This window comes from Hippocampus zosterae, chromosome 14, assembly GCF_025434085.1.
Source record: "Hippocampus zosterae strain Florida chromosome 14, ASM2543408v3, whole genome shotgun sequence".
Lineage (NCBI taxonomy): Eukaryota > Metazoa > Chordata > Actinopteri > Syngnathiformes > Syngnathidae > Hippocampus > Hippocampus zosterae.
The window spans coordinates 1,211,994-1,483,968 of record NC_067464.1 but is presented as its reverse complement, the minus strand read 5'-3'; the positions used below and the strand labels follow the sequence as shown (position 1 = coordinate 1,483,968).

At 47.1% G+C, this 271,975-nt stretch overlaps 20 protein-coding genes, 2 long non-coding RNA genes and 12 other non-coding genes across 68 annotated transcripts in view; 9 read left to right on the top strand and 25 right to left on the bottom strand.

The window, feature by feature from the left end:
• The window catches only part of manba (mannosidase, beta A, lysosomal), a 9,744-nt gene extending 918 nt beyond the window's left edge, over positions 1-8,826 (bottom strand). Inside the window, exons 1-15 of one of the 2 annotated variants that reach the window (XM_052085318.1) lie at positions 8,503-8,826; positions 8,174-8,268; positions 7,010-7,115; positions 6,753-6,926; positions 5,993-6,116; positions 4,955-5,124; positions 4,773-4,886; positions 3,933-4,084; positions 3,724-3,841; positions 3,591-3,644; positions 2,151-2,318; positions 1,858-2,076; positions 1,612-1,776; positions 336-480; positions 127-272 (exon numbers count right to left, since the gene is read on the bottom strand). In XM_052085318.1, the coding sequence (XP_051941278.1) occupies positions 127-272; positions 336-480; positions 1,612-1,776; positions 1,858-2,076; positions 2,151-2,318; positions 3,591-3,644; positions 3,724-3,841; positions 3,933-4,084; positions 4,773-4,886; positions 4,955-5,124; positions 5,993-6,116; positions 6,753-6,926; positions 7,010-7,115; positions 8,174-8,268; positions 8,503-8,697 (2,145 nt within the window). In that variant the 5' untranslated portion in view covers positions 8,698-8,826. The remainder of the gene's footprint in view (positions 1-126; positions 273-335; positions 481-1,611; positions 1,777-1,857; positions 2,077-2,150; positions 2,319-3,590; positions 3,645-3,723; positions 3,842-3,932; positions 4,085-4,772; positions 4,887-4,954; positions 5,125-5,992; positions 6,117-6,752; positions 6,927-7,009; positions 7,116-8,173; positions 8,269-8,502) is intronic. The other variant, XM_052085319.1, reaches the window with a different exon arrangement.
• A 631-nt stretch (positions 8,827-9,457) lies between these two features.
• LOC127615284 (ubiquitin-conjugating enzyme E2 D2-like) lies at positions 9,458-15,503 on the bottom strand. The gene is made up of 7 exons (XM_052086965.1): positions 15,005-15,503; positions 13,154-13,217; positions 13,027-13,058; positions 12,841-12,918; positions 11,945-12,050; positions 11,685-11,778; positions 9,458-10,243 (listed from the first exon to the last, which is right to left on the bottom strand). The coding sequence occupies exons 1-7, from the start codon at positions 15,026-15,028 to the stop codon at positions 10,198-10,200; spliced, it is 444 nt and encodes a 147-aa protein (XP_051942925.1). The 5' UTR covers positions 15,029-15,503; the 3' UTR covers positions 9,458-10,197.
• A 1,130-nt stretch (positions 15,504-16,633) lies between these two features.
• zmp:0000000662 (RING finger protein 145) lies at positions 16,634-23,409 on the bottom strand. Its single transcript, XM_052086964.1, has 11 exons — positions 23,144-23,409; positions 22,733-22,989; positions 22,214-22,322; positions 21,855-21,946; positions 20,936-21,162; positions 20,523-20,701; positions 20,187-20,330; positions 19,921-20,103; positions 19,586-19,733; positions 18,218-18,574; positions 16,634-17,271 (listed from the first exon to the last, which is right to left on the bottom strand). Exons 2-11 carry the CDS (start codon positions 22,899-22,901, stop codon positions 17,005-17,007), a joined length of 1,875 nt encoding a protein of 624 aa, XP_051942924.1. The 5' UTR covers positions 22,902-22,989; positions 23,144-23,409; the 3' UTR covers positions 16,634-17,004.
• An 899-nt stretch (positions 23,410-24,308) lies between these two features.
• Positions 24,309-33,664, top strand: cpxm1a (carboxypeptidase X (M14 family), member 1a). The gene is made up of 13 exons (XM_052086963.1): positions 24,309-24,672; positions 27,288-27,397; positions 28,036-28,175; positions 28,287-28,371; positions 28,506-28,656; positions 28,807-28,895; positions 28,972-29,095; positions 29,214-29,410; positions 29,478-29,657; positions 30,081-30,375; positions 31,800-31,939; positions 32,026-32,128; positions 32,213-33,664. Exons 1-13 carry the CDS (start codon positions 24,423-24,425, stop codon positions 32,545-32,547), a joined length of 2,199 nt encoding a protein of 732 aa, XP_051942923.1. The 5' UTR covers positions 24,309-24,422; the 3' UTR covers positions 32,548-33,664.
• Positions 33,665-36,229: 2,565 nt separating this feature from the next.
• Positions 36,230-41,272, bottom strand: wdr32 (WD repeat domain 32). Its single transcript, XM_052086962.1, has 7 exons — positions 40,643-41,272; positions 39,551-39,664; positions 39,252-39,449; positions 38,838-39,040; positions 38,659-38,736; positions 37,411-37,556; positions 36,230-37,324 (listed from the first exon to the last, which is right to left on the bottom strand). Exons 1-7 carry the CDS (start codon positions 41,101-41,103, stop codon positions 36,953-36,955), a joined length of 1,572 nt encoding a protein of 523 aa, XP_051942922.1. The 5' UTR covers positions 41,104-41,272; the 3' UTR covers positions 36,230-36,952.
• Positions 41,273-50,409: 9,137 nt separating this feature from the next.
• On the bottom strand, positions 50,410-55,460 carry LOC127615257 (uncharacterized). Its single transcript, XM_052086893.1, has 2 exons — positions 55,246-55,460; positions 50,410-54,657 (listed from the first exon to the last, which is right to left on the bottom strand). Exons 1-2 carry the CDS (start codon positions 55,441-55,443, stop codon positions 53,887-53,889), a joined length of 969 nt encoding a protein of 322 aa, XP_051942853.1. The 5' UTR covers positions 55,444-55,460; the 3' UTR covers positions 50,410-53,886.
• A 56-nt stretch (positions 55,461-55,516) lies between these two features.
• Positions 55,517-57,265, top strand: LOC127615254 (trichohyalin-like). The gene is made up of 2 exons (XM_052086891.1): positions 55,517-56,928; positions 57,019-57,265. Exon 1 carries the CDS (start codon positions 55,563-55,565, stop codon positions 56,922-56,924), a length of 1,362 nt encoding a protein of 453 aa, XP_051942851.1. The 5' UTR covers positions 55,517-55,562; the 3' UTR covers positions 56,925-56,928; positions 57,019-57,265.
• A 38-nt stretch (positions 57,266-57,303) lies between these two features.
• Positions 57,304-62,978, bottom strand: rmnd1 (required for meiotic nuclear division 1 homolog). Its single transcript, XM_052086892.1, has 12 exons — positions 62,753-62,978; positions 61,882-62,324; positions 61,684-61,789; positions 61,404-61,479; positions 61,071-61,110; positions 60,536-60,636; positions 60,320-60,426; positions 59,251-59,315; positions 59,065-59,141; positions 57,997-58,117; positions 57,792-57,908; positions 57,304-57,706 (listed from the first exon to the last, which is right to left on the bottom strand). The coding sequence occupies exons 2-12, from the start codon at positions 62,287-62,289 to the stop codon at positions 57,674-57,676; spliced, it is 1,251 nt and encodes a 416-aa protein (XP_051942852.1). The 5' UTR covers positions 62,290-62,324; positions 62,753-62,978; the 3' UTR covers positions 57,304-57,673.
• A 598-nt stretch (positions 62,979-63,576) lies between these two features.
• syne1b (spectrin repeat containing, nuclear envelope 1b) lies at positions 63,577-142,963 on the bottom strand. 10 transcript variants are annotated; one of them, XM_052086882.1, is made up of 147 exons: positions 142,882-142,963; positions 142,044-142,225; positions 137,644-137,705; positions 135,025-135,120; positions 134,703-134,786; positions 134,015-134,107; positions 133,739-133,905; positions 132,568-132,764; positions 132,315-132,424; positions 131,315-131,365; positions 131,138-131,170; positions 130,326-130,433; positions 130,112-130,249; positions 129,856-130,020; positions 127,524-127,636; positions 127,287-127,455; positions 127,122-127,218; positions 126,120-126,322; positions 125,312-125,476; positions 124,974-125,126; positions 124,707-124,850; positions 124,059-124,226; positions 123,815-123,973; positions 122,839-123,003; positions 122,605-122,739; positions 122,348-122,506; positions 122,044-122,252; positions 121,582-121,690; positions 121,305-121,469; positions 120,630-120,797; positions 120,368-120,544; positions 120,168-120,308; positions 119,810-119,970; positions 119,583-119,733; positions 119,066-119,293; positions 118,782-118,880; positions 118,095-118,282; positions 117,855-117,978; positions 117,605-117,771; positions 116,747-116,900; positions 115,455-116,080; positions 115,194-115,373; positions 114,613-114,763; positions 114,364-114,522; positions 113,816-113,998; positions 113,522-113,623; positions 113,169-113,372; positions 112,867-113,074; positions 112,262-112,374; positions 111,921-112,126; positions 111,137-111,286; positions 110,120-110,411; positions 108,896-109,068; positions 108,381-108,690; positions 107,924-108,088; positions 107,427-107,783; positions 107,182-107,318; positions 106,735-106,912; positions 106,315-106,497; positions 106,087-106,230; positions 104,691-104,846; positions 104,368-104,532; positions 104,103-104,275; positions 103,838-103,991; positions 102,631-102,774; positions 102,273-102,437; positions 101,533-101,850; positions 101,309-101,464; positions 100,691-100,861; positions 100,287-100,613; positions 100,019-100,171; positions 99,777-99,944; positions 99,128-99,304; positions 98,882-99,028; positions 98,669-98,794; positions 98,332-98,508; positions 97,903-98,168; positions 95,532-97,692; positions 95,027-95,364; positions 94,662-94,806; positions 94,333-94,551; positions 93,982-94,250; positions 93,728-93,893; positions 93,290-93,445; positions 93,059-93,211; positions 92,768-92,950; positions 92,377-92,514; positions 92,051-92,236; positions 91,571-91,693; positions 91,265-91,447; positions 90,948-91,091; positions 90,702-90,863; positions 89,473-89,613; positions 88,909-89,022; positions 88,635-88,796; positions 87,691-87,894; positions 87,343-87,510; positions 86,683-86,874; positions 85,884-86,015; positions 85,696-85,796; positions 85,288-85,441; positions 85,090-85,203; positions 84,680-84,838; positions 84,364-84,573; positions 84,081-84,182; positions 83,888-84,007; positions 83,622-83,822; positions 83,270-83,443; positions 83,050-83,181; positions 82,633-82,829; positions 82,267-82,399; positions 82,000-82,182; positions 81,650-81,799; positions 80,970-81,146; positions 80,724-80,879; positions 80,486-80,641; positions 80,239-80,409; positions 80,036-80,169; positions 79,586-79,790; positions 79,300-79,482; positions 79,062-79,208; positions 78,844-78,998; positions 78,309-78,456; positions 78,133-78,227; positions 77,795-78,029; positions 77,251-77,445; positions 76,988-77,113; positions 76,764-76,919; positions 76,219-76,377; positions 75,508-75,674; positions 75,261-75,423; positions 74,961-75,148; positions 74,736-74,886; positions 74,402-74,584; positions 73,988-74,125; positions 73,622-73,813; positions 72,802-73,147; positions 72,545-72,613; positions 72,002-72,096; positions 71,160-71,286; positions 70,825-71,036; positions 69,509-69,709; positions 69,297-69,425; positions 68,204-68,416; positions 67,997-68,092; positions 66,292-66,350; positions 63,577-64,945 (listed from the first exon to the last, which is right to left on the bottom strand). In XM_052086882.1, the coding sequence occupies exons 2-147, from the start codon at positions 142,108-142,110 to the stop codon at positions 64,705-64,707; spliced, it is 26,343 nt and encodes an 8,780-aa protein (XP_051942842.1). In that variant the 5' UTR covers positions 142,111-142,225; positions 142,882-142,963; the 3' UTR covers positions 63,577-64,704. The 10 variants fall into 10 exon arrangements, with proteins under 10 accessions (XP_051942842.1, XP_051942844.1, XP_051942850.1 ...); XM_052086884.1 differs by lacking the exon at positions 131,138-131,170; XM_052086890.1 differs by lacking the exon at positions 131,315-131,365.
• LOC127615259 (uncharacterized) lies at positions 68,551-68,999 on the bottom strand. Its single transcript, XR_007966864.1, has 2 exons — positions 68,881-68,999; positions 68,551-68,743 (listed from the first exon to the last, which is right to left on the bottom strand). It is a non-coding gene; the product is annotated as an uncharacterized LOC127615259 (long non-coding RNA).
• A 935-nt stretch (positions 142,964-143,898) lies between the features above and the next one.
• On the top strand, positions 143,899-146,494 carry myct1b (myc target 1b). Its single transcript, XM_052086894.1, has 2 exons — positions 143,899-144,159; positions 145,194-146,494. Exons 1-2 carry the CDS (start codon positions 144,105-144,107, stop codon positions 145,676-145,678), a joined length of 540 nt encoding a protein of 179 aa, XP_051942854.1. The 5' UTR covers positions 143,899-144,104; the 3' UTR covers positions 145,679-146,494.
• A 593-nt stretch (positions 146,495-147,087) lies between these two features.
• Positions 147,088-157,968, top strand: tulp4b (TUB like protein 4b). The gene is made up of 15 exons (XM_052087025.1): positions 147,088-147,785; positions 148,308-148,577; positions 148,747-148,875; positions 149,011-149,172; positions 149,818-149,998; positions 150,167-150,274; positions 150,907-151,064; positions 151,374-151,598; positions 151,677-151,911; positions 152,098-152,221; positions 152,735-152,879; positions 153,018-153,111; positions 153,442-153,585; positions 153,774-156,952; positions 157,161-157,968. The coding sequence occupies exons 1-15, from the start codon at positions 147,768-147,770 to the stop codon at positions 157,275-157,277; spliced, it is 5,289 nt and encodes a 1,762-aa protein (XP_051942985.1). The 5' UTR covers positions 147,088-147,767; the 3' UTR covers positions 157,278-157,968.
• A 1,492-nt stretch (positions 157,969-159,460) lies between these two features.
• On the top strand, positions 159,461-168,254 carry slc18b1 (solute carrier family 18 member B1). Its single transcript, XM_052087034.1, has 13 exons — positions 159,461-159,628; positions 160,489-160,613; positions 161,737-161,832; positions 161,940-162,013; positions 162,274-162,421; positions 163,983-164,139; positions 164,480-164,718; positions 164,784-164,875; positions 166,388-166,483; positions 166,579-166,653; positions 167,325-167,418; positions 167,585-167,634; positions 168,105-168,254. The coding sequence occupies exons 1-13, from the start codon at positions 159,592-159,594 to the stop codon at positions 168,157-168,159; spliced, it is 1,338 nt and encodes a 445-aa protein (XP_051942994.1). The 5' UTR covers positions 159,461-159,591; the 3' UTR covers positions 168,160-168,254.
• ahi1 (Abelson helper integration site 1) lies at positions 166,477-180,841 on the bottom strand. 5 transcript variants are annotated; one of them, XM_052087027.1, is made up of 25 exons: positions 180,316-180,841; positions 179,528-179,634; positions 178,817-179,235; positions 178,666-178,736; positions 178,249-178,417; positions 177,737-177,929; positions 177,547-177,642; positions 176,943-177,128; positions 176,388-176,543; positions 175,309-175,441; positions 175,115-175,238; positions 174,779-175,008; positions 174,550-174,653; positions 173,788-173,906; positions 172,566-172,837; positions 172,202-172,365; positions 172,084-172,117; positions 171,774-171,802; positions 171,293-171,385; positions 170,933-170,977; positions 170,681-170,843; positions 169,951-170,012; positions 169,532-169,620; positions 169,019-169,213; positions 166,477-167,412 (listed from the first exon to the last, which is right to left on the bottom strand). In XM_052087027.1, exons 1-24 carry the CDS (start codon positions 180,323-180,325, stop codon positions 169,021-169,023), a joined length of 3,261 nt encoding a protein of 1,086 aa, XP_051942987.1. In that variant the 5' UTR covers positions 180,326-180,841; the 3' UTR covers positions 166,477-167,412; positions 169,019-169,020. The 5 variants fall into 5 exon arrangements, with proteins under 5 accessions (XP_051942987.1, XP_051942986.1, XP_051942989.1 ...); XM_052087026.1 differs by lacking the exon at positions 166,477-167,412 and having other exon boundaries at positions 168,413-169,213; XM_052087029.1 differs by lacking the exon at positions 166,477-167,412 and having other exon boundaries at positions 168,413-169,213; positions 169,951-170,009.
• Positions 180,842-180,984: 143 nt separating this feature from the next.
• On the bottom strand, positions 180,985-186,746 carry LOC127615324 (ensconsin-like). 3 transcript variants are annotated; one of them, XM_052087032.1, is made up of 14 exons: positions 186,390-186,746; positions 185,464-185,538; positions 185,214-185,377; positions 184,762-184,861; positions 184,513-184,629; positions 183,945-184,282; positions 183,724-183,851; positions 183,454-183,659; positions 183,043-183,187; positions 182,807-182,975; positions 182,533-182,637; positions 182,039-182,089; positions 181,738-181,948; positions 180,985-181,613 (listed from the first exon to the last, which is right to left on the bottom strand). In XM_052087032.1, the coding sequence occupies exons 1-14, from the start codon at positions 186,472-186,474 to the stop codon at positions 181,603-181,605; spliced, it is 1,905 nt and encodes a 634-aa protein (XP_051942992.1). In that variant the 5' UTR covers positions 186,475-186,746; the 3' UTR covers positions 180,985-181,602. The 3 variants fall into 3 exon arrangements, with proteins under 3 accessions (XP_051942992.1, XP_051942991.1, XP_051942993.1); XM_052087031.1 differs by having other exon boundaries at positions 183,945-184,306; positions 186,390-186,745; XM_052087033.1 differs by lacking the exon at positions 184,513-184,629 and having other exon boundaries at positions 186,390-186,745.
• Positions 186,747-189,503: 2,757 nt separating this feature from the next.
• LOC127615344 (otoferlin-like) lies at positions 189,504-214,047 on the top strand. Its single transcript, XM_052087069.1, has 42 exons — positions 189,504-189,646; positions 190,491-190,553; positions 191,153-191,279; positions 191,400-191,454; positions 191,656-191,787; positions 191,896-191,958; positions 192,042-192,126; positions 192,337-192,496; positions 192,574-192,760; positions 192,870-193,056; positions 193,640-193,863; positions 194,041-194,149; positions 194,783-194,960; positions 196,159-196,279; positions 196,377-196,477; positions 196,581-196,671; positions 197,044-197,160; positions 197,615-197,767; positions 198,219-198,408; positions 198,731-198,855; positions 198,991-199,125; positions 200,652-200,813; positions 201,296-201,415; positions 201,963-202,124; positions 203,123-203,285; positions 203,568-203,641; positions 204,461-204,487; positions 204,574-204,705; positions 204,794-204,866; positions 206,222-206,340; positions 206,425-206,562; positions 207,348-207,473; positions 207,623-207,750; positions 207,831-208,001; positions 208,632-208,792; positions 208,867-209,009; positions 209,096-209,184; positions 209,330-209,428; positions 209,891-210,132; positions 210,213-210,391; positions 210,750-210,850; positions 213,567-214,047. The coding sequence occupies exons 2-42, from the start codon at positions 190,508-190,510 to the stop codon at positions 213,745-213,747; spliced, it is 5,376 nt and encodes a 1,791-aa protein (XP_051943029.1). The 5' UTR covers positions 189,504-189,646; positions 190,491-190,507; the 3' UTR covers positions 213,748-214,047.
• On the bottom strand, positions 211,226-211,307 carry trnas-gcu (transfer RNA serine (anticodon GCU)). Its single transcript has one exon. It is a non-coding gene; the product is annotated as a tRNA-Ser (tRNA).
• Positions 211,398-211,479, bottom strand: trnas-gcu (transfer RNA serine (anticodon GCU)). Its single transcript has one exon. It is a non-coding gene; the product is annotated as a tRNA-Ser (tRNA).
• Positions 211,574-211,655, bottom strand: trnas-gcu (transfer RNA serine (anticodon GCU)). Its single transcript has one exon. It is a non-coding gene; the product is annotated as a tRNA-Ser (tRNA).
• On the bottom strand, positions 211,750-211,831 carry trnas-gcu (transfer RNA serine (anticodon GCU)). The gene has a single exon. It is a non-coding gene; the product is annotated as a tRNA-Ser (tRNA).
• trnas-gcu (transfer RNA serine (anticodon GCU)) lies at positions 211,926-212,007 on the bottom strand. Its single transcript has one exon. It is a non-coding gene; the product is annotated as a tRNA-Ser (tRNA).
• On the bottom strand, positions 212,098-212,179 carry trnas-gcu (transfer RNA serine (anticodon GCU)). The gene has a single exon. It is a non-coding gene; the product is annotated as a tRNA-Ser (tRNA).
• trnas-gcu (transfer RNA serine (anticodon GCU)) lies at positions 212,265-212,346 on the bottom strand. The gene has a single exon. It is a non-coding gene; the product is annotated as a tRNA-Ser (tRNA).
• trnas-gcu (transfer RNA serine (anticodon GCU)) lies at positions 212,441-212,522 on the bottom strand. Its single transcript has one exon. It is a non-coding gene; the product is annotated as a tRNA-Ser (tRNA).
• Positions 212,613-212,694, bottom strand: trnas-gcu (transfer RNA serine (anticodon GCU)). The gene has a single exon. It is a non-coding gene; the product is annotated as a tRNA-Ser (tRNA).
• Positions 212,785-212,866, bottom strand: trnas-gcu (transfer RNA serine (anticodon GCU)). The gene has a single exon. It is a non-coding gene; the product is annotated as a tRNA-Ser (tRNA).
• Positions 212,957-213,038, bottom strand: trnas-gcu (transfer RNA serine (anticodon GCU)). The gene has a single exon. It is a non-coding gene; the product is annotated as a tRNA-Ser (tRNA).
• On the bottom strand, positions 213,129-213,210 carry trnas-gcu (transfer RNA serine (anticodon GCU)). The gene has a single exon. It is a non-coding gene; the product is annotated as a tRNA-Ser (tRNA).
• Positions 214,048-214,190: 143 nt separating the features above from the next.
• On the top strand, positions 214,191-237,432 carry dctn1b (dynactin 1b). 10 transcript variants are annotated; one of them, XM_052087066.1, is made up of 31 exons: positions 214,191-214,450; positions 218,809-219,063; positions 219,586-219,664; positions 219,804-219,835; positions 221,089-221,109; positions 222,790-222,807; positions 223,766-223,786; positions 224,777-224,950; positions 225,018-225,215; positions 225,280-225,484; positions 225,578-225,656; positions 225,779-225,938; positions 226,168-226,272; positions 226,775-226,966; positions 227,031-227,153; positions 227,265-227,417; positions 228,215-228,375; positions 228,470-228,638; positions 229,559-229,627; positions 229,725-229,937; positions 230,015-230,176; positions 230,257-230,388; positions 230,471-230,599; positions 231,310-231,452; positions 231,543-231,685; positions 231,883-231,894; positions 232,312-232,433; positions 232,514-232,694; positions 233,287-233,360; positions 236,511-236,600; positions 236,837-237,432. In XM_052087066.1, the coding sequence occupies exons 2-31, from the start codon at positions 218,827-218,829 to the stop codon at positions 236,975-236,977; spliced, it is 3,738 nt and encodes a 1,245-aa protein (XP_051943026.1). In that variant the 5' UTR covers positions 214,191-214,450; positions 218,809-218,826; the 3' UTR covers positions 236,978-237,432. The 10 variants fall into 10 exon arrangements, with proteins under 10 accessions (XP_051943026.1, XP_051943020.1, XP_051943019.1 ...); XM_052087060.1 differs by lacking the exon at positions 214,191-214,450 and adding an exon at positions 216,604-216,786 and having other exon boundaries at positions 224,780-224,950; XM_052087059.1 differs by lacking the exon at positions 214,191-214,450 and adding an exon at positions 216,604-216,786.
• On the bottom strand, positions 219,864-221,076 carry LOC127615345 (uncharacterized). The gene is made up of 2 exons (XR_007966895.1): positions 220,280-221,076; positions 219,864-220,227 (listed from the first exon to the last, which is right to left on the bottom strand). It is a non-coding gene; the product is annotated as an uncharacterized LOC127615345 (long non-coding RNA).
• alms1 (ALMS1 centrosome and basal body associated protein) lies at positions 237,337-247,705 on the bottom strand. Of its 2 annotated transcripts, none has more exons than XM_052087057.1 (22): positions 247,629-247,705; positions 247,420-247,516; positions 246,229-246,378; positions 246,020-246,140; positions 245,445-245,854; positions 244,858-245,021; positions 244,535-244,697; positions 243,704-244,237; positions 243,465-243,580; positions 242,659-242,906; positions 242,105-242,586; positions 241,711-241,851; positions 240,979-241,122; positions 240,652-240,875; positions 240,180-240,458; positions 239,938-240,028; positions 239,622-239,777; positions 238,839-239,071; positions 238,565-238,658; positions 238,384-238,441; positions 238,200-238,299; positions 237,337-237,589 (listed from the first exon to the last, which is right to left on the bottom strand). In XM_052087057.1, the coding sequence occupies exons 3-22, from the start codon at positions 246,371-246,373 to the stop codon at positions 237,530-237,532; spliced, it is 3,963 nt and encodes a 1,320-aa protein (XP_051943017.1). In that variant the 5' UTR covers positions 246,374-246,378; positions 247,420-247,516; positions 247,629-247,705; the 3' UTR covers positions 237,337-237,529. The 2 variants fall into 2 exon arrangements, with proteins under 2 accessions (XP_051943017.1, XP_051943018.1); XM_052087058.1 differs by having other exon boundaries at positions 243,704-244,066; positions 244,142-244,237; positions 247,420-247,682.
• A 3,680-nt stretch (positions 247,706-251,385) lies between these two features.
• On the top strand, positions 251,386-252,207 carry LOC127615316 (nanos homolog 1-like). Its single transcript, XM_052087016.1, has one exon. It carries the CDS (start codon positions 251,604-251,606, stop codon positions 252,156-252,158), a length of 555 nt encoding a protein of 184 aa, XP_051942976.1. The 5' UTR covers positions 251,386-251,603; the 3' UTR covers positions 252,159-252,207.
• A 1,908-nt stretch (positions 252,208-254,115) lies between these two features.
• Positions 254,116-256,131, top strand: mrps26 (mitochondrial ribosomal protein S26). Its single transcript, XM_052085453.1, has 4 exons — positions 254,116-254,492; positions 254,822-254,968; positions 255,605-255,728; positions 255,817-256,131. Exons 1-4 carry the CDS (start codon positions 254,287-254,289, stop codon positions 255,946-255,948), a joined length of 609 nt encoding a protein of 202 aa, XP_051941413.1. The 5' UTR covers positions 254,116-254,286; the 3' UTR covers positions 255,949-256,131.
• A 605-nt stretch (positions 256,132-256,736) lies between these two features.
• On the bottom strand, positions 256,737-269,143 carry loxl3b (lysyl oxidase-like 3b). 9 transcript variants are annotated; one of them, XM_052085327.1, is made up of 16 exons: positions 268,751-269,136; positions 267,791-267,954; positions 267,454-267,671; positions 266,142-266,207; positions 264,792-264,848; positions 264,233-264,446; positions 263,926-264,106; positions 262,521-262,675; positions 262,011-262,181; positions 261,089-261,244; positions 260,011-260,170; positions 259,580-259,823; positions 258,492-258,607; positions 258,153-258,289; positions 257,228-257,339; positions 256,737-257,126 (listed from the first exon to the last, which is right to left on the bottom strand). In XM_052085327.1, exons 1-16 carry the CDS (start codon positions 269,115-269,117, stop codon positions 257,053-257,055), a joined length of 2,592 nt encoding a protein of 863 aa, XP_051941287.1. In that variant the 5' UTR covers positions 269,118-269,136; the 3' UTR covers positions 256,737-257,052. The 9 variants fall into 9 exon arrangements, 8 of the variants coding, with proteins under 8 accessions (XP_051941287.1, XP_051941291.1, XP_051941288.1 ...); XM_052085331.1 differs by lacking the exon at positions 262,011-262,181 and having other exon boundaries at positions 268,751-269,135; XM_052085328.1 differs by lacking the exon at positions 264,792-264,848 and having other exon boundaries at positions 268,751-269,135.
• Positions 269,144-271,975: the final 2,832 nt, after the last annotated feature.

Below are 271,975 nucleotides of genomic sequence, written 5' to 3'. Positions count from 1 at the left end.
TGGTGGACAGCAAGATGATAACAGTTGGGGATTTTTTGTTCTCGTTACGTTTTGCTTCGTTTTTAGAGCATATTAACACAACAACTTGTATTTTATGAATATCCTATTATTGATGAGGGGCCCTACCACGGCTCTGAGCTTGAGGTCTTGGCTCAGGTCGGAAACGGCGTAGATGAGCAGCGTGCCGTCGTCATCCTCGAAGGCGACGGGCAGGACGTCGGCGAAGAAGTCGGCGGCAAAATAATGCAACATCTTCCACTTGCCGCCGAACTCTGCCGGGGAACAGGAAGTGACGGCGGACACGACGGCAAGCGTTCGCCCGCGGGCCGACTTACCAATGGATGACCAGGAGGGCGCCTGCCAAATGTCGTTGAGTTGCCAGTAGAGGGCGCCCATGGTGTTGCCGAGGCCTCCTATCAGCTCGCTGCGGCTGCGGCGGTAAAATTCCGTCTGTGTCTTCACGCACTGAGCTTGCATCACCTGAAAAATAAAAAAACGTAACGGTCCGCGTTTTGGAAGTCTGCGTAGGAGACGATTTTTTTTTTTTTCATAAACAAGTCATGCAAGAACAAGATTGACAATTTGGAGGGATTTTATAAAATGGATTTTTTTTTTTTAGGAAAATGAAATGGAAAGAAAAAAAGTGTGTAAATGTTAACGAGTGTTTAAATTGTCCCTAAAAAATGGACACATTCTAAAATTGGATCGATATCAAATGAGACATTTTAACCGAAGGAAAAAACAAAAAAAACCAAAAAAAACCCCAGGAAAATGTAAAATTTTAATTTTATTTAAAAAAGTTCAAAATAATGAAATTCAAAATAGTCAAAGCTTTGATTTATATGAAAGAATTTGATTAAAGGTCAGATATCAAATTTAAAAAAAATTAAATAAAATGCAAAGATGATTAAAAGTATTCAATTATTTGGACAAGCAAAAAAACCCGAATAATGTGGACACGTAAAAACACATAAAATATTTTGAACTACAAAATGAGTCAAATACATTTGAATGATTTTAAGATTGATAAGAGTCATTCAAGATAAAATCCAAAAATTGTTTTTGTTTTCAGGTAAAAATGAAAATAAGACAAATATGCAAACTGTTGATTTAATTAAAACCATTCATCCATCCATTTTCCGAACCGCTTGATCCTCACTAGGGTCGCGGGGGGTGCTGGAGCCCATCCCAGCCGTCTCCGGGCAGTAGGCGGGGGACACCCTGAATCGGTTGCCAGCCAATCGCAGGGCACACAGAGACGAACAACCATCCACGCCCGCACACTCACACCTCGGGACAATTTAGAGCGTCCAATCAGCCTGCCACGCATATTTTTGGAATGTGGGAGGAAACCGGAGCACCCGGAGAAAACCCACGCAGGCCCGGGGAGAACATGCAAACTCCACACAGGGAGGCCGCAGCTGGAATCAAACCCGGTACCTCTGCACTGTGAAGCCCACGTGCTAACCACTGGACTACCGGGCCGCCCTTTAATTAAAACGTCTCGTGTTAATAAAGACGTATTTAGAAAATATGTGGAATTCGATAAGCATGACCGACAACAGTCTGCTGCATTTTCATCTGGAGGCGGCGGGGGCGGCGGCATATGACCTGGGTGAGGTAGAGCGTGTGCGTGAAGCGGGTCAGGGGGTCGCTAGAGTTGGGCAGGCGGAAGTGAATGGACGCCTGCTTCAACATCTGCTCGTTTCCGTCCTGATGGTGCAGGCGGTGTTCTGCGAAGCGGCTGCTCAAGCTCCAATCCTCCGCGACAGACACCTGCAACGTATTTGTCCCCGCTCGTCAGTATTTTAAAAAAAAAAAGTCTACTTTCATTTCTCGGCTCCGACCGAGACTCACCGGCCGCAGCGTGGAGAGCGACGGCCACGACTGGAAGCCGTACTCGGAGGCGAAGCGCGTTCGGGGGAAGCCGCGCCAGTCCCAGCAGTCGGCCGAGTAGCTGTAGAAGTGGGCGTCGCCGTAGCGCGGGTCGTACGGATCGCTCGCCACGTAGCCCTCCCGCTCCGACTCGGCGCCGTTTGTCGGACTGGAGACCAGGAAGGGCCGACTGGGATCTTCCTGAGGGGGACGTGTCGGCGCCCCCCCGGTTAGAACGCAAAGCTTGAGGCCCAAGTTGGTTTTCCTCGCCGAACCTTTTTCACGATGGCCATGACGTTGTCCACGTAGAGCGCCACGTAGTCTTTGAGGTAGACGGGCCGCTGCCGGTCGGGGATGCGGAACCAGTCGGTGGCCAGTGCCGCTTCGTTCTCGTTGTTTGCGCTCCACACGATGACGGACGGGTGGGACTTCAGACGCCAGACCTCGGGTGGAGAAAAGAATTGGAAAATAATAAATTCACACGCGCGACTCCACCTTTGTTGGACAAGGCTTCAAGAAACTAAGAAAAAAAAAAATTAAACCAAAATAATTTTTTAATTTTGGGGGAGTATTTGTGTAGGTTTTTTTTGTGTGCGTTTTTATATATTCTTGTGTTTCTATTTTGTTTATTGTTCTGAAAAATCTTTGGGTCTCATATTTGTGCATAGTTCCTCTAGCGTGTTGTGTTCTTTGTATAATCGGTTTTGTCGATCAAATTTTATTTGATTTTTTTTACATTTGTTTCAAATAATGGGGTATTTTTGGGGGTATTTTTTAGTACATTTATATTTGATGATATTTTCCCAATACTTTTGTCTAATATGTTTGTATTTGGCCTTCAATGGTTTTGCATCGCTTGTTTTCCGCCGGATCATTTTCAATTTCCTTCTCATTTTTCACAAGTCCGATATTTTCTTTCCTCATAGTTTTGGTCGAATGCGGTTTTAAACGTATTTTTCCTCCAGGACCTTTGCCGCGTTCATCGGATTTGCTGAACGAGTCCGTCAAATATTTCAAAATTCATTTATAATATTTTCTCCTTCGCATTTTCACAATTGTTTCAAATAATTTTTTTTTCCATCCATCCATCCATCATCTACCGCTTATCCGGGGCCGGGTCGCGGGGGCAACAGCTTTAGCAGGGAAGCCCAGACTTCCCTCTCCCTAGCTACTTCGTCCAGCTCTCCCCGGGGGATCCCGAGTCGTTCCCAGGCAAGCTGGGTGACAGTCTCTCCAGCGTGTCCTGGGTTTTCCTTGGGGTCTCCTCCCGGTGGGACATGCCCGGAACACCTCACCGGGGAGGCGCTCAGGAGGCATCCGAATCAGATGCCCAAGCCACCTCATCTGGCTCCTCTCGATGAATAAATTTTTTCAAATAATTTTTATTTTTTTGCTGGATATTTTTTTTCTGTTTTGGTATTTGTCAGTGTCTTTTTAGAATCTTTTTGTAAAGATGTAATTATAATTTTGTTTTTTTTATTTTTTCATTGTATGCTGCATTATTTTTGAATGTTTATTATTTTTGTTGTAATATTCTTGTTTGATTTTCTGACCATGTTTGCTTCATTTGACCTATTCCATATCTAATACCAAATCGTGTAATTTTTTTTTTCTGGACTGAAATGATTTGACAAATTTTAGGAACAGCTTTGCGTGTGACCATCACAGTTGCTAATAATGAAACTCGGATGAGCTCGTTTCGCATCTTTTCCGACCTGTTGGTAGACCTCTTCCCTCACGGCGCAAGCGAACATGAAATCCTGCCACACCTAAAAGGGAGACGAACAGGGCGAGTACAAGAAAGGGCGGCGCGGCGCAAGAATCAAATCCTGGACGTCGCTCGCTTACCATGAGCCCCATGTCATCGCAGGCGTTGTAGAAGGCGTCTTGCTCGTAAACGCCGCCGCCCCACACCCGGAGGACGTTCATGTTGGCGTCCGCCGCCGACCGCAACAAGTCCGCCAAGCTGACAAGTCGGCAAAAAAAGCTCTTGGTTGCATTTATTTCTTTTTTTTAAGGGGGGTTGGGGGGGGATCTGTTAGAATCCTGTGACTTACACATGAGGCGTGACTTGGTCTTGGAAAGAGTGCGCCGGGATCCAGTTTGAGCCTTTGAGGAAAAGCGGCTTCCCGTTGATGCGGAAATAGAAACTCAGACCCGGTGAGCTGGCGACGGGCTCTTGGACCAGCTCAACGCGACGGAAGTAAACCTGCGACACGCAGCGGAGGGCTTGAAACGAGACTCGCCATCTTCTTTTAGTTCAATTTGTCCGCAGGAAGGCAATCGGGGACCGTCAAAAATGTTTGCTTTTTTTTTTTTTGTCGTGATATTTTTTTTCAGATTTTAGATTTAGATTTAGATTTTTTTTAATCCTGGACTTAATTATCCTCGGAAGAGGATAGTTCGAGCGTATTTTTTTTCACTCTCCCTACCCAGCGTTTTTCTTTTCTGAATTCTGATTGTAATTTCCCCATTGCGGGACAAATAAAGGATATCTTCATCTTAATCTTAATATTTTCTCTCACCCGCCCTTCTTCAATCAATCAAATTTTCTTCCCTTTTTTAAAGTTATAATTATATGCTGTATACATATAATTAATAGACTGAAAATCACCGGAGGAAAAAATAAATGACGAAATTAAAGAACCCTTTTTAAGCCTGTCAAAATCTTGAAATAACAAAAAAAATTCTTTAAAAATATTTCTGTAACTTCTCTAATGATTCTTTTGAAGTTGTTGTTTTGTCCTGTTTCATTTTTTACAGATTTTTTTTTTGTCACCGTTTTTAGTATTAATTTTTTTTGACTGAAATATTTTTTTGGGTTGTCAGTATGACAATTTGTGTCATTTTCATCTCATATTTTATCCGCACGCGACGACAGGAAGCGAGCTCCTAACCTTTGAGTGCGCTTGGAGGAGCGCCACGCCGTCCGGCGAGCGCGCCGTGAGCAGCAGGCGGTAAGACGTTTGTTCGCCGACACCTTTGGGCCACCACAGCCTCACGTCGGCGCTCTGCAAACAAAACGTCGACCACCTTCCAGCATCTTTCCGCACGCGCGGAAGTACGCGTGCACGTATACCGCGTCGACGCTGAGGGTGAAGGTGTATTTGGCGGTGCCCGGGCGAATGTTTGCCGGGAAGGCGACGCGGGAGAGCAGCTCGGGTAAGTCCAGCGTTATTTGGGCCAAGGTAGGTTGAAGAGCGTCCACCAGGACGTCCACCTGCAGTGACCATGACGAGCGGCCGGCGTCTGCCACGGGGAAAAAAAAAAAAAAAGTTCAAATCAAAAGATGATCCAAATTTGCGATTACATTTTTAAAAAATATTTGCTGGCAAGATTTTTATTGGAATATTTTTCCATTTAATATTCTTGTTTGTTTGTTTTCTTTCTTTCAAAAATTATTCGGGTCTCGTATTTATGTATTTTTCTATTTTAATGGTAAACATTGTCTGACGTTTTATCCAAACATTTCTGTATTTTGGGTTTTTTTCCCCAATTTTTATTTATTTTTTTGGTCCTGAAAAGTTTGGTTGTCTTTCTTCTTCCAATATTTGTACAGTTCTGGTAATATTGTTATTAACTTAACATTGGTGTAATTTTAGAATTTCACCGAATATTTGTAGATTCTTAAAAAAAAAACATAATTTTTGGTCTGTTTTTGTTGTGTTGTCTAATATTCTTTATTCATCTAAATTTTTGTTGCAATATTTTGGTATTTTTGGTTTATATATTTTCCCTCAAAATCTTGATATATTTTTCATGTTAAACATTATTGGATTATTTGCACTGCTATGCTGCTCCATTTTAGTCATTTTTGCCTCATATTTTGGTTTTCTGTAGTTTGTTTATGAAGAAGTTTGTGTTTGGGGGTATTATCGCTGTGTTTATTTGTCCAAAATTTTTGTCATTTAAAATTTTTTTTTGTCTCATTTAATTTTTTTTCGTCAAACGTATTCTTTTAAAAATTGCCTGAGATCTTAGATGGAGTGTCGCATTTTTGGACAAAATGCGTGTATTTTTTTTGAACAATATTTTCTTGTAGCATTTGTATTATTATTTTCTTAATGGCATTCATATTCCGTATAAAGGCTTTTGTGATGAAGACAACGAGACGTACCATAGAGAGGAAGAGCGGCCAAGTGCACCAGTCGCAGCGAGTCATAGGCCTCAAGGCGGACGCCTTTCCACAGCGCGGCGCCGGGGAAGGACGGACCCCAGTCCCAACTGAATGAACTCTGGGCCTGAGCCACAAACACACACACAGGAAAGAAAGAGCACTTCACAAAACATTCTTCATGGATTCGAGCGGCGCCGGGAAATTGGGAGTTGAATTCGTGACATGACCGGCTTGGCCCGCAAATAGCAAAAATCCACGTATAAGTGACGCCAACTGAAATGCATTGAAAAGTGCATGAAAAGTTTTTATTTTAACCCTTAAACTCTTCGCTAAATCTCCAATATGCCTTTTCCACAAACAATGTGAGTTGCCCACCCGCCTCACAAAAAAAAAAAAAAAAAAAAAAAAACGAGGTGAGAAAAGAAAGCTCGCTAACGTTAGCATTGGTGACAAATTGGAACTGATTAAGATGGAGTCCGATATTTTTATTTTGCGGTTTCGGCCGCAAAAAAGCGCTTCAATTCAACAGACGACCGTCCGCACCACTAAAACCAATGATGAAAAAGAATTTTCGGGAACAACAAAATTAAAAAAAAAAAAAAAAGACAGCTCAAGCTGTAACACTGGGGATTGTTGAGAAAATTGACTTTTTTTTTTACAAAGATTCCATATATGATTAAAAAAAAACCTAACAAACATGGTCCAAAAAATTACAAAAGCGAACTGAACAGAACAAACAAAATCCAAATGAAGGACTCACTTTCCTGATGAAATTGACGTGGCACTGTCCTTTCTGGACGCTGGGCGGACACTCGGGAGGAATCGCGTAGGCGGCGTGGGCGTTCCTCCTCTGGGCGGCGTACACGATGGAAGACAGGAAGCGGACCAGCAGCGTGTTCTCCTCAGCCTTCAGCAGCTCTCGGATAGGAAAGACCTGCATAGAAAAAGACGCGGGACAAGTTGCGCAAAAGGACGGACCGATGACGGTTGGGGAAGTGCTAAGGTGAACGAACGCACGTATGAACGGAACATGTTGTCCGTGCGGCCCACCAACGCGCCGTTGAGCCAAACCGACGCAGCCGTGTCCACGCCGTCCAGAATCAGAAGGACTTGTCGCTTGGACCTGAGGGGTGAGGACACATTTATGAAGGCGGGGGCTCCATTTAAAAAAAAAAAAAAAAAAAAATCAGTCTGACATTTTGTCTGATATTTAAAAAAATGTTTTTCTAAACTATTTTGTATTGTTGTTGTTGCAGAACAATGTTTTTCTTTTTTTTTTTTAAATGTCGCATGTGTTGCATTTTTTAAACCATTTTGTTCACTTGATCCTAGCAAAGTATGCATTGTGATCTCAAAAGCTTATATATTTTTGTCTTCTAAAAACCTCATTTTAATATTTTTGCAGGGCGGCCCGGTAGTCCAGTGGTTAGCACGTGGGCTTCACAGTGCAGAGGTACCGGGTTCGATTCCAGCTCCGGCCTCCCTGTGTGGAGTTTGCATGTTCTCCCCGGGCCTGTGTGGGTTTTCTCCGGGTGCTCCGGTTTCCTCCCACATTCCAAAAATATGCATGGCAGGCTGATTGAACACTCTAAATTGTCCCTAGGTGTGAGTGTGAGTGCGAATGGTTGTTCGTCTCTGTGTGCCCTGCGATTGGTTGGCAACCGATTCGGGATGTCCCCCGCCTACTGCCCGGAGACAGCTGGGATAGGCTCCAGCACCCCCCGCGACCCTAATGAGGATCAAGCGGTTAGGAAGATGAATGAATATTTTTGCATGATTTTTGAGTCGAATATTTGAATGTTTATTTTGAAATATATTTTTGTCTTTGAGTCAATGTATTTATTTATTAAGATTTAGCATTTTTCTGGTCTAATTTGTATGCTTTTTTTCATTAAAAATATATATTTATCCAATTGTGTATTTTTGTCTAACACTTGTGTCTTATTTTCTATTATTGTCACACTATTTCAAAAAAATATTGATAATATTTTGACGCAGTGTACTTTCAGAATGATTTTGATCTTTGATATTTTCGATTTTAAAATTGTATTATACATTCAAAATATTTGTAGTATTGTCTAATATCTGAATGCTTTTACATTTAAGATATTGAATTTTTTTTTCTTCTAGTATTTTCTTTCTTTTCGATAATAATCGACTTGTGTGCTTTTCTCGGCAGACCTCAGCTCTTTGGACACTGCAAACGTGGTGGCGTACGTCCAATTGTCCAAAGAGATCCACTCGTACAGAAGGTCATTGAACCGGAAGTAAGGATCCTGTATGGTGCATCGAAGGCGACACTTTTTTTTTTAATTGTCATTTTAGGAGTGACACAGGAAACAAATAGCAACATAAAAAACGCTCGAATAAGTAAGAGGAAGTAACACAATTCACGTACTGTTATGGAAATGAGTTGGGTTTTCTCGTGTGAGCTCCATTTTGACCGTTAACCAAAATGTGGCCCGTGAGACACACGTATGACTTTAGTGTGTGATTCTTTTCGAACTGACCTGTATTAAGCCTCGCTGCTGCAGTGCCGTGTGGACGCATCCTGGCACTCGGGCGGGCAGAAAAAAGGACTTGTTCGAGTTCCACAAGTCCCATTCACCGTCCAAACTTTGGACGAGAGAACCGATACCATCGTGGCTCAAAACCTCCAAAAGTCCGAGCGATAAAAACGAGAAGAAAAAAACGCGTACAATCATCGTTCCTCCGTTAAATCGCTCTCCAAGGCAAGTTTCTTCCGGGTTTTGGCCACGTGACCGGATTTTGATTTCTACACGCGGTATGCCTCGTCCCTCTGCAATGTGATTGGCTGAGGACCTGCGCCAATTTGATACACATCTCAAAAACAAATACTATGACGTACGTGCATTCCAACACTAAAATCTCAAACTGCATTCATTCATTCATCTTCCGAACCGCTTGATCCTCACTGGGGTCGCTGGGGCCTCGATCAGCCTGAATCGGTTGCCAGCCAATCGCAGGGCACAGAGAGACGAACAACCGTCACTCACACCTCGGGACAATTTAGAGTGTTCAATCGGCCTGCCACGCATGTTTTTGGAACGTGGGAGGAAACCGGAGCACCCGGAGAAAACCCACGCAGGAGAATATGCAAACTCCACACAGGGAGGCCGGAGCTGGATTCGAACCCGATACCTCTGCACTATGAAGCCGACGTGCTAACCACTGGGCTACCGAGTCGCATCCCAAACTGCAAAATGTCTCATACTTACAGAAGCTGGGTAAAAACTAATGAAACTACCATAAATTAAGATATGACAATACACAAGAAAACCAAATATAAACAATGTCCCAGAATATTAACAAGAGTAAATGGGGGGGGGGGGGGAATCCCCGTCAAAAATGACTTTAAACATTTAGCTTCTTCACAATTTTACACAAGTGCCATCATATACACGTCTTGGGTGGGGGTTGAGACACACAAACATCCGCACACTTAGGTTGAAGTAACTTTATTGAAGGGGGGGAAACTAAAAACAGCCGTGGAGTTCATAATCAACCGCCAGCTTGGCTTTATACATACTTGTGGGGGCGGGAGTAGTAGTGGGGGGGGGTACAAGAAGACAGTTCATGTGTGGGCATAAGCCATCCATCTATTGGCTTCCAGAGATCGGAGAGTGGGGGCGGGGGGAGAAAAAAAATAAAATGGTAAACCAAATTGTTCTGTGTGGGATATTGTCGCCTACGATTTCTTTAACATGCATAAAATACAACATTGAGGTTCTTAATATTTTGTCTGCGGACTGCAGTGCTTTTTCTGTACGCGCTCCCCCCCCCCCCCCCCCCCAGTTCCGGTGCTAACGGGGCGATGGAAGCGAGTTTTCTCTCTCTTTTTTGTTTTTGCCAAATGAATCTGAGTAGTTAACGCGTGGGTTGTGAGATGGCTAATGGTGCATGCTCAAACAGGGTGTGTGTTTGAAAGCACGGAGACCAGGAGAAAAAAAAAAAAAATTCTGGGGAAAAAAAAAAAATCTGTCATCTCGTGCCCTGAGAGAAAAACACGATCTTCTGATTTGCGCACAGGTGAGAAAAACAAAGAGTGGGTGTAAAATGTTCTGGATGAAACCAAAAAAAAAAATTACATATAAATGGGGGGAAAAAAAGAAAAAAAATTCAGTCTGAACCAAAGAAATGTATTCCCCCCCCTGCCACCCAGCCACCGAAGAATTTTGTCTCCATCACATTGCATATTTTTGTGTCCATTCTTTCGCCGTTTTGGAATACCTGCAAGGAGAAGATGCTCATTAGCAATGTTAGCATTCAATCAAAGGCCTCCTTTCATTTGAAGCAAATATGAGCTGATGCGTATTTGCCCAAACGCAGCGGCAAAAGTGGATGACTATGGCCGCATGCGTAACCCAAAACTTTATTTTTAAAAAAACAAATTTATCAGATATTAAAAAAAGAAGTATATAATGAAAAACAAGTTACATTTGTCACTCATTTCAGAAAATTAAATCTGAATATCATATTGATTCACGGCATAGTGAAATATTTCAACCGCGAGTCTATTCGGGCTTCCAATGAAAAGACAAAAAAAAAAGTGTGTCCCATTGATCCTTCTTACAAATTCTAAGCAAACACCCCAAAGCAACAGTTCCATATTTTTGCAATTAAAATAATCATAACCAAAACCCAAGAAACCACATCTACACAAAGTATTCCCAGCCCGTGCCATGAAGCTCAAAATTGAGTTGAGGCGCGTCAATCCGGGAGGACGAGCATCTCTGCAGCACGCCGCCAAGCGATCGGGCCTGGCACTGTGGCGTCGGGACAACTCCGTGACCGCCGCATCCAAGCACGGGTCCTCATTTTATTATTATTTTTTTTGTAATAGAAGATATCTCGACATGACAACTTATGACCTTGCGCCAAGTCAGCACTGGTTCAAATCAAGAAAACAAATGAAATCTTTTTGAGTTCTCCAAGTCCAATTTTGTAAGCCAACAAATCCACTGCGGAGGCCGACGGTCTCTGGATTTACACTGCAGGTCCGAGGACCCAACTCCTTTCATGTATTTTTTTTTTTGGTACTTCAATGTACATATCAAATAGAATTGCGTTTCCATTCACCAAATGCATGAAAATACCCACAAAGGCGCACACACTGCACAGTAACTACACACACGTACACAAACGTGAAAAAATGGTTCAAATGATTCGCTAACAGCGCATTTCACTCGTAAGTTACATAAAAGTGGCAAGATTCTGAAAATGTAAAGTTTCGGGGAGCGAGCCATTTGTATACGACGCTGGCAATCGCCGATGTAGAGCACACCAGAAATGGTAAGGGAACACACGACCCCCCCCCCCCACATATATATATATATATATATATGCATCTATTTTTTTTGTTTTGTTTTAAAGCACGACATACTTAATGTCCACTACCAAGCTAGCTTATTGTACCCGAGAGTGAAAGTCAACATTTATTCCTATGTGTTGTCTTGTGTTATTTTTGTTATTTTGACTTCAAAATGGCGCCGCGAGAGTGGCTGCCTTTCCAGCAGCTCCTATATTTTGTTGTTCTACTTCTTACTTTCATAACTTTGCTGCTGTGAATTGGGAATTTCTCCATTGTGAGACTAATAAAGGTTTTCTTATCTTATCTTAAGTTGGCTTTGCAATTAACCCCCCCCCCCCCCCCCCCCCACGCTTTACTTACTTGACGTTATCTGTTTTGTAGATTCGGGCAATCTCTGGCACTAGCGGGTCGTCGGGGTTGGGGTCGCATAGCAGCGAGCAAATGGAGAGAAGAACTGCACCACGAAAAGAAAAACAAAACCAAAAACAAAAAAAAGTGTCACGTCATTCCAGAAGGACCTCGATGACGCATGATTTGGAAATTAAAAGAGCTTCCTGGTGAGAGCACCAGCCAAGAGGCCCCCGCCCCCCGACGAGAACGCGAGGCAGCGATCGAGTCACCTTTCGAAATGGTAAGTGCTGGAGACCACTGTGATCTGAGAATGTCCAGACAGATGCTGCCGTTACTGTTAATATTCGGGTGGTAGATTCTCGTCGTGAACGCAACCTGAAAGACAAAAGGGAGAGAAATGCAGCCGAGTCACGATCGCGTCAGCCAAGAACAAAAGGCGTCGACGCCCTGAAAGTCCGGTATGACTTCAAGTGGGAGCCAAGACCGCAAAAAACGCTCATTACGCCTTCGGGACTGCAGTTCGTTTCCACAAAACTAATCACTCGAGCAACCTCGAAGTCCAAAGTGCGGCAGACAAGTGATGGCGCATCTGCCGCGCGCTTTTTGACATTCGGGGTAAAGAATAAAAAAAAAAAAACTTATAAATAATACTAAATAAATAAATAAAATACAATATAAACTAAAAAATAAGTAAATAAATAAAAATGTGGCCGAGTCGAGTACACACTTATTTCGGCGTACACCGTCACGAAGATGTCAAACCAAATCCGGCAACAATTCTTCTTTCAGCGCATGACGGCAATATATGGGCACAGATGTGAGAACGCCAACTTCAAAATAAAGAAGAACTTTCCGAATAGAGCAACTTATTTGTTCTGTATACTGCTCAAGAGCTGTCATCCGCTGTCAAATCGACCAATCAATGAATCGTATACATCGCCCGTTACGACCCGTTGTGATCGTTGGAATGTTACGTTTTTCCATTGCATTTATGCGATTATATAACCGGAACTTTTTGAACACTGCTTGGGTAGATCATAAAGGGTTTATGATGGCAATGTCTGACCCAGCAATTCGGGCATTCCATTTGCACATTTGCAAGGGTGTGTGTGTGTGTGTGTGAGACGATGTCTTGCTTTAAATGTGGGTGCGCAAAGGTGCTTACCTTGGGTGGTTTGAAGGGGTAGTCTGTTGGAAAATGAATAGTCAAGAAGAAAACGCCTCCCTGATATGGACTGTCAGTCTAAACGAACACAAAAAATATATATAACACCAAAACATTCGAATAACGGCATCCCGCCTGCGAGTTAATTGAAAGGAGGGCGGGGGAATAAAACAAATTTGTACTTACGGGGCCCATGATTGTGGCTTGCCAGTGAAACACTAGAAAAAGGGAAGCGACGTTAGCTCTCCGGCTTACAAATGACCACTCGAAAACAAAACCTTGGAAATGTTATTCGCGTTCGGCGAACACTTACTGTCATCACCCACTGGCCCCGCGGAGCACTGTGCCGGGGGGTCGCGAGCCAGGTCGTGAAGCTCCTAAAATGCAGAAAATGATTTTGAGTTTGTTAACACACGACAGACACCGTTCGCTCTCACCTGAGGCATGTTTTGGGTCTTATCGCTCGTTCTGCGTAGCGATGTGTGCAACAATCATTGCGTTGAATTTGGTTTATTTATCGGCGATGCGTTTGTATGAAGTCTGCGATCAACCTCCCAAAACGACGCAGAGAAGAGCCAGATTGATCTTACCAGTTGTGGAAATAAAAAGCTGCTTAGCATAATGTACAGTAGATGCAAGACTAGAATAAAGGGGGGTGGGGGGGGGTCACAAATTATACTGTAATGTTAAATTAATTAGAAATACAGCTTTGGCTATGATGTATTAGGGAAAGAGGTGGAAAACCAAGTAAGGGGTTTGCAGGTATTTACTATTTATGTTTTAACTACAATTTTTCTAACGATTTGAACCATTTGATGAAGTTCCCGTGCCATGTCGGAAGCATACAAAAAAAAGGTGAGCCAACCAATGCTTGCTCGACCTTCATTAAAAAAAATGCTATAAAGACATACAGTATCGCAGTGCTATAAGTAATGATTATTTTTATGAGTGAATCATTTACACACACACAAATATTAATCGGATAAAAAAACTCAATTGGCTTCTCTTCATTTAAATTGGCAATGTAGAAAATGCATTAAATTAATCATGAGTAAGTCCCTTGGTTGGTTTCGCAACAAAACTGGCAAAAAAAAAAAGATCACTGATTTTAAAAGTGAAAGCACACGTTTACAAGCATCTCATTTTGATTCAAGGCAGTCTACTTTCAAGGAGGATGGCAAAAAAAAAATATCGGAGACTATTTACTATTGAGAGGCTGTAATTCCACGGTCGAGGACAGTTTAAGTTAAAAAAGGTCAACAAATGTGGTCATAGGGTCAGACTGGGGAAGTGCTATCGGTGCATTTTTTTTTTACAAGTATGGCTACGGTACAGACATGTGGAGCTCTTTTTAATCCTTAACTCCGGTAAAGTTCAATCAGCATCGTTTACAAGGACCTGGACTTGTAACCTAGTACCGAGTGAGTAAAATCGTCACCTGCGATTATGTGAACCAGTTAAAGCAAGGTGAGACTAAAGCATCAAACGTGTTATTTTTAGGTCTTTGGGTTTAGGGTTGTAGTCGGGGCGAGACAACCCGCTACAACCCCCCACAGCCCCACCCGGCCCCCACGAGTAAACACGTTTTTCATAAATGCCGGTCATGGTCTGTTACTCAACTTAGTAATCGACATTTCTCATTTAAAAGCCGGCCGGCGTAGCATGTGCTTGCGTGACCTTAAGGGGATGGATGGAGTCCATAGACGCATACCACAGACATGTTTCACCCGCGACGCTTTTGACGTGAAATATGACTCACTATTTCTGGTTAAACGCCGCCTGTGCGTCAGTACAAAATACAATATGTTGCAATATCAGACAACACGCGCGTCGGACACGACACGCACGACCCCCCAATATCGGTTCCGATGGCAATCTAAGCCCGGGCGACTGTTTATATAAGCAGCGAGCGGTGTCGGGGCCCTCCGGAGTTAGCTTGGCTGCGAATAGCGGCTAGCGTCAAACATCGATTCGAAGCGTTCAGCCCGGGATGTTGACAAACACGCGGGCAATGTGGTAGTTACGTGTGTGTTTTATTCAAATTGTTAAAAGCGGTAAGAAAACTTATGTTCACCGAGGTAATCAAGATAACAAGAGGAACGGGTGCGGGGGGGGGGGGTGCTAGCCCGGGCTAACGAGCAGGCAGTTGGGGCGTCAATGTTACCTTGTTAATCCGTTTCAAAGCCATCCTTGCGTTGGGCTGCTGCCGCTGCTGTTACCGCTGCTGCCGGTTGTCGATCCGAGCGATGAAGGCCGGGCGTGATATGCCAGGATGCTGGGGCCTTGCGCTGAATGAACCGACGCAAGTGTCTCTCACACACTCACACACACACACAACGCGACGCCCGGGGCCTGGTCGTTTCGAGCTAGCACACAGTTAGCCGACGAAGCTAAAAAAAGGAATTACGTAGGCGCCGACGAAGGGAAAAAAACTGTAAGAAGCGAGAAGCCAAGCCGGGCGATTTTCAACCAGCTTATTTTCTTCTTAACCACCGAAATGCCTTTAGTAGTCGTCCCCGTGGATTGAGTGTCGTCGTCGTCAAGGTAGGGGTGGTAGGTAAGGGGGAGGGCGCGGATAAGAAACCCGGACCACGAAGCTTCCCGAGTCGATTTGATGCCGTTAGCCAGTTAGCTGCCGTCTTCAGGCGAGGGAGCCTTTATGACGACACTCTGGAGTGGGCGGGGCGAGTGGACGACGCCGAAACACGACCGACCGGGCGGCCCGGATGTAGGCACGAGACGCGCACGTACTGACAAATCGCAAATAAACAAACAAAGAAATATTGATCTTTTGTTTTTTTTGTAAATGTATTTATGTATATACTGTCTAGATAACTAATACAAGCACACATTCACAGACCCAAAATACGCACATAGACCTATTTTCAATTACAAGTCATACAAACCTCTACTATTTATATATTTCATCTGGGTATTTTATTTTAAAATGTGTTATTCCAATAAAATCATAATAAAAATTTTGTAATGGCATCATTTATAATTGATGTAAATTAATTATTATAAAATCAAGCCATGGTTTAATACAAATGAGTACAAAATTTAAAGGGACATTGTCATATTTTAATCCATTTTTATTGTTGTGGCAATTATGTGTGTTGTCAATTTGGTTTGTCCCTCTTTTTGGAACATGGCAACATGGATCGGTGTCGTTCTCGCCACACCTCGATGATGTCATAGAAACAATCCGCATTTCAATTTGGGAAAGAAATGGCCGAGAAGCTATATCGTACTGTGCTGTCAAACCAGATTCCAAATTCAATCCAGATTTGAATCCAACACATTTCTTCATGTAAACTAAGGGGCATTTTCAATTTCAGCTTTGATTGAAAATGAGGCTTTATGCTTATTCAAGCCGGGTTAAAAATAGCCACATCTCAATGACATCATAGAAAATGACTAAAACATAAACTATCCTATTGTTCAAAATTTCCATTTTGTCCTTCCCTCCTGCCCCTTTACTTTCAATCCAGATTGGACATTGAAATTCAATTTAATATTCACTTGATTAAAGTGCGTTTAAGACAAATTCATCCATTTTTGTTTTTACAAACTTTGTTTTAGGGGACCAGGATTCAATTCAGATTTGGCAACATTTACATGAGCAAATAAATAAAATCCTCGCACATGTAATTGTCATTGTCTACATTTGAGTTATTTTGAGTTAAAATCAGGAAATGGCTTTACAAATATGAACCAATAAGAATTAACGACTCAAGTGTTTCAATATTTAATGAAAAAAAAAGAGAACAAAGTTGCGAGGCATTCACTAAAACGTTTCAATGTTTTTTTTTTTTTTTTTTTTAAGCATGTTAGCTTCTGGAAGAAAAAAAAAAAGTAAAACACTCCTTCAGTAGTCAAAAAGATGTTGACCATTGCGTCTTGAAACACAAATGAACCTTTTATGTGTCTGGTGGTTTTGAAAAACTTCAACTAAGTCACATTTAGAAGAAAGGCCAAAATAAAAAGATGAGAAAATTAGACTTTTGACTCCTCACGTCAAAGAATGAGACGGCAGGGCGACAGAAAAAAAAAACAGCACCTTAGTTATGTTTGTCCATTCATGTTAACATGTGACAGATTTAAGATGGCAGGACTGTACCATTTATGAAAAATGAAAATGCAAAAAATAAAAAAAACTCCACATCAAAAAACATCACCCTCATCTGGATCGTTGTCAGGATCCTCGGCCGACTCGAAGCCGTCTTCCTCCACAGAGTCTTCCTCCGGAGGGGCCAGAGCGTCGGGACGCGGGGGGGCCGAATCGTCGGGTTCTGTGGCGCGGTGGGTCGGCGGCTGGGCCGGGATCGTCTGGTGGCACATGGGGCACGTCCCCTGCACGTGAAGCCACTTGCTCAGGCAGCTGGCGTGGAACAAGTGGTCGCACGACGTGACCACGGCCGACGTCATCTCCTGTTAACGCGCATGCACAACAACGCTTTCATGAATAGACGGAATTTGTTTTTTAAATGGAAGAAAAAAAAAAGAAAAATAAGAATAATCCCAGTTTTTTAAAAATGATTAGAAAGTAATTACATTAAAGGGAAAAAAAGAACTACTGACTGGGAAAAAAAGAAAACGGAATAAAAAAGGCCCTGGAGATGGGTAAATGAATCATGCAAGGAACACGCCCCCCCCCAAAAAAAATTTAAAAGATCTAAAAAGAAAAAAAAAGTGAAAAAAGTAGAATAATTTTACATCATTTAATCATTTAAAACCTCACTTGCAGGAGCGCCTCTTTTTTAACGACTGGGCAAAAAAAAAATTTAAATACAAAAATAAAGAGATGGGAGAATAAATGACCCCCAACCCTCCAAAAAAAGAAGTCGCGCTTAGATCCTGCATTTGAATTCTTATTTGAATTTATTACGTACATTAATATAAATTGTGTACTGTTATAACTGCGATATACAATAATTCTAATTCATAAATTATACATTCTTTTAAAAACGCGTTAATAACAATCAAAAACCTAGCAACCCTAATTTGAAGCCGTAACCCTTGCTTGAATTGCTCATTTGAAGCCGTACTCCCGTCTTGACACCCTAACTCATTAACCACGGTCGAAACCATAAAGCTATCTTTAAATATATGTGCAACACATTTCATCGGGATTCGCGCGAGAGCAACGAAACTTTTGAACGGCGTGTGTTTCAGGCACTGTGAAAAAAAAATACAACGGTTCAAAAAAACGCCAACAAATGGAAATGTTATAGTGCCGGCAAGAAATAATTTTAGTTCAGGCAGAAAAAGTCACAAAAAACATGACAGCCTATGTGTGCGTAACGGATCGAGTAGTAAAATCCCAGCGATTGGTCTTTTGAGGCACATCTTTATCCACCTTTGAAGCGGAACCTACCATGAAGCAGATGGCGCAGACGTCATTGTGGCGCCGGAGCTGCAGCGGCGTGGCCCGGGGCAGCGAGTTGATCTTTTTGACCGCCTCCAGCCGGAGCAAGAAGCTGCGCCAGCCCGACTGCGCTCGCAGCCACACATTGCAGTACGAGTGGACGACGATGACCGAGGCGCCCGTCCAGCTCCACTCGCCCAACAGCGACTCCCAGACGCCGTACGCCACCACGCACACGGCCACCGCAAACTCCAGCAAGCGGCTCACCGCGTTCACCCAGTAGATCACCTCGTCCAAGTTTTCCATGGGCTCGCTGCGGAACAGCTCCGCCATGAAGAGGGAGTAGATGAACAGCGTGCCCGTGACCTGCGTCCACGAGAGCGTACAACATGTGAGCAAAAACCACAGCGGCGAGCGACGCTGGCGGGAGCAGCCTGAGCAATGAGTGAAATGAGCCGACAATGGCCACTTCCAAACAACGTGGCTTTTTTTTGGTGCGTCTACTCACGATTGACATGCCCACCAAATGACACATTGTTAGGCGAGACTGGCTTCAGGGGATGCATTTTTAAAAGCACTCTGAAGGCTGCCGTTGAGACAAAATGGCCTGCTTCAAGTGACTTTTCAAGCATGGGTTCGTGATATATATATTTTTTTGTGGATCTACTCATCATAGACACACCTCCCAAATTTCAGGTTGCTCAGTGACATTGGCTTTGGGTGCTAAATTTCCAAACTTCTTTTCGATGGCAGTACTAAAGTGCCACGTCAAGCCGGATTTTTTGTGTGTTGTCAAGCAAGGCTTCTCGACTTTTTTTGTGGGTCTAAAGACATTCCTACCAAATGTCATTTTGGCTGTAAAATTAGCTTTGGCGGGGATACCTTTTTGAATTATTCTGGATATCTGTGTCACACCAAAACGACTCTCCGGGTTTTTATAAGCATGGCTACTTGAGATTTTTTTTTGTGTGCGTCTACTCATGATAGACACAGCTACCAAATGTCATGCTGCCACATGACACTGGATTCGGGAGCTGAAATTGAAAAATCGTTCCAGAAGGCACCACCGAGCCAAATGGCGGCTTAAAACCAAAACGGGTGACTTCCTGTGTCTTTTCAGGAACGGCCTTATTGAGATTTTTTGTTTTTGTGGGTTTATCCATGAAATTGCACAAGAGTACTCATGACAGTCGCTTCGGGAGCCGAATTTCTAAAATAAATCAAGGTTGCACGACTACTAATATGTTATCCGTTGGTTTTGGCATTGATTCAACTTTGGTTGCAGTGTTTTCAAACGTCAAGGATGCGTTTGTCTTCGTCGGACCCCAGGAAAGAGCCAAAAAGGAAGCCGAGATGGCTAAAATCGTCCGGTCTTACCTGAAGGGAGGTCAGCATGCATCCGGCCACCAAAATGAGGAGCCAGAAGTCCATCTGGAAAAACTGTAAAATCTCATATGCCATGAATACTGGCAAGACCAGCAGAAGAAGACACATGCTGAGCCCACGCAAGTGCTTCCACACGCTCCTGAAAAAGGTCATCGTGGGGGGGGGGGAACAAAAAACAAACAAAAAAAACATCACGAAGGTTAGTTAACATTCCACCAACCCACTGGTGGGCTTTCATTTTCTGGACTCGGACCGCCTTGTTTCAATCGCTTTGCCGCCTAGTGTACACATGTAGCAAAGTCGTGCGGGCAAGTGGAGGCGAGCACCTGTTGCGCGTGGCGGCCATGGCGAGGACGAGCGGGTGGGTGATGTCCAGCATGGCCTGCATCGTGGACGTGAGCACGATGAAGAGGATGATGCTGAGCAGGAAGGTCCGCTGCAGCGTCGCCGCCGCCAGCAGGCCCGTCTGCAGGGCGAGCAGGAGCAGGGTCACGCCCTCCGTCAAGCCCCTGACAAACAAAACGCAGCTTACCAACGAGCGCCTTTGTACAAATCAAGTGGAAGCATGTCGGGCTACGGGCGGGTGGCTCACCTGTGCATCACGTTGTGGTTGTGCAGGGCGGCGTCGTCGCTCCCCAGGAACAACTTGCAGAGGTTGAGCAGACCCAGCGCCAAGTAGGACACCACGAAAGTCAGACCCAACAGCGAGTACGGCGTGGCACAGCATTCGGAAACACTGCGCGCGTGCACACACACAAACACGAATATGAAGGACCCACGTTGAAGTGATTTTAGGAGTTTTATTGAGACGAAAGCGCTACTTTGCTGCCATCTTGCAGCATCTCGGTATGGAGGAACTATGTTGGATTGAGGATTTTCATTTGGACAAACGAGTGCACAGACACACACAGAGTGAGCGCTTCCTCACCCGGTGAGCAGGAAGAAGAGGAGGCTGTGACGGGCGGCGGACGAGGCGGCGGGGGACATCACGCCGGAGCACAGGTAGACGGCGAAGAGGACCAACCAGAAGACGCTAAAGAGAAGCGGCACGGCAAACTGAGTCCACAGCGAGAGCGCTGCCCCCAGCAGGCGGGACAGCGCCATGCCCTGGGCGGGATTTTAGGATCAGGTTAAATGTTTAAAAAAAAAAAAAAACTCAAGACAACCCCCCCCCAAAAAAAACAGTAAGGGTCCGAGTTCAAGTTTCTCGAGATTCGAGCCGATATTTTGTCTTGACTAGCGAGCAAAAATGTGGTGATAATAAAATAAAGTAAACCAATCGTCACAAAGACTGCTAGCTAAAGGCTAACAATCCATAAACGAATAGAAAGGTTGGCGCACCTCCATCTCGAGCGACAACGCCGCCTTGGTGAGGCGGTAGAGCACCGAGAGCAGGAAGAGGCAGCAGGCGACCTCGCTGAGCGCGGCGGCGAAGGCGTGCACGGCGGGCAGCAGGGCCACGGGGGCGCCGCCTAGGCGGGCCAGCAGGGGGAGCGCGGGGACCCAGAAGAGCCACACCTTGCGCGTCTTCATCAGGAACGCCATCAGCGCGCTCACCAGGAGCTGACCTGAAAAAACAAAAACGCAGACACCACTCCACTAGATGGCGCTGTCCTGGAATGTCCATCCAGTACCACAGCATGGTTTAAGATAAGATAAGATTAGATAAGATATCCTTTATTTGTCCCACACTTTTAGGACCCTAATTTGAAAGAGCGACAACACCAGTTCGAGAACTAAACGCTTTTTTGAAACCCAACTGAAGTCCGAATGTGAGACACTAACACTCTTTTGTCACCCTAGCTTAAAAACCAAATCCAGGTTTAAAAACCCGAACTTGTTTGAAACCCACACATTCTCTCGAAACCCTAATCGTTGCGAATTGAAACGACAACTTGAAACACAAACCCTTGTTGGAAACCTGAACACTTAGTTTGGATCTTGCAACCCTAACCTTCCTCTTAGCACTGTTTGAAACCCTACTTTAGAAACCTTAACCTTAGTTCAAAACCCTAATCCTGGATTGAATTGCCAATTTGCATGAAACCCCAATTTCTAAATTCAAATCCAGGTTTGAGACACTGACCTGAGTTTGAAACCCTAATCCTAGCTTGTAATTTTCTTCAACATGATCCTGAAGAAATCTTAATCATCTATATTTGTTCATTTATCATACTACTTAGTTACTATTAGTGAGCCCCATGACATCAATGGATCCAGTAAATGTGTAATGACGCAACAATCCAGCAGGAGGACTCACCTGTCACGGCCCAAATGAATCTGTTGATGGCCTCGACGTGGAGATAGGGCGCCCCCTGGTGGTCCGAATGCAGCTCCTCCATGATGAACTCCCTGGAAATAGCAAGCGGTAATGATGACAAAAAGGGGCGGGACGAGCTCAGAACAACAGCAACACAATTCAGTCAACTCCAATTACATACAGTACACACCTAACCCCGATTCGGACCTGGTTTGAAGACGTAAAACTGGATTGAAAACTTTATTTAAAACCCCAACCCTCATTGGCAATTTTAAAGACTAAACCTGACTGAAAGCCTCATTGGAATTCCAAAAATATGTTGAAAGGCCAGTTTTTGATGGCTTGCAGATTGCACTGACCTTGCAATCTGGTGTCCCACGAAGAGCAGCATGGCGGCCAGCACGTGCAGGTAGACGCTCACGATGTGTCTCAGTGGCAGCAGCAGCAAAACCAGCATCAGCAAGTGACCTAACTCACACATGCACATGGAGATCCTCAGTTGACTAGCATACTTGCTCGGCGCTAAGATACCGCAAGATAGCGCCAATGCCATACGCATTCCAGGCGTTAGCTCGAGCATCAATAACAGCAAATAGATGAGTTTGTCGGAGGAAAGTGCAAATAGTCTGAGAAAAAAAAATTGGGAAAATGCACGAGTGTTTTGAAGAGATGGGTAAAAATATGAAAACAATATATGAAAAATGTAAAATATTGCAAGACATTGGTGTATAAGAAACCAATATTTGACAAAAAATATTACGCGACAAACAAATATTCAAACAAAATATTAGTCAGGAATACAAAATTTAAAAAATCCCAAATGTTGAAAAAAAAACCCAGAAATGATGACGTATAATTACAAAAAAAAACGTACTCACCAAGGTAAAACATATCGGAGACGAGCCATCCGTACTTGGTGAACATATGTTCGTTTTTGACCCTGAGGTGCGCCGTCAAAGTAACGATGTCATGCTTGTAGAGCAGGTCCAGCACCAGGATGATGGGCACCCTCAGGGCCACATTGGCAAACTCTTCCAGTCGAGGCATACCCACAAAAAAAAGACGAATTTGGGGGGAGGGAGAAAAGGGGTTGATGAGGGTCACATAGCCTCCATTTCGTCCATCCTGCGATCACCTGAAACAGAAAACAAAACAACTTTACCGGTAAAACAACACCAATGCGAATAAAGTAATAAGTTACAATACTGGATATATTAACAGAGTACACGGCGGTACTATCGTATCAATTGAAAGTTACCAATGATTAGTCGGGATCAAATGCAACTTACGTTGCACAGCAGTCATCCTGCTCGTTTATCAAGTGGACAACAAACCGTCCCACATTTTTCCAGCAAATCAAACGTTAAGTTATAACCGCGTTGGAAACAAAATACTTGATTTAATTAAAAGAAACACAGAGGGCACATTTGACAATAAACTTGTAGTTGATTTGACTTATCAGACAATATACGGACGTGGAGTAAGACTTCGAAGCAGTGTTATGATTCCGGTCGTTTGCGTCGCCACTTCCTGTAAACGTCACAGCGGAATAAGCCAATCGCGTTGAGAAGAAAACTTGAATCGGAAATTATTATTTTTTTTTAAACAAACTTTAAAACGAATCTAAATATTCACAGCAATGTAAAGCTGCCGTTAGTGCGAACCGTAAAACAAAAAGTTATCCAAGAAAAACAGAACAAGGCACGAGATTGTGGCTCTGTTCCGTAAACGTCACAACCCAATGTTCCAATCAGATCGAGGGAGAGTTGGAACCTTGAAAGTTTTTGTAATTAATATAATAATAATAATAATACATTTTATTTATAAGCGCCTTTCAAGACACACAAGGACACTTTGCAATAACAAAAAACACAAAACAATACGGGTTGATGTACATATTTATAACAAGTCGCACGAAAAGCACAACGGCGGGCAGTGAAAACACACCTCCATTTAATTTAATTAAAAAATAAAAAGATTAAAAGGATTCCTCCATACATCGCAAGGGAAGAAGCCAATTATATTCGGAGATACTCAGACTTCAAAATACTATTCATTGACATATCCTATGACATTTTTTTGTTTTACATTTTATGAAAAGAAAGTGATTTGCGTAGCCACTTCTTATAGACGGAATAGCAGAAGTAGCCAATTAGACGGAGGGAGTTTTCGATTTAAAAATCAATCTTTGAAAAGTACTCAAATCGGGGTGACCCAAGGGATATTTTTTCCTCCCTGGATTCAAGTGGGGCTGAAAATGCACTAAAATGTTTCATAAATTCCTGCCTGAGTGTTATCCAAGCGGTGGGTGGGTAGGATTGGTCTTCCAGGGGAGTGGAGAGACTTTTGGAGAAGCCATTTGCTCACAAGAAGAAAGAAGAAACCCTTCTTTGACCTCTTCACCCCATCTTGAAACTGTAACTGCACTTTTGAAACCCTAAAACGAGTTTTGAGGGCGTTGGATCTTTGGGGTTCCGCAGTCTGGAGCCCCTCCTTCCGCATTTCCTCCCCCCTCCTCCTCGCCCCCGGTCTCTCCTCATAAGCGATGTCCCAGCGCGTTCTCTGCACATGCAGCACAAAAGGAGCAGGATGGAAAAGTCAGCCCTGGTCTTCATCGTCTTCCTGACGGGAACGTTTCGGGCGATCGCCGACAACGCCACAGAGAGCGCCACCACCTCCGAGACCACCAACAGCGGAGGCACGGCCGGGAGCACGCCGACGTCGACTCCGGGGTTGAAGTCTACGGCGAGCTGGGCGCCAACGCCGCCGCGTCCCGGCAAGAAGGAGGAAGACAAGCATAAGGACAAACCTGAAATGGGTATGACCAATCGCAACTCACCGGCCCTGTCCTTAAAACCTGAATTTAAAACGGTAGCCCTGACTTAAAAACTCTGAGCCTAACTTGGAAACCTGTTTACAATTCCAACCCAGTCTTGGAACCCAAACACTCACACTAACTTAAAATCACAATTTGAAAGGCTAACCTTAGTTGAAGATCCGAGAAACCATAAACGTGTCTCAAAATCCGCATTTCTACCCCCAATCCTTGTTTGAACCACCAACATCAGCACGAACCGCGAATTTGGAACAGAAACCCAGTGTTGAATCCCTAAACAAGACTTGAAACCCCGACCCTGTCTACAAACACTTAAAACCCTAACTTGAAACGCTGATGTCATCATACCCTGTCTTGAACCCGCATTACTAATTAAAAACCCAAACCCTAGTTTCAAACTGACAAATGACAAACCCCAACCGTGGATTAATGCCCTTAACATGATTTAAACCCTAATTTGAAAGCCTAACCCTAGTTTGAAATCTCAATTTGAAAGCCTAAAGTTGATGCCCCAACTGTAAATTCAAACCAAAACAAATTTGAAACCCTAATACTTGTCAAAAACTCTACCCTCGTTCGAACTTGACTTGTTTGACACCGTGCACCCGTCTTTAAACCCACAAGTTAAACGGTGACCCTCGTTTGAAACATGAATCCGAAACCCAAAGTTCATTTGAAAGCGGGTCAATTGGTCAATGTTTTGAGTGCCTCGCTGCCAGATGTGCTACAATTCCCCCCAAGCAAGTCTGCTGTGACTTGACTCCAAGCGTGAGAACAGGCTGAACTTTCTTGTGGGCTGTAAACACACACGCGCATCTCCAAAGCAGACGAGCGGAGCCAAAACACGCCGCCGTCAGCATTTCCGATAAATGCTGGCGGAATTCCCGGCGGTTGGAAGGTTGACTTTTAAACTCGACCCCGGTTGACTCAGTTTTTGCGCAAAATGGCTTATCCGGCCCTCTTCCTGCTCCTGCTCGTCCTCGAGGAGCACGGCGAGTGGGAAGGGGGCGGGGGGGGGGGGGGGGGGCTCTCTGCATCCTGCATAGCTGAGCTGTTCTGATTACATCGCGTTCACGCTGGAGCAGTGTTAACCCCTTGAAGGGGAGGACGGGGCACTGCTAAAATACGGGAACAGTGACAGGAATATTGGTCGCGGAATACCGTAAGAGTAACAATATAGCCGGCGCATGGCATCTAACTGGCAGGAACAGTAACCAGATTCCTTTGAACAGCATCGGGATTCCTTTTCTCATGCAACGCACAGTCACCGGGACAGGAGTCATCTGGTGTGTCACGAACAGTAACAGGAACCACGGTCATTTGTCATGAAACGTGAATAGAATACGCAAAGTTCTTTGTCATGGAACACAGCAGTGACAAACAAGCCAGGCATCTCTTGTCAGTAACAGTAACCAGAGTCCCTTGCGACAGCAACAGGAGCCATTTTTGTCGTGCAACACACAGTAACAGCAACAGTAACAGTAGTCATTTGGCATGTAACACACGGGAACAGTGACAGGAGCCATTGGTCGTGGAACACCGTCAGAGTAACAGTACAGGCGGCACTTGGCGCCTAACTGGCAGTAACAGTAACCAGAGTCATTTGTAACAGCAACAGGGGCCATTTTTTGTTATGCAACACACAGTAACAGTAACAGGAGTCATTTGGCATGTAACACACGGGAACAGTGACAGGAGTCATTGGTCGTGGAACACCGCCAGAGTAACAGTACAGGCGGCACTTGGCGCCTAACTGGCAGTAACAGTAACAGGGGCCATTTTTTGTCATGCAACACAAAAAGTAACAGTAACAGGAGTCATGTGGCAGGTAACACAGTAAGAGTGACAGCAAGCAGAGTCACCTGCGACAGTCAAAGGCGTCATCTTGTCCCGTAACAGATGCGCACCAACAAGAGTCATTCATTCATGTGACGCAGAGTAACATTAACAGGAGTCATTTGTTACGAGACGTTCACATACAAATACAGTAAAGGTGTCACGTCAATGTAACTTACGGTAACAGTAAACCGGTGTCATTTGTGATGTCACACGCAGTAACAATAACGACAGTCGTTTGTTACGTGAATACAGAGTATCACGAGTCCTTTCTGTCTTTTGTTCTCAAACAAAAGAGAAGGAGTAACATTGTGTTACATACGGTAACCAGAGTCCTTCGGAGCGCAACAGGCGGTAGCAGTCGGATGAAAATAAAATTTGCACACATAAAGTGAATCCAGAGAGTATTTGTGGCGGTTCACTTTTTCCGCAATTTATTAGGTCACGGGCTTTATTCCTAAATGGAATACATATTTTTTTTTTTCCCCTCAACCTCAAAATTCAACAAGTCACAAATCTGATGAATACTTTCCGGCTGTACTCAAGCGCAGCGGTGCCCAAACCTTTTCTTTCACGGCCTTTAAAGCGCAAAAGTGAAGAAAAAAAATGCAAGTGCAGATCTAATCCATCGAGGCATCCCGTTTTGTTTCGATTTGCAACGTCCCCATTTCTCACACCCCAACCTTGTCCTATGACCCTCATTTTGGGAAGTAACTCACCCGCTGTCACTGACGCCAAGACGTGTCTTCGACTTCCCCCAGGCTGTCCTCCCCTGGGTCTGGAGTCCCTCAGGGTGGACGACACCCAAATCCAGGCGTCCTCCTTCCAAAGGTTCGGTCTGGGTCCTCATAGGGGCAGGCTCAACATCCAGGTTTGATCTCTTTTTTTTTTTTTGGACTCTTGTCCTGTTCAGCTGTTTTGTCGCCATGCAGCATGGTGGACGTCTCGAACGACTTTTCTGTGCAAAAGGAGATTTTGATACAGCGGTATCTCAACTTATGAGCAGTTTGGCAAAGAGTGAGCAGGACTTCAAAAAAAAAAAAAAAGGAGGCTTTCAGTGGGTGCTAATGCTAACACATAATGGGAACTCCTGGAAAAAAAGCAGATTACATTACCAAAAAAAAAAAAAAAAAAAAAAAAGCAGATTACATAAATTTTGGTTGCTTGGTTTTGGCAGGCTGAAACGGATTGTCGGTATTCTCATTCACTTTGACAGAGAAAAATTGATGAGCGTTATCAAGGCTGTATTTGTGTTGGAGGGCTTTTTATTAGAAACACATAGGGACACAATGAGGGGCTTTGAGAATGTGTGTGGGGGGGTGGGGGGGACGGACGGACGGCCAAAACAATGCGCCTTTGCAAGAATAATAGCATGAAAGGATCGTCTTATGAAAGGACTCGGCGAGTCTGAAAGCAATTAAGTGTCACTCTCCAGAGCCAACAAGTTTGCGGTTCCTCCCCGAAGCTGACCAAGCATTTCCGCGCGCGCGCGCGCGATGATATTTCCAGTCAGGCATCGAGGACGGCGACCTGTACGACGGCGCCTGGTGTGCCGACTACAAGGACCGGCACCAGTGGCTGGAGGTGGACGCCTTGCACCTCACCCGCTTCACCGGAGTCATCCTGCAGGGCCGCAACACCATCTGGAGGTCAGGTGGTGTCGGCGGCCGCGTCCGCAAGCCCCCCCCCCCCCCCCCCCACCCTCGATCGGGCGGAATTTCCCCGATTGGGAAATCTGAGCGAGCTTTGCGTGTGAACAGACGAGACTGGGTGACCAGCTACAAAGTGCAGCTGAGCAACGACTCCGTCAGCTGGAAGAGCAGCATGAACGCAACGCAAGAAGCGGTAAGATTCAGGCTTGACCCGCCCACTTCAAGGGTGTGCAAAATTTGCAAAAATAATGCAAAGCCAGCACACCCCCCCCCCCCCCACCCCCGCCATTGATTTGCACAAACGTGTGGCGTCCCCACTCCATGCAGATCTTTGAAGGCAACGGCGACGGCGAGAGTCCGGTGCTGGCCTTGCTCCCCGTGCCCGTGGTTGCGCGTTACATCCGCATCAACCCGCAGAGTTGGTACCCCGATGGAGACATCTGCCTACGAGCCGAGATACTCGGGTGTCGCCTTGACGGTACGTGCGCGTGCACGCACCAAAACAAAACCCAAAAAATTTTGGGGGATCACATGAAAGGCACCAGGGGTTGTTTCCCAACGACTTTTATGCGGGTGTGAACAAGTCCCGGTGCGCATCAAACAAACGCTGTGTCGTTCCCGCTCGCAGAGCCGCAGGAGAGCGTTTCCTCAGCGCGGGAGGGCGGGTCAAAGGATAATCTGGACTTCCGACACCATAACTACCAGGAGATGAGAAAGGTGAACGTTCGCGACCAGTCGCTCGGATTTGGCGCTTGGAAAACGTTGAACCTGGCTCGCTCTCCTTCTCCGCAAGCTGATGAAGTCGGTGGCGGAGGAGTGTCCCGACATCACGCGCATCTACACCATCGGGAAAAGCTACATGGGCCTCAAACTCTACGTCATGGAGATCTCGGATCATCCCGGGAAGCACGAACTGGGTGAGGAGCGCCGTTTGAACTCATTGGCTCCCAATGACGGGTATCGACGTCAAAGATCCACGTCGGAGAATAAGTACAAGACACTTCGATTTGGTACTCAATGAGTCATTTTGATCAGGCGAGCCGGAATTCCGCTACGTGGCCAACATGCACGGGAACGAGGTCCTGGGTCGCGAGCTGGTTCTCAACCTGATGCAGTATCTGTGCCGCGAGTACAAGAGGGGCAACCGGCGCGTGGTCCGGCTCATTACCGAGACTCGCATTCACCTCCTTCCCTCCATGAACCCGGACGGCTACGAAATAGCTTACGCCAAGGTGCGTCATCCTGACCCGCTCGCTGCGTGAAAACCGACGTGGATTTAAAACTCCCGGCGTTCCTCAGGGCTCCGAGCTGGCCGGCTGGGGCGAGGGACGGTACACCTACGAAGGGATCGACCTGAATCACAACTTCCCGGATTTAAACACCATCCTGTGGGATGCTCAGGAGATAGCCGAGGACCCGTCTAAAGTACCCAACCACTACATTCCCATTCCGGAATACTACACGAAAGAGGACGCCATGGTAAGAACACACCCGCGCAAAAACAACATCCGTCACATCAGAAAGTATCATAGGTGCGAGGAATCAAAAACATCCAAATGAATCCCTAGCAAGGGACGGAAAGCTAGCGCCCATATTAGCCCAAAATCAAAACCACCCAAAAATATTCTCAGCGATGGACCAAAAAGCACCAAAAACATTCTCAGCGAGGCACCAAAAACATCAGGATGCATCATTGGCACCACGGAACAAAAACACTGACAGGAATCCAAGGAACAGCAAAAACTCTCTGAGAAGGGGCTACCAAAACACAACTTATCCTGGAATACGCAACCAAAAACACCAAAATAGATTCTTGTAGGACCCAAAAAGGAAAAGAAAATCGCACGCAGAGGAAGAAAACATCCGGCAATTTCATTTGCGGTCGGTTCTCGGGTGCGTCAGGTGGCGGCGGAGACGCGCGCCGTGATCAGCTGGATGGAAGACATCCCGTTCGTGTTGGGCGCCAACCTGCACGGGGGCGAGCTGGTGGTGACTTACCCGTACGACGGCACCGAGTTCTGGGCCCCGCAGGCCAACACGCCCACCCCGGACAATTCCTTCTTCCGCTGGCTGGCCACCGTCTACGCCTCCACCAACCTGGCCATGGCGAACCCCGAGCGCCGCCTGTGCCACACTGACGACTTCCAGGCGTACAACAACATCATCAACGGCGGAGCTTGGCACCACGTGCCCGGAAGTGAGTCGCCACACACTTTCCCCGAGTACTTGGTGAGCGGGTTTTAGCATGAGCGGACCTGCGAAAAAAGTTATGAGAGGGCATGTCTGAAAAAGAGACAGGAAGTCAGTCGTTTGTTCTTGGTGGCACACTGCAATTTACCGATTTATGATTAAAAAAAAAAATTCAGCCCTGCCCATGGTGCTAGTTTCACTTGGCGACATGGAATTTGGTATCATGAGTACACCTCCAGAAAAATTCTCAAGAAGCCATCTCACAATCTACAGGGAAGTTAGACATTTTGCTACGGAATGGCCATTTTGGTAGCACCCTCGAGAATGTGAAAAAATAATAATAATAATAATTCAGCCCTTGAAGCCAGTTGAACAGAAAATTTTATCTATTATGAGCAGGCCTACAAAAAAAGTCTCAAGAAGCCATGTATAAAAAAAAACTCAGAAAGTCAGCCATTTTGGTTTGAAGCCTTTCTGCCATGGTAGCGCTGCTGAAAGCGTTAAAAAAAAAGAAAAAAAGAATAAATCAGCCCCTGAAGCCAGTTGAACAGAAAATTGTTATCTATTATGAGCAGGCCTACAAAAAAGTCTCAAGATGCCACGTATCAAAAAACTCAGAAAGTCAGCCATTTTGGTTTGAAGCCTTTTCTGCCTTGGTAGCGCTGCTGAAAGCGTTAAAAAAAGAAAAAAAAATAGAAAAAAAAGAATAAATCAGCCCCTGAAGTCAGTTACCCATTTACAGCGCGAGATCTGGTAGGCTGGTGTAACATGAAACGGCCTACAAAAAAGTCTCTAGAAGCCATGTATCAAAAAACTCAGAAAGTCAGCCATTTTGGTTTGAAGCCTTTCTGCCTTGGTAGCACTGCTGAAAGCATTAAAAAAAGAAAAAAAATTGAAAAATGAAGAATAAATCGGCCCTGAAGTCAGTTACCCATTTACAGCGTGAGATCTGGTAGGCTGGTGTAACATGAAACGGCCTCCAAAAAGTCTCCAGAAGCCATGTCTGATAGGGCACAGGAAGTCAGCCATTTTGGCTCAGAAACTCTCAAGAACATTTCTAAAATGCCCCTGAAGCTAGTTTGAATTGAAATCCGCTAGGTGAGCATCATGAGCAGACCAGCAAAAAGGACTAAAAAGCCGTGTCTGAAAAAAGGCACAGAAATTCCGCCATTTTATGATGCGGAGTTGATATTTTAGCTAGGTTGCACTCTCGCTATATTTATTACATTTATAGAGAGCGCTCTAAAAAAATGTCTTTAATGACGAGAAAATGACGAGATGTGAGGCTATCGAGAGTAGACCTACGCAATTCTCTTGAGTCAGCCATTTTGGTGCACGGCAGCCATTTTGGCTCTTTCTTTCGCACAGACACGCGCAACTCCTTGGACAGTTGGAATCAATAGCAGCCAGTCATTGTGATGTCCTTCTCAGGCATGAATGACTTCAGCTACCTGCACACCAATTGCTTCGAGGTGACGGTGGAGCTTTCCTGCGACAAGTTTCCTCACGCCAGCGAGCTTCCCATCGAGTGGGAGAACAACAAAGAGTCTCTCCTCCTCTTCATGGAGCAGGTCTCTAATCCTCAAGCCTTTCCCCGGAGCAAAAAAAATATTGAATTACATTATTTTTTTAACAAAGCAAGACTTGCTTTTGTCAGGTTCATCGAGGCCTGAAAGGGGTGGTGCGGGACAAGGAGAGCAAGAAAGGAATCGAGGACGCCGTGATCAAGGTGGAGGACCACGGGCACGACATCCGAACAGGTACGGCGGCAAAACGGGGACGGCGCCCCCTTTGGCCGGCGAACCTCGCGCTCACTTTTCCCGTCCGCTCCCTCCACCCCGCAGCCGCTGACGGAGACTACTGGCGCCTGCTGAATCCGGGCGACTACAAGGTTGTGGCGTGGGCCGAGGGCTACCTTCCGGCTGTTCGGCACTGCCGCGTGGGCATGGAGCCCCGCGCCACCGTCTGCGACTTTACGCTAACGCAGACGCCCGCGCAGCGCCTGAAGGAGATCCGCGCCAAGGGCGGCAAGATCCCGCAGGACCTGCAGCTGCGCCTGCGGGCCCTTCGTCTGCGTAAGCTGCGCGCCAGCACCAAGGCCATCAACCAACGGCGAGAGGGCAGCAGGATGCAACGAGAGCAGGCCCGCAAGGCGCGATCCACCTCCTTGCGGTTATGAGGAGTTCGGGATTGAAAAAAACGCGCAGCGACACGACACCGCACGGCGGCGGCGCCTCACTGTCGGACACGTCATTAGGTACACCTGCCACATCCAAAATGGACGCTTGACGGTGCTGTCCAGTCGTAAAATCACTTTTGGAAAAGGAGCATCGAGCCAAAATATTTTTTTGTGCAATATTACGTTTTATATACCGGGACGAGTCGAAACAAAGCATTCTGAGTCATGTCGCGTTGAAGGAATAGTGAAATGAAACTGATTTAGTCATCCATTTTCCATTCGAGGGAGCCACAAAGTCGAGCAATATCGCCCCCTACTGTCGACTGCTCTCACGTTGACAGTGCAAAAATCACGTGATCATACAGCGAAAAAGCCCCCCCCCCAAAAAATAGATCAGCGAGTCCACAGGCACCAAATTGTGAGGATGCAGGGCTCGACTGTACCACGTTTCTTGAAAAAAATATAACTTCCCGAAAAATAGCAAATATCACCATTCTGCAATGAATTACTATTAGTTAAAAAACAAATTGAAATTACTTTATTTTTGTGCCAGCAACACTTTTCATTTTTAGAAAAATGTGTTGTATTCATACATTTTGAGAAAAAAAGATTAACATTTGAAAAAAAATACAATTTTTAAACATGACTATTTTTGAGACTGACATTTTAGTTAAAAAAAATAGGGCATTCGACACATGAAAATGTCCCCTCTAAATCACAATACTTACAATTTTTTGGGACGGCCTGGGTTTAACCTTTTTCCTGCTATTAACAAAGACAAAAAAAAAAACATTCTCGTAAATGACATTTTTATCCTCAGCGGCAAGCACGATTTTATTTTCCATAATCAACACATTTATTTCGAGTACAATTTTGTGTGGCGCCTTAACTGCCCATTTGAACTGTGACAAATGAATGAATAAGTGAACGCGCAACCGGTGAAGTCGCGGCAATTCTGTTCAACAACTGTTGAAGGATGACAAATGGCACGATGCCGTGAAACCACCCTTTCAAGTGTCAGCTGGTCTGATGTCGAGCGAATTGACTTTGACTCAAGTCCAAAAGGACCACACTGTCTCATCAAATTATTGTTTGAATAAAAGTTCCTTCTACTGTATTTGGCTGGCCCGGGTTCATTTTGGGACAAAAGCGGACCTCTTAGGCTACGCTGCCGTCTAGTGGAAAGGAGGCAGAACAACACGTTGCGAAACAATGCAATTTCTTTTTTTATTTTTGCAAGACAAAGTACCTTTTTCTTCCCCCATGTTTCACAGCTCTCGATGATTCGATGCGTGAATACAACTTGGCGCCGCGTGCACTTGAACACAAACGTGCGCGCAAAGGAGCAACGTAAAGGAGATGAAAATGCAATTCAATTCATATTTTGCACTCATTTCAGTCTTAAAATTAGAGCAAACTGAGTGATCTTAATATTCATTTTAGTTTTGGATTATTCTATCAGTACTTAGGGAAAAACGTGAAAGACGAGTTTCTCTCTCACACACACACACAAACACACACACACACACACACACACACACACACACACAAATAGCTCCGGAGAAAAACAAAGTCTGAACGATGATGAAATAAATTAATTCAATAAATGCATTTACATGCTCAGTTTTCCAGCCCCACCTTGAATATCAGTTTTGAAATGACTTTAAAATGTCCTTTTGCCATCAGAAATAAGCGCAAGAATAAACTATAATATAGGTAATAATTATTAGAGCCATACTGGGAAGAGAAAAAAAAGAGAGGGCAAATAAATTTGCAATCTTATAAGAAAAAAGCATTTTTCTGACAAGAAAAAAAAAAAGAATTGTCCCTTTCAGCGATTTCTTTTTTTAAATACAAAGTTGGAGTATGACAGTTGCCATTTGTCAAGGGGAAAAAAATGCGCAAATTACAAGAATAGCCTCAAGAGATTTTCAAGAAAAAAGTCTGGTTTTCCCACAAGGCTGTTATATTACGAGTATTTAAATTGTTGTTTGTCACGAAAAAGTTGCAACAATTACGACAGTCCTTGTAAAACCTTTTGCTGGAAGGCTGGAATATTATGAGATTAGTTTTTCCAGAGTTTTAAAAATAGAATAAAAAGTTGTAGTTAGTGTACATCAAGATAAAATGTGACAATGTAACAATAGATAGAGAAGAATAGAGATAAAATCTGGTTGCCAAGAAAAAAAAAAACGATATGAGTTGGTTTGCTGTGATCCTCCGAAAAAGTTGCATTTTTGCTTAAATACATTTTTTTTAAATACAAAAAATAAAAAAATAAAAAGGGATTTTGGGGGAAGAAAGTGTGAATATACGTTTGTTATGAATAAAATCGGGTTTCTGAGAAGATACATTTGAAATAAAGTTGTGACGGGTGGAAAAGAATGCTTTGAGAATTTTCCCCACACAGGTTTAAAAAAAATGAGGGTCAAAAAGGCATGATTGAAGATGTGCGTTTTCCAGAGTACACATTTTCTCACCTTTTTGAGAAAATAAATAATGAGATCAGGTTTCACTTTGCCAGGGGTGGGGTGGGGGGGGGGGGGGGGGTCAAACTTGGAACATTCGGAGGAGAAATAAAAAGCTGGACCAGCCCTTATTGAAAACCAACGACAGCTGGTATGCATAGTACGTCACACTTGGCTTGCACTGTTATTTCTATTATCATTATTAGTTCAGGTGACCTTAGCCCCCCCCACCAACCCCCGCAAAAAAAAAAGGGAGAAAAAAACTGACGCATGAGACATTTCTTTGGGTGTCCTTGTTATTTACAGATTTTTACAGTGAGAAAAGGTGGCAAAATGAGCGAATGGGGAAAACAACTCTGGATTATTTTCCACATTTGAACAGAAAATGAGAACCAAAAGAACAGGGAGGGGGGGGGGGAAGCCCCCTCAACGGCATCGCAAGGCCACGAAGCAGAAACGCGAGCCAAAAGCGGCGGCAGAGGAAGAAGATAGCTGCGCGAAGAACGAAGCAGCACCAAGTCGATTGGGATCGACGGCCATCTCGCGAGCCGACACCGATATTTTTTTTAAGTCGACATCCATTTTGGACGCGGGCGCGCCGGAGCCAATCGCGGGCTCGGACAAACGAGCACTTTACACTCACATCAACACCAGACGTTCATTTTGAGTCGTCAGTTGACCCAAGATGATTTCTGAGGAGAGGCTTTTACAGGGGAGCAAATATTTTTTGGGGTGGGGGAAAAAGTGGGTCGTCTTATTGAGGAAAAAAAAAAGTCAAAATATTACAAGTCAAGTTATTCCGCTTTTTTTTTTATAAAAAAAAGCCTTTTTCCTCCCCCCAAGACTGTTCATTGTCTTTGGTTGAGAAAAAAAAAAGTGTTTTGATTTTATGTAGGAAAAAAAAGTCTGGTTTTCACCACACGTGTCAGAAGAGGTGGTCGTTGACAAAATGTTTTGAGAAAATAAAGTCTTCAATGGGTTAGGCGACACCCTGGATTGGTCGCCCTGCAATTGCGACAAAGCGTCCTCGACACATTTTGGAGTCCTCACTTTGCCCAAGATGGCGTTTGGGAGAAACAAACAAATAAAAAAAATTAAAAAACAAGATAGGGAAAAAAAAAAGGTTTATTGTCTCACGACACTTGGAATACTCGACTTCTTTGGCAAAAAAAAAAACGGTCTAAATGCCACATGACAAAAATTTGTATTTTCTCATTTTATAGTTTTTTGTTAAAAATAATGTAGTTGGCATTTATTCAGAAAATTTGCTGCAACGTTGAAAGAATACGTTCAAATATTTGGACCTTTTTGTTCTTCTAAAAAAGTAATTTTTTGGGACATTTTGATTTTTTTTTTGTCATCTGCCGGTAGGTTCAAAGATCAATTTTTCAAGGTTGAAGTTGTGTTGTTCGCACTATTTGAGGGAACAGTCCTTCCTATTTTTTTTAACTAATTTTTCCAAGAAAGCTGGAATATTAGCAGTTTTGTTGAGAAAACGTGGACTGCTTTCCGCATGCAAGTTTTTTTTTTCTCGAAAAAAAGTTGCGTTTTTTTCCAAGAAAGTTTACAAAACCTCATAAAACTGCAAACTTAAAGTCAGATTTTTTTTTAAAGTCGTGTTTTTGGTCACAAAAAATTTGTGAACACTAAAGTCGAAAGATGTAAGTCATTGCTTGTCGAGGGGGACCCCCCCCCCCCCCGAAAAAAAAGATTCCAATCGCCACCCTTCGAACTGGGAAGCGGACACACGAGCCACCCGAGCGCTACGCTAGCCCAAAAGTTCCACCGTAAATCTGCCGTTTAAGACGGAACGAAACGTTCGGCGCTCGCAGGGGGGGAGGGGTCGGTATGGACTCCAAAGGTCCCCGGCGGGCGTGCGGGTCCGTGCATAGAAGACGCGGGCGTACCTGGGGGGGGGCGGGGGGGCGAGCGTTCCGCTAGAACTTGGGCTGGTAGAGCGCCACCCGTCCGCTGAGGCAGCCCGAGGCCAGCTGGCAGTGGGTGGGCGAGAACTTGGTGGTGAGCACCACGTCGCCGTGCGAGTAGATGGCGCGCACCTCGCGCAGGCAGCCCGTCTGCACCGGCACGCAGTCGGCCAGCTCGCCGCAGCTTTCGTCGAAGGCCAGCAGACGCACGCCGTAGCCGTACGGCGAGCAGATGAGGCGGCCGTCGGGGCTGAAGCACAGCTCCTTGATGTAGCCTCGGCCCACGTTGGCCTCCTCGATGTAGTGCGTCAGGCGCAGGGAGCAGCGCGGCGACACCAGCGGCCGGCTGGGCGCCCCCTCCTGGAACTCGTACACGCACGTCCACTGCGGGGTTAAGAAACAAAGACGGAGGCGGGGTTTAAAAAAAAGCGAAGATGGAGGCCAGATAACGCCAAGTGGACGCCGCTCACCTCGCGGTCGTCCATGTTGCTGGAGCAGCGTATGAGCGCGGCCCAGCCTTTGGGGTGCAGCTGCAAGGAGGTGATGCAGCTCCCCCGGTCCCGCTCGCCCGGGATCTCCGGGGTCAGAACCTCCAGGCTGTTCCTGGGAGAAAGGCCTGAAAGAAGAGGGGGCGTGGCTTCAGCGAGCACCGGCAGCCATCTCGGAACCCGAACGCCACACGCTAGCCAACGAGACGTTTTTTTAGCTAGCAGGAAGCTACGACTCATTTTTTGAATTTAAAGGCAATATTGATCCTATTTCCATCGCACATTGTTCCGATTACGATTGTTTGCATTTGTACTCTTGATGGCGTCATAATATCGAGTGTACGTTTCATTCCAAAGACCAAACGCAAACATTTTTTGGTGCCGTCGATTGGGAATTTCTCCGTTGTGAGACAATAAAGCTTTTCTTATCTGAATTATATTTTTCATTCATTCATTCATTCATTCATCTTCCTAACCGCTTGATCCTCACTAGGGTCGCGGGGGGTGCTGGAGCCTATCCCAGCTGTCTCTGGGCAGTAGGCGGGGGACACCCTGAATCGGTTGCCAGCCAATCGCAGGGCACACAGAGACCAACAACCATTCGCACCCACACTCACACTTAGGGACAATTTAGAGTGTTCAATCAGCCTGCCACGCATGTTTTTTGGAATGTGGGAGGAAACCGGAGCACCCGGAGAAAACCCACGCAGGCCCGGGGAGAACATGCAAACTCCACACAGGGAGGCCGGAGCTGGAATCGAACCCGGTACCTCTGCACTGTGAAGCCGACGTGCTAACCACTGGACTACCGGGCCGCCCTGAATTATATTTCTACAATCAAATATTTGTTGTATGAACGTTGAAAAACACATGATCAATGAAATAAGCAGAACGCGTTGCAACAATTACACATCCCGCCAGATGTGACTATTTTCAATACATTTTGCAATATATTAGTGTTGTATTTTTATAAAGTCAATTTTTTTTAATTGTCTTCATAAACATTGATACGGGAAGTAAAATACATCGATAGATCGTCAAAATATGAGAGATGAAACAATCATTCGATGATTCTTCACCATCAAGGCGCCATCTAGTGGGCGGTAAAATTATTTCAATGACTCCATACGTCAAATTGTTCTTTACCTGGACAGAAAAGCAAACTAAACGGCATCCGGTGGCGCCATCTTTTACGTTGTATTTTGTTTTTCGTGGAAAATTGTCTCTCACCTTCTCTGTGAGGGTGCAACTTTGCCGAGTCATTTCCGTGGCGAGGTCCAGCCGAGCGGGACGCCAGCGCGCCTCCGTCTAAAAAGCGTTGGGGGTCAAAGGACACATTTGAAGCCGACGGCAAAGCGCCCTGAGTCCCCCCCCACCCCCCGAGAGGGCGGAAGTCTCGGGGCGCCAACCTGAAGTCAGAGGGGTCCGCCGGGCTCGCAGCATGCGGTAGCTGCCCACCTCCAGCGACTGCGTGAGGTCCAGGTCGTGCAGGATCAGCAGGTAGCCCGACGACGTGGAGATCAGCATCTTGGAGCAGTCGGGCGTCAGGCGCATGCGCATCAGGTAGCGCGTGTGGAAGAACTTCTTGTGCGGGCAGCCGTCCTCCGTGAATCTGCACGGCGCATTTCGGGAAAAGCGGTAAAGTCGGAAGCGATTAAAGTATTGCTTTGCCGCCTGCGAACTAAGTCGGGGTGCGTCGTAGAGCTTCACCGAGACAAAAGTGGCGCTTTGTCGCCAATGTCATTCTTTCGGTACGCCAAGGACGCGATTAAGAGGTGCGATACAAATCACTCTGATTGTTTTCCAAGTCAAAGTCGGCCGACCTGTTGGTGTCCCACGTGATGACGTTGCCGTCGAAGCCCGAGGTGACCAGCAGGCGCGTGTTGGTGTCGTACTCGATGTTCTTCACCCAGCTGGCGTGGCCGTGCAGCGAGCACACCTTGGAGTTGAGCTTGCGCAGGTCCCACAGCGCGATGGTGGTGTCGTCCGAACAGGTGGCGAACAATCGGTTGTCCAGGAACCTGCCCGCCCACCATTTCCACAGCGGATGTGAAGAACACGGCGGGCGAGATCGAGGCTCACTTTTTTTGGACAGGTAAACGGGAAAGAATACAAAAGTCACCTGATGTTGTTGACGCAGTCCTCGTGGGCCTCCGTCAAAGTCTTGATGTGTCGGGATGATATGGGATCAAAGAGGAGGACCTCGGTCTGCTCGCAGGCCACCGTCAGGACAGAGCTGGAGGATCACGCGTCATCCGTCAGCTCATCGTGAATGTTTAGAATGCATTTTGGGGTCAGGGTTTCGAGCCTGGCTTTGGGTTACAATCTCAAACCGGGGCTGGATTTTGAAATCGGCATCAAAAAGCCAAAGCGAGCGTTTCAAGCTTTGAACCGGGGTCTCAACCTGGGTTTGGGTTGGAAGTTACGGGCACAGGGCTCTTTTAGTGGAGGAACGGGAGCGGGAACGCGAACATGATCCGGCCTCCTGCCTCAGCTTGACCCGCTTTAGTGAGCCGTCTTCGTCGCTTTGAGCCAGCTACTAATCCGCGCTGACCAACTTGACCCGCTCTAATCGCTTACACGCCTACAAACGTGATCGTACGACTGAATGTGTCAACGGATAAAGAACTCGGCATGAAATAAAGCAAATTAAAAAACATTATTTGATATTGCATCTCGACAGGTTTGGCACATTTTACAAAGATTAGGGCATCATGATCGGGTTTCAAGACTTGGTATGGGTTTCAAATGAGGGATGCGAACCAGGGTTAAATTTGGGCATCAAAGAGGATATCAAGCAAAAATGAGTTTCTTCAAATCAGGTGTGTTAAGCAAAAGTCGGTTTCAAGCCTGATTTTGGATTTACGTGATCATTCCTGGGTGTGGGTGACGGATAGCCGTTGAACATCGAGCTCAGGGGTTCCAAAGCCAGAAATGTGGGTTTCAAGCCTGGGTTTTGTTTTCAAAAATAGGGTTTCAAGCCGGGGGTTGGGCGAAGGCTTCACACCACGGTACATTCGGGTTTCAAGCCTGGGTTTGGTTTTCAAAGGGGGATTTCGAGCAGGACGATCGCTTAGGATTAGGTTTGCAAGACAACATTTGGGTTTCAAACCCAGATCGGGGTGTTAAACAACGGTTAAAAGGGCAACTCTCGTGTGCGGAATGGAGCATTTTGTGCCTCCGTATTCGGGGTCAACCGAGTTGAAGGCCTTACCCGTCTGGGGAGTACTCCAGGTTGAATACGGCACCGTGAGTCTTGGTGCTCAGGTTGACGGAGTCGGCCGCCGGGTTCATGGAACTGTACAAGCTAGTCATGGTCCTAAAATTGTCCCGCACGGGGTCCACAAACACGCCCCGCCTGATGGACCTGTTCTGAATCCAGGAGAACAGACTTGTGGGCCGACCGGTGTCGCAGCCCGAACCTCCGCTGCCGCCGCCACCTGCCGGTCGAGGCGCGGCGGCTGGTTCTTGACGCTCTTCCGAAGTCGCGCTCGTTGCGGGCGGGGAATGAGGGCAGCTCCGGGGAAGGTCTCCGTCGTGGTCCGAGCCGTCCATGTCGGGTTCTTTGTCGGAGTCGTCGCCGCCACCGCCACCACTGCTGCTGCTGCTGCTGCTGCTACGGCTGCTGTTGCTGCCGGGCCTGTCCCGCGGCTCGTCGGCGTCTTCCGAGCTCATTGTGGCCTCTGGCGAGATATCCGAGAGTCGGATGAGCGCGGTCCACCGGCCGAGCGTGAACGCGAAGCCGCCTCAGCACCGCGGTGGGGCCATGGATGGGGGAGGGCGCGAGAAGCTGACAAACGACGCTTGTTGTCAGACTCGCCTGAGCCGAACCGCCGCGGGTTGGAGCTGACAAAGCGAGAAAGTGTTTAACCAGATAAGTACCGGGGGTGATTTCAAAATAAAACTACAAAAGTGCCCAATCACACCATTCCATACCATGTTGGAAAATGAACACTAGGAGACTAAACACAAGGATAATAATAAAATGAAAACTATTGTGTTTAATTCGTCTTTTAGTTTCATATCAGTTAAAAGTAACAAATATATCGCATGTACTCTGAACTAAATCACCGGAAATAACTTATTCGATCGATTCGTTTGACTTCGCATCGTCTTATTAGCATTTAGTGCGTATTTCCGCTTCCGCCCTATTCTTTCGGTGTTGTCCAAGTTTGTTGCTTCCACCTTGTGGATGGACTCTGCCTGCTCATCACTTTTTCCTTGGGTCAATATTTGATGTTTTCACGGTTATTCGGAATTTTGTATTAATTGTTGCTGCCACAATGGCGTCGTAGCACTATAACCAGTAACTCATTTAAACTACAGTAGATTTGATGTAACTTTTTGCTTTGTTGTATGTTTTTACCCCATTAACTTGTTAATGCAACAAGCAAAACAAATAAGCACCAATGCAAAACCGAGCTATAGTTTGAAGAGGGGGATATTGAAAGTTGGTGACACATAGATTAAGCTCATGAAAGTTATAATGAAGAGTGAGCATCAGAAAACTATGACTTGTTCACCCAAACATTCAAACCCAGATCGACACTTCAAAAAGACATTTGAAACCATAAAAAAACACAAACTTGAAACCATGACTTGACGGGCTGATTTGAAACCTTAAACTCAATTTGAAAGCGTAACATACACACGCATGCACATCCCGTCTGGAAAAAAGTTCCAGGAAACATACAAGAAACAACAAATTCAAGTTGAGCCAGAAACACGAAACCCAAACATGTCGTGAACCATCATTTGAAACCCTAACCTTGATTTCAAACACAAATTTCAAACCATACTTCAGGTCTGAAACCGTACTACAAACCCAATAACAACAATAAAAATAATAACGATAATTATGATACTATTGATAACACGAATCACCTCACGTTTTGATGGATTCAAACAGCAAACATGCTAAAGAATAATGCTAATGCTAACGACTGTCAAAGTCAAGCTCAACTGCTTGCAAAACCCGTATCTTCCTGTTGTTGCAGTTGCGACTTTTTTTTTTTTACTTGTTTGTTTAAAAACAGACTCTTAAAATATATGTACAGTACGTTTCATTTTTTAAATGGAGTTTTAAAAGAGTTTGACAAACCGCCAAAAAACATATCGCTAGCTATGACGTCTGCTAGCGGGCAGTCATGAATGCAAATGGGGCACTTGTTTAGAGCAAATGGAAGTTAGAAACCCAGTTAGAAACCCCTCACCGCGGCTTGACAACCTAAATTGGAAACATCGCCTTGAAAGCTTCAATTGAAAACCCGAACCCGTATTTGAAATCCCAAATCTGTCATTGCTCATTAACAATATACGGAATATAGCAACCCCCCCACCCCACTCAACCACAGTCCTCAAACGCCCTTCCATGTGATCACATAACTTTACAGTAATCGACGGAGCAAACATCAGCTGCTTCTAGTTAGCTAGGCAGTGACTCCAATTAAAGCTTAAACACACACACACACTCACACACACACACAGAACACACACCTCTTCTTTTCAAACGGTCTGTATTCTGCTTGCAAATCATGTTACGGCCATGAACCTAAAGTCACGGGTTGTATTTTTCCCAAGCTGTGAAGCGCCGGGCACCTTTAAAGAGATCTTGGCCATGGGGTCGGCAACGAGGTAATTAAAAATAGAAAAAAACCTCCCACTTGGACACAGAGAGTGTGAGCTTTTTTAATTTGGACCATGTGTTTCAAGTTGTCGGGCTACATAAGAACGAAAGCCTGCGCACAGTACACTGATTGTCAAACGCATCGAAGCTAGCGATGTTGCTGCGAAAGGCAGAACAGTTAAAATGCTCTTAATTTGCAAGCGACCTGCGTGTCCACCTGTTGCACTTCATTCCACCCGAGCAGTTTAGTGTTCAGCAGCACAGGTCCAAATTTCTTAACTGAACGAATACGTTTCAGTCACACTCCCACTCAATTATCAATATTCACGGCGCATGGGGGAAAAAAAACAAAACAAAATATGGACACAGCCTAATAATATTTTCCTAAAAGGCTTCAATAATCCACTTTAAGGCGGCAACATATGAAATAATCACTAAATCGTAACGTACTTATTTATACCAAAACTTGGCTTTGTGTCCGACCCCGATGCAAGTCAACTGACCTGATTGCAGCAAAAACACAACTAATGCGATTAAAAATGATCATGAGAGATCGAGACAAACACGGTTGCACAAGCGTGTAACTGTGGCGCGGCGGCGGGCGTTCTCCACCCGCGTCACGTGTCATCGGCCGCACGTAGAAAAATATGAAAAACAAAACTGGATCCCGCCATGTGAAATGAGGATTGCAATTGCAATTTTTTTAAGCTGCACAGGTTATCGTTAAAATTAAGAGTGGCCAAAGTTTTGAGAAAACATCACGACAGCAAAGAGCAGCGTGACAGCTCACTGCTTCATGTGACCCCGCAGCACACTTGCTCCCCCCCCCCCCCCCCCCCCTTCTGGGGCCAAAAAGACTTTGGCGTGTCCAGCTTGCATCATTTGCCCACCGCCGCTCCACTCGTCTCAGGGATTTTGTTGTCGCGAGTCATTTGGAGCAGTTTTTTTTCATTTTGTTGTTGTTTTTTTTTTTGATGGGAAAGCCGAGGCGTCTGTCTCTGTGAGAAATGGGGAACACGCAGTCCGCGTATGAGGAAGGCGAACCGGGCCGGGATGCTGCAGAGTGCGGCGTTCAGGATGTCCGACACGCTGATGACGAGAAGGTACACTTTGAAATGTGTTCGAAATTTCCTCTGCACTGACTAAAAGTGGTGGCCAGAGAGGCGAATGGATTTGTGGTGGAGCACTCACACTCCAATTGGAATCATTTCGCACGGTTCATTTGAGGACAAAAATCCGGAAGTTTCCTCAATTTTAATTAGCCCATGAAAATGTTACCGTAAAATTCTTTTAATTCTTTCATGAGTGATAATTCTGTCCAAATCTGACAATGTTTTAGCAACCCCCACCCCCAACAAACACAAAAAAAACATTTACCTAAAAAATTTTGTGTGTCCGGGTGAACACAAACACTGAAATAAGAAGGAAATTCATACAGATAGAGACATAGCACAATGTCATTATTTACCGAGTCATTAAAAAGTATCAAGAATACCGATTTTGCTCTCACTTTGCATCGGCTCAACACATTACCGATTTGTTTTACTGTTTATTGTGCATGTTGAATTGCGCCATGTACAGCACTTTGTATGCAGTTGTATGCTGTTTGAAAGTGCTCGAGAAATACACTTGACTTGACAATCAAAGTCATTTTTCTTTTATTCCTCCAATGGTTACATTTGCTATTATGTCGAAGAATTTTAACCTAGTTAGCCAGTAATATTTTAACGCCCCCCATCCATCATCTACCGCATATCCGGGGCCGGGTCGCGGGGGCAACAGCTTTAGCAGGGAAGCCCAGACTTCCCTCTCCCTAGCTACTTCTTCCAGCTCTCCCCGGGGGATCCCGAGTCGTTCCCATGCAAGCTGGGTGACATAGTCTCTCCAGCGTGTCCTGGGTCTTCCTCGGGGTCTCCTCCCGGTGGGACATGACCGGAACACTTCACCGGGGAGGCGCTCAGGGGGCATCCGAATCAGATGCCCAAGCCACCTCATCTGGCTCCTCTCGATGTGGAGGAGAAGCGGCTTGACTCGGAGCCCCTCCCGGATGACCGAGCTTCTCACCTTATCTCTAAGGGAGAGCCCGGACACCCTGCGGAGAAAACTCATTTCGGCCGCTTGTATCCGGGATCTCGTTCTTTCGGTCACGACTTAACGGTCTCGTTCTTAAGGCCCCCCCAAAACCAAAAATAGTAACAGTATGAACTTCGTACTAACATCTGGATTAAGAGGTCAAATGACAGTTATTTACTTGCATTCCTTCACATGAAATTGTTTTTTTGAGTTTGGATGCTGTGCTGAATTCTTTTGCGTATTTACTTTGAAATTCCTCATTCCTGTTCAAAATCACTGACGTCGAGTAACGTCACGATGAGGGCTGCAATTACAAGAAACCATTTTTTTCACTTTGGGAGGTTTTGTGCTTCATTCGCAGCTGCTAAAAAACAAGGGGCAAATTGCTGAAAAATCAGGCACCTCATTCGTGGGAGTCAACGGTCGTCGTGAGGATGACACGCATGCCGAAGGTAGGCAGTAATCCATCTAAAAAGGAGTCCGACTAAACAAATAACTGACGTGGTTTAACGGGCCTTGCTTCCCTGCTATCATTTTTGAAGCTGACGGGCTGGAGATGCTGATCGAGTCAATCAAAGAAGCCAATAATGAAGAAGACATATCCTTCGATGTGACTGAGGTCGAAGCGAAACACGACATCAATGAGAGCTTTAAAACATTCCTCAGGAAAGTTGGTTTGAAATTTACATTGAAACGAGGCTTCAGAGTTCACGGCGGGAACCAAGCAGATGGCCCAGACGACTCCAAAAACGCCACTGACCAAATCCATGACGACAAAACCCAAGCGGACGCAGCACGCCAGAGTCAAAATGAGGATTCAACTCATCCGACCGAGGAAGGAGCAACAGTCCGAGAAGATTCCCAGAATGAGGCCGACCTCCCTGACGAAGAGTGGACACACCTCGACACTCCATCTGAACAGGATCTTTCGTCTCCCTCTTGCGCCAAAGAGGATGTGACCATGTCACCCATTCAAAGGTTTTTCACCACGGGAATCTTTGCCGGATTGGCGAAAAAGAGTATGTCCTTGGAAGACGAGACCACGACAAGAGAGCTTGTTCCACAGGAAGTCGGAGACACTGTGAAAGAAACGACACAAGACGAACAGGAAGACACAGAAATTATTGCCGTAACATTAGCAGATGGCAACCAGGAAGAAAATCCATCGGCGGACATGAAAAGCGAGCCTGAAGCTCCCAAAGAGATCGAGGGTGTTCCATCGAGTCCTCTGAAGAGGCTTCTTTTGGGCTCGAGTCCGATGATGTTGAAAAGGCAAAAAGATGTAAAACCGTCTGAGGGTGAAGATTGTATACCGTCTAGCGATGACTCGGACCAGCTTTCTTCACCGACTGACATGGCAGAGAATGATAAAACACAAAGACCTGCACAACCTACAGAAACAACGGTGGCGGGGCAAGAGGAGAGCCCGTGGGCCGTCTTTAAGAAACTGTTATCTCCCAAAAAGCGTGTGAACGGGTCCGCCTTGAACAATGATGATGTGCAAACCCCAAAGCCAAGAGAAGAAGAAGATGACACCTTAGAGTGCAGGTTGGGTGACGGCAAAGATTCAGGTGTTTCCTGGGATGCCATTTTATGTGCAAGAATTCAGACACCATTCGACTCTGATCACGAAACACCGACTGACGATGTAAATCCTGCAGAAACAATAGAAAACTATGAGAACAATGCTGACGTTTTAGCATCTACCCCCAAGGAAGCCGCAAGTCCACCTGAAGGCGACGTAGAGTCAGCCTGGACCATTTTCAAAAGACAAATGAGTCCCAAAAGGAAAGCCAAGCCTGCAGGAGAAAGGCAACTAGGGTCCGAACCTGACGACCATCAAGAAAACACTCTTTCGGCTCAAATTGTGTCTGACGAATCCAAGTCTGTCTCAAATAAAGACCAACAAACACCTTTGTGTGAAGTGGATCAGGAGCTTGGTGCAAGTGACCTTTATTCTGAGATGCCAGCTGCTGTTCCCTTGTCCAATCATGAAATTGTTGAGACAGAACCAAAAGAGAGTGTTGTAGAGAGGGAGCCATCCACAAAAACAGATGCTGATCTCAACCAAGACATCGTTCCTGAAGCGACAGAGGCCGCCCAATTGTTAGATGATCTGCAGACTGAAGGAAATGAGGCCACAAACAAAGACCTGGCCAACCTCGCAGAGTTCAATGGAAACGCACTGAGCGACGTTCCTGAGGAAGGTGAGTTCACGGAGAGCACCGAAGCAGACAATCTGATCGAGAGCACCTCAGAGGCCGTCACCGCACCATCAAATCCTGAGGACATGAGGCTGGCCGAGGATAGCGAGAGGATATCTGTGCTCTCCCAACGGTCAGAACAAACAACATCGGGGGCTACCACACCGGTTGTGGCAGATTCCCAAGTCACGGTAACGGAAGAGCTTATGGAGCAGGTTGTTGAGAGCATCTCCACTATGCCGGTGGCAGATTCGTTGTGTTCAGACAAAATGGTTAATTCTGTCTCGCGTGGCGCACTTGAAACATTTGCGGGGGATTCACGACATGAAGTCCAAAAATTACACGCACCAATCACCAGGACAGATCTGGTTGTAAATAAAATGGAAGCTGCGATGGATGGAACAGAGTTATTCGAAGTAAAAAAAATCACGGAAATAACTCAGATTCCGACTGAGGAGCCGAACCTTAAGGAAATCACACCTCCCATTCCTCCCGAGGAGCTGGCTACCCAGGAAATTGCTGAAACAATTTCTACAGAGGAGCTCGACACCAAGGAAGTCGCAATTCCCATTGCTACCAAGGAGGATGAGGAAATGGCACCTCAAATTCTTACCGAAGAGCTCGACATCAAGGAAATCAAATCTGTCATTCCTATCAAAGAACTCGGCATCCAGGAAATCACACCTCCATTTTCCCAGAAACTTGACGCCCTGGAAATCAAAACTACCGAGAAGGTTGACACCAAGGAAATCAAAACCACTTCTACAGATAAGCATGACACTGACAACATTTTACCTTCCGTTGCTACAAAGGAGCTTGACACTCAAGAAATCACAACTCACACTCCGATCGAGGACCTCGACATCAAGGAAATCACAACTGCCATTCTTGCCCAGGAGCTTGAAGCTCAAGAAATTACACCTCCAATTCCTACTGAGGAACTTGACACCAAGGAAATCAAAACCCTAATTCATACCAAGGAGCTCCATACTGGAGAAATCACTCCTACTTGTACCGAGCCTGAAAAAACGACACCTTCCATTCCTATCAAGGAACTCGACATTGATGAAATCAAGCTTCCCATTCCTATAGAAGGGCTCAACGTGGAGGAAATTATACCTACAATGACTACCTGGACAATCAATACCCTAATTCAAACTGAGGAGCTTAACCCAAAGGAAATCACACGTCCCGTTCTTCCAGAAGAAGTAGATGCCCAAGTAATTACAGCTCCGATTTCTACAGAGAAGTCTGACACAGAGGAAATCAAGACCCAAATAACTACAGAAGAGTTTGAGGTTGAAGAAATCACACCTGCTCCTTGTACTGAGGAGCTGGACACTGAGCAAATTACACCATCCATTCCTACCAAGGAACTCGAGCTCGAGGAAATCAAGTCTCCCATTACTTCAGAAGAGCTCGACACAGATACACCGATTACTACTGAGAAAATCAGAACCCCATTTCAGAGCGATGAGCTTAACGCAAAGGAAATCACACCTCCCATTCTTCAAGAGGACCTTGACACCCAGGAAGTGGCACCTCCCATTCCTACTGAGGAGCTGAACCTCAAGGAAAGCACGACGGCCATTTGTGAAAAGGAGCTTGAAACTCAGGAAATTACAGCTCCAATTCCTGCAGAGGAGCTTGACACCAAGGAAATCCAAACCAAAGGTCTTACCGAGGAGTTCGACATCACACCACGCGACACCGAAGAAATTACCCCATCCATTCCTACCAAGGACCTCGAGATCGAGGAAATCAAATCTCCCGTTCCTACAGAAGAGCTCGACACAGATACTTCAACGACTGCTGGGAATATCAGAACCCCAATTCAGACAAAGGAAATCACACCTCTCGTTCTTAAAGAGGAGTTTGACACCCAGGAAAGGGCGCGTCCCATACCTACAGAGGAGCTCGACACCCAGGAAATGACACCTCCAATTCCTTCAGTGGAGCTTGACATGGAAGAAATCTCAACTCCCAGTCCTACCAAGGCACAAGAAACAGAGGAAATGACACCTCCGTTACCTACAGAGACACCGAACACCGAGGAAGTAACTCCCCCAATGTATTCAGAAGATTTGCACAGCAATGATATAACAAGCGCCATTCCGACCGAGGAGCTTGCCACAGAGGATATCAGAGCTCCTACTCCTACAAAGGAGTATGACACAGAGGAGATCACGTCTCCCATTTCTATCAATGGGCTCAAAATGGAGAAAATACATACTCCATTTCTCACTGAGGAGCTCGACACCAACAAAATCACAACTCTTATTCCTGCAGCGGGGCTCAACGCAGAGGAATTTACACCGCAACTCCCTATCCATGAACTTCACACCAAGGAAATAACCCCTCTCATTTCGACCCAAGAGACTGAGACAGGGGCAATTATGCCTTTAATTCCGAATGACAAGTCTGACACCGAGGAAATTACACCTTTCATTCCGACCATGGAGCTCAACTTGGAGGCATGCGCACCTCCAATTCCAACCGAGGACTTTGAATCCAAGGAAAGCCGTTCTCTCGTTCTTACCGAGGAAGGTGACACCACAATAGCTACTGAGGAAATGTTTCACTCTGAGAATATCATAACTCAAGTTGATACTGAGGAGCTTGACACAGAGGAACTAACCACAGATGAAACAAATGAAACCAACCTTTCCAAGTCAGACAGCATCGATGAAATCCACAAATTTGTGGACCGCCTCACAGATGTAAACCGAGGCGAGTCGTCAGAGCAGTTGTCCGAAAGCAAAGATGTTGGTGCAGAAGATGATCTAGAAGATTTGGCAACCAATCAAGGTGAAAACAAAGCCTCCGAAGTGGACAGTCAGCAACCCGTACCTATGGCAGAACATGAACGTAGAGATGGAGGCAAGAGATATTTGGTGGAATCTGCCAAACAACCTCAGGTCGAGGATCACATTCCTGTTGTGGATGAGTTGCGACGGTCAAGTGACATACTAGACAACACAACAAATTTACATGAAGGTGTTACAGCAGAATCAATAATTGATGCACCGGAACCAGAAACAACTGATCATACCGACCATAAGGTAACAAGCCCACAGCAAAACACGAAGAATGAAATGAAAAATGAAAAACACGAAGATGAAATGCTTTCCGAGACGGTTGTGAGTGAACTCAAAGAGATGACTGAGCTCCTAACTGATATTAGTATAGAACCAGAAAACAAAGATGTCGCAAAGGAGCCCGTGGAGACATCCGCAGACGAAATAGAAGCTGTACAAGCAACATCGCGCGTATCAGAGAAAGCAGAAGCAGACAACAAGACAGTTGCAGGACCGCCTCTGGACAAAGCAATGGTTGGACCTGAAATTGAATCTATTCAGGAACACAAAGAATTAGTGGCAACACCAAAAACACAGTTTGAATCGGATAGAGCTGACGTCCAACACGATGAACTCAAAGAAGACATTCATGGAGAAGACCATCCAGGGGAAGAAGTGAAAGACGACAACATGCCTCTGCCGGAAACTGACGCTGAGGAAACAGCAAAAGACCAAAACACTATAAACGAGACTCAAATCAAATTCGTACAAGAAGACAAAGACATAGAAGGAAGAGACCTGTCAGTTAAAGCGGAAGACATATCAGAAAGTATACTTGCACAAGAAACATTGATTGCTGAAGCGAAATACAGACCTGCGCCTCTCACTGAGGATGAACCAGTTAGCGCAGACCAGCAGGCCAAATCTGACCTTAGTCCTGAACGGGAAGTAGTACAAGAAAAATGCGCAAAATCAGATGACCACAAAGAAGTAAGAGAAGACATCCATCCAACAAAAACCATGACAGAAGAATGCGGGGAGAAGATGGCGCCTCAGCTTCAAACCATTATTGAGTCAGCAAAAGATGACGAGGTGGCAGTGGGTGCATCTGAAATTGAACGAGGGAAAGAAATAGAAGAAACACAATCGAAACAATCAATCCAAACCGACTCGGTTGTGGCAGAAGAAACCATCAATGCAGAAATACAGATAACGGAAGAACTCAAAGAGGAGACAATGCGGTTGACTGAAGTTCAAGCAGAGAGTAACCAGAAAGCAGTGGATGTAATCAAAACAGAACCGAATGCAGACCAAGTTATGGCAGAAGAGGGAAAGGCAACAACGGAAGATATTGCTGACGAGAGAAAAGTTTCAGTTGAAGTTAAAGAGGAGGCGGTTGCGCTAACTGAAATGAATGCGGACGCACAGGAAGACGACGACGAAACGGTGAATGAAACGGACAACATAAAAATGTCTGAAGTCTTAGCATCGGAAGAAGCCAATGTGGAATTACTTCAGTCTGAAGAAACAACAGAAGGTATTCTGGTAGAGGAGAGCCTCCCAAGCGAACTCAAGGAGGGTGCAGAGCCAATGTCTGAATTAACTCTCCAGCCAGGGAACACAAACATGAGTTTGTGTTCACAAGTAACCATTTTGACAGAGGGTACTCTGGCAAAGAAAAGTGACGATAACCAGAATGAAGGAATGAAATACAGTGTTGAAACAGAAGCACTGCTAACCGTAAGGGAGGAGGTCCAAGAGCTGGAAGAAGTTCCTCCAGATGAGACAGAAACAGTGGAGGGGGTGGCTATGTCTGGACTGGTGATCAATCAACAAAGCATCACTCGAGCATTTTCAAAGGAAACATTGGAAGAGGAAATTCCCAAACCAGAAACTGAGAGAGAAATTGTTTCGGAGGTAGATCAAACAAAGCCTCCACCGGATCAGGCTTTAGATGAGCAGAATAATTTGGAACCAGAGATCACAGCTGATGAAGGAGAGGGAGAGGAAGGTGGCACACTACATGTCACAGAAGCACATATATGCTTACACCAGGAGGAAAAAAAGTGCGCCCAGAGTCTTGAAAATGTCATTATTGAAGAAATCCCTGACGTTTGTGGAAGTCTTGCAGACAAAGTCAAACTTGAGGCACGTGCAAGTGATGTGGAAAACCGAACTATGGGAGAAAACTGTGATCTACCAAATGTAGAGGCGACAATTGCTACACGCGAGTACGCTCTGGTGACTCAAATGACCACGTGCCGTTTTAAAGAAGTCTCAACTGCACGACCTGATCTGATTAGGAGACCATCTTGCAAACAAGAAACCCTCATGGTATCTATAGTACCAGAATCCACAGAAACCACTGTGAATGAATCACCAATGATGACTGATGACTTGGCAGAGATGGCACGGATCAGCAATGAGGCTGTGATGATGCATGTGCCAGCAACAGTGATGGAGGCCAACCCCAGCAATCTAGTACAAGTAGTCCAAATGAACACCAAACAGACAGAAAGGAGCTTGGATCAGATGTCAAAGATTGGGATAAGAGAAAACGCAGACATAGACATTGGTAACAGAAATATTGAAGGGGTTGAATTTCTCTCCACATCCTTGGGTGTTGAGGACGTCATGCATGAGCACTATGCAGTGATGCGTCATGAGATCGTTCCACATGTAAAGGAGAACCAAATTGAGACCTTGGGGCAAACAGTCTTAAAAGAAGCAAGAGACATTGAACTTGGGGAAATTGATGGAAATACGGAATTAATAGACAGGGAGCATGCTTGCATAAGTGAGACTTTGGCAGAGGAATTACATGAAGAAGCTACCCCACAATGTTTAGAGGTCCCCCGATTTCAAGAACGTTTGGAGGAAAAAGAAGACAGCATTTGGGCCCTGCAAGCAGAGGAGTCAATGGCAGCAACTGATGAAGCTGGTAAGGCACCGGTAGCAAAAGAGGAACCCTGTACCTCAAAATATAGTCATAAAGACCCAGAGCCAACCAAGGAAGGTCATCAAACCTTTGTAGTGCAATCTTCCTTCCACCAGATGGAGCCGGCTGACAAGCAAAAAGAAAAAAATCCAACTGAGAAAGGAGTTCAGCCACAGGGAGCTCGATCCCAAACAGATCTACGAGAGTACCAAGACATAATGACAAACGAGGAAGATTTGCAGATCCCAAAGGTAGAAGAACCACTATCCCAAAGAGATACAGAAGAACCCCTGTCCCTACTAGACCCCCTTGCTTCTCTTAAAACAACAGAGCAAAGTGAGGTTAGTGTGAATGCCATTCTGGCACTGGATTCAGTAGTTTCAGTTGACAACCATAAGCAGACAGGGATACCTGAGGAAAATGTTCAGGTACAACAAACTGTACAGCCCTCCTTCCCAGAAGAGCCAGATGGGATACAAAATTCCGCAGCACTGACCAAGAAGAATTGTCAGAAGCCAAAAACAGAGGAGCCAGTATTCAAAAAAGAGTCTACTGAAGATCAGAAACAGACGGACCTACTAGAAAAACGTGTTCAGGCAAGCAAAAACCAAGAGCCCCTAACTCAAAAAGAGTCCACCGATACCCAGCAACAAGTGGAGGTAACAAAAGAGCATGAGCGGGCAAAAGATATCCAAGTGCCATCACCTCAAAAAGAGTCCATTAAGATCCAGAAAGAGACGGAACTGCAAGACAAATATTGTCAGCCAAGTGAAACACAAGAACCCATACTCCTAGAACAGTCAACTGAGACCCAGAAACTTATGGTGCTAACAGAGGAGTGTGACCAGGCAAGAGATATCCAAGTGCCATTACCCCAAAACGAGCCCACTGAGACCCAGAAGCAGACGGAGCTATTGGAGAAACAGCTTCAGGCAATTGAAAACCAGGAGCTCCTGCCAGAAACCGAGTCCACTGAGATACAGAAACAGATGGAGCTACGAAAACAACGTTTTCAGGCAAGGGAAACACAAGACACCATTTCCCAAAAAGAGTCATCTGAGAGCCAGAGACATATGGAGCTATTAGAACACCATATGCAGCCAGTAGAAAACCAGGTGCCAAAAGCCCAAAACGAGCCGAATGAGATCCAGAAACGGATGGAGCTACAAGAGAAGGATATTGAAGCAAGCGAAAACCAAGAGCCTCTGCATCAAACAGAGTCCACCGAGATCCAGCAACAGACGGAGCTACAATGGATATATTTTCAGGCAAGTAAAACACAAGCACCCATAGCCCAAAAAGAGTCAACAGAGACACAGATGGAGGTAACAGAAGAGCACGAGCAAGCAAGAGATCTCCAAGTGCCATCACCCCAAAAAGAGTCCATTGAGATCCAGAAACAGACAGAGCTCCAAGAGAAATATTTTCAGGCAAGTGAAACGCAAGAGCCCATTTCCCCAAAAGAGTACACAGAGACCCAGAAGCAGATGGGGCTAAGAGAAGAGCACGAGCAGGCAAGAGATATCCAAGTGGCATCACTCCAAAAGGAGTCCACCAAGACCCAGAAAGAGACGGAACTAAGAGAGAAACCTGTTCAAGCGGGCGAAAACCTAGAGCCTCTGCCTCAAAAAGAGTCCTCAGAGACCCAGCAACAGATGGAGCTTCAAGAGGAATATTTTCAGTCAAGTGAAATGCAAGAGCCAATAGCCCAAAACGAGTCAACTGAGACCCAGAAACAGATGGAGCTACAAGAGGAATATTTTCAGTCAAGTGAAACGCAAGAGCCCATTTCCCAAAAAGAATACACAGAGACCAAGAAGCAGATGGAGCTACAAGACCAACTCGTTCAAGCAAGCGAAAACGAAAAGCCCCTGCCTCAAAAAGAGTACACAGAGACCCAGAAACGGATGGGCCTAACAGAAGAGCTCGGGCATGCACGAGATATCCAAGCGGCATCACTCCAAAAGGAGTCCACTGAGACCCAGAAACAGACAGAGCTCCAAGAGAAATATTTTCAGGCAAGTGAAACGCAAGAGCCCATTTCCCAAAAAGAGTACGCAGAGACCCAGAAGCAGAAGGGGCTAAGAGAAGAGCACGAGCAGGCAAGAGATATCCAAGTGGCATCACTCCAAAAGGAGTCCACTGAGACCCAGAAAGAGACGGAACTAAGAGAGAAACTTGTTCAAGCGGGCGAAAACCTAGAGCCTCTGCCTCAAAAAGAGTCCACAGAGATCCAGAAACAGACAGAGCTCCAAGAGAAATATTTTCAGGCAAGTGAAACGCAAGAGCCCATTTCCCAAAAAGAGTACACAGAGACCCAGAAGCAGGTGGGGCTAAGAGAAGAGCACGAACAGGCAAGAGATATCCAAGTGGCATCACTCCAAAAGGAGTCCACTGAGACCCAGAAAGAGACGAAACTAAGAGAGAAACTTGTTCAAGCGGACGAAAACCTAGAGCCTCTGCCTCAAAAAGAGTCTACAGAGACCCAGCAACAGATGGAGCTTCAAGAGGAATATTTTCAGTCAAGTGAAATGCAAGAGCCAATAGCCCAAAACGAGTCAACTGAGACCCAGAAACAGATGGAGCTACAAGAGGAATATTTTCATTCAAGTGAAACGCAAGAGCCCATTTCCCAAAAAGAATACACAGAGACCCAGAATCAGATGGAGCTACAAGACAAACTTGTTCAAGCAAGCGAAAACGAAAAGCCCCTGCCTCAAAAAGAGTACACAGAGACCCAGAAAAGGATGGGCCTAACAGAAGAGCTCGGGCATGCACGAGATATCCAAGTGGAATCACTCCAAAAGGAGTCCACTGAGACCCAGAAAGAGACGGAACTTGTTCAAGCCGGCGGAAACCAAAAACCTCTGCCTCAAAAAGAGTCCTCTGAGATCCAGCAACAGATGGAGCTAAAAGACAAACTTGTTCAAGCAAGCGAAAACCAAGAGCCTCTGCCTCAAAAAGAGTCCTCTGAGATCCAGCAACAAATGGAGCTTGAAGAGGAATATTTTGAGGCAAGTGAGACACAAGAGCCCATAGCCCAAAAAGACTCAAATGAGCCCCAGAAACAGATGAAGCTAACAGAAGCGCATGAGCAAGCAAGAGATGTCCAAGTGCCATCACCCACAAAAGAGTCCACTGAGAATCAGAAACAGATGGGGCTGTTGGAGAACTTTGTTCAAACAAGAGAAAGCCAAGATTCTGTACCCCAAAAAGAGTCCACCAAGACCCAGAAACAGACAGAGCAAACTAAGGAGGCTCCAGAAAAGGAAATGGTCTCGTTACCAAAAGAGCCTGTCAACGGACAAAAACAGGCAGTTAGGACTGAGGAGACCTCCAAACTGGTGCAAGAATTGAAATCCACCGACATCTCAGTGACCACGGGATCTTCAGTCCATTTGGATTCCGGGTTCCTAACAGTTGAGACAGAAGGAGCAGCCGAGGAAATCTTAATAGTAAAAGTTATCGAGGAAATTCAATCAGCAGAGAGCATAGAACCACTCGAAAAATATGCAGCCACAGTGACGGAAACACCAAACGTACAGACAAGTGAAACATTACAAACTGCAGAGAGACCAGAAACCGAGGTCCCCATAAAAGAAGCAGACGACGACCAGGACATATGGATGGACGCAAAGGTAGAAATCGAAATTCCTGGGGAAACAAACGTGCCGTCGCCTCAAGATGCCGGCCCACGGCATGGCCTCAACCGACCAACCAAAACGCTGCATGAACCGCAGTCCGAGCCGATGACACGCACCGACTCCGGGGCCGAAAGTGATAGCGAAGGCGATAATTTTGCCATTGCATTCGACAATTCCAAATTGGAAAGTGCAGCAGTAATGGAGTGCGATTAGGCGGGTATGTTTCTGTTTATTCTCTTCTTTTAAATATTCTGCATCCTCATGAAAATACTCGATCGTGTTCTTGTTTTTTCCCCCTTATTTCAAGGTTGCTTCGATAGCCAGAAAATCACGGCGGAGGAGGATACCCTGATGATCGCCGGTGATTTGCGGCCTGATTTGGATTACAGTACTCATCGCATCATCAATATTATTATTATTATTATTATTTGATGCCATTTAAAACATGAATTGCGGATGGTGGCGATTTATTAAGACACTCACATTGTATAGTCCCCATATTACACTCAAACAAGAAAAAGTGTAAAAAAAAAAAAAAAGCAGATACTGACCATATTGACCGTTTTTATTGTTGGGGGTGGGGGTGGGGGGGGGGGGGGGTTTGCACACACCTGAATGTGTTTATCATGATTCCGAATAGGAACAACCCTGCACTCTCTCCACACTTTTCTTGTTGTGCCGATGCCACAAATGGTGGTTATGCAACCAAAGAATGAAAGGAAATAAGTCCAGTCATCTGTAAATGTGTTGTTGTTTTTTTTTTTTCTGGGAGAAAGCAAGGCCCGACAGTCATTGTTTTACACGAGTTCCGTGAATTGTGTAGATTGGCGCGATACGCCCACGCGGTGTCTTTTTCACACCCGAGCCAGCCGTTGTGAAGCCAGAATAGCTCACGAGTGCAGCTGTCGGCGGAGCGTACCCGAACGCAGCACGTGCGTATGTCTGAAGACTCTCCCCGCCACTCAGAAGATCATTCTCACCACTTCAAACAACACCTACGACAAAAAAAAAAAAGAAAAAAGATGGGAACGGAGCTGTCGCGTGTCCCGTGTGCGCAGACGCCGCGCGTCGGCCGCTCACTTCAATGGTGATGAGGATGACGATCATCCACTCCAGCCGCAGGCTGTGCTTCTCGCTCAGGTGGCTCCTCATCAGGTCCGTCAGCTGAGTGCAGTGCTCCAGCTTCTCGTTCACGACCTGCGGAGCGGCGGCCAGCGACGTGGCGCAGAGTGAGCCGCCGGCGCAATTGCAATGATTCGGATTTTTTATTTTTGTTCCCGGTCACCTTGACCCTGCGGTTGATGCTGAGGAACTGGCAGGTCTTGTCGTAGATCTTCTCCAGGTTCTCTCGGTCCCAGTAAAAGTCGGGCGTGAGCAGCAGGTCGGAGCTCAGGTTGATGCAATGTCTGGCGACGGCAGGGGCGGCATTTCAAACGACACTTTCTATATCCCGCACCCATACAGTTTGCATTTTTTTATTTGTTTTTTCAAACTATCAATTACTTAAAAAAAAAAGATGTCAATAATAGAAAGATTATTATGCAATCAGTGTTTTCTAATTAATTTCAAAAAGCTACGAGAACCCGTTTGAGGAATGGATAATTTTAATACAAGCTCATAAAAATGTTAGAAAATGTTTTAATAAAAGTAAAAATATCCATGATATAAAATTTACAATTTGCATCCTTTTCATTGACTTAAAAAAGCGATTGAAAACATTCAAATAAATGTAAATTTATATCGACAATAAATTGTGTACCGAGTTAGAAAAAGATGAAAAATGTCATTTTTATTTTGAATTTTCTATGCAAACTTTTTTTAATTATATAAAATAAGAAACAGGAACCTGATTGGGGAAAAAAAGTGTCGTCGCATTAGAAATGTGCATTCATATATTTCTATTTATTCAAAAATACATACGTACATAAAAATTATTTTTATGTATTTTTTTATGAATAAAATAATTGAATAAATGTTATAATTTTGTTAACTAAAATTTGTATATTTAAATAAAACCGCCATTATCTAATTAATGCATTAATTTATCTTAATTAATTAATGCACTAATGCATTTAACTAATTAATCTTTAAAACGTGTTAATTTATTTAATTAATACGTTTGGAAAAAAAAATCAGCATCAAAATCATCTCGAGTTGCCAAGGATGTAAACCACACAAGAGGCGGGTTGAAATCTTTTTGAAAGATGTCAAATACATCTAATTTGGAAGTTTTATTTGATCACTTCCCGCCATGGTCTCTCTCCCCCCCTTAAAATGTCATTTTCAATCCGTGCCTGCGAGGAGCCTCGAAAGTGCGCGCGTGTGACTCGCGGAGTGCCTGACGGCGTTTGACCTCAACGTGAAGAGCTCGCCGATCTTCTGCATCACCTCCGCTGACGACAACTTGACTCTTGTGCCCGACTTGAGCGTCTGGGGGAGGAAAAAAAAAAGGAGGTGTTTGACTGCTGCCACAACCCCCCCCCCCCCCCCCCCCCCACACACACACACACCAGACGGCTTGAAGGTGTGCGACGCGTACCTCGGGGATTGACTGAATTGACTCCACAAAGTTATCCAGCGACACTTCCCATATGGCCAACTTCACTGGGGCGACCAAGTGACACAAACAGACAAAGAGAGCACATGTTCAACACCACTTACTCAAACCAAAAAAAATACGTTCTTTGACGTTTGTTTGTTTTTTTAATGGAAAAAAAAAATCACCGTATTTTCCACAGTAAAAGGCGCACTGGATTAAGATAAGATATCCTTTATGAGGCGCAACTTCAATGAATGGCCTATTTTGTAATTTTTTTTCAGATATTGGACGCACTGCTTTATAAGACGCAATCTACAATGCATCCACTAGATGGAGCTACGCTCAAAGAAATGCCAATAGAACACTACACTACACCCTGATTTATAGAGTATATTATAGAGTTATAACAATGACTCTGCTCTATTTCCGTGTTCAACGGCGAAACCGATCGCCTTAAGCTTTGAAATCTGCGTTGGAAGCATGTCTCTAGCAAGGAGCCATTTTGGGGGCGAAATATTACCGAAGGGCGGCCCGGTAGTCCAGTGGTTAGCATGTGGGCTTCACAGTGCAGCGGTACCGGGTTCGATTCCAGCTGCGGCCTCCCTGTGTGGAGTTTGCATGTTCTCCCCGGGCCTGCGTGGGTTTTCTCCGGGTGCTCCGGTTTCCTCCCACATTCCAAAAACATGCGTGGCAGCCTGATTGAACACTCTAAATTGTCCCGAGGTGTGAGTGATGGTTGTTCGTCTCTGTGTGCCCTGCGATTGGCTGGCAACCGATTCAGGGTGTCCCCCCGCCTACTGCCCGGAGACAGCTGGGATAGGCTCCAGCCCCCCCGGCAACCCTCAAGCGGTACGGAAGATGAATGAATATTACCGTAATGATCATACACAATGCGCAGCGGATTTTAAGGCGCGCAGTGAGCTTTTAAGAAAATGGAAGGCTTTTAGGTGCGCCTTTTAGTGCGGAAAAGATGGTAAGAAAGGGCTGCGCGCAGCTCCTCAGTAAGTATCAAGGCTGCAGGAATGATTTCAATTTGATTTGGCGAGTGGCGTACGGCGCCACGTCTCACCTGACAAACACAAAGCGTTGGAAAAGGCAAACTTCTCCAGAACGGCGTCGTGCTCCTCCGAGTGCTTGCTCAAAATAAAGTTGCCGTGCTCCAGTTTTGTGTTTCCCCTGCGTGGAGCCATGTGTAACGATAAAAAAAAAAACTGCGGGGTCGGGGGGCGTTGGGGGGTGGGGGGGGGGCAACAAAACGATCTCAATACAATGTGGATTCACTCACTCGCCATACATGTAGTTGATCTCTTCGTTTTCCCAGTGGACCAGCGCCACCTCGTACGGCTGACTCTCGTGACGCTCCAATAGCCTCAGCACCTTCTTCAGCTGATAATCCAAAAAAAAAAAAAACTTTGGGCGTTCTGTATTATCGGCAGCAGGATGAAAGTTGCTAAAATTGGGACATTTTTCATTGAGTCATTTCTTTGATTTGCTTGAGTGACAAAGCAGACTGCTGAACACTATTTTAAGGGGGGAAAAAAACCCCAACTCAACACTATAATACTCAAATGGTCCTCAAGATTTCTGTCAAGTTTTGCCAAATTTGCTTCATTTAACAACGATTTGACCATAAAATATTTTACATTGAAAAAAAAAAAGCTACATGTAATATAGCTTGAATGTGAGATGCAGCCGCAGTTTGAATCAAAACAAAAGACCGAAATGTAATACTGACTTTGTGTGTGTGTGTGTGTGTGTGTGTGTGTGTGTGTATACATCTGGCATGAACGACAGAAAATATGAGATGGTGTTTTCATTACCATTTTCTCCTCCACGTTCCAGAAAACCACAGAGCCTTCCCTGACAATTGTAAAAAATGGACATACATGAAAAAAGAGGAAGAGAAAAACATTTGTACGCCCAAAAAATATTTCAAGAACATTTCCATTTGTCCTCCTCAATGGCAAAAGTTTGAGTGCCTCCCAAAGATAAAATAAAAAATAAGAAAAATAAATGCAAACAGTAATGAAAATTTCTCTCTTTTTACTTTTTTTAATCTACCTTATTTTCTGTCAAATTATTACTGTCTATGTTCAATAAACAAACAAACTCAACTAAATTAAACTAAACTCAAATAAATGCGGCGAGTCCACCTGAAGAAGAAGATGAAAGAGCCGTCATCGGTTTTGGCGCTCGCGTCCGAACGGATCACCAGCACATTGGAGGCATCTGAAATGTGACATCCCCCCCCCCACCCCCCCAAGACGACAAGTGAAGGAAGATAAAAACAATTTTTAAATAGTCTACTTAAATCAGTGCAATTTTTTTGCGGCGACGACGGTAATGTTTCAAGCTGCGCAATCATTGGGGAATTCAGGATTTTTTTGGGGGGGTTGCAGTTTGTATGCAGGCCCCCCCAAGTGCAGTTCTTACCTCGAGGGAACTCCACTTCGTGGAAGCCGTGTTGCGTCAGGTCAACACTGAGAGTCGGCAGATTGTACTGGTCTGCTGTTGCGAAGGCTATACATTGCATCATGTCCTGGGTAAGCAACCACAGAAGAATGCTAACACACACATACAGCAGCACACACACACCAGCGGAATGAACAAAGTCATGCGAGGCAGACTCACCATGTCCTGATTCAGGAACGGCTGATTAGCTCTGGAAGGTTGTTTGGTTCTGGGCCCCTTTGGAACTCTTTTCCCAGGTGCTATCACTGGTTTCAAGGTGGGTTTTAAAACAGACTTGACCAGATTTGATGCGTACAAACGCTTCTGATTGCTACGGTGTTGAAAATGCATTGAAAAAATGCAGCCCGGCCTTTGGAATCCTATAGACGCAGGCGACAAAAAGTGGCTCGGAGGTTCTGGCTTGAGCAGAGGTGCGTTGAAGGACCTCGTCGTCTGGAGAACAGAGGAGCATGGCCGAGTCCTGAATTTAAACTCAAACTTGGGTGCTTGAGTCGGGTGAAAAGGAAACGCTGAGGTAACAAAGTTCCTGGCAGCTCCCAGTTTATCCCACCAAGTCCGCAGAAGCATGTTTTGTTTTTCTCCTCCGGCCGCTTGCTCACACGCTACATGGGAATACAAATGCATTTATTTCAATACAGAATGTAAATAAAATTAAATGCTATGAAAAAAACTAAATGAACAAAACAATTAAAATAAAGAGCATCAACAGATAAGACCACCATTTTTAAAAATCATAAATTTAATGCGTTAGATGGTCATTAAGAGGGAGGGGGTACATTTTAGAGATGCTAAAAAGCTATTTGGTATTTTTAATAGAATTTTGGATCCACTCTGGCTACAGCTAGAGTCACATTTCGTCTCAGGATAATAACAAATTGCACAAGTGCATGTTTCCGTATTTCATTCATTGATCATTTGAAACTTGATGGAGGAGCACAGAAAATGTCCCCCAATGACGGACTGGCCCACTGAGCAGCAAACTGGTGAGCAAGGCGTGCCAATAAAATACAAACGGTGCTCGGCTCGCTACCTGTATTACGCGGCTAGCAACAAATGGCTCGCCGAGCAGCAATTGGCTCGCTTGAAGAGGAAATCATGACGAACTGTCGTCACCAAACGACGTTTACGCGTTCAAATGTAAACGTTCAAAATGAACAAAACTCCCGCTGTCAAACTTGACCATCTCGGAACGACGTGTTGGGTTGTCAATAAAGTTTTAATTCTTGGATTACTTCCTGTTTGATACTGAAAGTATAACCCTGATTTCTAGCTCGCAGGTGCAAGTGTAACACAGGGCTAAACCGCAAATTAACAGAGTACCGTAGTTTTTCTTTAGTCAAGGAATATTCCCCCCCCCCCCCCAAAAAAGTCACATTATAAACATTTATATTCTGTCATGTTTGGTCTGGACGTGACAAGCAACAGAGCATGTATTATAGCGAGCGCGTAGTGAATAATACGACAAACTTTCATTGGCATCAATTGACATTTTCTCCACTTTACAGTCTATTGATGTATTAGTTGGTCTTGAGTCATATATTGGTTGCAGTTCAATTAATGTCTACGTAAGCAGGATGAATGCCGCAAAGTCAGCCAGTAGCTAAGGAAGCCTTTCAGTCCAAACACGGGGCGTAGCCGATTATATGCCCTTGAGTTCGTTTTCTTACTTTTGTAATGAGTGCAAAAATGAGAAAAAAATATATATATATTTTCAATATATTTGAGATTCATATTCAGTTTTGTCGTCGCTTCTGTATTTTGTATATTGATTGCAATTATTGCATTTAATTTTACTCAATTTGATTCCGGCGCAAATTAAAAGAACTGTTTGAAAAAAAAAAAACGCACCACATATCAAAATAGAGATTTGGCATTCATTGTTTCTGATGCTTGCGTATACATATGTCATAAACATTATATACAGTACACACACGATCATCCACACTTTGTTACACATCTGACACCGGGTAAGCATACAAAAAAATACAATACTTTCTATCTGGCTTTATAGTATTTGATATGTTGTAAAAATAAAACGACCCACGTCGCCCTGACGGCGACTCTCTTAAAAAATAATCTCAGCATGTCAGGTTAAAAATTGTTGGTGGGGATGTGGAACTGCATGCGGAAAAATAAAAAACACCTAACTGTGTTAAGCATTACTAAGTAGAATCATGAGAAAAATCACAGCCTGCGTTTCAGCCATTTACTTTGGTGTGTGTGTGTTTTTTTGTAATTCCTCCGCTCGTCACACGATTATTACCTGTATTCATTTTGACGTGGGTACTCCCGCCTAAATGTTGCCCCCCCCATTACTGTCCTTCCAAACAGCAGTTTCAGTCATGTCACATACAATTCCACGAAAGTTTGTGAATGACCTGCACTTGTATATTAAGTGGTTGTAAAATGTCATTTCATCGTCATCTAGAGCCCCCCCCCCCCTCAAAAAAAAAGAATAACTCCTAGGGAGAGTGGCGACAACTCGAACCAGTTCTCGAGTCTGTCTAGAAGGCTACGTTTAAACTACAGGTCACGAATCCAATTATTTCATGTCGGAGTGAACAATTCCGATTTTTTTTTCTTCCAAATCCAAACCACGTGACACAAATGAGCCACCATCCACAAATCGAATTTCAAATCCAGCAGAGCCGAAGTAGATTCCCAAATCAACCTATAAAAGCTTCTGGATCAAACAAAGTGACCAAGACCAAAACAAAGCACAATTCTATATTTTTTTTTTTTGCGACTAGCTTAGCTCATTGAGTAAACACATAATGCCGATTCAGTTCGTTATCGTTTTTCTTTCAGTTCAAAAAAATATTTTTTTTCCCAGTTCCAGTTGTCGTGATTTTGTTTGTTTTCGCGAACGATAACCCGTCACGTGGATTGATTAGATCACAATTTACGACTCAGTTCTGCAGCAATGCAGCTCATTGCAAAGGGTGTGTTTTTTTGTTTTTTTTTTGGTGCCAGTTGCGCTTTCTAGACGGGCGGAGGTCCGTTGGTGTAGCTCAGCATGGGGTAGAAAGAGTGGGCGAAGTTGTTGGACTGGGCGCAGTAGTCCGCCTCGGACAAGGGCAGCAGGAAGGCGACGAGCAGCAGGAGCAGGAGCGCCAGCTGGAAGGGCAGCGCCGCTCTCAGGACGCGCCGGGCCAAGGAAGCGCCACCAGGTGGCGCCGGTGCGTCAGAAGGGCAGGAAGCGCACCCAGCGGCGCTGCGACACCTGCCAAAAAGAAAAGGTTACATTCGGGGAAAAAAAGGACATCTCGCAAATGAAATCAGACTTTTTTTTTTGCGGGGGGGGGGGGGGGGGGCTGCGCTGATGTAAAAGTTGGGAGAAAAAAAAGTCGCATATATATTTTCTGTCTGACTAGAATACGGCAAAACTGAAGTTTTGCAAGAAAAGCCAGCACAGAAAAAGCAGGCTTGAAAAAAAACATTTACGGAAGGAGTCCTCAAAAATGACGAGCGGCGATGGCTGAAAAAATGGGGACGGAAGAGTTGTGCAGAGACAGCAACAGAAGAAGTCACAAAGACAGAAACGGCAGCCTTTTTGTGTTGTTCATTGCATTGTTGTTCATTTGATGGCTGAGAGAGAAAGAAGGGCAGATAGGGGCAAGTGCGCTCTCTAGTGGCGGAGCGCTGTTGATGCTGTTAGCGAGAGAGAACAACGCTTGGGGGGGGGGGGCGAATCCAGTGGCTGGTTATTATGCAGCAGAAATTCCTTAAAAACCAGGAAGGGAGGGCTGACGCTGGTCAGCCGGCCTACACAAGAGCGTCTAGAATTGCAGAAGATGATGGAATTCACTGACACGATCACGCCAAAAAAAAAAGTTCAGAATAGGGATTCCAAACCCATCAAGAAATGATCCATATGCACTTGATTCATCTGGAAAATATAATTTTATGATGACAAATCAATGTCAGTGTTTGAGTATTCGCACATTTTGACGATTCACAGGGGGATAGGGAGCAGGCCGGCCCGTGAATAGTGAAAAAAAGAAATCAATCAATCAAATCAAATTCAAGTTTTAAAAATACTGAGGAAAAAAACTAAGGCGGGGGAGGGGGGGTCGTTCTGATGAAACATAAGTTGTCAAAATCACAAACAAACCCTGGCATATTTGATGTTTGGCATTCGCAAGGTTGCCTGTTGGCAGTTATTTTATGCCATCCTCTGTTAGTCGGTGAAAAAAATGCATTTATTCACTCATAAACAGAATTGCTTTGGTGCCATCTGGTGGCACCTTGGCAGAAGTAATTTGAGCCATACTGTATGTGCATGACGCCCGAGTGGAATCTATGGCTCATCCCAAGCTTTCAGGGGGAGACGTCAATCGGCTGGTTTTTGCGGTGTACCGCAGGGCTCCGTCCCCATCCCCTGTGAATAGTCGTGTTTCACTGTAAACTCCAAAGTCAACGTAGTGACTATTAGCGGCGTTTCTGCTTGGTGTTGCGTGATATATTTGCCTCGGCTTAAACAAGGTTAGAAAGCCCTGTTCCGCAATCCGCACGGCCGCTGACTTCCATCATCTTCCGAGTGCGCTAGCAACCAACAGAACCATGTACCTGTGCTGCGGACCGCTCACAGGGCCTCCACGCTGTGACACATTACATTTGCCCCGCCGCTGTTTGCAATGAACGGGTCGGTAGAAGAATGGAAGGGGGGGGCAGGGAGGTATAAAAGAAAAGAAAAGTTTCAGTCCAGGCAAATCAAGACAGAAGCCACTCGATGACACCGACGTTCCCCCGCAGAGGAGATGAGAGGCGAGCAGCCACAGAAAACAAAACATGATGGCGGGTTCATTCAGCCATGTGAAGGCCACATCGCCATGCTTAGAGACCTAGTCATAACGATTGTCAACGAGTGGCGCCAAGGATACTTCCGGGTGGCAGAAAGTGATTGGCTGCCACTGACCTAATTTAAGGCAAAAAGATGGGGGTGGGGGGTGGGAGGTTCGCAGCTCACTTGGAATTGCCAGCTATAATTCTTTTGACAATAGTCTTTACCTGTTGAAATTCAAATCTTGGAAGGAATTGACTTCAGATATGAAAGTCTTTACACAAAAATGAAGGTGGTTGAGGAAAAAAAAAACTGTAATGACACCCCTCACCACTAGAGGCGCCATCAGAGATGGCTTTTGCCACCCGGAAGTAGAAGTGACATCATGGCGAGACGGTCCATTTCTCCAAATGACAAATATAACACTGCCGCACTAAAAAGCAAGACATTTGCTGGGATCCAAACTAGAGTGAGGAAGAGTTCCGAGGGAGGCTGCCTGAGAAAAAAAAAGACTCGCCCACACGCTAGGAGGTATGACGTTGGAAGTCAAGGAAGGGAAAAGAACATCCAGTTTGCCGGGTCTCTCGCACGAGTCATGAATGCGTGAAAAGTTTGGCAAGTGAGAGGAGAGGTGGAGGTGTGGAAGAGTTGTTGAGGAAAAATCCGAATATGGGAGGGAGGTGCATTTTGGACTTCCGTGGGATGCAGGTGTTGGAGAGCCCCTTTCACACTGCCCAGCTTTTTCTTTGTAGAGGGGAAAAAATGAATTTCATCCCTTCAGGAAGAAGGCTGCAAAATGTGGCAAAAGGGAAGCCCGTGTGAATCTTCACCACTTTAGAATGTTGAGGAAAGTCAGCATAATTATAGTTCAGTTTTTTTGTTTTTGGTTTCCATTATCGTCATTTTTTTTGTTTTAACTTGTTTTTCTGAAATTCAGGTAGTCTGAAGAAGTTTTTTGAGCATTTTTTTTTCTCGAAAAAACGCTTCTGTTTTAGTTGAGTTTTTATTCGGTTTAGTATTCGTTATTTTTTTTTAAAATTTATCTGAAGTCTCTGTCAAGCGTAAGACAAAAGAGAAAATGTCATGAGGTATCGTCTCATAAAGTAAACAAACAATTCTCAAACGACGATTTGACTTTCTACAGCAATTCCGAAATAAATACATTTTTAAAATGGATTATCGTAAGTGACAGACGAGTTTCGCTATCATGATAATTAGACGTAGCTTTCAATTTTATTTATTTATTTTTTTTTCTATTTTATTGCGCCATGGAACATGGAATTTTTTTTTCAATTTTAGTTGCAAGTATTTTCGTTTGTTTTCGTTCATGATCAAAATGTTGCCTTTCGCTACATAATTACAGTTGCCAGTCCCAATTCTGAAATTTCCCGTCAACTTTGTGTGAAAGGGGCTGACCGCATTCTAGCGGCGGGCGGAGGTCCTGGTGGGGTTGAAGAGGAGCAGAAGAGGGGGGGCAGGCGTATACGTTACCGATCGCCGCCGACTCGGAGTGCTCCTCCCCGAGGCGGGACTGAGCGAGCCGGATCCCGTGTCCAAATCATCCGCAGACGACCAAGATGACAGATCCTGAGGAAACACACAAAAACTCACACTGTACTTCAAAAATGAGAGCCTCTATGTATGTTATTTGTACGCGTCCATTCTATGGGCCTCTCCGGGGACTCGGATTTGGTGTACCTGCTGACTGCTGGTCATGTCCAGGATCCTGGCCAGTTCCCTCAGGTCTCGGGTGACCTCCTTCAGCAGCAGCTTGAGGCGGTTGCCGATGACGTGGACCTTCTCCTTGGCCTCCAGGCAGTCGCCGCTCTGCGAGTTGACCAGCAACTGCAGCGCCATGTCCTGCAGCGAGGCCACCTTCCGCTGAGAGTCCAGCAGTTCCTGGCGGATTTGCTGCAAGCGCAAGTCAGAGCTGAGCCTGAGTCATGCGAAGACTGCCGTGTTGGCTCGCTGGCGCGACTTGAGAATATTTTTGAAAAGTCAGCCTTCAAAGTCACTTTATCGATAAATGAAAGCTGGTAGACGTGTATCATGAGGAGACCCACAAAAAAAAAGCCCCAAAAGACACAGGAAGTCTGTCATTGTGGTTTAGCCTGGGAGGGGACTCTACAATTAAGTAAGAAAAACACCTCCAAAAGCCTGTTTTCTTTGCAACATAAAATTGATCAGACATCTATGATGACTGAGACCCACAAAAAAAGCCCCAAAAACACAGGAAGTCTGTCATTGTGGTTGAGCCTGGGAGGGGACTCTACAATTAAGTAAGAAAAACGCCTCCAAAATCCTGTTTTCTTTGCAACATAAAACTGATCAGCCATCTATGATGACTGAGACCCACAAAAAAATCTCAAGAACACAAAATACATAGACAGTCTTCCTCTTTGATTTGAAGTGGCCATTTTGGATTAGGACCAACCGTCAAGTATTTGTATCTCATTCTTTTTAGTTCAGCCTGTAAGGCCAATTTATCTTAGAAACACGAAATTCAGCATTCCTGTCTATCACGAGTAGACCCATCAAAAAAAAAATCACAAGAACATATGTCCAAAAAGACACAGGAAGTCTTCCGTTTTGGTGTGAAGCGGCCATTTTGGCTAGCACCACTCAATAATAATTTAGCCATTAGGGCCAGTCTGACTTTGATACTTGTCAGACCTGTCTATCATGAGTAGACCCCCCCCCCACAAAAAAAAGTCTCAAGAAGCCATGCCCCAAAACCCAGTCATCCAAATTAATTGGCCAAGAGGAAGAAAAGATGACTCGATTCCCATACCATGAGTGACTTATGGTGCTCTTGCAGAGTGTCGCTATCCTGAACGGGGTCGATGGGGACCACCTCGTTGCGCCGCCGGTCGATATTTTCCAACCACAGCAGTAGACCGTGACTCATCTCGTGGAAGTCCTGCTTGCGGGATCGGTAGACGATGAAGTAGGAATACTTTTACTATCCGTACTTGCGCCGAAGAACAGACCATCTTGACCCACCTGACACTGCATGAGGGCTCCCTGCAGCGAGGACCTCCACTCGTCCAAGGAGGCGGCCAGCTTGTCCCACAGGTTGTTCATGTCCTTGAGTTTGGCTCGGAGTTCCTCGGACTCGTCCGTGTCCGAGTGCACAAAGTCGGCGCTGCACAGGTTGATGGACAGCACGATGCCCTTGCGCTTGTCCCAAGCCCTCTGCAGCTCCTGGACACACGTGGTGGGCCCCCCCCGTTTAAGGCAAGGACAAGTCGTCGTCACCTTTGCTGGATTGAGGCGAGCGGACTTTTTGGGTTGTTGACCATGTTTCATCGAGAATCCAAAAGGCTTCTTCACTTCAGCTTTAGGTGAAGAGCCCCATCGCCCCGACTGTATTTTTCTCTTTTCAAAAGACAGCCTTTCTCATCGTCACTTTTCTTTTTTGATCAAATCCAAAATAACGTGCGTTTATGACTAGAGCGATGACATTTGGGGACCTCCTGCGGTCGCACGATGTGGTGGAATGTTTCATGCTTTATTTTTTGGACGTCGTGTTATTGAAGCTAGAAAACACTACAGAGTGGGAAAGAAATAATATATATATATATATATATATATTTTCAAATAAAAAATATATTTCTTTATTTTATATATATATTTTTTAAATAACAAATATATATTATATTTTTTATGTTATATATATATTTTATTTTATATATATATATATTTTTAATTGTATATATATATATATATATATATACAATTTTTAAAAAAAAAAAAAAATTTTTTTTATTTTATATATATATATTTTAAATAACAAATATATATATAATATTTTTTATGTTTTATATATATATATTTTTTTCTTTTAATTAAAAATATATATATTATATTTTTTATTTTATATATATAGTTTTTATTATATATATATATATTATTTTTTTAAAATAAAAAATTAATTTTTTTATTTTATATATATATTTTTTAAATAACAAAAATATATTATATTTTTTATGTTTTATATATATATATATTTATTTTTTTTAATTAAAAAAATATATATTATATTTTTAATTATATATATATTTTAGCTGACACAAAATCAAAATGGTGACTATAATAAAATAAAAGAAAAGGTAAATCTCCCTCGAGCCTCCACATTGCTGTTCACGTCGTACGGTCTTGCGCTCGCGAGTCGTCAACGCGCCGAAAACGTGACGCGACGCATACGGGAACGCAAAGCCCCCCCCGCCCCCCACGATGCATCCTTCCTTCCGTGCTCCATTACGGACAGTTATTTGCCGAGCGCCCGAACCGAACCGAGTACCACACGGACGTGACACCTTGAGCTTCCTGATGCGGAACTCGATGGTCTGGATGTCGGTGCCGAGGTCCAGCCTCCGCTGCTGCTCCAGCTCGTCGCCCGCCTCCCGCAGCCAAGTCCAGATCTTGTCGAGATCCGAGTTGAGCTGCCGCCATTGCTGCTGGTTCTGCTTGGTGCGAATCTCCTTGCTGAGATCCTGAGCCTGCAGGAGCTCCCAGCGCTCAATCACGCCTGCGACAGAATCCGCAAATTCATCCGGGGTGGGGGTCTGATGCACTTATTTGTCAACTGCGACTTTGTGAAGGCCATTTGAGACTTACAGTATATATAGGGGGGGGGGGGGGGACGACTCACCGGACGTTTGGCACTCGGAGCCGCCGGGATTGGCCAGGCCGGCCGCCGTGTCCTCTTCCTCTTTTAACTCGTGGCCCATCCTCTTCACGGCGTCAATGTTGCCGCGACACTCACCCAGCAGTCGCATCTGCAGCGCGCACAAGAAAAAGAGTCGCGACTCATACAAACATTTGACAAATTGTCCCGAGGTCCGATCGTGAGCGTGAAAGGTTTTTTTGTCTATTGGTGCCCTGCGATTGGCTGTTGCGGGTTTGCCCCGCCTCCTGCCTGAAGACGGCTGGCGCAGGATCCATCCAGCACCCACACGACCATCCTGAGGCCAAGCGGCTCTCAGATAATGAATGGATGCATATAAATTATGAATGATTTCAGTCAATTTTTAAAAAAAAATTAAAAAAAAGGGCATCCAGTACAAATCAGACGGTAAAGAAAAAAAAAATCTTCTATTTTACCAAATTATATATTACAGAGAATATTTTTTTTTGCGTAATGACTGATGATGATTTTAGAAAATATATGTATCACAGATATTTTGTTCAAATATTTGCTTGTTACAAAAAAACATTTGATATTTATCAATATTTCTTATGATATTAATATAATAAGCAATGGCATTCTTAAAGCTACAGTAAATTATTCTGCTTATTTTATTTCCATGAATAATCAAATAAAATATAACAACAAGCTAAAAAAGGTTTTTTAAAGATATGTATTTTACATTTTTTTACAATTTTTTTGATTGTTTCATTCAACAATAAATACAACAAGCCAAATAAGAAAGAAAACGCAAAAACAATACAAGAACATGACGACTATTTAGGTGAAGAAAATTCAAAACGTACATATCCCATGTAGGAGGCATCCAGGTCAACTGCGGCGGCGCGCGTGCGGGTGCGGCTGCCGTCAGCGGGCGCCGGGCCAGACGAGGCCGCTTCCCCTGCGGACACACAACGTTCACGTTTTCTGTCTCGACGGCGAAACTAACAAGCGGAAAATTTTCCGAATTTTTCCGAACGCGGGAATAACGAAATCGGCATTCGAAAAGTCATCTCGAAGAACGCTTGCGCTTTCGCCACCCTTGGTGAAAAAAAAAGGTCTACAGCCACACAGCACAAAGCAAAGTGAGAAACAAGGCGCTGGACTCGTCTCCATTTCTTTATGGTCTTTTTTTTTTTTTTTTTAATTCGATTCGATTTTTTTTCTTGCGCTGACCAAAAAGAAATGGAATGGAGCCCTCCCCCTGGTGCTACAAAAGTGTCGCTATCCATGAGCAAAAAGTGCAAAATGAACACCAATCCGAAAGTGGTGAAAGCTCGAAAGGCCCACAGGTGCCACAGAGTTGGGAAATCCCGGAGGCATGCTGGCTTGGTTAGCACGTAGCCTACCGGCGGAGCACCTCAGGGTTTTCTCGGTTAGTTTAACAAAGGCTTCCGGGTTCTCTGGGATCACTACATCTGGAAGACACATTGGTAAGCACACACACATAGCAGCGGTTTCTGGAAAGACTTAATCGGAGTTACACGATGGAAACTATGATTCATTATGAAAGTAATATTTCACAGTCGTCCCACTGTGAAATCGACATTTCGCAACAACAACATCGGCGGGAAACTGGTTGAGAACATCGGGATGGAGTACTGACCCGCCAAGGCGGAGGCAGGCGGATGCAGGAAGTCCGCCTCCTCGCTCTGCTGCTCCCTGAGGGCCCGACTGGCGCTCTCCAGGCCGCGGCTCAGGTCGTAGTCGTGGTCCCACTCCAGCGGGATGGAGTCCACGCTGGCCGGCGTGTCCCGGCCCGAGCGCTCGGTCCGCAGCTGCGCCGCCGGCGAGGCCGCCGAGCGCCCCGAGGAAGGCAGCGGCGACAGGAAGCCGTCGCCCAGGCGCTCGCTCCACGGCGGCAGGCCCGACAGGTCGCCCGACAGGTCGGCGGCCTCGTCCAGCTCCAGCTCGCGGTCCGAGAGGGACGCTTCGGTGTCGTCCTCGGCCAGCTGGAGGGGAATTCGATAAACATTCGATCAGGAAAAAAAAAAAAAAGAAAGAAAAACATCTGCATATCTGCAGATACCCAATTGGCTGTCGCTTTGAGTCACCACTAGAGGGCAGACACGTCTTTGACTGCCCTATGATGCAAAATGAATGGGCTACATTATTATTATTTTTTTTGCCAATTTGGAATGATATTCAGGACAAAAATAGTACTTCCATGATATTAAAATTCAAACGGAGATGATTTTTGTGAAATGTACAAAATGAGTTCTGCTTGTTTGGCAATTTTGTGCCGTCCTTGAATGGTTCTTTCTATGTAAGTGAAAAATAGCGGTTAAAAAAAATCAATGACAGTATGCGGTTATTTTGTTTTCTGGATTAGGAGCATAGAAGATCTTTTATTCATGCCCCCCCCCCAAAAAAAATTCCAGCATTTAATTTGCCCATCTTTGGTCTACTGTACTTTTCCGTCTTACGGGTAGCCGGATGAGCTTCTTGTAGTATCGCTCGACCCGGCCGAAGACCTCCTGGCAGTAGCGCTGCAGCTCCTCGAGCTCCTCCTCGATGACGGCGGCGTCCAGCGGCTCGCTCTTCTCGATCAGCGCCTCGCCTTGGTGGAAGATGCCCTCGATCTTGGCCGTGGTCAGTGAGATCTCCTGCTGGAATGACTGCGGGGGGCGATAAAAAGCCTCGCTAAGTACGTGTGTAAAAGGCCCATATGCGGTCTATGTAGAGTATTAAAAAACCCAATTTGTTCCAAGCGCCCGGTCACATCCTGATCGATCAATTAAAGTGAACATGGCGGGTAGGAATGAGTTGCAGCAGCCGGAGGTTTCTCTCACCCGCAGCTGTTTGATCTTGGCCTGGATGTCGCACTCGGAGAAGTGCTCAATGTTGGTGAGCTGCAGGTCCATCTCGGTCAGCCACACCAGAATGCTGTCCCTCGCCGTCTCAAACTCCTCCCTCTGACTGATGAAGTGCTGCGCGGGGCAGTAAGAACACACCTTGTCATAATATAAACACACGCAGTTGCAAAAAAAGAATATGCAAAAAAAAAAAGCCCTTTGGAATGAGTGAGGACTGCATGGCTCACGCAGGACCTGGACGCAAATCCAGACGTTCGTTTCTTTCACCTTCCGGCTGGCTGAATGATGATCAGGTCACATTCCATTAAAAATTTTTCACGAACCCCAGGTCATTTCAAAGGGCTTGCACGCTTGTAAGTTAAGTACATAAGACACGTAAGAGCCCCGGACCTTGAGCCGGCGGAGGATGGCCGCTACCCTCTTCTGCAGGTTGTCCCAGCGCTGGTTGGCGCCGTGCGCCATCTCCTTGAGGCCGCTGCAAGCGTCCGTGCGGTTTTCTCTGGCCAGGCGGCGATACTGCTTGTTCAGCAATTCCAGCTGGGTCAGGCTTTCGTGGACCTGCCTCTGGAAAGTCTGCGGACATGCGGCAGGGGCAAACCTCGGGACGTCAAACGACATTTTGAGGGCTTTATTCTCGTTTAGATTGCTCCTCCTTTCGTCTCACGACTGATACCCTTGTAAAAATATGGTATTGTCTTGAAATGAGGACTAATAAACGGCGTACCTCAAATTTCTTGAGTTCCTCCTTGGCTTCGGTGTACAAAACACCGGAGGAGTTGGGCAGCGCCGCCGTTTTCTCGGAGGCGGTAAGCCACTCCTCAAAAGAAGCAAAGTCTTCCAGGAATTTCTGCCACAAACGCCACGTTTCCTCAATCCTGGAAGCCAACATGCGGTTTTGGTCAAATATGATGTTTACCGCAGTCACACGAGTCAAAGGTAAGGCCCCTACTTGAGTCTCCTTTCCACCGAGGAGGCGCAGATGCTCCTCCATCGGCGGTCCAGAGTGCACGTGGCCTGCTGGATGGAGTCGCACTCGGCATCGGTGGCGCAGGCGTCGCAGTCGTGCAGCAGAACCTCGCAGAGGTTCAGCACCGATGCCACGCCGGTGCTGTGCTTCTCGATGTCGCTCTGAAGCTCCTTTAAAAAACAACAAAACGGACCGTAACAAAGATGAAGTACTCTGCAATTTCCCTACCACTGCGTGGTGCCGAGTCAAAATGGATTCCGCAAGGCTAAAATGGAGCGTCACCTGCTGTTGGTCGAGCTTCCGCTGAATCTCTTGGAAGTCGCAGGAATCGTAGGCGATGGGCTGGGACAGCTCGGTCTCGATGTGGGCCAGCCAGATACGCAGGCTGCTCATGTTCTTGTCCAGCTGCTGCACGGCTCCCAGGGTTTCCCTCAGCTTCTTCACCCTGCCGACAACAAAGTCGACACAGCCCGGTGATTGAAAATAGAGCTGGACGATTCAGATGGGACTGTCTCGTCCGTGTGCTGACCGGGCTCCGATGAGATCCAGGAGGTGCTGCCAGCGGTCATTGATTTTGGTGAGCTTGTTCTGAATTTCGCCACCTTTGCTCGGGTGGCTGGCCCGAGCCAGGCGCTCTCCCAGCCGGTGGAGCTGAAGCTTGTTCTGCTCAGCCACGGAGATCTCCTCCTGGTAGTCCTGACAACAACATATCATCGACATTAAAAGCAACAATTTTTAGATTTTTATTTTTCGAGAAGTGCCAACAGCAGTTTGAGATTCCCCACCAATGACCCCTCCACCTAAAAATACATTTATATTATTGACTCTAATGCCAATAAATTGCCCCGCAGAAACAGAATGCATGCAACTTTATGGAGCACTTGAAAAATAAACAGCGCTGCATACAAAGTATTGTACATTAAGTAAAAATCAGACGGAAGATCGAACCGAGGGGATACAAATGCAATAAAAACACAAGGGGCCCCAATATTGACCCTTGTGGAACACCAAGACGGAAGATCGAACCCGAGGGGATACAAATGCAATAAAAACACAAGGGGCCCCGATATTGACCCTTGTGGAACACCATACGAGTGGGACTCACGGCTAGAATGAGTCCTGCCTGTTGAACAACAACTTTGATTTTTGTTTCAAACTGGCTAAGTCAAACCTGCAGACGTCTGTCTTCAAGATGTTCGAACAGAAGATTACGACGCTCCCCAAAATGTGCGCTCCTCACCTTCCGCAGCCGCTCGATCATCTCCTCAATGCTGACGTCGCCGTTTTGCGACACTTTGCTCTCCATGCCGGTGAGCCACTCGCACAGCTCCTTGTACTTGTCACTGAACACGCTCCACTCGTTCAGCTTCTCGGCCACCTGCTGCCCGCGCAGGGATAGCTGCGGAGATAGAAAGACATCGGCAAAGTCAAGCAACCTAAGACGCAAAGTGGCGAGAGTGGTCTGGGCGGTTTTGTGCGTTTCCTGTCCCTCTGTCGTGTCGCTCAAACAGGATGCGGCGCACGAGGTCTCGGTGCAGCCGTTTCATCGACATTGCGACAGGAAATCGACACGTTTCTTTAAACCAAAAACAATATCTGATAAAAGCAATCGTTGAGAGGTTAACCATATCGGAGACTTAGAAGTCGATCAAATGTTTGAAACCCGAGCCGTCGCTGTTCTACTCCTTCCGCCGATTCACGAAATCTGGCTGATCGCAGCCTCGACTTCTTTTGAATCCTCTTGTTCATTTTCGCGACGGCGACAAAAAGCGCCGCATCCGTCACCTGGTGGCAGATTTCCTCCCAGACGCGCTGCAGAAGCTCGATGCGCTCCTGCAGCACACAAAGGTCCTCGGCAGCGATGTAGCATGACAGCGACTCCCTTAGGACCGTCAGGTGGGCCAGATCTCCAGTCCAGCCTTCGATGGCGCCTTCCAAGTCCTGCAAAAAAAAAAACCCAAACATTTTTGAAAAACAATAAGTTCGAACACAGACAGGACCTAGCGTACCTTGCAGCGCATTTGCTGCGCCTGCAGCTCGTCGTGGTGATCGGGAAGAGGCTGAGCGAGTTGTCGTTTGAAAGCCCGAAGCTTCTCCAGAGATGCGCCGATGCCTTTGTCACACCGGTCCCAGTCCTGTTATGACACAAAGCCAGGAGAGGAACAAGTTGTCGATCTTTTAACTGCATTTTCCAATCCTGCTTGGCGTTTCTTCCGTCACAGGTGAGCTGCAGTCTATCGCAGCTGACTTTAAGAGTTCCCCGCCGGTGTACCTTCAACAAGGTGGCGAGCTGCCTCCTCATTTCTTCCAGGCGTCCGCTGGCCCGCTTCCACCGCTGCTGGATGTCGGTCAGCTCGGCCTGCAGGGCCACCTCAGCCGGGGTGTCGGCCGACAGCAGCAGTTGTCTGCCGGCCTCCACCGTCAGGATGTAGCTGCCCTGCTGGCGCTGCAGCACTTTCTCCTTCAGCTGGGTCGGGGATGAAAGAAGAACCACACGTTCATTTGTCAAGGTGAAGCAAAGAGCTCATGACAATGACATTCTTTCCTGCTGTTCCTTGCTGAAAATCTCACAAACATGTATTTGCTGTTTGTGTGCTCAGTGAATTGAGGAGCTTCATTGAGACAAAAGCCGCCATTTTGTGGCATCTTTCAACAATTGTGGTGCAGTGAAAAAACTTTTGAGGACTTCCTTTTATTCACAGATTCAATTCACCTTGTGGAATTAAAAAAAATAAAATAAAATTTTCAAGCTACTTTTAGCTCAGGTCCTTTTTGCTACGTTTTGCTACACGCGATTTTATTGGCCGGTTAGGGACCTGGATGGCCTCCAGCATGGAGCGAGCTTGCTGCAGAGGAACGGTGGCGCCGGGCCGTAGACCCTCGGCCGGTTGGGAGACGTCCTGAAGCCACTTGCGCAGCTTGTCCACCATTTCGCGGTAGCGCTGCCACTGGCGCAGCAGGCCGTCGATGATGCCTCGCCTCTGCTGGGCGCGCCGCACCACGCCCTGCCACTGGTTGCTCAGCAGGGCCAATTTTAGATTGAACTCCTTCCTACAAGGTCCAACAAAGTACGGCAGTGGACAGACGTGCCGCACCGTTTTGTAGAATAAATGTGTGTCAAAGTACAAGGGACTCAAGGGCTGTCAAGTGGTACCTGTCGTCCACTTGACCCTGTTCCAGCATCCTTTGCCCGTCGCTGATGATGGAGTGGAGAATCTGCTGGCGACTGAACATCTCGGCCTGGAACAACTGCAAGACAACAAAGCGTCGATGAGTAAACAAATCGGCAATGCTCTGGTGGGACAAAGCGCCCCCCCCCCCCCGCCAAACCTCGTGGGCCTTCTGCTGCTCCATCAAACTTTGGTAATTTCCGGAGATTTCCACAGCCAGATTGTGCTCCGTTTGGACCAAAAACTCCATCCATGTCTCACATTTTTCCAAGAAGGTCTGCTGCTGAAGCAGGAAGGACTGCAGCTTGCTGCAGCAAAGGAAATCCACAAACTTTCAGCATCCCTTTCACTCTTTCGATCGCATGTGAGGCGAGACGTTCGGAAACGACATGAATGCAGCGCGACTCCCAGATTAAGAAACATTCGGGTCGAACTGGTGTCGGTTATTTCGTAGACAGATGCGGGCTGGCGGATCTGAGAGCGGGCAGGCTGCAGCGCTGTGGGAGTGCGCTCTCAATGCCTTGAAATGTGGCATCTACTGAAAGCAACTGAGAAGGTAACCTAAAAGTTACCTTGAAAATCAAGTCATCAGGAACAGTAACTTTTTCAAGGTAACCGTGGCAACACTGGGCCTGCAGCAAGATGAAAAATGATCACGGTGGACCTCCAAGGCCCCCGATCGATTGAATCCATACCTAAATCTCTCGGTCGTCTGCGCCGACGCCGCCGACCAGCTCCTGTTCAGGTTCTGCATGCGTTTGATCTCGGAATCGTTGAGCGGGAGCCGGTAACCCAGTTCGTTGAGACGCTCCAATTCCGGCGCCATGCTGCTGAACTTCATCATCAGTCGCTGTCGAGAGACGGCGCTTTATGAGCGCGCGTGCGCACGACGCGTTTCAAACATGACGCAAACCTTCAGTTCCTGCATGCGCTCTTGGATGAGGGTCAGGTCGGTGGAGCCGTTGGGATCCTGCACCCTCAGCGCCTCCTCGGCTTCCACCACCCAGCCGGCCAAAGCGTCCAGCTGCTGGTTAAAGATCTCATAGTCGTGGACGCCGGTCTGGAACAGGGGAAGAGACAATCGCTGTGGATGTCGGCTGGTCCAGGAGTACTTCGATGATGATCCGCTACTTGACGCAAACTTGGCGGACCTGCAGTGTGACGAGTTGCTTGTTGAGTGCCTGCTCCACCGCCGCCAGCCGCTGAGAAAGCGCAAGGTGGTCCGACTGAATGACCGAGGCGGCCGACGTGTCCACCTGCTGCTTCAGCTGATCTCCCAGCTCGCGGAGCACCTGCAGGGAGGCCTGCACTGGCACGTGGGAGCGCAGGACCTCCTGCCACAAAAAAACCCCCCGGGAGATTTCACAGTTAAAGCGTGTGCAAGAGGTAACTGTACCCCCTAGTGGGTTGTTGACTGCAAAACCAAGTCGCACTCACGCCGCAGCGTTGAATCCAGGCGGACACGTGGTCGTCGGCAATGTCCTCGCCGCACGGCTTCTCGAGGAGCTGCTCAGCTTTCTCCTCCTGGAGTGAAACGTTGGCGCAGGTCTGCTGGTGAAGTTCCTTGTAGCCTTGCCACAGTTGCTGGAGGGCTTTGCTGCTCCTCAGGCGCTCAGATATCTCCTCCAGGAGGCCGGACCACCTTCGGGCACACGGAGCCTGGTCAGGACTGCGGCGAGTTCTGGCCCTTATCTAATAAGTGCAAAGCCCGTGTCCAATGAGTCTAAAGAGGATTCTCATCAGCGCCGCAGCAAAGCACTCTCCGAACTTTCAGAGATGGTTTTGCTGCTTGCCCACTGGGACAGTTTTTTATCTTTTTCTCGGGTTTCGAAAAGCATTTCTGAGTTTTTGAGTTTCTGCAGTTCGACCCCAAATCATATTTGACACCTTGCGCTGGCCTCCTTGAGGGTGTGATTGAGGGAATCCGACACCGACGGGTGGCACTCTTTCAGCAGTTGGTGGGTTACGGCAGCAAACCTCCTCAGACTGCTCTCCTGCTTCTCCAGCTCCTCGCGCAAACCCTGCACAGGCGGCGCACGGGTGAACGGATCCGCTCCGAGCGGTCGAGGACGGAAAAATGCGCATCGTACCTGCAAACTTTGCACTTGCTGCTGAACGGCCTCCAAGGAACCGGTCAGGAGGCGGAAGCGTGACACGGAATAGCGCCCCTCCATCAAGTAGCCGTTAATCTCTTCCGATGCACGTTTGTAAAGACTCCACTGATCCAACACCGACGTCAGGCTGATCTTCAGCTGAGCAATCTGGACGTATTTATATCACGTTGCAGACGGTTTAGGAGATCAAATAATCGTGACAACACCGATGGATGAAACATACAAGGTGGTCCAGGTTGCCCCAAGTGTGGTTGACGCTCTGGAGCGTCTCCATGACGATAGCGCAGGCCTCGTCGGTTTTGTTCTGAACGAGGGCACAGCCTTGCTCCTCAACCCGCTCCAGTTCTTTTTCTTTGTCTCTCACCAGCTCCTCCATTTCCTGAAAGATTGATTTGGAGTGTGAACAGAGAATCAGCTCTTCAAGGAGGTTTGAATCCCGAGACATGAGGTGTAAGTGCTACCTGGCAGTCCTTGAGCGCACTCTGTACTGACATCAGGTCCTCGATCCTGTGTTTCCTCTTCAGCCGCTCTTCTTGAGCCCCCATCCAAGACTTGAGGGCCTGAATACTGCTCTCGTAGTCCAGCCACATCTGCAGCAGGCTCTCCAGGAACTGGATCTGCAAAATAAACCATCCAACTTCTTTGTTTTTTTCCCCTGCCCCGCAACCCGCCAAGTGGAAGATCACTTTCATGTTCCGCTCCCTCACCCGCTCGTTGATCCGGCCCTGGAGGATCTGCCACCGCCTGTTCATGACGCCGAGACGCTCCGCAAAGTCGGTCTTATCGCTGCGCTTGCTCTCCGCGTCGTGACCGCTGAGGTGCAGCACCGACTGGTTGACAAAGTCCACAGTCAGTTGCTTGCAGCTGAAATCCACCCTGAAGCCCTGAAAGATTTAAAAACGAAAGATAAAACCACTGCAATCTTCTCCAGGGTCACAAATCCTGAACAGGAAAACCACTTTGAAGGCAATACGGAGCATTGGGTATGGGTCTTGAAGGGAAAAGAGCACTAATTCCTACAACAACAAACAAGAAATGAATATCAGTAGAAAGCACAAAAACAGTCAAACTAAAAATCAAATCTCGTGCTGAGTCAAAAGCCAAATAATAAAAATGAGTTTTGAGATAACTTTCAAAGACGGGCAACGAGGGGCCTTGCCTAATGTTTGAGAGGGACCAGCAATGGATAAGGCTCCGCTTTGATCTCTGTCACTGTCGTGTGGTGTTCCACAGAGTTCAATTCCGGGGCCTCTGCTGTTTTCATTGTACCTGCTCCCTTTGGGTTCCATCTTAAGGAAAATCATATTTCCTTCCACTGCTATGCGGACCACTGTCAGATCTATGTCCCGCTGAGGTGGGTCCATGAAATGTAGGCCAGGTCTATTACCTTGTATTTCTGCAAGTAGTCCTGAATCACATGTGATCCGACTGCACTCTTGAGGTTTTCTTCATCCTCCTCGATGACATTCTCCATCAGCGATATCCAGTTAAACAGCTCTGAGATGGCGTGGCGGGACGCCAGCTTCTCCATTTGGATCTGAGCAACAAATGTACATTTTTTGGATCTGGATTTTGATTTGAATATTTCATCACTATTCCCACTGAAATGAATTGTATTTCCATAAATCCATTCCAGCCTCCCCCGAAACGTCATTTTTTAACAAACAGTTTTCACTAAGGAGTAAGTCGAGGTTCCACTGTGGCCTGAAAGTATTTGCACGTGCGGTGCAGAGCTACCTGATGGAGCTTTTCCTGCACCACCGGTATGCGTGTCAACAGTTCACTCCACTGGTTGTCAATGCGAGCCAGGTCTGAGCGCAACGCCACTGTGTCCACCTTCTTCAGCCTCAGGAGTTGGTTTCCCTCAGAGACCACAGAGCTCTTCAGGCCGGATTTGCTCTCTGCTTCCTTGGAAAACTCCTGCGATAGAGCGGAATCACGCAAAAACCCATGTGAGACATGTAGACGGCAGCACGATAGAGATTTTGTGATCTGCGGCCTCACCAGAAAAGCAGAGAGGTGGTCTCTGACTGTTTCCAACTCCTGCGGGACGAGGACCGCTTGCGTGTTCCAGAATTCCAGACGCTCCAGGGCAGACTGTAGCCATTCGCTAAGCTCCCCGCACTGTCTCTGATAGCTGGGGGGGGGAAATGACACTGAATATTTTTAGTCTGTGCGTCCAGGGTTTTCCAACCTCAATCTCATCCCACACATCCCACACATCCCTCGTGATGATAGGGGCTTCGCTGTAGCAGGTTTGTCTTATGGTTTACTTTGTGGATAATTGATCATGCATCCCCGGAGGTACGGAGAGCCCAGTTTGAGAACCACCGTGCCGGGGTCACAGAGCGGTCTGGTGAGGTTCCTGACCTGGTCCAGTGTTTGAGGATGGCCTCCAGATGCTGCAGTTCTTTGTTGACTTTGCTGGTGTTGTCCAGCCAGTGTTCGCCCAGAACTGCTAATTGATTCTCCAGGGCAGGACAGCAGACGGACAGCAGCAGACGTTTGCCTTCTCCCAGCACCTGCTGCAGTTTGTGTTGGTGTTCCGTAAGCTTTCCCTTCAGACCCTTTGGGCATGGTGGAAGAGGAACTCATGTCACCTTTTAGCAGAGGCGGTACTCAAAGTCTGTGCTTACGTATAACAACAGTCAATTGCGTATAACGCCGGGAAAAAGAATATTCAAAGTTGAGATACTTGACAGATTTCTACTTGGGTACGACCCGCCACTGCGTAGCTGAGATAGGGAGCAGGCAGACTGTGTTTCTGTCAATCTATTTTCGATGTACCTGATACAGTGAAATCCGCTCCATCAGTTTTTCTTCCGTCTCTTCTACTAATCCCACCGTGGGGATACTTTCCTCAACGGCCTCCAGCTGGCCACCCATGCTTTGATAATCCTGCACCAAGCGACGCCAAGTCTGATAAATAGAATTCAGAAAAAAAATGTTTGATCCAGATATGGTTCGGCAACAGGCTTTTGTGGGTGAGGTGGTAAAGTGGTCTTACCTCCAGAATACCTTCCAGCTCCACACCTTTACTGTGCGACTGCTGCAGGACGGCCCGAGTTTGGTTCAGTGTCTCCTCCAGCACGCGTGTCTCTTTGGGAAGCATCAGAGAGCAAATCTTGCCATAGTAGGTCTCGGTCAAAATCATATGCGACTCCAGACCCTGGAAAAACTCCTACAAGACAACCGCAGATTTGGATAAGGACTTTGCTCTTTTAACTCTTCAAAATTTTGATTAAAGACGGTAAAATATTCAGATAGGAGTTTGGGATTCTTTTCGGCATTTTCTTAGGAATGAGCTGGAACCCAAGGAGGATCGTGAAAGTGTGATATGCGGCTCAGAGCTTTTGTGCCTTATGTTTGTCCAGGTGACTCTGGAATTCATCAGCTGAAGCGACGACGATCCTCTGGTCGGCAGCCATCTTGCCCTTGGCCGTATCCACCAGGTCGGCGAGGTCCTGCAGGGCGCGCTCATATTGCAGTTTCAGCGCCACGTTCTGGTTCAGCCCGCTGCGCCGAGAGCCCACGGCCATCGCGAGCTCCTCGTAGGCATCCTGACAAGCAACAGCAGCTATGTAACGGGACTTTCATTTGCCACCCCCACGCCCTTCTATACAACCTGAAGCTTCAGTATTTTGTCTGTTGATATCTGATCCGCTTGCAGCGCCGCTCCTCTGCTTTTCAATTCCGCAATCTTCTTTTCAAATTCTTTGAGGTTGTCCTCTGTGCTGGCAATGACCTGCATAAAAACGAGTGATCAGTAAAAATGTGAGGAATGTGAGTGGCTATGTGGACACTACATTTTGCACTACCTGGAGCTGTTCTGAGGCTGGTCTATCCGTGGTTTCAGCTAGTACTTGCAAGACCTGGCACTTAGTCTCCATTAATGCACTCTGCAGACGCTGCAGTTCAGTCTGTGTTCAACAACAAAGCCAAACCATACGGCAGAGGAATCATCAGTGTAAAAAAGATGCTACGGGTTTGGGAATGATACGATGCGATGAAGAGGAAGGGCCCCGGGACGGAGCCCTGGGGCACACCATTGGGAAATAGGGATGTGAATAACTGAAGTTGAATGAATGGATAAATACCCACCTGGTAGGCTGCGAGTTGGTGAGTTCTGGTCCTCATGTGGTCACAGGTTTGACCCAGAGCACCACCCAGAGCTCCCAGTCTCTCTTTCAGGCAGTCCAGGTTTTCCTCCAGCAAGGCCCGTTCCTCTTGCCTCAAGCCGGATGACGCGGCGAGCACGGTCTGGCTGAGTGTCACCTCGCCTGCCACGCGATGAAGATCACTCGCCAACGTCTGCAGACAAATCCAATAGCAGCTCAGATCCAGTCTAATATTGGAGCAAAGAGCAATTCTGAACCTTGAAATATCCACATTGCCAGGTGCATGAAAATGAGCGCACCTCCTGCTTTTCCAGCTGAGCCGCCATGTTGTCAGCCAGCAGCAGCGAGTCGGACAAGACCACGTTCTCCACACCGTCCAGCCAGGAGGAGGTGGAGGACACGGCCGTGTAGAGCTGCTGCTCCATCGTGGACGCCTGCGTCTTATCGTCGCCAACGGGCTGGAAAAGGACAGCAGGAGACACAAGTTCCACTTCAAGTGATGTTATGCTTTTGGTACCAGAGGTGGGAGAAAGTCAATTTTTTTGTCCGAATAAGAAGTAAGTCTCAAGTCTTAAATGTCATGTTTCAAGCAAGTCTGAAGTACCCTGAGTGTCCTAAGTCAAGCCATCATCAAGTCTGACTCAACTCAAGTTGTGTGATTCAAGTCCCCGAGCTCGGACTTTTACAAAACCATATTCCAAATTTCAACCTGAGAATTTTCCGTCGTTCGCCTGAAACTGTCATAAAGACTCTTCAGCGATGATGCGTCAGGTTGAAGTTCTTCTTTCAAAAGCGGTGCTGCGCACGGAGCACTGGAATAAACCTAGGGAAATCAAAAAGCGATCAGATCCCCCCCTCCGCCTTTTAAAAACAAAATGTGTTTGCTTCCTCCACGACTGGATCGTACCGTCTGCTTGCGGTCCTGTTCCAGGTTCTTCTGCATCAGCTCCACTTTGGTGTTCAGCTCCAGTCGCAGGCTCTCCCACCGTTGCCTCATCTGCTGGTGCGCAGCTTGGGCCTCCCTCTCGGCGAGCGCGGCGAGTGGAAACGGCTCTGAAGCACTGCCCCCCGCAGACATGCAAACAAAATCTCCAGTCACGATTGGTGATACGCAAGACAAAGTTTTGGGGGCAGCTGTCGAAGGATGGTCAGTGTTAACGCTTTAGGGCAAAAATCAGCATTAAACTCGCTAAAAATGATCCTGTTCATGTGAAAGACGTGTGACGTCCTATCGGGATGGTTCCCTGGACTCCCATTGACTGCATTAGACATGTATTTCTTTCTAAGGGGGGGGGATTTCGAAGGTGTTCAGTACATGGTGCCGCCAGGTGACGCCTGCTGGATGAGGATCTCCTCTCCTCTGCTGGCAACCGACTGAAGCAGCTTCTTCTGCTCGGCCAGCTGCTCCTCCAATTCCTACAAGGACAAAAGGCTTTTTTTTTTAAAAAATGGTTTCGTTTAATCCGACCGTGTACATGCACACCATCAGTTGTAAAAATCTACCCTTTGACTCTGAAGCGTGTCCTGGTGCTGCTGGGAGCGCGTGGTCCGAGCCTGGGCCACCCAGTCCTGAACGCTGGGGCTCTGAGAGAGGCTGGAGTCTGATTCGCTGTCCTCCTGCTCTTGCATGGAGCCCTACGCACAATTTATTGTATCGTCAAGCATCGACACGTACGACCGAAACGCTTCTGTGGAGCATCCAAAATGACTTTTTTTGTTTAATGGCAGGTCAGCGAACGTCGCTTTGGCCAAATGAATTTAACTTTGGCCATTTTGTCTCGTACAATTATTCTCAACTCAACTTTTTTTAAAAATTTAATATCAAGTTATTTTTCATAGGAATAGCTGAAGCAAGCCAAATTGGATCCAAAAGGACCGAGTCTGATCAACACAACTTTTTGTCGGGCCAAATGAATAACCCACAAAACAACTCCAAATGTATTTTTTTTTTGCAAGCCCCCAAATTGTATTGTTTGGTGATTGATTAATTTGACCCAATTTTTGGGGTTAAATAAATAACCCAAGAGGAGTTGGGAGCCCGCGTGGGTTCCATTGTAATGCTTCTGTTTTTAGAGTGCACAAACAAAAAAACAAAAAAACCAACCCTGAGGGGCCCCGGCCAATGAAAAATAAACTGCATCCCATTTCTAGTTACTCGAAAAGTACGATTATATGACCTGACGATCAGATGAATTCAATTTGGTGGCTGCATTTTGCTCATTTCACCTTGTTCACATTTGTACTTGTTCACGCTCATCCTTAGTTTGTGAACGAGGCACAAACGCGGCTCGACCAAACCCACCTGCATGCCGGCGTGCTTATCCTGCAGCATTTTCTGCAGCTCCAGCAGGCCTCCCTTCAGCGTCCGCAGCCTCCTGGCCAGTCGCTCGGCCTCGGCCCGGGTCTCGGCGCGGCCCCGCAGCAGCAGGTTCTCGCCGTGCACGGACAGCTCGGAGAGGGCCTGCACCTTCTCCTCGATGTCCAGCAGCATGTTCTGCAGGAGCAGGAACAGGGAGGCCAGCTCAAACATGCCGCCGCCGCCGCAAGTCCGTTTCCATTAGGGCCTCGAAGAGCTGTGACTATTCCTGGCCGGGGGACGGCGAGGGCTTTCTCGCTGCCCTTTGACCCGGGCTCCTCCGCCCGGGGCTCGTCTGCCACATCGGCGCTAATCCCTCACGTCGCATGGATGGCAGGGAAAAGCCACGCGCGGAGCGAAATGAAAAACCGCGTCGGTTTTCTGGCTCTCAAGGACGTGCCGAGGGCTTTGCCGGCGACCCAGGCGGCGGGATCTATCCGCGGTCAGGCGACGACTCGCGAGAGTCGCTGACATAATCTTCTTAAGAGCAGCGCTCGTGCTGCTAAGAAGGGAGCCGAGTCGGTGTCCAAGCGGAGCATTCTGGTTGAGCGACTCAGCGCGAGCCGCCTCCCGCCTCCTCAAAAACGTTTGACTGGCCCGACTCACCTGACAACATGCGAGCCGCCCTTCCGTGTGCGTCTCCTGGGCCTCGAGGATGGCAGCGGCGCAACGGCGAGTCCGGGCCAACCAGCGGTCTAGCTCCTCCGCTTGGAATTGATAACGCTGTATCGCCTCGTCCTGGCGTTGGCCTTCAAGCCGATCGACAACGCGTTCCTGCGGCGGCAGAATTTCGGCCACGCTTACGTCTGGACTTTGTCGTCATTGTGTATTGCTTCAGTATTTATTTTTTTTTTGACCTTCAAATATAGTCATTGCCAGCTCCTTTCCTTAACCTTTGCAGGAAAAGGTCATCGGAGTTTACCGAGCACGCCTGGCTGCTTCTCAACAGCGTACCTCCAACAGCTGCCGCTTCCCCGAAGCCTTCATGTGGATGGTGGCCATCCTCTCGGCGAGGACGGCCAGGGAGGACTGCACGGCCAGCTGGTCGGCCGAGTCCGAGTCCGCGGCCGAAGCGCAGGCCGCGCTCAGGTCTTCGGTGAAGCTCGCCTGGAGTCGGTCGATGTCCTCCTGCACGCTCTGAATCTCTCGGATCACAGCCTGCGCAGACAGCAAAGCACAGTAGAAGGGATGGAACTTGCAAATGGGAATGCTAACAGTGGAATTCTGCCGGGAAAAATACAAAAATAAATTAAAACAAACAAACAAATAAAATAACACAAATAAAAGTATTAAAAAATAGTAAGAACAAATTCTGAAGTACATTCCTGCGTAGAATCAGAAATTATTCTAAATTAGGTTTTGTTTTTGACTCACCCAAAAAAAGTCTAGAATACGGCATTTGACAAAATTTTTTTAAAAAAAAGCATTCATATGGTCTTATATTTTTTGCCAAATACTTTCTGTAGTTGCATAAATAAAAATGATCTCATATTTTTGTAGTCCATTTGAATTTTCCATTTCCGTTTATTTCCATAAATATTACATTACATTAAATCAATAAATATGACGATCAAATCATCTATTGTATGATAAGCGACGATTAAAAAAAAAAAGTCTCCCCTCTCTCACGACGTGTCGTTGAGTAAATAATTACATAAGCACATTCGGTTATATTGAACACAACTAAATACATTTATGTAATTTATGCCAAATCCTTTCTACAGTTGAGGCAATAACTGGCAACAAAAATTAATTTTTTTCACCTATATTATTTCATCATCATTTTAGAGGATCGGCAGCATGTCCTGCAGCGTCGTGGCTCATCTCGGCATTCTAACAAAGTACTCCAGCGGTAACCAATTGGATCCCCCGAATGAGTTTTTTTGTGAAGCGCTGACCTGGTGTGTTGTCATGTGACTATCTGGACTCGTGTCGTCCTCCAGGGGCTCGCTCAGCTTGGCCTCCAGGGCCTCCATCTTGGATGAGACGGACTGCAGCGAGGCCTGATAATGCTGCTGCTTCTCCAGAGCTTCGTACAGACTTCTCTGCTTCTCGCTGATCTGTCCGCAGAAGGACACACACCCCGACGCACACACACACACACACACACACACACACACAGTTGCTGTGAAAGTGACTGGAAAATACCAGACGCTCTATCAGTGTACCGACCACATTTTTTAACGTCTCCCATGAGCGCTGCAGGTCATCCAGGTTGGCCACAGACTCAAACGTCGGGTCGTAAAGTTCTTGAACCGGAGCTCTTTTCAGGGCTCCCCTTCCAGCCTGGGAGAAGGCAATCGTCTTAACTTTGAGCAACAAAATGATTTGTTTTAACTTTCAATCTAAAAATGACTGGCTCCCTGTCTTTTGGAGCATTGAGATTTTTTTTGTGGCTCTACTCATGAAAGACAAAAAATAAATTGGATGTTCTTGGTGGAAACCACCTTTTGGTGCTGAAGTTTTTGTTTTTAAAGCGAAGGCGCGACTGAGCCACACTTAATGATATCTTTTCAGACATGGCTTTGAGATACTTTTTTGTGGGTCTACTCATGATCGACATTCCCACCAAATTCCTGTAAAACTGGCTTTGGGGCCTGAATTTCTGAAAGGTGCTACTGAGCTGCAACGGCCGCTTTAAACCGCTTTGGCCAGTGTCTCTTTTTTTTTTTTTTTTTATTCCTACCAAATTTCAATTAGCTTGGTAAATGTTGCGTATTTGCAGAGGAAAAATACCTTCGCCGTGGCAACATGGCTGTGGGCGAGCGGCGAGGGTGAGCGACACGTGGGAGGAGAGGACACAGAGCTGATGGTGCCCTCCTCGCCCGACTCCTCGGTGACGGGAGACAGGAGGGAGTGGCAGCGGCCCGCCGTCATCTGACCATAGGGAAGGCACGTATGATTTAAAAAAAAATTATAAAGCACTGCACCCGGGATTTTTCAGGCGAGTGAGATTTTCTTTGAGTTTGACGTTTGTTGCAGTTTCAGTTAGGTTGTTTTCGTTTGTTGATATTTTTCAGAAATACCTCATTGTGGTAGAAGTCTTATGAGTTATAGTGTGAATTTTATCTAATCATTTATTTATTTGCGATTAGCAGGAGTATTTGCAGAGGCTCATTGGGTATTGTGTAAGAAAGTATGGTTGACTGGGGTTCTCCCGACAATGGTTTGACTTCCGTATGGATGCGCAGCAAGACAAGAGAAAACGACGCCCGGAAACTTGGTACTTGATGCAGGGGTACTTGGTCGACTAATATCAATATGTTTACTTTAAGCTATTCATGTTGACAGGTGGGATCCCTCAAGGGTCTGAAATAGGCCTTCAATTATTCATGTTGCTATTATTCATGTCTACGTATTCGCTCTTTTCATGGAGAATTCCATAACCAAAATATGAGGCACATGTATCAGTTTGCTCAGGAGGCATCCGAATCAGATGCCCAAGCCACCTCATCTGGCTCCTCTCGATGTGGAGGAGAAGTGGCTCGACTCTGAGCCCCTCCCGGATTACCGAGCTTCTCACCTTATCTCTAAGGGAGAGCCCGGACACCCTGCGGAGAAAACTCATTTCGGCCGCTTGTAGCCGGGATCTGATTCGGATGCCTCCTGAGCGCCTCCCCGGTGAGGTGTTCCGGTCATGTCCCACCGGGAGGAGACCCCGAGGAAGACCCAGGACACGCTGGAGAGACTATGTCAGCCAGCTTGCCTGGGAATGACTCGGGATCCCCCGGGGAGAGCTGGAAGAAGTAGCTAGGGAGAGGGAAGTCTGGGCTTCACTGCTAAAGCTGTTGCCCCCGCAACCCGACCCCGGATAAGCGGTAGATGATGGATGGATGGATGGATGGATGGATGTATCAGTTTGATAGAGTGCAGTCGTAAACCGGCATGAACTCCATCCACAATGACCAAATATGATCGATATAACACGATTAGGATTCATTAGCAATGGATTATTTCTACTTTACCGTCACAGCCATTCTCTCCTCCTCCATCTCGGGCAACCCCCCTTCCACGTCGCCGACTGTCAGCAGCAGCGTGGCGTGCTTGGCCTTCACCGCCAACATTTTGCACTTGGAGTTAAGCGAGGCGATCTGCTCCTGGTAGCCTTTAATCTTTTGGGCCAGCTCCTAAGAAGAGAAGCATGAGAAGGAGAGGCTTGGTTGGTTGTTGGTTTCAGCCCAGACCTGTTTGGATAGTTGAGGTCCAATTACTTCGTGGTGAAGGATCTGCGCCTGCAGCTCCTGGACGCTGCTGGTGGTGATGGGACGGTCCTGGATGATGCGGTGCGCTTCCTCGATCAAGCCCTGCAGCTCCCTCACTTCCTGTTTGTACTGCTCGTACTGCACCACTGCCTCCTGGAACGTATTTTATTTTTTTTTCTTGGTTGATGGTCACCTCAGCCTAATCTCTGATAGCATGTCAACTGTGATTATCTGACACCGTGGTATTTGGGGGAGTTTACGGTATTCTTTGCCTCTATTACAAATTCAAATCTGTTTGAATATTGCCGTGGAGGCACTTTCTCAACCTGTAGGATGTTGCACTGCTGGATGGCCACGTGCTGCAGTTGGCTGGCGTCTTGCTGCAGACGTAGCGCCGTGCGACAAATGGCCAGGGTGGGCATCACCTCTTCGGGCACCCGCAGAGCGCTCTGGCACAGCTGCACTGCCTGCACCTGCTGCTTCAAACTCTCCATGTCCGCCATCAAACGCTGACGAAAAAAAAGACCAAAAAACAAGTGTGTGTTGTCCAGCAAAAATGAATTTCATCCATTTTGGAACGTGACACTAGCTTGAAGAACCAAGCGTCTTTCCACGTCTCTTCGGGTGCTTACCTGTCTCTGTAGCAGCTGTTCTTTGAGGTTCTGACGTGCCAGTTCAGGGGACGTTAGCGTGGACTGCACCTGCTCCAGAGCCACGTGTAAAACCTTCACCTCGCATTCCAGCGCGTCCATACTCTGAGGGAATTGGGAAATCGATGACTTGTACTGGGGATTAGGGCTGGGCCGTGAATTGATTTTATCGACCGATTCAATTGTAGCGACTAATCCATGTTTAGTGAATTTGTTTGACTCGCAGTCAGTGAATCAGTCAAGAGGTGAGCAGCAGAATTTTGGACCAACTGGAGAAGCTTCATGGAGAATTAGCTGACTCCAAAGTCAAGTGAATAACAGTAATCTAGCCGGGATGTGACCAAGGCACGAATGACTGTTACAAAGTGCTCTTGAGAAAGGAGACGCTTGACTTGAGCCAGCTGCCTAAGCTGAAAGGAGTCGGTTTTGCAAAGGAAGAGGAGCGAGTGAGCCCTTGCGCACCTTCTCTGCGTCCTCCAAGCTCTGCAGCCGCGTCTTGATGCTCTGCTGGAGCTCCTCGGTGTGCCGGCTGAGCTCGCACACCTGCTGGCTCATGGACTCCACGTGCAGGACCTCGGACAGGAGTTCCACTTTCTCCGCCATGGACTCCAGGTCTCCATGGAGCTCGCGGGACTCTCGCAGGACAGCCTGGCGAGGAGACCCAAATCGGCGTTTGTGAGTGAAGGACCAGAATCCCGGCGGAATCAGGTCGGGCCGAGCGAGACCATCGACTTGGTTCGTGTTGGGTTGGATACAGAGCAGAAGTTGGTTGTCTGCCTGCCACCCACCTGATGCATGCGTATCTGTTCCTGGAGGTGAACCGACGAGTTCCAGATGACGTTGGCCCGCACCAGGCTCTTGGCTCTCTCAGACCACCTCAGGATGAAGTCCAGCATCTCGTGGTATTCGTCTAAATAGCAAACGGCCTGGACGACAAAACAAAATGGTGAGCAACTGACAGAAATCCACATCTGACGAACCCTTACGCCGTCGTAAGCTTTTGAGTCCAAGTTCCAAGGCCGCAGTCATGCTCAGAATGTGCGAACCATTTCAAAATGTATTGACGGTTGCGCACGATGAACTGGATGATTAATTCCGAATCGATGTTCGAGAGGAAAGGCAAAGTGTATTTTGCACGTTTCTGCCGAGGCCCGTACAGATGCGGTCCGAGTTCAAAACCTTTTTGAGCCAGTTGTTGCGATAGTCGGCGAGTCGGGTGGTGTGATGGTGCATCTCTGAAAGCTTCCCGATGCCGTCGCTGAGCTGCTTGGCCAGCAGAGGGTTACGGCGGCCAAACTCCTGCACGGCCATGTCCAGCTCGGAGAGAGAACGACCACAGCAGTCCAAGTCCTCTGCGAGACTCTGGAACCATTTAAAAAAACTGTTTGGAGAGAAGTCTTCCAGCCAACCCTCACTTATTGCTGGGGACCCCATCCAGACCCACCAGCACTCGATAAATCGGTTATCTACCTTGACCTCTTCTTTTGCTTGGTCAACCTCTGGAGATTTGTCCTTGAATTTGGCGGAGACGGCTTTGAGTTTCTCCGAGACCTCGTGGATTCTGGAACTAAACTCCTCTTTGATTTCTCTGGTTTTCTGGATTTCTCTCTCTTTGGAAAGAACCTAAAAGGCACCGAGGTAACACATGAAAAATACGACACAAGAGTGCAGCATTGAGTTTGACCAAAAATAGTATCGCACCTGATCCTCAATAGCCCCCAAAGCCAGCGAGACCTCGGCCAACTGCATGGAGATTTCGGAAGGCAGGATGGTGTAGAGATCCAGGTACTTGCTCTGTTGCTGCTCGGCTAATTTGTCCAAGTTTTGCCGATAGGTGATCACGTCTCCATGGACCACCTGCAAGCGTCAAGTCGATGAGATTATGTAAAATGTAAAAAAAATAAAACAAAAATGACAATTTAAATCAATCAATGAAATCTGATTGGTTAAAGAAACCTATGGTAGTGTAGCTTCGGGTTAATGGGTCAGCACAACTGATTCGGAATGCTTTGGGACAATTAAATTGACTTAGTAACACTGCCCCCCCCGACCCCGCCATCGGGGCCTCCACCCAGTGGGACACCATATATTCTTAAATGCATCAAATTTACACTTTTGTAAGTCCACTTTGTTACGTACCTCCAGTTCCTGAAGCAGAGAGTCAATGTCGGGCGTGGGGTTGAAAAGAAGCTCCCTGGTCTCCTGAATCCAGGCTTTCATCACGCTGAGTTCTCGCTCCACTTCCTCCCTGTCCTTCAGTTCCTGAGCGGCCTGAGATCGCTTGGTCCTGGACTGCGTCAGGAGGCTAGACACACCAAAAAAAAAAGCAAGACCGGAAACTGTGGACAAGAAACTAAAAATAAAAGTCAAAATGGAGTTTGTGGCGTTAGTACCTGTCCATGTGGTCCTGCACAGCCCTGATCTCCTTCAGGCTGGGGAGCTCTTCCTGCTCACTAGTGGGCGAGGGCACCTCCACGTCGTGCAGCAGGCTGAGGGCGTATTGGCGCAGCAGAGTCAGAGACGACAGCTCTCTCTCCAAGTCTTGGCTCAGGACGTCGTGTTGCTCCAGGAGAGACTGCAGGGTGGCCTTGGAGGCCTTCTCCACCGCGCTGTCCGGCACTCGACCCCGGAGCTCATCCGCCACCGTTCGTACCTTTGTCATCTTCGGTCACCAGACAATTATCCGTTTCATTCGGTCCGCGTGGCTCGCTGTGCGGCTGGGCTTTGGTCTATCGCGGATTTACCTTCTCTCTGAAAGTCCTCCACTCCTGCGCCGTGTCCTCCAGAACTCGCTCCTGGCCCCGGGCCACGCTGCGGAGTCTGGTCCAGCGCTGCCACACGGTGGTCATGGAACGACTGATGGTGGCCTTGCTAGCGTCGCTGCCCACCTGCTCCAGCTGAGCCGCTTGCTCCTCCAGACCGCTCAGCTTCTCTTGGAAGCCGTTGACAAGTGAGACCAAGGACTAAAAACACAAAACAAGACAAGAAGGTCGCGGCAGGAATGTCTCGCGAGTCCTGGCCGACAACGATTTGCCAAGTTCGCTCCTCTACATTCCGTTTTGTGCTTTCCTACCCGGTGACTGTGCAACTTGTCCTCGGCCTCTTGACTGGTTTCCGCCTTTGCGGTGGAAAATTGAGTGAGCTTCTTTTCAGCTTCGTTCATCATCTCAATGACGGTCTGCCGCGTCTCCTGGTACGACTTCCACTGAGCCCCGCAGCTGAGAAGAGACTTTCATCAGGCACCGTCTAATGCGGGGTTCTCAAAAATGTTGGGATCCAGGAACTCCTCACATGGAAGGATTTTTCCAAGCATCCGCTCGTAATCGTAACGCCATGAAACAAAACGACCTTATGTCCCGTTCATTTAACTGGACCCCAGTTTGAGAACCACTGGTCTCAAGAGACAAATCCTGTACGGACGATATTGTTTCCACTTACCTGTGAAGAACAGCCTGATGACACTGGATCTGATCGCGGACCTCCAGGCCTCTCTGCTTTGCTGAATCCACGCTTACCCGCAGCTGTCCTTTGGCTACGGGGTTGACCAGGTCCTCCAGCTGGGGCACAAGGCTCTCCAACTCTTCCAGGTGGATGAGGAACTCCTGCTCAGTGGCCACGATGCCATCCTGCAGTCTCAGACACTCCTCGTAGTTCTCCACGTCCACGCCCAAGCCGGCCTGTTGCAGGAAGGACACGGCGTCCTCCAGCCATTCGCAGGCCGCCTGCATCCTGAAGTGATACTTCTGGCACAAGAGCAGGGCCTGCTCCAAGGTTACCTTCGCAACAAAACCAATACAAAAGGCATGTTTAGAAACCACTAAGGGTTGTCCTTATCCCCTAAAACCGACTACTCAAACCTTAAAACTAAACACCAACCCTAAACCCGAATTGAACCCCAACCCTAAATGCTCATTCATGGCAGACATATAAAATGAAGTTGGACCTGTTTGGAACTGAGCTGTTTCTGAACATCTGCTTGCAGCTTTGCCATTTCTCCAAGACTAGCGTCCATGCGGGTGGGCGGCAGTTCGTTGGCGCTGGTGTACTTATGCTTCTCCCTGCTACTCAGAGCCGCCACAATCCTCAGTCTGGATTGAACTTCTTCCTGCATGATTTGTTGCTTCCTGATCTCTTCTTGCACCTTCTCCACCCGCATGTCTACGGTGACGGCAGAGCCCATCTCGTCCCGGACCTGCTGCAGCCAGTCCAGCGTCCTTTGCATCTCAGTCTCAAAGTCTTTACTCTGAACAAAACGGTTCTCGCACTCCTCGATCAGGTCGCCGACCGCGGCCTGCAAGGATCGCAGCTCCTCCTGCCACAGGACCACTTGCTCCTTGGAGGCATTGTGGACCGTTTGGTCCAAGCGTGGAGGACGAGTGCCCATCTGCTCCATGAGCCTGGACAGGTGCGAGTTGGCACTCTGGAGGCTCCCGGCGAGAGCGTGATAGTTCTTTAGTCTCTCCTCCGCAGACTGAGTCTCAGCGTTGACCTTCACCAGCTGCTCCTTGGTTGCCTTTAATTCGGAGTCAACTTGCATGGCCATTGCCTTCTGGTCCTCGAACGACTCCAGAGTTTCATCCAGGTGCTCCACTTTCTGTTCCACCAGCCTCTTCAGGCCGTTATAAAGGCCGGTGAGCTGGGTCATTTCCTCGGGGCGCCACGGTTGTCCGGTGCTACGGAATCCTTCCTTCTTCTGGTTGAGCTCGCTAACAGCAAGACCCAGGTTGCTCAGATCGGCTTGGATGGCTTTGTAATCGCCCTGCAGACTGACCACCTCCTCGGTTTGCAAGCCCACCGGCCGCGTGCCCAGATGGTTGAACTGCTCCTCAAGCTCCTCCAGCGCTCTCTGCGTGACATCTATGAAAGAGGTGTACTCATTCCTTGTGAAAATAGCCTGTTGGATTTTCTCCTGTTTCTCTTTGGCTAACGCTAATATGTTGTTGTATTGCTGTGGCAGGCTATTGAGTCTCTCATCCAAGTAGCAGTGGTCCACTTCGTTGAGGGTGGGCAAAATCTCCTGGCCTGCTCTCTGCACAATTAGGAGAAGGTTCTCGTATTCCACTGCCTGCTCGACTACCTGCTGGTATTTGAACAGCTGCGCCTCCAATTCAGCGTCGCCAACCATGAGATTGATTTCAGGGAATGTGATGATGTCAGCTTGTTTTATCCACTGGCAGATTTTCTCCAGGTCATTCTTGAAGTACTTTCTCGAGACAAAGACCTTCTCCAGTTCCTGGAGTTTCTGGCCACACCTGTGTAGAGTTTTATCGAAGATGTTTTGCAGCTCCTGGAGCTTTGTGAGAATCTCATTCTTCTCTTCCTCGTTGGCATCCCTCATCAAGTCCCTCCCCTGAGACCACAAGGACGTCAGCTCACTCTGGTAAGCTTTCAAACTGCTCTGGACGTTCCGACAGGTTCGGACCTGCTTGGCGAGGTCCTCGGGTAACAAGGCGATGTACTCTTCGGCCTGAGCCTTTTTCTCATTTTGCTGGACCCAGGAAATGGACTGGTTGACGGCCATAAGGAAGTGGGTCCTCTCGGTGAAAGCCTTGCTCAGGTGTTTCCTGCGCTGCGCCACTTTGACGCTCAGGGACTCAACCTCCGACTGGGTGTCGGAGATCAGCCGCTGCAGACATTGACGTTCACTGAGACCCAGACGGGCCAAAACCCTGTCGGAGTCGGCCATGGCTTGGGCCAGCAGGAGCTGCTTGGCCTCCAGCTCGCTGCAAATGCTCAGATGGTCGAAGAGGAAACTTTGAGCCAACTCCGGAGGAGGACTCATTTTCATGGCCTCGGACAAGGCGGGCTGTTGTTCCTCGGCCCAATCTCGGGCCTCCCTCAGACGAGCCTCCACCTGGCCCATTTCCTCTAATGTCACAACAGAGTCCTGGATTTTCCTCTCAATGAGGTTTTGCATCTGGGACCATCGTTGTTCAAAGTGGCTGATCTGCTCTTTCACCAGTTCCTTGTCGTCCAGGTTCAAGCACTGGATGACTTTTTGCTTTTGGTCCTTGAGTTCCTCGAGTGTCCCCTTTTGCTCTTCCAAGTCTGCTGCCAGTTTGCGTAACGCCTCCAAATGCTGAGAGGAGCTTTCGGCATCAGTTCTGCATTAAAAAAAGAAAGAATCGGTATGACGGGTACATTTGAGAGACCAAGATATCTCTGCACAAATGCATGGCACAACATAGAAGAGCAGCTTCTTCAGATCCAGAATCAGATAACGTCCATCCATCAATTTTTAACACGAGTTATCCTGAACAGGGTCGCGGTAAGAATGAGTTTGACACTGCTGATCGTATGCTAATTACGCATACCTGGCAAGGTTGTCCCACTCTCTGGACACCCGCTCGAAGAGTGCCTCTACTGTAGAAATGCAGTCGTGGTACTCTTTGGACCTCTGCAGATCCTCCTGTCTCTGGACCTGCAGCCTGCTGGCCTGGTGGCAAAGTTCGAGCCAGGAATGACTCAGGCGGTCCAGCTCTGCGTGCTCTGCAGACTCTTGGCCCGGAGACAGTCTGCTCACTCTCTCTGTCATCTTGGTCAGGATATTTTGCTTGGACTGGAGCTGCTGGCTGCATTCCTGCGTATTGTGAAGAGGTCAAGTGCATGGTCTGAAAGGGCTGGAACATATCAACGGCATTTCCATTCATTTCAAGAAGGAAAGTTGCCTTGACGTACAAGTAATTGACCTGATGAACGTGTTGACGCGTACTGAAAGTCTAAAACTGGAAAACGAAAGCTACCTTGGCTTGAGACAACATGTTTTGGGCTATTTTGGTTTCCAACTCTGCAGGTCTTCTGGACAGACTGAGGAGTTGCTGCTCCATATCTTGGAACAGGTTGGTCAGATCTTGCTTCTGCTCCTTAATCTCCCTCCAGGCCTCCGAGAGCTCCTGAGCACTTGACATCCTTTCTTCAATCTACAAAAAAAATAAAAATAAAAATAAAGAACGATAGTAATGAATATGATGCAAGATGTTGACTAAGCAACACTTTTATTGCTTTACAAATGAATAAATTATGTAATCTTGCTATGTCGTGGTTTCCCCGGGATGAATAATGGAGGTTGACTCTTCTTACGGTAATTTTGACCCTCTGCACCTCAGCCGCCGTCACTCTAACGGCGTCGTCGGACAGGTCACATACTGAACACACCAGGTCAAGGTAGGTGCTGGCCTGCTCCTGGAGGGCCCTGTTATGCTTCACCTTCAAACATCAAGAAACAAGCCTTGTGACCATCGACCACAGTCGACCCCTTGCAGTAAACAGCTGGGAGCATCTTTTTTGTGTGACCTGTTTAAGTGCTTCCTGCAGCCCGGATGGTTCCTGGTGATTTTGACCGATTTCCTCCTCGACAGCTGTCAGCCACGACTGGCACTGCTGGAGGGTATCCTGGTGGTTGACATGTTTCTGGAGTTCTCGGTCCAGACTTTGCTGGACCTGCGAGCAGAATTATCAGGATGATAAGACTTTTTTTTTTCCTCCCCTGAATGTTGAGGACGACCAAAAATCTACTGGGAGGAGGATGGCATGACTCACCCGTTGAGCCGTGCTGCATATGGCGGAGTAGCTATCCCTGGCACCCTGCTGGTGAGCCCGGACTTGTTGGCTGATCTTGGCTTGGACTTGGTCAGTGCAGCTTGAGAGCAGTTCTTCTCCTTTCTGCTTCAAGATGGTGAGACGTTCCTCGAAACTGGCAATGTCCTCCATAATGGCCTGGAGAAATTTACAAAAGGGCTCTTAATCCAGGAATCTAAATATCGTGGTTTGGAAGTTTAGCATAATCCTAACGCCTGGTCACATGACAAACCTGCAGTTGTACCAGGCATTGAAAGGAACAAGAAATTGAAGAGAACAAAATGGTCTAATATTTTTTTTTTCCTATTCATTCGCCCATCGCTAAGCCATTTCCCATTGTTAGCATTAAGCTAGCAGAGTCTATGCGGCGGTTTAGCTACACAATGTGTAATTCACTTGTATGCACTCATTTATTTTATTCACAATTTGATAGTGAACCTGAACAGGGAGTGACAGCTTGTCGCCTCCTTTGGTTTACTCATATTGGATCTCGAAAAACAGTTGCAGCTCAAGACACCAATGCATTTCCAAAATTCCCAAGAAAATCTACTTTCCTTTCAAGTGCCGTTCAATTTCCGCCGCTTCTACAAGCCGAGACCTGAGTAGTCACCTTGTGCCGGGCCAGTTGTTGGGTGGCCATCTCCATGCTGCCGGTCTGCATGGATTCAGACGTGACGAGCCGACCGGACATTTGCAGGAGCCATCTCTCCACTTCCTGCAGTTCACTGTTGTAATCCTCATGCTCCTTCACCCACTCCAGCAGATTCTGGACCTGCGTCTGAAATGAAACACCGTGGGTCGCAGAGTCACAAGCGCGAGAGGCGCAGTGTGACGTTATTGAGCGATGGGTACCTTGGCTAACAAGCAGAGCTCCAGAAAGTCTGCTTGCAAGCTATTCATGTTGTCACGAATGATTGGGTCCTGGACGGCGTCTAGCAGGGCTTCCCCCTTCTCCATCACACATTTCACAGCCGACTCGTGCGACTGCACCATCTGCTGGATGGTCTGCAAATAGCGCCGGGGTAGGTGAGCACGGATGGGACGCGATAGATTTGAGGAATGGTTGTTATTCCAAGTTCAAATCGATTACGTCTCGAGCGACGGAGGTGCTTTCGTCTACCTTGTACTTGGCAAGCTGGGCCTTCTTCTGATAGAGCTCGGCTTTGGGCTCCACGCCGGATGCCAACAGGCCCTTTGTCTCCAGCACCCACTGGGCCTGGACCTTGTATTTCTCCACAAAGTCTTTGGAGAGCGAGATGCACTTCTCCAGAGCGTTCTGCTGGGCACGCAGAGCAGCCAGCAGGTCCTCCAGTCGGCCCAGCTGGCCGTCCACTTCCTCCCTCAGCCGCTCCGCTTCGGCTTCCTCTAAGAAGACGGCGGCTCGCTCCGTCTTCTCCCTGACGTTCTTCAGGTTGCCGTGTCCCTGCTCCATGTCCGCCTGAAGCCCCTGAGCCCAAAACACGCAACGGTCAACTGAACATCGGCGAGATGGCGCCGACCGACACGATAATCAAAAAAACCTACCTCGAGCTTTTTCATCTTTCTCTCCATGGCGGAGCGATCCATCGCGTCTGCACTTCCGGCCAGGGCGCGGAGGCTGTTCTGAGCCGCCAGGAGCCAGTCCGAGAACGTGCCGAGGACACATTGTGCCTCCTCGATGCAGGATACTTCCTCCTGCAGCTGCTTGATTGTCTCCTGAAACCAAAAAAAAAAAACAAAGTCAAGGTACGATTTGTGGCATTCTTAACATTTAAAGACCCCGCCTCTCAAGTAGATTCAGAGATTTGTTTCTAGATACGCTGGAGAAGGTGAAACTGCGAAAAACGGGCAAAAACTGAGCGCTTTGTGAAATTGAGTGAAAAAGAATTCTTGTATTAATAAGGCAAAATCGTGCTTGATAATAATATACTTCATCTCAGTGGGGTTCTGAGGTCAGCAGGTCAAAGCAAACATGGTGCATCAGTATTTCACTGTTATGACGCAAATGGTAGAAGCTACCACCGGAACTAAAATGGGTTCCGTGCAAATGCTTTTAAATCCAGGTTAATAAGCGTATCCTAGCATAATATTTGCAAGATAACGTACTTGCGCTGTACATTGTTTTCATAATTCTAATATTCACGTCCAAAAAGTGAAGCGAACCAGTAAGTGCAGGAGCAAGGCGTGGTAGCGGGCCGTGATCTGGGTCGCTCTGGTACTGATGCGGCTACTAATACGGGTCTCGTCCAGAACTTGCTGAGCCAAAACACCGAGGCCCTCCATCTCCTCTTGATACACCAGCACTTCCTCTTGCCACGTCTGCGCAAAGGAAAGGAGATGAGCGATGCTAGCCTGAAAAGCCGCGCAGGCTAATGGCGAACACGAGCCTTGAGCAACTGGAGCTGGGCATCTTTGGTGGCGCGGTCGGAGCGGCGGTGGCCTCGCAGTTGCGCTTTGGTCTCCATGCCCTTCAGCCAGCCGTCCAGACGCTGGAACTTCTGCTCCATTTGCCGCAGTTTGGCCAAGGCGCTGTTGAGCTGAGCCCTGGCGTCAGCCAGCCGGGTCTGGTACAGCCTCCACTCCTGCTGCTGCGTCTCCACGGCTCGCTCTTCGATCTGCGGGGTACCCCAGGGAGCGACCAGTTCTCGGCTGACCAGCAGGGTGTTGAGAAGAGCCTGGCCCTCGGTGCAGTGCAGCTGCAGTTCCTGTGGTGAAAATTCTGCTACAATGGCTGATCCTCGGGGTGCTGGAGCCTATCCCGGCTGTCTTTGGGCAGTCGGCGCGGGACACCCTAAACCGGTTGCTAGCCAATCGCAGGGCACACAAGAGACGAACAACCATCCGCGCTCACATTCACCCCGAGGGACAATTTTGAGTGTTCAATCAGCCTGCCACGCATGTTTTTGGAATGTGGGAGGAAACCGGAGCACCCGGAGAAAACCCACACAGGCCCGGCTTCGAACCGGCATCGAACCCCGCACCTCCGCACTGTGAGGTCGACGCCCTAACCACTCGGTCATAAACATTAAAACTCTGGGGAACTGATTTCAGTTGTCAAAGTAAAAACAAAACAAAAAAACGTCTCCTTGAAGGCGCAGCTAGCAAAGTCCTCAAAAGATGTTCCGACCTGCAGTTTTTGGAGCGTCTCCTCCAGCATATCCACGTCGCCCTCCAGCTGAGTGTAACAGGCCAGCTTCTCCTGTTCCTCTTCCAGCCAGTCCTCAAATGCTTGAAGGCCCTGTTGATACTCTTCGTGAGCTTTCACCAGCTCCTCCGCTTTGCCAACGGCCCCCTGGGGTCCAAAAACAAGCGCCGGCATCCGGTTATTGCTTCAAAATACAGTGAAACCTTGGCAAGAGTTTAATTTCATCCGTCAACCGAGCTCGCGACTGAAACCACGGCAATCAAAAATGAATTGAAATGGTAATCCGTTGTAGCCCATCAAATTTTTTTTTGGGGGGGTGGGGGGGCAAACATTGATTTACCATCGCGTTGTCCTTGATTCCGTTGTAGCGCTCTTGCAGCTCCTGCAGCTCCAGTTGAGTCACGTAGTTGTCGGCGATGCTCGCGCTCTTTGCCACGATGGCGGCCAGCAGGCCGTCATGGCCGAGCACTTCCTCGTGCAACAGCTGCAAGCACAGCAACCAAGGCTCGGTTATTAGCTGTGGAGGGGGCCCGAGTAAGGCTGAACAATTCAAATCACAAGTCACAATTGTCATGGAATGCAATTTTCCAAATCGCTGTGGTTGCAATTTGTGAAGAAAAATAATAATAATAATCATTCGGGCGTGGGCGGCCCGGTAGTCCAGTGGTTAGCACGTCGGCTTCACAGTGCAGAAGTACCGGGTTCGATTCCAGCTCCGGCCTCCCTGTGTGGAGTTTGCATGTTCTCCCCGGGCCTGCGTGGGTTTTCTCCGGGTGCTCCGGTTTCCTCCCACATTCCAAAAAAATATGCATGGCAGGCTGATTGGACGCTCTAAATTGTCCCTAGGTGTGAGTGTGGGCATGGATGGTTGTTCGTTTCTGTGTGCCCTGCGATTGGCTGGCAACCGATTCAGGGTGTCCCCCGCCTACTGCCCGAAGACAGCTGGGATAGGCTCCGGCACCCCCCGCGACCCTAGTGAGGATCAAGCGGCTCAGAAGATGAATGAATGAATGAATAATTCGGGCGATATTTATTTATTTAGTATATTCTAATTCTTTCGTTGTGGCGTCCACATGTTTACAAAGCATTGTAATATGGATTCATTTATTGTTTGTCATTGGGAAGAGGACCTTGGGGAAAAAAAAACAACAACAGTGGCAATCGCAACATGGAGGGTGCAAAGAAAAATGCAATTCGATCAATTTTCTAAATCGTTCGGCCCGAGGAAGTTTGTTGCTATCTGGGCAATCTGACGGGTGCTTAACTAAACTTCAGACAAGCAATCCAATTTGTGGTAACGGTTCATCAGCCTCCATGGAGATTTACAGATTGTTCAACAGTTACTCTTCATTTCAAGGAGCAACAACAACAACAAAATCTGTGAACATTCTGGTAAGCAAAATGTATTTTTTTAATTGTTTTTTGTATTATTTTTATTTTTTGTGTTGTTGTTGTGGAGTACGTAACAAACGATCCCCCAAAGTGACGCGTGAGGTTTTTGATATTTGCAGCACGCAAAGCTCCAGAGAGAGAGCGAGCGTTGTCACCTTGGCTCTGCTGAGATGAGCGCTTTTATCTCGCATCTCGGGACACGGTTTATCAGCCGGGTCCAGGTTCTCCTCCACGTGCTCCAGCCAGCTCACAAACTGCCGCACGTCCTCCTGGTAACTGGTCCACTGGGACAGAGAGGCTTCCAGTTGGCTGTCGGTTCAGACGAGAAATCGGTCATTAGAATCACTTCAGTGGAGCACTCCGATCAATACTGTACTTCCATTTGATGCATCAAGTGTGATTGATCCCCCCACCCCCCACCTTTTGCACTGAATGGATGCGGAGAGCAAAGCGTCCCAGGAGTCTTTCAGCTCCTGTATTTGTTCCTGGAGCACAGCCACACCACTGCTCGAGGTGTTTCTCTGAACCGACTCCCCTCTGGTGATCAGCATCTTCAGCTGGATCTCCTTCTCTTGGCGGGCGGTCAGCAAAGCCTGGAACAATCAATCAAAGCCACGGGAGGGGGGGGGGGTTCCAACCATGAAAAAGCCCGATTGATGCTCTCCAGGGTCGGGAATGGCTCTACCTCCAGCTTGATCATCCGGCTGTCCAGGACATTTTTGTCAGCCGTGGGGGCGCAGTAGGTCTGAAGCATGTGGCTCGTGTCGGCCACCCAGTTCTGGAGCTCCTTCAGCCCGTGGTTGAAAAGCTGGTGCTCGGTCACGATGCGGTCGATCCGTGACGCCTTCTCCTGTTGAGCGAAAACAAATGAGAAAATAAGGAAATTTTCCTCGTCTTCGTGACACGAAGTCCGCTCCCAAGTTTCAACGTTTTTCTCGTATTCAGACTTTGGTATCGGAACATCCCATTTATCAGCACCCAGAGACAACTTGCAAGGTGTTACTGTACCTTGGTCAGGTTGGTTAAAGCAAGGAACTGAGCAGAGAGCTGCGAGACGCGGTGCACAAAACCCTTGCCAGCTGCGTGTTCGTCCAACAGCCGCTGGGCCTTCTCTTTTAGCCTGCTCAGCTGGACTTGGTGGGAGCTTAGCTCCTCCAGCACAGACTGAAAGGGCACAAGCAGGTTTCGGTAGAAAGCACGCGAGAAGAAACAAAGACGGGTATTGCCAAAGCGGGGTTAGAAACGTAGCCGTAAAGGAAAGCGAGTAGCAACAATGTTAAGATTAAGGCGGCGTTTTGCGGGCAGCGAGCACAAGCCGGACGGAGGCGGCGGGCCGTTAGAGCTCAATAACAGCGTCAGAGTGTAGCTCCAACGTTGGCTTCAAAATGACCTTCCGATGTTTCCTCCAATATTAGTTTTCCACGTCATCTTTAACGTTAGCTTCCAAAGTTAGCTTCAACGTTAGCCCGAATGTTAGCTTCCAATATGATCTCTAACTTTGGAGATGAAGCCCAAAGTTTGCATTCGATATTAGCTTCAACTTTAGCTTCCAACGCTGCCACCAATGTTAGGTCCCAAAGTTATTATTTGTATGATTATATATTCTATTATTTTGAGTTTAGCTTCCAATATTACCTCTATCATGAGCTCTCACTTCAAAGCGAAGGAAGAACATTACCTTGCAATGTTCATGTAGCTTTCAAAGTTAGCTTCAACGTTAGCCCAAATGTTAGCTTCTGAAGTGAGCTTCCAATATGATCTCTAACTTTGGAGATAAAGCCCAAAGTTTGCATTCGATATTAGCGTCAACATTAGCTTCCAACGCTGCCACCAATGTTAGGTCCCAAAGTTATTATTTGTATGATTATATATTCTATTATTTTGAGTTTAGCTTCCAATATTACCTCTATCATGAGCTCTCACTTCAAAGCGAAGGAAGAACATTACCTTGCAATGTTCATGTACCGGTAGCTTCCAAAGTTAGCTTCAACGTTAGCCCGAATGTTAGCTTCTGAAGTGAGCTTCCAATATGATCTCTAACTTTGGAGATAAAGCCCAAAGTTTGCATTCGATATTAGCTTCAACTTTAGCTTCCAACGCTGCCACCAATGTTAGGTCCCAAAGTTATTATTTGTATGATTATATACGATATAATTTTGAGTTTAGCTTCCAATATTACCTCTATCATGAGCTCTCACTTCAAAGCTAAGGAAGAACATTACCTTGCAATGGTCATGTAGCTTCCAAAGTTAGCTTCAACGTTAGCTTCTTATTTTAGCTCCAACGTTAGGTAGGTTCTAACATTAGCGCCAACGTGAACTTCAAATATTATCTGGATGGAATGCTAACCTGACGTGTACATGGTGGGTTTAAGATGAGCTGAGCAATTTTCCAGCGTGCCTACCTGTAGTTTGTGGAGCTCCGTCTTCTTGGCCGGTAGATCGTGAAGCCGCGCGCTGCTCTCCTGCACGGCCATCTCGGTGGCATTCAGGCACTCCTGGAGGGGCTCAGCACTGGCCTCAAAGTCCTTCATCTGCGACACGAGGTTCTGCAACCAAAAAAAAAACAACAACTCTTCTGTCCAGCTGGATTTTTTTTTTTAAACCACGATGACCCGATGACCCTTGCTCACTTGTAGATTGAGCTCTCTGGTGTGAAGATTGGACATGATGTTCTTCCAGTCCTCAAGAGCATGATTGGTCTTCGTCCGAACCGACTCCATTTTGTCTTTGGCAGCGATCGTGGAGAGAAGCTCACCCGTGAGCACCACGCCGTTGAGTTTGGACTGACCCAGCTCTCTGTCGCTGAGAAACTCCTGAGGAGGAAGCGAGCGTGAGTAGAAAAAAACAACAACTTGTGCACCTACTAGCTTTGGACATTTGCTACGATGTCAATTTCCACTGTTTGATTCCGACGTTAGCTTAAAATTTAGCATTTTATACATTCTTGCTGCTGGAGGCTGTAAATTTCCCCATTGTGGGACGAATAAAGGATTATCTTATCTTATTTGTAGTGCAGCCGTTCCTCGTCAGAATACCCGATTACCAGTTACCTGAATTTTTTGCAAGCTGGTCGAGGCCTCAGAGAGATTTTGGGGTGCGTCGAAGCATTTGGCCGTGTTGATCTTGGCGTTGACCAACCACTGCTGGAACTCCCTGTAGGCCGAGCGGAATCCCTGTTCCTGCAACTTCTCTTTGCTCTGGCACTCCCTGGCAGCTCGGAGACTCAAACTAGGAGCGACCCCACCACAACCCCACCAAAAAAAATAGCAAATCATCCATCCATTCATTTTAAATCGTGTTTGACCTCATTAGGTGAGAGATGAAGTCATCACTTGTCATATCGCGGTTCACGTTTTGCGGAGTATTTGCTATATGGTGGGAATTTAGTTTAGGGGTGGGTGGGGGAGACCTATCATGCATTTTATTGTATTTTTTTAATGGAAACGATGGATATTTGCTGGAAAATGTCCACCCCTTGCAAGGCAATTCCGCATTACCTGTTGTATTCCTTAATAAGGGCAGAAACTCTGTCAGACTGGGCGGCCACGTCTCTGGAGAAGCGGCACAGATCGTTGAGCTGCGTCTTCAGACTATCGCACATGGGCTCGGCTTTGACAAGCTCCTCCAAGGTGTCCTGGGGAGCGACGAGGGTTGTATTTTTCTGTGGCTCTTATGTACAAAGTGTGGAACCGCCGGGTACTCCGCATCGGCAGTTCCACGCCTCCGTAAGTTGCATACCCACCTTTGCAATCTGCCAGCTTTTCACCGCGTCCTCCCCATCGGTTTTGCCCTCGGCCTGCCCCAGTCGCAGACGCCAGTCGTGAAGGTGACGCCCCAAGTCCTGCATGTCCCGCTCCAGCTGCCCCGACAGACTGCCGAACTCCTGCTCGGAGGTGGTCATCTGAGAGAGGGCCGTCTCCAGACTGGCTCGGGTCTGAAGCGCAGCGCGTTCCCACTGTTCCCAGCTCGACAGCAGGGCTCCCTCCTCGCGTTCGATGGCCTCGTAGCCCCCCGAGCCGGTGTGATCTCTTGCTGCTGCCCCGCATCTCTGCGCCCGGTTGAGCCTCTCTCGGCCTCGCTGCTTGGAGTCCAGCAACTCCTGTGAAACAAAAACAAAAACAGTTCCTGACGAGATCCGAGAACTATCTGTATTGCCGCTACATATGCACAGGTTCCCACGGAAACATGCATATGTTGGCTTTTGGGGGGTCGGAGGGGAAACTCGTGACTGACGCTCACCTGGACCTTGGCCAGCTTTCTCTTAATCGAGGCCGAGTCTCCCGACAGGTCAGACCAGCGCTGGAGTTCCTCCTTGGCTGAGACGAGCCAGTCGTTGAAGTCTCTGACGGCGTCCAGGTACTGCTCATGATCGGACACGACGCTTTGCATGCACTGGATTTTACCCTTTGGGGAAACAACACACGTGGATCTTATCGTTAAAATCCGAATCCCACATCGAGACTACTCGCCAAAAAAAAGTGAGGCATATTTTGGGTGAGGTGGCCACTGAGCCGCAGCTAAAATAGAGAGACTGTAAGAGTCACAGAAAGGAAAGGAAGTGGACGTCAATTGAAATTTTCATGTTTCTTCCTGGTTTCCATTGAATTTTGCATCCAGAATTCCGCTCCAAAACCGACTGCAACCGCAGACTTTTTTTGTCAGCGTATTTACGCGAGCTCGGGCGCGCTCGCCTTACCTTGACCACCGCCGAGATATCCGCAAATTGCGCGTTGAGCTCCGCCCGCGACTCCGGTCCAAAGTTCTGGTCGGCGGACTTTTCGTACAGCTCCACGGCCTTTTCCGTGAGACGTGACAAGGCTGCGGCGTGGGCGTCCACGTCCGCCTGGATAGCCCTGAGGTGCTCCAGGAGAGCGAGCTTCTCTTTGAGGCCGGGCTGCTGGGGGAGAGTCACGGCCAGCTCCTGCTCCACCGACTCCATCCACTGCTGCAGGTGGTTTTTGTTCTCCTGGAAGCTGCTCCACTGGGCCACCGTCCACTCCAGTCGACTGTGAGCAGGAGAATTCGGCGGTCACTAGCGAGCGCGGTTTCTCCCGAAATGGAGAATCTGGAAAACCTTTCCATTCATTTCAATGGGACGACTTGCGCAAGTATGGAAACGTAACAAAATAGCCGCTCGCAAGGAAATATTCCGATGTTGGAATGCAAGTAGCGCCGTTGCTATCAGCCATCCTTCTGACATTTGTGCCTTACCTGTGGCAGCTCATGGAAGTGATCAACATATTGGCCCAGGCGTCCTTCAGACTCTGAAGCTGCGAGCAAATGGCCTCCTGGCCTTCCATCCCGGTGTGCTTGAGGACTTTTTCGCCTTTTCCGACCGTCATGTTGAGCTTCACCTCGCCTTCACCCTTCATCAGCAGGATATCCTAGTCGAACAAACGAGGCCAGCATATGAATACTAACACATTTCGCAGTTAGCGAACTCGACGGACCTCTCCTCACTTAACTTGCTGTGAATAGTTGTGGTTTTTTTTTTTTAGGTGCTTTATTGTGGAAGTTAAAGATGCTACAAAATACGCTGTCGAGCGGAAGTAAGGAAAGTTTTCATTGCGTGTGCATTCACGCCTGGTGTTTTAGTCCCTACTTGTGCCTTCACTGCAAAAAATGTGCCGGAGATCAATATCAAACAGACAAACATCTATATATTGCATTGGAGACTCAGCTCTTCTCTTGGCTTCTCAGTACGACAGTAAAAGGGAATGTGAGATCTACACAGAGGATAAGGAATAGATACCAGTATATTTTGTCTCTAAGTGGGTTGTGTATGAGCCCAGCTTCTGATCAAATATGTGTTGATAGAATAAAATTAATAAAAAACATGTTTTTAAAAAAATCTGATAGTTTTAAAAAAGGGAATATGAGATCTTCACAGAGGATAAGGAATAGATGCCCGTATATTTTGTCTCTACGTGGGTTGTGTGTGAGCCGAGCTTCTGATCAAATATGTGTTGATAGAATAAAATTAATAAAAAAACATGTTTTAAAAAATCTGATAGTTTTAAAAAAGGAATATGAGATCTACACAGAGGATAAGGAATAGATGCCCGTATATTTTGTCTCTACGTGGGTTGTGTGTGAGCCTAGCTTCTGATCAAATATGTGTTGATAGAATAAAATTAATAAAAAAACATGTTTTAAAAAATCCGAAAGCTTGATGATAGTTTTGCATTTGTTTATCTTTAAATGAGCGAGAAAATTTGGCTTTTTTAAATTTACTTTTTAGGCGGGATGTTTGAATTTTATTTTGTTTGTCTTATGTTGTCATGTATTCAGGTACACCCAAATTTTTTTTTTTGTGAAGTGAGGTGAGTCGCCTGCGTACATTACAGCATGTTCGAGCTGGCGAGCCAAAGCAGAAATATCATCCGATCGACAATCTTGAAAAACCCCGTTCGCCATTTTTCTCATTGGTCCGACCTGTACGAGAAGAAGCCTTTTCTCCAGGGTCTCCTTGTTGCCGACGGTGCTGTTGAGCGAGGCCAGACGCTCCTGGACTCCGTGCAACCAGGTCCAGGTGGCCTGCAGCGTCTCCTCGAAGGCCCGCTGCTCCTGCAAAGTCAGCTGGCAGCTTCGCAGCCTCTCGCGGCCGCGTCGCAGCAAGGCCTGATGCTGCGACTGCAGCTGAGACGACACGCGCGTCTCGCTGCCGTCGCCTCGTCCGCCTTCGTTCAGGGCCTGCGCCTCTTGGCACAAGCGTTCAAAAGAATCTCTGAATGGAAAAAACAAAACAAAACAAAAAAAAGCAGTCCCAGGTTGACTTTCTCGACTCCATGTTGTCCATTTGCAGATTTCTGGGTTTCATGTGTCAGACACGTCACCATCAAGGAAATTGAAAAAAAAAAACAACAACAACAACAAGGATACAAAATAGCAAGTGGTACAGGTATTTGTTTTTAAATTGACTTCAATACAGCAACCAAGTCTATGAACTTGTTCATCCATCCATCCATCCATCTTCTACCGCTTATCCGGGGCCGGGTCGCGGGGGCAACAGCTTTAGCAGGGAAGCCCAGACTTCCCTCTCCCTAGCTACTTCTTCCAGCTCTCCCCGGGGGATCCCGAGGCGTTCCCAGGCAAGCTGGGTGACATAGTCTCTCCAGCGTGTCCTGGGTCTTCCTCGGGGTCTCCTCCCGGTGGGACATGCCCGGAACACCTCACCAGGGAGGCGTTCAGGAGGCATCCGAATCAGATGCCCAAGCCACCTCATCTGGCTCCTCTCGATGTGGAGGAGAAGCGGCTCGACTCGGAGCCCCTCCCGGATGACCGAGCTTCTCACCTTATCTCTAAGGGAGAGCCCGGACACCCTGCGGAGAAAACTCATTTCGGCCGCTTGTATCCGGGATCTCGTTCTTTCGGTCACGACCCATAGCTCGTGACCATAGATGAACTTGTTCCGTTGTCCAAAAAAAAAAAAAAACATGGGCAGACGGGCACCTTTCTTTGAGCACTTCCTGCTGATATTCCTCCACCTGTTCGAGCAAAGCCTTTTCCGGCCCGCGTTGTTTGGCTTCAAGCAGATCTGAAGTCATCCTCTTCTCCATGTGCTCCAACCACCACTTGAGCTTCTTCAGGCGACCCTCAAACCTGAAAAACAAATGCTTGATTTTTTAAAATTTTCTTTTTTATGGAAAATATTCTGGGTTTCCGCTACTGATAAATGTTGACATTGTCACAATGAACGCTCGAAGAATTGAATGGAAAACATAAAATACGCTTTGGGAATTTTCACTGACTTAAAAAACAAACAAACGTTGATACAATCGCTGGTGAAATTTTATTCAAAGATGAAGAGTTATATTTTTAGCGGCTTAAACATTACTTGTGGTGTTCCACAGGGGTCAATGTTGGGACCCAAATTGTTTATTTCACACATAAGGGATACCGCATCTATAAACGTTTCTTTTTTTTTTTTTTTATTGTTATTTTTTTGCAGACGACTAAACAATTGTCCTAGGAAGAATTTGCAGTAGCTTTTCATTCAAATGCATAAATTAAAACATTGGGTACACATCAATAAGACAGTTTTGCTTATGTTCAAAGCTAAATTCCTGATATTTGGAAATCGTCAAATGACGGCGTGGAAATCCAGGTGGAAATTGACAACGTGCAAGGCGAAAAGGTTTACGAAATTGGATTTTGGGGCGTCTCCATGTTGGGGCGCCACTGTATTGTTTTCCACAGGAAGGGCGGACTTCGTATCAAGTTGCGCTACTCTTACCCTTTCATGAGGGATGCGCTGTCCTCCAGGATCTGTTGGTTCTGTCTGCACTGCTCCACAAAGCTGTCCCAGTCCTGCTGGATGGAGGACAGGTGCTGCTGGACCTGGCCGGCGTTGGCTTTGGGGAGATGGAGCAGCAGCTTCTCTCCTTCCTCGCAGACCTGCGTCAGATGCACCGTGCCTTCATCCAGGCGCTCCGTGGCACCCTGAAAAAACAAAAAACAAAAACCAAGACACCAACATAGGATGTCTTTCCATCCGAAAGCTTTCTAACCAGCGTTCCCCACGCCGCATCGCTAGCAGGCACGTCGGAATTTAGACTAAACGGGCGTTTCACATACCTTCAGTTTCTGTAATTTACGTTCGACGATGTGAGTGTCTCCAGAACGGTCGCAGCATTCTTTGACAATCTCCCTCTGCTCCACAAGCCAGCGATGGAATTCCTGAACTAGATCTGCGGGTCAAATGAAAAAGATTTCATTGTAGGGATCACCTCGCAACTGCGGGTGAAGTACAGTGATCCCTCGCTATACCGCGCTTCATTTACCACGGCTTCTCTACATGACTTTTTTTCTGAATGCAGTATTTTTCCAAAATACTGCATTCAGAAAAAAAAATGCAGAATGACTTGGAGGTTTTGTACTTGGCTGGAGGTATGACTGGTTCCCGGCGTCAACCAATGACAGCACGAGTGGGTTTATCGCCGTGAGTTGATTGGCCGCTCGATTAATTAATTAATTAATGTTCCCGATTAATTAATTAATTAATCGGCTGCGCGGGGATCGCCGGCCAGGAGCTAGCTGGAGGCTGACGGCAGCTAGTAACACAAGTCTCTCTCAGAAGGCAATGCCGATTAATGTTATGGTACCCACATACACTTACACAAAAATTCCTAGTGGGGGAGCCGACGCGCCATCGCCATTCACTTTGCAATGACGTTTCTCACCATTGAACTGCTGTTGGAGACAGTTCTGCCGTGACGCCAAAGTCCTGGCCGAAACCTGGTTGACGGACTCGTACGTCTTGATGAGCTGGCTAAGCGCGGACCCCAAACCGGAAAGCTCCTCCGAGGGATATTTGCGACACAGGTTGTTCAGGCTTTCTCTGGTGGCGTCGATACTCCCCTGCTGGTTTTGCAGTTCTTTCTGCAGTTCCTGGCAACCCCCAAATAAAACGGACAAACGCCAAAACGGGACAGTGTCAAAAAAGGCACACGGCCCGCCAGAAGAGACACGACGGAGCCCCAACCTTGACTCGGCAGATGTCCTCGGGGTCGGAACCGGCGGGAGAGGACACCAGGGAGTCCTCCATGCTCTTAAGCCAAGCCGACATCTGCGCAATGTAATCTTCCAGCAGTTTCTTCTGGGCGCTGAAGTCCTGCAGGTTTGCCCGCGCCTGCCCGTGCAGCTTCTGAACGGAGTCCATCTTCTTCCTCAGGTCGTTTTCCAGCAACTGCAGCGGTTGGAAGAAAGGTTTTTGCCGCTCTCGCCCAAACAAAGTAGAACGTCATCTTCAAGAGCTGCGTGTTTGTTTGTTTTTTTTTCACCGTTCCTTTATTTAAAACCGATGAAGAGCACCGATGGGGAAGGTTTTTGACCTACTTGCAGTTTTGGAGGAGTTTCCTGACTTTGACTGCTCGTCTTCAGCTCCGCCATTTTGCTCTGCAGCTTTTCAAGTCTCAGCTCCTTCTCGGCCATTTGTTCCTGGGGATGCCAAACAGAATTGTGGTTCTCAGGGGTGGAGAATTGCATCTAATCTACAAAAAGTCCAGTCGATGGGCAAAAAAAAAGTGTCACAACCAGTTTCGAAACCAGTTACGACTTTTACTCGCTAAGTGCATGTGGACACTTTAATTGAAAAGTCCGACACAATTGCTAAAAAAAAAATCATCCTACCTGAAGCACCGAGAGTCTCGACGCCAACTTGTGACTGTCGTTGAGATTGTTCAGACTCTCGTTCAGTTCCGTGAGGCAGCTGTTGGCCCAGCTTTCCACGTCGTCCGCAATTTGCCGCACATCCTCCCACAGCAGCAAACTTTGCTTCAGGCGCTGGAGGTTATCGTCCACCTTCTCCGACACCTGCTTTCCAAGAAAAGAGCATTTGTTTGTTCTGCCTATCACTATACATCGCTGACATAGATAGGTGAACGAATATAGCGGTATGAGAATATACTTTTAGGGTCAACGACTGTATTTTTTTGGATTATACACCGGATTATAAGGTTCTGTCATGTTCTATTTATTAGTTCCAGCTGGAGCGGTGGGCGTTCCCCTCCACCGGCTCACCTGTCTGGCATCTTAATGAAATTCACGACTTAAGGATCGCCCAAACCCGTCGTCGGGAGTAATTCACCAACAAATACAGTTGGTGAAATTGGATCGTTTGCAATCAGCGATCGGCTTAGTTCCCGCGGCGCACCGACGACGGACTTCTTTTTACGTACGTCCAGCCATTGGTCCACCAGGGTCTCCGTCTCCTTTCGGACCGTTTGCAAGTCGCACTCTGGGACTTTCTTCAGTTCAATGGCCAACTGTTTTCCTTTGCTGGAAAACCGATCCAGTTGCTGTTGCTTGTCGGCCATCGCCGTCTTCACCGCTTCATGCTTGGGGGGTGGGGGGGGGGGGATGGAGGAACGTGAGTTGGCTATGACGTGATCTCTTAAAGTTGAGAGCGACTGGACTTTGGTTCTGACCTTGCTTAGGCATCGCTTGGTTTCCTCATGGTCCTTCAGAACAGAGCTGACATCATACAGAGGTTCCGCGCTCTCCAGAACGCCGCCGATGGCAGATTTGAGCGTTTGATATTCTCTCGTGAGCTCGGCAAGAACGTTGCACTGTTCCTGTCTGTCGAAAAAGAAAAACATTTGTTTTTTTTTGGTCATTCTGAATCAACCGAATGACCATTTTCTCTTTCTTGGCCACCAGGGGGCAATAAAACAAAACAACGGATTAAGGCGGATTTTCTCGTCATTGAAATGTCCTCTCAGCTCATCAGCGCGGCACTAATATTAAGCATTCCCTGCAGAGGATCAAGAATCTACGACTGTGAGTATATTGTCTGTAGACGTGTGTTTGCGTCCGATATTTGCTTCAGGGAATGTCTCACCACCGGGCCAAGCACATTTGAAGAATCTTGATTCCATTTGAAATTCAATTCGAGGGCAATTTTGCAATGCGAAAACCGCATCAACGTTTTGTCGTTTCCGCTATCGTGAGCGCATGACGTACCCGTGAGTGTCTTAATTCAGACACGGCAACACATTCCCGCAAGTACCTCTCCGTAATGAGCCTCTTGGTGTCCTCCCACGTGGTCTGCAGCAGGCCGACCTCCTTCAGCGCCTGGCCGCCGAGCTCTTGGTCTCGCTGGGCCAGCTGGTCCGCCTTGTCCCTCAGCCATTGCTCCTCGTGCTGGTGGGACTGCAGCTCGTCCTCCAGCTGATTGAAGAAGCGCAACCTGACACAAACGGGAATTGCAGCGGAGCTCAAAGTCAGGGATGTCCTTACTTTTGCCATTTGGGAGAGTTCAAATCGTTACCTTTGCTGGAGAGCCAGAAGGCCGGGCTCTTTCAAGCTCTGGTGGTCGGCTTTTTCTTCAATGTCCTCCACGGATTTGAGCAGCTGCTCTTTCCGCTGTCGAAAGGAAGTCCACAGAGCCCCCAAGGCCTCGGCTTCGCTCTGCTTGGTCCCCAGCAGGTTCCTCACCGCATCCAGCTCGGCGCCGAGCGAATCGGCAAGCGCGCGGCAAGACTTTCCGGAGCCTTCCTCGCCGCCCATGTGCAGGTGGCTTTTGCAGAGGCCGCTGTCCAGGTCGACGGCCAGCGTTTCCAGCCGACACACGTCCGTCGCCGCGGCGGACACCTCCCTCTGCAGCTCCTCCACTCGGCCGCGGTCCCAGCTCCCGCCGCTCTCCACGGTTTGGCGCAGGCCTTGCAAAACCGCCGCGGCCGCGCTGCGCATCTGCCGGAAATTCTCGAGCTTTTCCAGGCACTCCAGCTGTAGTTGGACAATGTGCCGAGCCTCGAGGTAGGGCTGGACGCAGCCGTCCACTCGGCTACGGAGGAGCTGCGCATCGGCGGGATCGCAGGATTGACAGAGACTCTCCGCCTGATTATCTAACTTCTGTTTTGCAGTAGCTTGCTTGCGTAAGGCCGCCTGGGTCTCCTGCCAAGGAAAGTTTTGGGGGAAAAAAATCTGTACCTCATTCATCTTTGGTTTCCAATCAAATAACAAAAAATAAGACAGATGCTGATTATTTTGGTATGTGGGTATGGTATGGTATGGGTGCTGGAGCCTATCCCAGCTGTCTCCGGGCAGTAGGCGGGGGACACCCTGAATCGGTTGCCAGCCAATCGCAGGGCACACAGAGACGAACAACCATTCGCACTCACACTCACACCTAGGGACAATTTAGAGTGTTCAATCACGCATATTTTTTGGAATGTGGGAGGAAACCGGAGCACCCGGAGAAAACCCACGCAGGCCCGGGGAGAACATGCAAACTCCACACAGGGAGGCCGGAGCTGGAATCGAACCCGGTACCTCTGCACTGTGAAAGCCCACGTGCTAACCACTGGACTACCGGGTGAAAAAACATTTTTGCTTTTTCAATATTTCAACTTCTCACATCAAAAATAGGGAAAAAAAATGTTTTTCCAAATTGCTATTTCAGGCTCGCATCAAAAATGGATCACAGGGCTGAATTTGATTGAATGTGTTTGGGTAAAAAAAAAACAACAACAACAAAAATCATGACAGCCCTGCCCCCATTAGCGACTAATTAAATCCGTCCCCAAAAGGTTTCGAATTGACGTGTCGAGTGTGACTTACGTTTACTCTGGCGTTGGCCGCCGGCAGGTCACCAATGCAGATTTGGGAAGCTGTGCGTAGACTCGAAAGCATGGACTCACTCCACTGGGAGAATTTCTGAAGGTCGCGATCAAACTGTTCCATGAGGGCCAGATGCTTCTGGAGCTCCTCGATTCTGGAGGACACAAAAAAAGCAAGTCGTCGCGATAATTATTAGCAGTTCGGTTAATGGATGGATGGAAGATTCCTTGTGATTTGTAAGTAAGTCGCCATTAACTCTTGTGTCTGGCCCCCTGAAGAGGCTGTAGCGCTACGACGTAGCGCGTTAGCATTAAGCTAGCAACCCGTAAGGCTAAGCAATTTTTAAATAATATTATTTAAAATAATAATAATAATAATAATAATAATAATAATAATAATAATATATTCATTCATTCATTCATTCATCTTCCGAGCCGCTTGATCCTCACTAGGGTCGCGGGGGGTGCTGGAGCCTATCCCAGCTGTCTTCGGGCAGTAGGCGGGGCTCCACCCTGAATCGGTTGCCAGCCAATCGCAGGGCACACAGAAACAAACAACCATTCGCACTCACACTCACACCTAGGGACAATTTAGAGTGTCCAATCAGCCTGCCACGCATGTTTTTGGATTGTGGGAGGAAACCGGAGCACCCGGAGAAAACCCACGCAGGCCCAGGGAGAACATGCAAACTCCACACAGGGAGGCCGGAATCGAACCCGGTACCTCTGCACTGTGAAGCCCACGTGCTAACCACTGGACTACCGGGCCGCCCCGAAACAGCTTTTGAATATATTTTTAAATAATTTTAAAAATAATGCATCATTTTAGTTTTTTTTTTAATGAAGAATGTCGAAAAACCTTTGAGGAAGAGCTTCATTTTGTGCACGCAGTCTCGTCTGCAAGACATCAAGCTCTTCCCTCAGTTGGCTCGCCCTTTCATCCGGCGCGTTGTGACAAAGCGACGTCCCGAGAGAAAGCAGCTCGGCGTGAGAGGTCCCCAGCGCCCGGACCTCCGACTGCAAGGCCTGAAAATGATTTGAGATGACAAAATAAGACAAGTCATTTGTTTCTTTGTTTCAGGTTAGGCGTTAAAACGCGAGGAACGCACCTGCATGTCCCGCAGCTCGCCGCAGAGTTTGGCTTTGTCGGCCGACAGGCAGTGACACTCAGATTTGAGCGCGCACTCGCTTCTCTCCAGACAGGAAATGAAGTTGCAACGTTGTTTCTCAAACCTGCAGCCCATCAATACACAAAGTGGGAAAGTTTCAGCTATTTTTTTTTTCCCCAAGAAAAAAACAAAAAACATATCCAGGTGCCTCTGCATGAAACGCGTACGATTCTTTTTCACCTTTGCCAAGTCGTTAGAAGTGTCTCCAGAGTGCTCTGCTTGATCTTGGCTTCCCGAGTGCTTTGTTCCAAGCCGGTGCTGAACGCCTTCACAGTCGCCTCCGCTTCCTCCCTGCGGCTGAGTCGCCGGGCGCCGGCTGACAGTGAGAGCGACGATCCCTTCAGCCTCTCCAGTTGCTGAGAGACGTCCTGGGAGGCAGACGCACGAGATGAGACCGGCGGTTGGGACCGTGTTGAGAGCTTTGGTCCATCTCGAGTAGGGATGGGCAACTTGGGCAAGGGACGGGACTCATTTTTGAAAATAAAATTGTAATAAAAGCGTTTACCACTAGATGGCGGAAAATGCTCAAGAAAACGAACAGAGTTAGTGGTCCTGGCAAGAAATTAGCATTGAATCACTTCGAGAAAAGGTGCTTTGGGGGTAAAATAAGAAGCAGATTATATGATCGCCGGATTTAAAAACAAAGCCATTGGCCTAGTTTGCATCGGCCATGAAAATTTGGTGAAAACACGAACAAAATGAGATCACGGGAATTGTTATTTTTTTGATGGCTTCTATTAAAATTGAGGAAGTGTGCAATCCTCTGTGCCCCGCCCCACCCCAAAAAGATTTTCGTTTCAGTTGCCCATCCCTGATACGCGGACTGGTAACTTTTAATTGTCTGCCAACGGGTAAAGGATCAAGCACCAAGTGGTTTTGAAGGGCCCTGTAGGTATCTGATGAGGAGCCGCACGTCTTGATTGGCTCGTCCAGCTTTGACTGTAGCTCACAGAGTGATGCTTGCGCCTAGAAAAAAACAAAACAAAACAGAACCAAAACCCCTCAAATCTTCCATGGACCTAACATGAAGGAAGCCAAAGTGTGGAGAGAAGACCCCAGAGAGATTCCGAGGCAGATATGCGAACCGCAGGTCTGCCACGATCCTTCCCGTCAAAACAAAACACAGCGCGGAATAATTTCTTTCACGGCACCTCCTGGAAGCTCTGCGAGAACTTCCGCTGCTGCGAGAAGCTTTCCCGCAGCTGCCCGTCGAGCTGCTGCACGCTCTCCCTCAGCTCGTCCCAGTAGCGTCCGATTTGGGTCAAGCGGGCCTTGATGCGGGCCGCCTCGCCCGACGAAACGAACCGTGCCAGATCCTGGGAGTCGGCTTCCAGTCCGGAGAGAACCCCAGCACGCTCCTGGAGCTCCGTCTCCACAATCTGGAAACATGGTAGTTTCGGGCTGTTTGTTGGGCTCTCCTTGCCAAAGTTTAAGATGGAACTTTTACATCGTGCAATTTGAAACAACCTTATAGCCTCAGCTAGCATAACGCTAACACAAAATGCGAAACGCCAAAGGCGCGTGCTGAAAAGTTAGCATCCATGTGACGGTGAAGCAACACATGAAGACAAGCAATCAGAAACTCAAAAGACAGACGAGATGAATATACTGACAGGCATATATTCTTTATCCTCAACGGACAAGCGAGCAAAATTTGTCAGCGGGTACCTTCACTGTCTCGATCTGTTGCTCGAGTGCCAAAGTGGAACCCTTCAAGGCGTCCAGTTGCTTTTCCTTGTCAGATATCCACGAGGAAAACGCTTCAAACTCGGCTGCGAAGCCATCCCACTTGATCTTCATCTGCTCGGCAGTTTTCACGCTACGGCGCAAGACGTAGACATTATACAAGAGCTTTGAATTTAAAAAAAAAAATGTCTGTCTTGAAAGAAGCGTACTCCTTTTTGAGGCCGGCCTCCACTTGGTCCACTTGATCGCTGAGGGAGCGAGCTTGCTGAAGGAGCAGCGACTTGTTCTTGGGTCCCAGCTGGATTTCCGTGGCTCTCTTCAGCAAAATGTTCATATGCGAGGCCTCGGCTTCACATTGCTTCAGGAGCACCTGTTGCACACAAACGGGAAATGATCCTTTTTTTTTTTGCCCCCCCCCCCCCCCCCGAGCGTCCTTTGGACCGGGAGCTATTCGTACTCTTGGGGGTCAGTGTTGAACTTATAATACTTGCGTTTTATTCATTTCGGCATGTGAAAGATATTTTATTTTGAAAAATGAGCAGGATTCTGCAGTTAAGTTGGACTGACTCTGGCCTGGTCCAGTTCCACCGCCAGGCTCTCCGGACTGCTGAAGTTCAGCTCTCGCTCGGTGGCGCATCGGGCCTTGCTCACAAACTGGCGCACCGCCTCCTGCTGGCTGTCAAACTCTTGCCAGGCCGCCAGCGTGACCTGAGGATCACACAAAGGTCACCGCCAACAGCGACAACGGATCCTGAGCGGTGGCTGACCTCCAGGCTTTGCTCTTGCGAGTCCACGCTTTGCTCCATTTTGCCCAACGTGTTCTCCAGGCTGTGCAGGTCCTGCTGCAAAGTGTCTCCCAGGCCTTCCTCGGCCTGCAGCTGCTGCCCCCGACTGATCAGCTGTTGGACGTCCTTCCTCTTCAGCTTCAGCCGTTTCACAACTTGCTACGGAGGAGACAATGTAGACTCCGTTAGGACTTCCGTCATGGGGGGGCGGAGGATTATTATTATTTTTTTAATAGCAGAGCACCTGGTGCACCAGCAAGAGTTGCTGCGCTTCCCTCGCAGTGGGACAATCCAGGATTCGGGAGACGTCAGACTGAGCTTCTTTCTGCGCTCGGAGAAGATGGTCCAAAGTGGTCTGCACTTCCTCCCGAAATTGAACGCAGTCACCCACAGCCAGGACCATCTTCTCTGCCTAAAACACCCCCCCCCCCCCCCCCGTGGAGCGCTTGAGCTGCGATTCCAAAAGAGCTGAAAACTTTTAGCAAGCGGCTCTTGTAACTGAAACTTCCAGTATTTGTCGAGAATGATGACGCTTCCAACGCTTAAATCTCAGGTACTACTGCATGGTGTCAAACGCAAGACCCGGGGGCCAAATCTGGCCCGCCGGATCGGTTTGCGTGGCGCCGCGAGAGCAAATCAAGCGTGTCAACTTTTCCGAACCAACACCGGGTCAACCAAATCTGCAATCGGTGAAGTGATTGGTGCGTAAAACTTGACCTTTTGACCTTATGGTCCACCTGACCTTACAATTTTTTTTTCATGCAATGTAAGATCAAAAACACTTTCAGTGATCCGCGGATGTCTTTTTTTTTATTGTTTAGCAGCAATGAATCGTTGAATAGTCAGAGCAAATCCGAAGGACAGCTAGTCCCGAGCATGTTCCAAACGACAAACGATAAGACGCAGGGCGGTTACTGACCTCGACGAGAGACAAGAGAAGACCTTTGAAATCAGCCGAGAGCTTGCCGAGGGCGCTTCCTTGCCTCTGGGCGTCGCCGTCGGCACAGATCTCCATCAGGACGGCCATCCGGGCTTTCAGCCGGCAGAGGTTGCCTTCCTGCAGCTCGGCGTCGTTCCTCAGCTCCTGCCGCGGCGCGCGGCGAGACAAACGTAGCGCGAGGGTAACGACGCTAAACGGCTAGCTTGCGAGGGCGGCGCGGCGCGGCGCGGCGCGGCGCGGCGCGGCGCAAACGTACCGTGATGGTGGCCTTGACCTGAGCGTATTTCCTGGGATCGCCCGCCCGGTTCCTCAGGAGTCGCAGTTGGCTCTCTTTCGAGATCAACCAGCAGGAAAGCTCGGCGTATCTGTTTCAAGACGCAAACATGACAATTAGAGGACTCGAAATTCATCGATTCGTCGTTTTTCCAGGTCTTATTCTGACTGATCGGCTTTTGTTTTTCACCAAAAATGACACATTTGAAAAAAAAATGCTTCTTTTACTTTGGAAAGCAACGATTGACATTTTTTTTACTTTCATGCTACGGACCGACCCAGAACTCTTTTAGTAGCTGCTAGCATTAATCGCTAGCAAATAAATAACAATCGTCATTTCACAAACATCAATTGAAATAAAAATAAAAGTGAGTGAAAAACAAATCTTTCAAACATCGGTTCAGAATTTTTTTCTGTTCAGAAAAAAATTGTAGGCGATTCTAACCTTTCGTCGTAGTCCTTCCACTTGTCCGGATGCAGCATTAGCTTCTGATGGGTGTTTTCGATCTCCTCGCTGAGCTCAGCGTAGTCCTTCCTGGACTTGTCAAGAGTTTGGTGGGCAGAGTCGCCCTCGGGGAGCTTCTGACACAGTTCCTCCATCAGTTGCAGCCTCTTCTCACAAAGGGACCGAGGACCCTTTCCTCTGAAGAAGGCCTGACGGGCGGCGCGGGCGGAGAGGACAAAATGGCCGCCGTTGTGAGCTGGCTCGCCCGAGGAGGCGATAAGTCTTTCGCGGGGGGGTCGCTCACCCGGTGCTCCTTGACGAGCTTCTCGCTGCCCGTGCCGGCCAGGTGGCGGTTCTCCCGGCGCACCTCGGCCTGACACTCCTGCAGCAGCGTCTCCAGCTTGCTCGCTTCCGCCTCCACTTTGAGGCGGAGGAGGTGGAAGGGGGCGTCGGTTTGGACGTCCTGCCAACAAAAAAAAAACCCAGCGTGGCAAACGGTCGGCGGGCAGGTGAGGAATATCGCCCCTGCCGGCGCCTTTCCGTTTGATTGGCGGAAGTCACCTTCCAGTGTTTGTGCAGCGCCCGCACGGTTTCCTGCAGCGACTGTTGCTCCGGGTCGGGCAAAATGTCGGTGAGCTCGTCGCAAGCCTTGAGGAACGTGTTCAGGACGCGCTGGTCCAGCTGGCCGAAGAACTCCTGACAAAAGTCACAAATTTCACTCGCGGCCTTCAAATTCCTTTCCTTCCTGAAATAAAGGCCTCCCTGAAATGAAGAGGGTGGGGGCACAGCGCTCACCGTGTGCTTCTTGAGCAGCTCCTCCGGGCGGCCCCTTTCCGTCAGACAGCTTTCCGCCATCTTGAGGACTTTCTCCAGCTCCAGTCGAGACTCGTCAAACCTCTTCATGAGGCTGCGGTTGGCCTCGGCGTGCTTCCTCCACTCGGTGGCTTCCTGAAACATGGCCTGCGCACACCCGCGCGCACGCCGCTTCGTCATCCATTCAAAGCCGCAAATCCACTTTTCTGAGACAATGAGGCACTTTAGCTGGACGATCGTCTGTGATGCAGTCCCCGAATTTGATTTGGAGATGGTCATCCATCCTTCCATCCATTTTCTGAACCGCTTGATCCTCACTAGGGTCGCGGGGGGTGCTGGAGCCTATCCCAGCCGTCTTCGGGCAGTAGGCGGGGGAAACCCTGGATCGGTTGCCAGCCAATCGCAGGGCACACAGAGACGAACAACCATCCACGCACACAATCACACCTAGGGACAATTTAGAGCGTCCAATAAGCCTGCCATGCATGTTTTTGGAATGTGGGAGGAAACCGGAGCACCCAGAGAAAACCCACGCAGGTTCGGGGAGAACATGCAAACTCCACACAGGGAGGCCGGAGCTGGAATCGAACCCGGTACCTCTGCACTGTGAAAGCCGACGTGCTAACCACTGGACTACCGGGCCGCCCTGTTTTGAAAATGTTTTTTAAAATAATATTTAGGCTGACTTTCTACCACACCATACTTGCCGTGGCGATTTTTAAAATCATGCAAACATTAAAAAATAAATAAAAAATACAAATCCAATACGATCGCTAAGCACTGGCCCACCGGGCCGCCAATCCAAAACTAAAACGACACAAAAATAACTCAAATGGAAATTGCAGCTGAAATATCAAGACGAGTCTTATTCACCTTCCAATTGTCATTCTGACCTCACGAGACCACCAAGACGACGCACTAATTGATGAATCCTTCGCCGGCGGGTGAAGATGTTTACCTGCGAGGCGGCCTGGAGGTCTGCGACTCTTTTCTGCAGGAGGCTCATGTCCATGCGCTGCAGCGTTTTACTGACGTCCGTCAGCTTCAGGATGCTCTGGTGGTTCCGCTCAATCACCATCAGACACTTCTTGCAGCTTTGCGTGGCGGCCGCCAGCTCCTGCGACAAACGAGGCGTCAGCCCCCCCCCCCACTACCACCCCCTTGCCACAGACCGACCAAGCGGCTCTCGGGGGGGAAATCACCTGGCACTTGTGTTTGAAGTCCACGGGCCCCTCGGCGTCGCTGCTGCTCGTGACGTGGCCGGCCTTCTCCAGAGCTTGGTAGAAGCCGGCGATGTTCTTCTCCATCTCTTCCAGCGGAGCTAAGAGGGACTGCGACTCCTTCAGCAGCGGCAGACATCGCTCTCTCACCTGATGGCGTGACAGGTAAGCCGAGTCAGAAATCCATTGTCAAAAGCCAAATTTGTCGCGTATGAGCTTTAAAAATTCGGCCTGGGAATATTCGTCGCCGGGTGTGGGGGTGGGGGGGGGGTACAATTGTCGAAGGGGTTCTTGGGGGCCGTGACGAGAAAATATATCAGAGCAACAGTATAGCGCAACGTGGTTAAGAATCCACAAATCCGTATCGCAATCCGTATCGAAAAACCCGGGCTACTTCCTGGGTGGTCGCTAAGCAACCACCACCAAATATGGGCGCGCTTCTTTCCTGTCCACAGTCCACTTCTTTCCACAGTGAGCAACACAGAAAACAAATGCATGGTGAAAAAGGCCTTTCAAGGAGGGGGCGAGGAAAGCTCGGAATGAGAATGCAGTCTAGAAATCGCTTTTTTAGTCTTTAGAAGGCATTTTGGGGGGGGACTTCAGCCGAGTCCCAAAGTGCCGCGGGCGCACCTTGCCAAGCTGCTCCTTGATGGACGTCATCACGGCCGTCATCTGAGCCACTTCGTCCTGCGCCGTGTCTTTGCTCAGCAGCTGAGCCGTGCGACCCGCCGCTTTACATGCCGCCTCCATGGCAGGCACTTTGTGCTTGATTTCCTGCAAGGGGGGGGGGGGGGGGGGGGGGAGTTGAGGCGAATCTCCAGAGACATTTTCAAACCAACAGTTTGGCGTTTCTGAACGGAGCATCCTCATAAAATAGACTCGGTGCGCTCCCTCTACCTCGACATCCTGAGCAAACGTGCGGACGTTGAGGAAAGACACTTGCACGGCCGCGTTCAGCTTCTCGTCGGTGGCGTCCATGAACATTTTCAAAGTGTTGATGCCGTCTTGATAGTCGTGCCGCAACTTGTCCACCTCGTCCGCCCTCGCATACTGACAAAAAAAAAACAACGACAACAACAACAAAACAACCGCGGTCACTCTTATTTTGAAGCAGAGTCAAAGTCCCAAGAAGGAAACTCAAGTTAATGCATTTGTGGAATGATAATTCCGGTTAATCCAGCCGTTTTCAGCCATCTCAGGTGGCTGACAAGAAAAAAAAAAATGACTTCATTTACGTATTTGACTTTGACGAAGAGCTCCCTCCATCGGCCGTTCAGGAGGAGGAGCTGCTGCTTGAGGTCTCGCGACACGCTGTCGTCGCAGGTCTCGATGAGGAAGTTGCCGGCGTCGTTCATGTCCATGTGTTGCTGGACCCAGTGGGACAGGTTGCGGAAAAAATCCTGAATCGAGAAACGGCGGCCGGTTTGGAGGAGCTTCCGTCAGACAACAGTTTTTGTCACTATATTGTGGCATCTCGGTGCCGAGGAACTATGTTGAGGAGACTTGAGGAGTTCCCTTTTCACAAATGTAGTACTTTGCTGTCTCCGCAACGGATATCAAAGGAACACTTTACGTGGGCTCGACGGTGGCTGATTCCCAAATTTGCATGACTAAAATTCTGAAATCAATTAATTGGCTGATTCAGTCAAAAAACAAAAACAAAAACAAAAAAAAACCAATGATTTATTGTAACTTCTTTTTGCTCCCTTAAAACAGATATGAATCATGGGCAGAACATTTGACTGTTTTACATGAGTTTGTTGTAACGATACAACACAGAGAAAAATCTGCAAAAATTAGCCTGCAAAATTTTTTGCGGGGGGTGGGGACTGCGGGATGTCTGCATGTTATTATCTTTGTCTTGTAAATTTCCCCATTGTGGGACAAATAAAGGATATCTTATCTTATCTTATCTTATCTTATGTTGTAAGGTGCGATTTATTTTTCAAGGCAGAAATTGTCCCTCGACCAAAAAAAAAAAAAGTTTGCCAAATTTTTCACAATGCATTTTCTTCTCCACATTTTTTGCGTTGGACAACTTACGCGCTTGGCGGCCTCGGACTGGTTGAGCATGTGCTCGGCGTCCTCCAGCCAGGCCTGCAGAGCCGCCACCGTGCCGTCGTACTTCTCCCAGTTGGAGATGACCTCCTCCAGCATGCTGCGAACGCTGCGCACCTCCAGCGCCAGGTTCTTCCACTGAGCCGCCGCCTCGCCGAGGAATTTGCTCACGCCCTCCGCTTCGTCAACTGCGGGCGTTCAAGTTTGGTGAGGCGTGCAAAATGTCATTTGCCATCCATCCAAATTCGTTCCCTGCACTGCGTCTCCTCATTCGGGGACGGCAGTCGGTCGGCGCCGGACAGGTCGAAGGTCAGTGGCAAGGCGCAGAGGCAAACAAGCGTTCGGATTCACGCGAGGTGTCAAGAAGCCACCGTGACGCGGTTAGCATGCGTGATGTGGTTAGCATAAGCACAAGGCTAGCAAACTAAAGGCTAAGCTAAGTTCATTCATTCATTCATTCATCTTCCAAGCCGCTTGATCCTCAGTAGGGTCGCGGGGGGTGCTGGAGCCTATCCCAGCTGTCTCCGGGCAGTAGGCGGGGGACACCCTGAATCGGTTGCCAGCCAATCGCAGGGCACACAGAGACGAACAACCATTCGCACTCACACCTCGGGACAATTTAGAGTGTTCAATCAGCCTGCCACGCATGTTTTTGGAATGTGGGAGGGAACCGGAGCACCCGGAGAAAACCCACGCAGGCCCGGGGAGAACATGCAAACTTCACACAGGGAGGCCGGAGCCGGAATCGAACCCGGTACCTCTGCACTGTGAAGCCCACGTGCTAACCACTGGACTACCGGGCCGCGCTAAGCTAAGTGTCGGTTTTAAATACCGTTTAATTTTCTTTTGTTTTATGTTTAGTTTGACAGCAAACTTGGAGTGGCATTAAACAGCGTGAAATCTCTTTCTTGATCAATTGTTTACATTTCCAAGCGATAGCATAATAATAACAACACGACTGCTTTCTGTGTGGTCGAAGAGACTTACCTGAGCCGTCAGACTTGACGTAGACGTCCGCCGCTTGCTTGAGTGCCGAAAAGAGGATGTCGTACTGCTCGAAGAACCCGTGGCCCTCAATGAACGTCTAGGAAAAATAAAAAGTCCAAATCAAAGCCATTTGCTTCCGTAACGACAACCATCGCGCCAACTCACGAGGTAACTCTGCAACAGGAGCTCCACCGAGTCCCGCCTGCCGTACTTAACGATCCAGGATTTGAGTTTGGACTCCGCCAGCAGCAGAAAGGCCATCAAGCGATACTTCATCTCCCAGAATTCCAGTTTGATCAAGTGGCCGTGCCATGACGTGGACACAAAATTGAACCTGCGGATTGGAAACGTGCTCCATTTTTTGCCCCTCGCGGGAGTCGGACAAGGTGGCGGCCGACTCACCGCTCGGCCATATCTTGGAGCTGTTCCGGCGGGACCGGCACGCCGTTGACCGATCTGTCTCGATGGATCTGCTGGAAGGGTTGCCTGTGCGATTCCAGGTTTTTTAACACCTCCTGCACACAGCGAGGGCTCAAAGTTGGCTCGTGCTCAATATCGCGATTGCTCGCGCAAACCGATAAGGCGCAGAAACCATCACGTCTCCAAAATGAGAAAAATGATTCACGTGCAACTCATTTTGCGCATTGTGGAATACTTTAATAGACACGATTGTGGGAAGGAGTCAGGCCCAACCAAAATTGTTTTTTTTTTTGTAGGCCAACGCTGATCCCGATTATGATTTTTTTTTTTTTTGTAGGCCAACGCTGATCCCGATTATGATTTTTTTTTTTATTGTAGGCCAACGCTGATCCCGATTATGATTTTTGTTTTTTGTTTTTTTTGGTAGGCCAACGCTGATCCCGATTATGATTTTTGGTATTTTTTTTGTAGGCCAACGCTGATCCCGATTATGATTTTTGTTTTTTTTTTTGTAGGCCAACGCTGATCCCGATTAAGATTTTTGTTTTTTTTGTAGGCCAACGCTGATCCCGATTATGATTTTTGTTTTTTTTTTGGTAGGCCAACGCTGATCCCGATTAAGATTTTTGTTTTTTTTTGTAGGCCAACGCTGATCCCGATTATGATTTTTGTTTTTTTTTTTGTAGGCCAACGCTGATCCCGATTAAGATTTTTGTTTTTTTTTGTAGGCCAACGCTGATCCCGATTATGATTTTTGTTTTTTTTTTTGTAGGCCAACGCTGATCCCGATTATGATTATTATTATTATTTTTTGTAGGCCAACGCTGATCCCGATTATGATTTTTGGGTTTTTTTTGTAGGCCAACGCTGATCCCGATTATTATTTTTGTTTTTTTTGTTTTGTAGGCCAACGCTGATCCCGATTATGATTTTTGTTTTTTTTTGTAGGCCAACGCTGATCCCGATTATGATTTTTGTTTTTTTTTTTGTAGGCCAACGCTGATCCCGATTAAGATTTTTGTTTTTTTTTGTAGGCCAACGCTGATCCCGATTATGATTTTTGTTTTTTTTTTGGTAGGCCAACGCTGATCCTGATTAAGATTTTTGTTTTTTTTTGTAGGCCAACGCTGATCCCGATTATGATTTTTGTTTTTTTTTTGTAGGCCAACGCTGATCCCGATTAAGATTTTTGTTTTTTTTTGTAGGCCAACGCTGATCCCGATTATGATTTTTGTTTTTTTTTTTGTAGGCCAACGCTGATCCCGATTATGATTATTATTATTATTTTTTGTAGGCCAACGCTGATCCCGATTATGATTTTTGGGTTTTTTTTGTAGGCCAACGCTGATCCCGATTATTATTTTTGTTTTTTTTGTTTTGTAGGCCAACGCTGATCCCGATTATGATTTTTGTTTTTTTTTGTAGGCCAACGCTGATCCCGATTATGATTTTTGTTTTTTTTTTGTAGGCCAACGCTGATCCCGATTATGATTTTTGTTTTTTTTTTGTAGGCCAACGCTGAACCCGATTATGATTTTTGTTTTTTTTTGTAGGCCAACGCAGATCCCGATTATGATTTTTGTTTTTTTTTGTAGGCCAACACTGATCCCGATTATGATTTTTGTTTTTTTTTTTGTAGGCCAACGCTGATCCCGATTATGATTTTTGTTTTTTTTTTTGTAGGCCAACGCTGATCCCGATTATGATTTTTGTTTTTTTTTGTAGGCCAACGCTGATCCCGATTATGATTTTTGTTTTTTTTTTGTAGGCCAACGCTGATCCCGATGATGACTGGATAAAAATCGAATAATCGATCAAGGTATGAATTACAGCGAGAACATTTGACAATTTTACAGAACTTTGTCATGAGGTCTTTAACTGATGTCACAGAGACATAAAGAATCTTATTTTCTTGCAGTTTTTCTTGAGATATTATCTTAAGTCTTTTGTTGTAGAAAAAAAAACAAAAATGATCGCGATGTATTATCCTAGCAGCAGTGAAATTTGGGAACTTCCAGATCAGCGGCCACCACCCTTTTTGAAAGTGAATGACTGATTAATGCAAGGACAAAAATCCTTTGAATTCATTGCGAGGCACAAAAAAATAAATAAAATTGCTTTTTTTGTCGTCTTGCAGAGCTGGAAAAGGCTTAAATCACATTCGCCACAATGGATATTAGAATCGGAGGTGTCCGCCATTTTGTCAAGCGCCACACGCCACCAGCGGCTCGCGAGCCCTTTCCAGTGAAAAGCAAATCCGGCCCGCGTAGTCCGCTCCTCTCACCGCGACCGGCAAAAGTCATGGCAAGCTGACCTTGTGCTGCTCCAGTTTCCTGCGGAGAGCGTCGGCCGTCTCCTCGTGAGCGTGCTGGGTGGGAACGTCCTCCCTCAGGGCCATCTCGGCTCGGTGCAGCCAGGCTCCGATGGCGCCCAGAGGACCCGGCAAGGACTTGTCCAGGTGGATGTGCCAGTCCAGCAGCTGCGGTTGACACCCGTTCAAAAAAAAAAAAAAACAAAGTAGACGGGATTTCAGCATCCAAGTTCTGTCACACGAAGATGTTCCAACGCACCCTGATGGCAACGCGATCCCACGCCTGCTTGACCAGCGCCTGGTCCGCAGACAGCTTGCCGTCCTTGTGGAGCGGCTGCAGCAGCGGATCCGTCTGCTTCTTCTTCATCTCATACTGCACGCGGAAGTTTTTGAAGGCCTGCGCAAAAGACGTTGCCGTCGGGGACCGGCGGCGGAGTTTTCCCGAGCGCCCGCCCGCCGCCGACTGCGGGTACCTGATACTTGTCTGTGAGATTGCCCTCGGCCGCCTGGGCCCTCAGCACGTCTCTCTCCAGCTGGTCCAGGAACACCTTCAGCTCCCTCAGCATCTTGCGCTCCTCCCGCTGTCAAGTTTTAGATGGTTCATTACATTATTTTTTTTAATGCTTTCTTTTTGTATCATTTATCTTAGTTGAAATATTAGTTTTGGATTTTAAAAATTCGGCCCCCACAAACAAACAAAAAAAGGTCAACAGCGATTCTCAATAATGGTTCTTCGGAAACAAATAGTGTACATTTAAAAGGGACGCCCGAAAAGCTCATGTATGATATTAATTATTTTTTTAAAAATCGAAAATGAAGGATATTTTTACGAGAATTTGTTTTAGTTTACTGCGTCGTTGAAAAAGACGAATCGGTCGCACTATTCCGCTGCACATTTCACAAAAAACAGGCTGTGTTGCAGGCTTTAATAATAATAATAATAATAATAATAATAATAATAATAATAATAATAATAAAATGTAATTTTGAAAGCGCTTTTCATTGTACTCAGACATTTTACTAGCAAAAAAAGTAAATAAATAAATCACAAAAAAAGATCTTTTTTTACTTTGTCATTATGAGTGTTGTGCGAATAATACGAAGGAAAAAAAAATTAAAAGAAATTCAATGATTTGGAAAAAAGACTGCCGTAAATGCTCGCCGGCTTCACTTCAAAACAATATTCCAGAAACGTCGCCAAAGGGAGGACGAGTCAGTAAACGGCACACGTTTGAGGCCCGAAGACTGAAACGGTCGTGAATGCCAGTGAGGAAGCAAAACATACCTCAAGCATTTGCTCGATGTCTTGAGGGCCAAACTATCAGGGGGGAGGCGGCAAAGCAGACAAAAGAGACGCATCAGCGGGGGGGGGGGGGGGGGGGGGGCAGCGGACGGAGCAGGCATAGGCGGAGACGACGGTCGGCATGCGGCATGCGTCTCTCTGCGCGACCCCGTCGCTCACCTGATGCGCGGGAGCTGACGGCGCAAAAGTCGGGACGGGGCCCGGGCGGAGCTTGAAATGGGCACACAAGCGGATGGCGGAAATCAAAAGGATGAGCGCGCTCATGACGGGGAAACAAATCGGCCGCGGCGTTCGTGCGGTGAGAACAAAGCGCGTGCACGAGAGTAGCGCTCGGCAGTGCTCGGCGGACATGACTTGGAACAAGCGATCACACACACACACACACACAAATCAGAAGGCAACCGATGGGAAACATTTCACCCCCCCCGCCAAAAAAAAATATATATTTCCTTATTGTGTTTAAAATGAGGAAATCCAGTTTGTATAAAAAAATAAAATAAACCGCAAGTAAATGCAAAGAAATAAATCAAGTGTCATCACTGTCTGTACTTTTGTACTTGTGCCCCTAGGGGGCGTGGCCTACAGGGGCTGGAATCAGCGTGAGCGTCTGGATGTGCGCTGTGGTCTACAACAGCTTCTTGTATTTGGCTAACCTGCTCAAGAAAAGAATGTGCATCGGCGACTCATCACTGAACTTGTATCAACGAACGCTGGAAACAAATATTCAGTCTTGACATGAACCAACGACGCGCACTTTTGAGTCCTTGAAAAAAATTACAAACCGTACCTCACCCGCAATGTCAGATGAACGCCGCTTGGCTAACGATCAAAGCTGAGCAGTGGTAAATTATTTTCAGGATGACAAGTGTTTTGTTTTCGCAAATGGCAGAGAAAAGTAGTCTTTTTTTTTTTTGTGTGTTTATTTTTTGGAGGGGAGGTGTTTACTGACACCGGTGTTTATGCAAGGCAAAAAGTTTTTGTCGAATGATGCTAACACATAAACAAAATTTAAATTGCCACAAAAACGGCAGGTCTCAGATAGACACGAGGGGCCCCCTTTAATTCCGTACAAGGCGCGTTTGTTTTTTGGGGTTTTTTTTTAATGCGAACGATCACGAAATGAAAATGGCCGCGTCAGCCCACGAGTGCGAGCAGGTACCTCATCGTGCTGTCCGTCGGTTTCCGAGTGCCGAGGGTCGGGGTGGAGCTTGAGGAACTGCGCCATGTAGGTCATGATGGACTTCTCGTCCGGCTTGTCGACGTCCACGTCTGCAGAGGGACACAAACAATCAACAAACAACTGAGGTCAAAATCCGGTCCTGAAGAGGTATGCTAAAAATTAAATCATTCCACGTGGTAGGAAAATTGAACAAAAAAACCCACAAAAAAAACAACAACACGCTCCTACCAACCTTCAGGATCCAGCAGACGAGGGACGCCCAGCTGGTTTTCCGCTAGCGCGAAAGCCTCTTCGAGATTCTCCTTGTTGCCTCTGCGGCGCACCGCCTGCATGTCTACCAGGTCGGGCCGGAAGGCGTGCACCACCGATAGGAAGGCGACTCCGTCTCGCCAGCTCGCACCAAAATCCTTCACCTCGATCCCGTGATGCCTGGCGAAAAGGTCGACGCGTATTCATTCGGGGCCGTTTCGAGACATTTTCTTTATGATGTCTTACACACACACACACACACACTTCCGGGTGGCAAAAGCTCTGGCGATCTTTGAATGCACTGTAAGAAAAATCAACCCCTACATTGACCAAGACGGAGCGATTGGGCTTGAAAATGAAAACGGCTCAGAAGTTCGATCCACCATTTGACATTTCAACAGAAAAGCTTCCAAATTAGACGCGGTGGCTCGGAGACCGCGGCTCCTGAACTGACTTTTCTGTTGCTAGCATGTCGCGGAGTTGACGTCGGCTAGCAGGCTAGCCGCTATATGTTTTGCTAAATGACTCAGACAACCCAACCGAGTATTTGTGAGAAAATCCTTTCATTCATTCATCTTCCGAGCCGCTCGATCCTCACTAGGGTCGCGGGGGGGTGCTGGAGCCTATCCCAGCTGTCTTCGGGCAGTAGGCGGGGGGACACCCTGAATCGGTTGCCAGCCAATCGCAGGGCACACAGAGACCAACAACCATCCGCGCTCACACTCACACCTAGGGACAATTTAGAGCGTCCAATCAGCCTGCCACGCATATTTTTGGAATGTGGGAGGAAACCGGAGCACCCGGAGAAAACCCACGCAAGCCCGGGGAGAACATGCAAACTCCACACAGGGAGGCCGGAGCTGGAATCGAACCCGGTACCTCTGCACTGTGAAGCCCACGTGCTAACCACTGGACTACCGGGCCGCCCTTTGTGAGAAAATGTCTTCCGCAAACCCGATTTGATTCTCAGGCGGTCCGTCCCTTGGCGTGTGTGGCGACTCCACATCGAGTTAATCTAGCAAGATTTTTCTCTGTCCGGCGACTTACGACCACTTTCATGACATGATAAAAAGACTTGGCGGTGCGAGCTAAGTTCAAGTGGGCAGCACTCGCTTACTTTCTGGCCTTCAGAAAGGTTCTGGAGTTGAACATACTTGGCGGCGGTGTTCTGCACCCATCGGAGCAGCGCCTTCTTGGCGTTGCCCTGAAACTTGACCACTTTTCTCTTCATGGGAGGACTTCCTGTTTCGGAGCTCTCCACCGAGGAGTTGCTTGCCGACAAGGCTTGGAGGGCTGGAAGGTTGCTGGTCAACTCCTCAATCTGGTGAAGGAAACGATGAAGGTGAAGGAAAAACTCGGAGCAATGTCATCCGGTGGCACATTTTTTTTTGTTTTTTAAATTCCGAAAATCGCCGTCATATTCTGAAGACCTGGAAATAGAGGATGACGGTCCATATCAACCCGAGGACGATGGACGGGCGTCCGTCTGCGATATCCGTCGCGTGAATGTTCACCAATTTGATCTGAAACAAAAGTCGGGGGAGCGCGTTGGGCGTAGCATTCACTGCTAACGGAGAAAAAAAATTAATAAAAAGCCTCTTGAGTTTAATGCGGTTCCAAAGTTGTAACTTGGCACGGCGGGAACAATCGGCGCAAGCTAGCAGGCCACAGTACGCAAGCTAATGCTGTTCGGACATGCTAACTCACGTAGCATCGCTACAAATCGTCTGTGGTTGTAAGCTTTGGACACAAAGTACATCACCACCAAGACTTTAGGCCTGACGTGCGCTCTACACGTTGAGTTGGCGCGATTGTTGCCCCGAGCGGTGCTAGCTTGCGCGGACGCTTACAAATTCTTCCTTTCCAAGAGAGAAAAGCAGATGTAAGCACAGCTAGCGTGAATAGTTGGGCCTCTGGAATTCCTGACCGCCCACATCAAATGTGAAATTAATCCACCGGATTAATTTTGCGTCAGATACGCATTTCCGGAAATTTAAATAGCAAATCAAAAATGGACATGGCGCGGCGTGCAGACGCTGACGAATGGCGGTAACAGCACCGCCGCTTAGGTGGCACGAGAAGTGGTCGACCGGTGGAAAGGAGCCGCCGAGCGCTTACCTTCCTGCCCTCGAGGAATTTGAGCGCCGTGCCGATGTTGGAAACCCAGTGGATCCTCTTGAGTTGCCGGCCTTGCTCGGAGGGCTGGGGAAGTTCACATCGTACGTCATCAAGCGGCGCTTTTCTCAAACTTTTTTTACATCGTGTAGCATTCAATTTCAATTAATCAATCGTGCCTCCGTCGCATCTCAACGGGATGACTGTGACGAATTTTTATTTTGGAATCGGACAATCCTCCACGAAGCGTCTCCAGTTGGTCCAAAATGCTGCTGCCGGCATTTCAAGCCATTGAGTTGCGTCAAAGCAGAAAAAGTCGACTTACGAGTCTTTGACCCGACAGCACTTCCAACAGAGCCAAGAGCTTCACGCCATCTTTAATATCCTCGAAAAGATCGTTGACTTCCAGCGGCGGTTTATGCTGCAAGACAAGAACAACGAGATCAGAGACCCCCCCCGGAGGGACCTCGGGACGAGACGAACGCTTCGGCGCCTGCTCTGCTGAGACTGCTCTGCCACCGCGACCTGAGACTGAATTGGACTGGGGGGGGGGGGTGCTTGCGAAAGGACATTGGTATGCCAAACCCGCGCCGGACCAAATGCTGCAAGTGACAAACAGGCTTGTTAGCAACGAGCGCCGCAGGCCACCCCGCGGCCGCAAAGATGGCGCCGTTCCCTCGGCGATGGCTCGACGCCCGGTCTCGGGTGCCGCGGCTGAGATGGTCTCACCCTCCGCGCAGGCGCGCAAGACAAGGAGATGCACAGGTGGCTGAGCGCCCCCCCCCCCCCCCCCCCGTTTTGCAAATGAGAAGCTAAGCTAAGCTTTAATGAAATGGCTCTTGACTTGGCGTCGATTTTGTATTCTCGAATTCTGTTCGGGAATACAGAAGCGCGATCGCCTCGGGGCGGGCGGCACGTCCGGAATTAGCATGTGGCACACTTTTAAAATTTTTTTTTAAATACAGCGCTTATCCTCATTGGGGCACCAGTTGACCCCCGGGCGAGAGGGAGGCTTGCACCCTGAACGAGTTGCCAGCTGATAGCAGGACATTAAAAAAAAAAAAAAAAACATGAAAAAAAACATTTCACACTCTTTTACTGCGGGTTTTTGAGACAGAGCCCCCCCTGCTGGCAGCAATTTGAAGAGCAGTTGGACTGATATTTCAAGACACGCAGAATGCATTTTCACGAGGGCGGGGGTCGACTGGAGAGTGAATGTTCCATTTGATCGAATCGGTCATCGGCTAGCGCTTTTTTTTTTTGGTTGTTTTTTTTTCCTCTGCCAAAAACTTTGCTTCTGTAAATTGTGAATTTCTCATTGTGAGCCTAATAAAGATTTTCTTATCTTATCAAACCTCATGATGGCCAATCGACACCAAACGAGAAAAAAATAAACAAACAAAATTTTCAAGTAGCGGGTAATTCAAAAAAATGTCAAGTTCAATCTGTAATTGTGACTGCTGGAAAGCAATGGGAGTTCGCGCGTGTGACATCCAGGCATGGACGCACATTCGACGACGGCGTTCGACTGCAAGAGGCCAAGATCTCGAAGAAATCATCGCCTGACCACGGCACAGGCGTCGGAGAGAAAAAAAAAAAAAACTGCGACGAGCGGCGGAAAAGGTGCGAAGTCATTCAGAGTGAGCGCCTTCGCATTGGGAAATCCTTCAACTTGAACAGGCGCAGGCCCAAAAACGAGACAATTCCGTTCGTCTTCTCTGCCGTTATGCTTGAAACGAGGCAGCCGGCGCATAACATACAGTAGGCGCTATTTTTGAAGTGAATCCACGACGGCCTGTGGGGAAATGTCCTCACCCCGTTGTTCTCCATCTGCATATGCCCCCACCCCCCCGCCCCCATCAGCACAGTTTGGTACAGCCGGCATATGTACGCGAGGATACTCATCCAAACTTGAAAAATATATATAAAAGCTCCAGTCACGATTCATCCCATCTCACGGCGTGCGTGACCTTTTCCTCCAGACGCGTGAGGTCATTATTTACGTTGACGCCATAATTAGCGGCCATTACAGCGGAGGAATTGCCCAAAACGCTTTCAGAGACAAGGGAGATGCCGCCAAATTGCCGCATTGGAGTTGTGACAGCCCTTTCACACGGAACCCAGCAATGCAGGATATTTCACACGGCGACATATTGCGAAAAAATAAAAGACCGGAAGAAGCGAGCGCCTGTGAGGCTTTGGTGAGTGCTGGAAAATAATGGCGGCCGCACAAAACTTTGGGCACTTTGGGCACAATTTGGACATTTTTACATAGGGGGGGGGGAACTCACTTTTGTTGTGATCTATTTTTTTTTGGGGGGGGGTTAAATTGACACTGTTATGCAAACAGACTATATCTTGACCTCAAATGTAAGGATCACCTAACGAAGTGCCCACGGCCACCAGGTAGCCCCCCCAACGACCACTTGAGTAGCCCACAGGGCTGCTTGAGAAATAGCGCCGCGTTCTGTCTCCCTCTGGTGGTCATTGTTGGTTTTGTTTGTCTTTCTTGGGACAGCTCTTAAATGTTCATGTCATGTATTTGCTCTGGATGACGTGTGCAATGAAACTAAATTTGCTTCCAAAATGTAAACAATGGAAAGAGATTGATGGAAAAAGTGGTGCGCGGGAGTATTGATGCGTTTCCTGATGACTGTGAGATGGAATGTGATCATGACCGCCATCTTTGCAAAAATAATCAGAACGAGAGCGGAGTCTTGTTCCGAACCGATGATCCGAACAGTAACTCCACCCATCACCCCGCCTCTCATTTCGAGGGAGAGATTTTCTTATGAGAACATTTTTGCGGCCAATTTTTTTTTTTGCGACAGCCCAGACGATCACGTGGAATATTAACAACAAGGCGATTCCACTTCATTTGAACAAATGAGTTCTTTCAAGAAGTGTAAAACGTCCAGCCGCGACGACGAGTCGCATCCCTGACCTTCGCCAAGTGAGAGTTGATCCATTTGGTGAAGGTTCTCTTTTGCACGGCTTCTTGCTCATCTGCAAAGAGAAGAACAAGACACGTTTTGGAATCAGGCATGCGGTCATAAACTCCGCCTGGGGCCCACGCCCGGCAGATCAATCGAAATCAATCGGGCTCCATTGTTTGAGCAAATATGACTGACGATCGCTTTGATTCACTCAAACCGAGCGTCTCGGGGTGCCAAAATGCCAAGTGAGCCAAAAAAAAGGGACGCCGAGGTGCACTTGAACTCATTTAATGCCAAAAATCCGATCACTTGGTGGCAGAATGTAAACATATGTTGTTGGGTTTTTTTTGAATGAATGTGATTCAAACTCAGAAACATGAGAACTGTGAGGCAGACGCGCTAACCACTAGCTCACCGCGCTGCCTGAACCAGTGGATCCGAAATTCTGCCCTGAGAGATTGTGAACTGACGAGTCTGACGTTTGATGATGCCGTTTTCATCAATGTGGATAGCATGACGCAGCTTTAGATCCCACTACAGCACTGACTCCGCCCCCCCCTACCCCCATATGCATGTCCATCCATCCATCCATCCATCCATCCGTCCGTCAGGTTAATTAGCCGTCAGGGAGCATTGCAGCAGCATGCCAAGCCACTGTGCATACAGCGGTCTCGAAAAGAGGTCACGCCAGGAGATTAGTCGCAGCCTCCATTGTGGTTCTATTCACGCGACCACAAGGCCCCGCAAGCGTCACGCAGCTGTTTTGCTTTTCTTTTATTCCGCTTTTTTTCTTAAATTCTACCAAACCGGTCCAAGAAACGGCAGTCACGCTCCCAAGACGTCACGGCGCCAGAGCCGATGCGCACGGGATGCCCGCCGAAGCGTCAACAGATCGGCCAATTAGAAGGCACTCTCCTGCAACCGCATCCCCCCCCCCCCCCTGCCGAAAGGACAACGGCGTGTTGGGACTTACCCCGCAGATACTGAAAGAATCCCGGGACCAGATTCAAGGAGGTCTTCCCGCCGCACACGTCCTTGTAGTGAGCCATTCGACAGGCCCATGTGTCAAAGGAGTAACATCCACAGTGGGTATTCTGGGTCCTCCCCCCCCCCCCCCCACACACCCCCAAAGCAGGAAGCGGCGCAGAAAAGAGCTGGCTGGGATGAATACGAGCCCCCCTCCTGCCCTCTATCACACACACACACACTCGCGCGTTCCCAAATGGCTGATTTACAATGTCATCCCCCCCCCCCCCCCCCCCCCCCCTCTGCACCGCGCCGTCCTCGCCAGAGCACCGTCAGGGGCTGGGCTCCACATCAGCTGCTCAGCCAATCGGCGGCGAGCGGGCAGGGGGGGGGGGGGGAATGAGGACGTCACGCGCTTTGGTTCACTGGGAGGCTCCTCTGGCTAATCCGTTGTGACTGATACCTCACACCACCAAAACACACGGTTGCAACCAAAAAACAACAACAACAAAAACTCAAATTGAAAAATGGATTCATTGAAACTGTTTGGTGTGTTTCACATGGCCAAAAAAAACTCATCTACATTTTTCAGTTACTTTGACCGGTGACTTTTGTAATGAATTCATATTCATAAAAAAGTCGTGTGAAACCTGTTTAGCGTTTGAAATAGTAAAATCATAAAAGTAACTTTTTTTTTTAACAAAAATATGACATTGACAAGAACACTAGCCTACAGCGATACAACTTTATCCCGTTTTTATTGATTAAAAACGAGAGCTATACTCCAAAAATGCAAATAAGTCAGTAGCCTATGAACGCATATTTTCCAAAGTCATACTTAAATTATTTCGTAAAAATAAATAAATAAATTGCGAGCAGATTAATTTTTTTTCGCCTTCAAATTGATTCGATAATAGTTGTTGAAATATAATTTTTTTGCAATTATGCAAAATGATATGAGGTCAATTCAACACGCCATTTTTTTCCCAGTGTCTATTAATCGTCAAAGTGAATAACATTTGTCATGTGGAAATCTAAAATGTATGTATTATACTTTTGCGATATTACATTTATTGATTACAGGCCGTATATTTTACAACGAATGCATTTTATTTTTGTGGCATTGGATGAAGTCTCTGGAGTCATTTTGGGGAAATTTAATTTTAACTGATAACAAAGGCAAAAAGCTCATTAATAAATTGATGCGGTGGCGAGGCAACCATCTGCTCGCACTCTAGCATTTTGACAGCAAAAGAACCCCCCCCCCCCCACCCCCCACACGGCCCCCCATCCAGACAATCCACCGCGGGATTTCCCCCGTCGCGCTTTGCTTATTCTCTCTTCACTTAACGTTAGTTACTCTTGTGCATAGAACACAATAGTGGCAGAGTATAGTGGGAGCATGGGGGGGGGGGGGGTGGCAGGGGGTGGGGGGTGAGCTTGTTTTTTTCTTTCAAGACCACCAGTAACCTAAAAGCTTTTCTGCTAAAAATAGATCAGAGCTGATGATTCTATTATTGGTGCTGCAACTGGCCTACAAAAAAAACACAAAAAAAGGCTCAAGTAAAAGATGAAAAACGTGGAATATAACGAAAAGAAACATTTGTCACATTAAAAAAGGCCAATATTGCAAAGAAACAAAATTGTAATGTTCGGAGAGTAAAGTTGTCATGTTTTCTTTACCAAAAAAAAAAAAAACTGAAAACTACGAGAACAGATGTACTTTGACAAGAAAGTATTCCGAAAATAAAGTTGAAAAGCATCCTGAGAAAATGTCTCAAGATCAGAACAAAACATGTAACGGGGGGCGGGGGGGGAAATGGTGACACGACAATGAGGAAATACCGTTAGAAAAAAAAAAGTGATTCTATTGCAATTTTTCCCAAATTCACATAATAGTCTGCGGGACGCAATATTCATTACGCAAATTGTGCAATTGATAAAACAACCGTAAGAATAAAAGCAGAATATTTCAATCCGCTATGGACTAGCAAAAAGAAGCGTCGGACGAGGTTAGCGCGTGAACATCCGGCGTTGTCCATTGAGGACGTCGCGTGTAGCGAACTCCCATCTCCCATCGTTGAACCATCACTCGCCTCCATTTTGGTTCTGAAATGACTATTGACTCTCTTCACCCGCATTGACGAGGAGAAGAGATCACGACCGAGATCTGGCGCTCAGTCCGGCACATGTTGCTAACACTGGAGTGGTGCTATCATAGGCTGAATCAAACATAATTCGTGAAGCCTGTGAATATAAAATTCACTTTTTCCGCATTTCCCCCCCCCCCCCCCCAAAATCGACACACAACCCTTTATAATGACAACATGGAAATGATTTCTAGAATACTTGAAAGGAAAATTACTCTGAGGCTGCCTGACGGTCATGCAGAGGGAAACGGGTCATGTTTGCAGAGCGACACTGACGTCTAGTGGTATATTAGGAGTACTGCAGGGGTGATGAAAGCCTTGTGTGGTTTTGAATCGATCAAAGTGAACGTGAGTGTGAATTGTCGTTCTCTGTCAGTCACAGGGCACTTTTCTTCCATCCCCCCCCCCCCAACCCCAGGATTTTACTTTCATTTCCCTTTCGTAACTAGTGGAAAAGAGATCTGGAATTTAGCAAGCGCTCCCGAACAGGGACAAAAGTTTACTCATGATTTTTTTTCCGTTTATTTGTGAAATGTGTGCTAATCCCTTTTGAGAACCGTGCTAAACAGGAAGCCAGGGTGTCCATCGGGGTGAATGTGAACATGAAAGCTTGTTTGTCAACGTGACTGGCTGGTGACCAGTCTCGGGTGTGCACAAAGACAACTGCGATGGGTACCATGACAACCGTGAATGGAGAGAGTAATTTGGCGTGTATTTTTTAATTTAATTTAATTTTATTTTTTAAGGGGTTGTTGACTTCGCACTTGTCGATATTGACCAGTCACCATAGTGACTGTTGTGAAACATTTGCGGTTGAGGTGCCAAATTGCTGGCCCCGTTTCTGCTTTGACTGCGTTTCCTGTGCAAACCTCGCCTGCAAAGTTAGAATGTCAAGAGCTAATCTGTATACAAAAATGTGATACTTTCGGAGCGGGACCTTTTGGATACAGTATTGGATTAACTTTCGCCATGTCACTTGGACAAAAAAAGTGACTCGAGTGGCTGAATATGCATCGCACAAAAAATCCAATAAAATGGGAGACCCTCGGAGCAAGAGTTTTTAGGTACTGGACTGGCTTTCAACCAAATCACTTTGATAAAAAGTGACTCGAGGCCGCTGTGATGTTGCCTTTTAATGTCTCCTGTTCAAGTGTGTGTGTCCGAGCGACTTGAGACTTGAGACTGGCCAGCAGCCCAGCCACTGAATCAGCAGCACACCCCTTTGCAGCAGTAGCACAAGAGAACTCACACTCACACACACACACAAAGTCAATAATTGGACAGACACTCACCCTGCAGTTTTTGCATCACATTCGCGATGTCCGCACATCCAGTGACACGACGTCTCGGACAGGCCATGACCTTGTCTTTGATATTGTGTGTGTGTGTGTGTGAGTGAGTGTGCGTGGCCTGTGATGCTCCAGTTACGTCATGGACTCCACCGTCCAATGCCTGTGCCTGCGCCGTTCATGGCCTGCAGCAGACAAACGTTTATTAAATTGATGCCACTAGTTATTCATTTCAATGATATATAAGTTTTAACAAGATGAGTACAATTGTAAAACAAAAATTAAAAAAAATAGTAAAGCAGACATTTGTAAAGATGTAAGTCAGTAAAAGGTTATTTTTAGAAAACAAAATTTGTTTTCAAAAATTAAATTAAAAGCAAATACAGCTGGATAGTCACATATTTTTTTGTCCGTTTTTCCCCCCCATCATAAAATGCCACATTTAATACAGTATCGTAAAGGAGCTGAATTCATTATTAGAGCACTCTTGCTTTACTGCACTTTTACTTGAGTGTGTGTACGTTGTCACTTTTACTGTACACGATAAAAAAAATAAAAAAAAGATAACAGGTGCACCAACTGTAACGAGCTGTATTGTTTAACCATGCCGAAGGACAGCAAACCGAGTTCAAAATTGACCATTAATGAGGAACTAGCTTAAACTTATTAGCATCCATTAAAAAAAAACAAACCAACAACTTCTCGATTGATGACGTGGTGGAAGTTTACGCGCATAAACACCGACGTAACAAACGACACTTGAATGGAGTCAACGCTCCCAGAAACATTGGACGACCACATGATAGAAAAGTAGACAAAAAGGTGAAGATTTCGCTCTTACTGCGTTTGGATTCGTTCTGCTCGCTCGTGCCAAGTCGCACACACCGGAAGTTGAGGCTATGTTGCCCGGTTGCCATGGTAACGCGGCGAACGCACGAGATGGGCACCAGGAAAGAGGAGGCGGTGTAAATTTGATTCTTTTTTTTTTAACTTTATTTTTAACAACAGACACTTTACAATGGAATTGTCCAAATATAATTCAGAAGAGTCACGTTTGACCAATTAAGCAATACTAGTGAAAAGGGAACAAATGTGACATCTGGAAAGAGAAGGAGAGCAAAAGGAGGAAAAAAAAATGAGGATAGGAAGAAAATTTTTATGCGACATTTTTATTGCTCGGGATGTCAAGGGTTAACGAGAAACCCCACTCCATCGCGGGTTTCCATTACACACTGAGAAAGTTGGGTCAAATTGACCCAAGCAGCGAGTCGATCCCTTTTTTGGGCGCAAGGGGGTGCAATAACGCATTTTTCTAAATTGCTCAATCGGATGAATTCGATGCGCTAATACGAAGCTCTGTTTAAGATTTGGCTTTTTGACCTGACTGCGCCGCAGCTGCCACTTAATTGGCACAGAAACTTCGCGTTGGGTCGCTTATGCTCATTAGCCTCACTATTGATGTCATAATCTGATAAAATATCGATGGAATTTGCCCAAAAGAGTGAGCTAACAAAAGAGATACTAGCTTGTTTAATTTCACGCCACAGAAAGCCTTCCAAGAGTGAATTCCCCGTAATTTGTAAATACGCAATGTGAAGTTATAAGCAAATTGTACACAATGTGGCAATACAGAGTGTTCTCCCAAGCTTATTCTTTAGTGGTTTGGAGCCGGAGTGAAGTGGAAAACAGAAACAATGGAAGGAAATCCCCACTGGGACCTTGATAGCGAGCGAAGTCACCAGTGGTGGGCGCTTTATATTTATGAACCGGCTTCCAATATTTTCCAAAGCATATTTTTATGAAGGGGAAATCGTCAGAAAAGCATCAGATAAAACAAAAAAAAGTCACCGTGGGAGGGTGGGATGGGGGGGTTGTTTCGTCAAGGAGCCGATCGATCCAGAGGAAACGACGCCAAAGGGAAACAGCGCTACGTAGATAAGCTATGCTAATTTTAAAAGAGGGGGAAGGAAGCGTGACTGCCAAGTTTCCTCCAGACCGACTGGACAAAGTCGTGCAAGAAGCAGAAGCCGCTCTTAAAGGTCGGGAGGGAAGACGCTCGCAAAGATGGCCCAGAATGAAACGCATCCCCTTGTGGAAATCCTCAAATCCTTTAATACGGGTGAGAGCGGCTCTGCTGCTTGATTTCTATGAAATGTTTTGGAGATAACAACTCATTAGTGGAGTCTTAAAAAAATATATATATATGCGTGTGATGTGAACAACAATTGGTGGGTGGCTGACTGGCTAGATGTTGACCTCAAGGACTGTGCGGGTCCGTATTGCTTCTTTTGGCAAGTTATAACTCGAGATTTTAAAGTCTACAATGTTTGTTTGGTACTTCAAAAACGTTCACAGGTTTCCAGTCAATAAAAAAGAAAATACAATTAGAAGGAGAAATTTTAACCTTTATCCTTTTTTAAAAATAGATTTTTAAACTGTGTTGCAGGCCAAATGAAGATGTTCTTTTTTTTAAAAGGAAATTCAGAAAAACGGAATTTTTAAAAATAAATACATTGATAGCAATAATAGAAGGGAATAAAATGTCCTAAAAAAACATTTTCCATAAACCAGATTCCAGTACAGTTGTCACGATGAACTGCGAGAGGAAATAGCCAAACCGTTTGAGGACAATGTTCAAGGACATTGAGGATTTCATGTTGATAAAACTCGACTACGCAAAGCAAAAGCCATTTCTCAACAACAGCCAGAAACGAAATCAATACATATTTTTCTGCCTTTATGAACATGTCTCATTACCTGCTTATTTTACGAATAAACTACAGTTTCATCCCATTTTCTCATTTTGTCTGTTTTTTTTAAATGTTCGATATCCTCTTCAAACTATTTCATAAAGGCTACAATGCCCGAATAGCCAAAATGCAGCTCAAAAATATACTTGGACAATCGATTTTTACATTTTTTAAAAAATCATCCTGAAGCACGATAAACCCACACATCAGCGGAGGAGATTTAAGGTTTGATGTAACACGCCAACTGCAGCAGTAGAGCCACGTGGGCTGGATGCGCCATTGACAAATTCAAAAACTCACTTCAAAATAATCCCCCAAAAAAGCCACCAAAGAGTTTTTTGTTTTAAATCGGTGTTAAATTTGAATTTTAATGACTCCTCTTTGGGACGGATTCCCCATCCAGGCGACATGATCCTGGCCTTCTGCTTGTCGGTGCTGGTGGGCCTGCTTCTGGGCGCTCTGGTTTACGTCCTGCTGACGTGGGCGTCCCGCCGCCGAGCCACCGGCCGCATCACCCGACGCTCCCGCAAGAAACCCGGCAAATCTTCACGCTCCCAAATCCCGCCGGACGGCCAGTTGGGCCTCTACCGGAGCACTTTCCTCGGCGTCTACCGCCAGCCCTCACTGGAGCCGGTGGGGCCGCTGGGGAGCAAACCGGGACCGGAAACGTCCACGTTTCGACCTGTGCCCAGGAAAGGCAGTCTGGAGATGGGAGAGGACACCCGGGTGAGCCCGTCCGAGGACTCGGCCGATTCGGCGGCACTGGTTCCCGACAAGCGCCACTCCTTCTGGCTGGGCGGGAACGGACTCAAGGGGTTCCTGCCCTCGCAGACGCCGCCGCCCGCCTACAACAGCATCATCCACGCTTTCCAAGAGTCCTGCACTTGAAGCCAACCACAGCCAAGTCCTCAAGACTTTGGAGAGATTCTATCCGAGGGAAGACCCTGTGAAGTCAATTCAGAGATTTTATCTCTAAATACAGCATTTTTTTTGGGGGGGGGGGGGGGGGGGATTCGATACAAGGGACAGGATTTAAAGTGAACAACATGTTTTTTAAAACTGCCTTAAGAACAGCCCCCGCTAGCTTTATGCTAACATATAGTGGAAAAGCCCATGACATGCTCACAGTTAGCATTAAAAGAGGCCATTTTACAACACTCTGAGCAACAAATCTTGAAACAGAAATGTTGGAACAGATCACCAAATAGTCAACGGTCATAATATGAAAAATGGCCCGCATGACAGCAATTGACTGAGTCGTAGCAGAAGAAGTCGATTGTCCCTCGCTTGTGTCTGCATGACCGCGTAATAAAATACTGCCTCCCGGTGGCCAAAGCGGGCACTACCAGAAGGAGCGCCACACTGAATTGGAATGGTAGCATTAATAAAGCATGATGGAGCCACTCTTTCATGTTTTACATTCTATTAAATTTGTTCTTACTCCGTTTTTCGTAAAATACAAGAATATAGAGTTTGAATTTCACTTATTATGAACAACCAAACCAAAAATATGATGATTTTTTTGTGGGGGGGGGAGGAGGCTAGAATGCATTAATGATATTTCCATTCATTCAAATGGGGAAAGGGGAGACTTGAGATATGGATTTTTTAAGTGTAGGCGTTGAACGACTGAAACTTCAGGATCTCAAGGAACCATTGTATGTTCTACATGTATAAAAATAAATTCTGAAAGGACTGAGAACTTTGTTAGTGCTCATTCCAGATGTTTTTTTCCGGGGTGGGGTGGTTCAAATGGCCTGTTAATGAGAATGATGTAAAATTTCGCAAGATGAAAATGATGCAGGGAGACAGACGCCTTCGGAGAGGTGAGACCAGAGTTTTATTAAACACGGGTCAAATGTGACTCGGGGACACATCCCGAGTACATAAAAAAAGAAAATTTTTAAATATTTTCACGCTCAGTGGGATTCTTCGGCTCTGTCTTTACTTTCTAATTTCTCAACATCAGAGGTTGCCAGTTGCATGAAAATCCCCCTTTCCCCACCTACCGCCAAACCGAACTCCGATGAAAAATGCGGTGACATGAGATTTAACCACGGGAAACCCGCCCTCGCAATCACGTTTGAGCGCATTTTCCTGGTGTTGTTCGATTCAATGATGCCCGCCTTGCAATTCGGCCTGTATGGCAACCTGCTCGGGAAGCACCCCCCCCCCCCCCCTCCACCCCCACCCATCAAAAGTGCGCAAACGGAGGAGCGGGACTGCAAGGCGACGCTCTCGCTGCAGCCAGCCAGCGCCTGGATCGGCATCACCCCCCCATCCCCGGTAAGAACGACTGTCGACTGCATCGTGCTTGCCCTTAGAACGCATGTTTGGATTATTGACGCTAAATGGCGCTCGTCTTTTTTTTGCACCGTTAGCGTATCCCGCAGTTTTTTTCCACCTTCTTCCCAATCACTCCAAAGCTGAATGCACGGAATTGCTCGCGTGAATCTGCACATGTGTGAGGAGGTGAAAATGACGATCTGCACGTGAGGCATTCATTCGGCTGTGTGATGATGTCAGAATGGGATGAACGGGCTGTGTTTGTCGGCATGGAGACGGGCCAGTTTTTTCAATGCGAGGCTGCTGTTGCATAGAGACACATTTATCTATACTTAAAAAAAAAACCCAAAAAACACCCCAAACAACATGGTGACTCAAGGTTGATGCTGTGTAATGATGATTATTTAAGCAGAGCGACACCCCTTATCTAGCAGGATGGATTTGTTTTTTGTTTGTTTGTTTTTTTTTTATCTCAATAAGTCTCAATTGCAACAGGACAGAGATATGGGCTGGGCCAGTGGCGTCAAACTCTTGAGCTGAACGGTCACCAAGGCCGTCACGTCCACTCCGCGAGTGACTAAGTGAAGAGAGGAAAGCGAGAAAGCCAGCAGAATCGCCAGCGTCCACACCTTGGAAGCTTTTCATCTGAATGGAAACATGGACGCCTTCCGCGGAGGCTTTTTGACTCAACATGTCCAGAAGCTATGAGGTGGGTGATTGACATTCCGCCATTCCGCGAGCATCGTTGCCGCATAGTGGCCGGAATCTGTTTCAGAGAATCGAAAAAATTGACATGGGCACGGGGCTCTGCGTTGTCGGTTGAATAAAGGAGATTTACCCGGTTCCGGATAAAGCTACGCGGCTGTCGTTGAATAGCCAATTGATTATGCGTCCATCGAGTGCCTGTGCTTGATGACATCATCATCTTGGGCCACCGTGAGTGACGGTTGCCACGGTGATTGTTCTGTTTAGTCATCCGGCGTCAAACTCCATGGTTCTCAACCTTGGAGACGACCTTTTCTTCGAGGGCCGAGGCATTTGTGGGGTCGGGGGTGGGGGGGGTTCCTTCGGCATTCGAGAATATATGGAAACCTAGCTACCAACCTAGCATGAAGCGCTACGCTGTTAGCCCAATTTCGAACCTTGCTCAAAACCAAGGCCAAGTCGAAAGCGCAAGTGTCCGCTGAGTCCGGCCTAACTCGTGTTTTGTGGCGGCGTGTCTCCCGTGCAGCCGGGCCACTCAGTAGGGATGTTGGCGGCGGTGGAACACGGTCCCATCCTGTGCAGCGACTCCAACATCCTGTGCTTGTCGTGGAAGGGCCGCGTGCCCAAGAGCGAGAAGGACAAGCCCGTGTGCCGCCGGCGCTACTACGAAGAGGGATGGCTAGCCACGGGCAACGGCCGCGGCGTGGTGGGCGTCACTTTCACCTCCAGCCACTGCCGGCGGGACAGGAGCACCCCGCAGAGGATCAACTTCAACCTCAGGGGGCACAACAGCGAGGTATGACCCACACGCGCTCCGCTTTTGACCGCCCAATGGGTTCCGAATAGGGCGAAGGCGACTGTAAGCGGTGCTAAAAGTCGAAAAGTGTCATGCTAATCGGATGGAAAACGGGACAATTAGCTTAGAACGGGACACGGAGGGTCACCGAGTGAGCTTTGCGTCGTAGGTGGTGCTGGTGCGCTGGAACGAACCCTTCCAGAAGTTGGCCACATGTGACATGGAGGGAGGAATTTTCGTGTGGATTCAGTACGAGGGAAGATGGTCGGTGGAGCTGGTCAACGACAGAGGAGCCCAAGTAAGTTAGCTTAGCGCGCCGTCGATTCGCGCTAAGCTAACTGCGTCCAAAAGGGATGACGCAGATCAACTTGTGGATCCGAATGCCAACTTTTTAGTCCGATCCGGGCGCTCCCGCTTTCACCTTGCGCCGCAGGTGAGCGACTTTACGTGGTCCCACGACGGCACTCAGGCGCTCATCGCCTACCGCGACGGTTTCGTGCTGGTGGGCTCGGTCAGCGGCCAGCGGCATTGGTCTTCGGAGATCAACCTGGAGAGCCAGATCACCTGCGGCATCTGGACGCCCGACGACCAGCAGGTACTCGCAGACACGCGCCGCCCATGTACGACCAGGGGGGGCGGGGGGGGGGTTGCCAAACGTTCAAGAACCAGCAACAGAAAAGGCTACATCCCCTCTGAGCCTCTTCTCAGTACTTCTAATGTGTCTGGTCCGCAGACCTGATGCACTGAGCAGGGGGCGGGGGGTCCTTAAAATCCTTAGGATCCTTAAAAAGAACTCTGAAATGTTTTGAGAGTCAGTGTAGGAATGCCAGAATAGGAGTTTTCCCTCTTACGAGCTCCTGTTAGGAGGCGAGCAGCAGCATTCTGGCCCAACTGGAGCTGCTTCATGGAGGCTCGGCTGTTTCCAAAGTCAAGCGTTGTCCAGTTATCCAGTCGAGATGCGACAAAAGCATGAATGACTGTTTCAAAGTGCTCTTGAGAAAGGAGACGCTTGACTTTTAACCAGCTGCCTCAAATGAAAGAAGCTGGATTGGACCACCGATTTGCCGGTCCAATTTCAAATCGCTGTCCGGATTAAGGAGCTTGGGGGCCCAAGTCCGCAGGAATCGCCCGGCCTCTCATTTCAAGGCAAAAATGTTTCATGTTAGTAATTCTGTACTTGAAAAAGGTTGGTGGTAGAGCTGAAACAACATCGGGGGTGGGGGCGGGGGTCGCGTTTCAGGTGTTGTTTGGAACGGCCGACGGCCAGGTGATCGTGATGGACTGCCACGGCCGCATGCTGGCGCACGTGCTGCTGCACGAATCCGACGGCATCGTGGGCATGTCCTGGAACTGCCCCGACTTCCTGGTGGAGGACAGCACCGAGAGCGACACCGACTCCGACGACAACTTCCTGCCTTTAGGTACCCTACCCTTTGGAGACTTGGTGAAGCAGCATGTGGCTTAGTAGCGAGTTGTACTTCTGGAGGCGATTGTACTGCTAAGAATGCGGTGGCCTGAGAGCTCGCTGGTCGCATTCTGGGTATCCGTGCTGGCGCTGGAATGACTAACTTGATTGTCGATGCGTTTAGTGCGGCGAGTCAAGCCTTTGTTGACGGTCACCTTCTTGTCGGGAGAAATCAGCTTGATGAGCAACTACGATGACCTGTCCCCTGCCGTCATTCGCTCGGGTTTGAAAGGTACGATCACGTTGACGCCTGACCGATCGTACGCTACGTCTGCGGGGTAGTCGCTTGTTCCACTGTTGGGTGCCTTTTCCGGCCTCGTTCCCAAATATTGTGCTGCCTTCACTACAAATGGCAAGACATTTGGCAGATTTTTTTTTTTTGGGGGAGAGGGTCGGGGGGGTTGACTTAATTAAGAGACGAGCGTTGAATGGTGGCAGCGAACTCAACTCACTTCACAACAAGCAGCAGTTTGACATATCTGTGCTGATCATATGCATCGATCCCCATTTGTGTCGGTAGGAGTGTATCGTACTGCCCCCGGTGGCCACATCCGGAGCAGCATAATGAATTGGATTGAATGATTAAATCAGAATGCAGAAAGCGATTATATTTGACATTATTAAAAGATTATAAAAGTGAGATGTGGTGGAATTTAAAAGCTTTTCTCCTGGCCACACCGTTTTTGAACCGCACACGTGGAGCTTGTTTTGTTGCTACTTTCAAATCCTTTTCGTTACAAGGCTAGAAAATCAAGTGTGGAAAACAGGAAGCCTGCGATTACCTCGGGGGACGCACCGAATGTTTCACTTGAAACTTGGATGCTTTTGCGGAAGAATGATTTTCCCCCCCGCCGACGTTTCCAGACGTGGAGGCGCAGTGGTGCTCCCAGGGGGACCTCCTGGCCGTGGCCGGCATGGAGAGACACGGGCTGCCTTCCGACGCCGGCGTGACCAGGAACGCTCTGGTGAAGTTCTACAACGTGCAAGGGGAACACATCTACACTTTGGAAACGCCCGCGCAGGTACCAAAGTTAGTAAAAGTGCCGAAGGGAAAACGTTTGCTCGTTTCTTGATCACCACCTACAGGACGGGAGTGGAACTGACTGGCCGTGAAGAACATTGTGGTGGGATTATTGGCATGTTTTGTAGCCAAAGCTTTTGCCGGGAAATGTATTTGCTGCTGTTGAATGATTCAAGCAATATCACACAAGAGTTTTTCTTCACCAACGTCTTTGAAACTTTAAGCTAATGCTTGGGATACGATAGCTCGGGGGCTTCGTGTTCAACCGCATGTCAGTAACCCCCATTCAAGTTGCCCCCGGTGGTTTCAGAGGCCCATCACCACCATCTGCTGGGGCCACCGGGACTCGCGGCTGTTTCTGGCATGCGGTCCGGCGCTGTACGTGGTGCGCGTGGAGCATCGCGTGGCCAGCCTGCAGCTGCTCTGCCAACAGGGCATCGCCAGTGCCCTGCGGGAGGAGAAGGACGTGGGCAAGCTCAACATGCCCTCGCTGCTCTGCTCCTACGTCACCACCGCCTTCATCCCCACCATCAAGGTGCCGCCTGACGACAGCAGTTTGGCCGGGGCCAAAATGACAACATTTTGACGCGCCTCGTGCCGTTTTGCGTCGTAGCCGCCGATCCCGGACCCCAACAACATCCGAGACTTTGTCAGCTACCCGACGACTGGCAACGAGCGGCTGCACTGCACCATGAAACGGGCGGAGGACAGCCCCGAGGCGGGCGGCCCGTGCTACACGCTCTACCTGGAGTACCTGGGAGGGCTGGTGCCCATCCTCAATGGCCGGCGCATCAGCAAATTGAGGCCCGAGTTTGTCATCACCGATCCCAAAACTGACGGCAAAACGGGTGAGCGGCGTCCGCGTCACTCAAAGCATCTTCTATGGTGTCGGCCTTTTCGGTTTTAGACCCAAAAGTTCAACTTTGTTTTGTCAAACTGATTTTTTTTGGATTGAAGAAGTCTGGGGGTAATCAGGCTTGGGTGCAGTCAGTCAAATGGAACTCTGGTGAACCCCCACTCCCACCCCCTTTTAGAGGAGGTGTGCGTCAACCCCATGATCTCGTACGCCGACAGCTGCAACTGCTCCGACTCCAGCGACGTGGAGCTGAGCGACGAATGGGTCGGCAAGAAGTCACCCAAGTTCTCCCGGGGGAACAGGTGAGCCAAACCACCAAGCCCTGACGTGAATAACGAGTAATAGATGCCCCCCCCCTCCCCGCTCCCCACACACACCCAAGTATTTATTGTTGCCTATATTAATAGGTGGAATCAAAAAGAAACCCCATACACTGATCAGAAAACCTTTTCAAACACTACTGAGCTGCAGGACCACAAAAGTGACATGACTTAGTACACATCCCTGTCCTAAAAAAAAAAAAAGTGATGATTATTGTACAGTCAAACTTTGCTGAATTGAAATCTGAAAGCACATTTTCACCTGAAAGTGATATCAAAATATATTTTTCCTGGTGATTTCTCCCAAGCGGTCTGCGTCGATACCGAAGTGGTTTGGGATCACCGCTCGGGCTGTATTTTAGGACTCAACTCTTATTATTTTTATCTGGGCCATTTGCAAGTTGCAAATTTTTGCTATTCAGAGAGATTTTCTTGATAAGACACATTGATAAGATCCTAGAAAGTTTGATTGTTTTTGTTTTTTTTGCTCGATAGAATGAACCTGGAACCGCGCAAATCTCCTAAACTGTCCCGCGGCCACCAGGACGGTCAGCGGTCACCGCGGTTGGCATCCAAGAAGCCTCTGGTTCGATCCCCCAGCCTGACGCGCCGGGAGTTTTCCATGGACGGACTCACCGAGGTACCACGCGCGCGTCCTGGCCGCAAGTTTCCGTCGGAGTTCCGTCCTGGATAGATTCAAATTTGGAAGAAAGCAACCAAGTATGAATTTTGCATAATTATGCGTTTTCTACCCCCCGCCCATCACTGCACTCTGCAGCACAATTACTTGGCTCAGGTTACATCCAACATCTGGGGGACAAAGTTCAAAATTGTGGGACTGGCTTCGTTCTTGCCCGCCAATCTCGGCGCAGGTAAGTGTCGGACAAAAGCCTTAAAGTTTTTCCTTAACGCCTAAATCTAATGGGTACGTAACAGTTTGAACGCTGTAAATCAAATAATTTTTTTGGGGGGGGTCTGGGGGGTTCACATTGGTTTCATGCCGTTTGAAAGTGAGTTTTGTTGGATGTACTTCCAAAACCATATCGCTCGCCAGGACGTCTGGTAGCCCAGAGGTTGAGTTGCACCGTACTCGTTTGCGGAGCAGATGCGGCTCGAATGCAAGGCAGTTGCGGTCGGTTTGGCGAGTATCCGAAGAATGAAGAGCAAACTTCCTCAAGTGTCGATGTGTTTGTGTGTCTCAGTCATCTACAAGACAAGCCTGCTTCATTTGCAACCGCGGCAGATGACCATTTACCTGCCGGAGGTGCGCAAGATCTCGCACGACTTCATGAGCCTGCCCGTGTTCAACCCCAACGTGTTCAGCGAGGACGAGGACGATTTGCCAGGTTGATATTTCATCAACAACCGATATGTATCTCACGTGCCGAAAACAGAGATGGCAAAAAGACTCAGGCTCGGAAATTTAGTCTAAGTACAGAACTTGTGTGAAGAATAAATATTACAGTACAGAAACAAAGTGTTTGGACTTGGGGGGGCTACTAACAGACTCTTCTTCTACCCCCTCCCGGTGAAGTGATGGGCTCATCGTCAGGAGACAACCCACCCTGTACCGTCAACATTCCCATCGCTCCCATCCACAGCCCGGCTCAGGCCATGTCGCCCACTCAGAGCATCGGCCTGGTTCAGTCTCTCCTGGCCAATCAGAACATTCAGCTCGATGTCCTCACCAACCCCACAACCAACGCTGCAGCCGCGTCCGTCTCCGTGCCCGCGTCCGACCGCAGCCAAGACCCCCCGCTCGCCGCGCCGTATCCGGTTCCCGCTAGATACCCAAACCCCGGGCAGGTGATCTTCAACGGGCTGGAGATGGGTCCGCTGCTCCCCGGTACGCTACCTCCACCGCCGCCGCCTCACCATCTCCCACCCCAGCCGCGGTCCCAGCAGCTGCAATCCAGGCAGCAGCAGCAGCAGCAGCAGCAGCCGCCGCAGGCCCAGCAGCAGCAGCAACGACATCATCTTCAGCAGCTTCACCACCATCAACCTCCGCATCAGCAGCAGCACCAGGTCCAGCAGCACCAACAGATGCCACCGAATCCACCGCCGGTGGCGGGTGGGCACCCGTTCCAGCAGCAGCAACAGATCCAGCAGCAACAACAACAAATGCAGATGCAGCACGAACAAATGCAACAGCAGCAGCAGCAGATGCAGCAGCAGCAGCAGCAGATCCGCCAGCAGATTCAGGAGATGAGACAGCAACAGCAGCAGCTCCAGCAGCAGCACCAGCAGATCCAGCAGCAGCACCAGCAAATGCAGAGGCAGCACCAGCAAATGCAGCAGCAGCTGAAGATGCAAATGGCCCTGCCGCCGGCACCCACCGGCTACCCCGCCATTGCCCTACAGCAGATACATCTCCTGCCGCCGCTTCCCCCGCCTCCCACCACAGAGCCCGGACTGGATCGAGAGTACGCGTTGAAGCCGAGCCTTCCCCGGACTTTACCCCCTTCCTTTAGTGCCAGGGATGGTGGATCTGTAGAGATCCAGGCGAGGAAGGTGAATCCTCCGCCTCCCTACCCCGGTACGGTGGCGTCCGCGGCGGCCGCAGCCAACGCCGCGGCTCAAACGCTGGTCACAAACTGCGACAGCCCCGGCATCCTGTCTCCGGACGGCTGCCTGAAGAAAGACGACTTTCTGCTTCAGCCCGTGACCATCCAGTACCCGACGCCTCTCGGGTACGAAAGGATAACGACATTCGACAGCAGCGGTAACGTCGAGGAAGTCTGCCGCCCCCGAAGGCGCCTCGTCCGCAACCAAAACGCGTACGCCGCCCACGGCTCGGCCACGCTGAAGGTAACCTCCTCGGAGAATAAAAAGATTCATCTTCCCTACAGCTCGGCGACACTCAGCCGTCTGTCGGTCCCACGCTACTCCATACCAAGCGGAGACCCGCCCCCTTATCCCGATCCGGCCAATCAAGTCCCGGCTACCCTCGCACCTCCGCCGCAGAGATTAGAAAGCAGTCTGATCCACGCCACCCTGCGCCGGGAGCGCCGCGACGTGACGCTAAAGGTTCCCGCCATGATGGACAGCTCCAGGACGCTTCCCACCAAGGCCAAGATGAACAACAGCGCGTTGGGTTTGAGCTACCAGCAGAGGCTGCCCACCGCGTTGTACACGTGCACGCAGTGCAGCAGCAACAGCAGCGGGACCAGCGTGAGCGTTAGCGGCGGCGGGACGTCCAGTAGCGGCATTGCGGGTGGCACGGTGGTCAGGCAGGACTTCCCCCCGGGGAAAGGAGCGCACCACAGCACAATCATCGTGCACTCCAAAAGTACCTCCCAGTCATCCTACAGTCTCCTGGGTACCATGGACACCAGCCGGGACAGAACGGTGTACGTCAACTCCGCTTTCACCGAGGACGAGACCCTCGGCCAGCACCGTCACCCGGACAAACCCGTCCGGCAGATGACCCTCGGTGACGTCGGCCTCTCGGCAAAACGCCCTCCGCCTTACCAGTGGGAGGCTTCCTCCGCGGAGGAGTTCTGGCTGGCTCCGGAGCAAACCATGCTGACCCCCCCGGCGCCTCCTCACAAACCCCCTCCGCTCATCCTCGGCCAGGTTCAGCACTTGGACGTGACGCGGCTACCGTTTGTCCTCACGACGAAGCCGCCGTCCAGCCCCGGCACCAGCACCCTCACCTTCCCGTCGGGCTACCAGATATCACTGTCTCCTTTCCCTCCCGGCGTGAGCCACAGTCGACCCCCCGTGCAGACCTTACAGAACCCCCCACCGCAATGCGGTCCGGGCGAAGTGGTTCTTCCGGTTCCGTTTGCTCAGCAGGACTCCAATTTGGTTTTATCGACGGGGTACTCCACAAGTCTGGCTAACTTGGCCTGCTGCACCCTGCCCCCGATGTACCCGGGTGCCGGTTCCTGCGCCGGGCTTCAGCTGCACGCCGTCAACCTGCACCCCTGGAACCCTTACCCCTGCCCGCCACCCATGCAGGACCCTCCCGCACCTCCACTTCCAACCAAAACTCATCAGACATTAGAGAAGCCCGTCCTCTCGCCACCCCCTGCGACTGCCCCGCCGCCTCCACCGCCACCTCTGCCTCCACCACCGCCGCCCTCGGAGTTGCCCCCTTCCAAATGCGCCACAGAGGACCCGGCGGAGTCGGCCACCGGCTTTCCGGAGCCGTCGTCTCTCAACGAAAGTCCTGCGACAAAGGAGTCGGACCGATTCAACAAGAAAAGCCGCAAGAGACCCGACGGCCGAGCCGAGGAGGGCAACGTATCGTCGGCGTCGAGAAAGGACGGCCGCACGCTGTCGGATTTCAACTCTCTGATCGCCAGCCCTCGACTAGGCAACAGAGACAAGAAGAAGCCCAAAGGACCCCGGGAGCAGCTCAACCGAGCCAAGAAGATGAGCCGGGCTGCCAACGAATTCCAGGACAGCTCAGAGAGCGAGCCGGAGCTTTTCATCAGCGGCGACGAACTCATGAACCAGAACCAGAGCAGCAAGAAGAGTTGGAAGAACAAGCGCAGCCTTCGCATGGCGAGCGAGCTGGAGGAGATCAAGTGCCGCAAGGCCAACGAACGGGAGGACCGCAGTTTAGGCAGTCAGGGCTTCGTCTATGTGATGGCTAACAAGCAGCCTCTGTGGAACGAAGCCACGCAGGTCTACCAGCTGGACTTTGGAGGACGGGTCACGCAGGAGTCGGCTAAAAACTTCCAGATCGAGCTTGATGGCCGACAGGTAATTTGATGGATGGATGAAAGTCATTACCGGTAGAATCTATTTGGTTTTGCGCCTATGCCTCCTAAAAATGTTCGTTACGTTTATGATTGTGAAAAGTCAAGATTTCTTGAGCGCCGTTTGTTTTGAAAGTCGGAAATGTTACAGCCGGTGGCCATCTGCTTACTTATTTCCCCATCCTGACAATTCTTGTTCAACAAACTTTTAGGTGATGCAGTTCGGACGCATCGACGGGAACGCCTACATCCTGGATTTCCAGTATCCCTTCTCGGCAGTGCAGGCGTTTGCAGTGGCCTTGGCCAACGTGACTCAACGGCTGAAGTGAAGTTTTCATGGCGCCGACGCATTCTGACGGTATCTGCCGCTTTGCTCGAGCAGCTTTTTGGGCCATTTTCTTACCATTTCACTTTGTCACGCTTATGACATGAGCACTTTGACCCGCCGGATGAATGTTTGAAATTGGCATTTCAAACAAGCCTCCCGCGAATTAGCTAAGATTTGAACTCGGAGCACCTTCTGAAGCCCATTTAAATAAGTTTGAATTATCGTTAGTTCAACTATAGCCAGAGTATGACAAATTCCCTCACCAAATAATGCAACGGCATTATTTGAGATCTTTTTCGAAAGAAAATGTAAAGTTTTATCAAAATAGCAAATATATGAACCACTTGTAGATTTTTTTGGGGGGTGTCTTTATCACGATGATGAATGTATTCATGAGTGTCAGAATTTGTGTATATATTTTTTTCTATCCACGTTACTTCAAGGAAGTGGTGCATACCTTATTAGCCTAGTAGTGGAATCCGAATTTTTTTTAGCATTCATTTTGGGGGGGCCCTTGCATGCTCCAAAACGTTTTATTTTTTTGGTGAAAATTTTTAGGAAGATAAATTGCGCCCTGCGCCCCACCCCCTCCACCCCAAGACTCACTCAGCCCCCGACACTACGTAGTTTCAAAAATCGACACAAAATGTGGTGGGCATGTCTCGCATAACCGCACGCACAAAAAAAAAAGTCTCGGGGGGGGGGGTGCAGTCCCTGACACCAACTTCACCAATCGGCACCAAATTTGGTAGATATGTGGAACTCAACTCAACTGTATTTATAGAGCACTTTCAAAGAGCCATCAAGAGCAATTTCAAACATAACAGGACACGCAAAAAAAGTCTGTTTTGGCAAAAACCAGGACCTTACGGACTTTGATGAACCGCTACACTGAAAAAAACGGTGTGTTGAATTGACACAATTGTAAAGTGTACTTAAAAAAAAAAAACATCTCTAGATGTTGACAATTCTACTTCATTTCATGCCACCTCTTGCTGAATTCAAAAGGAGTACATTTAAGCAAAACTTCAGCATACTAGCAAATAAATGATTTTCATTGCTGACGGTTTCTGATTTGAATCATTTCTAACCATTCATGCGTAAAGTTTTCACAAAAGAAAAAAAAAAAGCAGCTTTGTGTTGGTGTCATTTTTGGGCTCGGTGCTTGTGATGCGACTTGAAATATTTGGATGTGTCAGTCCGTGCTGTGTGCTACCAACCGCAAAAATTCAATCACAAGTTTCAGTTTTGTTTTTAACCCCCGTACAGTGTTCCCCCTCGATTCGCTCCCCCCACAAAGGTTCAGAATGCCTCGAGATGGCGCACAACAAAGCACTTTTTCCCCCCCTCTTAGACAATGCATATTTTTATTTTTAACTGCAAAGAGATGAATATGCGGTGGAACACTGTACAGTTTTGATGCATACATTTATACTTTTGCACTGCTAAAGGTTGATTGAGGATGTCAGCAAAGAAACGTTGCAAACAGGATTCAACATCGGATAATCACGCATTTCGGAACTCCGGTGCTAATGTACAAAGAAACTACTGCGCTCGATATCGCAAAAGATTTCCGTTTAATGTCACGCTGCTCGATAGTTTTCACTGACTGTGTGTGTGTGTGTGTGTGTGTGTCACTGATCTGCAATGTTGATTTATGGTATATTGTTAAGTTTTCTTTCTCTTCCTAATATGTGATTAAAAAAAAAATGAGATGTAACCTGAGATTTACATTTGACATGGATGCACAAGCTAGACAAATAAATGATTTATTCCAAATGTTTTGCATTCCAATTTGATTTCTTCTTTTGTATACTTACTTGTCACTTTACTATTTTCGTAATGTATTGATTTTCGCACATTCTAAAAACTGATCCTTTGTTGAATTGATTAACTGTCACAGTCCATTCTTTAAATGCATAATTTTATTTAAATGTAACTAATAATTATATGTTACCATTACACAAAAATGACATCCTATTGAGACTTAAACTTCAAATATTTCATCAGTCAAAAATATACTCCCTAATCCCTCAAAAAGAAAAACTACAGCACAAATTACAACTGTCATCCCAAAAGTTGAAACCGACGGACTGGAAATGACACCTTTAATTTGAAATCACTACCGCGCTTTTAGTTTGAAGGCGCTTCCGGAAGCAGCCGCTGAGTCTGTGCCGTCTTAAATCGGGAAAAAGAAGTGAAGCAAGTGAACGCGGGCGCGTCTGCTTGTTCATGTCAGTCGGTCCCGTTTGTTTTTCTTTTTGAATATCGCAACACACAGCAACCCGCAAGGAATCGTTGACAAAAGAACGAAAATGGAGGCCGAAGTAGAAGCGGACCTTCAGCCACAAGGTCTGTTAGTTTGACTTTTAATTATGGGCAGCACGGGGCAATCGTGATTATGTGCACCGCGCACACTTGAGGTTGGGGAGCCGATCCGGCTTTCCCGTTTCAACGTCTTTAATTGTCCGCACTTTGGAATTAGTACATATTTGTAGTATTTGTATTGTGAGAACAAAAAGGGGAAAAAAAGTTAGAACAAGAATTCCGTTTATATAAATCCCAGTATATTCACAGCTTAGCGTTTACATATGCACTGATTTTTGTTTCGAACTTGTGCACTGGTTTTCACAGAAAAAAACTCACCTATTTGCTGTTTTTATGGTCAGGCTGAAGAAATATCGCTCCGCGCGTCCCTCGCGATATTGCGGTTCACAGTTTGTGGTTTCAATGTTCAGCAAATGATCAAATTGTATGTAGCTAATTTTATAGCTGATTTCTTACTAGCCAGCACCTATGAGCTGAAACGTGAGCTAATTTAGTATAGCTTAGGACCGCCCATTCGAACATTTTGACTGGGTTGCCGGTGCACTGGAATTTAACCCCCACGTTATTTTTGCGCTATCTGGGGGAATCATGGAGTTATTCGGTTTACTGTGCTTCATTCAAGTTTTTTTTTGTCTGCATTTTTTCGCAGCTCTTGAATGCGCTAACGTTAAAAAATACAGCAGACTGTATATTTTAAGTCTAGTTCTTAGATGAACATTGTCACTTAATTTGGTCATCGATTAGTTGCCTGAATCGACTAATTTTGGTCATTTAGAAATTCTGGAATATGATTTATTTTCCTGTCATAAAATAGTCCTGGAGCCCGAATAGACAAGACATAACTTTTTCATATTTTCTTTGAAAACCTCAACAAAAAAAAAAAGAGGAATTGAGGGAGCCTCCGGCAAGGATGACAAGGCAGCAGACCCTGACCTTGATATCCATGGCGTCCGTCAATTTCAGCTCCATGATCTGCTACTCCATCCTGGGACCCTTCTTCCCCATCGAGGTACACGTTGTGCAGAAAAGCTTTCTTAGTCTCTATGGCATAGGTGTCAAAGTCAGGTCCTGGGGGGGGGGCCGCTGTCCTGCATGTTTTCCAAGTCTCCCTGTTGCAACACACCTGATTCAAATGATCAGATCATCAGCAAGCTCTGCGCAAGCATGATATTGAACCCGTTCATTAAGGCTCGCTTTTCTCTTTAGTTTAGCTTGACCTGCTGTCCTGAATGACACTGTCCAGTTGAAGTTGCAATCGTAGCAGTAGAAGGTTGTATATTCTTGAAAAATAAAATAAAATAAAAAGGGGCGGCCCGGTAAGTCCAGTGGTTAGCACGTGGGCTTCACAGTGCAGAGGTACCGGGTTCGATTCCAGCTCCGGCCTCCCTGTGTGGAGTTTGCATGTTCTCCCCGGGCTTGCGTGGGTTTTCTCCGGGTGTCTCCGGTTTCCTCCCACATTCCAAAAACATGCGTGGCAGGCTGATTGAACGCTCTAAATTGTCCCTAGGTGTGAGTGTGAGCGTGGATGGTTGTTCGTCTCTGTGTGCCCTGCGATTGGCTGGCAACCGATTCAGGGTGTCCCCCGCCTACTGCCCGAAGACAGCTGGGATAGGCTCCAGCACCCCCCGCGACCCTAGTGAGGATCAAGCGGCTCGGAAGATGAATGAATGAATAAAATAAAAAGCCATGCTGCTGGACTGATGGTGCACTTTTTTTTTTAGATCAAAATGGATTTGAGATATTTTGACACAAAAAAATAAATGCATCACATTGTCGAGGGGATGGGATAAGTGAGGTACGATTGGAAAATGTTATATTTTAAAATTATATTTTAGTAATTAAATTAAAAAAGTAATTCAATCATGAAAAAAAGTTACGTTTGTAAAAATTTAAATGTGTGTGTGTGCGTGCGTACACACACACACACACCCATACACAGAGTTGCAATTTGAAAATGTCATTCTACGACGTTGAATTGGACGGATTGTTCAGCCTTAAATTTGGTGTGTAGCGTTGTTCAGATCCAAGTACAAATTGCGTAAAACAACGATACATTTCACACCGAATCCTTTTTTTGGAATTCATTTTGAACGAGTTTTGATATTGGAATGAATGTTTTGTTTTGCGCCCAGGCAGAAAAGAAAGGTGCATCTCAGACAATGGTTGGCGTCATATTTGGCTGCTACGCCGTGAGCAATTTGATTGGCGCCTTGATCCTGGGCCGATATGTAAGTACAGTATACCCCCCCCCCCCGCCCGACGCATGTAATGCACGTGATTGGAGGCAAACTTAATGTGTGTGTCTCCCCCCCCCCCCCCCCCACTTCTCTCTCAGATTGTTCAAATCGGCGCAAAAATGATGCTGATCCTGGGCCTCTTTGTGTCGTCGGGCTGCACCATTCTCTTTGGGTGACCATCGCAATTCAGATCCGTTTCAAACGGGGGGGGTTCTCCAAATTAGGGTCCAGGGAGGTTTTTAGTTTTACCCGGGAGGACCTCTTCAAAATCCTCACGATTCAAATCAATCAAACGTAACTACGGCATGCATCTCTCAATGCTCTCAATTTACAAAATGTATTCCAAATTTTGCAGTCTCCCAGACCTTTGGCGTTCCCCACAGCCCCGTTTGAGAACCACTATCTTATCTTGCGATTGATTTCTCTTGGCAGGCTGCTGGACCGAGTCCCCGCCGGTCCGGTTTTTATCGCCTTGTGCATCATCGTGAGGTCTGTGGATGCGGTTGGCTTCGCCGCCGCCATGACCTCTTCCTTTGCGCTCTCGGCAAAAGTATTCCCAAACAATGTGGCGACTGTTTTGGTGAGTGTGGGAGGCCCTTTGTCTTCATCTGGCATGTTATTTACGCTGCGCGATCACGAGCACTAACGTTTGCCGTCACATTCCCCGATGACAGCAACGGCTGTCCAATAAATTGGGACGTAAGAGTATTAAAAAATAAAAAAAATGGCTGAAAACCTTCGCGAGGCTTCAAGTTCACCCGCAACCCGTTTTAGCCAACAAGCTAGCATTCTGCTTCTTGTCTTTACGGTGAGTCTCGACACACCTTGTAAGCGGAAGCGCTGTTGCCAATCAGCTTGTCGGAAAGGTTGAAGTGATCAAACGTAATCGGTCACGGCGCGTTTAAAGGTCGCTACAAAGTGTTTTATTTGCGACAACACGGCGCCATAAAAATCATCAAGCTGAAGCCGGCAAGGGGCGGTTGAGTTGGACGCGGCCAGCGGGTCCGATCTTTACCCTTTTCTTTATATTCTCCATTGTGTCCTGTCCGAGTGGTCATGTGGAAAATGAGCTCATGTGCGAGAAGTATGCGAATGAATACGCCACAGTCAGCAGCGCCTCGCCGCGCATTCAAAGTTGGCCGGAATCCTGCAAATATGTTGCATGCATTCCTTCAGCCATTTACTTCGAATTCAAGAGTGTGTACTTTTAAGATCTTTTTTGTATTGATTGATTGAAGTCAAGATGGCGCCCGAGTAGGCAGCCGTCAGCAAGTGCTCTCATGAGCCTTGCTTTTTTTTTGTTGTTCTTGTGTTTCTTTTGTCACTTTGTGTTTGTTGTTACGTCGTGTGGACTTGATGTGGACCTTTTTCAGCTTTTTATGGCCACGACATTCATCAAGGAGGAGACTCTGTGCTTGGTGGTTGCGCCTTCTCGGCAGCATGGGTATACCAGCACTGTTTTTGACTGGAGGAATGTCGGCGCCATTTGACTGTCGTTGCTGGACAGTCCCGGGGCGCTTGTGTCTTGCGCCTGTAATGGGCAGCATTTTTCACAGCCCCGCTTTGTTCAGCGGAGAGATCGGTGCTGTTGAACGGTCTGCGGCTGGATGGATGGAGGTCTTGAGGAGCCGACGATGAGAAGAAAGGAGCGTTGGCGCGGAGTGCCGATGAGGATTTGGAGCTGGGAGTCGCGGCTTGGAGTTTGAAGCGGATTATGTGGGACAGGAGAAGTGAACTAATCTCTTTTCGTCAATGGACGCTACAGCTTCGTGTTTGCTTTCAAAACTTTGCTTGTAGCAGACGTGTGCACATTTTCAGCATGATGTCTCTGATCCACTGGTGAAAGGACACTTTGATCCTCTCCTCTTTCATCTATAACTGCTTCAGACAACAAAATGTATGCGGAAAAGTGGTGAAGATTGCACGACTGTCTCTGTCCTATGTGTTGTCTTGTGTTATTTTTGTTATTTTGACTTCAAAATGGCGCCGCGAGAGTGGCTGCCTTTCCAGCAGCTCCTATTTTTTTGTTGTTCTACTTCTTCCTTTCATAACTTTGCTGCTGTGAATCTGGAATTTCTCCATTGCGAGACTAATAAAGGCTTGCTTAGTTTTCTTAATTTGTTTTGCTCTTTTCTTTGCAGGGAAGTCTGGAAGTGTTTACGGGCCTGGGCCTCATCCTGGGTCCGCCGGTTGGAGGCTGGTTCTACCAGTCCTTTGGATACGAGGTTCCCTTCATGGTGCTCGGCTGTTTCCTGTTAATTATGGTGCCGCTCAACATCTACATCCTTCCCTCCATCGGTATAATGCTTCATTTGATCACGTGTTACACTTCTTTTTCATATTTTTTGGGGGGTTTGGCCAGCAAACTAGTTGGGTCCGATCAACATGGGCTCAGGTGGTCGGGAAGCAGCGATATAGCGTAAGGTTTCCATTGAGACCGCGGCCTGTCTAGGCAGCAAAGTCGTCGGGCCCGATCAGGAGGGAATTGGCGGTGGGAAAGTGTGGATGACGGGAGAATGTTAGAAATCCACTCGATCGACTAAAATCATAAGCCTTCGATTTGGACAGCGACCCGTTTAGTCAGCAAAACCTGTTGCGTCTGTTCAATAGGGAGTCCTAACTGCCTGCCACTTCTCAGACGCCGTTTCCTCAAAGACCTCCTTCTTGAAACTTCTCAAAAACCTGAAAATCATCCTGCTCTGCTACGTCATCTTCACCCTGAGCTCGGGTCTGGGTTTCCTGGACGCCACGTTGTCGCTGTACGCCGTGGAACAGTTCCACCTGTCCACCGGCTATGTGGGCCTGATCATGCTAGGTCTGTCCTTCCCGTACTCACTGGGCTCCCCGCTGATGGGCTTCTTCACCGATAAATACCCCGTGAGTAATCGAAAGCCGTCTTTTCCAGTAAGTCTTCCTTTTAAGCACGCATCCTTCATCTTTAGGCGTCCAGGAGCTGGTTCATGGTGATCGGAGGCGTCGCCACGGCGGGCGGCTTCCTCTTCCTGGGGCCCGTCCCATTCCTTCACATACCAAGGTAGTTGCCGAAACGCAAGTCTCTTCATGAAACAATCGCAGCTGGAACTAACTAAGAGATCAAACTCCAAAAACCAAGCAATCAAAATGAATTCCAGAAAGTGGAAGTCACATTTTTGTTCTGCGGTGAGGAGGCGAGCAGCAGCATTTTGACCCAACTGGACGTGTTAAAAGGAGGATTGGCTAACTCCAGAATAAAATTGGCTAACTCCAGAATAAAAGTAACTAAATAAAAGTAAAGTGTCTCCAACCTGCCGCTAGCAACTGTGGACATGGCAAAAATAAAGATGGCCACAAGTCCGCTGCTAAAAAAAGATTACGCAAAATCCACATGGCCTCTTTTGGTTCTTAAATTATGAAAACACGTTGCCGTTAGACAAAATCAATAAACGTCACATTTTTTTCTTTTTCATTTGTCATCTATTTGTACTAATTCGTCCCGATCTGAAATCTGAGCCAATCGCCTGATTTTTCAACTGATTGCGATCAGCTGGAAAAAGATCAGATTTTTGAATTTGCTCCATTTTTAAAGTGAAGAAAGAATATTTTATTGGTTTACTTAGTTTGAACCACTGCCGACTGATAGCCATACAAAATTTGACCGTATTTACAAAATTACGATATTCCCCCCCCCCCCCCCTTCTTCGTAATGGATTGCCGAGGTATTGGAGATGCTAAAAAAACAAATGACTCGGATGCCAAAAATAAATAATGTGATGGACACATCCCTATTGATAACTGACATTTGATTGAACTGATTTATTAAAACGAAATAAATCAATAAACGCTAGCTTTACTCGCATTGTTAACAACCGTAGTTTGACCTCATCCGCCGACTTGATCTGATTAGCATACCAAACGCACAAAGGAGGTCCACGAGCCCGCCGCCAAACAAGATTATGCAAAACCCAGCTTGCCCCTTAAGCTTCTTAAATTATGACAAGTGACTGTTCGACAAAAATCAATGCGCGGCGTGTTTTTATACTCGACTTTGTTTTCTTTTTGTTTTCTTTTTATTTGTACTCGCGGTGCAAATATTACAAATATCGTATGATGTTCCATTTACTTTTATTCACCTCTATTGATTATAAAAGGGCGGCCCGGTAGTCCAGTGGTTAGCACGTCGGCTTCACAGTGCAGAGTTACCGGGTTAGATTCCAGCTCCGGCCTCCCTGTGTGGAGTTTGCATGTTCTCCCCGGGCCTGCGTGGGTTTTCTCCGGGTGCTCCGGTTTCCTCCCACATTCCAAAAATATGCGTGGCAGGCTGATTGAACACTCTAAATTGTCCCTAGGTGTGAGTGTGAGTGCGAATGGTTGTTCGTTTCTGTGTGCCCTGCGATTGGCTGGCAACCGATTCAGGGTGTCCCCCGCCTACTGCCCGGAGACGGCTGGGATAGGCTCCAGCACCCCCCGCGACCCTAGTGAGGATCAAGCGGTACGGAAAATGAATGAATGAATGATTATAAAAGGCAAGTGTCCGTGTGAGAATTGAGTTCTCCATCTCTGTCCTCAGGCAACTGTGGCTGCTGGTCATCATGCTGGGAGTCATCGGTTTTTCCCTGGCCATGACCACTATCCCCATCTTCCCAGAGGTCATCAAGTGCGCCTAGTCAGTGGCCGGGGGCATCATTTTCACAGTTTTTACACTGCCAAGGTTGAGGGAAGGTCGTTCTTTGATTGCCCCGTGTTCCTTCTCTCTTGCAGTGACAACGGTTTTGAGGAGGGACTGAGCACTCTCGGAATGGTGTCGGGCTTATTCGGAGCCGTTTGGTCTATGGGGTGAGTCTAGTACAACGAATGGGGTCGATTGGGAAATGGGTAACGCAAGGTGCAGAGCGTGGAAAAAAAGAATACATTCAAATTATGAAAGAATTGGCAAACTAGTCGGGTTTGATCATTAGAGGTAGAATTGCGTAATCGTGACGTGGGAGCACGAACAATCCATATGATCGTCAACATTCACCATGCGTTCCATTTATACAGAACCAGGAGCCTGATTAGCCCGTAAACTAATCGGATCAGATCAATCGAGTTTGGAATCAGGCCATTAAAGGCTTCAAATTTACACAACAGTCCATATAGCAAGTAAACTAGTCGGGTCTGTCCACGATGGGGGAAAGCAACGTGTCAGTGTTAAAAGTCCACACGATTGGCTAATTTTCTTTGCCGACGACACACCACACTGAGTTCAACGTCTGAATTTAAAAAATCCACATCACGGCAAACCTCATAAAGCTTCAATTTTATACAGCTGCCCGTTTAGTCAGGAAATTAGCCGGGCCTGGGCAATGGAAAAAAAACTAAAAACAAATCTGAGATGTCATGAAAAAGCATTAAAATCCACACGATTGGCAAAAATATGCGAGGTTTCAGTGTACACAGAAGCCTGTTTTGTCAGGTCTGATTAAAAAAAAAAAACATCCAGAAATGTGCTTGTGCCCCGTTTCCAGGATGTTTTACGGGCCCACCATGGGCGGCGTCATCACACAGCGGCTGAGCTTCGAGTGGGCAGCCGCCATCCAAGGAGGCTTGGCCTTCCTAGGAGTAAGTTGAATCTGCCTTGAGTTTTTTTTTTTTTTTGAACAGCCCGTCCAGTTGGAATTGAGTACTCTTGCCTGATGAATTCCAAAGCTGTATTTAGGAAGCTAAATTGAAGGTGCGTAAAATTACCCCCCCCCCCCCTTTGGTTGATGACGTGATGTGTTGTCAGGCTTTCCTGCTGGCGCTCTACTACGTCTCGCATCCGGCATGCTCGCAAAGGTAAACAACCCGCTTCTACGTTTGTACAAAATGTGCCGAAATTGCGCATGTTATATATTTTTTTAAAATGTATATTTAGCATTCATGTAATTGAATAGATTAATGGTTTCGAGCATTGCAAGTTGAGGGATCCTCCTTCTTGCTCTCGTTAATCGTATCCTTGTTCCCTTCTTCTCAATCCATCCTTTCAACCTTTCTTCCCTGCTTCCTGGATTCTTTCATCTGCACTTCTCTCCTTCCTCACTCCCCCCCTTTTTTTAATTTAATAGCAACTATCCTCGTTCCTCTAATCATCTTTGTTCCTTCTGCCTTCCCTCGTTTCATCCCTTCCGTCCTTCTTCCTTGCGTTTCATCCCATTTTTGATTTCTTCTCCCTTCCGTTCTCCCCCCACAAAAGTCAAGCACATTCCAGCTTGTCAGAAATAAAATCTTGTTTTGCCGGTCTGTGTTTTTGTTTCGTTTTTTTTTAGGCTTCCTGACAAGACGCAACATATGGATGAAAGACGTCCACTCTTGGATGAATAAAATCCCAGTAAAAAAAACAACAACAAAAAACTTGAGTATTTGTAAAATACTTGATAAAGGTGGTTGCCCTTCTTTTTATCAGCAGATGAGCGTCTGTGGATTTTTAAAATATATTTTAATAAATAAATCTTGTACATATTGTAAATACCAGTCAGCCGGCTCCATTGCACTTTTATGTACAGGACATCAAAAAAGTATCGGTTGTCGGAATACTTTCTGGATGCACCGTGAAAGACGACAAAGGCAACTCAAATGATGGTCAAAATTTAATACTGCACTGTATAAAAATCAAACCTCGACTATCGTAGAAACTTTTATAATATTTTTGTGGGCCTGTAATACAAGTGTAGAGTCGTGCGCTTTGGGACTTGAAACTATCAAGACGTGGGATTTCGGCACATCTCGTGGGATTTCATGTTGTGGCTGAACTCCACAAGTGATGATAACCATAGAATAGGAAATGGCCACAGAGTCAAGTATGCTCTGGTCGCTCAGTGCGATGCTTGGAATTCATTATAAATTCAATTGATTTTTTTTAAAGATGCTAATCTTAATAGCATGTGGCTAATGATTAGCGTGAAAATCATTGACCGTGCAATTAGCTGTGTACACGGGGAGTAACGCATTAATTTTAGTCGTATGACACACGTGGTTAACTTCTGAAGTTAGAAATTTAAACATAGTGACATTATTTCCTCAGGAGGGGAAAACATTTTTGAAATTGGATCAATACATTATGTTCCACTTTGGTGGTGCCACTGTCCAGAAATTCATCCCTTACAAATAAATCATGTCAAGAAAGTTTACATTTTGTACAAAAAAAAAAGCCCTTCTTTAGAAAATCATGACAAAAAAGTACCGTCATGGGTCGAGTCGCACAGCAGCACCGGGCTTCTTGGTCGGTCTCTTCGGAAGCGGACGGCGACTGGGTCGGACTTTGTCTGCCGACTCTGTTCCGACATCCGGGTTGGAAAACGTGTCCTGAGATGACACGGGCAGTGGTGGCGGCGGTCGCCTTTCGGCATTTTTCTTCACTTTCTTTTTCTTTTGAAGTCTGTACCAAGAGGAAAATGTACATGTGAATAGGGCCCGCCAGTATGGAATGTTTTTGTATTTTTTGAGGGGGGAGGCCAATGCCGATTTGGCAGAAAAACTGACCCAAGAGAGGTGTGTTAAGTTGGGTAATATGTCGGTCAAGGTGGAATTACAAACATGACTCTCAGATTTTTGCTTGGTCCCTAATAGCAAAGTCTCCCTGTCTGGAATTTAGCTTGTATCGGTTTGCATTGGTGCTCCAACTGTTTGGCATCAAGTCCTGAGAGCAGTTTTGAAACGTGACTTAAAAAAAAAAAAAAACCATAGAGTGACTTACTTGGCTTCCAACAACTCGGGCTCGGTGTCGGTTAGGGCGGGCTCAGAGAGAAAGCGCAGTTCCCCGGGAGTCGTCGTCGCAGTGGAAATCTTGGGAATTGCACAGGACGACATTTGTTCATGAAGTGTCATTTTGAAAGGTTCATGACTGTCATCATTTTGGGGACGGAAAAGTGAGACCTTTAAACCCACACACAACCGATTTTAAAAAATATGCATTGTATATATAACTTTTCAAATAAATACATTATTATTATTATTCACTAAATGAATGACTACTATGTCACCTGCTATCAAGTGCTGCCATCTTGTGGCTACTCTATGACTTCTCCAAGGACACCACAAAGCCCGTGGGGGGATGTTTGAAAAGGGATTCGACATAAATGGAACGTAACAAAGTCCGAGGTGAAATCAGCTCACCCTGGTCGATGTCATCCTCTCAACGGCCGCGTCCGCCGCCGCCGCCTCTTCGCCGGAGTCTCCTACGAGCGCAAATCAGTTCAGAACATCGCCATTGAAAATGGATTGTCATTAAATAATGCCATACATGGTGTTGGATATGCTCCATACAAGCCCGCGATTCATGAAAATACACATTTTTAAAATTATATTTTACCCCGTCCCACACCCCGAAATCGAGTTTGAACAAATAAATAAATGAAAGCAAAATGTCTAGAAAATACTGTACATGGGTGTGCTCATTGAATTAACGTCGACTGTACGGTTTATAATTACCATCATGTCAATGCTAATTTCTGTTAGCCCATCAATAGCATTTCACATTACATGCTAGCACTAAGCTAGCATATAGCCTTTCCTTTGACAAAATTCCATGGTTTGTTTGAACATAAAAAGTTTAACAGTCTTGTTTTATGTGTAAAATTTAACAGTAAACTTCAACTGGGTGTAATACGCAGCTTGAAGCAAGCACGCTTGGCTTCTTATTTGAAACAGTGGGAGCGAGTGAAAGATGTGCTAATACTTTACAGTGCGTTTTCATAAGTTGAAATGTGTTGAAAGGGTGCAGTGTTGTTTATTTATTTTTAATATGGCCGCTCGTATCGCAGACCTGTTGTGGTCGGTATGCAAGATAGCACGCGCAATCAACGGGGGATTCCCTTGTAGCAGGGCAACGCGACAGCCGACGTACTCGGATCAGCGACGTAGGCGACGAGAAAGTAACCCTGCTGCCCGTCCGCCAGGCTCCCGAACCACCAATTGTCATTATCCTTATACAGCACGCGGATCTCGTCGCCGCGGCGCAACGTCAGCTCGTCCGAGCGGCTGGCCTTGTAGTCATACAGCGACACCACCTGCGAGAGAGACAGAGCCGCGTGGCAGGTGATCGCCGCCGAGCAAGAGTCACGTTGCGTCAGTAGCAGAAGTCGCGGCGGACGCTTACCACGTGGTGAGACGAGTCCGCAGGAGGCTCATAGCTCGGAAGCGACTGTGGAGTGACAAATATTAAGCAGGTAAGTGTAAGCTGGACAGATGATGTCAAATACATTTTGCCTTTCCAATTTTTAAATTCAATTACCTTGTAGGGCACTCAATACATTTTGAAAGGTAATGATGTAAGATGTTTGAAATTAAAGTGTGTTCGACTGTAGGCAAATTTTGCCGCATAAGTCTTTGGCCAGTTCTGAATTTCCCCAAAAAGCGACGCAAACGGCCCGGCTAATTTCCATCATGACCAACTCAAACAGAGTTTTTGCACCCATGACTTGGCAGCGAGACCAAACGAAAATTGGGCGTCCCTCACCATGTGAAGCCTCGACGACGACGTTCCCTTCCGATGTAGCCCGACTGGACTGAAGCCGCCCAGGAGAGGAGGGAGTGAGGCGTTGGATCTCATCTAAGGGCGGAGGGGAGGCATTAGTTCCGCATTTTCGAAGACACGCGTGACTTTGATTCATATCGGGGATTTTATACTCTTACCAACCATTCAGTGAAATGCAACACAAAAGCTGTCTCAAATATACATGTCGCCATGGTTACAATTGTGGCTGCAGTACACGAGTACTGCACGAGACCGACTCTCGTGTGGCCGCCCGAGAAAGAATTCACAATATCTGAAAGCGTATGCTGCAACGCAGCTGCAACGCCACAACAAACTATGAAAACCACGTAGTTCAATTTCACAGTGTCAATCACCCCCTCATTAAAATTGGGTGTACCTAATGAAGTGGCCAGGGAGTGGAGAGTTATGAGAGGTTATGCAGTAAAAATGGAAAAACATGTACCGTGCTGACGTCTGAAAAAAGACTCCTTCCTGTCACAGGGAACAACAAAAGAAAACAATTTGTTCATTATTTAAAAATAATAGAAGGTACTATTATTAATGTAAGTCAACCAGAGATTTTCACATTTTGAGTACGGGGAACCATTAAAACGCGATGGAGAAATTGCCTCACTATCTTCGCTTTATTGGCTTGACAGTCCTCACTTGTAGATTTGAAATTCTTTTTTAATGAGATGATTTTTGTATTGAAATTTTGCAGAGCCTGGGGGGGGGGGGGGTCTCGGTTTGAGAACCACTGAAGCAAGCAGTACCTGGTTCAAAAGATGAAGACCCGCGATGTGGATCCTTAAAAAAAACAAAAAAACAACAACATAGTAACATTACACACGACAAAGTCTAAAACGAGGGGTAAGAGGCTGTTCTATTTACAAGGACGGAATCCATTTGCTCTTTGACTCGCTGCATTTTCAACGCCAGCCTGGTAGCTTGGCTCAGCTGGTCCACCGAGAGGGAATCCGACGTGCTGTGAACCGGTTCGGGCGTGTTTGACGGCGGCCTGAGCTCCTTCATGCCGAGCGCGTCCAATTGGGACACTGTAAATAAAATAGAAGGGAAAAAAAATGCTTGAGGACGTGTGATTGCAGTGAAACAAAAAGTAGCAGCCTCAGCGGGGCATGACGACCAATTCGGTTCTAATGATTCACGGGGGGGGGGCCCAGACACGATTTCACTACTCCATATTCAACTCTAAATAAGCGTGAATTTATTTCAAGGGCATAGAGGCCGGTTCTACCTTTGCGGTCATGAAGGTAAAGTTGCACGGGCTGGCTCTCCCCAAAGGCGCAGAAGGCCACCATGTTCTCGTGAGGGTGGAAAGACACCCCGCACAAGGGCGAGCTGTAGCAAAGCTCCGAGTACACGGCGACCTGGTCGCCGGATTCCGCGTTCCAAACGTACGCCATGCCGTCCTCGCTGCCGGAGAAGATGAAACTGCCGCACGGCGTGAAGGTGCTGTTGAGCCTCTCGCGCTGGTTGGTGGCTCCCGTGAACTTTTTCATTGTCATGCTGGGATGGCAAAAATAAATAGATTAAAAAAAATAAATTTAAAAAACTGTCCGACAGTGATTTCAACAACACGTGATGACAATGCGATAATGTTCTAATTTCTCAACAGGTAAACAGGAATGACTCGAGTCAATAAAAAATATTATGGCATCTATTTTTTTTTCCCCAGACAAGATAAATCGTTTTCATAATTCGTTTGCATTCGATGCGGTTATTGCAATATCATTATTTGGGATGGCCAAGTACCGATTGCAGGTTTATTTCTCTCTTGTGGCCATTTTACGAGCAGGAACAAGAAATTAGAAGAACAGAAAATTGCCATTAATTTCATGCAATTTTCAGGAAAATTAGAATCAATTGGAATATATTGGCCTCTCCTTAAAATCATCTGGCATTGATATCGGCGATTACCGGTACTCAATAACTGAGTACACATGCTGGTATCGCTCAATACAAAAGTGGAAATAAATGCCCCATAACGATTATATTTTCTGATTGAAAGAAAGATATCGACGTGGGGCAGCAATGTGCCTTCTTTTTATGAGTAAGAAAAGTTAATTCGCATTTTTTAACCAAATCACCAAGAAAATATGTAAAAACACAGTTTTTTGTTCTGGCGATTTTTTTTTTTTTACAATATATATTGTATTATGTGCATATTATAATTGAAAAATAATATGAACTCAATGTTAACAATTACTCAAGTTTAAAAAATTATTTTGTACAAATAAAGGCCTTTCCCAAAACACATCGAGTATTCTCTGCAGTTCAGACCATCCTGCCAATAGTTGATTCAACACTACAATTTCATGCATTTGTAAAACTGAAGCAAATACTCAAATTATCTTTGTGGCTATCGCTATATTCCCGAAGGAACAGTCTATTATTAATCAACCCTTTTCAAAAAATATCGGTTTGTGTGTCCATCCCCCGCTGCACTTTAGTCTTACACTCTCAGATCCAAGCTCCTGAGGACGTTGTCTTTGGCATGAATGAGGAGGCAGCGGCCGGTCGGATGTACCTGCAGCATGTTGATGGGGATCCCCTTGAGGTCAGCCTCGGCGTGAATCTGTAATGCGACCACCACGTGAAGAAATCGGTCGGGGCTGGGCGATGAAATAAGTTGTGTCAGTTTTGGAATGGATTTTTAAGGACGCCGCCTTTTTTTTTTTTTCCTTCTCCGCTGACGTGCAGCGCTTACGCTCACAAAATAGCAAGAAACGGAGGAGCTTGAAAGGAGTGTTCCCAATTTATCGATTTGATGGGTACATTGAGGAACTGAAGGCCTATTTTATGATGTCAAATTGTTCATTAAAAGAGGAAACATTCCGTATTATTTTATTTTGCATGAGCAGTTAAAAAAAAAAAAAACTAATATTAACTCCTATTCTTTCTGTGGAAGGCAAATTGATGCAAGTCAATCATGCGCAGAAAAAGCACATTCTGGGGGAAAAAAATCCTGCGCTTTTCTATCAGTAGTAAAAATGCAAATGAGGCTCAGAAGAGCAAGAAAAAAAAGCAAAACTTGTTTTGAGTAATGCCATTGTTATCGGGTTTTTTTTACAGGCAAAGAGAGGGAGAGGGAAACAATCAAATTCAGAAATTAGATTTTTTTTGTTGTTGTCGTGTGTGTGTTTGAAAAAATGAATTCATTTTATTTTAAAGCCTCATCACCCAGCAGCGGCTGAACGGAGGTGTGCTGTTGTCGTTACCTTCTCCACACACCAGTGATGCCAAGGCTGCTGCTCGCCATCGCCGAGCGAAGTCTTCCACATGATGACGCTTCCCACGCTGTCCGCCGAGAACATCCTGTGTCCTGACGTTTTGCCAAAACCAACAAACATTCACGGTCCAAACCGGTGACGGCAAACCCAATCCAACATTTCAAAATGTTTTACCACCCGGACGTGCGTGCGACGTCACGGTGAAATGCTCACTTACCTTCGGCGTCAAAGCAAATGCTGTTGACGAAACCGCCGTGGGCCTCAAACTCGCGCAGGAGCAGGCCGTTGATGTCGTCGACGTCGAGCCTCCACGCTCGGAGGACGCCGTCGTAGCCGCCGCTGATCACCAGATGCTGCGCCGCCGGATGGTACCGGGCCGAGTACACGAAGGAAGGGTGCGGCAGAACCTTCCGTGCCGTCGGGAGGAACTGCTCCACATCCCACTCCCTGCAAAACCGGGTAACGGTACCAAAGGTGTATGTATTATTGGGTCGTGTCCGCCGGCCTCCTCAAATAACTGTTCACAAAATTAAATCCGGCGTGAGCATCGCACCTGACGGTTCCGTCGGACGAGACGGACAAAAGACGTCTGTCGTCGGCGGACCAGCAGAGTTCGTACACGATTTTAAGATGGCCGGTGAAGGCAGCCAAGGCTTTCCCGGAGGGAATCTCAAACACTGCAAAATGTAAATAACCATTTATTGCATCTGTGAAGACGTGAGGTTTTTGGTGCGTCACGTCACTCACCTACAACGGGGAACAAATCCCTGTCGGCGCACGCGGCGGCGAGAAGCGTCCCGGCGTGAGAGAAGAGCACCGTCAGGCAGCCCATTTGACCTCCGCGGAAGGCCAGCATGGGCTTGTTGGGAATCCGACACACCTGGAAAATAAAGCCTGGACTTTAATAATAGACACCAAAGGAAACTTTAGATACAATAAGTAAGGCCAATTCGCAAGTCGGCGACTTTGCAGTAGCTCTTCCTGTAGACCAGGCATGTCCAAAGTCCGGCCCGGGGGCCAAATCCGGCCCGCGGTGGAATTTCATCCGGCCCTCGGCCCCTGTCATAAAATCAGTGCCGTCTGGCCCGCAGGTTGGGCGCAATGGAACATGTTTTGCATTGACTGAGGTCTCGTAGACTGGTGAGTGATGTTTCATAGAGTACTGCTTCCCTCTAGTGGCTAAATGAGTAATAGCATTCACTAAATGAGTAATAGCATTTAGACACTAGAGGGCATCACTCATGAGTTAACAAGACATCACTCCGTGTTTATATTGACTGATATGTCATATTTCAAATGATCCTCGCAGTTGTGGATATGTGTGTTGCTTGTTCATTTCCCTGTTGTTCGAGTCAAAGGTTTTGTGACTATTGAAAAGTCATGGCGATACATTTTATGTTTCAAATCAATCAATTTGCACTCGGGAGACTTCCGTTTAAGAAAAAGTCAAGTGAATAAGCAGTTGCATGCGATATACCCGTTTTAAATGAACCAAAAAAAATTCTTAAGATTGTTGAAATTAAAATAAAAATGGAAATGTGAAACAGACTGGCTTACTAAAATTTGTTGAACAATATTGTTGTTCAATCTAAAGAATGTCAGCCAACGTTGGCCCCCCCGACATTTTACCACATAAAATCTGGCCCCCTTGGCAAAAGGTTTGGACACCCCTGCTGTAGACCCTAAAATGACGCCCATCTGTCCTCCTCTATCTAAGGCGAACATTCCCAAGACTATGTTTTTGTTTTCCACGAAGACACGCGGTTGTACGGCGGTACCTCGACCCTTGAGCAAGCTCGTAATTTACTTGCAGAAACGACATTGACCTGGCCGGGTATTCTGCTCCACTTCAACGCTGGAGCGCCCTTCCCTTCCACGTTGGGCGTGGACGTCCTTTTGGTGGCGACGTCCTGCAGCTCGCTGTAGGAGGTGCTGCCTCGCTCCTCCTGCAGCGCCATCATGGAACGCACGCTGGGGTCCACCTGAAAGCATTTCAAAACCATGACGGCATTCGGTGAATTTCTTTCTTCCATTTCGATCCGTTTCTGACAGTCACAATGAAAAGGAAGCATTGGTGGAGTCATACGAACAATGATGGAGGTTGCCATAAAGTAATCCCCCCCCTCCACATGTCGCCATTTACAAATGCACCTAATTTGTTTTTCTTTTTAAACCTGGCGTTTGTTGTTTGGTGAAAATCTGTAATGGTCACAATTTTTGTGACCTTCGTGAATGCCCAAAAGCTCCCACAAGATGACGCCATGATGTGCAGTCTGTGTACTTATTATTCAGTATTAATTTGAGGAACGTGTTTTGTTTTTGTTTTTCTTTTGAAGTGACTGACGCAACCGTGTGGCCGCCATTTTTGCCTTCTTACTCACGTGCCGAGGTAGTCTGATGCCTTTCACTGTGACATAGAGGGTGGACGCGTATTTGATGCGCGGGTAATGCCGCCACCACTCCAGCACCTCGATGGTGCGAGGCTGCCTTCTGGCCGACGTGGGCGGGCAGTAGAGCTGCAGGCGGATTTTGCTGCCCGTGTTCAGCACGCCGTTGGCGCCAACTGGCTGAGGGTTGAAAAAAAATAAAATTGAATAAAAAGTGCAAGGAAAGAAGAAGAATTTTTTTAAAATCATTAAAACCAGAAGTGCACAAACCTATTAGATTTTTGAAACAGATTTTGTGATGGAGATAATGTAAAAAAAAAAAAACATTAAAATCTCCCTCATTCTATGATAACGCTTACGTGGCCCAGTCAAGCAAATTGGCGCCATTTGAATGACACGAAAATCCACTTTCATAAAACGTCCAGCACCTTGTTTACAGTTAAATTTTGGTTAGCATAAATGTCAGTTTCAGTATTTGCTCAATTTATGCTAAAAACCCTCTCAGAGTTTCAGTACGAAATACTGACGTGATGAAACTAGTTCAATTAAAAATCCATTTTCCACGACGAGTCCACAAACTAAGAGTTGCAGAAAATACCTTCAGGAAAGCCCACGCGATCTTTCTGAATCCTCGTTCAGGGGTGGCAACATCAACGTTGGCTTTGGCTTCCTCCATGGTAAGAAAGTCCAGGATCTTGGCAGGAAGAAAGAATTATTGAGTGGAGGAACAAAAAAAAAAAAAAGGCTATGACGTTTATATGTGAGCGAGCTTTTTGTGTGCGAGTCACCTCAAAGAAGAGGACAACTTTCGGGCTCTCGGGATCCCGGCCGACAAAGTGCGCAAAGGGCTCGTTGAAGATGATCTGCTCCTTCCACTCGGGGACGACCGACTTGTTCTTCTTGAAGTCAAATGGCTGCGTCATGATGGGTAGGATGTGCTCCACCGTGTCTCGCTCGTAAAACGACGACACGGGGCGATGGCTGAACGGTGTTACACGTCCGTTGTGGCGTTAAGACACAGTCCAGGTCAGAAGATTACACAGGACAAAAACAATGTTGATCTTGTTTTTACAGTTGACGGAATTTATTAGAGAATGAAAAATCAGGTGAATATGTATTCACGACCACGAGGCGCAAAATTGGGTGGGTGAATATGCATTATTTATTTTATAAATAATTTAGAATGATTTTTTATTTTGTATTTTGAAAAAAGGCCGTGAAATGTGGCAAAAGCGAAGCGCAGGGAATATTCTGCGGTAGCACGACAATCCTCAAAACTCAACGGTTGACGATTCCTCACCTGTCTTCCTTCTTGACGTACTGGCCCGTCAGGTCATCCACCACGTGGACCTTCACCATGGGATGCGAGACGCGCAAGTCCGTCTTGAGGCCATCTGTCCGGTGCACATAGACCCCCAGCACCAGGCCGTCATTTCCATCGAGGTCAGGCTTCTTCGGCACCTCGGCTGCTGAAAAGGAGCGGAAAATATTGTCTTTCCTTTGTTAGGTTCGGTGCTTATAAAAGACACAATTCTCTAGGTCTCAAAAGATTTGGACCAGATCGGGCTTCTGATCAGGATGCCTACTGGACACCTCCATGTTGAGGTGTTTGCGGTCTCGGTTCTGGGAATGCCTTGGGATTCCCCCACAAGAACCGGACAAAATGGCTGGCGAGTGAGAATCCAGAATAGTGTATGATACCAAATGTATTATTTACTTGACTTTTTCTTCTTCTTCTTCTTCCTCTCCTTGGAGTCACTTTCCACATCACCGTCCTGGTCATGATCCCTGATGGACAGAAGCTCAATTAATTAAAAAAATTAATTTAAAAGAGACAAATGAAGCAGAGTAAAACAATGAAAACTCACCCAACATCTGACTCGGAGGCGGCAGATTTCAGTTTCTTCTTTTTTTTCTTCTTCCCTACGTCCTCACTCCCTTGTGGCTCTTCAGCTTCTGGCGCCATCTGCTGCTGATACTCCCGCAGCAGGTCCTCACCGTCCTTGTCATCATCTCCCTTGGCGTCCTCTTTCCGTTTGCCTTTCTTACTCCCGCGTCTCGCCTCCTTCTGTACGCCATCCGCTTCTGAGCCGGCGACGTTGTCGGGCAAAGGCCGGCTGGGAAGTTCCCTCTTAGTCTTCCTCTTGGCTTTCGATGGCGGAGTAACCTCGTCGTTGTTAACGTTTGTGGCTGTTTCACATTGGTTGTCGTCGTGTTGCGGATGATGCGCATCGTCGTCATCTGACTCGCCGTCCTTCCTGAGATGGAGGTTCTTGAGAGTCTGAAGCTGAAGAGAAGGAAAATCATTTGAGGAGCATTTAATAAACCGCGAAAGTCAGGGGGAGAAAAACTTTTGGGCCGACATTATCTTGCTATATCTCAATTTGTCTAATCCAAGTGTTTTGCGGGGAATAGTGAATAGTTGACTGGATGTTTTTTACAATTTTAAGAAGGTTGACTTGTTTTTACACTTGCATGACAGTTACTGGAGGTCGAGCAGTAGGTTTCCACTGAACAGAATGGGAAGCAGGCCATATGGCGTGCAAACAGCAGACAAATACACGAGGAAAATGCCTTACCACAATGCTCTCTTTGTTTTCGGGGTTTTTCTTCTTGGACTTTTTTTTATTGGGCTTATCAAATGTATCTTCCGGTCCGTCCTGGGTCGCTGTCCAGGTACTCCCACCTGTAATGTGAACGTAGCACACAAAGTGGACAACAGCTACTGGAAAAGGCTGCAAAGTCAAATCAATGGCCTAATAGAGTGACTCCAGATAGCCTGACACTTTATTTGGGTACTAGGCAACGGAGCAATTCTGCCATGTTAATATGGTCTCAGACGTTTAAGACGTGTGGAAAGCATAGAAGCTTTGTTGAACGCTTGGCTCCAAAAATCCGTTTCTTCGTCTTAGTCTTAGGACTAGACCATGTGTGTGGGCTTTGTCATCAGATAAACCCCAAAGGCTTTTTATCAATGTCTTTCCAAACATAATTGTTTAACAGAGGCAATATTAGGACCGTCAACATAGATGTGTTTGTTTACAAGTGGTGGAGACTGTGAAAGCCTTTCCCTTTACCGGAAGTACGTAAGACGTCTGGTGACGTTTACGTATGAAGAGAGTGGAGCGACGCTGCATTTACCCTTACAACAGGGGTGTCCAAAATCGGTCCTCAAGGGCCGCTGTCCTGCCTGTTTTCCAGCTCTCCCAGGAGCAACACACCTGATTTCATCTGATTCAGGTGTGTTGCAGGCGGGAGAGCTGGAATACAGGCAGGACAGTGGTCCTCCAGGCTGGACATGTCTGCCTTAGAAATTTAAGTCACTTTGGATACGCCCCCCACTCAAAAAAAACTGATGTAAACCTACCTGCAGGCATCCCCGAAGTCTGTCATTTAGCTAGCTACGTTAGCGTGCTAACGTTAGCGTAGCTTTGCCGGGGAGTGACGTCATACGTAAAGTCAAAAGCTTGTCCCTTTTGGCGCTCAAACGACCTGCCGGTCAAATGACCAGCTGACGTCTAAAGCCGGTCAGAAATGCACTTCGGATATTTAAAATAATAATGCCAAAATGCGCAATGAAGGAAAGCCGGCTCGCGTAACTGCCCGTAGTAACTCTGTGATTCTTGGGTTCAGTATAATCAATCAGTGCACCACACCTTTCACCGTCACCTAACTACAGTATAGGAAGGGGTCTGAGACCGTTCCTCTTTTCCCGCCCCCCACACACCTCGAAACCACCCAGTATCTGTTTTATCGGCGCGACTTTCCGGTAGTTTCCCCGGTCTACGTGTGATTTATTCGGCCAAGAGTAGCGAGAGTTCATAAACAAAACACTCGAGCGTTGACATGGCTGCGCGAGCGACGCGTACCCTCTCTTCTTCGTTTTATGTTTTCCTCCTTCTCACCCTCTTTTCTGTGCTGCTGCCCCCAGCAGGACAAGAAAGGTAGCAAAAAGTCTACCGTAGCAAGTTGGCTAACGAGAAACAAGCCTGTGATTTTGAAACGATACGTTGCTGTCGAATCGGAATAAACAGACCAGTTTCCATTTTTTAATTGGTTTGAAAGTTGAAGGATGGCAAAGCAGTTTCAATATTCATATGGTATACAATATAGGCAGGCATCTCATTTCGTAAATGTAACAATATTTACAGCCAACAAAGACACAGTCAGCCTTAAACAAATAGCATAACTTGTGCATTTTAGTTAAAACTTTACTAACAATTAACACAAACTTAATATCATTTAATGTTGATTTGTTTTGTACGCGTTCATGTAACAAGAATAAAATATCATCTATCACCTCGATAAAGATTGCATATATTATGATTATTATTACGCAAAGCCACAGCTATTTGTGCAAAAATACATTATTCTACACTTAAAAAAAGCAAAGTCTTTGGGAACTACTTTAGGCTTCTGTAGCATCTTATAAACCAAAAGTGTGGTGTGATTGTAAATACACAAAGGACGACAGCGTCCACGATTGTGATGTGAAGTCGGGGGGGCAAAAGCCACAATGAATTGATATTCCTGCCGTGCTGAATTGATCCTTTTAGGACATTTCCTTGAAATCTTACATAGAAGAAGAAGATAGTGGTTATCACAGTCCTCCAAGTATGGCGGCGACTTTCGTGCTTGTCTGAGATGGCGTAGCTCAAATGACTTCTGAGGATAAACATCAGGGAGACAATATTAGAACCAGCAATGAATGAGAGAAATCCATCATCCGAAGCGTGGACACACCATCAAAAGCTATTCCAAACATTTGGATCTTCTGGCGTGGTCTCACCTGCTCGTTGGTGTGTCTGGATGTCTTCCAGACCGGTGAGAGTCCGGAGAGACCTGCGCTCTTTGAAGGCCACCACAGGCACCATGTCATCATTGGCTTCCTTGTCATCCATTACCGCCTGCGATGGCCTGGAACCCGCCGGCGGCTGGACGGCATCCTGCACAGGAGGCTCATTGTTCTCCTTCGGTAAGATGCTCACCGTCACTGATTTCTGCGGGCGCGAGCAAAAGTAACCAGGCGGTTTGAGACAACGAGCTGCAATGTTCGTGCGCATCACAAGACCTTGCTGGGCCAGCCTCACCGCGTCAGGAGAAACTGTTCTTCTGGTTCTCCGCATGATCTCCTCCAGTCGCTGCAGGGGCCAAAGAGCTTTGAATGTCATATGCTTACATTTGGAATAGCATTCAAGCTCTCTGTCGAGACAGAAGGCTTGTGTGATCAACAGGCTCGGACACTTAAGACTTTGTTTCGCTACAAACAAAACAACCGCTAAGGAGTGAGGCAAGTGACTCGTGCGTTTGGATCTATTTTTATGCCATCACAACGACTACCACTACTGCTAATTATACTGACAATAAAAACAAGAACCGTCTTTTCTCAAGGTACTTGGTCTTCCTCCTACATTCCCCCCCCAAAAAAGCTTCTTTGGTAAATTGATGACTGTAAAAAGTCCATTGGTATCAATGGTTCTTGCAATAAAGCACTTGCAAGAACCTTGCAAGTGGTTCTTGCAAGATTAACTTGCAAGATTAACTATTTAGTGCAAGTTAATCTTGCACTAAATAAAATAGTCACCTTCTTTCGAACTTGCCGTTCGGCTTCCTCTTTCTGCCCGAGCAGCTCGCGCTCCTTCTGCACCTGGGCCGCTTTCTCCCGCTCTCTGGCTTGTTCCTCCTCCCTCTGCATCCGTCATGGTGCGGGAGTGGGTCACAGATGCACAAGTCAAAAGGAAATACCTGTATCAAGTAACCTACAAGCTTCAAGCAAGTCCCAGATTATTCATTCATTCATTCATTCATCTTTAGGGTTTAAGGGAGCGGCTTTGGTGATCTTCAGGGATGCCGCCCACCTGCTTGTGCAGAAGAGCCGCTTCACGCATGGCTTGAGCTCTCTCCTCCTCGGCCCGCCTATGCTCCTCTTCGTCACGTCTTTGCTTTTCCGCAATCAGACGCTCGGTCTCAGCCCGCTGCCGGGCTCGCTCCTCGACTCTGCGGCGCTGCAGCTCCTCCCAACTGCGCCTGGAGATTGAGGCCAGGGCAAATGAATCTCTTGAGTCTGGGCTGCGGTGCCATGATCCGTGCTTACCTTTCAGCTTCAGCAGCTGCCAAGTGCTCCTGCTCCTCTAGCTCCCCGAGCAGCATAGCCGCTCCAGAGGTCTCTTCTGGGTTGATCGGACCATCCAAGGGCCTCAGCGGGGCTTTGGGTGGAGCGGAAGGCATTGTGGAGGGACCTGATCAGGGGAAAAAGACCTCTCTTCGTCATCATCGCAGCTCATTTAACCCTCGTCATGGTCTGAGGTCCAAAAGCCCAATCAGGGATCCATTCCTTCTTGGGTTAGGATTTTAACAAACTTCAACTTTAAGCCCAACACCTAAATGAATGTCAATGAAAAGTCCTGGATTGATTTGCAAGAATCACAGAGGATCCTATTGAGGGAACGCAATTTCAATCGTCATCACATCTCATTCAAGAACCAAGACCCTTGTCGGTACTCACTGCCATCTCCGGCAGTTCTGCTCTCAGCCGGCTGGCGGCTCTGAGTCTCAGACGAATATTCCACGTTGTCTTCGGTTGAGGCCCTGGCGGGCCTGGAGTTGCCAGGTGACAGGGCAGAGTTGCAAATTGAAACGTCTTCCTCAGGAACCGACTCGAGGTCCAGTTGAAGAGGGATGGAGTGCCGCCGGCCTGATCTCTTGTGAGCCCTTTCGAGGGAGAAGGAAAGATGTTTCGTGTTGTCGTTACGTGACACGATTTATGTTCGCTTACCGTTCCGGAGAGGGCGATGACGCCGTTCTGCTCGTTTTAGTTGCCGCGTTACGGTTTGTAGGCGAACGAGTAGGTGGACCGATGTTTGGAGTCTTCTTGTTAGCGGTTTGTAGTGTGCTTGCTTTGGGCTAAACCAAAAACAGTTGGTTCAGAATCTACGAATCCTGTGAAGTCCCTGTGACACTAAACATCTATCTTTGTAGTTCTTGTCAAAATGTTACCTGTACACCGCTGGTGCTTCTTCTCTGGCTGTGGCTGGGACTCAGATGTGGCGGCGGTGGCCTCTGGCTCTGGGGTCTCAGGTTCTGAGTTCTCTGGATCTGGGGTTTCTGCTTCTGTAATGTCTGGATTTGGGGTTTCTGGGGTTTCTGCAGTTTTTGGTCCTGTGGTCTCTGGTTCTGGGGTTTCTGAATCTGGGGCCTTTGATTTGGGGATTTCTGAATCTGGGGTTTCCGGTCTTGGGCTCTCTGGTTTTGGGACCTCTGGATCTGGGGTCTGTGATCCTGGAGCTTCTGCTGGGTGCCGCTTGGGCTGCTACTGGTCGTGGAGTAAAACGAAACTGCATGGCGACAAATATGAACAACTGAGCGGGGATTCGTGACCATTACGGTTGGGGAATGTGCAGGGATCGTTAGAAGGGAAAAGAGCGGTCAGAATGGGAAGGCATGTGAGGAGAGTGGGAGAAGAAAAGCATTAGTCATCAAAGAACGCAGAAGAAGTTAGATTGTTTTTTTTTTTTTAATTGGCAAGCCATTCCCATGATGCATTGCAACCAGCTGGGGTCAGTACCTTCTTCTCCCGACTGACCAACAGCACTCTTGCTCCGTGCCAGATAAGAGCTTGTGGGAGTTAGCAGGCGACTCACCAGGTTCTTCTCCCATGTGCTGAGCACTATGTGACCTGGAGCTAATGTGTGGATGGATCAGCGCGGAGTTTAAGATCAGACGTGCCAGGAAAAGTCAAGCCACATCAGAAGAGAAAGTTTCAAAACACAACAACACACACACACACACATGCGATGTTGGATTCCTGTGTTACCGTTTTTAGCGGGCTTCCTGCCGCTCACGTTTTGGCTGAAGTTTTGTTGGGCTCTTTGGCTCTTTTCCAAGGTCCGGCGCACGGCAGATTCATTTCGCTCCTTGCATTTGGAAAAAGACGGTCACCTACGTATAGTATGAACTAGATGTACAGCACAGGTGCCAAACTCAAGGCCCGGGGGCCAGATCTGGCCCTCTGGAAGAAAATCATGTGTGTCAACTTGCCTTGGTAAAAAAAATGTACCGAAACGTCAAATTGTCAAGTGTAATAAAAAGAGATTTTGCAATCATTTTGTTACCCTAACAAGTAATAATGAGATTAAACATCGTAACGGCCCTCCGAGGGAAGACGCAACTCAAAAATGAGTTTGGCGACTTGCTTGTAATTTATGGGGACTGTCACTTGGCTTGAGTCGCAAAATTTTTGCCGGGTTTAATTTAGGACTTGCTCACTTTTTCCTCCTTGAGACGCTGCTGTCGCTTCTCCTCCACGGCAGCACGTCTCCTGTCCTCCTTGAGTTTTTGCTCCCGAAGCTTCTTCTGGCGCTGCTGTAGCTGCTGCTCGTAGTGGAGCTTGGCTTGCTGCTCCCGCTCATACCTGCTGTGCACCCGTGAGGCTTGATGTGGCAACCGCAAACGTCGAAATGAAGTCAATCACTTTTTCACGCAAAGGGGCCGATCGGACGTTAACCCGCCCACGTACCGAGTAACCTCTGTTGTTCCTCTCTCCTTTCCCGAGCAGCTTTAAGCCTCTCGTCCACATTTGTGCTGCTCACCGCTACGATGACAGGCACAATGGCAACATGTTCAAAAAAGCCGTCGCTTCAAAACTGGGCTGGGGGGTCAAACCCTAACCTTCAGATCAGGGGGTCTGAGCCGAAATCACAAACTATGAATGATCATAAAACTGGTTGCTAATTCGCAGTCAGTGGACTAACCGAACCCGAAATCAGGGGACTAATGCCAACTCTAAATTGGGAGACTAAGTCTTACTCGAAACCAAATGCAGAGGACTACCCTGAAGACCATATAAAGGCAATGAACCCAAACTGTAAATCAGGAGTCTAACTCTTACCCTACATCAAAAGAGTCCAAATTCTAACACTAACAGTGGTCGAACCCTAATGCTCATGATTTTCACAGTCTCAGTCTAGAAACTCAAAAACTCTCCATCGTTCCCTTTTTTTCCCCTCAACCCTAAATCCGGCATCTTAACCTACGTCCGGACTTAAACCCAGGTACTAACCGACCCCTAGTCAGTGGCCTAACCCCTGACCCTAAATCAGGGGATTCACTCGGAACCAGGGGACACTAAATCCACTGTTAAATCTTCCCAGCAAAGATCTGAGAAAGGAATACAGCGTGTGACGCTTGAAAGTGGCACCGAATCACGTGAGCGCCTCGCTTGAGCTGGCGTCGGTTACTGCGTTGATGTCGTGGCGTAGGATGGAGCATCTTGCATGCATGTTTGCTACTGTGCAGAAAAGCCTCGGGCCACCACTTACGTTGGACGCGATCATATGCCACTTGAAGCCCCATCATTTAATTTTTTTTTTATAACTGAGTGAAGAAAAAAATTGACATCCAATGTGCAGTCCGACACCATCGCACGAGCTCGCTTGGACTCACCTTCTCGCGTGGTCCTCCTCACGGGACCCTGCCACGCACAAGTGATGCTCTTCTGCACAGGCATGCTGGCTATGGAGCCTCGCATACCGACGCTGGCTGGCTCAAGCCCCACACTCGTCTTTGCCCTCCTCCTCCTTCTCTTCTCCACCCCCCCGGCCCCCCTGTCCCTCCTTTTAATTTCTATTCGACGAAGCCCGAGGCTCCGATGCTGCCCCGTTGCATCAGCTGCTCGGCCATCAGCGAGCCAAACAGAGCTCCTCTTCTTCCACTACTGTTAGCGCACCTATAAAAAGGCCTTCCTCCTCCCTGGTGTGCTGCTCTGCTTTACTTTCACTCGGCGAGGACGAAAGGATGGTTGGGGGGTAGGGGGGGGCGTAAAAAAAAAAGGCTGTGTCACTTTAATAACTGATGAAGGGGGGAAGCGGGCCTCGCGGATGCAGTGTTTCCCCTCGTTGACATCGTCATGGGCGTTCCCATGACAACTTCGATTTGGTGACGTCAGATGCTCAGCTGATGAGGCGGAAAGATGTGGAGTTGTTTTTATTTTCACCGGTGATTCTTGGATGTGAAATGCACATTAACATATTTTTTTTTCATTTATTGAGTGATGTCATTTGAATTCAGTTTGAAGTTTAATTTTTAAATTAAATTAATTAATGTAATTAATTTATAAATTCATTCATTCATTCATCTTCCAAGCCGCTTGATCCTCACTAGGGTCGCGGGGGGTGCTGAAGCCTATCCCAGCCGTCTTCGGGCAGTAGGCGGGGGACACCCTGAATCGGTTGCCAGCCAATCGCAGGGCACACAGAGACGAACAACCATTCGCACTCACACTCACACCTAGGGACAATTTAGAGTGTTCAATCAGCCTGCCACGCATGTTTTTGGAATGTGGGAGGAAACCGGAGCACCCGGAGAAAACCCACGCAGACCCTGGGAGAACATGCAAACTCCACACAGGGAGGCCGGAGCTGGAATCGAACCCGGTACCTCTGCACTGTGAAGCCGACGTGCTAACCACTGGACTACCGGGCCGCCTAATTTATAAATGAATTAATTAATTAATTTAATTAATTTAATTTTAATTTCCTTTTTGATTGACATACTTTACAGATGTAATTTATTTCTCATTCTTTATCTTCAGACGTCCATTTTGTGTAGCGCTCATCCTGTTCAGGGCCGTGGGCTGGATGGAGCTTATCCGGGCTGACATTGGACAAGGGGTAGCAAACACCCCGGACTGGTCACCAGCCAATCGCAAGCCACATTTAGACAAACCGGTCATTGAAATTCACGCCAAAGGATAATTTAGCGTCTTCATGTGCTTACCACTACCCCACTGTGCTGCTTGGTATTTCAACAAAATCACCACAATGTAATAATTACATAATAATTACATAATAATAATTACAAAAATAATATGCATATAATAATTTTACAGGTGTACCTGATGAGGTGACTTAGCCCCCCCTCCACACACACACACACACACAGATTTGACAAAATCCAGCCTGGGTTGAGTTCACCTCAGGTCTGCTCCTCCTGCCCTTTACGGTGCTTTTGAAATGCGGAAACCTGACACCGTGGCGGTCAGGTGGCATACACAGAATCAGTGGAGCACAAATAAGGGAGTCGTATTAAGTATTAAGTATTAAGTATTAAATCATGAAGGCCGCCCATCCAACTGTGAGTGATGAGTTCCAAAAAATAAAATAAATAAAAGCATTATCTTTCCATTTATGTTGTCATTCAGGCGGCTGGGTCACCGACCAACCTAATCTTCAGCAATGCATTTCATTTCCGATGATTTCTCGACATTGTGACAATGTCTTCTTTAAGGCCTTCCGATTCACTCACAAGCCATATTGCCCTCTCGGCATTATACGTAGCGCGCCGGAACTTGCCCTCCGCTGCTTCTTCTTCACGAGTGACGACGACAAGGCCTTTGTTGACAGCTGCCTTCGCCGTTGTGCGCCGTTGAGCAAAGTAATTAAGAGCACAATCCCTCAACAGCGTGGACGCTCAACTGGAAGCAATCGCTAGCATCGCTAGCATCGCTAGCATCGCTAGCATCGCTAGCTCGCAGTTGACAGAACTAACAACTCTGAAATATGAGACGTTCACTGTTAAGAAGCTGTTGATAAATGCCCCATTTTTGTGTGATAATGACAAAAAAAAGATCACTTGTGTTTTTGGGTGTCAGTGACTGACTGACTGCCTGTGAGTGTAACGTGTGAATAATTGACTGATGTTTCACTGGACACCAGCAACTTAAGACTCAACGTGTATGTGTAATTGATGAGGTGACGACTTGGACGCGGGGGCCGTCTCAAGAAGGCTCCCTTGTGTCACTCGATCACCAATTGTCCAAAAATATTTATCTATCTATTTATTTTACACTTTGATCTGAATTTTGCGCCAATTACAAACTACAGGGTTCCGTTTGATTTCATTGGTTTCTTTAGTGTCAATGGGAAATGGCACCACTGAGGCCAGCGTACATTCAATATGACTTTTGTTGACGTCGCGAAAACTTGAGCGCATTACGTGTTTAATAAATGCTTACTGACTTAAAACCCAGATTGAATCATTGCACTTCCAGCTATATCAACATACGACTCGTCTTTTTTTTTTTTTTGGAGAGCAGCAAAGGAGGCATTTACAGTACTGACAGTTTCATATGTATGTACCGGTAAGCTGACAACAAAAACTTCATTGCATCATCTCAATTCAAAGAGTTGTACCACGTTGAATCAAATTCTAATCCCGTCGAGTGGCGCTGAATCGAATTGTTCCATTGTCAAAATCAAACCGTCCTTGAAAATGAGAAAACAAAGTTGCTCTGGAGCCTTGCTTGTATTTATTGTATGCGTGATGATATTACTGTAAATGCTTTGTGTTGATAGCATGCACCGTTACAATTCTTGTCATATTACTGTTTCATCACTAGACTCTTGTCGAGTTTTTTTTGTGTGTGTGTGTGTGCACGGTGCATGTTGATTGGTCACATGGCAGTTCCAAGTGTCGAGTTCAGCACTCATGCACTATTCATGGTGCCCGTATCACATCTCTCCGAGTCCACTCGTCAAGCTCATTCGTATTACGGATTGCGTTGTGTCAAAAACGTCCAAAATGTTCACTTAGGCTTTATTTTTTTTAATTTATATATATTTTTTTTACTTCATTTCAGGGGAAGACTGAAGTCTTTGAACGGAATCTCCGTGTAGACTAAGCATCACTGCAACGACTGGTAGGTATCATCCATACATTTGATTTATGACTCATAACACATCTCGAAAGATGGTCAATGCGTTTTATTTCATTTTTATTGGTTTACATTCAAGTAATTCAAGAAGTTAAGCGGTAAAGTGCGTATGAATTCATAGTGTCCATTAAGAGTTTGTGTCATTTTTTTTTCTTCTCACAATGCACGTGAAATGTATCCTCTGCGATGATCACATTAACTCATTTGAATAATTAAAAGGCCTTTTCATGGCCAAAGCAGGGTGAGGCAAGCCTATCATGGCATTTATGTGGAACGTGTTTCCAAACTGAGACTCCAATTTGCGGGAAACCTTTGGGTGTCCAAGATTGCCATTATATTGTTGCTTGGTTTTGTAAAATGACTTTGTGGCAATGTTATTGGATGGTGCACAATTTGATTTGCGTGTAAAATGTTTGAGATATAAGTGCTAGACGTTGGCAGGAAACTCGATTCGTCTCACTTGATGTTGTACAAGAGCAGACTTCCAACGGTTTATTGTCTCTCCCAATTGGAAATTTCTGCCAAAGCAAACATGAAAGCAGAGAATTACGGCGTCTGTATTTCAAGCGACCACATCCCATTGGCCGCCAGCCTAATGCTAACGCACAGTGACAAACGCCATCGACAGGCTAACGAATAGCATGAATAGTCACCGGTGTTCTAACCCTTGGAGCGATGGATGTTTCATCGCCAGCAATACAATACAATGCCAACAGGCAATATGACGAGACTCATCGGCATATATTCGTTAGGTATGTTTGGTTGTGTCACTCAATGCCACTTTGAGAATCAGTCTTCTAAAAGATGGAGATTTCTGTGCAAACCAGGTCAAGTGCCGTGTGTTGGAATCATGAAGCGTGCTAAGCACAGAGGACACAAGCAGGACAAGAATGGAGGTATGGAACAACGGGGGAAAAAAAGCTTAACCCCACCTATCCTAGTATACACACATAGCTAGCCAGTAGCTGGCTAGCTAGCTGGACAGACAGACAGGCAGATAGATAGCTAGCTAGCTTGATAGCTAGCTAGCTAGATAGCTAGCTAAATAGATAGATAGATAGATAGATAGATAGATAGATAGATAGATAGATAGATAGATAGATAGATAGATAGATAGATGGATAGATGGATAGATGGATAGATGGATGGATGGATGGATGGATGGATGGATGGATGGATGGATGGATAGCTAGCTAGCTAGCTAGCTAGATAGATAGATAGATAGATAGATAGATAGATAGATAGATAGATAGATAGATAGATAGATAGATAGATAGATAGATAGATAGATAGATAGATAGATAGATAGATAGATAGATAGATAGATAGATAGATAGATAGTCAAAGGCTTTAGAAATCAGAAAGGCAGCTATGAGGCGGGTTAAGGACTAATGGTTCCCCCGCTCCATTTATAGATTTATTTAATATTTGTTTGTTTGTATTAGCAATAACGTTGGACCCGACTCCATGTTGTTTTTTTTGTTTGTTTGTTTAGATGAGCCGGCTATCCTGGAGACGCAGAACCTGGACCGCCAGGCCACATTCATGGGAGGACGCTTCGACCCGGATGCCGTCTCGCTGGCCTCGGTCACCGCCGTCACCACCAACGTGTCCAACAAGAGGTCCTGTTTGTACACGTTTGACCTTCCGAGTTCACACTGACCATTTTTTTTTTGTCCACGTTACTTCCATTTGTTTGTTTGTTTGGAAGCATTTTTTTGACCGAGCTCAATGATACGCAGGTCCAAACCTGATATCAAGATGGAGCCCAGTTCAGGACGGCCTGTGGATTATCAAGTAAGGATAACTTTTGGACTAGACAATATCGTGTTGAAATAATATCTCCTTTTTTGGGGGGGTAACCGATTTTGTTCATTTCAAGACAACCTTCCACTATGCTCCCTTCTTGCCTTTCAGACATTAAATAAACTAATCTCCTTAAATTACAGTTTTTTAAATGAATAATAATTAACAAATGAGTTGCGTGGTTCTTTGCAGGTGAGCGTGAGCGTGATCGAGGCCCGGCAGCTGGTGGGTCTCAACATGGACCCCATGGTGTGCGTGGAGATCGGGGAGGAGAAAAAGTACACATCCATGAAGGAGTCCACCAACTGTCCCTATTACAACGAGGCCAGTTCCCTCATCAGATGAGCTGTTTCGTTGTATTTTTGTATTTCCAAGTAAGCAAATGTAGACTCACAAAATAAATGTGCTAACATTTTGATTCTCATTTTCCAGTATTTCGTCTTTGACTTCCACGTCCCTCCGGATGTGATGTTCGACAAGATTCTGAAGTTGTCTGTAAGTGCATTTTTATCTCTGTTTCACTTTAAAAAAAAAATTGAAAGTGTTTTTGAGAGTTTTTGATGGATTATTTCCGACAGGTCATCCACTCCAAAAACCTCCTTCGAAGTGGAACGCTGGTGGGGACTTTTAAAATGGATGTCGGCACCATCTACTCCCAACCAGGTTATTCAGTGAAGGCCTAATAATTTGCGGAGAGATATTCCTTATATTACACCCATTTTTGTTGACAAGGCGATGACCTGACGACGATGGCGCCGCAACAATATTTTTAGAGCACAAAAGCAAATTTTTCAGTGAACAACGGGGGGCTGAGTTCCCCAAAGAAAATGCGGTTACAGATGTCAATTTTAATCTTATTCTTTCCTATTTCAGACCATCAGTTTTACCACAAATGGGCTCTGTTGTCCGACCCCGACGACATCACAGCCGGATGCAAAGGTTACGTCAAGTGTGACGTGGCTGTGGTGGCCAAAGGGGACACCATCAAGACCCCGCACAAAGCCGGCGAGTCGGACGAGGACGACATTGAGGGGTAAAGTCGCCACATCAACTGCGTATCGGTACGCAGTTCGATGTCCTTTTTCTGTTTTTTTTTTTTCCTGTGGCCAGCAATCTGCTGATCCCGGAGGGGGTCCCGGCGGAGCGCCAGTGGGCCCGCTATTTTCTGAAGGTGTACCGAGCCGAGGGACTGCCCAGGATGAACACCAGCATCATGGCCAACGTCAAGAAGGCTTTCATTGGGGAGAATAAAGACCTGGTGGACCCCTACGTGCAAGTGCAGTTTGCCGGACAGAAGGTACCCGACTTGAGGGTGACTTTAGCTAGCTGTCATATTGCACCAGGCAGGCGGGCGGACATATTCCCATTTGACTGAAAGCCAAAGAAAAAGCCAAGTGTGTTCCCAGGGCAAGACGTCGGTTCAGAAGAGCTGCTACGAGCCCATCTGGAACGAGCAGATCGTCTTCACCGAGATGTTCCCACCGCTGTGCAAACGTATGAAGATCCAAATCCGAGACTCGGACAAGGTGAACGACGTGGCCATCGGGACACACTTCTTGGATTTGAAGAAGATCTCCAACGACGGGGATAAAGGTGATTGCCACCAGATGGCGCTTTGCTATCTCGCGGCCAAGCAGCAATTTTAGAACCTTAATAAGTCTAATTTTAAAACTAACTTCAGCTTGAAACCCAAATGTTGACTTGAAAACCCTACTTTGAAACTCGAACCTTGACTCAAAAAACATCATTTGTATCCCTAACTTGGGCTGGGAACCTTAATTTCAAGCCCTGATAAGAAACCCTAACCTGGACTTGAAACCCTAATTCTGTCTTAAAGCCCTAATTTGAAACACTAACCTTTGCTTGAAACACTTTATCAGACTTGAAACTTGCACAGACTCGAAGCCCCAACCCTGGTTTTCAATCCTCCTTTGAAACGCTAACTTTTCCTTGAAACCCAAATTTCAAAACCTAACCTTTGTTCGAACCCCGAACCCAGACTTGAAGCCCTAACTTGAAAGTCTAACATGAAATCCCTTCTCAGGTGTGAATCCCCAATTTAAAACCCTCATCCTTTGGTTGAAACTTCAATTTCAAACCCTTACTCTGATTTGAAACCCTACCTTTAATCTTAACACTCTGTGTTTTTTTTTTTGACCTTTTGACCTCGTTCCAGGCTTCCTTCCCACGCTGGGTCCCGCCTGGGTCAACATGTACGGCTCCACGCGCACCTACACGCTGATGGACGAGTACCAGGAGCTGAACGAGGGTCTGGGCGAGGGCGTGTCCTTTCGGGCGCGCCTGCTCATCAGCGTGTCGGTGGAGATCCTGGACCCCTCCTCGCCTGACACCTCCAGCTCCACCGAGGTGCAGCTGGAGGGCATCCCCAACATCTCGGAGGTGCGCCGTTTTTTTTTTTTGTGCCTAGCCAAATTTTCAGTTACAAGCAGGCTTCAAATCGAGTGAAGTGGAAGCAATTGAAGTACAGTGACGCCATTTTGTGGCATCTGTAATCACCTTTTGGATGGATTTTCAATGTATTGCATTGGGATGAAATGCGCTCGTTTTGTTTGGCAGAACGCCACGGGGAAGATTGAGGAATTTTTCCTCTTTGGCTCCTTCCTGGAGGCCACCATGATTGACAGGAAGATTGGCGACAAGCCCATCAACTTCGAGGTGACCATAGGTACTGCATCGCTTCATTTCTGCTCATTCTTTTGGTGCATTTTATTTACCCCCCGCCCCACTCTCTTAAATGGTCACTTTCTTCCAAGTGAAAAAATATATATTAATACTGTGCCGCATGAAGTTAAATCAACTCAGCTTTATTCATTGAGTGCTTAAAAAAGAGTTGCACACAAATAAAACATTCAATGAACATAAAACAATTAAAAGCAGTAAAACACAAAGTAAGTTAAAAAAAAAAGTAAAATGCTCTTAATGATAAAAATTTCAAAGCTGCTTTTCAATCCAAAAATATCCCTCTTTGTATTCAATCCGAAAACCATTTGGTAAAATAGAACACATTCCTGCAGTGCCTCCTCCGTGTTGAGGCTTAAAAAAAAAAAAACGAATCACACCAAGTGAATAAAATAAAATGTCCAAATGTTAATGACCAAAGTGTGTCACACCAGACAACTTGTGGATTTGCTCAAACAAATTCAAAGGCATTTATTTGATGTCATTTTGATGAAACACAAAATGTACTTTGGTTAGTCCAATTCTTATACTTCCTGTTCGAAAATTCAATTCTGCCATTTAAAAAAAAAAAAAAAGTGCTTTCCAGCGTGTTCCTGAACGGCCCGCTGCCCCTCCTCAGGTTACTACGGCGACGAGCTGGACGGCGCCAACCAGCCCAAATTGCGAGGGAAGAAGAAGTCCGAGGGCGAGGAAGAAACGGAACTCATCCGCGACTCCAGCGAGGACGAGATGGACGACGACGGCGACCTGGCGTCCGTGGCAGCGACACCGCCAATGAAACCCGCCGTCACCGACCGGTCGGCAGCAATTCGCCATTCGACTACACTGGCACTTAATACCCTCCTCTTTGCTTGAGACCCTAATCTTGGTTTAAAACCTTAATTTGAAATTCCACCCTTGGCTCCAAACCCTAATTTCAAACCCTAACTCATTCATTCATTCATTCATCTTCCGAGCCGCTTGATCCTCACTAGGGTCACGGGGGGTGCTGGAGCCTATCCCAGCTGTCTTCGGGCAGTAGGCGGGGCTCCACCCTGAATCGGTTGCCAGCCAATCGCAGGGCACACAGAAACGAACAACCATTCGCACTCACACTCACACCTCGGGACAATTTAGAGTGTTCAATCAGCCTGCTACGCATGTTTTTGGAATGTGGGAGGAAACCGGAGCACCCGGAGAAAACCCACGCAGGCCCGGGGAGAACGTGCAAACTCCACACAGGGAGGCTGGAGCTGGAATCGAACCCGGTACCTCTGCACTGTGAAGCCCACGTGCTAACCACTGGACTACCGGGCCGCCCTTTTGAAACCCTAACTTCAAAACCCCAATTCCAGCCAGGTTTAGGGTTTCATATCAGGGTTTCAAGACCGCGTTTTCAAGTCAGGGCTAGTGCTTGAAATTAGTGTTTCAAGTCAACGTTCGGATTTCAAGTACAGCTTAGGGCTTGAAATTAGGGTTTCAAATCGAGAATTCCAAGCAAATGTCAAGATAGAATTGACAGCAAGCCCTAAGCTGTACTTGAAATCCTAACGTTGACTTGAAACACTAATTTGAAGCACTAGCCCTGACTTGAAAACACGGTCTTGAAACCCTGATATGAAACCCTAAACCTGGCTATGTAGGCTTGAAACCCTACCATGGACTCAAAACCCTCATTTAAAAGCTTTACCTTTGTACAAAGGCCTACGGTAATTTCAAAGCCTCCCCTCTACTTGCATCGCGGACTTTGTCTTGAAACTCCAACCCTGTCATGACACCCTACCCCTTAACTCTAATGTCGGCTTGAAACCATAGCACACGCGTGAAACCCTGATTTGAATCTTGTCTTGAAACCCTACCATGTGCTTGAAATCGTAAATTTAGACTTGAAAGACAAAACTGAAACCTTAGCCCCGGACTCGGAGCCCTTAATTGAAAAACCCTCGCATTGGCTTGAAACCCTCATTACATTTCAAACCCTACTTTGAAATTTTCTACCTCTCTGCCGCCCTCCAGCAACTACTTCCACTTGCCGTATTTTGAGCGCAAGCCGTGCATTTACATCAAGAGTTGGTGGCAGGACCAGAGGCGGCGCCTGTACAACGCCAACATCATCGACAACATCGCCCACAAACTGGCAAGCGGCGCCGTTTTGCTCCACTCGGCGACCAATCGAAAGAGACGCATTGACTCCCTTTGCGTGTTTGTTTTTTTTCCCACCCCCTCTCGCGCAGGAGGAAGGTCTGAACGACGTGCAAGAGATCATCAAGACGGAGAAGGCCTATCCCGAGCGGAGGCTGAGGGGCGTCCTGGAAGAGCTCAGCCAGAGATGCAGGTACCGACAGAAGCAAAATGATCCCCCCCCCCCCAAAAAAAGTCAATCATAATAACTTGAAAAGAAACTCCGTGAGTTCATTGCAGACTTTTTGTGCGTTCAGTCAGTTTCTGGTGCTGGCAAATACGGACCAGAACCTGTCGGGCAAAACCAAACTGGACAGGGAACGGCTGAAGCTGTGCATGGCCGAAGTGGTACCGGACTTGCAATCCTTTTTCTTGGCTTTCCTTTCCATTTCATTTCATTGACATGCAATTGGATTGAAATGTGACTTGGATTTGGAATCGTTCGCAAATGACATGAGGAGGGACCTCATTTCAAACATCTTGACACCAGTTGACATTTATTGTGAGTTCAAAAGCTCCCCCAAAGGGAAGAGCAGAGCTGAAATTTGCAACCCTGAGCCTCGCAACTATGAGGCAGACATGCTAACCGCTCACTGATCTCGCCCCCCCAAAGCATTTTTAAAAAATGTACTTCTTGAGGAATCAAACCTGCCGTGTGTCACTTTTTTTTAAAACATTTTTTTTTAAATCAGAGTTAACCGCCAATGTTTGCTCTGGCAGGAGTCCGTCGGCCAGCAGGCCAAAGCCATGCGGTCTCAGGTGAAGAGGAGCACGGTGCGAGAGAAGGTCAAGCTGACGCAGCAGTTTCTCCAAAAGCTGCGATTCCTGGCCGATGAAGTAAGACGCGTAATGACGCTCGCGGATCAAAGAAAAAAAATCGACGCGCTTCCATTCGGATGGCAGCGTTTTGTGATATAAATCATTTCAGAAACCTTTTTCCGCCATTTTGGGAACCGATAACCCAGAGATGGCCAACTTAGGGACTGACAATTTTTATTTTTATTTTTTTTCCATCGTCAAGGTGGAACAGTTCCAAACAGCAGGCTTCTGCTACCCCCCGCCCCCCCGCAAACAAAAAGCCTACTAGAACAGCTGTGCTTCATCCGGAGTTAATCAGAGGCCCTCAAAATGGCGGCGGACGTGTGGCAACACACATTTAACAGAGAAAATATCAAAGTAGAGCAAAAAAAAAAAAATAGTCATCCAAGAGTATAGTGCCAAGAATTCACTCTTTGGTCGTGCGAGCGAATGTACGGGAATCGTAACTTGATGCTACGATGCGTGCCGGCAGCCTCAGCACAGCGTTCCAGACGTTTTCATCTGGATGATCAGCAACAGCAAGCGCATCGCGTACGCTCGCGTTCCCTCCAAGGACATCTTATACTCCGGCATGGACGAGGAGCGAGGGAAGGACTGCGGCAAAGTCAAAACCAGCTTCCTGCGGGTGCGCTACACACACACACACACACACACACACACACTTTCCCCCTCCCACTTGTAAAAATCCTTCCATTAGGGGACCAAATGGGCGGGGCATATGCAAAGTGTGTGTGTGGAGGAGTGAGTGCAATAGCACCGAATAACCATGTGGGGGGCTGCTGAGCACCATGTACACACACACAATCAGTAAAAATGGTGACTTGTGGGCTTTTGCAAAAAACTTCACAGGCACATTCAGGGCAGCCCTCTGATGCTTTTTATACGTTATTCTTATGGGGACCTGCTTTTTTGTCCCCATACGGAAAATGGTCCCCAAGACGTGACTGTGTTTCCAATTTTATGTCCCCTCAAAACATGGAAACGAGTGCACACACACACACACACACACCTTCACATGTGCTTCATTCATGAATCACCTTGCATTTTTTTCTTCTTTTTTTTTTTCCTCCTTCAAGATCCCGGGTAAGCGAGGTTTCGGCCCCGCGGGCTGGACGGTGCAGGCCAAGATCGAGATTTACTTGTGGTTGGGTCTGAACCGCCAACGTAAAGACTACCTGTGCGGACTTCCGAATGGATTCGAGGAGAATCGGCTCTCCAAAGGGCCCGGCTTGCCCCTCTCACCGCCCATCAGCCTCACATACATGAGTAAGACACCAACATGTACTTTCGCGACATTTTCTCATGTCGCCACCTTATTTCCAATGCAGTCTTTTTTTTCCCGCTCAAATTCGACAGCTGCCACAATGACAAAATGAGCTTTTTTTTTCCATTTACATCCACGTAGTGGTGCTTGAGAGGTGCTGCAGTTAGCTTGATAGCCAATTGATAGTTCTTTATTAAGAGCGCCTCATTGTCAGCCATGAGTACCTGCACACCATGGAGATAAAGCAAAGGGGCGAGGGGTGAATATTACATCATCGGAAGCGTTTGTGTGCGTGCGTGCGTGCGTGCGTGTGTGTGTGCACAGTGAAGCAAATCTTCCAGCTGAGGGTGCACATGTACCAAGCTCGCGGCCTCTTTGCTGCCGACAGCACCGGACTGTCGGATCCCTTTGCGCGAGTCTTCTTCTCCACGCAAAGCCAAGTCACTGAGGTGAGCGCCGCAAAATGCGACGAAAGTGGGCGACCACAAATTCAGTCATGTGGAAAGTGTCACCAAGCTCTTCGAAGCAGAGAGCTGCTTTTGGGCTGCCAATCCAATTCCCGACGTTGTGGATGTTTGGCACAGGTGCTGCCGGAGACGCTGTGCCCGACGTGGGATCAGCTGCTGCTCTTGGAGAACGTGGAGTTGTTTGGCGAGGCCCGTGAGCTGCGAGACGACCCTCCCATTATCGTCATCGAGCTCTACGATCAAGACACCGTGGTGAGGCTTGTTCTTTTTTTTTTTTTTTTTCGTCTTTTCAAAAAAACGTCTCTCGCCCAGAAGGCACATTTACAGACTCTTCATTAGGGACACCTGTAAGATTTGATGGAATCGGTGACAAGGGGATTCTTTTGTTGTTGGTTTGATTTTTTTGCGAGTGGTGCGGAGCTTCAACAGAAGCGCTGTTTTGAATCATTTATAAAATATTTTTTCGTTCACTTTCAGCAGGGCATTTTCATTTTGCCTTTTGTTTTATTTTTTTATTTTATTTTAATTTAATGTCTTTCAATCGGTATTTATTTTTATTTTGAATTCTATTTGGATATTTTTAGCAAATATTTATTTCTATTTTGTTTTTGAGTTATTTAAAATATGTATTGTATCATTTGTCTGCTCTGCTTTAATTTGATTTTAATTATTTAATGTGATTTTCTTTGAAAAAAATAAAGTGAAAAGCAAAACCAAAAAAAATAGAAAATCTAAATAAAATGAAAGATAAATATTATATAATATAATATTTATTTTTAAATATAAATATAAATATAAATAAAAAAATATTTCACAATAACAAAGTAATGGAAAGGAAAAACTATAATCAAACCAAAAATAAAGAAACTAGACAATTTTTGTGATGAATAACATTATTCTGATCAGATGCGCAGGTCTAACTAATCAAGTGTCGCGTCATTAACATGCAGCACCTTTATCTGTTCAACTTTTTAGATGGTGTCGCGACGATGTCACTGTTTCCCGTTCTTTAGTATCGGCATCACTGTAGCCTAGCATTAGCATTTTGCTGACTGCCGCTTGTTGTACCTTTTCTTTCCGACAATAACGCGATTGTTTCGGACGACCTTCTTCCCGGATAAGTAGAGTGTGAGACGTCTGGATGTCGTGCCGTTGAATTCAATCTGCAGTTTGCCAAAAGGCATGCGAGAGGAATAAGAAGCACACCAAGTGGCAAAAGAGTCCTCCACCCACTTGTTCCTGTTGCATTCCTTTGAGAGGGAATTTGGTGATGTTGACGTTGACCAAGAGACTCCTTATAACCACTAACTGCAAGAGAGAAGGCATCACACACATTTCGGCAAAACGATATTTTGGCAGCAGTTTCACTGTTTTGCAGTTCATTGGTTATTTTTTTGAACCTGCTCCCCCCCCCCCCCCCCCACTTTGTGTTTTTTATTACATTGTGATGAAACATGCGCATCTCCAGCCATGTTTCATCAGCGCCTCGTCACGGCATTTTCCTCTTAGCTTAAAAACCCTTAAAAATGGTGGCTTCAAACCAAAAGTGCTGACCTCTTGACCCTTTACCGACCTGGCTTTTGGTGGGTCTTCTCATGCTAAACTTGTCGACCAAATGTTACGAATCTGGCTTTGGGGACTGAATTTTAAATCGGTTTTGTTGTGAGTTATTGAACAAATGGAGAGTTACAGCGTCGCCATTTTCGGGCGTGCCGACTTGAGACTTATTTTTTCCCCCAAAAAATATGACTATTAAAGTCTTTTACCGGTTCTGTCAGGGTAAAGCGGACTTCATGGGGAGAACTTTTGCCAAGCCGGTGGTGAAGATGGCCGAGGAGCACTATGGACCTCCGCGCTTCCCCCCTCCGCTTGAATACTACCAGATTTACCGAGGGAACGGCATGGCCGGAGAGATGCTGGCTGCCTTTGAGCTGCTGCAGGTCAGACGGGAACTGCTGGTACCCCAAAATCAGCTTTTTTATTCAGAGAAAATTTGAGTCGGATTTTGTTAAAAACAATATATTTGTTTTATACGCAGTATATTGTACAAGTCACTTTAGAATGAAAACAAAATCTTTTGACATAATGATAACTATCACAAAAACACAAGATGAAAAAATACTATCACCAAAGTATTTTTTCATGTTTTTTTTAAACTTCTTTTTCAAACACATTCTTGTCATTAAATCTAAAAAAAAAATATTCCCGTCCCCTAATTGCAAATCATAATATTATTTATTTTGAAGAAAGATACTGTATTGGCATTTGTATTGCAGCATGTCTGCCATGCTTCAAATTTGACCTTTCCGAAGATTGGTTGGCTTGCGGCTCGGCAAATTTCAATTTGTGAAAAAAATGATGAATGTTTTTGCAAAGGGATTGGTCTGAAACTTTCTCTTGTTATTCTTTTGCAAATTGTCAGATTGGCCCGAATGGCAAAGCTGACCTTCCGCCCATCGACGGTCCCGCAGATATGGACCGTGGCCCACTGCTTCCCGTTCCGATGGGAATCAGACCTGTTCTCAGCAAGTACAGAATTGAGGTAATAAGTCAGTGTACGCATTTGCTGGGGGGAGGGGTTCATTCGAACTTACTCGCCCTTAATTGCATTTAAAACAATTTTGTACTCTTTGTAACCGGCCACATGATGACGCCAAATCTCTATTTCTTAAGTTTAGTGTGATATGAGATAATGAGTTTGAAATCTACTTTGACTTGCAAGTTTAATTCGTTTTGTGACCGAGTTTGTAACTCAGATCACTCATCTCCCGTGTTAAATTTCACAAAGCACGACTGCGCCTGCACTTGTGCCGCTTGGTCACCCACCACGTGAACTGATGCCAAATATGAAACAGTGCAAGAATAAAGCTGGAAATGAAAGTGAAGGAGTTCACACGTGAGGTCAATTTTTTTTTGCTTGCAACACAAAGCAATAGCTCGTAACTCGAAAAACTCCAAAAAGAAAAAAAAAAAACAAGTTAGGGGAAAAAGTCAAGGTACCGATTTGTAAGCAATTGTAAATATTTTTGATTGGGGGCAAGGTTGGCTGACCGTCTCCCTCACATCAGTGACCGCATTACTGTCTCCAGGTCCTATTCTGGGGTCTGAGGGATCTGAAGAGGGTCAACCTGGCTCAGGTGGACCGGCCCCGCGTGGATGTGGAATGCGCCGGGAAGGGCGTTCAGTCAGTCCTCATTCCCAACTACAAGAAGAACCCCAATTTCAGCACGCTCGTCAAGTGCTTTGAAGTGGTATGCCCTTGGTCTGAAACGTTCTAAAAGAGACCTGACGAAAGATTACAAGAAGGGGAGTCGTAAATCTAAGTAGAATTTTTGAGATTAACATTGAAATGTCAAGTGAAGAAAGTCATAAATCTTAAGTCATTCCCTTTGAAATGATTAATAATAATAATAATAATTATTCTATAATTAATAATTAATTTTAATTAAATTAAATAATTAAAATTAATTATTAATTAATAATAATTAATTTATTCTATTGAAATTGTCAAGAGAATAGTCCAAAATCTACTTTAAATATCGTGAGAGAATAAATGAATTGAAATGTCAATAAAGTCATAAATCCACATTAAGAGCTGAAGAGCGCGATGATGTAACGCTAAAAGAATAAAGCCACAATTCTGTATTTATCAGTCACAATTGTCCGAAAGCCACTTTGACGAGAACAGCCACCGGGCGACATTAAAAAAAGTGAACTTGCGTTGTGTCATTTTGCCAATATTTGGTCAGAACGAAGTCGAGTGTTGAGAACAAGTCATTTCAAGTCAATTCCAAAATAATAATAATAAGAATAACGTATAAAAAGCATCAGAGTGCCTGTGAAGTTTTTAGCAAAAGCCCACAAGTCACCATTTTTACTGATTGTGTGCGTGTACAGGATGCTCAGCAGCCCCCCACATGGTTATTTGGTGCAATTGCACTCACTCCTCCACACACACACTTTGCATATGCCCCGCCCATTTGGTCCCCTAATGGAAGGATTTTTACAAGACCCCTATTATTATAATATTAGGTCAGAACGAAGTCGAGTGTTGAGAACAAGTCATAAACTAATGTAGGAACTCCAAAATAACATCATAAATCAAGCTACAAGCGACAAACACATGAAACAATGAGACTAATTTGAAGGGTGTTAATATGGATAATAACATAAAACAGTCTAGGAATGTATGATGAAGCATGATATCGATCATATTGCACATTGCAATCCTCGGTTTTGCTTCTGTCAGGATTTGCCGGAGAACGAGCTGCTTCACCCGCCTCTCAACATTCGCGTGGTGGACTGCAGGGCGTTCGGCCGCTACACCCTGGTGGGCTCCAATGCCGTCACCAGCCTCAGGAAGTTCATCTACAGGCCCTCCGACAAGCAGGCCAACAACTGGTCCAACGCAGGTACGATTGGAGCCAGCCAGCCAGAAGGCGCCGGAAACATCGACGCATGGAATTGCGGCCATTCCCCGGACAAGTCATACTGTGCGGTCAACTGTTGCTAGGCAGATTTCATAGTCCTGCTTCATAATTGCCCCAGAGACCAATTGAATATTAGCACCAGTCATGCCTGCTTGGCCGTTTGCGGCAACGATGCGGGAACGAAACGAGTCAGGGAGTTTCGGTTTTTCACATTTCGTATCAATACAGCAGCTCTATATTAAATTGAAAATCTTTGTCTTACAGAGGAAATCGTCGTCGTCAACATGGAACCTGAGCCCAATTTTAGGAAGGTGGACACAGTGGTCAAATTAGATTCGGTAAAATGTTCACCCTTTTTTTGTGGAAAAAAAAGAGACAGTAAATCGACATCTTAAAGTCTTAATTCTCTAAGAATAATGTTGAAATATTTAGAGTATAGTCACAAATCGGGACTGTAAATTTGTCGCAATTATTTAGAAAATAACTGACTTGTCAAGAGAATGAATAATAATAATAATAATAATACATTTTATATATAAGCGCCTTTTAAGACACCCAAAAGTCATATTCTGAGAATAAAGTTGAGACTCCACAAGAATAACCAATCAATCATTGTCAGAAAGTCATCCGTGTCAGAGAATAAAGTTGAAATATTACAAGTAAACACCGATAAGTAGTCAGTGGGTGAAAAGTTGCAATTTTACAAAAATAGACAGACAGTGGGAGGTCAGTGTGGAAAAAAAAATCGTAATTTGCTGAAAATAGCAGTGAAATGTTGAGGAGGAAAAAATGCATTTAAACATGATCGTCTGTGAGAGTAAAGTTCAAAGGTCATGAATCGACATGAAATAGTCATTTTTGGACAGCAGCGTTCAAAAGGCTGAAGTCATAAGCCTGCGTTAAAAAGTCGCAGTTTTCCGAGGATAGCCATCGATCGGTCTTAAACAGTCTCAAACTTTTGTGAGAATACCGTTGCAATATTGTCAGAATGAAGTCATAATTCATTGCGAAGAATGTTGAAAAGATTTAAGCAGTGTTCAAAAGTCATCATTTTCCACGAACAAAAGGAAAATGAATAGAAATGATTCTGAGAACAGAGTCGTCCATCACACGTCACTCTAATATAATTTTGAATCATGTTTTTTTTTTTTTTGTAGTCCTCTGATGCCGTGGTGAAGGTTGAGGTGGGTCAAGGGCTGCCATGACTTTACGCTTTGTGCGTGAAATATGTCGAATGCACCGTTCAACGAACGCATTCTCCGTACTAAAGGACCACGACAAGGATGCGAAAGGGAGGAAGAAGAAGAGGAAGAAGGGCGACGAGATGGAAGACGACGGCCTGGATGAGAGCATGCTCGACTGGTGGTCCAAATATTTTGCCTCCATTGAGACCCTGACAGAGGTACCGGTGTTATTTCCTGTTGATGATTTATCATTTGTCACACCGCAGTGCCATTTCTGCCACTTAATTCAATCCTCCATCTTCTTAGGCGCTAAAGGGTCAAGAGGGGGTGCTGTCGGATTCAGAAGACAAAGAAGATGTAGATCTGGCAGATGGTGGAGGTACAAAGAAAGAAAAAAAATATATATTATACATATATATATAATTTCTTAAAATTATATTTATTTATGTATTTATATTTTTTTATATTTGTTTTTTTCAAGAGTAAAGTTTGAAAGACTACAGTTATGAGGAAATAATTCAGATTAATGCAAAAAAATGTTTAAAAATATTATTTTTGTGGAATAAAGGAAAGGAAAATAACGATAAATTCTGATCACCAAGATGTAAAATGAACATGGAAAAAGTTACGAGACTAAAGCCGAGTGAGTCTCCTAACTTCGTAGGTGTCGTCGGACTGCATGGTCGATGTTGTCTCACTAACTTTGCCTTCCTTGTTTCAGTAGCGAGCCTTTGCATCGGTGTGTCGAGACGCTGACATGAATCCAAAACTCACGCATGTGGGCTAACTTTTGTTGGCGCCCTTAACCCGCAACCATATGCCGCCATGAAAGTTGTCTGTTAGCAACATTTTGACTGCTTCGTTTTGGGGAATCTAGTTGAACCTTCAATATCCGACACAAACATGATTTTAGGGGTCCTGCAAAAAAAAAATGTGGGTAAATTTCATCACACCAATTTGTTTCTGCAGGAGATTCCGGGCTGAGCATGAAAACATGAGCTTGCTTTTATCTGCGTTTAAAACAAGTTTCAGCTCATGCAGTGTTTTGAAAGACCGCAAAGATATTTTGCATATCTTTCACCGTTTATGCAAGAGATGCGCCACTGCAGTACACAACGGTGTCGTCAACATCATGACAGAGTCGCGCATTTGCCACATTTTGACCAAGATTATTCACATAAATGTGGACCTAGCACGGAACCCTGCGGCACACCCTTGGGAACCGATATGACATCGGAGCATACTCCATCGTATCTAATGTACATGACACACGTGACATGAGCTTTTCCGATTGACCCAAAATCGGGTGGACAAAAAAAAGTTTCAATTGACGCACGCGGGAAATCAAACGGGAAGCCGGTCATTTTGTTTTGAAGCAGCCATTTTGGGTGAATTACAGGACTCGATATACTCCTAATCTGAAACTGTAGACAGTTGGGCAACACTAAACGGTGATGTTTTTTTGTTTTTTGTTTTTACTGATTATTTTGTGGATTTCCCTTGAAAAAAAAACACGATCTTGACTTTGGAGGAACTTAGGTACACGGGATAAACGGAGTGGATAAATGGCTTAATCAAGTCTGCTTGTTTCTGCTCATTGGACAATCGCTGACAACTTTCATGTTGGAATTCATGTCTCGAGTGCTGTGCTCCTTTTTTTTTTTACCTCCCCCTACCCTTCGTCTTGCTTTCTCTTCCTCCTCCTCATCATCATCATCATCGCGGCTAACTCAGACATCAAACCTGATGACTCTCCCGTGAAAGGCGGCAGGAGGAGCAAAGGGAAGAAGGACAAGAAGAAGGCCACCGTCGACCCGGCCGAAAAGAAAAAGGCGAAGCTGGACGAGCTCAAAGTAGGCACCGTCAACGTGTCATTGAACACACCTCCGTCTGATTCCGTCTGATTTTTTTTTTCAAATTTCATTGTCTCACAAAAGGTGTATCCCAAAGAGCTGGAGAGTGACTTTGATAACTTTGAGGACTGGCTGCACAGTTTCAACCTCTTCAGGGGAAAAGGCGGCGACGACGACGACCAGAACGGTTCGGACGAGGACAGGATTGTTGGGAAATTCAAAGTAAGATGATCTCCACGAGGATAACGGTGTTAATTAAAAAAAAAAAAAAAGGATGTCAATTTTTTCTCTTGGATAACGGACGGATATGACGGGAATCAAGTGCTCAGAATAATGTGGGAAAAGTCGCATCGTGTCTTTGATAAATATCAAATGAACACGTCTGTGATGATGAGAATAAATTTGCAAAAGAATTAGTAATCAAGGTGAAAAAGGTCCAACATTCGCAGAGGAAAAAGTTTCAGACACCAAAACCCCACAAGTGTTCCCAAAGTTGTGTTTGTTGATACAAATGATTATTATTAATTTTTGCATTTTTTAAAAATTGAAAAAAATATATATATATATTTGGGCGGCCCGGTAGTCCAGTGGTTAGCACGTCGGCTTCACAGTGCAGAGGTACCGGGTTCGATTCCAGCTCCGGCCTCCCTGTGTGGAGTTTGCATGTTCTCCCCGGGCTTGTGTGGGTTTTCTCCGGGTGCTCCGGTTTCCTCCCACATTCCAAAAACATGCATGGCAGGCTGATTGGACGCTCTAAATTGTCCCTAGGTGTGAGTGCGAGTGTGAATGGTTGTTCGTTTCTGTGTGCCCTGCGATTGGCTGGCAACCGATTCAGGGTGTCCCCCGCCTACTGCCCGGAGACAGCTGGGATAGGCTCCAGCACCCCCCGCGACCCTAGTGAGGATCAAGCGGTTAGGAAGATGAATGAATGAATGAATGAATGAATGAATGAATGAATGAATGAATGAATGAATGAATGAATGAATTTTTTAAAAATGTGATTATAGGGCTCACTGTGCATGTACAAAGTGTCCGACGAGCTGCCCAGAGACTTCGACTCCAACATGGGAATGTTCCAGAACATCCCGCACAACGATCCCATCATCGTCCTGGTGCGGGTTTACATCATCAGGGTGAGTCCAGCATCCGCCGGATTGATAATCAGAATCATTGCTCGGCCTCGCGCGGTGAGATCGTGCCTAGCATGTCTGTCTCACGCTTCTGAGGTTCAGGGTTTGAATCTTACCCGCGCGATCAAGATAAAATCACTCTGTGGTGACAGGCAACCGATCTCCACCCAGCGGACATCAACGGCAAAGCCGATCCGTACGTTGTCATCAAGCTTGGAAAGAATGAAGTGAAGGATAAGGAGAACTACATCTCCAAGCAACTCAATCCGCTTTTCGGAAAGTATGGACAAAAGCTGACTTTCCGACTTGGGAAAAAAACATCGTTGTTGTATCGCTCACTCCCCCCCCCCCATCCTGCAGGTCCTTTGACATCGAGGCCACGTTCCCCATGGACTCCACCCTCACCGTGTCCATCTACGACTGGGACCTGGTGGGCACCGACGACCTGATCGGCGAGACCAAGCTGGACCTGGAGAACCGCTTCTACAGCAAGCACAGGGCCACCTGCGGCATCACCGCTAGCTATGCCACGTGAGCTAATGCTAGCCTCGATGCGCTTGTTTACAAATGTGGTGCAAGGCAGACAGCTTCTGAAACGCCACCGATTCATTCAATTCTTATTATATTTTGTTAAATCATCCCTCTGGCCGTGGCACAGATATGAAGTGCAGGGTGGAGGGTTCTGCCCAAAATACCCAAACTTAGTCTACCTGCCCCTGCGTAGATTTACTCCGTGCCAGATTTGAACTCATTCATTCATTCATTCATCTTCCGTACCGCTTGATCCTCACTAGGGTCGCAGGGGGTGCTGGAGCCCATCCCAGCCGTCTCCGGGCAGTAGGCGGGGGACACCCTGAATCGGTTGCCAGGCAATCGCAGGGCACACATAGACGAACAACCATTCGCACTCACACTCACACCTCGGGACAATTTAGAGCGTCCACTCAGCCTGCCACGCATGTTTTTGGAATGTGGGAGGAAACCGGAGCACCCGGAGAAAACCCACGCAGGCCCGGGGAGAACATGCAAACTCCACACAGGGAGGCCGGAGCTGGAATCGAACCCGGTACCTCTGCAATGTGAAGCCCACGTGCTAACCACTGGACTACCGGGCCGCCCCCAGATTTGAACTGTCCAACCTTTTATATTTGTGCTCCGTAGCCACGGTTACAACATCTGGAGGGACCCCATGAAGCCCACACAGATCCTGGCCAAGCTATGCAAGGACGGCAAACTGGACGGTCCTCACTACGGGCCGGGCGGGCGGGTGAAAGTGGAGAACCGCGTCTTTATGGCGTCCACTGAGATCGAGGATGAGAACGGTAACGCCTCCTCTTTTTTTTTGCCGCATTTGTCCATGGAGGGAAATGCTGAAGGAAAACGTCATTGCGGTCAGGCCTGAAGAAGCAGACCAATGAGCACCTGGCGCTGACCGTACTCAGGCACTGGGAGGAAATCCCGGGGGCGGGCTGCAAATTGGTGCCGGAACATGTGGAGACCAGGCCGCTTCTGCACCCGGACAAACCGGGAATTGAACAAGTCAACGATCAGTCATTTCACTTTTTTGATGATTTGTCATTGGCTTTGGCCGATCGATTCATTTTCTGGTCAATTTGTATCTTCAGGGCAGAATTGAGATGTGGGTGGACATGTTTCCAAAGGACATGACGGCACCTGGTCCTGCCCTGGATATTTCACCCCGCAAACCAAAGAAGTACACAACAAACACATTGAGACTTCTTTTGGAGTTACATTGTCAAAAAGAGAGTTGCATTATTTGAGCTGAAATTGACTTCTAACGAGTACAAAAATAAGGGTTGGTCACCGCACCGATTCAAGTCATTTGGCTTCCTCTTCAGGTTTGAGCTGCGGGTGATCATTTGGAACACAGATGAAGTGGTCCTGGAGGACGACGACATTTTCACCGGAGAGAAATCCAGCGACATATTCGTCAGAGGGTAAAATTACCAACTTTTTGTTCCAAATGAGCCACCTTGTTCTTTGGTATGTTTGTTTGTTTGTTTTGTGGGGGGGCGGGGGGGGTCGGATTTAGTTCTCTCCAAAGGCGGCACAGTGGACGGCTGGTTAGCATGTACAGAGGTACCCGGTTTCGAATCCGGGCTCCGGCCTTCATGTGTGGATTTTGCATGTTCTTTCCATGCCTGCGTGGGTTTTCTCCGGGTATTCTATTTCCTCCCGCATTTCAAAAACATGCATGCTAGGTGAATGGAACACTCGAAATTGTCCCAAGGTGTGAGTTTGAGCACAGATGGTTGTTTGTCTACGATTAGCCGGCTACCAGATTAGGGTGTACCCCGCGTACTACCCGAAGAAAGCTGGGATAGACTTCAGCACCCTCGTGAGGATGAGGAGGATAAGCGGTTCGGATAATGGCTAGTTGCCCTTTTCTCTCGTTCCAGCTGGCTCAAGGGGCAGCAGGAGGACAAGCAGGACACGGACGTCCACTACCACTCCATCACCGGCGAGGGCAACTTCAACTGGCGCTTCATCTACCCCTTTGACTACCTGATGGCCGAGGAGAAGATCGTCATCTCCAAGAAGGAGTCCATGTTCGCCTGGGACGAAACCGAGTACAAGATCCCGGCCCGCCTCAACCTGCAAGTGTGGGACGCCGACCACTTCTCTGCCGACGACTTCCTCGGTAATCACTCGACCGACTTCTTGTACGCCGAAGCTTTTTCTGCGGCGTCAATCCCCACAACACGTGAACGTGCCAAACAGGTGCGATCGAGCTCGACTTGAACCGTTTCCCGCGCGGCGCAAAGACGGCCAAGCAGTGCGCCATCGAGATGGTGACCAACGAGGCCGACGTGCCCACCGTGTCCATCTTCAAGCAGAAGAGAATCAAAGGATGGTGGCCTTTCGTGGCCCGCAACGAGGAGGACGAGTTTGAACTCACGGTAGGTTCACCGCCGCTCCGGCTCATCAAGTTCTTGAATCGCATCATCTGAGTCTATGGGATGTCCAGTGAGTGCCCTGACTCGAATCCTCATGTTTTCTACTGTGGCATGAACGAAATCACGCCAGGATTTCTGTTGAGTCCGCCGACTGGCATATCCGGTGATGCGTGATCGGATTCATCTGAATCATTTGAATCAATCACCCGATTCAACCGAAGCTTCGTTGAGTTGAAGCATCCGAGTTTGCAATTTTTTTTGTCTTTTCTTTTTAGTCCGCAAACAAGAATCTGAGTCAATGCATCGTCGAACTCTGTGCTTCCCACGAACCCGTGAACCATGTTTGTGTTTGTCATTCCAGGGCAAAGTGGAGGCGGAGCTTCACCTTCTGACGGGTGAGGAGGCGGAGAAAAGCCCGGCCGGCGAAGGACGCAACGAGCCTGAGCCTCTGGAGAAACCAAAGTATGAAGGAATTTCTCTTTTCCGTCACCAAACAACCTTTGTGGCGTCTGGTCGGGTCTCACTGAACAGCACAGGTTGCAAACTCTGGTCCTCGAGGGCTACTAACGTACATGTTGGAGATGTTGCCCTCCTTCAACACACCTGATTCAAATGATGAGAATCTGCCATCAAACCTACAAGACCATAATGAGTCTGATTTTCAGATAATATAGAAGAGAAAAAAAAGATTAGATAAGAAAACCTTTAGCAGTCCATCGCCTTAACCTCTCGGCCACCTCGTCTTAGTAAGTATCATAAAGTATCGATATGATACCGTACATTACGTAATGATGGCAGGGTGGTGTTCGACTAAAGGGTGAGCCTGACGGTAAATATCGACGAGGATGGGATTCGAACCCATGCGTGCAGAGCACAATGGATTAGCAGTCCATCGCCTTAACCTCTCGGCCACCTCATCTCAGTATCAAACTGTATCAATATGATACCGTACGTTGCGTAATGACGGCAGGGTGGTGCGCGACAAAAGGATGATCCTGATGGTAAATATCGACGAGGATGGGATTCGAACCCATGCGCGCAGAGCACAATGGATTAGCAGTCCATCGCCTTAACCTCTCGGCCACCTCGTCTTAGTAAGTATCATAAAGTATCGATATGATACCGTACATTACGTAATGATGGCAGGGTGGTGCGCGACAAAAGGATGATCCTGACGGTAAATATCGACAAGGATGGGTTTTGAACCCACGCGTGCAGAGCACAATGGATTAGCAGTCCATCGCCTTAACCTCTCGGCCACCTCGTCTTAGTAAGTATCATAAAGTATCGATATGATACCGTACATTACGTAATGATGGCAGGGTGGTGCGCGACAAAAGGATGATCCTGACGGTAAATATCGACGAGGATGGGATTCGAACCCATGCGCGCAGAGCACAATGGATTAGCAGTCCATCACCTTAACCTCTCGGCCACCTCGTCTTAGTAAGTATCATAAAGTATCGATATGATACCGTACATTACGTAATGATGGCAGGGTGGTGTCCAACAAAAGGGTGAGCCTGACGGTAAATATCGACGAGGATGGGATTCGAACCCATGCGTGCAGAGCACAATGGATTAGCAGTCCATCGCCTTAACCTCTCGGCCACCTCGTCTCAGTATCAAACTGTATCAATATGATACCGTACATTACGTAATGATGGCAGGGGGATGCGCGACAAAAGGGTGATCCTGACAGTAAATATCGACGAGGATGGGATTTGAACCCATGCGTGCAGAGCACAATGGATTAGCAGTCCATCGCCTTAACCTCTCGGCCACCTCGTCTTGGTATAGCAGTGTATCGATATGATACCGTACATTACGTAATGATGGCGGTGTACGACAAAAGGGTGTTCCTGACAGTAAACATCGACGAGGATGGGATTCGAACCCATGCGTGCAGAGCACAATGGATTAGCAGTCCACCACCTTAACCTCTCGGCCACCTCGTCTTCGTAAATGTTATAAAGTATCGATATGATACCGTAAATTACGTAATGATGGCAGGGTGGTGCGCGACGAAAGGGTGAGCCTGACAGTGAATATCGACGAGGATGGGATTCGAACCCATGCGTGCAGAGCACAATGGATTAGCAGTCCATCGCCTTAACCTCTCGGCCACCCCGTCTTGGTATCTTACTGTATCGATATGATACCGCACGTTACATAATGATGACAGGGTGGTGTCCGAAAAAAGGGTGAATCTGACAGTAAATATCGACGAGGATGGGATTCGAACCCATGCGTGCAGAGCACAATGGATTAGCAGTCCATCGCCTTAACCTCTCAGCCACCTCATCTCAGTATCACACTGTATCAATATGATACCGTACGTTACGTAATGATGGCAGGGTGATGCGCGACAAAAGGGTGATCCTGACAGTAAATATCGACGAGGATGGGATTTGAACCCATGCGTGCAGAGCACAATGGATTAGCAGTCCATCGCCTTAACCTCTCGGCCACCTCATCTCAGTATCAAACTGTATCAATATGATACCGTACATTACGTAATGATGGCAGGGTGGTGTCCGACAGAAGGGTGAGCCTGACGGTAAATATCAACAAGGATGGGATTCGAACCCATGCGTGCAGAGCACAATGGATTAGCAGTCCATCGCCTTAACCTCTCGGCCACCCCGTCTTGGTATCTTACTGTATCGATATGATACCGCACGTTACATAATGATGACAGGGTGGTGTCCGAAAAAAGGGTGAATCTGACAGTAAATATCGACGAGGATGGGATTCGAACCCATGCGTGCAGAGCACAATGGATTAGCAGTCCATCCCCTTAACCTCTCGGCCACCTCGTCTCAGTATTAAATTGTATCAATATGATACCGTACGTTACGTAATGATGGCAGGGTTTTGCTTGGCAAAAGGATGACCCTGAAGCTAAATATGCCGCGTTACATGGTCAAGAAAATGCTGGGAGCATGACAACTTCAAGAAAAAAAAATAAGGTTCTGCCGGTTTTCACTTGCGATGTCATGTTATTTACTGTACAAAAGATTATATGACAACTTCAAGATCACCTCTCAGACACCTTGTCTTCTCTGATAGTAGGATATTTGACTCATATACAATATAATGCAAGCCGTAAATGCGTACCTTTAGTCCGATGCACTGTGACAAAGGCTGCTCAACCTCGGCCTTCGTGTCTCCCCAGCCGACCGGACATCGCCCTCCTCTGGTTCCTGATCCCCCTAAAGGCGGCCAAGCACCTCATATGCGACCAGTACCGCTGGCTCACCATCAAGATTGTCTGTGCTCTGCTTGTTCTGGCCATCTTGGCGCTCTTCCTCTACAACATGCCCGGTTACATGGTGAAGAAAATGTTAGGAGCTTGACTTCATTATTATTCTAACTGTTGTTGGGTTTTGTTCTTTTATGAATAGTTTTTTTTTCTCAGCGCACAAATCGCATTTGTGACATGACTAGCTGTAGACATTTTGACAAGACTTCCATTGGTTTTTCATGCGGTGTTCCGTCATGTCGTGCACCATTCGAGTGTTTGCCTTGGGTCCAAAAATTCATATTTAATTGCTTCAACTGAGTTTTTTCTCATGTTGTTTGTAAGGGATGGAATCGAGCCGGACTGCATATTGTACCATATTTAACATTTGTGGATAAATGACAGCTTAAATCCATATTTATTGTCGTCGCTCCCTGCTATCTTTTATTAGTCATCCTCGTCTTTTCCATCCAACTTTCTTTCTGACCTCCCCCCCTTCTTTCTTTATTCATGTCACTTGGTCAACGTTCCTCTCTCTCTTGCTTTCACGCTGTCTTTGTTTCCTTCGTTCCGTCCCCTCACACATCATTCCAAACGGTTTGAATTTTTCCTACCGCTTAAATCAAAGAGCGTTGAGCCGCATTTGGCCCAGCGTGTACGTATTGCTCGTTGGGAGGTGGGAGCCTGTGGCAGTGGCAGGCGGCTGCGGTTCGTCAGGCACCAGCTCGCACACCTCAGCGCAGTCGGCCGGTCTCCCCCCGCGGATGGACGCGAGTGGCCCAAGCCGAGCAGCAGGCGACATTTTCGGATAAAGCCAGGTACGCTTCGCCAGTTCGCTCCGCGTGCGAAACACTATTCGGCCTCGTAAAGAAGCAACGCGAGCCGTTTGGACCCAGATTGTGTGCGTGCGTTCGGTTTTCAAGGGGATGCTAACTGAGGCTAACGAGTTAGCCGAGGGAGTGTCCGTCTCGGGACAGCCGCTAATGCCAAAACACGCCTTGGATAAATTGGAGAAATAAAAATGAAAAAGAATCATCCAAATTATACACGTAAACCCCACAATTGCCGGCTAGCTCATTTCTGTCGTAACAGCACCGCCGATGTTACTTTTGAATGTCGATCATTAACAGAGAAAAATATAGATTACGTTTCATTCGCGAGGCTGCTTTCAATCAACCTTAAATATGATGAATTACGTTTTTTTGTGACGAAATGTGTTCTCCAGTCATGAAACGACTCTTTAATTGCCTTATGTGTAAAGTGTATCCCCCAATATGATGCTAATTTGTGTCATGTGCAAGTAGTTACAACCACAAGATGGCGCCAAATATCACATTTAGACGTTGCGTGATGAACAAGCCATTATGTTGGGACGTGACGACAACATTGTTTTCCACCATCATCAATGTCTGATGGAATAAAAGAACGAAACGGTGTTTAATTATGGCCGGTCTGTTCAGACTTAAAGAAGTGATGGCATTTTTTTAAAGGCTTCAAAAAGCGGGCAAAAATGGTTCACGTTCTCCATTGTTACAATGGCCTCTCAGTGACTGAATGCCTGTGCAAAGTGGTGTGCGGCTCTCTAGGGATTAGTAAGAGCAAAGAAAAGGACGATGATCGGCATAGGGAACGACTACGTGTGCCATAAAAAAACATCTTTGCAGTGCCACCCCAGTCTGCCACGTTTGGTTGGCACCTGGAGATTCCCCTCACCATCTCTGGCAGCAGACAAATACACAAGAATAAACAATTATAGAACGTTTTACAAATGTGCTCCCAGACCGATATCCTGCTTGATCAATGATGACTCTGGATTTCGTTACCATGACAACTGGGAGCAAAACCCGTGTGTTTTAAAAATAAAAAACAAGTCCCTAGATTTGAATTGACCAATTGTAGGGAAAGCAGCCAAATTATTAATAATAATACAAACAAATCTCCCAGGACTGGTACGCATCCACAGTAAACTGAAGAACGGCGTGGCCAGTGAATCGAGGAACCACTCGAAAGTTGTACAGGGGTCTTTGGATGTTGATGGATCCAAAATGGTGGCTCTTTAGCACATAATTGTGCTCAAATGCTCAAGCTGTGACTCAGCTGCCTGTGAGGACCAAAATTTGTGCGCGCTGCAAACTGGACCTTGCACCCACTGCACAGGGATGACAATACAAAAAGGCCGAGGTGTGCAGTCAAGTTAATCCGGCCTTTGTTTGATGCGCATCACTTTTGTCCCCCTGGACGGAATCAACCCGCACTACTAAACGCCCGTTTGCCGGCAGTTTATCTGCTGGAAGTGCCGTTGTATGTCGTGGTCGTTTCAAATGTGAGCGCAGTCCACAGGCGGACCAAGTCAGGATGTCCAAGAACAGGTTGTAGTTGGGATAGACATGGGCCATTGATTCATAAGTCTGGAAGAAATTTGCACCTTCCAATCGAAATCAGGGCTGTGGCGTAAACACGCCGATTTATGGCAAACGTCTGTGCAGTGGTACCAATAGCAGTGCTATTGGAATCAAATAGCTGTTAAAATAATACATGATAAATTGTTAAGAGATTATTTCTTGCACCTCATGTGGTTAGGATGACGTCGCCATTCCTTGCGAATAACGTCAGTACCACATACCCCTGCTATGATAATAAGAATGATAATAATAAGATCAATAACAGCAGTGGGGAAAAAAATCCAAACCAAAATAAAGTCTTGTAATTGCTAGTAGATGCCACAAGATGGCGGCAAGGAACTGAAAACGGAGAAGGGTACCGTGCATCTAACATGTACGCAATCACGAATGTTCCACAAATGAGTGTTCAAGCATTCACAGTCAGTAAACGCGCCTTTTGTCTACAAAAAGCTGCATCAGGCAGTGCGAAAGGGGTGCCAAGCTGTGAGCTTTAGGACCCAGCACCCTTTTTTTGGAGCCCTACCGCCCTCCCTTTCTCTCTGCCATCGCACACCCACAGCACCGCACGCCGATGATGCGCTCAGTCCGCTTCCAACCTCTGCATTTACTTTGGAGACGTGAAGAGCGAACAAGTGCCACTGGCGCGCTAGCCGCCTCGTATCGTTTTTGCGTTTCGGAGGGGGTAGCGGACTCGGGGGGGGGGGGGGGGGGGGGGGAACATGTCACAAACCAAGAGGAGCACATTCAGCCGGGTGAGTGTGTGACACCATTTCTTTGTTTCCACTTTGAAGTCAGGTGGTCAAGACCGTTCGTACGCCAGGTGTGGGTGTGTGTGTGTTTTTTTTCCCCCCCTGTCTGTTGGCGCACATCACGTGCCACCCGAGCGATGACATCCCTGGCCACGCTTCTCTTTTATGACCTTTTTGTGTTTTTAAGCATGTCTCCTGCCTGTTTGGGGAAGGCCAAGTACTGATGTCAAATCTTGGTATCGGTGCAGATATCAGGCTAATTTCAAGGTATCGGTACTCTCAACGGCGGCTGTTACCAGTATCGGACGCCCCCTTGTGGCCATTTTATGATCAGGAACTAGAAATTACAAATGAAAGATGTCAACAAAGAGTAAAATTGCTGTATTGGATTATATACGTCTTCTTTTGAAAAAAAAATCATCTCTCGTTGTGGTTTTGGGGGAAGTGGAATGTATCAAAAAGTACTCGCGGTATCGCCGCTTGGTGTCGGTGTCAGTGATATTAAATAATTCAGCTTAGAAACGACAAACAGGCGAAGATGTGTTTTCAAATGTTGCCATCCATTTATAGCTTACTGTGACGCTTTTACTTGTGCGTCTAGCGGCTTACGCCGGGCCATTCCTTAGCCGTCGCTGGTTTTGTCTTTATTAACATTCCCCAAGGTATTGACACACAACAATACAGTCTTTATGCTTTGTATTCCGTGTGCGCGTGTGTAAGGTGGATTTCATCTCAAGATGAAGTTTAGCAACGGCTGTTTCTCAACAAGGATGCGGTGGACGTTGTTCTCAACAGTGCTCACTGTGCACCACGAAAAGTCGTCTGAAGACTTTAGAAGCGAAGGCCCGTGAATTGCATCAAGCAAGTATTGAAAGGCTTCAAATTCTTTTGAAGACGAGGTTTCTGGAGTCTTTCAATTATAGATTTGCAAACATTTCATCAAAAAATTTTTTTCCATATTGTGATTTTTGTATGAGGCTGGAACAGAATAAAACCGTTTCTACTTTACGGCTACGCTGCCTCTCAACCTTGGGTTTTGTTTGTGCAGCAGCAGACGGCCTGCTCGTATTTGAAAGACAGTCAGAGGCGGGAGGGTAATAATAAACTGCTGAGTCACCAGCGCTCTCGCGGCCGCACGCGGCATTATTTCCCGCTTGGGCGACGTCACCTATTTTAACCGAGCGGGAGTCTGATGGGACCCTCCGCACGTGGTCCCGCGTGGTCCGTCCGGCGGCCTGAAAAGGACACTTGCTCTCATTTGTATCCCTAAGGGCTGGAGTTGCCTCCAAAAACACATTTAAGAGTTGAAGTCACATTTTTTTGTCTGTATATAATCCCGATACAAACCAAAAGTTGTAAAAATATCACGGTTAAGGGTAAAGTATGAGCCTTAATGGAGACTTCGTCTTACTTTTTTCTTTTCTGATTGATATAAAAATGATTTAGTAGATATAAACACATAATGGGGTAGGACTAGATACGTTTTTTTACTTCATCCTACTCCCTTGAACATAATAACTGTGTTGAATGAAGACTGAATTCTTTCTTTTTACTTTTTTATCTACCTTATTTTCTGTCAAATTATTACTGTATATGTTTTATGTTCAATAAACAAAAAAAAAACGTCACACCATGGCACATCACATCATAGCGTAGCATAGCCTAGCATACATAGCATCTTTAAGCTAGTTCCCGTATCATCACACGTCGTGTGCTCAAGACCGAGTCGAGACATTATTTTAACAAACAAAGCTGAACAGTTCAAGATCATTCTCTTTTTAATTTGGATTTACTTTCAAAACACCCCTCCCTCCCCCAACAAAAAAATTCTAATGGACTTATAAATGACATGGAAATATCGCCAATGTAGCTGATTTGGCATCGTAAAATACAGTACATGCTGTGTAAGGTGGAATTAAATGATCTTTGCTGAAGTATTCATGATTCTTAAATAATATGCTCATTGAAGTTTTTTTTTTTTTTTGGTTTTATTTTGAAACTGTGTGCGCCGCCTCTCCCACACAGACGACCAGCAGCCCCAGAATGAGCTCGGACGGCGACGGCGGCGGTGGGCGGCCCCCCAAGGTGGGCTCCCTGGTGGAGGTGATCGGCAAGGGCCAGCGAGGCACGGTGGCCTACATCGGCACCACCCTCTTCGCTTCGGGCAAGTGGGTGGGCGTCATCCTGGGCGAGGCCAAGGGCAAGAACGACGGCACCGTGCAGGGCAAGCGCTACTTCACCTGCGAAGACGGCCACGGCATTTTTGTCAGACAGTCGCAGGTACCGCTGTCGACACGGGGGGGCGGCAGTCTCAAGGCTACTGAATTGCATATTAGGGGAAAAAAAACGTGAAATATTTATACGGGCTACCTAAATGTTCGAAATATATTTTAATGTTTTGTTTTGGGGTTGGGGGGTTTCCACTGGTTTCACGGGGAATGTAAATAATTATGACATGTTTCTGCTGGAAGAATTTTGTAAGAATACCTTTTATTATTATTCATTACTGTTACAATTTGAACTTTTTCATTATTTAAAGTGAATACAATTGTTTAAAAAAAACGGGATTAAAATGTTGACTTTTAGTGATTAAAATGTATTTAATTGGCACTTTCAATTACTAAATCATAAATGTTACTTACATTTTTTTTGTTTTAAACCAAAATTCAATCAATATAATTGAGGGGTTTAAAAAATTGAATAAAAAGACCACCGACTTCCACAAGGATGTATCTATTAAAAAGTCTGTCAAAAAAGCTCCCTCTGTTCAATTTATTTATTATTGTTTGCTTTTGGTTTCAGATCCAACTGGTGGACGACGGCGCCGACACCACGTCCCCAGAGACGCCCGAGCCCAGCGCCACCAAGGTGCCCAAGCGAGGTAACACTCTGGCAGCCATCTTGACCTTTCTCTTTTATGACACAACTCTTCACCTGGTCTTTTTTTTCTTTTTCTTTTTTAAATAACATTATTGTTTGCACTGGGATCTTTAACATCCCTCTTCCTCTAATTTCCACAGACATCCAGGACACGTCAAAGTCCACCAAACTGGTGAGTCATATCTGGAGGATGTATGAAGATATAAAATAAAAACAACCCCCCCCCCCAAAAAAAAAAGATGTCACTTAACCAGGATTCACCATTACAAAATGAATAATTTCTCACGTACCTCTCATCATCCTGGTCTTAATTGTCTCTTCGTCTTATAACAATACAAATCCACACCTTCCCATTTTACTTTTTTGTGTTGTTTTTTTTTTTTTAAATCCAGATTGGTCAATGGTAGCCGTCTTCTTGTGGGACGTTGATTTTATAATTCTCGGCGTACTCACTTTCGTGAGGTCCCATTATTTAACGGTATCTCAGTTTTTTTTTATCGGATGACTCTTTTCTCAAAAGGATACATTGTTGAGAGGCAGTCGGCCAGCAGAGGGAGCTCTAATCTCAAAAGGATACATTGTTGAGAGGCAGTCGGCCAGCAGAGGGAGCTCTAACCAGCCATTTTTCATGTTTACATGAGAGAAAAACACTTTCAACTCTGGTTAAAGTTCACTTCTTGGTATATTAATCTTCAATCTCAGCTCATGCCCTGTGCGTGCCTCCAATTTACTGTAAAAACGTACTCTTTATGCACAAAACAAGTCTTATAGGTTACAGGATATGATTTTATTTTTCTGTGATTCTTTTGCTTGCCCTAAAAGAGTGGCCGTGTACCACACTTAGATTAAGGCATTTTATTGCATCAAAAAATTCCTTAAAAATATGAATGGGTGGATGAATTTTTTTTTTAATTAGTTCAGTTGTGCAAGAATGTTTTGGTTCACAAAAGGAGTACTCAAACAGAGGAGGGAAGACGCACAAAATTCAATGCCATCTAAAATGGATTTCAACCCGCACTGAAAAAAGTGTGTTGCATTGACACCCCCCCCCCCCCCCCCCAAAAAAAAGTCTGGCCATTGGTCACACAAATGAATAGGATTTTATTTGGTGTTCGTGTGTGCAACCGATGTCCATATTTTCTTGATGTCAATCCTGCAGATTTTTTTTTTCCCAGTGTGCATTTCGTGACATCTTAACTGGCAGCGAGATGCATGTGTGCGCCAGGCGCAGGCGCGACCCGTGTCTGTTCCTTCCTCGTTTCCTCCGGCATGCCACTGATCAGCGTGACTGTAACCCCTCATCCTCCACCACTTCCTTCCTTCCTTCCTTCCTTCCTTCCTTCCTTCCTTCCTTCCTTCCTTCCTTCCTTCCTTCCTTCCTTCCTTCCTTCCTTCCTTCCTTCCTTCCTTCCTTCCACTACGCAGCGAGGAGTCAAGGCCAAAAAGGTGCGGCATGTTTCCCTCGCCTCGCGGCGCCAAAGGACAGGAAGTGGGCGAGGCCGCCGCTTCCTGTCACGGTTGTCTTTGTCAGCTTGTTTGTTTGCTTTTTTTTTTTTGCAGTTTAGCCGAGCAGACGATATGGTATTAGTATGACGATATCGCGCTACAGGAATAATATGATGACATGAGGAGAGAAAAGATGATATCCTGTGGGGGTCGGGGGGGGGGGGCAAAGCTAAAATATGTTTCATCTTCATTTTTGTGAATTAAATTCGATTGAATCGAGTTTTTTTTTAAATGGCGTAAAAAAAAGAGCCATCTGGTTCGAGTCCGACTCCCGATGTAACTGTAACCGGTCGGAGTGCGGCCGCGCCGGCATTCCGTGATGATTGCGCTTGCCGTTTTCTTTGCTAAAAAGCCGCCGCAGTCCAGAGCGGCGATCGTATCCCCCCCTTCAGCTCTGCTATTCTAAGAGGACTCTAAGAGGATTAATTCCGGCGAGGATGATGATGCTCCGATCAGCTGCCAAAACCCAAAATACTGTCATGTGCCAGGGGGGAGGGGTAGGGGGGGGTCACACAGGCCCAAAGAAGGAGACGGAACAAAGTCCGCGGGGTTACGGCACGTTTGTAGGCGACGCCATCACCGCTGAGCCAAGGGAAAAAAGTGTTTTGTTGGATTATTAAACAACTTCCTGTTAGAAGATGAGGGCGGCGTGCGAGGCGTATCGAGTTCCCCCCCCCCCCACCCCCTGCTGGGTAAATTGCAACGTGGATGACGGGGCAGTCATCGAGACCACTTGCTGCTATTGTCAAGCAAACGAGGGAAATAAGCAATTCCTTTTCAGATGAAAGATTTCCCAAAAAAAATGTATGAACTTTTGCACGTCCATACATATTTTTAAAAAATATTTTAAAATTAAATAAATATAGGTTTGCCATCGTATTAAAAAAAATAATAATTAGGCAATATCTTGAAACATTTGCATTTTTTTTCTTGGAGCTATCATTAAAGCACATAGATTTTTTTTTTTTTTTAACCCCACATCCTAAACCTTGCACTTTACATCAGAGATCACTTGTCGCTGCAGCAGCTATTAGCGTTGCTAGGAGACGGGGGCGGCGGGGGGGGGGGGGGGGGGGGGGAGCCTCGCATCCATAATGGTGCGGCTCATTTTTCCGCTCGATCCTAACAGCTGCGTGTTTATTTATTTATTATTATTATTTTTTTACATTGTCTCCTTGCATCCCCCCCCCCCCCCCCCTCCCCGAGCGTTTAACAGATAACCCTTCTCCCCCCTGGTGTGGTCGCCGTGATGATGAGTGGTTGAAAAGGCAGGGAGAGGAGAAGGCACGCGGTGATGTAATGCGGGAGCAGGGCATTGGATGAGAGGGCTGGCCGGGGGAGGGGGGGGGGAGGGGGGGTAAGGTTAACGGAGGCGAGGCGCCGAGATGTCAGAATGCTGGTGAGGCGCTGGGATTAGGAGGGGACGAGGACGGGGAGGACGGGAGGAAACACCGCCGCGGCCATTTGCACCGCCGCAGCTCGCCCAAGCGTCCGCCCGCCCGCCTCTTTTCCGTTTGTCTTGTTTGTCCGTTTGTCCGTCTGTCCTGAACGCTTGGTCTCTCCCTGTCTTGTTTGTCTCTGTGTGTCGTCCTCTCCCCCCTCGCAAATATGATGAGGCAGACGCCGGCTCCTCGGAAGGTACAGTCCGCCGTCTTGACACTCGCACGCCACTCGCTTTTTTTTTTTCCTGCTTGGTCATGCTCACTTTTTTTGGGGGGGGGGGTGTCAGATTCGTTGTAGTGCGTGGAGGCACAACGTTCGGGCTTAAGACGCCGTCACCTGTAATTTGGCGGCGCCGATGGGTCAGGCTAAATTCCTCTGAATGGTCTCACTGTAATCCAATCAAGCGTCCAACGCCAACTGGCGAAAGGAGAGCAAGTCGGCGCGATGTGGAAAGTTTCATGCATTCGGAGATTAGTTCACCCCCCCCCCCCCCCTGTTTGAGTTTGAGCCCCAAATTAAATCGGCCGCAGTTAACTCCATTGAGCTGAATTCAATTTGATTCGCATGGCGCCAATTCTCGACAGACGTTACGTCATCGTCGCTCGCGCCGCAGAACACCATCCGACTTCCTCCAAAGTACTTCGCATATTTTTTTTTTTTGCATGATTTTATTTTGTTAATTATTCCTGCCCAAAATCAGGATCCGCCTGCCCCAAAAATCCCAAATACGACCGAAATGGAGACAGCGCTGAAGCAGAGAGAGTAAAACCTGCAGCACAAAAATACAAACAAAAAGCTTGTTGAGTTTTCCCGTGTCACGCGGGGCTCGTCTTTTGGTTCTGTGGCGTTCCCGGCCAACCGGACCGCACAATGAAGTCATTCGGGTGACTGGCGGCGGCGGCGGCGGCGGTGCCGGTCACGTTGTCGTTTGGGGACAGTTCAGCCGAGCGGATGGATGCTTTGTGACCTGAGCAAAAACGGGTCGCCTGGTTTCGCTCTCGAGTGTGTCGCCTTCCTCCCGTTTGCGCTCTTGCAAACTCGTTGTAGAGCAGAGTGCCTTGAATGCCTTGCCTTCAATGACTAACCTTGCCTGTTTGTTTCCTCGCCCTTCCCTGCCTTCCTGTTCCTCCTCCTGCGCCTTCTTCCTCCTCAGACCGTGGCCAGAAGGCCCAAGGTGAGCCCGCTTGCAACTTCCTCGGGCCTTCCCGTTCCTACCAACTTAGTTAGCTCTGGTGCGGGGGGGTCAAACGTTTGTGCTCAAGGGCCACATTTGATTTTTAAAGCCAAGTCGTTTGTTGACACGATTTGGCTAACTAAAAAGCTAACTCATATGTGAGGAATGTGCACATGTTGAATTATAATATAATATAATATAATTTAATATAATATAATACTGTCAGGGCGGCCCGGTAGTCCAGTGGTTAGCACGTCGGCTTCACAGTGCAGAGGTACCGGGTTCGATTCCAGCTCCGGCCTCCCTGTGTGGAGTTTGCATGTTCTCCCCGGGCCCGCGTGGGTTTTCTCCGGGTGCTCCGGTTTCCTCCCACATTCCAAAAATATGCATGGCAGGCTGGTTGAACACTCTAAATTGTCCCTAGGTGTGAGTGTGGGCGTGGATGGTTGTTCGTCTCTGTGTGCCCTGTGATTGGCTGGCAACCGATTCAGGGTGTCCCCCGCCTACTGCCCGAAGACGGCTGGGACAGGCTCCAGCACCCCCCGCGACCCTAGTGAGGATCAAGCGGTTAGGAAGATGAATGAATGAATGAATAATACTGTCATCAAGATCAAAATCCATCGAGTTGAGGTCACTTGATCTCACTTCCTACTTTCCTATAAAACTGTGCTTTGGCGCCGTCTTGTGGCGTCCGAAAAGAAATACATGAAAAAGTCGGAGAATCAGGAATTGTTTTATATTTCTGTTTTATTGATGGTTCGGCAAACAAAACGGCTAAAAAAAAAAATCGTGAACCACAAAAATGCAAGGAATTATTGACAGCGGTCCAAATGAAAGACCAGGGTGGGCCAGTATGTGGCCCCTGGGCCGTACTTTGCGCACCACCGCATTGTTGCAAAGTGGATCGAAGCTCATTGGACGCATTTGAATCGTATTCTCAGAAGGACAATGTTGGTTAATCTGCGCCATTCGCCGCCGTTTTTCCTTCAGCAGCCGAGCCGTTCCGGCGGCAAGGGGCCGTCGTCCGGCTCGGCCTCGGCTTCGGCCTCGGCCGGCGAGATGAGCGGCAGCGAGGGCGGCACGCCCGCCCAGACGCCGCTGGCCGCCCCGGTCATCCCGAGTCTGCACTCGCCCGGGAACCCGCCGCTGCCCGTGCCCAGCAAGGTCGGTTTGAGATGCTTGAAACAAGAGTCAGTCAAGAGGAGCGCAACTCGGATTTGGCGCGTTTCAGGAGGAGGAGGCTCTGCGCGCTCAGGTGAAGGACCTGGAGGAGAAGTTGGAGACGCTGAAGGTGAAGCGCAGCGAGGACAAGTCCAAGCTGAAGGAGCTGGAGAAGCACAAAATCCAACTGGAGCAGCTGCAGGAGTGGAGGACCAAGATGCAGGAGCAGCAGGCCGAGCTGCAGAAGCAACTCAAGGAGGCCAAACGGGTATGGAGGGACGGGGAGGCGGGGCTTAGCGCGACGTGACGTGACGTGACGCGGCTGCCGGCAGGAGGCCAAGGAAGCCCTGGAGGCCAAGGAGCACTACATGGAGGAGATGTCGGACACGGCCGACGCTATCGAGATGGCCACGCTGGACAAGGAGATGGCCGAGGAGCGCGCCGAGTCCCTGCAGCTGGAGGTGGACTCCCTGAAGGAGAAGGTGGAGGAGCTCACCGTGGACCTGGAGATCCTCAAGCACGAGATCGAGGAGAAAGGTGGCGTGACCAAAGCTCCAATGTGGGGGAGGGAGGGGGAAATCAAAATGTTGACATTATATATTTTTTTGGGGGGGGCCGCGTTCCCGTCAGGTTCTGACGGCGCTGCATCCAGTTATCACGTCAAACAGCTGGAGGAGCAAAACAGCAGATTGAAGGAAGCTCTGGTCAGGTGCGGATGATGTCACTTCCTGTTCCTCTTCTTGCTCACAGCTTAAAAAAAACGATTTATGATTTCCTTTATTCTTTCTTTGAAAAATCCATATGGCTTCACGAGTTCCTCCCGCCCTTCAGGATGCGAGACCTGTCGGCGTCGGAGAAGCAGGAGCACGTCAAGCTGCAGAAGCAAATGGAGAAGAAGAACGTGGAGTTGGACGCCTTGAGGGGCCACAAGGAGAAGCTGCAAGAAGAAATGTCGGCGGCCGAGAAGACCGTCGACGAGCTCAAAGAGCAGGTAGGTCCCACATGCGTTGGTCTAAGAGCAGCATTGCCAACCCCGCCCCCCAAAAAAAACAAAAAAACAAAAAATCAACAACCCCATGGATAGTTTTCCTGCCTATTTTTTGTTTTCCCAATATTTTAAAAATCTTTAGAGGTGTTTTTTTGTTTCTATGTGTAAAATTATTATGGGAACAAATTAGATGGGGTTTTTTTTTAGTTTTAGTTTTTTTTATTTTGATCAGGTGGATGCAGCTTTGGGGGCCGAGGAGATGGTGGAGACCCTAACGGAGAGGAACTTGGATCTGGAGGAGAAAGTCCGGGAGCTGAGGGAGACCGTCACCGACCTGGCAAGTGCTTGAACTTGTCGCAATCTGGTTCTGGTTTTAATTTCGGCCGCTTTTAGTCTGAAGTAGCAGTCGCAAAGCTTTTTGAGATTTTTCTTTAGTTTTAGTTTTTTTTTTTTCATTTAGATTTTTGGCTTATCAATGTCAGTCATTGTTAGTTTGATCATTCATTTAACTTTAAAATTTTTGAAACACATTTTTTAATTGCCTTAAGTTTTTGTTTTAAGTTTTTGCTGGCAAAGGCCTGCCTAAATGAAGCGCCTGCGCCTCATTTCAACATAGTTCCTTGGCCACATTATGGCAGCAAAGCAATAGTGTGAGATTAGACACGGTTTTGGCCTGCCTGCACAAAAACAGCAGTTGAGTCAGCCAAAAAAATTACATTTGGCATCGTTGTAGCTATAACGTCATTTTTTTCATCCATTGGACAAAAAATCCCCCCCCCCCGCCCCCCCAGTCCATTTTGTTGTCATTTCATTGTATTTTGTGAACGCCCCCCCCGCAGGAGGCCATCAACGAAATGAACGACGAGCTCCAGGAGAACGCCCGCGAGACGGAGCTGGAGCTGAGGGAGATGCTGGACCTGAGCGCCACGCGAGCGCGAGAGGCCGACAAGCGGGCGGAGGCCGCGCAGGAGACGGTGGCCGACTACCAGCAGACCATCAACAAGTACCGCCAGCTCACCGCTCACCTGCAGGTGGCGTCCGCCTACTTCCCGCGCGTCTGCCGCCGAGTCTTGATCCCCTCTTTTTTGCCGACAGGAAGTCAACCGAGAGCTGACCAGCCAGCAGGAAGCCTCCGCCGAGCTCCAGCAGCAGCAGCAGCCGCCCGCAGAGATGTTCGACTTCAAGATCAAGTTTGCCGAGACCAAGGCCCACGCTAAGGTCGCTATGGCAACAACTGCCTGATTGGCTCCAAAACCGCGATGGTTGTCAATCCCGAATTGTTGCAAGCGAGTCGCAATTGTTTTTGCGTGTGTTTTCCGTTGCGCGTAGGCCATGGAGATGGAGCTGCGCAAGATGGAGGTGACGCAGGCCAACCGGCACGTTTCCCTGCTCACCTCCTTCATGCCCGAGTCCTTCCTGCGCCGCGGCGGCGACCACGACTGCATCCTGGTGCTGCTGCTCATCCCCAGACTCGTCTGCAAGGTCCGCCCCGCCCGCTCGCAATTTCATTTGGAGAGTACTCCCCCCCCAAAAAAATGTTTTTTGCCAATTGTGGCCTTTTTTCGTGCTCAATTGAAATGATTATTCTGACATAATTCAAAAAATATTCTTTGCCGTTTTTTTTTTTTCTTTACACTTTTATTTTGTTCTCCTCGTATTTTATTTGTTGTACATTTTAATGAATGGATTCTATTAGCATTAAGATTTTCCATTTTCCCCTTTTTTGATATTTTGATTTTTTCATGTAGTTTTCATATTTTCATGCTCATGCTTTCGGGCGGCCCGGTAGTCCAGTGGTTAGCACGTGGGCTTCACAGTGCAGAGGTACCGGGTTCGATTCCAGCTCCGGCCTCCCTGTGTGGAGTTTGCATGTTCTCCCCGGGCCTGCGTGGGTTTTCTCCGGGTGCTCCGTTTCCTCCCACATTCCAAAAATATGCGTGGCAGGCTGATTGAACACTCTAAATTGTCCCAAGGTGTGAGTGTGAGCGTGGTTGGTTGTTCGTCTCTGTGTGCCCTGTGATTGGCTGGCAACCGATTCAGGGTGGAGCCCCGCCCACTGCCCGGAGACGGCTAGGATAGGCTCCAGCACCCCCCGCGACCCTAGTGAGGATCAAGTGGCTCGGAAGATGAATGAATGAATGTTTTCTTTCCAATTTTCATCACACTGCAACTTATTTCCACATAGAATTAAAAAAAATAAAAATTCAAATCTAATTTTCTTATTTTCTAATTTTCTAATTCAAATTTTTTTTTATTTGTGCGCGCGTGCGTGTGTGTAGGCGGAGCTGATCAGCAAACAGGCGCAGGAGAAATTCGATCTGAAGGAGAGCGGCGCCGAGCCGACGGGACTTCGGGGCTCGGCGGGCGAGCGTCTGAGTTTCGCCGGCGGACTGGTCTACTCGCTGACTCTGCTGCAGGCCGCCCTGCACAAATACGAGCGGTAACGCTGGGCGGCAAACCGGCGCAGAGGCGGCGCCGCGCTTTTTTTTTTTTTTGCCTTCCGAAACGGTCGTGTGCGCGTGTGTGTGCTTCAGAGCGCTGTGCGTGTGCGGCGTGGAGGCGTACAAGAAGATGGGCTCTCTGTACCCGGAGATGAGCGTCCACGAGCGCTCGCTGGACTTCCTCATCCAGTTGCTGCACAAGGACCAGCTGGACGAGACGGTCAACGTGGAGGCGCTCACCAAGGCCATCAAGTACTACCAGGTGACGCCCGACGCTCGCCTTTCCCCGACAAATTCTTTCCGTCGTCTTGACTTTTGCAAAAGTTCAAGTGACAATTTGCTGCTTTCGACTTTTCGACTTTGGAATTTTCTCATTTTTCTAAATGATGGCTTGCACGTGACTTGATCAAAATTGACATCGCTTCCCTCCAAAATGGCAAATTCATTGTGTCAGGCTATCTTAATAAAATAACCCTTGAAGACAATCTTGTTCAATTTTGGGGGGGGGGGGGGGGGTAAAAAAAATTCTTGGGGGGGTGTGGGGGGTAAACTCACAAATTCTTCTTGAAATGTGATGCCCCCTTTCCGTAAACTCATTCATTCATTCATCTTTCGAGCCGCTTGATCCTCACTAGGGTCGCGGGGGGTGCTGGAGCCCATCCCAGCCGTCTCCGGGCAGTAGGCGGAGACACCCTGAATCGGTTGCCAGCCAATCGCAGGGCACACGGAAACGAACAACCATTCACGCCCACACTCACACCTAGGGACAATTTAGAGCGTCCAATCAGCCTGCCATGCATGTTTTTGGAATGCGGGAGGAAACCGGAGCACCCGGAGAAAACCCACGCAGGCCCGGGGAGAACATGCAAACTCCATACAGGGAGGCCGGAGCTGGAATCGAACCCGGTACCTCTGCACTGTGAAGCCCACGTGCTAACCACTGGACTACCGGGCCGCCCCGTTGAGGACAATCTTGTTCAATTTTGACCCCCCCCAAAAAAAAAAAATTGGGGGGGGGGGTAAAAAAATTTTTTGGGGGGCTGGGGGGGGTAAACTCACAAATTCTTTTTGAAATGTGATGCCCCCTTTCTGTAAACTGATTTTTTTTTATTCTGTAAAAAATTTTTTGGTTTTGATTGACGAAAAATCACAAAACGTCGTCTTGTCATCGTGTCGTTGCAGCAACTGTACAGCATCCACCTGGCAGAGCAGGACGAGGACTGCACCATGCAGCTGGCCGACCACATCCGGGTGAGAACCCCACCCCCCCCCCACCCACCCGACCCGACCTGACCCCCACCTTTTAAAAAAAAAAAAAACAGTGTGGCACTTCCCTCCTGCGGCGTAGTTCACGCAGAGCGCACTGGACTGCATGCGGGTGGAGGCGGGCCGCCTGCGGGCCTTCCTGCACGCCGGCCAGGAGAAGGCCCAGCTGGCCGTGCTGCTCGAGGACCTGGAGACGTCCTGCGGGGACGTGCGGCAGTTCTGCAAGAAGATCCGCCGCCGCATGCCCGGCACCGACGCGCCCGGCATCCCCTCGGCGCTCGCCTTCGGCCCGCAGGTGCCTCTGAATTTGTACGCCTGCTGGCGATCGTACGAACGCGACGCGACACGTGTCACGCGTGTGTGCGCTCGCAGGTGTCGGAGACGCTGCGCGAGTGCCGCAAGCAGCTGACGTGGGCGGTGGCGCTGCTGCAGGAGGTGGCGGCGGCCGGCGCGCAGATGATGTCGCCGCTGGCCGAGCAGGAGGGGCTGGCGGCCGGCAAGCTGGAGGACGTGGCCTTCAAGGCCGCCGAGCAGGTCGCAAAAACCTTCTCGCAGATGACGAGAGCTCCTTCGACGGATAGAGACGCCGTTTAAATTTTTTTTTTGTCCTTTAGATTTACGGGCATGCGGGCGCGAACCCGTACGAGTGTCTGCGGCAGTCGTGCTGCGTCGTCATAGCGACCATGAACAAGATGGCCACCGCCATGCAGGAGGGAGAGTACGACGCCGAGCGGCCTCACCCAAAGGTGAGACTTGACCGGACAACGTTTTTCTGTTTGGGATGAGCCGGTGAGACGCTTTTTTTTTTTTTTCTCTCTCTCCTTTCAGGTCGCGCCTCCCGCCGAGCTGCGGGCGGCGGCGCTCCGCGCCGAAATGACGGACGCGGAAGGTTTGGGGATGAAGCTGGAAGACAGGGAGACGGTCATCAAGGAGCTCAAGAAATCGCTCAAGATTAAGGTGACAGCAAACACTCGCGTCTACTTTTTATTTCGTCAAGCGTCTTCTTGTAAAACTACTTTTTTGGACCCCCCCACCCCCCCAAAAAATAAAATAAATGAAGTGCAGCTTAAAAAAAACATTTAATTAAATAAAGCACAATTTTCTGGGAGTGAAAAAAAATCACGAAATAATATTTTTTTTATGCCAGATCTTTGTCTTGGAAAAAAAATCAAATTAATATAAAGATCTTGAAATTTTTTTTCATCAGTTTTCTTTAAGAAAGATGCATCGATTTTTCTCAAGAAAAAAAAATTAGATTTTTTTTTCTTTAAAATTGAATCTTTTTTTTCTTCTTTTCACGAAAATATAACTTGACTGAAACTTTTTTCCCTTTGGAAAAAACGTTTTTTTTTGGTTTTGTTTTTGTTTTTTTAAAAATAAAATGCATTTTTCTTTCTCAAATTTTGTAGATGTTTTTGTGACAAAATAATGTGCGAAAAAAAAAAATTAAGACATTTTGAAAATAAAAAACAAATATGAAACAATAGAAATTTTCAAGTTAAGACAACAGCTTTTGTGTTAGAAAAAAATCTTGATTTTCTTGTGTGGAATGGGAGGGAAATGCATTTTTGGGGGGGGGAACTTTGACCAAATTCTGCTCATCCAACTTTTTGACATACGGCGGTGTACACCTGCACACTCCTGACATTTTTACTTTTCCCCCTCAGGGCGAAGAATTGAGCGAGGCCAACGTCCGGCTGAGCCTGCTGGAGAAGAAGCTGGACAGTTCGTCCAAAGACGCCGACGAGCGCGTGGAGAAGATCCAAACCCTTCTTGACGAAGCCCACAACCTCCTCAAGAAGAAAGAGAAGTGAGTTGACGTCATAGCTGGGGGGGGGGGCTCGCATCGCGCTTACGTCCCACCTCACTCCCTCCGTCCGTGCCCCCCGCCCACCCGCAGGGACTTTGAGGAGACGATGGACGCCCTGCAGGCCGACATCGACCAGCTGGAGGCCGAGAAGGCCGAGCTCAAGCAACGCCTCGGTGGACAGGCTAAGACGGCCGGCGACAGCCCGCGGGGGAGCGGCCCGCTCGGGCTCTTGGGTAAGGAAGGCGACGTTCGCCCCCCCCCCAAAAAAAAAAAATTGGGCGAGAGAATAGATCCTGATCAAGAAAGCCACGTAAAAATCGCATGAATGAATTAATTTTGCTGTGGCGGAAGGGCGGACTGCAGTTTTTCACATCAATTGTTTGTCCTCTTTGCCCCCCCCCCCCCAATCTCTCTCTGGCAAAATGCGCAGAGGAGCAAAAAGGTAGCGACATGCAACACATGCATGCCACCCGCTTTCATTTTGCACGTCAATTCATTTCTGTTTTTCAGGCTTCTGAACTTTTTATTCGAGTTGTGTTGTGAGGGTGAAAAAATAATTTTGAATTATTTTACAGAGGAGAAAAAAAATTAAAAATATGCGGAATTTTTTATAATATTTCTGCATATTTTTTATTGACTGCAAAAGGAAGTCTGAATGCAAGTCTTTTGTCTTTTTCCTTTTTTTTTTTTGTTCATCAGTCAAGAAAATCATCTTAACCGGACTTCAGTTGTTCTTGTTCATTCCGCCAAGTCCAAATATTTCCGTGTATTTTTTATTTGATTTATTTATGTATTTTTTTTGCATGCTTCGAAAGAGTTGTTCTCATTGACGCGTGTCGCGCTGTGCCGCCGCCCGCAGCGAGCCTGTCGTGCGCGTCGGCCGCCGGCATCCAGGTGGTGGACTCGCCGCTGTTGACGCGTCAGCTGGAAGCTCAGCGACTTTGCATCAAGCAGCTGAAGAACCAAAACAACTGGCTGAAGGTAAAGCCGCCGCGGCCGCGGGCCGCCCGGCCCGACCGAAGGCCGCTTGCTCTTCTCATCTTCTCCGCCACCTCTGGCAGGCGGAGAAGATGCGCAGCCAGCTGGCGGCGCTGCCCCCGTTGCGCGTCACCAAGCTGCCGTCCGGGGACAGGCCCGCCCCGCTCTCCGGCGCCCTCTACAGGAAGACGGACCAACTACTGGAGACCCTGCTGCAGATGAGCGCCAACGTCAAAGTGGTCGACATCACTGGCAAATGTCCCGGTAAGTCGCGTGATTGATTCTTTTCGGCGTCGTCGTCATTTTACAAGATTAGGTCATTTTTAAAAGGGGGGGGGGGGTTATTTTCCGGCTCTACTTAAAAAAATAATTAAAATTAAAAGAAGAAAAAGTGCTATGTGCTTGAGAAAGGTCAATTTGTTTTTCTCTGTCACTGGGTTTTAAAAAAAATAAATTTGGAAAGTAAATTAGTTTCTGGGTCAAAGTTTATTTTGGGAAAAGTTGCATTTTTTTTCAATTATTTATTGGAAAAAAATGTTTTCCAATATTTTGTTCCAATATTATTTGTTTTCATATTTACGTTGTAATTTTTATTGTATTTTTTTTTTTATCCCAGCAAGTTGTATTTTAAAAAAATAAAAAAATTGGGGACTAACAAAAAGCTGCGTATTTTTGCATAACAAACCCAGCTGTCTCCTTTTTATTGTTCTGGACGGTACAATTTTTTGGGGAAAGGTTATATGAATCCGAGTTCTGATGTCATTCTCGTAGTTTGAATTTGAATTTCAATGACGTTGAGCTGACGAACGTATTGAACGAGTTGCGGTTAAAAAAAATGGAGTATCGATGGTTGCAGTGACACCGAGCGCTCAGCTTCTGGAGCAGACGGCGCGTTTGCAGTCACTGCGAGACACGCTCGACAGGCTCAAGGTGAGCGCATGCAAACAAACGTGTGTGTGTGTGTGTGTGTGTGTACACCAGTGTTGTGTCCAAGGACCGGCAACCCGAGGCCATGGCCAAGGACCAAGGACTGATTTTGAAGCTGAGGCCTAGCCGAGGACAGACAATGCTATCATACCACTTGGCAGGTCTTCATGATTTGCAACGCCCCTCCATCGTAACCCCTTGCACTCCCTAACGCTTGAATGAAGTGTTTTTATTCAAAGAGTAGAACAGTCAGGGTACGTGTTATTTATACTGAGAAAAACAAAAATAAAAGCATATGATATACATTTATGATGATATACTTACTATAGATGGTCGTTTTTGTTCGGCTAAAAACGCCTTACTATACATGGTCGTTTTTTTTGGCAAAAAAAAACGCCTTACTATACACGGTCGTTTTTTTTCAACTAAAAACGCCTTACTATACATGGTCGTTTTTTTAGGCAAAAAACGCCTTACTATACATGGTCGTTTTTTTTGGCAAAAAAAAACGCCTTACTATACACGGTCGTTTTTTTTCAACTAAAAACGCCTTACTATACATGGTCGTTTTTGTTCGGCTAAAAACGCCTTACTATACATGGTCGTTTTTTTAGGCAAAAAACGCCTTACTATACATGGTTGTTTTTTTCGGCTAAAAAACGCCTTACTATACATGGTCGTTTTTTTCGTCCAAAAACGCCTTACTATAGATGGTCGTTTTTTTCGGCTAAAAACGCCTTACTATAGATGGTCGTTTTTTTCGGCTAAAAACGCCTTACTATAGATGGTCGTTTTTTTCGGCTAAAAAAACGCCTTACTATACATGGTCGTTTTTTTTAGGCAAAAAACGCCTTACTATACATGGTCGTTTTTTTCGGCTAAAAAACGCCTTACTATACATGGTCGTTTTTTTCGTCCAAAAACGCCTTACTATAGATGGTCGTTTTTTTCGTCCAAAAACGCCTTACTATAGATGGTCGTTTTTTTAGGCAAAAAACGCCTTACTATACATGGTTGTTTAAAAACGCCTTACTATACATGGTCGTTTTGTAGGGGGCTAAAAACGCCTTACTATACATGGTCGTTTTTTCGGGTCAAAAACGCCTTACTATACATGGTCGTTTTTTTTCGTCCAAAAACGCCTTACTATAGATGGTCGTTTTTTCGTCCAAAAACGCCTTACTATAGATGGTCGTTTTTGTTCGGCTAAAAACGCCTTACTATACATGGTCGTTTTTTTTCGTCCAAAAACGCCTTACTATAGATGGTCGTTTTTTTCGTCCAAAAACGCCTTACTATAGATGGTCGTTTTTTTAGGCAAAAAACGCCTTACTATACATGGTCGTTTTTTTTCGTCCAAAAACGCCTTACTATAGATGGTCGTTTTTTTCGTCCAAAAACGCCTTACTATAGATGGTCGTTTTTTTAGGCAAAAAACGCCTTACTATACATGGTCGTTTTTTTTCGGCAAAAAACGCCTTACTATACATGGTCATTTTTTTCGGGCTAAAAACGCCTTACTATACATGGTCGTTTTTTTCGGCTAAAAACGCCTTACTATACATGGTCGTTTTTTTCGGCTAAAAAACGCCTTACTATACATGGTCGTTTTTTTTCGGGTCAAAAACGCCTTACTATACATGGTCGTTTTTTTTAGGCAAAAAACGCCTTACTATACATGCTCGTTTTTTTCGGCTAAAAACGCCTTACTATACATAGTCTTTTTTTTCGACTAAAAACGCCTTACTATACATGGTGGTTTTTTTCAGCTAATAAAACACCTTACTATACATGGTCGTTTTTTTCGCGTCAAAAACGCCTTACTATACATGGTCGTTTTTTTCCGGCTAAAAACGCCTTACTATACATGGTCGTTTTTTTCGCCTAAAACGCCTTACTATACATGGTCGCTTTTTTCGCGTCAAAAACGCCTTACTATACATGGTCGTTTTTTTCCGGCTAAAAACGCCTTACTATACATGGTAGTTTTTTTTAGGCAAAAAACGCCTTACTATACATGGTCGCTTTTTTCCGGCTAAAAACGCCTTACTATACATGGTCGTTTTTTTCCGGCTAAAAACGCCTTACTATACATGGTCGTTTTTTTCGTCCAAAAACGCCTTACTATAGATGGTCGTTTTTTTCGTCCAAAAACGCCTTACTATAGATGGTCGTTTTTTTAGGCAAAAAACGCCTTACTATACATGGTTGTTTAAAAACGCCTTACTATACATGGTCGTTTTGTAGGGGGCTAAAAACGCCTTACTATACATGGTCGTTTTTTCGGGTCAAAAACGCCTTACTATACATGGTCGTTTTTTTTCGTCCAAAAACGCCTTACTATAGATGGTCGTTTTTTCGTCCAAAAACGCCTTACTATAGATGGTCGTTTTTGTTCGGCTAAAAACGCCTTACTATACATGGTCGTTTTTTTTCGTCCAAAAACGCCTTACTATAGATGGTCGTTTTTTTCGTCCAAAAACGCCTTACTATAGATGGTCGTTTTTTTAGGCAAAAAACGCCTTACTATACATGGTCGTTTTTTTTCGTCCAAAAACGCCTTACTATAGATGGTCGTTTTTTTCGTCCAAAAACGCCTTACTATAGATGGTCGTTTTTTTAGGCAAAAAACGCCTTACTATACATGGTCGTTTTTTTTCGGCAAAAAACGCCTTACTATACATGGTCATTTTTTTCGGGCTAAAAACGCCTTACTATACATGGTCGTTTTTTTCGGCTAAAAACGCCTTACTATACATGGTCGTTTTTTTCGGCTAAAAAACGCCTTACTATACATGGTCGTTTTTTTTCGGGTCAAAAACGCCTTACTATACATGGTCGTTTTTTTTAGGCAAAAAACGCCTTACTATACATGCTCGTTTTTTTCGGCTAAAAACGCCTTACTATACATAGTCTTTTTTTTCGACTAAAAACGCCTTACTATACATGGTGGTTTTTTTCAGCTAATAAAACACCTTACTATACATGGTCGTTTTTTTCGCGTCAAAAACGCCTTACTATACATGGTCGTTTTTTTCCGGCTAAAAACGCCTTACTATACATGGTAGTTTTTTTTAGGCAAAAAACGCCTTACTATACATGGTCGCTTTTTTTGGTCTCAAAACACTCTCTCATGTTGCTCTTTGGTGCCAGGGCGAGGTGGCCGAACACGTGGTCAAGCAGCAGCCGGGCGCCCGAGTGCCGTCCGATTTCGCCACCTTCCCCGCCGCCTCCTTCGTCAAGGTCAGCACACACCAAGTCCACGCAATTTGTCATCTTTGTTGTTTTATTTTTTTGTTCCATGCTTACAAAAACTTAAATGACCATCAAAATGGCTCAAATAGGTCACATACATAGTCTGGAAACTCTTTGAAACACTTTGAAAAAAAGCGATTGTTTCTCGAAAAAGCAGTTTTAGTTTTGAAATGCATTGAAAAACAAGAAGCCAAGTGCGCCGAATGTTGCCGTGTGGCTTTCAGGCCAAGGAGGAGAACGGGGCCTCCTGCGTGCTGGTGGGCCGCGTGCTGGTCCCGTGTTCTCGGGGTCAGGAGCAGGTCCACCGCGTGCTGCTGACGCAAAGTCAACTCCGCCATGTCCACGGCCTCCTCCTGCGCAACTGAACCTCCTCGTCCGGAACGGACCCGACGGCTTCGTGGCACGTGTTACGCTTGGCTGCTTGTGCGTGTTTATTAGACCGCACTACAAATGTGGATTTTTTTTGTTTTTGATGTTGAAGCCAAGTTTGCACATCAAAGCCGACTCACTCAAAGCTCAGCCACCGAGCTCCGAGTGTCGTCGACGGGTTGCAAGAGAAATACTGGAGGAATCACAGAAAGGTATCCAAGCGGACGTCCTCATGCATTTTGCACTTTGTAAAAAAAAAAAAAAACGGAATTCATTGAATGGAAAGGCAGCACGCTAAACAGGTTTGCGGTTCTAATCTCAGCTGTGGCCATCCTGTGTGGCCGCTCTAAAATTATTTTGTTGTTTTAAATGTGATGCTTTTCATGTTGCGGTTTTCTGTACGTGTCGTGTGCGAGACGCTGATCAATAAAGTGTGGCTAGTCAACCCTCAGCCTTTCTTCAAAGTGAATTTTTTTATTATAAATGCTAAAAAAAAATTTGGGGGGGGATGACAGTGTCACATGTTTTTAAAAATCCATTGGCCAAAATCACCAGAAGTTTTCATACTGGACAGCCTTGCAGTTCTCCAGGCGACGTTTGGTGATTTTCTGCAAAGACAAAGTTGGCACAGAAAAACATCATGGGGGGGTGATGGGTTGGTTTTTTTTTTTTTTTTTTTCACCAAGTCTTAATCTTGGCACTAAAAACTTTTTCAAGAAGATATTTCGTTCAATTTTTTTAAAAAGCTTGTATTTAACATCATTTGGGCGGCCCGGTAGTCCAGTGGTTAGCACGTGGGCTTCACAGTGCCGAGGTACCGGGTTCGATTCCAGCTCCGGCCTCCCTGTGTGGAGTTTGCATGTTCTCCCCGGGCCTGCGTGGGTTTTCTCCGGGTGCTCCGGTTTCCTCCCACATTCCAAAAACATGCGTGGCAGGCTGATTGGACGCTCTAAATTGTCCCTAGGTGTGAGTGTGAGTGCGAATGGTCGTTCGTCTGTGTGTGCCCTGCGATTGGCTGGCAACCGATTCAGGGTGTCCCCCGCCTACTGCCCGGAGACGGCTGGGATGGGCTCCAGCACCCCCCGCGACCCTCGTGAGGATCAAGCGGCTCGGAAGATGAATGAATGAATGAATGAATGAATGTGCTTAGAAAAAAAAGTTTTGGTTTTTTTGTGAGAAATTTGGACATTGGTGAGTGATTTTATCGCATTTATCCACCTTGTTGAAGATCTGCAGGTTGAGTCTGTTTAATCGCAGTTGCGTGTCCCTTCGCTCCATCTCCAACTTGCGGAGAACCTCCGGAAGTCCTTCGTACAGCCTGAACCACAAAACACTTTTGGCAGGCAAGAAGGAAACACCAAAACGAATGGATGGAGGGGGGGGGGGGGGCAGATTTTCTCACTGTTTGGTACGCTGCTTCATTTCCTTCCTGGGCACCGCCCTCCTCGGCATGCCGCTGCCTGTAAGCGCACAAAAACGCCACCATGACACTCATTGGGGCAGATCGCCACCAAAATTCTTCGTTTTACAACTTGAAGCAAAACATTTGCAAGCAGGCGTGTTGAAAAACTGATGCGGTGGACCTGGCAGCGCCGCGTTGATCTTTCGCCCACTCAAGATTTGTACGCGCTGACGCGAAAGCGAGATGAAGTCTGGTCGTCGCGTGGCGAGAGCTTCCTGTAGGGGGCGCCAAAAACACAACAACGGTGTTGCAGACGGTGCGCATTTCAGCATTTTTTGCAACTTTCAATATTTCAGACAGACCAAAGCTTCAAATTTTCAAGTACAAAAAAAACCCCGAGGAAAATGTTAGAATTTGTTTTGGTGCTTCCGAATATGTGAACTTGGAAGTTGAACCTGCAGAGACGTGATTTGGTGGCAGCTTGCGGAGGATCCGGGATGGGCGACGTCATCGTCGTCGTCATCAAATTGTTGTCGCGGCCTGAGAGGTTCTCTTGGCGTTTTGGCCGCGGTGTCGTACCAAACGGTACTGGGATCGGGTTGCGCCGCCTCCACCTCGCCGGGTTCGTCTTGCTCCTCGGGACGGTTCTCCTTGGACGACTCGTCCAGCGGGATGAACCACCACACTGCTGCAATGCGGAAGTGGAATAAATTGCAACTTTTTCTTTTTTTTTTTTTTAAATAAACTTCTGCTACTCTCCAACAAAATTATAATTTATCATCGAAAAAAAAATATTCATTTTTTTTTAATTTCCTATCTTACAAAAAATAAATCGGAAATCCCCCGCACAACTTTACGCTAATCCGACTTCAATTCTTAAAAAAAAGTCTGAAGAAAATGGAATTCCTGTTTTAAAAGAATACTGATATACACTATATTGTTTTATTTATGCAATTTTATTAATACAAGGTTATCATTTCACCCCTCCCCCCAAAAAAGGGAGAACGTTTTTCATATTTAGATTTTACTGCGTGCAAAAATGCATTCAAAAAATTTTTGAAGTACACCTTTACTTTTGTAAGATTGGAGTTTTTTTTGCTGAAAATCTAAATTTCCTCCCAAAAATGTGACATCATTCAAAAAACATTTTTTTTTTGAAAGTATCACTCATTTCAAGATTCTGGACTCAGCCTGGATTTGTGGAGAATGCCGAATCAGCGAAACACGCGCGCGCGTACCTTTGGGCAAGCTGGGCGGCGTTCGGGTCTTCTTGTGCTTGAGGGAGGTCACGTGACCTTTGGGCGCGCTTCTTCGCGCTCGTCCCGGGGGCGGGAACATGGTTCCCACGTCTCGTGTGCAAAGGCGCGTCGCGTTGCATACAAACTCAACGTCACCTTGGTGGGGGGGGGGGGGGGGGGGAATTAAGTCAGTATGTTTTTTCCTGCGTATAAATTTTGAATTGGATAAAACTTTATCGTCACATGTACTGTATGTGTTCGCATAGAATGACTTAGTAGTCCGAGTAGGTGAGGGTTCAATTCTTTTTTTGCTCACCTGCTTGGACGCCTCTGCTAAGGATCTTCTTGGAGGGGGTGTGCTGAGGCGTCTTGGCGAAGGAGCCCGTCGACGACGACTCGCCAGTCACCTGCCAAAGGCAACATCAAGTCACGACGACACGTATTAGTGGCACACTAGAAAAAGCAACAAGCATATGAGAAGAGTGGCAGCTGCAAACTTATTTATGGGGGGGGGGAGGAAAAAATAGAAAATGCAGTTTCGACACGCAGCAAACGTACGTTGGACGCCTCGGTGGCCGTGGTTTCGGAGAGCGCGGCGTCGAAGCCCCGCCCCTCCCACTGCTCCCGTTGCTTGGCCACGTGGTCGTAGAGTTTGTGGAGGCGGGACGAAGACTTGGAGATCTTTTGAAAGCTTTGGGGGGTCTTGGCGCTTTGGATGCGGTGAGCACCGAAGACCCGCACGAGGCGGTCCGTGTCCAGCGTGGACGTGGTGGTGCTGGACTCGTCTCTGTCGGCCGGACAAAGGCCGCAGGGGGCGGGCGCCTGCCGCGGCCACGCCTGCCGACCAAGACGGGTAAAAATTTTTGTCAAATGAGCTTTTTTTCTGAAAGGAAAATTGAAAAATCTAAACTGGAATTTTCTCCCCCCCAAAATCAAAGATGTCTTCCTTTGGAAAACAAACTAACAAACCAAAAAAAAAAAATAAGACATTCAAGAATGCGATTCGCTTCCTGAAAAGAAGCGTTCGCACCTTTGGCGGCTCCGACTCGCCGTACGGCGTCCGCGAGGGCGGCACGTCGGCGCCCCCGGTGGTGAGGATGAGATCAGACAGGCGCTGCAGCTGCTCCAGGAGCCACGCCTCCCTGCTGGCGAGCCCCGGGGGCAAACGGTTGCCGTCCTGCGGCGCCGCGCCCGCCGCTCCCAAGCGCTCCATTGTGGGGGCTTCGTGCTGACCCGCATGAGGAAAGCGTCGATCTGAGGCCGCAAAGACACGCGCGTTATTATTTTTTGCCGGGAGGGGCGGGGGGAGGGGGGGGGGGCGGATGATGACGATGCACGTGTGGCCCGGCCAGCTGACCTGGGAGCAGCAGCGGCGGCGCGTGCGAGCGCCTCTTGCTGTAGATGCCCTCGGCGTGCTTGATGGCGACGCCGCGGTCCAGGCCCGGATCCTGCCGGCCCAGAACCTCGGCGCTGAACAGCGGCGGCACGGCGTCGTCCAAACCTGAGGGCGGCACGGCTGGCGCTTTTACGTCTGGCGCTTTTATGTCTCCGCGCATCAATAATGAAGCGGCGTCCGTTACAAAGCGGCAGCTGGCAAACGCAAAGGCAAGACTCGCCCCCCCCCCCCTCCCAGGTGGGTCTTCACTCTTTTCAGCTTCCAATGAAAGTGTAATGAGCTACAGAGTTTTTTTTAAAAAAGGCATTTCATGATTGAGAAGATAATTGAGAAACAATTTGAGACGATGAGCATTATTTCATACGTTCAAATCTTATTTGATTTCCAAATGAAGACATTTAGCGATTATTTGGGGAGCTAAATGCATCAGCATGAAATTTGGTATCAACAGTAGGAGGAAAAATTAAAAAAAAAAAATTTTTAATAATAAATCAACTGACCAACGACTCACAACAAACTAATAACAATAATAATAATTGTTACAATATGTCAAACAACTTAGTTTTAGTTTTAGTTTTTTTTTGGAGTTACAGGTTAGTTGATTTCACTTGAAGCAAAGGGAAGAGGCCGGAAATCCGATCCGGCTCAGAAAACGTTTTAGCCGCTTCGCTGGGCGAGCGAGCGTCGGCTTACCCGTGTGCGAGCTCTCCATGGTGGTGCACGAGGAGGACGCGTCGGCTTCGACGTGAGGCATGAAGAAGACTTCGTTGGCGCCGCGAGGCTTGTAAGGACGCAGGCCGGCCGCCGCCGCGCGAGGGACGCACTCGTCCCGCACTTGGGCAACAAAATGACACGTTTTATTTTTATTTTTTTCTGGGTCTCAATAGCTCGACTTTTCGTGTGTGTAGCAATTTAAAAAAAAAAAAAAAAGTAGTTCCGCAAACATTTTGACAATTGTCATGTGTGCTTCATACGCATGTTGCCATGTTGCTTTTCTATTCAGACCAAACTAATCAATCAATATATTTTTTTTTTTGGCATTATTTCATGCAAATAATGCAAAAAGGATGACAATGCCGATCCTGACCTGGCGTTTCCGGCGTGTAGCTCCTCATGGCGTTGCCTGCGACGGACAATTGATGAAGATAATGAGGAGGAGGAGGAGCAGGAGCAGGCGCAGGTCGAGCAGATGTCGGCTGTCTGCGCTCGTCCCGCTTGGGCGGGGGGCCGCAGAGGCCCACGCCCTCATCCGCGCTGCTGACGGCGGGCGAGGAGCGCCTGAGCGGGACAAATCTGTCGCCGGGGGCCCCCGCCGACAAAGAGGAGGAGGAGGAGGAGGCGGGGCGGGGGCGGGGGGGCTGTTCGGGAGGTTTTGGCGAAAGGGTGAGGTGGGCGCGCGACACGTGACCAAACGGGAGGGTGGTGTCCTCCGCCGCGTGACGCCGGCGGGACGCTTCCCCCTCCAGCTCCTCCGGCCCGGCGCTCGCCTCCACCTCGGCGCTGGCCTCCGCCTCCATGGCGTCGGCGCTCGCCTCTTCCGGCCAGGACGGCGTCCGGTCCGCGCCGATCCTACGCGGTTCACGTGGACAAAATTATTTTCGGAAAACATTTGAGTAGTGAGAGGCAAATTTGCGTACGAACCCCGCAGGCGGGTGGGAGTCCGGCGGCGGCGGGCAGGGGGCGGCGGGCCGCTTACGGGCGGCGATCGTGATGGACGTGTGCGCCTTGACGTCGGCGATCTCCCGCAGGGCGGCCTCCGGGCGGGCGGGCTCGGCTTCCGGAAGGAGGGGCATCCACGCGGACGCCGGGGCCGAAAGGGGGGGTGGCGTCGCCGGCGCCGCCACGCCGGACGCCGCCGCCGTGCTCTCCGTGTCTGTGCTGCTCTCGCTCTGGTGGGGCCACAAGGTGACGATGTCATGAAGAACGAAGGCGCGATGCGTTCGGGGACACGCCGTAAACGCGGACGCTCTCAAACGTTACCTGCAACGCCGCCGATGATGACGCCCAATCTGATTTGCATATCGGAGTGACACAAAAAGTCGCATGGAATCATTCACGGGAATTTTAAGGATGAAATTAAAAGCGGTTGTCATGCGCACAATACAGAAGAAAAAAAAATAAAAATAAAATGTTGTGAATTTCCGTTCTGCTTTGTGTGCAGATAAGATTTTTTTTTTTTTCTGTCTGGAATCAATTTATGACATTTCAGTGCGGCTATTTTTTTTCTCATGCGTTGACGCTGTACTTCGACCTCCACTAGAGACTTGATGTATTTATTCGTTTATTTTTACCCAAGTATCCGTAAATCTCTTTTGTAATCTCTGCTAACAGGAAGCACTCCAAAAAAATACAAATATTAATAAAAATCCCAAGAACAGGAAGTCAGCCGTTGCCCAACATATTCATATATGTGTGTGTGTGTGTAACGCCGCGCACGACGTCCTCACCGTGACAAAGTTGTTGGAGAGCATGGCGGCCTTGATCTCTTCGATGCGCCGCCGATCCTCTTTGTCCAACTCCAGCGAGTCAAAACGGCCCTCCGACAATTCCAGGACGAAGCGCTCTGCGAGGCAAACGCGTTGCGTTGTCCGTCATTTTACTTTCAAAGCGCCCCCTAGCGGCCGAAATATCCACGTGCGCAAAGTGCACTCGGGCCAAGTTGCGACGGCAGATGGAAGCGTCTCACTTTTGTGTTTGGGGTCCTCGCGGTCCGAGACGCCGGCGGCCGGCGATCCGTCCCGCAGCAACTCGGCCACTCTGACGGTCAGCGAACTCTGAGCGCTGCCGTCGCTCACGGAGGCTTGATCCTCCGGGTCTTCCGGAAGTGGACCGAGACCGGCCGCCGCGTGGGGCGCCGGGCTAGCGAACGAGGCGGGGTCCCGGTCGTCCGCGGTCGGTGGCGCTCCGACGGCCGGCGGCGACCGAGGGGCGGTGCTGCAGCCTTCCGGCTCGGCCCGGCGAAGCCGATCCGTGTCCCGGTTCCTGACGACGGGCGGCGCGACGCTGAGCTTCGCCGATGAGCCGGCACCCCCCGGGCCAGCGGGACCTTCTTCGGGTTCCTCCAAACAAGATGTCGGCCGGACGGCGAAGAGCGAAGAGCGAGCTCGGGGACCCGAAGTCTCACCCGAGCGGGGATCGTGGACGGTGGGACGAGGGTCTCGATGGCCGAAAGCTGACAACGTGTTGCAGTCCGAAGGCTCGACTTTGGGGGGGCTGCCGGCTGGAATTCAAAAAGGAGAACTCGTTCGACAGAATCGACTCGGCGCGCTCCAAAAATATCAACGCCCTGCAATTTTCCTTTTCTCAATTTCAACTCAATTTGGCAAATCCTCCGAATCACTTCACCTCCCGGCCAGCGGGGGCGCTGTGCGCGCCATCGGCACCGTCCTGACGGAAGCAACAAAACAAAGGGCGGCGAAAGGCGAGCCTGCACTACGTGCTTGCGCCTTTTCCATAGACGTTGAGGGACATTATGGATTCTCTAAAAGGAAAAAAAAAAAAAATCATCCTCCTTGACCTTCCGATGACGCGATGCTCTTCATGGGCGTCCCTCCCGCAGAATCCTTGACAGTGCTGAGATCGGTGGGCGAGAATTCCGGCTCCCTGATGGGTCCCCTGGGCGCAAACGGGGTCAAGATGTCGGCCGGCGACTGGTCAATGCCGAGGTTTTGGAGATACAACTGGAAAAAAGAAAAACGGGCCGCGTCGGCGACGTTTTGAGGTGCGCTGGTGTTTCCTTACTTTCAAGCGAAGACCTTTTCTTTTTTTCTTGGCCTTCATTTTTGCTCTTTTTCTTTGACTACCCCCCCACCCCCTTCACCCTCCTGGGATTTCACTTACTGGAATCCTGTCCTCGATGTTGAGGTCCACCTGCTTGGACGACGTGGTGTGCTGGGAGGTCCAGTAGGGGGCGTCGTTGTCGACCTCCAAACGGACAGCAGAAGAGGAGGCGGCCATCTTGGAATCCGCCGACACGTCGCTGGAAGGGTCGGCATGGAATGGAACTGGAACGAAGATTAAAACGAGAAGAAGAATTCGCTGAAACAAAGTCAGGAGGGTTTTTTTTTTTTATAAGTGAATCCTGGCGAATTGGTTGAGAAATAAATGAATCAATAAGCAAATGCTGAACCACGAATATGCGAGGTAAAATTGACGCACCGAACCCAAGTGTGCAAAAATTGGCAAAAAAATTGCTGTTTTTTTTAACATTAGAAAAATTCGAAATTTTTATTTTGAATAAAGGATTTTTTTTTGGGGGGGGGGGGTAGTTGAATTATTCAATGAAGAATTTCGGCCCAAAACAAACTTTTGAAACGAAGCTAACGCCAAGAATTTTCAAAGGACGAAAACAAACCAATTATATGACAACCAAACGTTCTAAACAACGTCAGAACGAAGACGAATGACAAATCCGGAGGTACGCTCACCTTGTTGGGAATTCTGGTAGCTGGAGGGGATGACGGAGAGTCTCCCCGACTTGACGGCAGACTTGGTCGGAGCCGCCGACGCGGGCCGGGAGTGCGGCAGGAAACCCAGGTAGGACTGCTCGGCGGCGTCACACTCGGATCCCGGGACGCTGGTTCCGCCTTTGGACGTTTGCGGGGTGGACTTGTTGCTCTGAGACAGCAGCTTTCGGTACAACAGCTCGCTGGCGGCGTCGGGTTGCGTACTGCGAGAACCCAAGGTGACGTGAGTGACGTCGGCGGCCTGAGCGACTGCGTCTACATCATCGCCCGGCGCGAGAGCGCTCTCGCCATCGGAGGTCTCCTGGGCCAGAGGGTGCTGAGACAAGGAGCCCTCATCGGACTCGTGCGCCGCAGAAAAGTCGGGACTTGCGCTGGGAAATCAACGATACAAACATCAATCGTGACAATCATGACTCATCATTCTCATACGTCAAGCTACATCCACACAAAAAGGGTCAGCGAGAGGCAATCTTTCAGCAGTGACATGTCAATAAAATTTTTAAAAAAAAACAAAGTAAATAAAACATTTCTTTTACCGTAAAGGCAGAAATTCAACATGGCTTTTTTGGAATAGAGAGTCGTCTGCCACACTGGCGTCTTCGGCAGCGTTCGCGGGCGACAGGGCGAGGGCCGGAGCCAAAGCGCTAGCCTGGAATTCTGAGCAAGGTCACGAGAACATCAGCTCATCTCTGTAGTACACAAAAACTACAAGAGAATACGCAAAGACTGTAAAAAGATTTCCTACGGAGCTGCGAATGCGGAACACTGGTCTTCAGCTTGCCATTGTTGTGGGAACCACTTTGGAAACTTCCCGCTTTGTCCGCTTGGCTTGCTGTTGTTGTTCCAAAAGAGGCGCTCGTGTCCTCATTGTCAAACAGCTCGGCAGACATCCGCCCTGCCGGGAAACAACACACACGAAAGCATGTAGGGCAACATTTATATTCCATTACAGACCACAAGACAAAGATGTCACGCGGCCAAAAAGGTTTCGCTACCTCCACGACCACAAAATGGCGGCAAAGCATTATTCAAGTCAAAATGAAACTCCAACTCAATCCAACATACTTCCCCGACCAAAGCCAACCATGTTCTAGTTTGGACGCGAGCACAAAAACACCAAATGTTTGAGCTATTTGGATTACATTATATTTTACTAGCAAAGTATATTAATATGGGTATACTTTTAGATGGGACATGGAGACTACGTAATAAAACAGAAACGATTAATCGGTAATTATAAAATGTACACGAAAAGCTACTTTTTAAAAAAATCTATCTAAACTGACGTTAGTATTATGCGACAGCAATGACGTAATTGAGTGTGCGCCCAGAAAGTGTTCCTTGTCCGTTTGTCCAGAATCCCCCAATTGCGATTCGGGAACGAGTGAATGATTCCGAACTCAGCCTCGATGCGGCAGGCCCTTGGGTCGTTCCAGAATGTTATGTTGTCTTCCACAGTGATTTATTTCAGTAAAAATAAAAAAATACGAATCACAGGACGTGTTCGCGCGATGTGATTCGTGGGCATAAGTGCAGAAAAGTGAGGCATGAAGTGACTGAAAATCACTCTTTTAACACGAGTCGCTAACAACTTGGCCAAGGAGCAACAGGTTGCTAACGCCACCTAGCTGGCGGAACAAGCGTGGCTCGAACGTCCAAGACCAAACTGTGTTACCGATGCCGCTTGAGTGATGACTTTGGGTCATTAAATGTGATTTTGATTACTTCAAAAGAGACGAGCCCACGAAGCGTGTCACCGAACTGTCTTAACTTACTAACGCTGCTAAGCTACCAGCAAAGCTAGGCTAGCTTCACTGGAACGCCCGCGTAATAAGGTGGACGTGGTCTGTGCAACTTGCTTGGGTAAACACAAGACGAGAGGATGCGACAAATCCCAAATAAAGCACATTAAAGATATTCTGGAGGTCAAAATTACCGTTGAGCAGCACATCTGATGCGACAGCTTCTTCTTTTTGCGCCAATGGGCGCGCGCTTCCCGACTCCACTAGTCAATCGGTATCCAAGCACCGTTGCTAAGGGGATTTAAAAGTAGATTAAACGCTAACAAATGCTTACATACTGACCGCAATACAACCAAATATCATCCATGATCGAATTCCAATAATTCTAGTCTGACAACGCTACCTGGATTCGGTTGTTTTCGTTCCTAACATTCAATGTTGTTGTTGTTGTACTCCAGAGCGATAGGTGGCGGTAAGGAGTCTACCGACGGCGAGCAATCACCGCCGAAACAACTAACTATGGGACGAACAGCATTTTAAAAAAACAGTTTCATGACAACAACATTTTATGATGTGTATTATAAGGACAATATGAACAGAAGCTATTCGTGTTTAATTCTGCTCAAATTTCCTTTTTCTTTTGTGAAAAAAAACCCCAAAGCAGACTATTTTGGGGAAATTGGCAAAGAGAAGTAATGTTCTGTAAAAGTCCTGTAATTATGATACCAGACTAGCATTATACTGAATTTGGAATTCATTTTGGGGTTCAAGTTTTGAGTTAAAAATGGAATTTAAAGAGCGCAGGTTTAGAATTGTTCATTTTTCAGTTAGGAATTAAAGGGTGTATTTTTTTTGGTAATTAATTTGTAAAATCCTGCATAGCATACAGTGTATGTGCCATTTTTCACAGGTGGAGTGCCTCAAATAGTGACCGTTGCCGCGCGATTACTGTATCTGCATTGAAGGAAGCACATTCCTTCAGCTAAGGAAGTACACCGTTTAAAAAGCCGTGAGATTTTATTGCATGTGTCTCCTGTCGTAAATCAGTGATTGATGGTGACATTATTTTGCCTTCCTGTGGCTTAAAAAAAAATACAGCACTTTTTAGACTCTGCAAATAAAAAATAAACTAATTTTACTGTTGCTTACTTAGCAGTTGTGACTGCCTTTTGTTTCATTTGTTACACCATAAGAAGGCCCAAGGAACAAACCATGATGTCTAGACTCTTATGTTCTCTTTAAATGATGTTATGTTTTTATGAAGAACAAGACTTGAATGCTATTTTCTTATGTTTAAAAAAAACAAAAAAAAGTTTCGGTGGTGTTCTCGAAGGGGCTGCAACCGATTAGTCAAGGCTCCGCTGTATCTACAGATCCTCCGCAATGGTTTCTGGCAAGCGGCACAGAGGCGCCGTGAGGTTGGCCAATTAGTCCCAATCAAACAGATGAGCCCCAAAGCAAACCTGCTCTCGGCAACTGGACACTCTTTCTATTCGAGAGTGTGTGTGTGTGTGTGTGTGTGCGCGCGCACATCGTAAACGGCCGCGCTGAAAGGACAATAAAGTGGCCGGCATCTAATCATGTTTCATGAAGCCAGATAACGGCCAACGCGCGCGTGCGCCATTTCATTAGCATAGATAACAATTTGGGAAGATTTAGATGAGGCTGGTCGCCACGGCAACCGGGATCCCGGCAAACAAAAGAGTCTCGCGAATGCTTGCCAAGGGATGCGAATGGAAAAGGAATGAAACGTGAGCGCGTTTGCCCGCCGACAACATCGCGCAAGATGAAATAAATTACAACAAAAATGGCAGATCAGTCGAAAATGTGACCTTTGGGAAAATGAGGTCACGTCTAAGCGGGGCAAAAATCATGAGCGAGGACCCGGTTAATTGCAGGCCTTTTCGTTTTGCATTCCAACACAATTTATCCCTCCATCAGCGCACATTTTGACCAGCAGCCGTTCTGTCCATTGTTGGCAAAAAGCGACTCGCTAAGTCGGCTAACGCGTAGGTCGTCGTTTTGGTGCCCCTGCTGGCCGGACATCGCAAGTGCACCGCACCAAGTGGCATATAAGATTTCACGCAAGCTTTTTATTGTTCCCAAAAAAGGAGCTCGATACGCTGGATGCTCGACCTCTTGACTGTCGCTCTGACCTCTTGATTGCTGTCCAGATGGACGTCGGCATTCTTCTAAGCCCGACGGTCCACTTTAGCAAGAATGCAGCGCCGCCGCCATCGGACCTTTGGGCACGCGGGGAATTTGGCCGTCCCGTTTCACTTTCAGCAGCTTTGGTCTCTCCAGCTCGTTCGAATGTGCGCCGTTAATTTTTTGCTATCTTTTAATTCGGTCAGTCATTGGAATTTTAGAAGGCATTTGTTCTTCTAAACTCAACTGAAGGGAGGGCTGCGCCGCTGTGGGAGAGGCCACAGTCGACTTCGATCGGGGCCGATCCAAGCGGATGCTTTTTTTTTTTGTTCTCTTTAAATGCGGCACGCTAGTCGTAGTCTTGAAAGCAAGTCCGCAGCGGCGTGACGGTAAGCCGCCATCTTGTATTCCCCAAACGTGCGAGGCGGCAGACTCTCGTCTCGGCCGTCAGTAACTCGAGCCCCCGTGTCGGGGTGCGGCCCATCTGGCCGGCGCCCCGATGACGGCGCCGCTGCCCGGGCGGGCAGGTGGGGGGGCCCCATCTGTGCTCTCTGGGAGGTAACAAACCGCCATTATTTATGAAGCGCAAATACCGAGTATCGGATACTCGGTATCGGTATTGGCGAGTACCCGAGAGTTGAGTACTCGTACCGCTTCCACCGTGCGCTCTGTTGGTTTGTTTAAGTGGCCCTGGAGCAATTGATCCCCATTTTCCCTCTGGTGAACACATTTTATCGGGAGGAGGCGTTTTTTAAAAGGGGGGGGGGGGAGAGAATGATGGTTAAGTAATAGCTGGCGACAAAGCACTTGATGTGCCTGAAAGGCAGCCCACGCCGGCCCCTTGCTTAATTCCCCCTTGACCTTGGCCTGTTGGCGGCTCCCTGATGCCGCTGTCAGTGACACCCGCACCCGTCTGTGGGGGGGGGGGCTCCATTTTCGGACGTGCAGATGGAGCAACCGTTAAGAGACGCGCTGCTTGCATATTCCCCCTGTGGGTAGGGGGGGGGCGTAGTGCAGTGGTCAGAGGTTAGGGATCAGAGTCAAACCCCCCCCCGACCCCCCAAGTGACTGCCAGGAAAGCTCCCGTGTGTCTGGGGACATCCAAGGATAAATGACACATTATGCACTTTATGCTATTAATGCGGGGGGGGGGGGGGGGGGGGTGAGGGGGGGTGTTCAGCTGGCACGTGCGACACACACGTATGCACACAGCACAGACAGATTTTTTGGGGGTGGCGGGGTGGGGGGGGGGGATTTGAAATGATACAGGACAAACATAGTAGCTGAACAATATACAAAATTTGAGTGAGTTGATTTTTGTGAAGAAAAAAAAACACAAAATGAGTTCTTGGGCTGAATGTCAGTTTCCTCTTGAGCAGTTTTGCGCCATATTTTTTTTTTAATGCAAGAAATAAAAAAGCAATAAGGCGAAATATATTGATCTCCAATATTGATCTCTGGCTATATTTTGGATTGTTGTGTGCTGGCTGCTTCTGTGAATGTGAAAGTTCCTCTTTGCAGGCTTCAATCGTTACGCTACTTGTCTTCTCTCCCCCAAATTTAATTCCGTGAAATAGCCCCCCCCACACACACACACACACACGGTGAGCAATCAATCGGCGCCTCATCAAATGTGTGCAAGCGGCGTGCACGGCGGCCATTGTGCTCGCAGTCAAGCCGAAGTCGTCGTGCTCGAGCGACTGCTTTAGCGGCTAACGCTAGCGTGTGCGCGCGCATACGCGTTTCAGTCGAATGCATATTAATGAGCGCCCTGCTGTGGAGACAATGGGGCAGAAAGGGGAGGCGCCGGGGGTTGATATGAAGTGGGGCGGGGGGGCATAGCAGGTGCGGGGTGGGGGTCACCACTTCACGTTCACTCACTGTAAATTCAACGTAAAAAAAAAAGGGATGTTGCGTTTGAGGGCGTCCGTCATCTGGACTCCAGAAGACCAGGACTCCAGAAGAGTCAGTGTGGGATGGTGGTGGGCGGGGGGGGGGGGGGGGGCTGACTGGTACCTCCTTTCCAAAGCCACGCCCCCCCCCTTCACCCCGCTAATGACGGGCACTTAACCGTGCCTGCCCCCGCCGCCCGTCCCGCACACTGGAAGCGGCTACGGCGGCAAGAGGAACAAAAGTCCAAACGAGACGACAGCGAAAGCGAAAAGAAGAAGACGAGAAGCTCCCTCCCGCCAATTCAAAGTTTTCCCATGCGGACACTTTTTCCCGCGCGATGGATTTGGCGGACCGCCGCTACTCGTCTCCGTACGACTACACCTTCAATTTCTGGAACGACTACTTGGGCTTGTCCACCCTGGTGGCCCCGAACCGGACCCGGGGCCCGGCCGGGTGTAGCGGCCCCAACTCCATAACGGAGTCGCTGAAAGCCACGCTGGGCTTGGACGACTCGCCGGACGAGCCGCGGCGGCGCTTCTCGCCGCTCCGCCGACGGCCGCTCGGAGACGACGCGGCCGCCTACGCGGGGCGCGGCTCCGCGGGGGGTCCGGAGCGCGGACGCAAGGCCGAGCCCGGGGCGTGCGCGTTTTGTCGGAATAACGGCGCCCCGTGGGAGGTGTACGGCACGCACGTTCTGAAGGCGGCGGACGGACGGGTGCTGTGCCCCATCTTGCGGGCGTACACTTGCCCGCTGTGCGGCGCCAACGGGGACAACGCGCACACCATCAAGTACTGCCCGCACTCCGCCAGGGAGCCACCCGGGGGCCGCAGGATGATGCCGCAGGCCAAGGGGAGCGCAACGCCCGGCAAGAGGCTCAAAGTCTTCTCCTGAACGTCAACGTCACGTCGGCCAGGGTTGGAAAACATTCAGCGCAAGTTTGTTTTTTAACGGGTAGGAGGTGGGGGGCGGGGGGGAGGGGTTAAAAATTCACACACATTCACTCTCATTCATAGGAGGTCAAATCATCTCATCTCTGCTATTTGGTATTTCATTTTGGACCAAAATGATGTGAAACCAGATTTGATCCGGATTACACATTTAGACTGAATGTAAACGGGACATGTTTCAGATGGGTTACAAAAGATTTAAAAAGGAACCAAAGCACCGTACACATAAATGTTGCCATTGTGATACACGTGCCGTACTCCTCGTGCGAGATGAACGTCTCGCAATGCTTTTCATTTCCAGGACGATATTTTTATTTTGGTACCAAAAGCAACACCTTGTGAACGTTATGTCGCCTCACGTATTTCTTCCACACAGCAATGTTGACTTTTTTTCCAAATCATGTGGATGGTCGTTTGGCATCATCGAATGTAAAAAAAAAAACTGCAGAATGTCGACATGACAATGCAGTTGACGGATTGTTTCCTAAAAAATGCTCCAATGGATCCTGTAAAATGTAAGTAAGTAAGTAAAGGGTCGCAGAGGAGTAACGTTCCAAAGTCTCTGTGTATCGAAAACAAATGTTTTGGATGTGCTTATATATTTTTTTTACCTAAGTGGGCAGCAGGAGGGAATTTTCACTGTACATAATTTTTTTTTTAATTGCATTTGTTGCGCGAGAAACACAATGACGTCGCAAACACTCGGATTGGCTGCAGTGATAGGGCGCCCTCTAGTGACTCAAATGAGTGACGACTGGCAGTAGATATGTAAAATAGTTTGGTTTGGGTTTGTTTATTGAACATAAAACACATACAGTAATAATTTGACAGAAAATAAGGTAAATAAAATAGTAAAAAAGTGACAAATCAGTCTTCATTCAACACAGTTATTATGTTCAAGGGAGTAAGGAAGAAGTAAAAAAACTTGGACACATTTTGACGTCGAGAAAAAAAAACCCCGGCTGCACTGATTGTTTGTTTGTTTGTTTGTTTGTTTGTTGAACATAAAACATATACAGTAATAATTTGACTGAAAATAAGGTGGATAAAAAAGGAGTCTTCTTTTTCATTTACGCCCACGTTAACATCAATGGGGAGGGGGGGGCGGTGTAAATGCAGAGGAAGCCTAATCGTCGCTGGTGTCTTCGATTTATGATTAGCCGGGAATTCATAGTCAGCTGCGGTCAAACATGACACGGAATGAAAACTAACTAACCGCGAGCGAAAATTTCAATAAAGAAATAAGAGCTGACTTATGACTCACTTTTTATTTTGTATACTGTATATGCTTTTTTATTACAGCGTATGAGCGGAGGGAGAGCTACACTTTTACCCTCAACCACTGTGGAATTGATTTCAATTGGTCTCTGCGAATGTTGCGATGAATATCGCACATATACTGTTGCGTCCCTTGACGGAACGATATTGAATATAAAAAAAAATCAGAATTAATCAGAATAAAAATGCACCCACGCTAAGTATGTGATGAAGTGATTTTCTGGTTAGTCGCGGTATTAACTTTCAACAGGTAGAGGGTGCTAACAGACAACACATTTTACTTTTTTTTTTTAAACTTTCGCTTGTAGCAAAACTAAACACAAAAGCGATTCCAAACAATGACCGACCAAATAACAAAAGTGACACTTACTTCAGCAAGAGGGTTCGAGTGTCAGTTATCCTTCTTAATTTGCCATCCATCTTTTGCCAAAATTCAAACCAGTCTTCTTCGGGGGCGATTCCTTTTCCTCTCGTAATGTACAATATGTTCCGATACACAGCGCCAACTACTGCACAGGAGAGACACGGCAGTCAAAAGGCGTCATTGTTTTTGCATGCAAAACACCTCTGCAACCACTAGATGACGATAGAATCTCCAATAAAAAGGCTTTCCGCCTTGTTATCACTTCCGGGTCAGAGGACACACACACAAGATGGTCGCCGCCTATGGACGTTGAATGTTGTTATTCTTCAGCGTCAATGTGACACTTTTGGACTTGTTCATCTTTTCGATATCGACCGCGTCGAACGACTGATCATCCCGACAAACGACCTTCCGGGCGGTGGCGACGGCGATGTTCCGAAGCGTGCGGGTCGTCCGGCTTCTGGCGCCCGGGCGGTCCGCGCTGGTGGAGGCGCAACGCGGACGAAAGTCGCGCACCGACCCGGTGGCCAAGTCCAAGCTGGGACGAATCAAAGTCCCTCCGCCGGTGGACCCGGTGGAGATGGTCGTGCTGCGGGAGAGATACTCCGACTACAAGCTCATCATGAGGGCGCTGCGGTACCCGCCTACACTTGACACTTCACACCTGTTTTATTGATTTGGACAGCATTGATGAGGCTTCTTTTCGGGGTAAATGTGGTCATGCTAATGCTAAATGCTAAGCGCACAAACGGGGCTTAATTATGTCACTTTAACGGAGTGTTTTGAAATATGAAAATGAATATATTTGCTTCAATTCATGTGTTTTGTAAATTGGATCATTTGAATTTAATAAAGAAAAAAAATAAGAAAATAAAACATTTGTTTGTGAAATGTGTTTAAAGTCTGAGGTCACTTGACCGAGATAGCTATGCGACTGCTTCCATTTTATGTGGTGGCCTTTTCAGTGTGGAGTTCAAGGAGGAGGTGCTGCGGAGGAAGTACGAGGAGGAGACTGGCTCCATGGCGGAGGAGCGAGCGCGGCAGGAGGCCGAGGAGCACCGCAACCTCATGGAGTTCAACCGCCAAGAGAACTTGCGCCTGTTGCAACTTCGGTCCGCCTTATGACACTTTTGGGAAACCTATTGTGGCTTGACATGTTCACACGCACAAATCAATAGCTTTAAAACCATTCGTTTTTCATTCATTCATTCATCTTCCGAACCGCTTCATCCTCACTAGGGTCGCGGGGGTGCTGGAGCCTATCCCAGCTGTCTTCGGGCAGCAGGCGGGGGACACCCCGAATTGATTAGCCAGCCAATCGCAAGCTGTAAAATCCAAATGATCAAATACTTCATTATTTTCAAGTGGATTGTTTTCCTTTGAATAATTTCTTCAGCTAAGGTGTTGATTAGAGTTGTGGAAATGTCAGAGATTCACTACAAAAAATCTTTGGGGGGAAAAAAAATTACCTTCTTTAATGATTGAAAAATGTAATTTCTTCTTTTGTCACAAGAATGTGAACAAATGTCTTCACAATTTGCAAACCACACAGCGACACTTTCGCGTTTGTAGCCTAGCTCACTTGATCGTTCGCACTGTGCAATAACACCTGCAGGAGCTGAGAGTAAACAGTATACCGGTACATACATTTGTATATTGCTCACAAAATGAGGTTCAAAAAAACCTCATAAATGACAACTGTTTGGCGTTTCCAATTTTCCTGAGCTTGTTTGTGTTTTTTTTTCCAGAATTGTGAGGATCCAGAAAGAAACGGAAGAGGCGGAACGTCAGAAGCTGGAAGAAGCTTTACAGCGAGAACAGCAACAGCAAGAATTTATCAAGCAGAAAGAGGAAGAAATTGTGCAGTTGCAGGTACACTTTTTCACCTCAGTCAGTATCAGTTTTTTTTTTCAGGACCGCTTTGAAATTGGTCATTCGTATTTTGTTTTTTGGGCCACAGGAGGAGGCAAAGAACTTCATCACGTTAGAGAACTTGGACCAACGCATCGAGGAAGCTCTGGACAACCCCAAGAATTATAACTTTGCCGTGGACAAGGCGGGCCGAGTTGTGAAACAGACTGTGTTGCAGTGACAATTTGGGGACAAAACGATCAAGCTCATCGTTGAACATCAGACAAGATGGACGCTTAGAGCAATTCGGGGATGACCCCGGAAAGCTCTTCTACGATCGTTTCTCGACGGCTGTCTTTTATTGTTCATGTTTTGATCGTCATTTTCAATGTCGTGCCAATAAATCCGTGTACACGCAACTGAATTGCTAGATGGATATTATTTTGAAATCTTTTTTTGCTTTGGTCGAGGTTGCCGCAATATAACTAGACATTTTTTAATTAAAACAAATTATATTTGCCTTAATTGACCATGTTTCTAAAATTTTGAAAATAACATTTGCATACATAAAAAAAACAACAAATTTACCTTTTTTTTCTTATGATAAAAAACATTTACCGTAATTGCATTATTACCATTTGAAAATATTTTACAAAACAGATTCTAAATCAAAATGAATATACTTGCCCGAGTGTACTTCCAGAGTGTGGAGTGGGGGGGCGCTGCTGAGCGAGCCACGCGACCATCCTCGACATGGCAACACGAAGCTTAATGGGATTGCGCTAACGAGTGAACAGCTAAGCACTTCTTAAGTCGATTGAAATAAACTTTGCACACAAGCCAGCAATACACGCCAGCCATGAGTGCTTTTGCGCATTGAAAACGTACCCCCACTGTCATTTGAGTGTGCTGGGGCACTACCCCACTGCTGCTCAATACGACAAAAAGAAAAGAATAAAACGTGAATTATTTGAACAGAAACACAGCCATGTGTCATCTGTTTTTATGACCAACTGATTGAAGTAAGTGTGATTGCATCAGTGTACATACAGCCATTTATTGATTTTTTTGTTGTTGTTGTTGTCCAATCCTTTGTCATAAAATCCTAAAAAATAAAATAAAACAGCGCAGCACCTCACAAGACAATCTTGGGTATCTCTCGAGCACCTTTTAACACGTAATAAATACATTCACAAAAAAGATAAAAACATATGTGTAAAAACAGCTCCAAAGACGGATTTTCAAAATGGAAACTTCCCTCACCAAAGCCTCATGACATCCAGTCGAAAAAAAAATGACGTCCGCTCCACAAAATGTCCGCCGCGCCAGCCGTCTGTGGTTTGGATTAAGAAATCTGGTTGTTCAACTGTCCTGGGTACTTGTCGAATCTTCTCTCCGCCTCCTCACTGAAGGCATCGCCTGCGGGCGATTGTTTTTTGCAGGTTTGAGCAACAGACAAAATGAAGACATTTTCACCCCCCCCCAAAAAAAGTGTGTTGCTTTTTCAGGGTGCGCCTTACCAACGTGGCAATTGTGGAACCAGATCCGATGGCCGTCATACTTGCAGTTGCACTTCATGGCATTGTTGGTGAAGTCGCTCTCGGCCACTTCCAAGTTAGGGTTGATCACCACCTTAGTGGTGTCAGGGTCGATCAATGGATTAAAGAAAAGGGGACAAAAAAAAGCTTCCTCGTCAATTTGATGAAATGATGTGTCCGTGAACAGCCGCAGACACATGAACAACCATCACGCTACTTGGGGAAAACATTTGAGATACAGTCCATTCCACCTCAAGAAAGTAAGGATCATGAAAACTCAATGGACCTCGAATATTGCCCAGAGGAACTCCACAACTCCACATTGACTCTGATTGATTGCTACATCCATCCATCCATCCATTTTCCGAACCGCTTGATCCTCACTAGGGTCGCGGGGGGTGCTGGAGCCTATCCCAGCCGTCTTCGGGCAGTAGGCGGGGGACACCCTGAATCGGTTGCCAGCCAATCACAGGGCACACAGAGACGAACAACCATCCGCGCTCACACTCACACCTAGGGACAATTTGGAGTGTTCAATCAGCCTGCCACGCATGTTTTTGGAATGTGGGAGGAAACCGGAGCACCCGGAGAAAACCCACGCAGGCCCGGGGAGAACATGCAAACTCCACACAGGGAGGCCGGAGCTGGAATCGAACCCGGTACCTCTGCACTGTGAAGCCGACGAGCTAACCACTGGACTACCGGGCCGCCCTGATTGCTACATTGATTTTTAAAACCTCTGAGCTTGTTGTATGTATTTAGGATATCCCAAACACGACCCCCCCCAGCCCCCCCCCCCAAAAATAACTCACTAGCGTTTGAGCGTCCCAAATGCCGCCCCCCCCCACCCCCCAACTACTGTCATCACACATGCGAAAGTGATGCGTAACGGTGGGTGCGCTCATACCTGCATGATGTAATTTCCGGGTTTGACGTCGGTGATGTCGATCCACTGGCAGTCAATGTCGTGGCGGTACATGTCCCAGCAGCCCACCGTGATGCCCTGGTCGCCAAAGTTGGCGCACTCATACCGCTTGGAAACGCCTGCGTGGGGCGCAAATACGAGGGTTAGATGCTCGCCAGCTACTTCTCCAAGAACACACGACCGGGACCCTTGGGGGGGGGGGGGGAGGGTCTTGGACCATTTCGCATTGAACAAAGCAAGGATGAGAACTGTTTCGTGCACATTTGCAAACTATAACCACATCTTGGTGGATTTTATTGAACGTGAAAAGTTTCTGTGCACCTTCCTCGCAGTCGGAGTCTTCCAGACAGAAACTGGCTTTGTGCCCCTCGGCCACTTTGGTTCCGTTGGCGTTCAGGAGATCGTAGTGGGTGAAAATGTCCATACTGTGGTAATGTCTGAGAAAAGATCGGGGGGTGGGATGGGGGGGGGGGGGGGGTTCTTGTGTTAGCAATGAACATCCAGACTATTTGTCTATATTGACTGTCAGTCCTGTCTATGACTCGCTAATGCTAATCATTGTTAGCATCATATCAAAAACTCAATTTAAAAACATCCATCCATCCATCCATCCATGCATCTTCTACCGCTTATCCGGGGCCGGGTCGCGGGGGCAACAGCTTTAGCAGGGAAGCCCAGACTTCCCTCTCCCTAGCTACTTCTTCCAGCTCTCCCCGGGGGATCCCGAGTCGTTCCCAGGCCAGCTGGGTGACATAGTCTCTCCAGCGTGTCCTGGGTCTTCCTCGGGGTCTCCTCCCGGTGGGACATGCCCGGAACACCTCACCAGGGAGGCGTTCAGGAGGCATCCGAATCAGATGCCCAAGCCACCTCATCTGGCTCCTCTCGATGTGGAGGAGAAGCGGCTCGACTCAGAGCCCCTCCCGGATGACCGAGCTTCTCGCCTTATCTCTAAGGGAGAGCCCGGACACCCTGCGGAGAAAACTCATTTCGGCCGCTTGTATCCGGGATCTCGTTCTTTCGGTCACGACCCATAGCTCGTGACCATAGATGAGGGTTGGAACGTAGATCGACCGGTAAATTGAGAGCTTCGCCCTTTGGCTCAGCTCCTTCCAAACGGAATATTTTAAAAAAGCTGAGGTTAACATTCAAATTAAATCGAAGATGGCAAAAATTGGGTCAGGTCAGTGCTCGGATTGTGGTGGTGCTTCCACTTACATCGGGAACACCCTGTAAGACTAGCTAGTTATAACCAACCTTTAAGCCGAAAGTACAAATTACCAAAAACACATAAATAAATAAAAACATTCGTACCAAAAGGAAAACGAGCCCATCAGGTCGCACAAAATTACACAGTGTACCAATTAAAAAAGATCCTTGCACGTTATTTTATTATTTATTTATTTTTTTACCCGTGACAGGCGTGCCACACCCACGAGTGGCGTCCAGCTTTGGGCTTGAAGTCGGCGCGGCCGATGTTGTGGATCTGGGAGGAGAAGCGCAAGAGGCGGCGGTGACCGTAGGGCCAGTTGGCCTTGGCGGCCGTCTTGGACAGGCAGTCCTCCTCCGCCGCGCAGTAGAGCATGTGCAGGGGCCGGTCCTCGATGTAGACCGACTGTTGCACCAGCGTGGCGTTCAGGACCAGGTCGGACGCCGCTGCCACCCAAGAGGGAAAAAAAAAAACTGATACCGATTTTGCATTTTGGGGCAAGTGAGGGAGTGCCCCACCAGACCCCCGCAGATGATAAAAAACAGGAACACCAAAGAAAGTTCAATTTGTGTGGTACTTTTCGAAAAAAAAAAATGGATGTAAATGAAGAGCAAACTTTGCCTTGCCACTCACTTTCTGAGCAGATGACGCCGGCGGCGAACTTGGCGGCGGCTTTCTGGCAACTGAGCGTCTTGTGTCGCTGGCACTGCGTCAGCGACATCTCGTTTCCGGTGCACTTGACGCCGCTCAAAATCATCTCGGTCACGTTGCTGCTGTCCCAGTACCACGTTTCCTTGGGGGCGGGGCAAACGCAGAGTGGCCGGCCAATCAGAGTTTAGAAGATACACACTCAGAAAGTAACGGTGAGATCGCTGTCACAAGGCCAGGGGGGGTGGGGGGGGGGCACTTTTCGTGCTCAAACGGCCACGGTAGAAGTTTGAAATGGACAGACGGAGATGGACTCAGAAAAAAAAAATGCACGGAAATACTTTTTTAAATTGATTTAAAAATGTAACTGTCAAACGTATATTCCAACATTTTTTTTCCACTGCTTTTTTTTAACCAATTGGTTAATAAAAATAGTTTCTTATTTGCAAATTATTTTTGTGTTATTTACAATAGATAATAACAATAAACTAACCAATTATTTTATAAAATTCATTTCAAATAATATGAAATAGATGCTAAAGATGGGATTTCACAATTTGTAAAAATTATTATTTACAATTTTCAACTGACCAATTAAAAATATAGTTAAGTCGATTTTTGACAAAATACTTGATTTGAACAAATTTTACATGTATAAGAAATATGACAGTTTAAAACAATTTGACAATTTTAAAACAATAAGTCAATATTTTATTCCTCTTATGTATGATAAATAAATTAGTCAATACAAATCAAATCAAACATATACAGAAATGTATTTGTTGGTCATATTGTATTATGTACAATAAATACATGAAATAATATTTTAAAGTAATGCATGTAAACTAAATCAATTTTTTTAAAAAACACACAGATTTTAGGGAACCAATTTTAAGAAAATGCAACAAATATGACCTGACTGTCGATTCTCTTCAAGGCAGGAAGCGCCCCCCCCCCCCTGCACTTGAAGTCGACTTTTCCAACTCCCAAAATAAGATTGCCGCTTTTATCTGGAAGGGCGTCGAGCAATCATCTCATTTTGGAAGGTCGCCGCGGCACTTACGGTGATGGCGTGCATGGAGTAGCCAAGGCCGAGCTGCCTGCACGCCACCATGGCCTCCCTGGTGGTCCAGCCTGCGCTGCACACCGTACCCCACCTGGAGCCCACCCGAACCTCCACCCGGCCCTCGTACGTGCTGCGGCCGCCCACTAGCCGGATCTGCGGACCACACGCCCTGCTGGGAGTCACTCGGACATCGGGGGGCACACGCGCTTCCTGTTCGTGACTCGCTAACGCAAATGCTAGTCACTGTTAGCATAGTCCAAAACTCCAAATTCAGTCGAATCATCCTTCCAGTGTCACATGACTGATGGAGAGTAACTTGATTGACTGGATGTTGGAAAAAAAAACAACTATCTTCATTTTAATAAACTTTAAAAAAAATTTTAGCTTCCCAATGTTTGTAATGGAATATTTTAATGATTAAAAAAATTAGCTAGCGTTAACGTTCAAATTAAATCTTGGATGGCACAAGTTGCAGTGGAAAATGTGTGCTGTGTTCCAAGCGGTCCAGTTAGTGGTTTTTTTTGGGGGGGGGGTTTGCGAGGGTGGGATGAGATCAGCGCTTGGATTGCGGTGGTGTTTCCACTTGGATGTGAAAACACCCTGTGGGGCCGCGTCGGGGTGTTGTAAGTTGTTAGTTATACTGCCAAACGCAAAAAGCACACATTAAAAAAAAAAAAAAATTTTACTAAAGCACTGCGGCCTACCCCCGAAGAATGCGAGCATTGAAGATTCAACTTCATTGTTTGCTAGCACGTTTGCCGTCTGACAATTCGCGCGATTGTGCCGCTAAGCTAATTCTGCCTTGCGTCAAGCAACGACATCACCGGGGAACACGGATGCCGCTCGCTAGGGAGGAGTTTCGTTTTGAAGCTGACCATGTGTTACTCCAGGCTAGCTGCGTCGGGCGTTAGCAACCTACTTGGTTAGCCTGGTTAGCGTAGCCCAGGCCTAGCTGCCTGCAAGCCACTATGGCCTCCTTGGTGGTCCAGGTCTCGCCACAGATCAGACCCCAGCCTCGCGTGCCGTTGGCGTCCACGCCCAGGACCTCCACGCGGCCCTCGTAGCGGGTGCGCCCCCCTCCGAGGCGGATCTGTTTGGCGGGGCCCAGCGAGCGTTAGCGTAAAAGGTCCAGTGGGATCAGAACCAAAACCTCTTTGGCCTTCTTTTCGGGGAAGACGGGAGAAGGATTCCACTGGAGCCTTTGTAAGCATTTCCATGGACCAGATCGGTTCGTTAATGCGCTTTTGTTACTCATGTTAGTCGACTAGCCACTAAATTGGTGAAACAATGTCTCAGCGTGACATCATGCCAAAAATATTAGTAGCAAAAAATAAATAAATAGATAAAAATACTGCCGGACCAATCACAAGGTCTGCACACGTCATGTGACTAAACTGGCTGGCCAAAAATAGAGAGGCGGAGCTCTGACCGAATTTTCCAGGCCCATGTAGGGAACGTTGCAGCGCACGGCGGCGTCCTCCGTGTGCCGGCAGTCCTCCGACGTGATGTTCTTGAACGGGCAGTTCCAGATGGAACGCTCGTAACCCGAGCACTTCACCTCATTCATGTAGATGGGTCCCACTCCTGGGAGAGGGGGGGGGGGGAAATTAAAAAAAAAAAGTTTGTGGAATGTTTACAGGCACTGGGAAAACACTTTTAACCATGAAGGTTTATTCAGGAAGAAAGTGAGCAAACAAAACATTTTTGTGGGGGGAAATGTCCCGGATTTGCTGAAAAGAGGAACTGTCCCACCAAAAGACTCTCGACATGGATTGAAGAAAAATCCTTTCCTTGATTGAATCACGGTGGAAATTCGACAGGCTTCGCAGGATGGAATCATGGCAGCTTTCAGGTATTGATTAATGGGTGATTAATGATTAATGATTAATGATTAATCAGCCGATTTAGGTGCGCGACGTTAGCGCAACAAAATTGGCAAATTTTTGACTGATTGTTTTTTTTCTAACACAATAATATATGAAATCATAGGACAAAAGTTCAACAGATTCAAACACGGCACCCTTAAAAAAAAAAATTGAATATTTGCAGATTTTTTTCTCTCCGATTTACACAATTACAATACCACAAAAAAACTGTAAAACAGTCAAATGTCCCAAGTATTAAAAATATCTTTATTTTTTATAAGCATGAAGGGACACAAAAAGTCTGTAATGGGGTCAAATGTAAATTATAAATAAAATAAATAAATTTAATAATAATAAAAAAATAAAACATAATATAAATAATACAAAAATATATATACCCCCCTCAAAAATTTAATTTTTTTATTAATCAGATAATTAATCCGTTACCGGAATTTTATTGCTGAAAATCAACAAATGAGCTTCATGGTTTGAATTTGGGAATGATCACTTTCTTCCTTCACGCCGGGTGAAAACGTTTTTTTTTTTCTGAAGGAATTCTTCCAATTTTTAGACAATTTGAAATGTTACACGAACTGAAGTTTAGGCATATTATGTTTAAAATATCCGTGAAAATAAAATAAATCTGAGATTTCCTGAAAAGCGGAATGGGAATCAAAAAGTCGCACGTTGTGGATTTGGCAACGTTCCCTTGATGGAATGATGATGGCTTGCGCTTTCCGTGAAGGACTTCCTTCGTCTTATTGACATGCGAATCCTCATCTCTCAACATGCACATAATAGTCACAAGGAACTTGTCTGTGTCCGCATTCCCCCCCACACAAAAAAAAAAAAAAAAAAAGAAAAATTCCAGAGAGAAATGAGGTCTGTGAGTTCAAAGATGTCGTCTCGGGGGGGTCAAGCAAAGTCTGCAAAAGTGTGTGTGTGTGTGTGTGTGTGTGTGCGCCCCACCTTGGCCCATGCGCGCCCCCGTCATGGCCTCCTTGGCGCTGCCGAAGCCGAGCTCCCTGCACACCACGCTGGCCGACTGCAGGTTCCAGCGGTCGTCGCATACGCTGCCCCACTCGCCGCTCTTCAGCACCTCCACGCGGCCCTCGCCGAGGCGGGCCCCGCCCTTCAGCCTCACTGTGCTCTGGCCAATCAAAAATAATAATAAATCAATAAAATGGCGCATCACGAATCAACGTTAACCGGAACGCAAAACCCCGGAGTCCCACACAATGTCTACAGACAAGCGGGGGGGGGGGGGGGGCCTTACCGAAGTTTTGGCTCTCTTCTTGAGTCCGCCGTTCTGCTGCTGCGCGAAGAGCGGCCCCGGCATGCAGCTGACGACGACGGGGGAGCCGCCGCGGCACGAGGCGGTGCCGTTGGGCCCGTTGAACTCCATGGGGCAGGCGGCCAGGTGCACCTCCGTGCCCGCGCACGCCACCGAGTGCACGCGGTACACGTTCTTCTGACGCTCCAAAAACAACCTGCGGGGGCGCCAGAGAGAGAGATTGGCAACTTGAGTTGGTTTTACTTTACTTTATTTTTTTTGTTTGTTTTCATCAAGATGGTTGTTAGCAAAGACTTCTTTTTTTTAAACAGCATAGTCCAGTTTTTACCACAAACATGAGTCAGCGTTTACAATGACTCAGTTCTTCCTATGAGTCTTCTTTTTTTTTTTTTTTTTTACTCAATTCTCTTTTCTTTTCTTCATTTTTCCTTTCCCACCCTCTGAGACAATTTCGGTCAATGTTTAGTGGCTCAAATTTGACCATCTGTCTAATTTAAGAGGGGTGAATTCTTCAGCGTGACACGGTTAGCGCTCACGTTACCTTGAGTTGGCGCTGCTCTGTTTAGACTTAGCGTTAGCGTTAGCTTTAGCTGTCTGCCTGCAAGGTAAACGCCACAATTTTAGCCCACGGCGATTAAAAAGGTTAGGATTGACATTTCAAAACAAACGTGTCGCTTTAAACATTGCGGCGAACATTATCTGACACCACGTAATACTATATATTTTTTTTCCATATTGTAGACCGTTTCCTAGCCATAGTTGAAAGTAACACGTTCGTCATGACGGTAAACAGCACGGGAGAAAAGTGCCAAATGCCATTTATTCAAACAAAAACATCATTTTTTTTGCCCCAACGTATTTTTACCATGGGTCAATGAGTCAAGAAAAATAATAATAATTGTTTTTTAATGAATTTTTTTTTTTAAATGGACCTATGAAAATTTTGAATTATATGAATTTTTTTTTCTTACACTGTGGGTAATTTTTGTCCTCTTTTTTCATGGCATTTGAGTACTTTGATTTGATGACAATCATCTACCAGGAGAACATTGGAGGGGGGCTTCAACAAGACCACGAGACCAATGACACTAGAGCATTGCTTCGGACCCTTTTTCGAGGTAGCGAACCCAACCAGTTCATATGCACGTTCACAAAAAAAAAAATACAAAAAAAAGTACATATATATATATATATAAATAAAATAAAAAATACATTTTTTTTGTTACAAATTCAAGGCATTAAAAAAACGTAAATAAAATGACATGACATAAGTATAGATTTTTTTTTTTTTTAATTGAATGACGTAACCATCACGAGCCGACTAAATTTTCCTCGTCGGCACTGATTGGACAAGCAATGTCACGTGATCATCTGCAGCCAGCGACGGCCAAGCGGGCGTGTCGTAACTAATTGACATCTTGACTCGGGTGCGTCTTAACCATCATGGCGGAGGCTCCGTCGAACCTCCTGGGAACGATTTAGCGCGTTAAGAACCACTGCACGAGAGAGTGAAACTGGAATTCTTCACGGCATGTTTTTTTTAACCACGATTGTCCATTAAGTGCAACAAACGTGTGAAGTTTGGATCCCGAGTGGCCGACGGCGACGCCGCCATGTTGTTTTTTGTTGAAGAACCCATCACAAGGCATTTCCTGCGTGCAAAGCTATTTCGAGGAGCGCTAGTCCGAGAGAGCCAAACAGTCCCGTTGGAACAGGTTGACTTCTTCTCTCCGGCATCGAAGAAGTCAACAGAAACCGTCAACGGAAGCTGTCATGGGGTTAATGGCAGACGAATCTGGCGGAAAGCGTTAATGGCTACTCTACGAGGGAAGAAAAACAACACGGACAACGCAGCGGGCGTGTTTTTCCTCCCCCACCGGCGACAGAATACCTGGCCCCTGCCGAGGCTTTAACCTTTGACCTGGAGAGCCTCTCGGCGGCGCGCTTTCTCAAACGTCTGCAACCACCAACGTAGCCACACGCGGTCGGTCACATTTATCGCACCCGCGGAACAGGGGGTGGGTGGGGGGGGGGTCACCGTCGGGGAAGAGAGAGACGCTGACCTTCAGTCGAGTCACGCGCAAGTATGCGCGTATTCCAAGTATTTCACATTCGGCGGCCAACTTTTTTTGTCTTCGTCAATGATCTGCACTATGCATCGATCTTAACGTCTCCGTGACACGGTTGTCACGATAAACATCCGAAAGGCAATCAAAAGTGGAAGAAGTGAAAAGGACATGTTGCAACAAAAAAAATAAAAATAAGTCAGCAAATTTCGAAGAGGGAAAAAAAATGAAGCTAAAGGGGATTGGTTATGCTTAAAAAAAAAAAAATTAATCAAATTTTTAAGTCTTTAATTAAGTCAAATTAATCGTAACATTGTAATAAGAAAATGCTAAAAGTAATAGCAACAGTAAAGTACAAGAGGAAATATGTCATGTTAGTAAAGGTTCAATGTAAAAGCAGTTAAAAAAAAAAAGAAAAAAAAAGGTAAAATGTAACGGTAACGAAAAATGTTGGAGGAAAACGGAAGATAAAATTGAATTCGTTTCTTGAAAATTGTCTTTTTTTTGTAATGGAAGCTTCAAAAGGCTTGATTTCGCCACCAATGAGGTCAGCAGAAGCGCCTCGCGACCAAACTTTCTTTTAACAGGATGTACAGTAGCACTCGGCACAGGATGTGGTTGGCTCCCGCCAGGGCTTCACACACACCTGACAGACGGCACACACACTCACACACACACACACAAAAATAAGCACTTTGGAGTTGATTTAGAGGGTGTCAAAGTGAGGACCGGCCAAAATGTCCTCACTCTGTTGGTTAAAAACTCGTGCCGGTCCTCACAATGTCGTAAGTACAAGAACACACACACACACACACACACGCACACTCCCATGCACACCTTTTTAAATGAAAGCCTTTTTTCCCCTCTCTCCTGGCCACCTGGAATTGGAAAGACAAATATCCTCACAGGAGAACAAATTTGCAAGTCTGCTGCAACTCGCATGACGGAACTTGAGGAAATAGTTGAAGCGCCATATTTTTATTTTTTTTTTTTGTGCTCCAATTACAGCGCCGCATCAATAAAAGCAACTAAAAATATACACCGCTGCACAAAACAACTCCCGCTGACCTCATTGAACCGGCGTACCAGACATTGTGGTCGGAACCGAGCGTCGCTACGGTAACGGGCGCCACCGACCTGTAGAAGTTCTTGTTGAACTTTTTCTCTTGAGGGAATCCCAGCATGCCGCAGACCACGCGCGTGTTCTTGGCCGTCCAGCCGGCGTCGCACACCTGCGCCCAGCCGTCCTTGTACTTGACCTCCAGGACGCCCTCCGTGACGGGCAGACGCTTCTTGGCCGCCGCCACCACCGCGCGCAGACGCACCTCCTCCAACTTGTTCTCCTCCACGTGAGCCTGCTCAAAGACATTTTTTTTTTAATTACCGGTAATAAATCACGGTCAACGGACTGGTTGCGTCGCGGCGTGCGCTCGACCGTAAATTAGACCAAAGACCGCATCCGAGCGGACCCAACCTCGATGACGTTGGTGTCAACGAATCCTGGAATCCTCTCGTCTTTGCACACCACGCCGGCGTCCTCGTCGTGAGTGCAGTCGCTGTTGCCCCAGCCGCGAGATTTGCACGCGGCGACGCTCCGCTCGCCGCCGCCGCACTGCACGTTGTCCAGCCAGATTTTGCCTTGAACACAAGTAAGCCACTTGTCGCTCGCTAGCCACATTTCCGAGGGGCTCCAAAGTAACCGTCGCAAAATACACTTTTGGGCTCCCCATGAAGAAAAAAAAAAAAAAAAATCCATCGTCACTTAATAGTTCAACAGACACTCGCTGCGAGGGAGATTCAGGATAACTGGCCCGAAAATGTTTTTGGGCCGAGGGAAAATAAAATTGTAAATATTCTGTAGGTGAGCGAGAAACTTTCTAAATAAAGATTTTGAGCAATTTGTTTCTCCCATTTTCTGTGCAAATCAAAATAAACCATGACTTGTTGCCAGGCAGACATCAGGCTTATTTACGTCTGCCCCAAAACTGTGACAAAACTTGCGATTCGATTTTAGCTAGCACAACTCCAGAGGTAATTTTATTTTGTTTTTAATTTGCTTGCTGTCAGGTTGACTTCATGGGGCTCCAGCATAACTGCCCCCCAATTTTATTTTTTTTTCAGGAAAAGTAAAATGCTACAAACTTTTAGGGTAAGTGCATTTAAAGTTTAGCTAGCCAGCACAACTGCGCCGATTATTTTCTTGGACACTTCGCAGATACATCACTTGTTGCTAGGCAGACTTCGTGAGACTCGATCGCAACTGCGCAAAATATTTGAGCCTTTTGTGTGAGAATAAAATATTTCTGAATTGAAATCATTTTTCCAAAAAGGCTCGGCGGTATTGCTGCGATTTTCGATTTGAGTCACTAGTTGCTAGGCAGACTTTTGCCGTAGATCGAGCCACAAGAGTGGCAGAGGGGGGGCCCCGTCCTACCTTGCCCCTTCCCGTATTTGGCACTGTGCGTCCATCCGGTGGCCTCGACGAATCCCAGCTGTCGACACAGCACGTTGGCGTTGGAGATGGAGAAGTCGTCGTCGCAGATGGTGCCCCACTCGCCCTTGTAGAAGAGCTCCACGCGGCCCTCGTTGTGCTTGCGCGGGAATCCCGCCAGTCGGATCTTTAGCCTCTCCGTCTGGTCCTGCAAGGGCGACGGGGACGGAGACGGGCGAAGGGTGGCGGGCGGCGTCGGCGTCTGGGCGAGGCAGCGGGGCCAGCACACGGCCAGGAAGAAGAGGAGGCACAAGTGCCGCCTGCCAAACATCATCATGCCTGCGCACACAAGAGACAAAGTCGACTCCATTCAACTCTTAAACGGTGCAAACAAAACTCGGTGCTCCCTCCACTTTCGCGTGCGGCAAATTTTTCGGCAAGTCGCGAGCCGTCTCTCGGGTGAATGGCCGCAGTGGAAGTTGTCCGTAAAACAAAGACTTACACATGACGTACGCGACTTCACCAAAATATTATTCAACGAAAGCCTGCTAGCTTAACGCTAACAGATAGCGAGAAACGCCATCGAGGGGCGAACGAAAGTAGCACAATATCGCAGCAACTAAAAACTTAAAATCATTCAATTCCGTGTTTTCGTCTATGAGAATGTGGAGATTCTCTGTCATTCTTTTCACCATAACCGGTTTTTGTGTTAATCCGCACGGTTTACAGCAAGACCGACCCCTGGTGGCCAAGGTGGGCACACAAGGAGCAACACCACAATGTCCATTCAATTGAAGCATGAAGTCGCGTCGCAAAAAACTGTTTCATTCTTGATATTCTATCCAACGACGTAATTACTTTCAGTTTTGAATAACTTACAATCATGTGGAGCGCAAATTTTCTTGTTGAAAACAAGTACAGCTATTAAAAAAAATAATTGTCTTTTGTAGCACAAATCCTGGAACAGGAAATGGAACGTACGTCGCCATAGACCTCTTGTACGCTACATAAATGTGCTATTGACAACTTTGTGTGTGTGTGTAAGGTGGGAGAGGGGCACGGGGATGGGGGCCGGGGGGCGCACAAATCCAGTAGTGTGTTGTGTTTGTATAGAGACCACTAGACGGGAGGCTCTTGCTCCAAAACATGACTGAGACCTTTCCCGCATCAGGGGCCATTTTAGGGTGGGGTGGGGGGGGGGGGTTGTTCTCCATAATTCTAAATCTCCATACATTTTTATGTAACATAAAGCCCAAAAATTGTGAAAAAGGCCCTTTCTGACCCGAATGACAATTCGCTGATCTGTTAAACTGTCACAATACAGCGCCATCTACTGCAGAGGAGGACTTACTCGATGTCATATTATCATTATAATTTCTTTTTTGCTTAATTATCAGTGTTTCTATCAACACCTTGCATGAGTAGCTGATACCTTAAAATAAGGCTGATATTGGCCCAATACTGGTACCCGATATCGATGATTTTTTTTTTCGACAACTACAACAAACGAATACATTTGGATTTTGCTGGGTTAAAAAGACTTCATATTCCATTTATAAACTCGCTTGAAAAAAAAAAAAAAAGAAAGGCTTTTCACAAAGCCTTTTTTTCCACCCCGGCCGCAATCACACCTCATGTGCTAAACTAAGCGATTGGTGCGGCGTGTTTGCTCGCTTCCCCGCATTGGTGCCAGAGGTTGCTGACCTCACCGACTGCACGGCAGCTGCACGTCTTCTGCTGCTCCAACCAGCAACCAGCCTGACTCAACATCGCAGTGGGAACATTTTGCACGTGTGTGTGCGGACTGTCTGGGTTCGGAATGAGGGAGGGAATACTTTCCAGAAGCCACAAAGAAACCTCCCCTAGCAGAAGGTATTCATTGGTTTGCCGGGTGGCTGAAGTAGCACTGCATCATGGGAGGTTCATTAATCAAAGACCCCATCAATTGACTTCAGATTCGTTTCAAAATAGATGATACGGAATTGCAAAAAAAAGAACATACAAAAGCTGGGAACGATGTGGGACTTAACTGCGTGGAACTAGATAAAAACTTGAGCACATTCGTTGACACCAGCGGGCGTACGATGCAACTGCCATGTGCCGTATATTTACTTTGCTTCAACAAGTAGTTTTATGTCGGCAAAAGAAAGATGCCGCCCTACAATAAGTCTAGGTTTGTATACTTTTCCCTTATTTATTTATTTATGTATTTGTGTATTTTAATCTTGAAATTTGGCATTGCTGTTAATACTTTGCTGTGGCATTTTATTTTCGCTTTTTAATTTCCACAAGACTAAAATAATATACTTTTTGGAATAAAACGAGTGAAATTTGAGTCTGATTGTTTGATTGTTTTCATGCTTGGCCCTGAAAAAAGGTTTACTCTTTGTTTTCATTCAATACAGTATCGTAAACGTAATAATTGTAAAAAAAACAAAATTACAATGACTACGCCACGGCTTTCACTTATCACTAATTATTTTTGGAATGTAACCCAGCGATAAAGGAGGGATTCCTGTAGCCATTTTTCTTGAAGCCACATTTTCTGAGCGAACCGTATTTCTATGAGAATAAAGTTTTTCAAAATAACCCTGTATTGTTTTTCTAGCATTTCTTTTTTGTCAATATGATGACAATTTCTTTCCAGATACCGCTGTATTTTTGTAATTTTAAAAAAATATTTAAAAATAAAATCAGCCAGGTTCGTTTTATTTTAGGTCAATAATTTTGTCCCCCCAAAAAGGAACCGCATTCCCTTCAAGATCTCTTGAAGCAACAGCAAAAAACACACCAAAAAACGTTTACATGACGTCACCATGAAAAAATGGTTGATGCCCGGTGACATACATGACGGCCATTTAGCGTCACGCATTTCTAAAGTGACACTTTCTGTAAACACACAAGCCATTCCAACTCAGCGCACGCTTTCACAAGTTTACACATCATTTCACTTTTTTCTTTCAATTTACCATCTAAAAAGTTGAATGATGTGGTCCATGAGCGTGCCTTACCTTATTGATGGAGTGACGTGCGTGAAACGGGTCCCCTGCTTTTGTTTTCGCGGCGGGAAAAGTGGCGGAAAAAAAGGGGAGAGAAACCTCGTTCACACTTGGCTCCGTCTACTTGCTGGTACGTCCTAAGGAAAACAAATAAAGATGTCGAGCGGGTGTAGGAGGCTTCGTCGTCTTTTTCTTAGTGGCGTCCGCAAATTGCCAGCTGTACAGCTTG

What these genes read in the sequence shown, in the direction of transcription:
- loxl3b (XM_052085327.1), bottom strand. Translation starts at nt 269,117, where the DNA reads ATGGAGTCGACTTTGTCTCTTGTGTGCGCAGGCATGATGATGTTTGGC. An exon ending in CGGCGTCATCTGCTCAGAAA is followed by an intron (nt 259,824 to 260,010) that starts GTGAGTGGCAAG and finishes CTTGGGTGGCAG; the next exon opens with CGGCGTCCGACCTGGTCCTG. An exon ending in GTGTGGCACGCCTGTCACGG is followed by an intron (nt 258,608 to 259,579) that starts GTAAAAAAATAA and finishes ATCTTTTCTCAG; the next exon opens with ACATTACCACAGTATGGACA.
- LOC127615257 (XM_052086893.1), bottom strand. Translation starts at nt 55,443, where the DNA reads ATGCCACTTGGATATCTCTTGCCTGTTCGTGCTCTTCTCTTAGCCCCA. An exon ending in GTTTTCGCCCGCTTGAACAA is followed by an intron (nt 54,658 to 55,245) that starts GTTTCTCTCTTA and finishes CCGCTTGAACAG; the next exon opens with GTTTCTCTCTTAGTTCCGTC.
- zmp:0000000662 (XM_052086964.1), bottom strand. Translation starts at nt 22,901, where the DNA reads ATGCCTCGACTGGAAGAGTTTGCCAATGTGGCCCTGAGGGTGCCCATC. An exon ending in CTCTTCTTCCTGCTCACCGG is followed by an intron (nt 20,331 to 20,522) that starts GTGAGGAAGCGC and finishes GCACGCGCGCAG; the next exon opens with TGTTTCCGAATGCTGTGCCA. An exon ending in TCTGCGCCATCTGCTTCATG is followed by an intron (nt 17,272 to 18,217) that starts GTAGGTTCCGCT and finishes GCGCGTTAACAG; the next exon opens with GAGATGACGTCGGCCGTGGT.
- cpxm1a (XM_052086963.1), top strand. Translation starts at nt 24,423, where the DNA reads ATGCAGCACAAAAGGAGCAGGATGGAAAAGTCAGCCCTGGTCTTCATC. An exon ending in GGGGCAGGCTCAACATCCAG is followed by an intron (nt 27,398 to 28,035) that starts GTTTGATCTCTT and finishes TGATATTTCCAG; the next exon opens with TCAGGCATCGAGGACGGCGA. An exon ending in TTGGCACCACGTGCCCGGAA is followed by an intron (nt 30,376 to 31,799) that starts GTGAGTCGCCAC and finishes TGTCCTTCTCAG; the next exon opens with GCATGAATGACTTCAGCTAC.
- LOC127615316 (XM_052087016.1), top strand. Translation starts at nt 251,604, where the DNA reads ATGGATTTGGCGGACCGCCGCTACTCGTCTCCGTACGACTACACCTTC.
- dctn1b (XM_052087059.1), top strand. Translation starts at nt 216,754, where the DNA reads ATGTCACAAACCAAGAGGAGCACATTCAGCCGG. An exon ending in CACCAAGGTGCCCAAGCGAG is followed by an intron (nt 219,665 to 219,803) that starts GTAACACTCTGG and finishes TAATTTCCACAG; the next exon opens with ACATCCAGGACACGTCAAAG. An exon ending in AGAAATCGCTCAAGATTAAG is followed by an intron (nt 230,600 to 231,309) that starts GTGACAGCAAAC and finishes TTTCCCCCTCAG; the next exon opens with GGCGAAGAATTGAGCGAGGC.
- ahi1 (XM_052087027.1), bottom strand. An exon ending in AAAACAAAGAGAGCATTGTG is followed by an intron (nt 179,236 to 179,527) that starts GTAAGGCATTTT and finishes CCTTCTCTTCAG; the next exon opens with CTTCAGACTCTCAAGAACCT. An exon ending in CGCCTACGTCGCTGATCCGA is followed by an intron (nt 170,013 to 170,680) that starts GTACGTCGGCTG and finishes TTGCGCTCGTAG; the next exon opens with GAGACTCCGGCGAAGAGGCG.
- syne1b (XM_052086881.1), bottom strand. Translation starts at nt 138,684, where the DNA reads ATGGCTCACTACAAGGACGTGTGCGGCGGGAAGACCTCCTTGAATCTG. An exon ending in GAGGCCGGCCTCAAAAAGGA is followed by an intron (nt 119,734 to 119,809) that starts GTACGCTTCTTT and finishes CTTGCGCCGTAG; the next exon opens with CGTGAAAACTGCCGAGCAGA. An exon ending in CTTATTAAGGAATACAACAG is followed by an intron (nt 106,913 to 107,181) that starts GTAATGCGGAAT and finishes GGTCGCTCCTAG; the next exon opens with TTTGAGTCTCCGAGCTGCCA.
- tulp4b (XM_052087025.1), top strand. An exon ending in CTTTGGAAACGCCCGCGCAG is followed by an intron (nt 151,065 to 151,373) that starts GTACCAAAGTTA and finishes CGGTGGTTTCAG; the next exon opens with AGGCCCATCACCACCATCTG. An exon ending in GCCCGCCAATCTCGGCGCAG is followed by an intron (nt 153,112 to 153,441) that starts GTAAGTGTCGGA and finishes TGTGTGTCTCAG; the next exon opens with TCATCTACAAGACAAGCCTG.
- alms1 (XM_052087057.1), bottom strand. Translation starts at nt 246,373, where the DNA reads ATGTCTGCCGAGCTGTTTGACAATGAGGACACGAGCGCCTCTTTTGGA. An exon ending in GACTCCCACCCGCCTGCGGG is followed by an intron (nt 242,587 to 242,658) that starts GTTCGTACGCAA and finishes TGAACCGCGTAG; the next exon opens with GATCGGCGCGGACCGGACGC. An exon ending in CATGGAGAGCTCGCACACGG is followed by an intron (nt 241,123 to 241,710) that starts GTAAGCCGACGC and finishes TGCCGCCCTCAG; the next exon opens with GTTTGGACGACGCCGTGCCG.
- wdr32 (XM_052086962.1), bottom strand. Translation starts at nt 41,103, where the DNA reads ATGAGCTCGGAAGACGCCGACGAGCCGCGGGACAGGCCCGGCAGCAAC. An exon ending in CTGGAGTACTCCCCAGACGG is followed by an intron (nt 39,665 to 40,642) that starts GTAAGGCCTTCA and finishes GTGATCCTCCAG; the next exon opens with CTCTGTCCTGACGGTGGCCT. An exon ending in GCAACATGGACGACCGCGAG is followed by an intron (nt 37,325 to 37,410) that starts GTGAGCGGCGTC and finishes TTAACCCCGCAG; the next exon opens with TGGACGTGCGTGTACGAGTT.
- LOC127615324 (XM_052087031.1), bottom strand. Translation starts at nt 186,474, where the DNA reads ATGCGAGGCTCCATAGCCAGCATGCCTGTGCAGAAGAGCATCACTTGT. An exon ending in CAGGAAGCCCGCTAAAAACG is followed by an intron (nt 184,630 to 184,761) that starts GTAACACAGGAA and finishes TCCACACATTAG; the next exon opens with CTCCAGGTCACATAGTGCTC. An exon ending in GCAGCTGCTGAAGCTGAAAG is followed by an intron (nt 182,976 to 183,042) that starts GTAAGCACGGAT and finishes CTCAATCTCCAG; the next exon opens with GCGCAGTTGGGAGGAGCTGC.
- mrps26 (XM_052085453.1), top strand. Translation starts at nt 254,287, where the DNA reads ATGTTCCGAAGCGTGCGGGTCGTCCGGCTTCTGGCGCCCGGGCGGTCC. An exon ending in TTGCGCCTGTTGCAACTTCG is followed by an intron (nt 254,969 to 255,604) that starts GTCCGCCTTATG and finishes TTTTTTTTCCAG; the next exon opens with AATTGTGAGGATCCAGAAAG. An exon ending in AAGAAATTGTGCAGTTGCAG is followed by an intron (nt 255,729 to 255,816) that starts GTACACTTTTTC and finishes TTTGGGCCACAG; the next exon opens with GAGGAGGCAAAGAACTTCAT.
- LOC127615344 (XM_052087069.1), top strand. Translation starts at nt 190,508, where the DNA reads ATGAAGCGTGCTAAGCACAGAGGACACAAGCAGGACAAGAATGGAG. An exon ending in CTCCAACGACGGGGATAAAG is followed by an intron (nt 193,057 to 193,639) that starts GTGATTGCCACC and finishes ACCTCGTTCCAG; the next exon opens with GCTTCCTTCCCACGCTGGGT. An exon ending in ATGCCGTGGTGAAGGTTGAG is followed by an intron (nt 204,488 to 204,573) that starts GTGGGTCAAGGG and finishes TCCGTACTAAAG; the next exon opens with GACCACGACAAGGATGCGAA.
- slc18b1 (XM_052087034.1), top strand. Translation starts at nt 159,592, where the DNA reads ATGGAGGCCGAAGTAGAAGCGGACCTTCAGCCACAAG. An exon ending in GACCCTTCTTCCCCATCGAG is followed by an intron (nt 160,614 to 161,736) that starts GTACACGTTGTG and finishes TTTTGCGCCCAG; the next exon opens with GCAGAAAAGAAAGGTGCATC. An exon ending in ACAATGTGGCGACTGTTTTG is followed by an intron (nt 162,422 to 163,982) that starts GTGAGTGTGGGA and finishes TTTTCTTTGCAG; the next exon opens with GGAAGTCTGGAAGTGTTTAC.
- rmnd1 (XM_052086892.1), bottom strand. Translation starts at nt 62,289, where the DNA reads ATGCTTCTGCGGACTTGGTGGGATAAACTGGGAGCTGCCAGGAACTTT. An exon ending in GGAACGTGGAGGAGAAAATG is followed by an intron (nt 60,637 to 61,070) that starts GTAATGAAAACA and finishes TTGGATTATCAG; the next exon opens with CTGAAGAAGGTGCTGAGGCT. An exon ending in GCATCAACCGCAGGGTCAAG is followed by an intron (nt 57,909 to 57,996) that starts GTGACCGGGAAC and finishes GCCGCTCCGCAG; the next exon opens with GTCGTGAACGAGAAGCTGGA.
- LOC127615254 (XM_052086891.1), top strand. Translation starts at nt 55,563, where the DNA reads ATGGAGCTTCAAGAGGAATATTTTCAGTCAAGTGAAATGCAAGAGCCA.
- myct1b (XM_052086894.1), top strand. Translation starts at nt 144,105, where the DNA reads ATGGCCCAGAATGAAACGCATCCCCTTGTGGAAATCCTCAAATCCTTT. An exon ending in CCTCAAATCCTTTAATACGG is followed by an intron (nt 144,160 to 145,193) that starts GTGAGAGCGGCT and finishes TTCCCCATCCAG; the next exon opens with GCGACATGATCCTGGCCTTC.
- LOC127615284 (XM_052086965.1), bottom strand. Translation starts at nt 15,028, where the DNA reads ATGGCTTTGAAACGGATTAACAAG. An exon ending in AAGCCACAATCATGGGCCCC is followed by an intron (nt 12,919 to 13,026) that starts GTAAGTACAAAT and finishes GTGTTCGTTTAG; the next exon opens with ACTGACAGTCCATATCAGGG. An exon ending in ACCCCTTCAAACCACCCAAG is followed by an intron (nt 12,051 to 12,840) that starts GTAAGCACCTTT and finishes TTTGTCTTTCAG; the next exon opens with GTTGCGTTCACGACGAGAAT.